The sequence below is a fragment of the Xenia sp. Carnegie-2017 genome, unplaced genomic scaffold (genome assembly GCF_021976095.1).
Source record: "Xenia sp. Carnegie-2017 unplaced genomic scaffold, XeniaSp_v1 HiC_scaffold_14, whole genome shotgun sequence".
Classification (NCBI taxonomy): domain Eukaryota; kingdom Metazoa; phylum Cnidaria; class Anthozoa; order Malacalcyonacea; family Xeniidae; genus Xenia; species Xenia sp. Carnegie-2017.
In genome coordinates this window covers 3,582,238-3,826,983 of record NW_025813447.1, presented here as the reverse complement: position 1 = coordinate 3,826,983, position 244,746 = coordinate 3,582,238, and the positions used below count along the sequence as shown (strand labels likewise).

Here is a 244,746-nt window from a genome sequence, read left to right as displayed (position 1 = left end):
GGTTTGTACAAAAACACCGAGGTCAGAATTTCCTCAGTAAAGACCGAGAAAGCGAGGTTATTAAGAGGTTTATTATATGGCATTATTTGACCTGAAATGAAGCTTGCTTTCTTCTCGTCCTTGCTGTTTTTTTTACCAGTTGGCTTTCACTTTTCTAGTTTTCGTCCACAAAAAATAAATCGTTTCAACTTGTATCAATTGGATAGTTAAACTGTTTTCCAAGCCTTTACCCTGCGACTCACATTCTCAAATGATTTTTTGTTTCCTTTATTTCGCGTTTTGCTGTTTGCTTTACGATGTTTGTTTACACCTGACTGTAAAATTACGCGTTTTTGGACTGTGGTCGATTACGGGAAAATAATTGACCGGCAAAAATGTTTCTGAGCCAATCAAAGCGCGCCATTTTGCCGGAAGTGACGCTTGCCATATAATAATATGATGCTTCTCTGATGATGGCTTTGGAAAAAGTTGAAACACGGTGCCAGCCATCCAGAAAGTGCTACCGTGGCGAGAAAATCTCGTCCATATGCAGTTCAAAAGAGATTTGATCCCTATGGGCTTGGTAGTTGAACAGGTAGAGCGGCGGACTGGTATTCCAAACCTGCGAATTCAAATCTCATCCAAGTCTCATATTTCTCATGTGCGTAGAAAAAATCGTGTCAGGATTCGCATTATTATGATATTTCTCAGTTAGGAGAAGGGAGGGCAAAATAGTTAAAATCAGGAAAAGCATAACACATGTATTTAGCGGCCGATTGCATGGAGCAATTTCAGCCCAGGCCTGTTATATCCTATCAAAATAGCGTACACGATTACATGAGAACTCGGATGAGCTTCGTAAATTTCAGCCCTGTCTAAACACCGGGCTCAAGTTGACCATATAATCACACAAAATTTCAGCCCGGCAAATCGGGCTGAAATTGCTCCATGTAATCGGCCCCTAAAAGAGAAGTGTAACGGTAGAGTGAAAAACATATACAGTTAAGAGAAGGAAATCTTAGAAAATACAGTCATATTCTTCATTTCATTTTTCTGACAGTCAAAACACGACTCGAAAACACGTGATCCAATATCAGGAATTCGGACAAACACATTTTCGACATATTCAACTTATATCGAGTACAGCGGTACATTGCGTATTGAAACTGTATGTCTGAAAATGTGAAGCAAACGGTCGAACACTTTTTATATCGTGAATACCTGATATAAGGATCGCGATTTTTTGACACATGTTTTCACCGCCAGAAAGTTGGATTAAAAATGAGAAAGTTTCGCTGAACTATGTTTCTCTATTGTACTCCATCCCCTGCATGGGATGGACTGGGAGCTACTCTGACTGATAGGCTTCGAAAAGATCAAGACACCACAATAAAAATATGAAAGTTTAACCAAACGATATTTCTTATTTAGCACTCCAGCACAAAATTTACTGAGAGCTTGTCTGACAGGCTCGGAAAGTATTGAATGTTTTATAATGAACCAAATTTCTTTTCAGTATAGTTGTTTAGCATGGGATGAAGTTGATACTGCACTGTCTGCACTGACGTATAGGACACTGGAGGGTTTCCAGAGCTACTTGGCGTGCTTGCAATAAAACGCATTACATCTTTGCATTACATCTCAATCAGCTGTGGTTTTAGCTCTGCCAAGTCAATTGAGAACTAAATAGGCAGGCATTCAAAGTCATTGATTTTAACTGGCTTCCCTTCTTAAGAAATCGAATATTAATCTCTTGTCCGTCAACTGCTAAGCACAGAAAGCTCAATGATGTTAAAGAGACTTAACAAATTATCAAACATCTGAGTAATGCCAGCGATTTTTAATTATGGAAGATTTTAGAATCTTTTTGCATATTACAAAGGCAAGTGCTGATCCCAAAACCTAATAATAAACGTTCTTCTCTTATAATGAAACAACTCTTTTGAAAAACTTGCCAAATTCTCGTAAAGTAACGCCATCCATATTAAAGCAGTCTCGAATCAATATATTCTTGATGAACTAACTCGTGCACACCAACCGAGGAGTACCGTAATACTTGCACATATTTTAACTTATGCTTTTCTCGTTCATAAAGAAATAAATGAATGAGGAAAGAATTTTATGTTTCAAGATGTAAATCGTCCAGGATAATGAAGTCTTCAGAGTCAGAAGAACAGTCGGTGTAAGTGTTGACTCTGATGATGACTGTCGCCCAGGCTTTTCAATCATCGGTCAACCGGAAGTCATTCTGAGTAAACAGTACTGCACTAAACAGGACGATCTACATCTTTAAACATATGACGATACTCCCGATATTTTTTATATCGAATAAATAATTGTCGAGCCCTTTTTCCACCCTGAAGTACTTATTTGAACATGGCAATGTTCGATTAATTCACGTGTTTTCATACATCACCGTAACATCCGAGAACTAAGAGGTGGAAATTAGTGGAGTTGTGGACATGAAAAATTTGATAAAGAAACATTGTAAAAACGTAAAGATCTTTACGTAATAGTACTATGGCTAGGATTCGGTCCTGACTTTGCAATTTGATGAGAATGTGTATAAACTTTGCAAATGATTAAATGCTTTTTAACATTCGCGGGAAAATATGAAATTGACTTTAATTTAAAGCCTTTAAGTAGCAATTAATTTGTTGCCTAGCAACTGCGCGTTCATTCAACATGGCGTTCGAAGGAACAACAGATGAAAGTTGTCGAACATTTTCTAGCCAACGTATTGGAAAAATTTGCGTGTTTACAGCGTGATATTAAATTGCTGTGAGCATTACAGGGATATGCGAGAGCATCTATGCAGAGAAAAGGAGAAAACGCAGTATGTCCAGGGAGATACGGCAATTGTTAGACCATGTAACAAGATTACAAGCTTGTCTTGCGATGTATTGCATGGCGAAAATGACGACGAAACGTGTCACGTGGCCGCAAATGAAGTGGTCAAGAGCAACAGCGAGGAACACAGCACCATTTTGAGGCAACATCGTCGAAAATCCTTGGATTTTGAGCAAGAATTCACGTTTACACCAAAGCTGAATTTAACAAGCGTGCGAATGGCGAAAGGTCGCGCTGGCAAAGCCCATTTGTGCATTGAAAGGCGAACTCGAAACTCTCTGGTTGGTGAGGTTGAAATGAATTTCACGTTTAAACCGAAAGTGAGCAGCAAGAGTGAGAAAATTGCCCAAAGCTTGAAAACATCTTTCTTAGAAAGGCAATTGATTCACGTTGAAAGGCAGAAAAAAATGGTGAGACTCCAAACTGATGATTGCGTTTGTAAAAGTGGCGGATTATTAAATACGGAGCCTGTAAGCTAAGAAAAAGTTGCAAGCCCAAAAGTGTTATCTATTGCTCCGACTAAGTACAGTCTCTTGAAGACGTTTGCGTTTCTCCTGCTCATTTGCTTTTGCCTTTCCCGGCTTCTGTTTGTAACTCATAGTTTAAACAATAAGGAACAAATTTAAAGTTCAAATGGGGTAAACTCAGTACTTTATGAGTTCTGTGCTTTGTGTATTAAAACAGTAGATCTTACAGTTTCCAACAGCATATATGCTCGAACTTTAGAACATTCAGCTCGTCCGGAATGACAAAGAGTAAAAACCATGTCTAAATACAGAGAGCCTCTCGAAAATGCGGGCCTGCAGGCTTCAGCATATTTAGCCAACTGAGAAAACCGCCACTGGTTTGTGTAATGTGAAACAGGATTTCTCTTGAATGAGTACTCTTTCAACCCGTGGAATTTTGTCCATAAATGGTTATGTGCATATTGTTTGGAATTGCACATTTTTGCCATAGTGGCTTTTCTTTTTGAAAATGTGTGCGGTGAATATGTGCAATGAAATGGTGGAACGTAAAAAGCGAAGGATTTCTGTTTGAATTCATTTAAGACTCATTTTCTTGCAATTGATGTTTTCTTACACATTAAAATGTTCCAATTGTTCAAATTTGGCAATTGCAACTGTATGGCACTTAGCAACAGTTCATCTAAATTCATAATTGCAACAGTTTTGCGAATGATGACAATTTTCACTCTCCGATTTCAGTTAGACAGTCAAGATGTATCAAGCGTATATTTTTCGCAAAAAAAGCATAGCAAACTTGTTCCTGTCGTACGAAAACACAAGACGGCAATAACAACGTCGAGTGAAGTAAGTAATTACGAAAAATGTGACACTGTAATGTCTCTTCGGTGCAATTAAAACAGTATTTAAATCTTTTACTTTATGCTGCAACACTAGATACAAAACAATTCCAAAAATACGAGGGACAGAAAGGCCGATGACTATGAAAGTGTCAAAGTGCCTGCCAACTGTTCGACAACGAATGAACGACGTCATGAACACGTGATAGAACCCATTGAGTCGCATGCAAATGCCCAAAAACTCTCAGAAAAGATGCATATCAAGTCACCCTACGCATGCCAGCAGGGAATCACTTTACCTGCGCGAAAACACAACAGATTGAGAACACATCCAGGAGTGAGTAGGGAAAAAGACATTTTGATACTTGAAGACACGCCAAAAACAGTAAAGTTCAAAGAGAAACATCGAAAGGTGGCGACCGTCCCGACAAAATGTTCTCCGATGTTTAGAAAACTAGAAGATATAAAACATACAGCAGATAAAGCCATTAGAGTGAGTATAGATTCCTCATTTATAAAACAAAGCAAGTACTTTATGTAGTATGGTTTATTCTCGACGATAATTCCTCTGGCAATAGCCACTAAAACATGTTAAATATGTCAGGAAGGTGAAGCCAGTTGACTAGGCTAACAAAATGGGCTTCTTTCATTTTTTAAAGGAACACAAGGTGTACGTCTGCCATGGACCTTACCCAGTTGTTCGCGCCTGTCTCCGCCGAAGGGGTTGGGTTGAAAAATATTTTAAAAGTTGTCAGACAGAGGTTACCAATGATAAGAAAAAAACGGCATCCACTGACGAGGAGGAAAATCATATGGAAAATGCCGAGCATGGTGGTTCAGAGGATATTGATGGATATGAAAGTACAGAGGAGAATGTGTGGTGTACTGGAAGCGACGATGCCGATGGTGAATACAGTTTGCTGGTGTGTGATTTTCGCGTTTCATTTCTTTTTTCACAATCTTGTTTTAAAACTCTCTTTTTGGCTGCACATCATAAAATGCACGCGTTGATCATTTAAAAGTACTGCCTTTACTTGTAGCAATGTTTCATTCCATGCCTTTACTTGTAGCAATGTTTCATTCCATCCAAAAACAGATTTTCTAGAACTTGTCGACATGATCAGTGCTAGCCTTAGACCGAAGGTCGAGGATTCGCACCAGCTTGAGAGTTTCACTAACGTCTTCGAGTTTTACATAAACCAGTACAAACAGGAAAAACTCTTTTATTTCTCTTTTATGAAAAAATCATGCAACGCAGATGAATTCAAAACAAATGTTTCGATTTTTCCAAAAACAAGTATTCTTGATTTATCTGCAAATTCTCTTTACTTGATCAAATTGATTGAGCTCCAATGGGTGAGCTCAGATTGGTTTACACAGGCTAATGCAAACTCAGCGATAAACCAATCAGCGCACGCGTTGTTATTTTATAATAAACTGCATTCAATGTTTGTTTCACAAAACCTTTGGTGAACTTTAAGCAACAGCGTGGTTGTAAGTGAAATGTTTTTTACTAGATTTGGTTTGATGAGCTGCGACTCTCTTACCTGCTTGCATTGTAGACTATACATATTTTTATATAATTGCAAAGTTCAGAACAGGGAGGACTGCTTAAGCTCGTCCGACCAAATCTGGTATGACCATTAAAAGAAATTATGCATGTTATGTTCTTACTGTCAAGCAGGCAACGTTTGTGAAAGTACATACTACATATATGACTTCAAAGAAATGTTTAACTTACTTCGGTAAACTCCTGTGCTTCCAAGAATTTCACATTAACTTCTATGACATCATTCTCTGTTACGTAGTCGCGATTGTGCCGTAACGCCACCGCGTCCTTTTTCTGGTCCTGCAAGAGAGATGACATTGACTTCAAATTCCTGAGAAAGGTAATTTACATCTGTGTATAATTATACACTCTTTATACATCATACATAATTATATACATATGTGTATAATTATATATAATAGTTTATATATAAACTTTCTTTACTACCACCATTGATAGTATAATATAATTATTATGTTACATTAGTATATCATAATTATATTATACTATCAATGGTGGTAATATAATTATCATACCACAAATAGTGGCAATATAATTATTATATTAGATTAGTATATACTATAGTAATGTAATAAAATAATTATATTATACTACCAATAGTGGTAGTAAAGAAACATTACGAGAAAACTAGACAAAACTCAAACTTATCATAACAACGGGTTACTTTCACTAAACTGAACAAATAACTATAAGACTAATGCTTTCACACAATGCTCAGCCCCAGTCTTCTTACGCATGAGTGACAGCCATCTAACTGCGAACTCGTTAGACATTTTATATTTTTGAGGTAAATCTCCGGTAAATTACTCCATTCATATTGTACATACACATGTTTATTAGTAATACGGAGTTTATCAGTTTTTAACATTTTCTACGTTTTTACTGTTTCAACGTTCCGTACTGTACCATGTTCAAACGTTTTCATCTGTTCATTTCATTTATAGGACCAAATTGCTAATCATTTTTCGAAGGCATATTCATTTACGACGAAGGTAATCGATGTATATCTTATATATTTTGTGATAAAAATAAAGGAAAGCGCTCGATTAATTTCTTGTTTATGACTGACCACAAACTTGTTTTTAACACAGCTATTTAAAAACAGTTGATTTTCATTTTTCCTTCACCTAATTTGGAGTCTAAAACTAAACGTATAATAGAAATGATAAGGGTGGGTGGATGTGTAGGGGTCTAGCCTTTTCCTTCCCTTCCGCAGTCGCACATTTCGGTCGATAGTAAATAGTTTTCATCGTTCAAAACGCCCGAATCAGATTAAAATTTTACTATGGACTGAATGAAACGCTAATTTCCAAATGCCAAAGTTTTACTTGCGTAAAAGAAACGTGATGACCTTTTTATCATCTCGAAAAAGTCACTGTTCAATGAAGCAAGGTGTCGTTCGCAGTCGTTCAGTATTTCGGGTCTTGTTGTTCATGCGACAGTAAATGTGTGTACTGTTTTGTTAAAAAGCTTTTTCCTCAATTCACTGCTCATTTGAAAAACTTAGCACAAATATATAAAACTGACCGTTCCGTTGCTTTTTCGCTACTTGGCTAAAAAGACTCGCCATTAAGCTAATCAAAAACAAACCGTCGCCATTTTTTTATCCTGAAATACTCGATGCAGATTAAAAACTACAGCGAATTGTTTAAGTTTTGTTTATTACCCTTAAAAGGAAAGCACTGATTGTTTTATGTAGGTAGGTCTGTGCACTCACTTGAGAAATTTATCGTGGTTTGAAGGCGCTTCATCCGACGAGTTCTTTCCACGCTGCCATCGTTTGGGAGCCAGCGACGAAAAGGAAGCGTTTATAGGTAAATATGGCCAGGGAACAGCTCGAAAATGAAACAAAAAGGCACGCTTACAAAATATAAAAAAATAAATATTGTCGCGAAAGCAAAATCTATAATCAGGCTCTCACACCCGCATGACCCAATTCCAAATGCCTGGCTGTAGGTCGAAAAAGGCGGGCTTTTTCTATTACAACATTGGGTTTAGTTTTATCAATTTTATCTTCCACCTTCCTTTATAGATGATTATCGATTAACGTCGGCATGCAACATATTGAAATTGCTAATCAAACGTTCGAGCAATGAAGTGACGACTTGCGAGAAAACCCCGTCTGCCGTCAAATCAAAATCCATGAGATCACTGAGTTCTGGTGTTCATTCTAGAACCCAGGCCAGGCAGGCCTCTCCAACAGGTTCGACACGATCGAGATCCAGTTTGAATTACGGAGAGCGATATTCGAGTAACGGTGTCGTGTCATCGAGTGCCGTCGTACTTGCCTGGCGCGCTTGTCGACAATTTATTATGTGTAGGAATAATGAGGACATCGACAGCAAGTACGAGGTATTTAGAGATATATTATTTACCCTCCCCTATCTTTACTACTTTCTTAAATTGTTATTAGAGTGAGTTCTAGCTTGGTTGAATGTCGTCTTAAGTCATTCCCACACTATCTACGTCATCCACTTTTCATATCACGTGATACTAGTCAGAGAAGCGATGTGATTGTCATAGTGGTAGTAAATCAGGATTAGCCGTTTAAAGTTCTTGAAAAGTCCTTAGATTGAAAATATATTTTAAGAAAATGAAATGTTCTCAAAAGTTCTAACTGTAAGAAAGTGCTTGAAAAGTTCTTGGGAGGCATAACTGAGCAGAACATATGTTTTGAGTTGCTACGTTTGTATAACTATAGCTATAAAACTATATTTAAATTGAAAGCGTAAAAATCCTAATCTTGACTGAAGCAGAAAACGCGACCTATGGACATCTTTGACCGACCAAAGCATAACACATTTAGCGTTGTGAATTGTCCATAATATTTGGATTTTTTCTTTAAAATTTGTTGAAAAAAAGTCAACTTTTTTTACTAAGTACTTCACGTACCCTGGAAATGCAAATAATGATTCAGTGACTCGTTCTTAGTTTACTGACAATTATTGCTCATGGGAAAGGGGAAGAGAAATTAGTTTTAAAAATTTCCACTATTCAGAAATAATGTTAAACTACAAATAAAGTAAGCACTACATTCTCACGCTAGAACTAACAATTCAACATCTAGCATGCCTTCCGTTTGACTTATATTTATTATAAATTGTTATTTAATAGAAGTTGACTATCTAAAATAGACTTTTAACCAACACGATACTAAATTCCACTTTTTACTTTTTGCTTCAGCACGCCATGTTAACAGAAGACGACTGGAACAGCCTGGTTGGCTTTTACAATCAGTTAATTCAGTAAGTCCCGTATAACTTCCGCTGACCAATAGATTTATGGCGAACCACACCTCCGTGAACAGTTAAAAATTTCCTTTTTACATTGTACAGCCCAGACAGCAGGATAGAAGGAGGTGAAGAGTTTCTTGAAAAAAGTAAAAAAGTTCTCGAAGAGGTAGCCATATTACTACATTTTAGTTATTAAAAATCCTCTTTCAAGGAATAAAGTTGTCACTCAAGTTAAAACTTGAAATTCAGATGCGCAAGTTGCTGCCTCAACTGGATTTGGATGGCGTCCGCAACGTGTGGATCGTGAAGCCTGGCGCCAAGTCACGTGGTCGAGGCATTATTTGTATGGACAGACTGGATGAAATTCTCAAACTGGTCAGCAGCACGGTAGCGAAGGAAAACAGATGGATAGTCCAGAAATATATAGGTCAATCTCTTTAAAATTATATTAGCAAAGTCAGGCAACGTATCTTTCAATCTAATCCTTTAATCACCTTTAACCCATCAGCGGAAGAATAATTATTAATCGTAATTACTCGTTCCAGGATAACGTTAATTCGAATAATTAAGGTAATTATTTTTCAGAAAGTCCATTGTTGATATATAACACAAAATTCGACATAAGACAATGGTTCCTAGTGACGGACTGGAATCCTCTCACGCTTTGGTTTTACAAGGTAAAGTTTAGGAAAGCGGCATACTGTTAGGAGATGTACTATATTTAATTTTTTACGGGATGATCTTTTGAGCCTGCAATGTATTTGACAGCGGTAGTGCGTTCATACTATGCGCAATATAGAGTATATCCAGTAAATCGGTGCAAGAACTGAAACACATGATTGCACCTTCGCATTCGTTTGGTTATTGATGAAGAAATATCTCATGAGTAACTGTGCCTACAGTACTAGTAATCTTTCAAGGGTTTGATATTTAACTGAACCTTTGTAGCATTTATATTTTAATTGAAAATTACATGTAGTACTCATGTTTTACCAAGTGACAGCACCGCAAGTTTTAGTCCCCCTTTGTAAATTTCAGACATTTTCATTATTCATTTCTTTCATTGCTACTCTATACTGAGCGTTTGGTGTCAGTAATTGGATTGCGTTACATAAGAGACTATAAACGTCGTCAACTAGCGAAGTATTTACAGTAGTGTAGACAGTCTGGAGGTGTATAGTCTTACAATGGAAATCCAATAATCATTACTTTTGTAAATCTATTGCGAAAATAAGCTTGATCAACCCCGTCCGGTGTGATAAATGTGTCACAATCAGGGAGCTAAATAAAAATAAATTGAGAAAAACTCGGCTTTTAGGAGTTAACATTGAAAACACAGTCAACGTTACTCATTGTTTATATACTTCATCATCAACATTTATACATGCTTTTCTGGGCTTTTTTTTCTTTTTATAGGATTGTTATTTTAGATTCTGTAGTCAAGAATTTACTTTAGAGAACTTTGAACCGTAAGTGTATACAGTAAAACCAATGATTCGAACTTTTTGTGTCCTCCAAACAGTTGTCCGTCAAGTCCTAACTCTTTTGAATTAGTCACAATTCAACGGATGTCTTGTGCCTATTTTCTGTATTGAAGTCTATCTACTTGGATTTGAAGAAACGCAACAATCCAACCGTCTTCATATTATATACGATTCACAATTACTTTACAAGTACTAGCTATAAAAGAATATTCTCACCGACCGCTTATGTTGGTAGAAAAACCCACATAGTGGAAAAAATTATGCGGATTTCATAGACTAGTGAACGCCCGAACCTTACCGTATCCTACCAATATGGCCGCTTTGACGTCATAATCGACCTAATAAAGACCGCAGCAGAGGTCTTTACCTCTCGTACATAGATGTCTGTTGTGGTCAACTTTAAGTAAAATATTTTCCTTTTTTAAATAAACCGTTTTACATTGCACAGCATAGCTGTATTGTGTACATATATAATTCTATATTTGAATGTTGTTCTACATACTTAATCATAAAGTTAATGTACAGCATAGCTGTATTTTGTACATATATAATTCTATATTTGAATGTTGTTCTTCATACTTAATATTACTGTAAATGTACAGCATAGCTGTATAGTGTACATATATAATTCTATATTTGAATGTTGTTCTTCATACTTAATATTACTGCAAATGTACAGCATAGCTGTATAGTGTACATATATAATTCTACATTTGAATGTTCTTCATACTTAATTTTACTGCAGATGTATTCACTTGGCGAACAATTCGATACAGAAGCATTATCAAAACGGAATTCGCGACGAAAGACTACCAGAAAACAATATGTGGAGTAGCGAAGAATTCAAAGACTATTTAAAGTACTATTTTATTTCCTACCTAGTCACAGCTCAAACCTATTATTTCAGATCATCCACAGAGAAAATGTGTCCAAATGCTCGTTCTCTTGTGTTAAAATCTTTTCGGAGTTTTTCCCCTCTTTCTATAAAGACTGTAAATACAAAAAAAAACATAATCACATACAATTGAACACAACTGTAAACCTACTAACTTTAATTTCTTTAAGGGAAAGAAACCAAAGTGCATTGTGGGAAAACTTAATATATCCCGGCATGCGTCAGGCGATTGTCTATGCCCTAGAGTGTTGCCAGTCAACTGTAGAGGCAAGAAAGGTACGTAATACGAAATGCAAACGACAGCAAAATATGCTCCAAGTGACAAACTTCATGTAAAATCTCTTTTTTCGTTTTTAACAGAACTCGTTCGAATTATACGGAGCCGATTTTATGTTGACTGAAGACTATAAACCCTGGCTGGTAATGCCACTCACTTAGGTCACAATCGTAGGATGGGGAAGGGGTGGACATGTAAAGACTCATTTTCCATTCATCATTCATCTTTCCATTTTTCAGATAGAGATAAACTCCAGTCCGGCTATGGGAGCGAGTACTGCAGTGACGAAAAAACTTTGCGCGAACGTCATTGAGGATACCATGAAAGGTAGGAAATCGAACAAGCATTCCTCTATCCTTAGATTTGACTGTCAGAGCATAAAAATGAATTGAATAGAATGAGTGCAGATTTCGGAAGAGTCATCAACCTGATTAAATCATTTCTACATTGAAAACAAAACGGTATTTTGTACATTGACTTGTCAAAAGCTGACCCTAAACCTTATTTACAAAGCATCAAGAGATGAATGCAGGGGTAGAAGATTGCGGAAGACTAATCCGTTATATTAAATCCTCAATAGATCTTAACTAAATCTGTAATCTATACACCGATGAGCTAAAAAAGGAGTATGGCTTAGTACCAACAATTGTATTTTGTAACGTTTTAGTGGTTTTGGACAGAAGAGAAGACAAAAACTGCGACACTGGTCGATTCGAATTGGCTTTCAAACAGGTGAAAGTTTTATATTTTGCACACGCATGTTCGATGATAAAGATGGTAAAACAAAATTCTTTTGAATTTTGAAAAATCTGAAAGTAGCTACATGGCAAATTATCGATAGTTTCAGAATCCTTTTATCAACCAGAAGATTGCGAATCTTTACACATTGATAGAAAATACGAGAGATAGTTCAACGTTCTTGGACTACATTTTGTAGTGTCTGCGGTAAAACCCCACGATATCATCTGGACCATTTTTTTTTCGAACTTCACCAGTTTCACGAGTGACTTGTACATATTTCAAAAAAACCTGGAGTTGCCACTCCCCACCACACCATACTCTTAGCGTGCTTTAAGTTTTCACCTACATAACGTTGAGTCACTTTGAGACTTCATGTTGTACATAACGTTGAGTCACTTTAAGACTTCATGTTGTACATAACGTTGAGTCACTTTAAGACTTCATGTTGTACATAACGCGAGTAAGAATAACGAAGTTTGGGACCAAATGTTGAGTATTGACATCAACATGACACTAAAAGTGAACTGCACAAAAGAAGATTAGTGATTTCACGTTGTGTTATTATTGTTCGTAAACATTTCATTGTATCTTGTATGAGCATGCGCATGCATGATTTTTTGCTTGTTTGACTCCACAGCCGTATGTTGACGCGCCGCCATACATTGGAATAAATCTTGCAGTCAACGGCAAGTCCTTACTCGGGGCAAATTCGCCGTATCGTCGGCAAACGAGTGCAAATCGTTTGGAAAAAATGGCTCGCCTAAAAGGAAAAAATCTCACAACAAACGCAAAACACGGCGATGACAGCTTGACGGTAAACACCGAAGGTTCGACGGTGTCGAACGAAGATAGCCCGAAGGAGGGTGCCACTGAGGGAAAAGAAAACGAAGCGAGGCTTGCCGAGACAACCATGATAAAAACGAAAGAAACCCAATCTAGAGGAAATGACGAACTAAAGTCGGAAATACTCAATGCAAGACAAAATAACGCCAAAGGCAACCCCTCCAATTTGCGTTCCAATCAAATAGAAAAATTTTGGAAAAGCCAACAGAACCTTGACGCGGAGAAAAAAATGAAACTGGAGCTGAAGAAATCAGTGTTAACTTTTACAATGGACAAAGAATTTGACACCAGTGTTTTCAAGAACACGAAAGGAGAGAACGTAGACAGACAGCGCGAAAAAGGTCATAAAGTTAAAAATCACGTGAACAATGTCAAAAACCATGTGGACAATCCTGAAAGTCACGTGAATAACGTTGAAAATCTCACAACACCTAATGATGTCAGCAATAATGGATTTTACTTCCAAATCAATGTCAATCACGCGGGTGAAAACGTCAGCAATTTGAAGCCGTGTGACAGACACGTGGACAAAAACAGGACTCCCAAGAATAAAAACAAAAGCAGCAAAAGTGTGAACCAGACAAAGAACATACGTCATCCTGCTACAACAATTATAACGATGCCGGAGATTGGTAACTCCAAGGCGATTTTACGGTATACAGACAAGCGTTATAGGCAAACTAAAAAAGTTGCCATTGGCACGAGGTCTGAGTTAAAGTTACGCAAAAAATCACCGGATGTGGTGATCAATTAGGATAGTGTAGGATTAAATGGAAAAATATTTGTAATTGTTGTTTATACAGTATAGGAGTAATGAGATCATTTGGCTATATATGGGTTGAATGATTATGGATACTTTAAATTATATTCAAATTTGTGCCATCTATGCCTCCTAAAATGAATTGTTTATCCTTCTTTGTCCCTATGACGTTATACTTGAATTTTACATGACGTAATTATTACATAATTGTATAACTTTCTATGTTAGCATAAGACACCGACTTCAATGAGCTTAGGTAGGAGACCGCTATAGGACACTGGATTGAATAGGGTACCTAGTGCACTGGATAAATTAGGCTAAATGACCTAGTTACCAGTCTACTAGATGTATGACTCCATCGAAATTCTTAACTTATGAGTGAGGCAAGCCGCCATCTTTAAAGGTGGAAAAACTGACAATATTTACGAAAATCTGCTTCTTCTGCATTGATATACATTGTAGAGGTATTTGTCTTTGTTTAGTTCTCAAACATTAGAGCATTCGGTTTTCAAACTTTTTTTAAATTATATTCCTACCACATATGTACTGTAGCTTCTTTCATCCCACCATGTAATTTGATATTATGTAAGTAAATATTATATATTCCTCATTACTTGAAATTTAATAATGTCTGATGATGTCTTCAGAGTCAAGACAAAACGTTACGCTACTCAATAAATATTTCTTTTACATATATATATTCTTGTATTTAATGGCTCTTTTAGAAGCACTCTGCTGCGCTTTAATATTTATTATAAGAATTCGGTTCCTGCCTGGTATATCCCTGGTCATTATTTTTGATCAAGAGTTTTGATTTTTCCAACCTTTGAAGTTGGCGACCATGCCTCACCTTGGCACGTTAGTTACAGATCTAGGGGAATGGGTTCTAAATCATTGACACGGCACACGACATGAAGTTGTACTTGTTGCACATACCTGAGACTATGTTCAAAATTACGGCTGTCGAGGCTGAATTTTGTGTTTTTTCATGTATTCCAAGAATTGTCCCGGGAGCTCCTCGAGTACATCCGACGCCAGTCTTGCACCACTTGTGACGTCACCATAGCGACTGCTGAGATAGTTCCGGAAAGGAACGAACTGATAACAATAGAGAAATTTTAGCCAACATGACATACCGTCTACGACATTGTGAAAAACGGCGTAAAATAAAGTGAATACGCCCATGTATACGCCATTTTACGCCATTTTTACGCCAATTGTACGACGATACATTGTGTTTTCACTAAGTTTCACATATAAAACTTTGATTAGCATAATATGCTAAGAGGACCTAGCTATGCAATAAGTGAACTTGACATCTACGCCTCTACTTAAAAGCTCACTCGCGCTCAAACACACTGAGCAAGGCTTCAAAATCACCTCAAAAATTATTCCAAGACGGTATTTTAACTTCACTGAAAGCTTGATTTGAAATATAGAAAAACCTAGCATGATTTCTCTGTTGCACTTCGCAAGCGAGTGAGTGACCATTTAGAACACCTGTGTTTATAGCCAACTTTTATTTGAAACACTTTTTAAATGAAGCACTCACTTGAACAATGTCGCGTTCCGCTTCGCGACCTCTCGACGACAGACGTACAACATCTCCGTCAAGAACTTCCATTGCTATAAAGAAAACAACGATGAAATTTATCGTGAAAATTTTATGGGATAGTCGCGAAAGAGCCGAAATATCGGACGAGAGAGAGCAGTCAAAAAAATTTTTTCAACCCGAACGGACAAAGGCAGCCGTCGTCTTATGAATCGAGGACAGAAACTAACGCTCGAATGCTACTAGCTTTCACCAAGTCAAATATCCCTAAACTTATGTGTTGAGTAGTAAAACTTGGTTCACGCTACAAGCACAAGGGAAAACAAAAGATTAAACAAAGACAGTCAGCATCGTATCTGAATTAAGCAACGACAAAAAATTAAAAAAAAAACACGAGAAAGACGACCATTAAGAAGTGCAGGAGAAAAAGTTTGTCTCTTTCACAAAAGCAACGACGTTCAGATGACTTCGGGGTTCACTGGATTTACCTTCAAAATCGGCAGGTCCAATTCCAACGATTATGATCGACATGGGAAGGGATGCCGCCTAGAGAATGTACAGTTTATTTTCAGTATCAATCGCTGCTCCTACATCAGGTGGAAAGCACGGGCTCAGTTTGCAAACATTTAATAGCCTTCATAACATGTATTGTTTCCAGTGAGATGCGAGACGGGAAAAGAATTCTAAGTTATCTCAAACTATATAAATAACTAAATATCAGTTTGTATATACTTCCTTGTAACAGAACACCTGTAATTAGTCTGAAGATTTATGAGTGAAGACGAAACGTCACTCGCTACATAAATATTATACAACGAACCAACGGCTTATGGCTTTTTTGGAAATGAGTTGTTGCGCTGTAATCTTTATAAATCGAGAAGCTTTGTAACATTAATACGTACATTGACAATGGCTTCTTTAGTTTGTGCCATATCTGAAATGATTCCGTCGGTCAGAATAAGCAAAACAAAATACCTTCAAAAATGATGAGAGAATTTCTTGTTAGATAAAAATAAAAATCGTTTCGAAATTTCGAATGAACAACATACTCGCTTCCATGATTACGTCGGATGCTATCTCTTGCGATTCTGTACAACAGGTTCATAAAATTATAATGGAAAAACTCAATAAGCTGTCTCAACATAAAATTTGACAAGGAGGGAGGAAACAGGTTGTCTTCCTCCCCATGAAGAGGAAGGCGAGGCAAGAGTAAAGAATTTTGCTCAGGGTACTCAACGGTCTCAACCTAAACGCTGATTTGAGAAGAGACCCGTGATTAAGATAGTCATTGTCAAGCTGTCTTTCAAGATACGTTAACGTTGTTTGTCATTGAGCTTTGCTCATGCAGTGGTAAAAGTTTAAAATCATGACGTTGTAAAATTGAGAGAAAAGCGCCCCAGGGCCACGCAGTGCCTCCCTATGATCCTGCCGACAACAAGCCTTTGTCTGAATTCAAGTCACCTAGTTGACCTAGTCTTTCTAAGTCTTTTGTGAACAAAATCTCTATTCAGCAACCGTGTCTAAACATCAACGTAAGAAACATACCTTGAGCAGCTGTTGATCACTGGAGCAAAATTCGTTGGTCCTATAAAATCAAAAGCCAGTTGAAAAGCATACATTAGAATCATAGGCGCGAGAAGACGGGGGGCTATTAAAAAATGCACGATATGCAGTGATAATTTCCTATGAAATCCATTGTTTTCATTTGAGTATAACTTGCATAAATGAATACGAGACCCCCGCCCAATTATTAATCCTACTACGCCCTTGCATGGATTTACTTGTAATAACACGTGACAGAGATGGATTAACGGTGATTTTTAAAGGGCGTGGGGCCAAGTCAGAATGAGTGTTAAGAGTTAGTACGTCAGCAGGATAATATACATTTACGACGACAAGCCATACTGCATTGTTCTATAACAAGGTACAAAATATTAGTCGTACTCTTTTGATTCAGCAACGACAATAACCACAGTTGCAAACTATTTTCGTATGTATTTCAAAAATTTCAAAACATTTGCCTTGGTATGAATCTTGATCTTGTTGTGAGTAAAGAACACTTACAATAACCCACTATGTCAAGACAAGAAGAGATACACATCCTGATTAAAGTGCCTATGACACTCTCAGGGAAATAATTTGTTTAAATAAAGTGGACGATTTAAAGAACATTTGCAATATATTCTATGAGACGAAAATTTGACCTTCCTCGATTATTTGGACTTCGAAGTTGGCTTTTTTGTGTTTGACAGCGAGGTGCTATTACTGGGACTAGTTCACCGCACGTGACGTACATTGGAGAACACAATGCTTTTCAACGCTATAGTTTATAGTGACATTTATAGCAAAGTTGAAAAATTTACTTTTATGAAGCTTGTGTTGAGTGAATTTTTCATGATTGAGACGGGTGTTCGAACTTGGTGAACCATCACGAAGGGATATCATTACATTGAACTTTGAAGGAATCATTAAAGAAATCCAAATCAAATTGACTATCTAAATCGTCGGAAAATCTGGACGACATCGTGTCAGCGAAAAATGAAATTAAAATTTAATAAAGGATAAAATCGTGCACTTCATTATTAAATTGACAATATATTATTACAGCACTCAAAAGCAGCGTGTTCTCCAATGTACGTCACGTCCGGTTAACTAGACGTCAGTCACAGCACCTCACGGTCAAACACGAAAAAAGCCAACTTTGAGGCCCAAAAGTCAAAGAAGATCAAATTTTCGTGTTATAAAATATATTGCAAATGTTCTTAAAATCATCCACTCTATCCGAGAATGCTCTTAAAATAATCCACTCTATCCGAAAATGCTCTTAAAATAATCCACTCTATCCGAAAATGCTCTTAAAATAATCCACTCTATCCGAAAATGCTCTTAAAATAATCCACTCTATCCGAAAATGCTCTTAAAATAATCCACTCTATCCGAATACATTAATTCTCTGAAAGCGATGTAGGCACTTCAATCCATTCTTGCATGCATAAAAAACCTCGACATACCATACAGTTTAACTTTTTGTATACAATCTCGATAACTGCTGACAACACCGGACACTCCACTACAATAGGGGTTCTCAGGGTTCCAGTTCTAACAAAGAGAAAAACTTAAGAGAGGTTCTAGCAAAGCTGACAGGTTTTTAAACAATAATGAGAATGAAAAACAATTAAAACTCATACCAAAGCAAACTCGTGAGAAACTTGCCAATGTGGAGGGAGTCTGGCACCAAATCCGAAGGCTGGAAAATACTTATCCCTAAAAGTAAAAATCTCAAACATGAAATTCAACCATCTGCATTACTATCCTGAGCTTTTGCAACATCAACTGACGAATCAAAATCATCACATAATTTCAAAACAACTTACGAGTCATAATCTTCGCAAATTCTTCCGACAGCCGAGAGCGCTTTCACGTAAAGATTTGGTTCGTATGGGTTGATATAATGAAGAGAGTTCGGGTTATTTTGCTCGCCTGGATTCAAACAACAAGGCGTGAAAGGTAGGAATGCAAAACAAACAAAACCAAAAAAAAGTTACCGTTGGATGCAGTAAAATCAACAGCAACAACGAAGCTTAATTGCGTCCTAAATAAAAGAATACTTCACTCGTTGTATTGCATAACTGAGAAAACTGCAGTACAAGGAATGAACAGCAGGCCCACTTTGATATTAAACTTGAGTTGGGGCTGTAGATTTGATTACAATACTGGCTGTGGTTAGCCATCTCATTGTTTCTATTGGTCAGAAAATACAATTGACTGACTATCATTACGCTAATCACGTGCGTAATAGATGTAAAATATATGGGTCATACAAAAATTTTGCTTGAGTTAGACCACTGTTTGTTTCCATTTCCTATGCTGTGATCGAGAAGAACTAGTTGACGTATATGTTTCTAGAAAACACTTTAAGAAGGTGGTCAGGGCCAGATTAAACAAAGAGCAAGACGAAGCAGCTGCCCAGGGGCCTTTACAAAAAAGGGCCTCCTGAGGCGGGATCTAGTGTACGTAAAAATAAATTATAGCTCCTCAATTTTAAATTACGTTCAGAAAAACACGATTGGTTTTCAGTTTCAGAATATAATTTTACCAATGGATTGGCGTCTTAGAAATGTAAATATACGCCAAAATAGTAATTTATTTTGGCGTACTCTAAATCCGCACCTGGGCTGGAATCAACCATTATCATTGTACAAAAAATTTCGTCCACTCTTAAGGTCAATTTCATGTCATCGACAACAGACTACGTACAACAATGAATCACGCTAGACTCATCCATCGATTGCTTTGAAGGACATATGACTTAAAATTTTACTACTAAAATTATAGTTTCATTTAACAGAACTTTGAAAATGACAGTGTATTTTCTAAAACAGTTTGTGAATAACTCATTTCATTCTCGAAGTATTGAAGTTTTTGTAATGTCCGATCTATAAAACTTTCTACGTCATTTTGCATAATGCGTCCCTGCAGTGTTTCCAACATCTTTTTTATTGAAGTCAATTTTTGGTTGAAATGATCATGCAATTTTTTATACCATTAACTCTTCACAATTAAGGGAACTCTTCTCGGTTGAGGTAATATATCGGCAAATATACTGCTATTTTAAATTCTCATTAAGGATTTATATTGTTTAGTACTAGAAAATCAATTCTTACATATACGCACATGATAAGTATGTGGCTTAAACTCACACTTTCAGGATATTATAGTCAGTTGTTACATGTTTGTGGATGCAGATCGTCCAGGCTAGTAGAGTCCTGAATAGGACTGTTGCTGTTGATTTTGACTGACGTTTCGATACTCGTTAACGATACTCCAGGGTTCAAGCCACTTACTATTACGATCATTTGGACGACAGAGCGAACAACTCGCTAATGACTACTACCGCTAAGGTTGTCGAAACGTCAGTCAACATCAACAAAAACAGTCCTTCTCAGGACTCTACTAAACTGGACGATCTACATCTACAAACATGTAACGATGCCCGGATTCAAACCATTTACTTTATGGCCAGTTGTTTTACGCCACGTGTTTTTCACGTGCTCATGTCCGTGGCAGAATTGATTTTCTGATTCTTTGACGATATATCATCGAAAGACAAAATTCCCAAGCAGTCAAAGAGATAGACAACGATGCTTCAGACTAAGAAGCGAATATATTATTACTAACCCTCCGCGAATAAAATCCAAAAACGTCGGCTGTTGTTCTACCTTACATTGCAGAAGTGTGACCTAAAAATGTCGATGAAAATTAAAGATAACATATTGTCGAGCAGCGAATAGCATATAACATAAATAGCCTGCCTGCTTTTTATAACATTCAACTGACAGTATGAGAGAAAAGATTTGATCCTCTCTAAAAACCGCAGTGAAACGTCTACTTACAGTCCCGGAATTTCTATACTTTTTTTTCTTCCTCTGTTTCTTAGTATTCACAACCTAAAACAAAAATTTACTTTATCCGTCTTGAAGGACTCGTAAGACTTTACTCATTGCTAGCCAACATTTGAATAGCACAATGCGACAGACCAGAAAAATTAGCATGGATAACGAATAATCAAACTTTACGTCCCACTTATGAATTTAACAAAATGTATTTTCATGCAACATATTTTCGTAAGCCCAAGGCTTTTACTAGCTTAAGCAAACTTGAGAACGGTCAATCTAGAGTGACTACATTTAACTAAAATACATGGAACGCTACCTGAAGTAAATAATTGAAGCCAAATCTTACACCCAGACACGCGTGTGTAGTGTTTCGAGATTCTCTCGCGGAGTGAAAATTGATTGACTGCACATGCGTGTCTTGGTGTTATCTCGCGTGTCTGCGTGTAAAATTTGGCTTCAAAAAAATTATTAGACTTTTCTATTACAGGTAGCATTCCAGATGCATTTTAGTTTAATGAGTGACTATTACTATGAACAAAGTAGTTATCCCCAAACGTTGACCTTTGGGCAAAACTAGAAGGCTGAGTCAATGGAAGGGGGTTGGCTCTTCCGAATGATTTCTTTAGGAAACGATTTTAATTTCACAAGAAATAAGCTGAATCTATGAATATTCACCCCCCCCTAATAAACGTCCTAGTTTCGCCCTGGATGATATTCTTGATAAAGCAGAGTACACAAACGAAATCTGCATAAACAATAAAGTTTCGACATCATACTAAAACAGTCAGCATTCCAGTTTATAACTACAGTTCGCCGCTTTATATGCTGATACCTCCCACGTGATCCCTCGTAGTTGACTATTGTTCATCTCTCGAAGTGTTGTTGAAAAATGACCAATGAAATCATGTCTAAAGAGAACGCAAAGATTTTCAACATTGAGTTGCGCAACGATGCAAAAATGTTGCAAGATGTCGGCATTTTGCATCCTCATAACAAGGAAAAACAAATAAGTGAATGGTTTGAACAAGCGAATGGTTTAAACCTGGAAATATTCTTAAATGTTTGCGGATGTAGATCTTCCAGGTTGGCGGAGAGTTCCGAGAAGAGCTGTTGGTATTGATGTAGACTGACGCTTCGACATGCTTAGCGGTAGTCAACTGAATTGACTTCTAAGATCGTGGAAGCGTCTGCCAACATCGACATTCCATCTCAGGACTCTACTAACCTGGACGATCTAAATCTACAAACAGGTTGAAAAAACCCCGGATCCGACAATACATCAAACGCCAACTAGTTCATAGTGACTAATCACAATACAATAGTATGTTGCAATTTTCCTCAACAACTTTTCTCCACGCAACTGTTAATCAATAAAAATTCAAACTTTTCTTAAAAACAAAAAGAAACAAAACACTTTCATTTATGCATCTAACGGTTTCAAACTCCTTTTGTATTTCGATCAGTAAAGATTTGCTTACCCTCCGTCTCGATCCCAGTCGTAACATTCGACAAGAATTGATCTGAAAAATAATTTGCGCATGAGCGTCACGCACTTACGTAAGTACAAAACAACACATTTAAAAACACACCTTTACTGGCAGAAATTTCGTAAAATGCTCGGAAAATTAATATCTCGTAAACTAAGATATGAGCTTTTACAGAAGCAATGATATACAATTTATAGTGTATATGATATAGTGTGGTGGCGAAGCTGCTATAAGCTCTGGGTGGGCAGAGCCACAGGCACCCAGCAATCAGCTTGCAAAGGGGCGCCCTGAACGGTGTTGTTTGTGAAAATAAAGATAAAAAGTAGGTTTATATTCGTGAATTCGTGTTCCTTGTAGTAAATTGAAAGTTCTTATTGGCATTTTTCTGTATATAAATTAAAAACCTTTTATTGTTGTGTTCTATCAACGATTTTTAAGAAAATGTTTATGTTGTCAGATTTTAGTGTGTGTAGGAGAGGGCAGGCACCCCATAATTGAAGGACCACCGGTAACCTGGTTCACCCGCACCCCATCATTAACGGGCAACGGGTAGCCTGGTTCAAACACATGATGACATGCTAGTTAATTTCTCATTCTGCTTTCACATGCAATGACTTTGGAATAAAGTCAAAATATCACAGTTCAAGTTGCAGTTCATTTTTATGAAAGTTCATAAGTTGAGTTTACAAGATTTAATTTTTTGAAGCATGTTTATTCTTAAACATTTGAAAACAATGGCGATTGACATAGATATGGCTTTATACCTATCGTAATCACCGTTACACAACGCTCGCCCTGGGACGCTAAATGGTTTCCACATTGGATTCAAAGTATTCTTTATAACCTCTGTTCTGTGCACAGCCGTAAAACTATAAGACAGAAAAAGTACAAGTCAGTTTCATGGAAAATGGAAAAACTTTAATGTAAATATGAATGGATATGCTCCAAATTCAAGTAGAAGCAAAGCTATGCTAATAGTATTGAATAATTCCACGAACAATCATATTTTTCTGTTTATGTCTTGACAGACAAGAGGAAAAAACCAAGCTATATAATAATTCCACGAACAATCATGAATCGTAACGTACTTTTCTGTTTACGTCTTGAAGGACAAGAGGAAGACAGAAAATGAAACGCTTAAAACCATCACAAAATGTCCTTGCGTGTTTATGAAAACACAAGCGAAAGGGGCGAAACAAAAACAGATGAAATGACTCGTAATATCTTAGATTTTAACATTACAGTTTGGCACCTTGAATCTTCGTTGCATCGATAAAACACGAGAAAAGGATCGGATTTACCAAGGAAATCTTTTTTATCCAATTTGTTTGCTTTGAAATGTAGCGTTGCAACATCCTAAAGCACAAATATGCAAAATGTTTGTGCGTTAAGAAATTAGGAATCAGTTGCATGATGAACGACATTTGTACAGTGCAGAAAGTCTCTCGACAGAAAGAAATTTTGATGCAATGATGAAATCTCAAGATGAAGCAAAATTGCAGGAAATGAAAGAAAATAAAATTCACACACTGGCTGCTCGTGTTTCTGGACTTACTTCGATACTCTCATGCATCAAACTTGTCTATTGTAACCCTTTTCAGCAGTTTACTTTGTTATTTGCAGTGCTGTAGAAGTTGGGGGGGGGGGAGCCCTCCTTCTACCTTTGAAATAGGTAATTTTAAAAGGACACTATTGACAAAAACATCAAAAGGGCCCTCATCTGATAAATTTAGCTCTACAGCACTGGTTATCTGGTGATATTTTTTACTAATATTAAAAGCCATCATAATATAACCGGAAAATTTAACCCTCCAGCAAATCATTCCTCGTAGTTATTAGTTGCAAATTCTGTTCCCAAGTTGATGCCAGGTCCGTAACATTTAAACATGTAACTGCTCGTGATGTGTTCGTAATGGAGAAATGAAGAAATAGCCTGGGAGTAAATAGTCAGTTCGACAATGCCAACGCTTTGAAACTATACGAACGAAGAACTGCCGTCGAGGTTGTTTTTTGTTACACTTTTACAACTTATGTTTCTTGAAAGTTTTCAATAAATGAAGGCCGTTAAGCAGAGGTACGAGAGGCAAGGTAGAGAGCAAAGAGGGAAGACTGGTAATATTTTGAGCATTATAAATGTTCGTCATTTGTACAATTAAAATATATAAGTAGATTTATTAAGTAAGCGCTATTTTGGGGTCCTCCCTCCTATAAAGAGAATCTTCATAACAACAATGTCATTCGGGGTAAAAAATAAGATAACAGAGCTGCTCACCTTGCATTCGCTAACTTCTTCCACAGTTACTACAATGGACAAACAAAAAATAAATCTTTGAGATAAATTGCTCCCCACGAAACAACAAACTTACAAATGATAGAACCACATTTCGATGTCTCTTTATTTCTAAGAAAATAAATTTTCGTAAAAAATTAAAAAGATTTCCGTGAATATTGACGCAAAGGATTGATATTCACACAAAAAACCATGATAAAATGGCAACGCTGTGAGCGGCATCAACAGAGGAGCATACAATCAATTTTTTTAAAGGGGGATTGGGGCCTGACTTGCAGCGTCTGTAGCTAAATTGGTGACTTTAAAAAAGTGACTACGGACAATCCATAGATATAATAAAACTAGATTGCTGACGAGTGTGACGTAATATAAGACTGATTAAGATGGCAGCGTGACATTCATGATAAATCCAAGATGGCGCGGGAACCGGGCAAAAAACGTGAGGCTACTATTATGTAATTGTTGTTTTTTGCAGTTTACTTCGTTTCAGTGTTTTCAAACTCCTCCAATGAAGTTTTATTGGAAACAAAGCGTTATTAATAATGTTTTGAAGTCACATTGGACAATTATTATTGAAATACGGGCGAAAAATATCTCTTGCGAAGTGTTGCGTAAATTGGTCGTTTGTTTGTCTCGAGGCGTTTGTCCACCAAAATCAACGAAGAAGTAAATTGCGAAAAACATCAATTGCCCTATAGTAACTCTATGTTTTTTGCCCGGTTTCAACGCCATGTTGGATTTATCATGGATGTCACGCAATATGGTGGCTTGTCAGCAATCTAGACCTACTATATCCAATGACTATATCTATGGGACAAACCTACTACGGTTAAAAAAATGCGCGTGGAATGGATCGAGAGACTGAAGCGTTGCGTTTTCACCGTAGCCAACCTCAATATGGCGACTTAAGCGGCGGTTTCTCGTTGGGTTGACTAGGAGTGAAAGAATTTGATATTTTTATCCTGTAAGTAAATATTTTTGTGTTTAGTTTGATGTATTAAGACTTTACGAGTTTTACAGATGTACAACTTACATAAACACACTTATATACAATGATTTTTAGCTGCTTAACTTGAGTTCTCGTACATTTTCTTGAAGTGTAGAATTATAATATGATTGAACTACTAGAAGATACTACTTTGGAAACAATGTCAGTAAACTATTTTGATAGTTTTGTTCACTTAAAAAATATATGTTTACTTAAAACGTATTTACTTAACAAATCATTTGACATAAAATACACTGTATTAGATGTTTACGTTTTTCTAAACATTGTAACATAACCTTGATTTTTGAGTTTCCCACTCGTGACTTGAACTAATTTTGTTTTTTTCTGTAGTGCAAAGAGTCCTTTTAGGAATCTAAACAAGTAGGAGCTACAAGTAAGACTACCGTAGTCTGTGGTCGTGTTTGTTGTGACCGTACTCGGTTCCATTCCTCGCGCATTTTTTTAACGTTAGTAGGTTGTCCGTAGTCATTTTCTTCAAGTCACTATTTTGATAAACAAGCCTACTCTATTGGCGGAACCAAAAACCACGACCAGCCGACAATTTAAAGAAGTATAATATAAAACAAATTCCGAAGAAGCAAGATATCTTGAGATGGCAAAAATATGAATCAAAACAAGACGAGAAGTAAACTGTAAATTTTCGACTTTATTTCAAAGTCATCCTCAGACAGAATGAACCAACTACTTTGTCCAAGTTTGGGCAGGCTACGCCGCTGGACTTACTCCAATTTGGCCTCCAGACGTCCACCATGTTCTCCTATTATTGAGCCCAACGTGATATCGAGTCGACCAATGAAATCCTATGAACATGAATGTTCACCATAAAAGTAATCAATACATGAAAAAGCGTTGCTATGCTACAGTGCGTGACGTAATGCTCTTACGTGATCAGATAGACGTGGCGAATTGGAATCTACGTCGTAACTGCAAATAGAAAATAATTAATTAATAATTTAGAATTAGGGAAGGCGGAGGAGGAAAGGCACAAGCAATTTCATCAGGTAAATTACAGCGTCCACATGTAAACTATTTTCTCGTGCTGTTCTTCCAGTCCCCGTCGCATTAAAGCCTTTGAACTGGTATGTAATTATGAACCAACCACAGGTGATAGGTTTGTAAAAGAGTGAATGATGAACAAGGTATATGGAGATGAATGAAGAAACTGACAGATGGAAAGATGGATTGAAAGAGATAGAGAGGATCAATGGAAAGATAAACGGTGGGTGGCACAAGTAATTTTATTTTAGGTAAACTACAACGTCACATATGTAAACTATTTTCTCGTGTTATTCTGCCACCCCCCAAGATTTGAACACGCTCCGTTGTCTCTGACATTTAATGTTTTGAGCTTGTATGTAATTATAGATGTTAGGTCCAACTACAGGTTTGCATGATGAACAGCTACATGGAGAGATAGACGAATAAAAAATTGACTGACGGCAAGATAGATTGATAGAGATAAGAGTAGACTGAAACAGGGATCAATGGGGAGTTGAAATGATGAACAGAAAAGATGTGGGTTGATATTGAGATCAATAAAAGATGAAATGATAGATGGATAAAGATATGGCGATAGAGATAGAGATCAATGGATAGATAAAATGATGTTTTGACGGAGATATGGATTGATAAAGATAAGGATGAATGGAGAGATAAAATGATGTATTGATGGAGATACGGATTGATAAAGATAAGGATCAATGGAGAGATGAAATGATGGATTAATGGACATATGGATTGATAATGATAGGGATGAATGGAGAGGTAAAATGATGGATAGATAGAGAAAAATAAAGAGATAAATTGATGGATTAGATAGAATTGCCTTTTTAGATACATTCAAACAACGGATAGAAATTTATATCCACTCAAGGTGAGCAATTGCTTCTGTTTCCTAAACTTGCTAAATCAATGGCAAATTGCAAAAAAATTACGGAAGATCACCATCTGTACGTTGGTCTTCTATTGTATGATGATCAAGTGTTGATGAAATCTAAAGTTTCATCTGAATGACACACGTGACTCGACAGAATGACACATGTGATTCGACAAAATGACACATATGACTCTACAGAATGACACATGTGACTCAACAGAATAACACAAGTGACTCAACAGAATAACACATGTAACTCGACAGAATGACACATGTAACTCGACAGTATGACACATGTGGTTCGACAGAATGACACATGTGGTTCGATAGTATGACAAATGTGGTTCGATAGTATGACACATGTGATTCGACAGAATGACACATGTGGTTCGATAGTATGACACATGTGGTTCGATAGTATGATACATGTGGTTCGATAGTATGACACATGTAACTCGACAGTATGACACATGTGGTTCGATAGTATGACAAATGTGGTTCGATAGTATGACACATGTGGTTCGATAGTATGACACATGTAACTCGACAGTATGACACATGTGGTTCGATAGTATGACACATGTGGTTCGATAGTATGACACATGTAATTCGACAGTATGACACATCTGGTTCGATAGTATGACACATGTGGTTCGATAGTATGACACATGTAACTCGACAGTATGACACATGTGGTTCGATAGTATGACACATGGTTCGATAGTATGACACATGTGGTTCGATAGTATGACACATGTGGTTCGATAGTATGACACATGTAACTCGACAGTATGACACATGTGGTTCGATAGTATGACACATGTGGTTCGATAGTATGACACATGTGGTTCGATAGTATGACACATGTGGTTCGATAGTATGACACATGTAGTTCGATAGTATGACACATGTGGTTCGATAGTATGACACATGTGGTTCGATAGTATGACACATGTGGTTCGATAGTATGACACATGTGGTTCGATAGTATGACACATGTAACTCGACAGTATGACACATGTGGTTCGATAGTATGACACATGTAACTCGACAGTATGACACATGTGGTTCGACAGTATGACACATGTGGTTCGATAGTATGACACATGTGGTTCGATAGTATGACACATGTGGTTCGATAGTATGACACACGTGGTTCGATAGTATGACACACGTGGTTTGATAGTATGACACATGTGATTCGACAGTATGACACATGTGATTCGACAGATTTACACATTAAAAGTTTTATTTTCTTACACGTGGAAGCGAAGTTCTTGAATTTCTTCAAAAAAATAATTCATAATAAACTTTTTCACAAACACGGGATTCAAAGTGTTCATGATTACTTCGGTTCGGCCAAACTAAAACAGGAAAAACTTTCATTAGCATGCTAAACCAGCAATCCCATTACAACCCATGCTTCAAACATGTCCCAATCTATGTACCTCTCTCCACTCTCTACCATCAACAGATTTTACAAAAAGCACCACGACTACGAAAAAAAGGACGTATGAAAATTCAATGCCTTTTGTGAATGATGATAACAGACAGTAATAATAAATATAGTACTTCGTAAATTAATTTTAGCCTTGTTTTATTAGAGTTGCCTTAGTACGGAAAGCCTCCTTGGGGAGAGTTCAATAAATATTGTAATATTGTATGATGGTTCATTAGTGTTCAACCCCAGGTTAGAGAAGACGTTTTCGGCTATTTGAAACGTAGCATTGGCATCAATCGTACTTTAATTAAGAGGGGTATTCATGAACTTTGTCATTTCTGGCTAATAATTTGACGAAGGCGATGATGCAGCCTTTAAATATTTGATATAACTAGTATAAACACAATTAAACATAATTGTTGCGTGGGGTCGGTTCAGTCTTGATGAAATATGAACACTTGAAATAGTACCGATACACACAACTACAAATCGCCATCGTAGTTATTTTCCACATCTAAATTATGACAACATATTCGAACAGAAGACGTTGCATTTTGTGTAATTTCAAGAGCAAACTTGATTTGAAAAGGCTTTTCTGATTTAATAACTTAGAGAGGCAATAAATAGATAATTTGGTGGGTTAACAGCACATAAGCATGTTGCCCATTATTGAGAAGCCATTCATTTCTTAAAACAACAAAGACAACAGTACAGAAATGCAACATAAGTAACAAACAACGAACCAACGATGTCCACGTCAAACATGGACAAAAGTGATGAGAGAAGAAGAGGAGAAGAATAGATAAAAGATAAAGAGAAATATGCATAAGATATAAGCAATGGCGGATTATCCAGTCGGCTAAGTAGTCTGAAGCCAACAGGTCCGAGCTTTTGAGAGGCCCGTGGTATAGCTAGATGTAATTAGTTTTTACTTTTTGCCATTCGGGAGTAGATAAATGTTCTTCATTAAGAACATATATGCTGTTAAAAACTGATTGACGTACAGTAAAAAGTGCTCAATACTCAGAACTCATGAAGTATAGTGGGTATTAACAGTTTGAACTTGAAATTCATTCCTTATTGTTTACACTATGAGTTCAAAACACAACCAAGGAAATGCAATGTCAAAGGAGCGTGATGATTCTGAGGAACGCGAACGCCGTCAAGAGACTGAACTTATTGGGGGCAATAGATACCACTTAAAGGTCCACAACTTTATCTTAGCCCGTAGGCCCTGTAATTAGTACTCCGCCGATGGATATATAAGAACAGGAATAGATAAGATATAGGACAAGTTATGCAAAAGCTAATATTCTGATACTTCATTGTAGCGCTAGCGTTAACATTCACGAATTCATGGCCTCGAACTATCACTGTAGCCATATTTTAAAATATTAAAGTTAAAAATTGGAGTTGCGTGTGCTGCACAGTAATAAAAAAACTATGTTATTACCTCATGGAGCACTATGGTAGACCATAACAACAAAAGATAATGAAATCAATCTAATTGTTGATTTCCATTTTGTTATCTAACTTAATTAAATGTATTTAATTTGAACTAAAAATCGCGAACGTAGCCCAATACACACGATAATGGAACTGCATTGATGTATGAATATTACAAAGAAAGTATAAAAAAAATACTTTCATTAGCAATAAAAATAACGAATGGATGTGGAGCGATTAATGCGGCAATGGAATTGCTAATGTATATATATGAATGAAGATAAGCAGACTGAAGTCAATTTAATCTCATTTGCACAAGAAAGTAAGATTGCAAGCAGACAGCAATGTAGCAACGGAACTACACAATGTATATATAAAAGCAATTCTTGTAAACGTAAAAATTCTTTTACTAGAAAAAGTACGATTGCAAGCAGATAGCAATGTAGCAACGGAACTACACAATGATATAAACAAATGCATATGTGTCAGACAGTGGCGTATCTAGCGTTAAGCAAATTAAATTGCGACAGTCCATCGATTGGTAAGATTCGTTAGAAATTCATAACCCCATGCCGCTGTGGTAGAAGTATTTCAAATTTATTAGCGGTTATAATTTTTTTTCGTAGCTAACTATAACGAGAAAAATTCTTATATACGAGAAACATTCTTACCTGGGTCAGATTTGGAAAACAAATCCATGTCAGCTAAATTCCTGAAAAAAGTATGAAAGAACTTACTAAAAACTCCATTGTCATAAAAAATCCCCCTGAAATTAGTTTTCATTGTATACAAACCGCGCGAAAACTTTCGCACGTTAGAAAAAATTCAAGAATTTCAAAAGTAAAGTAAACGGTTTGAGCCCGCGGGACAATCGTTTCATGTTCCTAGATGCTGATCGTCCTGGTAATAGAAGAAGTCATCAAGTTACTAGACTCTGAAGATGACTACCACTAAGGTTGTCGAAACGTTGCAGCATCAGCAAATGTAGTCCTTCTAAGGACTCCACTAACCTGGACGATCTACATCTACAAACATATAATTTCGCACAAGGCTAACTTTTTTGGAAACTTTCTTGAAATTAGTGCTTGTCCTGCCCGATGAAATTTCGCAGTTCAAAAAGAATTACGAAATTCAAAGACCTTCAAAGACTCAAAGAATTACGAAATTCAAAGACCTTCATCGTAAACACTTTCCTGAGGTTTTTGAGAAACAAAACTTGCACAAAGAGTTCCAAGCTAACGTTTTATTTAAAAATTAGCTCTTGCTCACAAAATCATTTGTTCCAACCAATCTGACGGACTAGAAATCTTGGTTTCACAAATTGACAAGCTTTCCGTCTACAGCCTTGTCAAATCAATTCGACAACAGGACAAAATAATCACAACATGCATCCATGCAGCTCATTCTTGGGAAACTTTTACATTTCAAAACAAAATTTTTTAAGCTTTTTGTTTGGCAAGTGTATGAAAATAAATAAGAAAAAATAAGATTTTGTGACGGTTTATTTCATTCAGGTGATCTCATTTTCTTGGAAGATTTCATTTCAAACATTCTATCGTGTGCCTAAAGACCTTTCATACACTTAAAGAAGAGCAAAGTCTTAAACTTAAAGATTTCAAAGAGCTCGACGAACATCAATACGACGCTGTGGTATTTCAATCTTTGACACATTGAAGAGCTTGTCTTTGTTCATTCACAAAGAAAATTCTCCGGAATTGATGGAGACAAACAAATCTTTCACAACCGGTCACCTTTACGTAAATCTTTACCACATTTACGCACAACGGTGGGTTATTCAAGGTGATTTAGACTTCCCTCAGCTTAATTACACTTCTTGGGAAAATGCTTCAGCGTGCGACGTTTGAGTACCTTGAAATTTACATGCCTGAGATGGATCAAAGAAATCACTCAAAACACAAGGAGACAAGCGCGTTGGATTGAGTCTCAGGGTTATGTTTATTGATAAGCGAGCTAAATCAGTGAGACTCATTCTATAACTTTAATCCATGTTCATACATTTCAACTATAAGTTCATGCCAGTGTTCAGTTCCAGTGTGATAAAAACAAAATTCGAGCTGAAGGCGTTCCTTCTGGACTGTAAAATTTTAAAGGTCCGTCAATAACTAAAATAACATACACTAATATTAAAATAATTTTGTTTTGAGAAACATAACATAGCAATGGCCGAATTGAACCAAATCCGTTTTACATAAACTTCAATACTCAAAAGCAATTACACATTTAAACTCGTTGCGTGAGCTTCGTTATTTGTGCTTTCCCCTTGAACTAACATATAAAATGTAAATACTCACTTGCATTTGACACTTATTTCGACTTGTGTGGCTGGAACGGCATTCTGTATATGGATACTAGACGATGGATCTTCGACCACTTCGCTGTAGGTTGGCGGCGCAGTTGGATAATGGACAGCCATTTGTTGTACAGCTTGTAAATTCTTTTAACACCTACTTTCCTTCAAATTCTCGTCTGTCACACAGACTCTCCAAGTGAATTTCCCCGGGTCTTTTGAAAAAACGTCGTTCAATGAAGACAAATCACAAATCCACAGCTTTACCTAATACATTAAGCCGCGGATTTATGTTAACGAATTTTAAATTTTCTGCGGTTTTTACCGCATGGGAAAACGCAAATCCCTCAAATGATTTCAGCAAAATGAAATAACCACAAGATTACCTGTTTGTCACACCAATACCTCCACTTATGTTGAAATAAGTCGAATGTTGAATGTCAGAATCGTATTGATCCTAAGAAGTTATGCAACAATTCCATATTATGCCAACTAATTATTCAAGTTGAACATTATTGGTGAAAGGGAATACCAAGAATACATAAAATTTCTTGCAACTAATCAAAATTTCAAAATACCTCGATGACAATTCAATTGGTTATATTTTAGTCTTTTGATTAATCTTTGTAATTACTACATAGTTAAAGCTAATAAGCTATTTACAATTCAAATTTCTTTCTGTGAACTACATTTGACACAGCATGGGGAAAAACAGCATATCTCATCATGTGATTACAGCCAGTCATTTGTATTTTCTGACCAATGAGAACATTGAGATAGCTAACTGAAACTCCAGTGGCAGAGATGTAATGAAATATTGGGGGGAGGGGGGTCATCTCCGAGATAAGAGATTTCCCAGAACATTCTATCCAGAACAAAAAAGTCAAGAAGGTTTAATGTGCATGCTGAGACATGTTTAGAACAGAAGTCTATCAAACAGTCATTATTTAATGCAACAGTTACATTATAATAAAAATGACATTTGCAATATAATTTGGTGATAGATTTTTAGTCTGTCAAAATTATTGGTGGGGTTGGGGCTTTGACCCCCAATTCTCCCTGATGTTTTCCACTGCAAAATTCAATCATATACAAATCAACTACCAACTAGCACATAATTGTAATTTATCCAACTGTAAACAATACTGATAGTGCATCTTCCATCTACCACAAGTGCTATGCATGGAGTATGGACAAAGTTAGCAAAATCACCACATGAATCGCTGCACATCATCAGAATTTGGCCATTTGAAAGGTTTATTCAAAAACATCCATAATGTAAAATAGTTAATACAGGCATATATCAAAAATTCTCCACCAAGTATCCACAAAGGTGGTGTCCTCACATGCAGTCGGAACATAAGATATGGTATGATAAAATATCTGAACTCCAGCAGTCCTTGTGGAATAAGCACCATGGCAACACACACTGCATACACAATCTTCCAAAGCCTTGATTGATTAATTGCCACAAATATCATGGTTGTCGCAACAATATAAACAGGAATAAGACCAACCTTTGCATCCGGATAGGTCAAATAAATGTTCTTCCAAATGTAGAATGAATAATGGCGGTTATCTGCCAGCAAGTACGGATGAACGTAAGTGAAATTTTTTACCAAGTAATGGACCACACAAACCAAAACAGTAATTGTTGAGTAATAACGCCGTTGGTTCAAACCAATGAAGTAGAGAAACGTATTGTAGATGACAGCAGGCGATGAAAGATGAGGAAATCCAAAAAATGATGCAAAACATGCAAAATAAAATACCTGTGGAAAGTTGAAGCAAACTTTATGATGATTTTTGTCACCGACTGCAATTCCACCATTAACTATGAGAAATGTAATGAAAAACAGCATAACTAAAGCATATGGCCACAGAACATGGACTGTTGCTTTCATATTTACAAAAAGCTGCTTAACAAACTCCAATACAATGTTCAAAGAATCATTAGCCCGAGGGCCAAGTTTTCTCAAAACATAAGGCTCATACATTCGAACAGCAGTCACTCCAGCTGTGAATATAACCCACACAATGTTAGTTTGTCTAAAGAAGAATGCGTACATTCCAATAATGGCTGCCAGAACATGATAGTCTCCAAGACTTAGGTAGTACATGAGCAGGACAAAAAATGTAGAACCATTGTCCGTGTAGTAGAGAAACATAAAGAAAAACAATAGAGGAAACATTCCAAGAGTAATTCCACTTGCCATATGGTAAAACTTTTGCCAACTTTCAGCATCATTTGAGTTAGTGGTAGCCAAGTTTTGAACGTGTTCACTCTGTACCAAAGGTATAAAATATTCACAGTCAGTTATAAAAAAGAAAAACAGTCAAGGATCCTAATTAAGTAGACTCTCAATGACCTTAATTGCTAAGCAGATAATTCTACTCAAGGGATGAAGTAGAAATGCTAAAACTAGTTTCTGCAACATGATGATTAATTGATTCAATAAACATTTCATTGACAAGGGCAAGCTCAGTATACTAAAAATAAACTAACAGGTTGCTTTGTGATGATTGAAACTCCACAGAGAAAGCCACACTCAGAAGCGAAGCAATAAACTTAGAATTTTTCTTCTTAAACCAATCTAGGGATCTACAAGCAAATATAATTTTCTAGTATCCCATACGGATAGTAAGTCTATGATACCAAGTATCCAAAGTTGAAATCTGGTATCATATGGATATATGGATACCATACATTTTTTGAGTCCTATCAGTGCTATTAATTAGTTTGCAAAGGACACTTTCAATGCAAACGACAAATGAGTTGAGTCTGAGCAATCCCCAGTTTGTTTTAGAAATCCATCAATTAGTAGCAACTGCTGCAATAACTATACAAAAACCTTGCTTGTATTACAGTCCACTTTTAGCCAGGATGAAAATTTGGCTGGTAGGCCCGGAATTTAAATTCTGTACTACATTGCATAATATTGATACTGCATTATTAGTGTACAGTTGTAGATGAAATTCATGATGTTGAGGTATCGGGGTAGTGACAACATTGTGAGATTAGACTGTGATGGCAGACTGGAAAGTTTGCACAGCGCACATAATTTCAGGAGCGAAATTTATTGCAAATTGGGTGCCTGAGGCCATGTGAAAATTTCAAATTTTTGTGCACAGCTTACAAAATTTTCTGTCTGCTAGTGATGAAGAAATGAAAGCAACCATTCATCAAACCTATTTTACAACAGAGTAAAAGCATAATCCATCAAACGCAAATCTTTTACATTAGCACTTACAGGAACCCTTCTTTACTAGCACCCATACCCTCAACTACCACAGCAACATCGGACAACACCTACCTGGGAGTGTGTGGGTGTATTTTTCGGATTCATTTCGTCCAATTTTCTAACAATGCGATACATGACCCAAATGTTGCCAAAATTAAAAATAACGTTTACCATCCTCAAGAACAAGGGCATGCACATTATCTTTACATCCTGATGAAAGAACACTGCAAGAATTTCCATGAAAGCCCAGGAACAAAAGTACAAGCCAGGCAGGGTCGTGATCATCGGATCCCATTCGTCAAAACGATGAGCACAGTATTTCTGCACTTGGGGAATGTGGAAAATTTCATCCATGTATGGATCGGGTTGTTTACCAAAAAGGTAGACCACCAAAGCAATTGAAAGGGAAATTAAAGATGTGATACTAGGGCCAAACAAATTCATGTCGAAGAAAGCCATCTTTACGATGTCGCTGATCAACGAGCACGTGGTTGTTTTAATTAAAAACGTGGTGTAAGTAGATGTGTAACATTTATAAACACCATAAATGATCCAATAAACGCCCATCGTATCTGATAGAAAAACCCCACTCCTTTTGAAGCGGAAGTTTGCCTTAGTTTGGTTTTAATTAGCTCACACTTCACACTGAGGTGACAGTGTGTTACCTAACCTTTCCATTCGTTAACAACAGCCAGAAATTTATCATATACGTCATGCATTTATTAGTTCATTTTATGGCCAGTCTGCAAATTAAGTTATACACGTAACGCGACACGCTAACTCATGATACTTATAATTTTAAACGATATTCATTATTTCATGCTTACTGCATTTGCATAAAAAGTTAAATGGTAAAAAGATAACACTAAAAAAACCCAACTAAAGCAAAGTTTGTTACTGGTACTGGTAGTACAATACGTACTTTATTTAAATTACTTTACATCAGTCTTATCAGGATTCTTGGCAATTGTCCATTGCATGCAAATGCAACTCCCTCCAGCCTCCAAGCTGATTTGAAAAAAACTCACGCCATAATAAATATTAAAAATAGGTACGCAGTGCGTACTAGTGGATATATAGATCACAGTATAGAGAACATACGATAGGGGCACTTCATTGAATTTTTTCGTGCCACGCATATCTTATTACGCATGTGATTACCATATTGGCAGCCTGTAAATTGCATTGTGTGACCAATAGGACTGACGATATGGCAAACGGCAGTCAGTAAACTAATTAAATATACAGCAGCCAGTTGCACAGCGAAGTGGCCCTACTGTATGTTTGTATACTGTGGTATAGATTATACTTATTATACTTGTGCGTACTAGTGGATATATAGATTATACGCAGTGCGTACTGGTAAAAATATAGATTGTACTTATACGAATAGTTTTGCCCGACAAAACTACTAACTTTATAGATTATATTTAGTACACTGAGCGACAACTTTATGCATTGCGAAAATAATGGACTATTACGAACGAAAATTGGTGCGGTATAAAAGAAACGTTGACATACAATTTGATACCCTCCACAACCACCCAATCTTCAAGAATGAACCAATAGTAATGAAATTGATGTTATTTTGAGAGTTGAGATACTTAATGAATGTTTCGAATACTTGGTTGTCGTTTCAATGCAGTCCTAACTCAACTCAAACACACTTTATATTACATATGCAAGATTTTATTTTATTTAGAGAAAATTGTTTTGATTACCAAGTGTACGCTGCTTGAAATTCTGTGCAAAACCATCCCAAAATAGGTAGCAGAAGTCTATTTTAGAATGCATCGATTTTTTACAGAACTTCTATCCTAAATTAGAGAGCGAGGACACTCTTTAACTTAGTTAGAATAATGCAAATACTTATTTTATGTGCGTGTTTTTGCGTTGGTGTGTTTAGATGGGATTTTGCTCGAGATATTTGCACTTTTGGCATAATCAAAATCTTGATCAAAATTGATCATCTGCAAACACCGATCAAAGAAAAATCATGTCTTTCTATAAATGTTTTCTTTAAAATATAATGCTTGGTTAAACTTATCGTTCTATTTGATTGTAAGTGCTCGCCGAGGTCGTAAAAGCTCTATCTTCGACGTTTAGCGATCAATGAGAAATATGCTTTAAAACGTACTTTGCTGTTGCCGCATACCACCCAAATCACTCATGTGACTTTTCTGTTAGCTGCAGCACACGGGGCGACTCATTCTTGTGACTTTGACAGAGAAAGTCAAATGATCATTTTCCGGAAAGGTTTTCCTTTTTCGTCGAAAGGTTTTGTATGATGTACTTATACAACTAATTTAAAAACAGTCCATTACCAAAAAGAAAACATGGAATATTGTAAACAAGATGTCCTAAGTTGTCATCAAAGTCAATGACGTAAAACTACATGTAATACAATTTGAAACGTGGTATTGCAATACCAACATGCAAGTATAAAAAGTCCATTTAAGGAAACTCGCCACAGAAATAAGTATTATATTTATTAATGTTTTTATTTTTTTTATGAATTACCTCAAAATTTATATTCAGACTGCATAAAACAATAGTTAACTATTGCCAATTGGCGAGTATTCTCGTCTAACCGGATGCAACAGGACACTACACATTTCCCTTTCTGTCAAAAATCATATATGGTTCATGCGTTGATTCTGCACATTCACGGTTTCTATAAAAACTATTTCAGTGGCCAAAAGCAGAAAATCAGTTTCACGGGTTGCGAATATGTTCACTTCATTGTTAATTCAAAATCCTGTCAACTTCAGATTAATAAATTTTAGAAATTTTGAATTTGTGGATTGTAAAGTTGGAGAGAGAATGAAGATCCTCTCCACATCCCACAAGTTTTTATTCGTAACATTATTTTAGGCCGTTGCATAAAAACGCATCAGGCAAATAAATCACCTTGTTCCATACTAAAAAAGTGTTTCGAAAATAAATCGATTATTCTTGGAATGCAAACTGCGTCATAGCCTCGATGTTGGATGATTTCAACAAAAGATTTACAATGCAAATATTATGCAACATGACGAACATTCCATTGTTCTCTCTCTTCCAGAGGAATGGTTGCATACCACCTATTTAAGCAGATACTGTAGCATTCACATGCATATCGTTTGATATTCATATGATATTTTATCACCCATATCGTTTGATATTCATATGATATCATACAGTGAGCAGATAATTACAAATCACTAGAGAGTTCAAGAAGCCACGAGACTTTGGTAGAAAGAAATTAGTAGAAATACAACAATAGTCAGGTATACTTTGATTTATTACATGTCTAAAGTATGAAAAGAAAAGCGATTTTTAGTTTGCGATCAGAATAATTGAACATTGATGGAGGGTAAATATTCAAAAAATTGAATGTGATGAAAAACATTAAAAATGTTCATGCTTTCCCAAAAGTTTTAAAAGATTTAGACAAAATTGAAAACTTTCGTTACAACATACAAACTGTGCATTTAGGGCTTCAAATGTGTTTTAGGCGGAATTTAACAGTGAATCCTGCTTCTAAGACAAAGAATCACTTTGCTGATTACAGGCAAGCGCATTGCCAACGCAGTATACGTCATATCATAAAATAAATACGTAAAAAAGAATAAAAACATATAAATACAAACACAAGCATAAAAATACATAAAAAAGAAGCTGTTGTCTTCGGACTCAAACTCAACAATTGGCGCCTCAAGTGGTCATACACTTGTGACATATACTGTGCTGTTTACTTTAAAACAGCGGTAGCAGAATTCCTTTATCGGCTTATCTAGCCTTACTTCGTAAACATACAACATCATGTGATTGGCTTGGTTTGAATTTCCAAAATCATTCCGGGGCATTTGGGATCAAGTTGATGGTAATAGTCTGTTATGCAATTGCATACAAACGCATTTCATTATTCTGTTGCAGTCATGAAGATACTCTTTATTTTACTGGTCTTCCTTGAATTAGTGGAAGTAAAATCTTATAAACTGCCAGAGAAAAGATTGAATTTAATGTCAGAAAAAGAGGTAACTCTCCTTATTTTATTCAAAAACCTATAAGGATTCCTACAGTAAAGCTGATAGAAAACAGAGACCTGAGGGTAGTGTTCGATGTTGAGTGAAGCTCGAAATACTGAGCTTATAATAGCTAAAGAATAGTGAGATATTGAAGAATGGTGCGTGATGGTGGGCAAAGTTCAAAGAACAGTATATAAGTCATAAGAATGCAATCAAAGTTTGCCTGTGAAGCCGTAGAGCTTTTTTGTTCATAAATTTTTCAAACTGACCAGTAAGATTATAAATCTTGCTCGGGCATTGTTGTTTTTAATAAGCCTGTGCAAACACAGCAAACGTGTTTTATTCAATGTGTTATTTGAGATACTATATAACTCGTCAATTTTTTCTAGATTGCTAAATGTTTTTGCAATGGTCGGCATACATGCTGTCCTTCTTTGTTTGGTCATAATTACTACTGTTGTATTTTTGAAAATGGAAGATGTTGCGGGGACGGGACATGCTGTCCCTATGATGTTAGATGCGGTGAACCATATCAATGTCTGGGGCCGCATAATATGACCAACAAATAAATTGAAACGATTTGCATGCGCATGTCGAGTGGATTTTTTTACATAAACTCCTGGCCGCGCTGACTTTATTGAAGATTTTTTCGTTTTTCCTTCGGTAAATTTTGTTAAAAGTTCGTGTGGATGTTTTATAATAAGAAAAATTATAACATACGCAAAATAGAAGAAAATCTACCATTAGGTTTATATGTAGCTGAAATTCTTAAATACCTCAAAAAATTATTACATAGAATTGTTTTAATGTTAAACATAATGCTTCTTGAATGAATAAAAATCGTCACGCAAAAAATCAGAAAAACTCACCAAACCGAAAAAAAAATACGAACAATTCATAAAAAACTAGAAGGTGAAAGTGTAAAAGAAAATGAGACCTGGTTGCCATAGCAACGCAAACAGTTATCTTATTTTAGCATCTTCAGTCTTTACTGGCATTCTTCAATATTCCCTCATAGTTCATACTTCCAAAGTTTGAGTGTATTTGATCCAAATGATTTTGTAATTTAAGGCTACCCGAAACACCCGAATCTCGGGTGAACTGTAGGGAGCCTCCTTAAGTATAAAAGCTCATTTTAGATAATATAGCGTGTTAAAGTAGCAAAGTCTTTTCATTTCTTTTTTTAAGAAATTTATCTGATTATAGTACAAACAATATATCAAATATCAAATAATGATTTTCGTAAAGTTATTTTTGACTCCTTGAGGCTGTTTACGTGATTCCGGCTAACCGAGATTCAGTGAGGCATAAAAGATTTTGAGGCATTAAAAAGAGTCAAAACTTCAAGCGAAATGCTAGGCGTAGCTATTTATACAGTCAGAATATTGTGAAAATGCTGAAGAAAATTAATCTGATGATAAGTGTTTTATCTCTTGCATTTGCCAAAATCATTTATCGCTTGGTCGAATCCCGGCTACCCGGGCTCATGTAATCAATCCCTTATAGTGGTTAAACAATCCAAAAAATTTAAAAATAAAAAGCAGGCTTCACCACATTTTCCACATAGGCAAAATAAAAAATGCTTATCGATATGAAACAACTAGATTCTTCATATCTTCACGATGTTGCTTTAATTGTTTATCTTCTGTTATTGTTGGACAAAAAAATGCTTATCTATATGAAAGAACTAGATTCTTCAAATCTTCACGATGCTGCTTTAATTGTTTATCTTCTGTTATTGTTGGACTAAAAAATGCTTATCGATATGAAACAACTAGATTCTTCATATCTTCACGATGCTGCTTTGATTGTTTAACTTCTGTTATTGTTCGACTTATAAACATCAGAATCGTTCTGATCAAGTTTTCATTGTGATCAAGTTTTCCGATACAAAGGAAAAGTGATCTTTTCCCGTTACGACATATTTTCTCAAATATGCGCTTATTAAAAATTTAACCATGAAATCGAGGCTAAGTTTATTTCTCGGTGTTTTTGAGCTGTTACAAACTTAGTTAAAACAAACAGAAGCTGCTAAGTTTTGTGGTACATTGTACGTTGTAAATAAATGAGATAAATATTCCAAATAAAGGTAAGTTTACACACACGCCATATTATCTGATTCTAGGTGTATATGGAAACTTTACTTGTTTAAGAAAAATTGCTGTATCCTTTGTGTTTTCGCGATTTCAAAGCCAAAAAGAAAACAATTATGTGGAAGAAAAACAGCAGAGCAAAATCAAAGCTTGTCATCGTAGCAACAGAGGCAATGTTTATTTTTATTACTGCCTGAAAAAATAAAGAATAAAATAAAATGAACTGTGGCGGAGCAAGCGGTCAGCATGACTAAAAATTTTCACAAAAATAACTTCATTATTACTATTAAATGTAGATATGATCTTCGCACTTTGTTGGACAATTTAAGCAATTATCTCATGAACCTGAAAAATTCAGGTGACTCAACGGGATTCGAACCCATGACCTCTGCGGTGCCGGTGCAGTGCTCTGACCAACTGAGCGATGAAGTCACACAGTGGTGAGCAGGTCAATTTTGTTGGGCTCATGTTTTCTCGTGAGAGGAATGTCATATGAAAGAATTAATTTAATTTCAAACACCGCACTGCATGAAACATTCTTTCAGAGCACTACACCGGCACCGCAGAGATGGTGGGTTCGAATCTCGTTGAGTCACCTGAATTTTTCAGGTTCATGAGACAATTTCTTAAATTGTCCAACAAAGTCTGAAGATCATATCTACATTTAATTTCAAACACCGCACTGCATGAAACATTCTTTCAGTATTATTATTGTCATTGTAGATTCTGATATGTTTCTTTAAGGATTAATCTATTTAGATACTATTGTATTGCGTTTTGCGTCTTATTCTAGTATTCTACTACGTTTTATTTTGCGGTTATGCCTAGTTCTCATTCGCCGCAAAACGTCGGCGATAGAGCTTTTACTACATCGGCGAGCTCTTACGATTAATGAGAACGCTTGAAAATTGTGTTGACGATTTTTTGTGACCGTCGCCGTACATCATATTTGCCATCGCAAGAAATAAAGCTGTTTGTTTTTTGCGATCATCGTCAATCATTGCCGATCATTGCCGAGTGGTACTTGCGAAAGAAATCTTTCAGAACAAGAATCTGTTGAGTTGGGCGACTTCGGCGACAACTTATATCATAAACGATTGAAATTATCAACTTTAGATTAAAAGGAGCCATTTTTTCTTTGGTATGAATATCAAAGCGCGCTGACTAACATCGCTGATTTATGAGAACGTTACGTGCATTGGCCATTACCGAACATCGGCGATAAACGTCGGCGATACTAGCGACGCTTTGGGATGAATGAGAATTAGATATTACGTTTTATCAAACAATTCCCAGACGGAGCAGGCACAATTACGATCCTGCATTTCGTCTTGAAGCTGTGGTCACGGGTTCAAAAAATAGGAATGAAATCAATTGCGAGCGCTACCACTACCATACGGCAGCTTCGGAGCACGCAATTTTACATCGTGATTCGCGCATGCGGAAACCTTAGCGTTGAACAATCGCGTGCAAGTCGTGGAATATACGTTGTACAAGTCCAAACGAAAATTGTAGATTTAGGCAAACGCGGTAAAAATGAGTAAAACAGATCTGTTCCTGACACTGAAACACTAGCTGAGGCAATAGAATGGATATAATTTCAGACAACAACTTACTCCAATGTTCTCCCACTATTGAGCCCAATATAATGTCAAGTCGACAAATGAAATCCTATACGAAGCGTTATAAATAGATCAGAGAGCTTTGCTATGATACAGTATGTTTCAAAATGCTCTCACATGATCAGATGATCTTGGCGAAGAGGAATCTACGACATAACTGAAAATAGAAAATAAATTAATTCATAATTCAAAATAAGGAGCCAGCAAAGGAGGAGAAGGCAAAAGTAATTTTATTGCGTGAATTTCACCGCCCCACATATAAAGTATAATCTCTTACTATTCTTCCTCCCCCCTTACCTCTCCAACAATGAACAGGATCCACTTTCCCTAACATTACTTGTTTTAAAATGGAATTTAATTATAGATGTTAAGTACAACCATAGGTTTGTAAATGCGTGCATGAAGACAAAGATTTATGGACAGATAGATGAGTAAAAAAATTGACTGAGAGAAAGATGGATTAATAGAGATTGGGTTGATAGAATTAGGGATCAATGGAGAAATGACATAATGGAAATAAATAGACATGAATAAAACGATAAATTGGATGATTTGAAAAAAGTGAAACTTTTTCCTTGATGTTTCCTCTTGAAATTTCAACATTGTTTGGGACCATAAAATATTTTCTGCTACTAATGGTCTGATACATTTCCACCCCTGGCAATAGGAGAGAAGTGGAAAATAAGTAACACCCAACAGACAAACGATATCCATGTCAAACAAAGACAAAATTTAAAAGCAGAAGAGAAGAGTGGATAAGAGATAAGGAGAAGAATGAATAACATGTAAGGACAAGAAGGGATAAGAGATAAGGACGAGAATGGATAAAAGATAAGGAATTACGGACAAGTATGAATAACATATAAGGACAAGAAGGGATAAGAGATAAGGATGAGAATGGATAAAAGATTAGGATGAGAATGGATAAAGATAAAGGTCGAATGCGTGGAAGAAGGATAAAGTCAGGACGGAATCGATAAAGTCAGGATAGAATCGATCCGTCGGATAAAGGATAAAGATAAAATTAAGGACAAGATCGTCTTTCTCGGACAAAGAATAAAGTCGGATCAGGCGATCCGTCGTCGGGACAAAGAATCGATCCTCCTCAAGGATCGAAGATCGAGGTCGAATCGATCAAAATCCGTCGGGACTCAGGAAATCGATCTTTCTCGGTAAGAATAAAATCGAGCCGATCGTCCGATCAAGAAAAATCGTCCGTCCGTCCATCGTCCGTCCGGACCGTCGATCTCGTTCCATATCAAAATCAGGAAGTCCGGCAGAATCAAAATCCGAGATCCGGATCCGTCCGGTCGAGATAAAAATCCGGACTCAAAAACTCCGGGATCGCTCAAAATCGAACAAAAGATCAAATCTCACGGTCAGGAATCCGAGAATAAAATCAAACAAAAATCGATCCGTCGACAAAAGATCCGTCCGACTCCGTCGATCAAATCCGGAAATCCGGGGTCAAATCGATCTTCTCGAGATCAGGATAAAGATCGAGATCCGAATCGTCCGTCATCAGGATCAAGTCGTCTTCTCAGGACAAAGGAGAGATCCGTCGAGATCGATCGTCAAAATCCGAAAAATCGATCCAGTCGTCAAAATCGTCAAAATCGAACAAATCGAGACCATCAAAAGATCCGGACCGAGATCACGTCGGATCGTCGTCTCTCTCGGTCACGTAATAAAGATCAAAGATCGGTCAAGAGATCCGTCGAATCCGAATCCGCGTCCGGAATCAAAGATCCGTCGTTCCAGCGTCGAGGATCAAGATCAAAATCCGGATCCGGCGAATCAGGACAAGAATCCGATCGAGATCGAAAATCGATCCGTCCGAAAAATGAATCATCGTCCGTCGATCAAATCCGAACAAAATCGATCTCGTTCCATCCGCGTCCGAACCGAGAATCGATCCGAATCCGAGAATAAAATCCGGTCAAAGAATCCGGGATCCGAGAATCAAAATCCAGCTCAGAATATCCGGGATCATCAGAAAGATCGGTCTAAGAATCCGAAATCCGGGATCAGGAATCAAAATCGATCCGAGACCGATCGAATCCGGAAATCGTCCGTCAGAAAAATCGATCCGTCCGTCGAAAATCGATCCGTCCGGATCCGATAATCACGGATCATAAAATAATAAAGACAAGACAAAGGATCCGAACTCGAGAGATCAAAATCCGAACAAGAATAAATCGAACTCCGAGAATCCGGTCCGAACAAGAGATCCGCGTCGAGATCGAGATCCGGAATCCGAGATCTCGAGATCAAAGATCCGAATCCGAGATCCGGATCCGAGATCCGCGTCCGGTCAAAAACATCGGATCCGGCGTCAAAATCCGATCCGAATCCGAGAATCCGCGAGATCCGAGAATCAAAATCCGGACAAGAATCGATCAGAATCAAAGGAAAAGATCCGGTCAGGATCCGGAATCCGGATCCGAGATCAAAATCGAACAAGGATCCGGTCAAGATCCGGATCCGGAATCCGGCCCTGGCGAATCAAAATCCGGTCAAGAGAATCAAAGATCGTCAAATCCGAACATCCGGGTAAAGATCAGGCAAAATCGTCGAGCATCGTCCGTCGTCCGAAATCATCCGTCAGAATCCAGAGAATCATCGTTGATCTTCTCGGTCAAAAGAATCCGTCCGAGATCCGCATCCGGATTTCCGATCCGAGATCCGGTCGAGTCGGCATCAGAGAGATCAAAATCAGATCCGAGGATAAGAGATAAGGACAAGAAGGGATAAGAGATAAGGACAAGAAGGGATAAGAGATAAGGACAAGAAGGGATAAGAGATAAGGACAAGAAGGGATAAGAGATAAGGACAAGAAGGGATAAGAGATAAGGACAAGAAGGGAAAAGAAATAAGGACAAGAAGGAATAAGAGATAAGGACAAGAGGGGATAAGAGATAGGACAAGAAGGGATAAGAGATAAGGACAAGAAGGGAAAAGAGATAGGACATATTATGCTAGCTCATAACCTAATAATTCAATATAAAGAGTGCTAAAATTTATGATTTTAATTAATTTTCAAACTTAAGTTGAGAATGATGAATAGGAGATGTTATACGTATATTATGAATTAACAAAAAAACTAAATATGTTCTTACCTTATGGAGCAGTATGGAAGACCACAAACGGAAAAGATAAACGAATCAGCCCAAATGTTGATTTCCATTTTGTTATCTAACCTTGACCAAATTGAATTCATTTCATTTTCACTAAAATAATGCATGCAGATTGCAATATAGCAATGATAATTGCAATGTCTCCAAATACATATCCAAAGGCAAAATAAATTACAACAGCCCATTAATTGGTAAGATTTGTGGGAAATTCATAACCAATGCCACTGTTATAAAAGCATTTTGAATTTATTAGCTGCTTAATTTATTTGCGTTTACAAGGATCTGCCACCAATGTGTATTTATGAAAGAAAGTCTTACTTTCTTACTAAAAGAAAGGTCAGACGTAAAGAGCAAATTCATTTCAGCTAAATTCCTGGAAAAAAATCTAAGAACTTTACTAAAAACTGAACTGTCTTCCAAAAATACCCCATAATAATACACAAATTTCACAACTCATGCAAAAAAATTACAGAACTTCACACAATGGTAAGAAAATCCGGGAGTATTGTTAGATGTTTGTACATAGATCATAGATGTAGGTCCTCTTGATTAGCGGAGTCCTGAGGACGGTTGGTGTTGACTGAATTTTCGACAATCTTAGCGATAGTCATCAAGTGACTTGACTTTGTTAACTGTGAAGGTAACTACCGCTAAGGTTGTCAACACATCAGTCAACACATACAACAGTCCTTCACAGGACGATCTGTCATCTACGTCTATGTTTCGGACTCATTTTGTCCAATATTCTAACAATGCGATACATTGAAAGTAACTTTTACCATTCTCAAGAACAAGAGCATTCACATCGTCTTTACTTCACGATGTAAGTACATGGCCAGAATTTCGACGAGCCAAAGTATAAAGAATATAGAGCTTGGTATAGAGTGCTAACATTCATGATTTCAGTACAAGCCAGGCAGGCATGAGGCAATGTCGTAATCATCGTTCATCGGAATTGGATTCCTTCGTCGAAACGATGTACACAGTATTTCAGCACTTGTGGAATGTGGAAAATTTCATCCATGTAAAGATCGGGATGTTTACCTACAATATACACCACCAGAGCAATTGAAAGAGAAATTAAAGATGTGATGCTACAGGGCCGTGAATGCCAAGCAAATTCGTGTTGAGGAAAGCCGTGTTATGACGACATGTCGGCATAACGTTGACTAACGGACACGAGGTGACGGTGGTGTTTTCATCAAAAATTGGTGTCATTCAGTGGGGTAAGGTAAATAGATGTGTAACATTTATATATGCCGTAATGATCCAATAAACGCCCCTATTACATAAACTCCTCATATCTAATAAAGCCCCCTGTCTCAAGTTACTTCTCTTTAAAATGCAATTGCTCAAAAACTAGAAAGAGAGCATGACAAAAGGGGGATGCACCACAAAATAGAAATAGTTTGATAGTTAAATGCCATTGATTCTACTTTTTGTCATGTTTTTCATGATAACTAACAGTTACAAAATTATCCATGGAGAAATATGTACAACATGAACTAGGCCCGGTGGTAGCTATCTCAATAATTGAGGGAGGGCTAATCATATTATGTTCCTTTGAAATAAATTGTTTTATTTGTTTCTTATGATTATAAAATGCATATATATGAATATCAACCTCACCAATTATTGAGCTTCCTTAATCACTCACTAACTAAAATGTTGCCCCATTTAGTATATATAATAAACACACCATGTATGTATTCATTGCCGTATGGTACAGTGGAATATTTAAATGCACATAATTAAATAAAATGTATGTATTTTGCTAATGAAAAAAAGAATTTACGGAGATAATAAGTGCTTTGTAAGTATTTTCCCTCTGTAGGTAATGAATACAACGATACAAATTATTATTTCTAAACTCCTAAGGCTATGTTTCTCCTGGAACCTCTTGACGAGGTAATTCAACAGCTGGTTCCTCGGCTTCATTGGTTGCACCAACTTCTTTGTGCCAAACTGTTTCCTTGAAGACAAACCACGAGTTGAATCCCCACAGAAAACAACTCAAGAAACCAAACAACTGAAAGATAACAAAACCCAGCAATTACAAGTAGCAATGTGTCATATGTAGTTAAGATCACATATTATCAAAAAACTAGTCTTAGATTAATAACTTTTGAAAACAGAATTGGTTTCACTCAAATACAAAATAGTGTTGAAGTTCTGAAACATGTGACAAATGTCGCTTAAACACTGATCTTAGATAGAATGTTGATATCTCTTCTTTTAAAAGAGAATTGGATTTCAAAAGAATTCAGTTGGGTACAACTGAATGTAAATAATCACTCCTCCAATTAATGTTCTACCTATGGCCCTTATTGATGTTCAACAAAAATGTTAGTGTAATCCAGGAAGTAATTTCTGATTTTCGTGTTTGAGAATGATCTGAGTATTTGATAGTTCAGCCCTGAATGACAATATGGTGAAATTATTGCAAGCTGAGAGCAATATCTTGTTGATCTGTTCTAGGATAATCATGGTATAAATTGGGTCTGTTTTGATTGGATGATTTGAATATGTTGTCTGGAGTTTTATTTGTTTTTAACCAAGAATATAAATGCTAATAATCCCTTTAATCAGATTGAAAAAGAATTCAAGGTTGAAAAACTCATGTTAGCCATTCAAAAGAACATAAGATCTAAGTTAAAAAGTTTTGTTTGGAACCTAGGTCATACGTAATATAAATCCTAACACGGTTTTTACATGCACATGAAAAACATGTGACTTGGATGAGATTTGATCTCGCACCTTCAGGATACTAGTCCGCCGCTCTACCTGTTGAGCTACCAAGCCCACAGGGATTGCAGATGAGTCAAATCTCTTAAAACTATCCCTGTGATTTATATTATGTATGATCTCTCTGATGATGGCTTTGGAATAATCTAGGTAACATCAGAATTGTTTGTCATGCAGTAGGTTGAATTACCTATAAGAATTGCCATCAGTATATTTATTGAACTTTGAATTCTTTTTCAATCTGATTAAAAGGATTATTAACATTTATATTCTTGGTTAAAAACAAATAAAAGTTCAGACAACATATTCTAATAATTCAATCAAAACAGACCCAATTTATACCATGATTATGCCATTTACTTTATATATTTCATGAGAGTTCATTTTACATCATTCATTTCACAATACACTGGCATTTACATTTGTACACATAACTCTGTTTTCCACACATAGATATTAATCAAGCATTTAAATGCTGCACCCATAATGTGAGGTAAGTAAAATTTGAGCATAGTTGAACTTACATCATGGTCAATGTATTTCAATGTCTTAATAAATAAAAGATTTAGTTACTCTTACCAATGATATTATGAGTCCTGCATAGTTTGCGTTGTCAAAAACACTACAAGGAGATTTACAAAACTTTTTGGCATCTGTTTTATCTCTAAGTTTGGCTACACCAACTGCCCATGCAATTGAGCCACAGAACCAGAACAATGTCAAAAGTAAAGTTACAGCAAAGTCCTAGAGAGCAACAATTAAAATAATGGTGAGTTTCATTGGCCTTATATACGTATAAAGCAAAAAACCCTTCAAAATTTATATATAAAAACAACAAAACAAAATGAAACCAAGAGATCGGTAAAATCAATGAACAACTAAAGGAAGAAATAGCCTTCATTAGACTCAAAGTTTGCTATTCCAACTCAATCTATAATTCTAAGAATGACTTGAAGTAGCCTAGCAAGCTCGTTTGGTCTTGCCATGTAAATTTTAGAGCATCGTCATTTATTTCTTTAGAAGTCTGTTGTTTTCACAGTGAATAAACATATAAAAATTTGCAAAGGAAGGCCAAATTTGCAGCTGTCTATGCCAGTGACAATTCTCAATAAATACAACAATTAACTAACCACAGAGGCAAATGATTTAATGTCCCGTCCAGTCCCTCCAGGTCCATATTTTACTGGGTCTTCAAAGCAGACATAATAGACCAAGGCAACAATACAGTACAAAAAGCTGATGACTCCAACAAAGACAAAGAATTGCGCAGAACTTTTTATAGTGGATGGTAAAGACCCAAAGTTTGAAAATACAGAACAATTCCCGTTGCCAGATATTTTGCCAAATGCATAACCAAATTTGGCTGTGCATGTAGGTGAGCTTATTTTAAATCCACTATCATAACCAGCTGTTGTTGAAAATGCTAGAATAGCAATCAACTAAAACAAAAAAGTCAATAGGAGAATTTTTTAGCCACATATACATAGTTTAAGGAAAGTTATTTTTTGAGAGAACATGCAATAGCTATGCATTAAAATATGTCATGAAATTTTTCCGCATTGTGCATTGTTCAAAATGCAATGACTTGATCGACGACAATACCATTTAAATTGTGAATTTTTATGAAACAGTGCGATCTTTTAAAATAGGGAACACCCTTATGGTCAATGAACACATAAAATTGAGCTTCAGTTACCTTAATGTTGGTGTTTTTAGTCAAATGCTGTTTGATAACTTTATTTTGGGGGTATCACACCCCACCCTTAGCCTGTATGCATTGCAATGAATCATCATTGGTGAAATACAGCGAAACACAGTAATGATATTGACAGGAGTGGTGAAATTTACAAAATAACACGCATTTACATCTAAAACTGTTTTAAAGACTTAGAAAGATGAAATTTGAATGACTGATGGCTCCTATTGATTCAAGAATTTCTTGCGAAGCTCTTAACAATATTTTGATGTAATTGTTTTGGCCAATGATGAAGAAAAAGGCGATGATAAAAACTAATTATATAGAGGAAGGTCACAACCTAAATAATGACTATAATGTTGGATGTTCAAGTTTTCTTTGTTTTTTGCCTGTCAATATATTTAATGTCCTTTCATCCAAAACATCAGAGTTAAATAATCTGAGCAAATGAAGAAAGTTCCAGAGAAGCTCTGGAATATTTAAGGCTATTTTAAAAAAGCGGGTTACTACATTTAGTAAAGTCGAGATTAAAAAAAGCTTGTTAAATCCTTTTCGTAATACATTGAAAATACCATACAAAGATTAGAATATTATTCAGCAATTATAAATTATTATAAATTCCTTAGGTAGGTATATGCTGGTTTTATTCACAAGCACTAACACGGTATTCGTACCAAAAGGCAAAAAAGCGAAATGTGGGTGTGTGTAGCAATTATCTATCTCTGTTATAATGACAGTGAAACCAAAGAAAATGATACTAAATATGAGCCAATCTCCCTCGTGGTTAGCAAACGTAAAATACTCACAAACTGAATCACTTTTATGAATCCCCGAGGTTCTTTAAAACGACTGAAATTAGTTTTCAACTGCATGATTACACGATCGCCTTCCCCGACTTTAAACGAATGTTAGTTATGCATCCATCTGATTTGCTTTGTATTGTAACACCTATAGCGATATCAACTCATCATATAGACTGATGACGTCATGTATTGAGCTGATGACCTCTGAGTATTCTCCAATAAGGAAATCAACTGAACAAATTCAATAAAATTCAAAAAATATTTCAAGACTGATGTGAGCGTACTGCGCAAACAATATCTCCTTAAATAGTTAAACCACAGAATAAGAATATACAGAAGAGTCACTAGTGTCGGAGCCTTTGATGTATTTGTCCTCGCGCATGTCGTGCCGCGCATGGTGGCCGCCATTATTCCAGCCAGATGATTAGGGTTTTTGACTTTTTCCCAACTTTTAAAATGATTCGAAGTTATTTCTTAAGTCAAAATATACTTGAAATTCATTATTAAGCATTGACGTCATGTAATTTTAATGGTTCGAAACAAGTGAGAAATTCTAATCATCTGGTTGGAATAATGGCCGACATGAAGACGCGTTGTACACCTGAGTGACCCTTCTGTATAATCATTATTCTGTGGTTACACCACTTATTCCTGCAACTATATATATACCACAAGTCAAATAATTGGTCAATGTATTCCATGTTTGTCAGTGGCTTAGATAGATAACAGCTAGTACGAGGGAATTATTAAATTGTGAAATATTTACATAAGACCTTCCAAATCGGGGGGCGTGAATGCCGTTTACAAGATTCTAGATTGCAACCTGTCTAGAGACATGTCAATCCTGGCTACGCTTATGGCTTGACATAGGCTGCTTTCTGTTTACTCAACAAAGAAATATCTGTAAGAATGCTGTAGCTTGATATTGCTTGATTTTATTGTAGGAAGTCAATAAATGAACGCAGAAAGAAGAGTAAAATAGGCCAGTCAGTTTAAAACAAAGATGATATTGAGCATTTTCAATGTATAAGCTAATTTAGCCTCTTGGGAGAATGGATAGTATCATGAGTTAATTAAATTGATATTTTTTACAGCACTTCACAAACAAGAAGATCAGAACAAAACGTATTCGCATAAAAAAAACGAGGAACCAAATAGTTTTTTAATTCCAAAGGAATAGGCGCCGCTCTAATCCATTCCTCAAAAAAATCTTGCCATCTAAGGATGTTAGTGACGGGAATTGTATCATTGACATTTTACGATTTCACTAATTCTCGAGCAGAAAAGAAGGGGAATATTAGAAGGGAAAAGAAGGGGGTTATTGTTATTTTTTATTGGTAAATTTTGTGTTTTCATACTTTTGAATATTTACTACACCATTTACGTTCTACTATTAATAATTGTTTTCATCTTCCAAAACCATCGCAATTTTTGAGGTTGAGGGCGGTTTATAAGTGTTCGTAGGTTATATAGGCGAGGAACTACGGTACTTATAAAAGTATTTTAAAAAATGTGCATATAAACAAGTTCAGTAAACCCTAAGTAAAGCGTAAACATGGACACTATGCTTACACAACTGATTGATTTTTAGCAACAAGTGGTGTCTTACTTTTGTTATGTCGACCACAACCAGTCATCTCTTGCACTCTATTGGTCTTGCTCTCCATAAGCAATGAGTAAAAACAGTTATATTAAAAAGTCGTAGTTAATAATATCTATTTGCTGATTTGGTCAAATCGTGTTTGGCAAATACAGCTTCAAAGACCAATTTTAAAGAAAACTCTGCGTCAGGAACTCGGTCAGAGATACACGGAGTCATAGTGAGCGTCAGGGAAGAAGGAGGGCAAGGGGGATCAATCAATTTCTCAATAATACTTTAAAGACTGTAGTCTTTATATTATAAAATACAAGTACGATTATAATATAAAAGAAATTTTGGGGTTTTTTGATGCCAACCTCCTCAATAAGAAATCCTCAGAGGGGACATTGTTTGGAGTGAGGAGTTTGTACTCTGACTGTCACCTCATATGACGTAGATGTTTAAAGCTTTATTTCTCAAGAACTATTTGACCAAATCAAAACATGTTATAGAACGTATTAGCCGTAATATCTCTACAGAGATTTGTAAACTTTAAGCTCCTGAAGATACTGCTTCTTTGGGAAGCTCCTGACTGGGAGATTCGGTAGCAAGTGGCTCGGCTACAGCGGTCGACCCAATTTCTTTATGCCAGACTGTTTCCTTAAAGACAAACCACGTGTTTGCCCCCCACAGAAAACAGCTCAAGAAACCAAACATCTGTGAAACAGTAAATGAGAATCAGTCATTGTGACCAAAACAAATGTTACAATAATATAGAAATCAGTTTCACAAAAATCAACATTAATGAGCTACAATGGTATAACTAATTTTGAAAGTTTGTTTCATTAAAAAAATGAACAGCAGTTATCGCATTTCATGCTACAATCCGACTTTTTTTCAACCAACTTATGTATGTCGTTGATTTAAAATAGTGGTATTCTTACCAAAGATATTATGAGTCCTGCATAATTTGCTTTGTCGATTACGTTACACGACAACGGCCGACGTTTCCAAGATTCACAGATGTGTTCTACATCAGTTTTATCAGTTAGTTCGACAAAACCAGCTACCCACGCAACTGAGCCACAAAACCAGAACAATGTCAAAAGTAAAGTCGCGGCTAGGTCCTGGGAAACAATTAAGACATTAAAACAACCATTTTGAAAGTCGAGGGAAGTTTTAAGGCAATGAAATTCCTTTATCGTTCTCTTTTATCCTTTATCTTGTATAGATGTGGCTCATCCCAGCAGAGGACTGAGAAGAACTGTCGGTGCTAGTGACTGACTTTGCGACAACCTTTGTGTAAGTCATCTTCAGAGTTAAGTTTAAGTGAAGTGTACACCAGACAAAGCGAAGCTGACGTTTACTGACTATTCCTCACTTGACTCTGAAGATGACTACCGCTCAAGTTGTCAAAACGTCAGTGAACAACTGATCGCCAACACGAACAGTCCTTCTCGTTTATGACTTATGAGGTTATTCTGATTGTATGAGGTACCAAGGTGTTGACAAGGAGGACCAAAAAGCAGTGTCCACTTAGGAATGGTGATCACTTTTGAGAGGTGTTTGTAAGTAAAGGGTCAACTGCGGTTCGATCATTTTTGATTAAAGGCGCTTCTTGTAAGCAGTGGAATTATGCAACCCGTGATCTCTCTTAACGGTAGAAAATTTGTTACTTATGATTGCATGCCTGACTAAATAAACTTGCTTAATTGCACTTTCAAAGTTAAGCAAAGCGTAAACAATAACAGACTGCAAGTTACTTTTGAAGCTGAATTTGTTTATTTGCGCCAGGAACCATTTCTCGACCGCGATAACAATGCTGACATTCACACGCATACGTAACTTTCAAAAAATGCAAGCTTGTGTGGTAACTTAAAGGGAAGGACTTACTCCTAATGACAAGAGCACAATAATATTGTCACTGGTTGCTATGGGTACTGCAAGTGGTTGTTCATTACAGATACTTTGCAACCAGATGCTTTAGGCAGCATGCACATACATTGGTTTTAGTATGTAAATTTTTGATCAAAAGCATAATATATTTCTTTAGAAATATATAAGTTTTACAGCATGTGAAGAAAGAAATGTTTTCATGGCATGATCACACATTGGTTGCAACTCAGGTTTCACTGTGTACACATATGACCACGATTGCATGATTTTCATTGTAAAATACTCAGGTATAAACATGGCCCAAATCAATCTAATATGCTAACAACAATAAACTCACCACAGTAGCATATGATTTAATGTCCCGTCCGGTACCCCCAGGTCCACATTTTTTCGGATCTTCAAGGAAGGTGTAATAGAAAACAGCAACAATACAGTACAAACAGCTGACGACACCAACAAACGTAAAAAAAATTGCAGAGCCTTTTACAACAGAAGGTAAATTGTCATCATGTTTTTCAGGGCATATTGAGTGTGCATTGATTTGATCAAAAGCAAAAGAAAACTTTCCAATAATTGTGCAGTTTTTTATAGTTACTGTGAGTTCACTTTTGTAGCCAGTCGTGGTTGAAAACGCTAGTATGGCAATCACCTGAAAGAAAAAATGAGATCTATCATGGGAAAGTTTTTACTACGTCATATAATTGCACATTTATCACAGAAAGATTGGCAAAAAATGTATGTATGCTGGTTTTTTTGTAAGAACTACTCACTTTAAGGAGTCGTTCCGAATCAACACAGATACCAACACAGATATCAACATAGATACCAACACAGATACCAACAAAGATACCAACACAGATACCAACACAGATATCAACACAGATACCAACACAGATACCAACACAGATACCAACACAGATACCAACACAGATACCAACACAGATATTAACACAGATACCAACACAGATACCAACACAGATACCAACACAGATACCAACACAGATACCAACACAGATATCAACACAGATATAAACAATGGCGTAACTACTATGGGCTCAAGGTGGGTGAGCCCAACAGGCCCCTAGGCTAAGGGGAGTTAGGGAACTCCTGTCAGATTAGAAGAATATCATTATCGAGCAGATTAAAACAAGAAAAAGTTCACATCATGAACTTATGTACAAAAAATTTATATTTGAACTCTAGACAGCAAAATCATACCAAATGTGGCAAATATATGTGGTTATCGAAATGCTGCAGTTGTGCTGCTATGGCATTAGATATCAACACACATATCAGCACAGAAGTTTAGTTTTTTACACAGAAGTAAAAAATATAACTAACTTGTCAAAAAATCTGGCAAAACAAGAAATGGAGTTCACATTCCAATCAGCTGCCCCCACAGTAAAAAAAAACTTTTGCCACCAAACTTTTGCGACATAACTAACAAGACTGTTATTAATAAAGTATTGTAAATAACAAAGACGTCAAAAAATATTTTTAAGCTTGCGTAACAAAGAAAACAAGTGGTTTAGGTAATCATGCACTTAATGAAAACAAAAATAAAACTGCGCATAGAAATCCTATTTAAAATTTAGGACACAAGCGATGCAAGTGAAGAGCACGATTTTGAACCTAGTATCCATTAATTCTAATCATTCGATCTTTTAAATGTACAATACATTATGTTATTTATGTAATACACAATGCAATGAAGTCAAAGGTAAAAATTTCACCATTTCAAAAGTTCACGAATCTTGATTTCATAATGCGTGTTGCAATATCAACGACATTTGTGCCAATAAACACAAGCAAAAATGATACACAAACTCTTCTAATTAACGAACGTAAAATACTCACAAACTGAATCACTTTTATAAATCCCCGAGGTTCTTTAAAAAGACTGAAATTCGCTTTCAACTGCATGATTGGAAAGCGTTGTTGTGCAAACGTTAGATAATTGTGAACACTGATATCAATTAAGGGTTTTGACCTTTGACAGATGATGCGGCTACCCGTACCATGGTGGGGTCTGGGAAGACACCTTAAACTCTTCTAAACATAGTCAATTGCAGGCAGGTTTGTACAACTCAAATAATTTTTTAACGAGTTCACGACTAAACATTCAAGTCTGGCAAAGCAGTTATTTAGAAACATGCTACCCAGTATGCTCACACGAGCTACAGCGTTATTTATGACGTCACTACTACCTACCTTTCATAATGTGAAATGACGTCTTATTTGTGCCCACCAGTCCACCACTGACCTGGTACACTCATTCACTCGACCTATATAACGTTGATCTCCCATTGCGACCAAGAACTGGTAATTTTCATTACCACATGCAGTCTGATGTGATCTAAGGCGTAACTAGAACGTTAATTGAGAGGGGGGTGGGTGGGTGCTTGAAAGTGAATTGAATTTCATAAGAAATCAGTAGGGCACAACTGAATATATGAATATACACCCCTAATCAACGTTCTAGTTACGCCTCTGAAGACACTTCTACCTACTTTAATAATTGAAACATTTGGAACAAACAGCATTTTCATCTGATCAAAGCAAGTTTGATAATAAATTATACATAAATGCTCAAATTTTCTTCAGTGCAAGACTATATCAAAATATGGAAGTACATAGTCCCTTAGTGTAACAAATTTTAACTCGTGCCTCGTGAGTCCTCATTATGCATGGAACACATGTTCAAAGATCTACAAGTCTTCTGCAGAGAACGTCATTAATATAACAGTGCGTAACTACTTGTGAAAATTTTGCAACGCTTACAACAAACTAAAAGCTGGCTAAATTGATTTGGAATGAGTTTCAATTCCTGATCAAAATATCACTCCAGATTTTGATGGAACTTAACTTGATCTATATAGACTGAAAATAATCTGAGACTGAAATCAGAGGTACACATACGAAAGAATCTACTATCATACTATGAAGTCCCAGGTGTAAAACTCATTCCAAAATTCATTTGAAGTTGAAAAAGAAATAGATATCACAACAATATCAAACGTTAATATATACTGCAGCATTTGACAGCGTGACACAAGACATTTAAATCAAGAAACACCATCAAACAATTCATTAAATCTTTCTAGATAAATACGCATGACAATGTTTGTTCGAAAAATCTTTCACAAATTGAAACCAACATCGGAAGTTACTGAACAGGCTCTCCTAAAAACGAAAAGTAAAATTGCAATGGGAAACAAGGTTTTTGTTGTGAATTATTGCATGAGGAGAGATAAGACAATGCCTATCCATCAATTCATCCACAAAAAATAAATGCCAAAACCCATCTGTCCCAGCATTAGCATTATTTAACCCAATGTGTTTTAACATTAACCCAATGTGTTTTCACGTTGCTTTAGGCAAAATAAATTACTCCAACACATCAATTGGTTGATTTTTATTCTTAAGAAATTCATAACCAATGACTTTGCTATAAAGGTATTTGGAATTTGAAATCAACAGTTATAATTTATTTTGCCTAATTCTTGGATCTGCTGCTGTTTTCATAAAACATTAGTGTAAGAAGGTATAGTATTTCAAAGGGGAAATGGTCAATAGAATGTTAAATCAACATAAATACTTCTTACAAATGGGTTGTTATCATTGTGCAAATTATTTGAGAAAAAACGGTGGGCAAGTTTATCAAGAAAAATGTATATCCATAGTTACAATCAAATTAAAATTAGTTTTTAATAGAAGCTAATTAGAGTCAAATTGAAACAAATACTCGATTAAAGCTAAATATGATGCAGCAATTACCAGTAAACTAATATCTTCATTTCACATGTTTATTGGACCATGTAGTGTGCTATGGCTGTAATGTGTCAACTTTCTTTCGTTCTCATGTGATTATTAATTATATAATAAAACATCATTTTGATATCGAATCTGCATATATTTTTGGCTTAATTACCACTATATTTCACCTGCAGTCCAAAACTACAAAACACTTTTTATTCTTATTTCTTACTTTCATTGCCGTCATTACGTGGATTGTGCCAAGGAGTTTCTTTGAACAAGAACCACAGGTTTCCCAGCCACACAAACAGATTGAGAAAGCCAAGGATCTAGCGTTGAATATCACATGATTTAGTTTGAATATGAATTGGTAAATTGGTATAAAATGTCACCTGCAAACTTACTATTGAAACCTTAAGTGTGGCATAGTTGGGTTCTTTGGCAATATCACATTGCACATTTTCATGGCTACAAATGTAAGAGCTCTTCATATATGTAAGAGGGGATGTGTCATCTTTTAGACCAGGTAATCCTGCTGCCAATGCAATTGAGCCAGCAAACCAGAATACAGTTATCAACACACCAACAAGAAAATCCTAGGAAGCAAATCATGAGAAGCAGTTAGTTTTTCCCTTTAAAATTTCATCCAGAAGATACAAGTCTCTTGGAAAGCATTATCATTATAAAATAAACTTTTCACTATTTTTTCCTAATATCCTTTTTCATGTCAGTCACCTTAGAGTTCTTAAACAAACAATATTTTATCAATGCTATTAGCACAGCTTAATAATTTGGGGCAATATTCATATATTCGTGTTTTAAACCATTTGTTGTCTGCAGATTATAACATGCATATATTTATATCACCCCTCATTATCGATGCTGGCTATGCCATTGTATTACCAAGCCCAGTATACATGGGAAAGTTTTATTGTATGGTAAATTAAGGAGACTAGTAGAAATTTAATACAATACAGGACGAAAATCAAAAATACCAGGTAATAGGGGTGCAAGTGGAGCACCATTTTCTCAACGGAATTCGAATAGAAAGAAATCAAGCCAAAGAAATTGTAATGTATGTCTTCTACAAAATATCCATGAACCATTGTCTAAAAATATTAAACAAAAAATGTCTGAAATGGCATGGCAACAAGTACAAAGTAGCCATTGACATCAGAACATCCAAACTATACTAGAGACCAAGATCAACAAATGGTAGAAAAACTTACTATTACAACCCAAGAACACCAACCAAAGTCTGTAGAATACATGTGTTCAGTGGGATTTTCTAGAACTGCATAGTAAATGCAGGCAATCAGACAATATACAAGTGTGGAAGCGCCAGTAAACACAAAGAATTCGGCATTGCTTTTGTGTTTTCCACCAATTTTCAGAGGCTGTATAGATTGTTCCACAATTATGCTACTGTTGATACACTTTGCAATCAACGTTGCATCTGTGAGGTTTGATATGTATATATTGCCATCCTCAAAAGGATACTCAAATTTCCCCAAGATATGATAGAGAGGGTTTTAATAATACATCCTTCTGGAGACACCTGCTTTGTGTTCACTCTATACTCGCTATAAAACCCTCCAGTTGCCGAGAATGCAAAAACTGCAATACCCTAAGAGAGAACATATAAGCTCACAAAAATTAAGTAGTCACATATGACATAAACATTGCAATTAGTATTTTGTTTACTGCATACTAAATAAAAATATATTCCATCAAATGAATATCACACAAAAATCATGCATAAAAGCGAATGAACGCACTGTATATCTTATTCATAGCACGTACGAACCTATTTAATGTTCCGCCTAAGGTTTCCTTTACGTACACAAAGATTATTTGCCAAATAATATTTTGAAAACGAAAGATTTGTCTCATTCTAGTGTACAAATAATGAAAGTACTAAGCATTTGAACTCTCAACCGTGCTAAGTTTACTTACTATCTCCAAAATCTTTATGAAAGCTCTTGGCTCTTTGAAGACCTCAAAATTCACCCTCCTCGCCATTTCTTGAAGGAATTCCTGACGAAAAATTACAAAAGGCGCCTTGTCCTTCACGTAAATAATTCTACACAAAATTCATTCCGGGAAGACCGTTTGAGATTTCTCGATTTCGAAACCGACGTCCAGCCCCTCCTTGAAATGACACGTGACATTAACACATTGACACGTGCTATATTACAAATTTCATGGACTCAATCAGTTCAAACCAGAGAAGTCTGTAAAATTCAGAGTTCACTAGTTCAAAATTTGCAAGTTCTTTGCCAATTCTGAAACACTTTTCAACCTAAAAAATAGACCTAGTATATGAGGTTGGCAACAAAGTTCAGGGAATTAATTTCAAATGATCTGAAATAAACAACTTTCAAAATGCTGATTATTGATACTCAGCTTCCTTAGTATCAAGTATAATCTGTTGCAAGGGAGTTGCCTGAACACTGAAGAACGATATCAATCACAAAGAAGCGTGCTACAACAGCTGTTGAATTTCTGACTTTCTAAGACAGTAACAACCCATATAAAAATCAACATCTACAAATGACAACACAACAGCAAAGCTAAAAACATTTCCTTAGTGTCACCATGCAAAATAAACAAACAATCTTTCTTTGCACATATTTATTCACATCCACTTTAAATTCAATAGAATGTATTTGGTCTCTTGGCAACAAATTTAGACTTAAACTGGGTTTTCATCACGCGGTGAGGCAAAGGAAAGCGGATCTTTGAATTCTGCAAAGTAACAGAAAAAGTGAAGAATTAGAAAGGAGGGAAAAATGCAATAAAACCAATCAGTTTGTCATGTAAAGTCCTTGGTTTGGCCAAAAATGTTTACAACAAATACAAAACTTGGCTTTGACAAATAAAAACCAAGATGCAGACATGTTGCATCTTTACTCTTGCAAGTAAATCAAATTGGTTGATACCATAAAAACTGGGTATGCAACTCTGCCCTATACTTGCATTTCTAAGGAAAACCCATTGTACAAGACGTGACAACATAAGCTAGGATGGGGGGAGGGATGGCTAGGATGGTGTGGGGTGAGTAGGGGATTGATTGATAGGATGGGAAAAGGGGCAGAAGAATATGAATCCACTTTCATTATTAATGTAACTAATTACATCATGCTGTTAAAAATTCGGAAAAATGGATTTCAATAAAATCCTGCTATGAGACTATACAATCATTATTGGAAGTATTTTGCTGTAACTTCAAATCTTACACTGATAATCTTCTAACAGCAGCCAAGAATGCATGCATAGTGTGGTAAATATTAAATTAGGCTTACAAAGAGTTGCTTCATGTGAGGCCTTCGACAATTTGCTGCAGAGATGATTTCCACCTTCAAAATTTGAATGACTGTTGACCTAGCACGATGTCTTGCAGCCATGTCACGATCTAACAAAAGCAAAGAAAAAGACTCAACACATATATTAAAAAACCATTTATAATCATGTTCACTTACAACATGAAGTAATGGCCTCTGTGACAGTCATGGCTCGGTATTCCCGATACATGTTGTGTGACCCACTTCGAGAGTCATATCTCAACCAGACTCCAAAGTTTTTTATCTTCAGTGGCGTTTTGTCAAATTGCTGAATTTTAAAAATAGAAATGATTACAAAATTTATAGTTATATACAATCATTTTGCACTCCTTAGTCCCTAAATTAGATGATAACTACCCCTGTTCTACAATACACAAAATAGATCCCTCATATTTGTACCCTATATCATAGCAATAGCTAAGTACTATAGGATTCAATGTTAGGGTCTGTTTTAGAGATTTATTTCAGGTACATTTTTTTAGAAAATTTAATTACTACCAGCTTTCATTCCTGTTTCACACAATGCTTATATTGACAATAACTATTTTTTATTGACAAATCAAACATTTTTAAAACACAAAGTGAAATATCACCGATTCCACAATTGCATCGAACAGAAACTCATAGCTGTATGCAACAGATTTATGGAGATTGGATACCAACAGATAGTTTCCAAAGAAACCAAAACTGATTTGATTATATAATATTCATTAAAGAAAGCAATTGATGTTTCGTCATAACTCAAAGTGCTCATCTTCAGACTAATCACAGATATTGGTTTCGAGATAAGTGCGGCCACTTAAAGCCCAAGGCAACTCAATTCCTCTCAATCATTTCTTGGGTACCCCAAGTAATACTTCAAACTGCACTTGCAAATCCACAATGTGATACCTCTATATATATACCTAAAAGCAAAAGTTTGTACATAGTTCATAGTAACTAAAATATCTGTAATTAGTCCAAAGATGTCTTTGGTATAGACAAAATGTCACTTGCTTTCTTTACTAAGTGTCACATCATCAAAAACACTTATGGTTTTTTTGAACATTACCTGTTGGTCTCTAATTTCTATATGGAGAATTCAAATACTACCTACACCTCACTGGAAACAGAAAAAATTTATGTATGCTTTCCTTAAACAGTGAACGCACCTCACTTATTGAAATAACCTCGCCATTGCTTTTTTTAACTTTTTTCAGTTGAGCCATAAAATACCAAAAACGTGACTTTGCTGTCACTTCATCAGGTGCAAACACATTCATGCGATACAATGGCGGATTTGGGATTTTTGCCGTCGGTAGGTGGCGTCCGACCACCTTGTACTGTTTTAACTAAAAAGAAGGATTTCACTTGTTGAAAATTTACTTTGAGAAAGGAAATTGCAACCCAGGTATGAGTTCAAGCCGCCCGTTTCAGAGTAGGACATTACATAAATTTCATTATTAGAAAACCAGATTGAGAAAAATGCACTCAATGTTGATGGTTGTTCATGTTGACATCATGGCAGAGTTTGATAGTAGAAAGTTTGATAAATCAACAAAACATTTTGTTTTCGGCTTTCACTAGCGTTGGGATTTAACTTTTTTAAGACTGTTTGTATTCATATAAAATACAGAATTCAAAATGGCGACATGTTTATGACAAACAAAATTTGGTGGATTCTTCAAAGAACATGCTTGATTAAAGACAAATTTTGGTTAATACGGTTGATGAGTTATTTTTCTTTCATTTACATTGAGATGGAAAAGTAACTTTGCCCGAATGCAACCAAAAAATGCGAATTTCTATACCTGACCACTGGCCTTCATTATTATACACGAGGTTTCTGGGGGAGAAAGAGAACGAGTACGCAAAGCATGCTGGGCAAATAGCACTGACAAAATCTTACTGTCCCCTCCCTGCTTAAGATCTTTTGAAAAGATGAGAGAGAAAATTGACGCAACGGCTCGGATATCAAGAAATGTGAGATATCAATAACAAAATTCATCGCAACGTTTTTGCAAATTATCATTTACCCCAATTAAAATTGGTTAAACGCTGCACAGTCACGTAGGCGGGGAACTTTAAAAGGCAGCTGCAATGACTCAGGCTGATTACCATAGTACATTTGATTTTGAGCGATGGAAACGCGGTAATGACAACTCGTTCTACGGCTTCCTATAGTTGGTTCCAGTGGTTCCATTTTGTGGTTGGTTCTGCTCGATTAGGCAAACAAAGAGCATAAGTCGAAAGAAAATTCTCTTCCTCGAAATAAGACATGGTGTGAGTTTTTGAGTTAAATTTGTTTTGACGAGAATGCCAAAGAACTGGTTTCTATTATTGTATGTAGTATTACTGGAATTGCGTTTGAAAAGTGGAGTTTCGGCAAAAAATCTTGTCGTTGCAACGTACAACTTGTGGAATGTTATGTTTCAATGGGACTCGAGGAAATATTACATTGCTGACTTGGTGAGCCAAATATGATGCTTTTTTTGGGGGAAGGGGGACTGCTGAGGATCGAAATTGTGGTCTATTTTTTTCATTAGATGTACACCGTGTATTCATATTTCATAATAAGACTAAAATTTGTTCTGATTATTTTGCAAATGGGATGGATTAATGAATTGATCAATTGGATGAATATGAGTTTATTGATCATTTAAGGAGATCAAATTATTAATTTCATCTGTACATATGGCGTAACTAATCATCACGAATATTTCAGATCCGTGAAGCCAATCCTGACATCATAGGCTTTCAGGAAGTAAGAGCACAAAAGGATGGCAAACAGAATCAACTGAAACAACTTCAAAGTATTTTACCGGAGTATAAATATCGTATTTACCATCCAACAAAAACTGTAGAAAGCTCAAAGTTTGGTAAAAAGGCCATACAAGGCTGGGAAGAAGAAGGAATTGGTATACTTAGCAAACATTCGTTGGTCATGTCACATCATATACCATTATCGAAATCCAGTCAAGCTGATCCCTCTCCACGAGAACTGCTGCAAGTTCAGATAGAGTATGAGGGACATGAAGTATTTTATGTCCTTGTTCATTTTTCTACAGATAAGTCCCTTCAATGCCAAAATGCAATGCGATTAATTAATTTTATCACATCAAATGGTGCAGACAGGACCGTGATTGCTGGTGATTTCAATACATATTCTAACTATGAGTGGCCAATCCAAGCGATTATGAATGGTTTCTTTGAGCCCAATGGTTGTCCACCGCAATCTGGCTTTGAAAAGGTTGGCAGTGAAGAAGGGTATGGATTTGATGATTCGTGGCCATCAACAAGTCTGGATAAAAAAGGTGGAATGACATTCAGCAATATGGTAAGTTGACAAGAGTGGTTATGGGGGAATGGTAAAGTGAGAATGGTAAGTTGAGAAGAATACTAAGTTAGAGAAAATGGCAAGTTGGAGAGAATGGTAAGATGAAAGGGAGTTGAAGAGTTAACGTTATAATTTGAAGAGAATGGTAAGGGAGAATCGTAAGGTTCTCATTAATTGTATCAATTTTTCCACCCTTAAATGATACTCCCATAATAATTACCTGTAACGTAGAACTCAATTCAACCCCCTTTGTTTCCTGCTTTTTAAGTAAGCCAGGATATGAATTAACGGGAAATAAGTCCACGATAAGTTTGTCATTGAAAATTCAAAAAGTTGCAAAGCGTATCTTCAAACTGCAAAGCGGCTCATTGACGTGAAACGAAAAATTCAGCACAGTGGGAAAAGAGGGGGGGGGGGAATAGTTGCCATGAAGAGTTGTTCTCCAATATGGAAACTAGGATATGAATCTTGGAATTTGAGATCTTCTCCTCACGTACTTATATAGCTGTTTCCTGGACTGATCAATCGACCTGATCGGGTTTTACTATCTCGTGTTGGTTTGGATCCAGTGAAAACCACGCTATATGGCCATGGCCTACATAACGGTAGCAGCTATAGCTTTTGGAACTATGTCAGTCGCTTCAATACCATCACTCAAATGTCGAAGAATCGATGGCAAGGGGACAAGGAATTTCAATATACGTGTCATATAGACTGTGGCCCGCATGGTTCATGTCGTTGTGGGGTTTGTGTTGGAGGTGGGGATGCCTTCAACTGTGATCTCGATGAATGTACTGAATGCACATCATTGCATTACCACATCATCGTGATGTTACGATACACCTTCACGAGTTTTCTTGTTGGTGTTGCGTATTTGTCGTTCTGTGTCGTAGCAAAACACAGCAAACTGAAGGCCGTAAGGAGTCTAATTTTCTGCCCAAGATGGTTCGCCTACAGGCATTTAACTTTGTATCTGTCGATTGGATTTGTGCTGTTTTACAGCGTGGTGAAATTTGGCCTGTCTGATATGATTAGATTGGTTTTCAATAGAATTCCAGAGGAGTTGTACGCGTCCGATCATTTGATGGTTGTCAGTGAAATCAAGATATCCTACCATTGATGTGGTGCATATCTCGAGAAGAAATGGATGTTACCACGCGCGCGCGGAATTTTTCATTGTAAGATCAACGATTACGACTTTCTAAAGAGTTCTTTTATAAAACACAAAGCAGTAGACACTCTGTAGAAGGTGAACATTTTTATTACTTTTATTTCTATTTTAGAATAAATAAGGTTTGACTTTTTACGGAGTGCCTATTGCTTTGTGTTTAATTAAAATCCATGCTGTTTGACGCCAGTGACGTAGCAAGAAGGGGGGCATGGCCATATTTTACTGCCCCTCCTTCCCAAAAAATCCTGGGAACGGCACTGTTTGACGCTTTCTCAATATTTTTTCAAATGTGGCTAACATGAATCATGTCTAGAAGTCTATACCATTTGTGCAAGATTTTTGCATATACTCTGGCTTAAAAAGTGCACGCCTTTATATGAAAGTTTGCATTACTGTCTTCATTCTGCTTGCAATTTCGTCATCCTGAATGTTTCTTGCGTTTCATTTCCAAGTACTCGCACTCAAAGGTAGTGGTTAAAACCGTACAGAAAGACCAGCGTATTTATCATTGACCTAGAACCCAATCTTCATTTCCAAGTACTCGCACTCAACGGTAGTGGTTAAAACCGTACAGAAAGACCAGCGTATTTATCAATGATCTAGAACCCAATCCACTAGTTAACTGACTCCGCCGATATTGTATGGCAAAACTGACAATATTTACGACTAATATCTGCTTTTGCTGAGTTGATATAAAGTTGCAAAGCTCATAGTATGGGTTTAAATCTTCAAATGTTTGATAGGAAAGGTTTTTTAAACTTTATTTTACCTCACTTTTCATTTTGAGTTTTACTTTTTTCCCTCTATTCTATGATGGCGTCCTTGCCTCATCTTGACACGGCAGTTAGACATCTAGAAGACTGGGTTCTAAATTATTGGTATTTATCAGTGTATTTATACATAGAACTACGGTTATATCAACAGAACGTTAATGCGCCACATCCTTACACCTATTTTCTATCGTTTGTCTCAGTTTTTAGCCAATTTTGCTAATCTATATAGATAGCAAGTCATCGTTACATCTATTCAAGGAATGTAAGATTTGTAGTAGGTTTGACCTAACAGTTGTATGAAATTTATTTATTCGCTGTAATTTTTTTTTAAAAGGAATACCAGTCTTAAAATTATTTAGCTACCGTGTAACCTTTCATCGAAGTTATATATTTTCAAATAAACACATGCACTTATCAGTTTCTTTTACGTGTAAATCCGTATCCGCACAAGAAACACGCTTGAAATGGCCAACAAGAAAGTTATACTCAAGGATAACACTGCTTGTCCACTGGATGGTGATATTTCAAAGTCTGTAAAGAGGTTGTTATAGTTTCTTTGCAAAATTAAACCTTGCAAAACACAAAGTAACGTCTTCATTAATTGCCCAACATAGTAAACTATCGAAAACATACTACCCATGCACCAGAAAGCGCTTGAGTTTTCGGCTGTTGTATCCTACACGGCGTGATATTCGACGCTTTTTGAAGGATCTGCTTCGAATTTCTTCTGGCAGAAAGTCATCAATCTTTTCAAGGCCTGAATGTAGAAATAAAAAAATCAATAAACATCTACCACATCGTTATTGATAAAAATTGTCACACTTCCAAGTATCAATGCGCTGAGAATTGTTAAAAAGAAACAAATGAGTAAAGTTTTTCCCACGAGAGACAAAGCTCAGAGCTTACTTGGATATACTTTCGTTGCGTTTCGTCGTTAAGCACATCTAATAAAAAGGTTAAGGTAAAAATAGATATTTTAAGAAGTACAATGAGAGACTGCTATCTCTTGTGTAGAGCCTGGACCTCAAATTCCTATCGCGAAGAAATTTTGTTGTAAACCAGCAAACCCCTCTCTTGTCCTTTCCAACCCACCCCTTTTTTTCATTTACAAGTACGTATAGGAGCACGTATATTTCGCCTTGAAAGGGACCTATACGTGTATACTCGCCCTACGGTCTCAGTTTGTACAAAAAAACTTCGGTATGATATTTCTCCGTAAAGACCTCGAGCTCGGTTATTAAGGGCTGAGTATTGTACCATAGGCGGCCAAGAAATCTGTTTAAGTTTTTTTTATTCAGTCGATTTATGTAAATAGCACAGTAAATAGCAAATATATTATTTGACTTATGTGAAGGATACGGGCAACGTGTTGAGCGAAGATTTTCTCTCTCCCTGTTCGGGCGTGAATTCCAACCATGGTGACTCCAATGGGCCAAGGGGCGTTGCCTATGGCCATTTGGAGATAGGAATCGTTTGCCTGGAATTAAAATGTTTTAAAGTTATTCTGCCAAGCGAATGCAACGTAAAACAATTTGAATTTCTTGTAAGAAGCTACGAGGTAAAATCCCTACACTACCTTAACATATTCGCGTTCCAGTAAAGCACCGATGATCTCGATGAGGAAATCTAAAATATCAGACGGTGTTGCCTAGGACAGCAAGATAAACGCTAATTAACTTAAAAAATAGACACTTGACTGATGTTACCATCTGAAAGATGGTTGTCTAGACATTAAAAGGAGAGCGGAGGACAAAGCGCTATGGAAAAAATGTACGCATTGAAGAATGCGTACACCTATTCAAAAACAAAAACCTTTGAGAGGGAGAGATTCGAATGTTTTTTATAGATTGATTTTAACGTAACGCTCGCGTCCCAGATTAAACAATGATTTATAAATGATCTGGTTAATTCATTTAAAATATCACGCAACGTGGAAATTTTTCCACAATAATATGCTGGTCTGATCATAAGCAACATAATGAGCAAAATATCCCATCAAAAACAACATCCAACCGGGGGGTGGTGGAGAATTATTAAGAAACTGCTTCGTCAACTATGAAATCCAGTAGCTTATGACACGAACCAGCATTTCATACAAAATCTAACCTTTGCTTTAAGTTTACGAAGAAGAGGTTTCAGATATCGTTCGGTCTGTCGATGAGTGGCCATTGCCATTTTCCCCTATGGAATTATATCACTTTCAATTATCGAACGATTCCAGAATAGAAATACATAAACACACGACTAAGGTTATCGTGTTGTCCTGTGACCCCGGTATTCAGTTCGTCATTAGCTACGTGAAACTACTGGATTGTTCCGCTTATCTCTCTTATCAAGCCCTTCGAAGTGAACGAACAGCCATCACAGAGATCTGGAATGTTCAAAGATGGTTTTTTGGGGAAACGTTCAGTTCGTCACGTCCCTACTGATGAGCAATAAACTGAACACTCACACTCCCGTAGCGTAAATCAATAATCCCAAACCAACTGAGCTAACCTACTAGTTCAAGTCCTCATTGTTCTCGTACATAGTGTTGTCATAGTAACGATCACGGGTTGACTATGCTTTTCATTCAAAGTTCAATCTTTACTAGATTGCTTAGATACTTTAATGTCATCATGAATATGTAGGTTGCCGGACTTTCACTTCTAAGGAGTGTTTTTACAAGTCAAGGAGTCTAAAGGTGGGGTGGGGTGGGTAGACGCACCTCAATGCTTCTCTTCACTTCCAATGGTCGATCATTTAAATCTGTAGCCCACAGATCCATGAGGAATTTTAAAAACTTGTAGATGACCTCTTGGTCGAAACCTTTGTCGCCTTTGGCAAATTTTGCTGCCATCTCCTGCAAAAAATTCAATGAAATAAGAGCTTTAGTATTAAACCTCTGTGATCATCTTAGATGGCTTGGTCTCGTAAAGAGAAGGAACAACTAATGGTCTTGAGGTACATAGAAGGATGCTGATTTAGAGAAGATAACTAATGGCCTTGAGGTACATAGAAGGATGCTGATTTAGAGAAGATAACTAAAAGTGTACAGGTACATAGAAGGATGCTGATATAGAGAAGATAATAAAAAGCATACAGGTACATAGAAGGATGCTGAGTTAGAGAAGATAACTAAAGCCTACAGGTACATAGAAGGATGCTGATTTAGAGAAGATAACTAAAAGCCTACAGGTACATAGAAGGATGCTGATTTAGAGAAGATAACTAAAAGCCTAAAGGTACATAGAAGGATGTTGATTTAGAAAAGATAACTAAAAGCCTACAGGTACATAGAAGGATGTTGATTTAGAGAAGATAACTAAAAGCCTACAGGTACATAGAAGGATGCTGATTTAGAGAAGACAACTAAAAGCCTAAAGGTACATAGAAGGATGTTGATTTAGAGAAGATAACTAAAAGCCTAAAGGTACATAGAAGGATGCTGATTTAGAAGATAACTAAAAGCCTACAGGTACATAGAAGGATGTTGATTTAGAAGATAACTAAAAGCCTAAAGGTACATAGAAGGATGCTGATTTAGAGAAGATAACTAAAAGCCTAAAGGTACATAGAAGGATGTTGATTTAGAAAAGATAACTAAAAGCCTACAGGTACATAGAAGGATGCTGATTTAGAGAAGATAACTAAAAGCCTAAAGGTACATAGAAGGATGTTGATTTAGAAAAGATAACTAAAAGCCTACAGGTACATAGAAGGATGTTGATTTAGAGAAGATAACTAAAAGCCTACAGGTACATAGAAGGATGCTGATTTAGAGAAGATAACTAAAAGCCTAAAGGTACATAGAAGGATGTTGATTTAGAGAAGATAACTAAAAGCCTAAAGGTACATAGAAGGATGCTGATTTAGAGAAGATAACTAAAAGCCTACAGGTACATAGAAGGATGTTGATTTAGAGAAGATAACTAAAAGCCTAAAGGTACATAGAAGGATGCTGATTTAGAGAAGATAACTAAAAGCCTACAGGTACATAGAAGGATGCTGATTTACAGAAGATAACTAAAAGCCTACAGGTACATAGAAGGATGTTGATTTAGAGAGATAACTAAAAGCCTACAGGTACATAGAAGGATGTTGATTTACAGAAGATAACTAAAAGCCTACAGGTACATAGAAGGATGCTGATTTAGAGAAGATAACTAAAAGCCTACAGGTACATAGAAGGATGTTGATTTAGAGAAGATAACTAAAAGCCTAAAGGTACATAGAAGGATGCTGATTTAGAAAAGATAACTAAAAGCCTACAAGTACATAGAAGGATGCTGATTTAGAGAAGATAACTAAAAGCCTACAGGTACATAGAAGGATGTCGATTTAGAGAAGATAACTAAAAGCCTACAGGTACATAGAAGGATGTTGATTTAGAGAAGATAACTAAAAGCCTAAAGGTACATAGAAGGATGCTGATTTAGAGAAGATAACTAAAAGCCTACAGGTACATAGAAGGATGTTGATTTAGAGAAGATAACTAAAAGCCTAAAGGTACATAGAAGGATGTTGATTTAGAGAAGATAACTAAAAGCCTAAAGGTACATAGAAGGATGCTGATTTAGAGAAGATAAATTAAGAGTGCTAGAGAAATACCAAAGAAGATATAGACGGACACATTGGAAGAGGACATGAATTCAGACAAAAGGATAAATTAAACAGAAATATGTGAGGCGGATGATTTGCTGTGGTAATCCCAAAGAGGAGAAGCCGGAAAAGAAGAAATATTCAAATGGGAGCCTTCAGGAAGATTTCACCATTTATTAATGGCCAATTAGATTTATATAAATGGACAATATGACACCAATGTGAAATAAGAGTTGGCAATCCTTGCATATGTTTCTAACTTTACCTGGATGCTTTCAAAGGTTGTGCCATCATTTTTAACCTTGATGTTGTTCTCTTGTTCCACATCTTCACTGTTAGCACCCTACAAAAGTAATTTAAATCACCACATAGATAGGTACATATACATACTGATACATACGTGTACCTACAGGTAGCTTTCAGTCCCGCACATTCGAATGATCAAATACCTGTTGTTGTTTTAGTATGTCATCGAGATAATCTTGGTCAACCTGCTCCATTGCTTCACGAAAGTCATTTCTCAGACCTTTATTAATGTCTGGAGCCAGCATCTCCAGCAACCTTCAAAGTGAAATTTTAAAATATTTTACATTTAAAACATTGATGCCTGGACTTCATTTTAAAGGAATGTAAATGAATTTACAGATGCGTGTTAGTACAATATCATAGAGTTGTGATTCAAAAAATACCAAGCTAAGTTGAAACTTATTTACTTCAATCTCTTTGCTGTTTCTTGGTCTGATTCACCAAACAATCTGATTGGTTCTCCCCTTTCTCTAAGACGCCGAATAACCTGATGAAGAATAATTTTTTATGTTCAATTTCTCATGATTTTGACCTAATCAAAGACAACCAAAACAACTTGGAATCATCTAAGAAATCATCTACTTTTCTAAAATTTCACTTAATCCTTCCCAAACTAACATACTCACAAAGACTACATACTTTCAGCTCTTCTTCCCAACTCTGGCATTAACATTGACTAAATAGTTCTTTCTGCCATGAAATGCAGCTAGGATTATAAAAAATGCCCATCTTGCAACTTGCCTCATCTTTTGGAAGAAGGTTCAAAGCTGCAGCTTCATCTTCGCTCTTCTTTCTTTTCTTCGCAAAAATGTCAGAGGAATTTCCTTGGTCATCTTTTATACCCTAAACAAGAAAAAAATTTACGAACTTTTCATCGGAAAATCCCATCTTCCATTAAAATATTTACTTTACAACATAACTTGAAAGTAACATGGTGTGCAAGGGAAGACTTTCAGGGGGAGAGCACACTGTCAAAATTAACAAACTGAACAAGGAGGCTGACTGGCTGAGGGACTTAGGAACTATTATTATAATATGTTGTTCACTGGGATATATAAGACTTACATGCTTTCCAAGCTTTGCTAAACGTCTTTCCTGCAGTAAAAAAGCAATAAATGACAATGAAACGACAAATGAATTTTGTTGCTTGTTTACAAGTTTACAACAAGCCATTCGGTATTTTGTGAATTTCAATAACAATTAACCTCTTGTTTCTTATGATATTCCTCTGCTTTCTGCTTTTCCAGGTCACCCCGACGAAAATACTTCTTTTCCTATTCAAGCAAAATACATTCGTCAGATTAAACAAGATCGATTTGGATCCATTTCCAAATCTTGAAACGAGTTTTCATCACGAACCGAAGTGACTTTATTTTGCTTGAGCTGTTTTGCTTTTCTGTCTATTTCGGCTTGAAGGAAGTCCATTTCTTTGGTAAAATGATCAAAATGTCTTCAGGTCAGCATGTGCTGACCACTATGCAGACAAATACATAATACTCAAAGCGATTTGCAACAGAACATTTCAGGTTTATAACAGAAATTGTCAATACATCCGAATACAAAAAGCTTTATTTATAATACTTCCACTTGAAAAAATAGAACGTCCTTAATTTACGACAATTTTCTTTCTCAATGGAAAAATGTGATAATCTTATTAAATGGTGAATGAGGATCGAAAATTACTACTGCTAAAGAGTATTTTAGTAAAACACAAGACAATAGACACTAGATAAACACTAGACAATAGTAAACAATATTTAATCTAAACGTTTCGACATGTGTTACATGTCATCATATCATCAGTAGAAAAATGTTAGCTTTTCAAAAATTACAAATTATAAATAAGAACGTGTTTAAACTTTATTTCACTTCATTTAATTTAAGTCAATCAGTAATCAACGGAAAATTGTTAAACATTGTTAACTCATATGGCGTGCGTACACCATGGTTCAGTAAAAGATTGTTAAGATGAATGTGATAGGCCTCTTCGAATAATAATAAGGAGCAATTGTTGGAAGGATCAACAATTTTACAATTTTGAAAAATTATATCAGCTAAACTAAAAGAATAATTAAGATTTATTAGATTAGCAGGCAAATTTAGTAAGGAACAGATATGTTTAATTTTCTCTCTGATTTGTCCGATTTTGCATAATGATCCTTCTACGAAGTGAAGTTTTTAATTTCAACAGTTGTTTCCCAGTGATTTATAAATTTTACAGTTTTTTTTGAGAAAACGAGAAAGCTTGCGTGTGCAACTTAACAATTCTACGACCTTTACACCTATGAAGGGTAGATGGATCCAAATGACAGGTTGTGTGATGTCTTCACGCTTATGTTTGAGAGGTTTTGTGTAGATATTGATCAATTTGTTCGTAAGCCAACGTGGAAAAGCATTCCATGATGCAAATAATGTTTACTTTATACGGAGCTTCTATTGTCTTGTGCTTTACCAGAATGAGGATTGGATTAGGGATTTTTTATACGCCCAAAACAGAATATTTACAATAAAGACATGTGCTACACTGAGCATGTGCAAAGACTTCAATGATATAAAACGATAGCGACTTGTTCAGTCGAGTATTTTGAGCTGTATGTCTCGTAAGAAAAGATCGATTTCCTCATTTTAGAAATGTTTGGTGATTATCAGCAAAGTTTTGTGGAGTAAATTTTGGTCAAAAATTTTGATAAAATTTGAGTCAGGACAAGCAGTTATCAATGTTTCCATGCTACTTGAAAGTTGAAACTTGAAAACTACATTAAAATTTTGTAATTAAGTTGAGTTTTTGTCTGTATTTGAGGACAGGTTTCACTATTTTTTTGACATAAAACAGGCCAAACGGACGAAAGCCATGCCTGCATCTTATACGTAGAGCGTTTATTCTTTTATCGCTTGTATGTTTGCAACCATCTTGTCAAAGTGCGTTTAATTGAGCTGAATACTGCCGTAGCTTATCTGGAAAAGGAACTTCAGCCAATTAGAACGATTTGGCGAAACCATGCGGCTTAGCACGATTTTTCAATTAGAGATAATGCAAATGTGATAAAGTTCAGCCAGGGGGCGGTGCGCAAAGCCCGGATATCCATTGGATAATCACTTTCCTAAACTTAACGAAAATTCATTATGGTTTATTCTTCAAAAAAAAAAGATTTATAGTCTTTGGGTTTGTGGCAAGAATTTGTTCTGTAGATTCTCCAAGTTCAATCGCAACTTTTTCCTTTTTTAATGGTTTTTTGAAGCAATCAGAAAATCGTTATCCATTTGATAGCGCCGTCTGGACTTCGTGCAAATGGCTCCAAAGGTACTGCTGAAGATAAATGGATACGCCTTGGCATGTCCTTAACAAGAGCCTAAATACAAAAGGAATTTGCCCGCCTCCCCAGTCATTGCTCTAGAAAGCACTTGTGTAAAACTACTTTCGAAAATACATCATCACAAAATAAATACACGTAGTCCGAGGCAGCAAAATAACCTTCTCCTGTGTTCTTCTCCTTTTCTGTTCTTTTCAATTGCATTTACAAAAATATCTAGCCATAGAACGAGGAAGCATACGTTTATGTTTCACAGAAAGGTTTTTAAGGAGATCATCACTCATCGTGGTTTTTACTCTGATGAACTCGATCTCAATTTTTTCTCAATATGCGTCGTCACTTCACAATTCATATCTGTCAACTGTTTTAGGGTTTTGTTTGCTAGATTTCGCAAGTCCATCTGGTATATGAAAAAGATGACTGCTGACGTAGTATAAACAATATAGTCCTCTAGATACTTTTGATGTAAAATGTTACGTTTAAACTTGAAGATAAGCAAACTGCTAAGTGAACTTAGTTTTTTCATTACACTTGAGAAGAAGTGAAAAGAATTGAAAAGGTCATGCCAGTTCATTCTATGTGTTTTAAGGGGCGTATAGCCACCGTGGAGTGTATGGCATCTCCCTTTTCTGTTACAGGTAACATAATGTTGGTCGCCGGAAAACAACTAAGATATTGTTAAATACGTTGAACGTACAGTTAAACTCTCAATAACTTTGAAACGGAACTTTTGAAACAAAAAATTGTCCTCGAGTTGGCGAAGTGTTATAATTATTAACTTACATTTTATCAATTCGAAAACATTAGCAGTGCTCATTTATAAGTGTGAGCTTCAACAAAAGCAATACACAGATAGTTCACTTCAAGTGTGATTATAAATACCACGGAAAGATCAGTACTTAATGTAGCTAATAACGAATTACGCAATGCACATCAATAAAATTAAATGATACAAACTTTGGTGCAAATAGTTTATTATGAACTTTTGAAACTACGTTGAATGCATAAATTATTGATTTCTTGTTGTTTTAATCGAGTTTGCACTTTCGGCTTGCAAAATTTTAAGCCTTCAGGTTTATCTTTTGCGTTTTGAGATTAAGATCCAGTTAACGATATTAAATTTGACTATAAGGGGTGTTTAAATTTGTTCCAGTTACCAGGGAATGGGAGTTAATCAAGTTTCAGTTAACCGGAGTAAATTACAATAAAATCTACTGTCAAATCCGGGGAGATGAGACAACTTGCACTGTTACGTCACTCTAGTAGTCACGAAAATGAAAACATTCCAATATGGCCACCTAGCGAAAGAGAGTTTACTGCTGTTCTTAGTCACGTTTCTCAGTTAAGAAGTACAACTGAAGGCCTGAGTTCTTTTGAGAACTCTTACCCAGGTCTTCAGGAAACTTCTAGCTCAGAAAGTCGTGGCGAATCTACGCTAGATGATTCGATATTCGATATTTAAATCGATTGCCAATTATTGTTCCGAAAGCCACAAAACCTTCTCAAACTAAACCTCGTCAAACTGAAAAAGCAACAATTAGAACGCCTTAACACGGGGAATTCGACTGGATTCTACTTTAAACGAGTTTCATCAAGAGAACGGACCATGCCATTTTGATTTTAACCCTTTCCCTCCCTACTCAAGAAGGTCAAGTTACACCGACGATCTTTACTTCAATTTGACAATTTTCTTGACTTTGGATGATTTGGATGTTATAAGTCCTCAATGCAATCTACATTTCATTCAACCATTACATTATCTCGTTATCTCTCCAAGTCATTTGTCAAGATCAAAGCGCGATAATTGTTGTTTAATTAGCCCGAGTTAATTAACTCTTGTAGCAAGCGATACGTTTTTTTAACGAAGCATGCTGTTTCACTGGGGGGTTTAAAACACAGTTTGTGGAAGAAACGAGATCATTCTGTCTTTTCATTTGGATGATAAAGCTATAAGTCAAAGCTTTTAAACAGAACGTTTGTTTTTGTGGTCACGTTACCAGAAAAGAGACTAATATTTTTGTGAAATTTTGAAGAGCTTCTCAAGAAATGACGCAGTTGTTTTGGAGTCGAGTTGCCTTATATTGCGTCTTTTTCACGATTGCGTGTAATGGCGTTCTCTTGAAGTCAAGGGAGGTATGACAAAACTTTTACTTATATCTGGTCAAAGTTAAAAAGAATTTTTACCACGTGTTAGTATAACACTTTGCTAGGTTCCTTCGAGAAATAGTCAAAACTGATTGCCTTGATTGACAAAGTTACAATGTTTTCATTTCGGGGTTAGGTCACTTAGTGAATACGCACTTTCTTTCGTCTTTTTGAACTATTTCCTCTCTGGCCATTTATATTATATAGCTACGACCAGTTTCAATGAGTATCATTTTGTTAATTGATGCCTTGAATAACGAAAACAAAGACTTCGCACATTCAGTGAGTTAAAAAAGGAAAGCTACGCAAAGAATTTTAAAATGTTTACGCTGAAATATCTGAAAATAGCTATGCACTTCCATTGTTTGTTTTGATACACAGCAGTGAGCTGTTTCATTCACGTGTGACTGCAATAACACGAAGAGCAGTGCACTCTTCTTTACCACACGAAAACAGCATTTGAAGTAATCCGACAGTTATCAAAAATAGTTCTTCAAATCTTTTGTTGTTTATCCAAATATTAATCGCGATTGTAATCATACGATTTTAAAGAGACTTCCTCCCTTAACTAATCTTTAACAATGGACTCGCCTGAATTGTTGAAAATGTAGAGAGTACGTACACTTTAAGTCTTTGACCTACGAAAATCTTCTTTTTAACATTTGCAGTTTGATACTTTCATTCTGTGTGTGAATGATTAATGCATCAAATTTTGACTGGTAGTGCTCTGCAGTGGACAAAAGCTACGCAGTCAAGAGTTTACTTGAAACAGCATTTTCTTTTCTATTCAGTTTTCATACATTATGTGAAACCTGTTTTTAAAATATAATTGCACTTGTTGAGTAATTTCTCTATACTGTTTATGTACAATTTTATTTTATTACTTTGGAAACGTTAACGTTTTTTTGAATGGTGGTCAGGTAGGCATTTTGCAAAGTGAAAGATCATACATATGTCATTGAATTTTCAGCTGAGCAATTAAAGAATCGGCAAAGATCGTTTACGTTTTCGTCAGACTAAAAATATTTTTGTGAAACAATGGCAACATGATCAAGGCAAATACAAATGCACTTTGTCAAACTTGGACGTTGCGCGCCAGTGTTCGTAAAAGAAACTGGCGCTTATCGTTGCGTTCGATTAATTCTCGCACGATTTTGATTGTTGTTGAGATGTGAGCAATGAACGAAGTGAAAAATATCCGGACTTAAATGATGGATGATGGATGAATAACTGATGAATCGATTGAAGATCCCACACCTTTGGCTTTCAGAGCATTATTTTACAGTAAATTTCAATATGTGAAAATCGATAAGGGTAAATTAAAGTCTGTAGAATTGTATTATTTAATTACTAAATGCAGATACATATCAGGTTATTCTCACGTAAGGCCAATTTAACATTATATCATCCATTAAATCATATTGCATATACTTATCAGCATGTCATGCACTTAATTCTTGAAGCTACATCTTTAGCTAAACGACTTGCAGAGGATATTGGATGAAACATATTGAAACTGTAAAAACTAAACTCTTCTAGAAACCAACCTCTCTTCCATCTGATTATATCAACTCAGTTTGATTAAAGAATAAAGAGCGTTATAGATTCGTGTAAAGTCTAAATTCTTTCTTTAATGAGAACTGGCGAAGAGTTGCACAATGCACCTTTTTCGTTAGATAATTACCATGCAGTACGCGCTGTATTAGAATCGTTTAATTATTTAAAAACACTAGCTTGCAGTTGAAGTGTATATCAGGAGACATACATGATGGAAAGGAGTCTTCTTTCATATTTTCTGACGCTACCAGGATATTTTGATTGAATTTTCAAAAGAAGCTCGTAATCTGGACGCATTGGAATATTAATTTGTTGATGTGGAAAGCAACTGCATCACACCTTTTTGTGTTTTGAAAGTCTTTTAAATGTCGAAAGAATCCAAAAACTTGCTATAAAGTGGATCACGTAATCCGAGTTTATTGCAATCGATTATTTACATCACAATTTTAACAATAAACACTTCGCAAAAAATGTTTATGAAGAGAAAAGAAGCTTGCAAATCTGTAAGCTTTAGTTACATTATTGCAACACTGTCAACACGTTGGCTCGTCTGTAGAGATGTCTAGAATTCAATTCAGGCATTGTAATATGTCTAACTGTGCAATTGTATCTAGTGTGAAAGTAGATGAGTGACGTGAACCACATGCCGTCACTATCGCATCTCTTTAACTGATAATTAAATGTCACGTTTTAGAAAATAAATGAGACGAAAATGGACAAAGGATGTCTGGTGAGGGACGGTCGTGATGGTAAGAATGCCACTACAAAATCTGTTAGTTAAAATACCTTAACAACTTAGCCCAAAGTGAAACGAAGTTCTGATTACACAAAAAATAACTCATAGTGGATGATCGTAAAGTAAATTGTCCTTCTTGGTGTCATTTTCGTTTTTATCATATTCCTTGGCGTTGACAGGATGCAATTTTTACCCCTGTATTCTAAAAGCTCACTCGCACTCAAATTCACTATATGAGGGTTCAAACACTAACACCAACTTAAAATGTTCACACTATGACTAACATCACACTAAGACATAGACTATTACTAACACAATCAATGAGACTAACACCAACTTAAAATGTTCACACTATGACTAACATCACACTAAGACATAGACTATTACTAACACAATCAATGAGACTAACACTACTTACATACTAAGACTAACATCACACTAAGACATAGACTATTACTAACACAATCAATGAGACTAACACTACTTCTACGTAACACCATACTAAGACTAACATCACACTAAGACATAGACTATTACTAACACAATCAATGAGACTAACACTACTTACTTCTACGTAACACCATACTAAGACTAACAACACACCAACACGAGACTATTACTAACACAATCGTCGCCAACACTCTCACCAACACTATCGCCAACACTACACTAACATCACATAAACAATACACTAACATTCGCCCTACGACTACTATTATGACTAACACTAAGACAAAGACTAACATACGGACTAAGATTAGACTTTTATCTAACACCACACTAAAACCATCAATAAGTCACACTAAAACTCACACTATCACTAACACCACATTAAGACTAACATCACAATAACACCAATAGGAACGTCCGTATTGTACAAGCTCACTCACTGACACTAACACTCAGAGTGGCTTGAAAATCATCTCATAGCTTAGCATACTTTCAAGACGTTTCTTCCATCCACTGATAACTTGTTTTGAAATATTTGAGCAAAAATCTCCCTATCACTGGAAAAATAAGTTTGCCATTGATAAAAGCGAGAGTTCTTTGTTGCATTCAGTGATTGTGAGTGTTAGTAACTTTTTAGAATACAGACGTGGTCCTGTTGCGTGGATTTCAAAATATTGTAATCACTTATTTCTTTCGAAATCTATTGTTTCAAACAGTTAGGGAGCACAGAAAGATTAGCATAGCTACATATAACCGCGCTTGCTTGACCAGGGCTTATATCTGTTTGCAACTGTCTAGCTGTTGTAAGTCTGCGCGATGATTTTTATCGATGTCAAGCAAATAAATACCACAAAAAAAAATTTGCTTTGCTCCAAGATACACTGTCGTAAATTCTTTAAGAATGAATCCCAGGTTATTAAATTTCGCACTAATTAGATTTATGGTAGCTATGCCATTTGCAATGTGAAAATGAAGTCATCTATCACTGTAAAAAAAATGTATCGTCTCTTGAATTGAAAAATACTCAATTTCAAAATTAGCTATAAAAGTGGCAAGGAAAATGCAAGTGGCTTTTTCAGATTGGCCGAGATTCATCCATTTAGGACTTAAAATATTTTATTAAAAGGGGAACTTTCTTTTTATGTGGGATTTAGATGAGTCGTTATTGGTCAGAAGTTGAACAATTACTCAGGGACGGCGCTAAAACGCTGATTGGAGAAGGGGTGTATATTCATATATTCAGTTGTGGGCAAGTAGTTTCTTTTGAAAGTGATTTGGTTTTCTAAAGAAGTCAGTCGAGTACAACTAAATATATGAATAAGCATCTCCCAATTAGCTTTCTAGCGCTGTCACTGCAACTACTAAATGCTATTGGGATAGGTGGGCTTATATTTAATGGTATTCCAATGCTTTTTACAAAGGTATAGCTATTGGAAAAGATGATTTCCATTTAGGAAGAACAAATTCTGAAGTTCATCACTTTTAAAGATTAAAAAATTGGATTTTTTACTGCAACAATTATCAACCATTATGCGATTAATGATCTAAGGTAGTTTATACATGAATAATTTGAAAATTGTGTACTTTAAGGAGTGCCTGGTCCCCCAGGATTGCCAGGATCCCCAGGAATACCAGGAAGAGACGGTCGTGACTGTATGATGAAATGGTCTCTGAACAAAGTAGGTGTTTAATGATTTCAATCACGATGCATCATCATCATCGATTTTACTATCGATTCTATCCGCCAATATTGTTCATCAGGTATTTGAGATGGAGAAACAGTTACATGAGTTGAGTTCAAAATGTCAGTATGCCGCAAAGGAAGTCGTGGATGTTAAAATGGAACTGGGAACGACTAAAGAACAAGCACGGAAGTTGTTGACGATACTTGCAGAGAAGAAAATAGTAGATATCGGTAAGTAGGGAGAACATGAGCTGTGATTATGCTTGTGTAGTTCAGCTTTTACATCTGACGAATTTTTTCCGACAAATGTTGATCTTGATTGTCAGTTTGTACCAGGAAAATATCTTTGATATATCTCTGTGACACGCAATGGCGAAACTAGAACGCTAATTTTTTGGGGAGGAGAGAATGAATACTCATTAATTAATTCATTCAACTCTTCTAGACAGATTCCTTTTTAAGTATGTTGCTTCAATTTATCATGTTTTCAGCATTTATATTAATAACCAACGTAGATGCAAATCTTACTGATTTCTGTTGTCTTAGCCTGTTTACAAAAAGTTGACATAGATGATCTATGTGCAATTAGCATGCAGGCTCAGAGAAACAGAGTAAGATTCTAACATTTGTACGTAACAACAGCTTAGCAGCCCCCCTCGCAACTGAACTGTGCGCAAACATTAACGATGATCTACCACCCCTGTCCCTTTCTTTGAAAACGTAAAAAAATGGGCGAGCCCATTCTTCAAATGTTTTGTGCTCAGAACAATATGCTTTTAGATGATATCCCGATGCAAAAGGTTTATATGGACGATACCAATCACATACATGACATATACGATCTCGAGAGTACAATTACCACACTGGAGCCTGCAACACCGATACCCACTATTACCACGACAATAAAGCGTACTGAACAGAAAGCCGATTGTAAGAAGCAGTTAATGTTTCACACGCATCATACAGTTGAAACACGAGGAGCAGTCGGCATCGAAGTGTTTCAAATCGAACAACGGACTTTCTTGGCTGTTTCGAACTTTCATGTATCAGAAGATGGTTTCAAGACGAGCTCTTTTATTTATCGCATGAATCCGACGACGTGCCGTTTTGAAATGTATCAACGGCTTCCCACGATCGGTTGCCGATCCATGACGTTTTTCTCTGATGGTAAAGAATCGTATTTAGTCACCGCAAACCATTACGATGGCCGCACGCATGAACTCGACTCTTTCATCTTCAAGTGGAATGGAAGCGAGTTTGTAAACTACACGAGTGTGAAGACGTACGGAGCATCCAAGTCGGCATTCTTCAACATCAATGGTGAAAACTTTTTGGTTTTTGCAAACTATAGGAATAACACAGGTATTTCAACATCTGTTGTATACAAGTGGCTTCGGGGAAAATTGGAAGTGTTTCAAAACTTGGCCACAAAAGGAGCAGTCGATGTGAAGTTTTACCGTAGCAACGATGGCAAGTTGTTTCTGGTCTTCGCCATTCGTAGCTTAAGATTAGATGTGCTATCCGAAGTATATGTGTGGAACGGAAGTCGTTTCATCTTCCTGCAGAACGTGAAGGCATCGGAAGCGCAAGGAGTAGATATGTTTGAGTCTGAGGCAGGATTGTTCCTGGCAGTAGCCAGTTACCGTGTTGCCAACTCTTGGTATTCCAATAGCAACATCTTTCGCTGGAACGGTACCGCTTTTATTTTATTTCAAGAAATCGAAACAAGTGCTGCAATCAAGGTAATGAAATTGTTAATCGATACATTTTTATTGAAGATCGTACATAGTTCAGGAAACAATAATGTTATCATTGCACTTTTTCTAGTAGTGCAGATGACCCCCCCCCCCAACAATTATGATGCTCATCCTAATTTCATGGTGTGATCCCGTAACACAGTATGAGGGAGGGGGGGGGGGAATAGGATCACTTTCCTGTAAAACATGGCGTAGTTCATATATAGTTGATTTATGGATGTGGTTAGCTATCTCAGAGAACCTATTGTTGATGTGCAAGCTACGTCATGGCCGTCATGTTGGATGATTTTAACAAAAGGAATTTCCTTATTTACAATGCAAATGTGATCCAACATGGCGAAAATTACATTGTTCTCTCATTCCCACGGGAATGGTTGCACACCACCTATTGGTAAACAAGAAATTGACATGCTCCATTATGGTAATCATATGTGTAATAAGATATGTTTCACAGAAAAAATATCAACGGATGGATTGCAACCATTCACCAAAAATAAACAGGCAACGAGATATTCGATATGTTTGAATTGTAAATAAGAAAAATCCTTTTCAAATTCGACCAACATGGCGGCTGTGACGTAACATGCAAACGACCAATAGAGTGGCTCTAACGCTCATTTCTTTCGTATAAATAATGGTTGATTTCAAGAGGAACTAAAAAAGTAGAGCATGCATATGTGAATATATGCTTCTGATAATCACAACATCGATCCTGTTACGCTACTTGATCTTCCAATACTGAAAATAGTTGTAATTTATGGTTTAGCTGTTGCATATTTCGTTGAAAGATAACGGATTTTAATTGTTTTCCTTTTCACAACAAAGCTTTGTGTTATAAAATGAACATGAAAACTATGGGAAATTCACGATTCTAGTTTCATTCTCTTTTTTTTAATTCGAAAGGAAGGGATTTGTTTGACGTTCTTCCTTCATTTTCTTCAACTAGATCGGTCATTTCTTTTACAACGATCGTCTTCACCTCATAATTGCAAATTACTATGACGAGACCACAAAATTCGAAACTCATTCGATGGTTTATCGATATGATCCAAAACAGAATCTGTTCACGAAATTTCAAGGCCTTACCACGATTGGTGCTTACGACCTACAGCCGTTCTCTTACGATGGCGATCTCTACCTTGCTGCTGCGTTTCGATTTGATGGCAAGAGCGGTACTCTGAAGAGCAAAATTTACAAAATGTATTACGGTTGTGTCGATAAAGAAAACGTTTTGCCGTGAAATAAAATTGAACGAGTATTTTGAAATGTCTGTTTTTCTTTTCTTCAATTTGATATATATCTTTAGATAGATGAGGAATGCATAATTCTCATATATGTATTGCGTGCTGAAAAACTCCGCTATAAAGAATATGTAGTTTCATGTAAGAGTAATTTTTTATGTAATTATTGAAACATAAAATTTTGTCAATTTCTTTGGAGATATGCCTTTGTATCTTCCTGCTGTTTGTGCAAAAAAAAGGTTTTCGACCTTTTATCACTTTCCCCATGCCGGAGCTGTAAAGTCTTCGAATGATCAAACAGACCTCAAATAATTAGTCTCATAATCACACACTTTGGGGGTTTGCGGTTAGAGTCAGTGTTAGGCCGTTTGGAGAGAAGCTGAAAATGAGTGCTACTGGTCTAAGGAGAAAAGTCAGGCTCAGACTGGCTACTGACTGGATTTTAGAGTCTTTAAAAGGCATTTCTCGCATTTTACATGACGATGTTATTGTACTATGCAGTATAATCATTAAAGAAATTGCATGGTCAAAAACAACTATATTTACACAATACATTTCAAAACAATTTCAGATTTCGGAGACATTGCACACTGATTAAAATACTTTAGAAAGAGAAGTTGTTAATGATAATTATGTTCCTGGAGCATTTGAGTACTGTTTTATACTTTTATTGTTTCAAGTTGGCTACCTTTAATCTTTTTTAAATGTTTTTATCAAACACTTTCTTTAAATTTAGCTATTTGTGGTATTTTATAGATGTGTGCAATAAGGCCCCAACTCGATTTCTCTGGAGTGGCTAATGTGCCATGGCAAATAGGCAATTTAGACCAGTTCGAGTCTCAGTAGAGTACAATAAAGCGTAAATCTTGAAGGAACGACTTTTCAAGCGAATTGTTTTCAAACTCAATTGAGGAAACTTGATGCATATTGACAACACTTCTATGAACGAAAGTTCACGTACATGAATAATTAAATATCTTTGTCGCGGTAATGCTTTGCGCGCTTGTGTTTGCATTTGGTATTGAGCTTCTGTTAGGCCATATCTTGTAGACTTTAGGGATTGTTTTCTGCCGAAAAGCGGACTAATTAAATGTGAAACAACTTCTTTCTTTGACTTAACTCTTGTTGTTTCTTCTTCATTTCTCGGCCTCTAGCGCCGTGGCGTTGAATGACCAGACGATGTAATAGAAGTAGACATATTGTTACAGTAACAACCCAATTTGCTACCATCTTCGGGGGCCCTGAAAAATGAAAATGATTCTAATGGCTGGCGTAAGCGCTCAAAGCATTACAGTGATTCCGAATGATGTCTTGTCCTTGGTGGTTCTAACTCATGGTAAACACGGTCTGGGAGCGGAGGCTTGACACTCGGTATTCCAGACGAGGAAATTAAAGTATTATATTCGTCGTCGTCCATCTCTTCGTAATCGGGATCGTTTGAATCATCATCCTCAGTGACGTCATCGTCCCTTTTCAGGAGGGGATAACTCGATTGGTTTCGCAAAGGAGATTTCACACTTTCGATAATCACGCCATTATTTTTGGACAAGTGGCAGCTGTATCGCGGCTCATATGAAGCAGAAATTGATTCTAAAGGATAGGTAAGGATAATATAAACCTCAACAAATCGATCGATGAGAAAATTGGAAAAATTTAGTGGGAATTTTGCTGGGAGACACATTTTATGACGTACAAATGTACCGACTTCATCTTGAAGGTAAAAAACCTAATAGTTCAATACTAATGAAACCAACTGACCAGAAAAACAATTAAATTCTTTCTGTGATTATGAAATGCCCATATTCAACTTTCAGGCGCATGCATGCAATAAAATCAGCCAGCTCAAGAAATTTTTCCAACTTTTTGTATGCAACTGAAGCATGAAGTTTAGATTTCTGTTTGAAAGGTTCTTAGAGAATTACTGTACATTCAATGAATGGACGGTTAACTTTTAACACTATCAACAAAAATCTTTCCTTGTGCGTAAATTACAAGAGTCATGGCGACAAGTTGATTAATCTGATAACTTCAAGAATTTGATCTTACCCATTGAAGCTGCGTCTTTTAATATGGTTTCAATCACATTCTATGAATGCAAACAGCAAGTTTGTTAGTTAAATTGATCTAAAGTCATTTCTATACTTATCGTCTTTAGAGACGAGAAGAATGCATTCATTTAAGACAATTTTAAGCCACTTTTCTGCGTACTCTGCTCCTACAACCCTTAGGGTATATCCCCTTTTATCACAAACAATTCATACCATATCAGCATTGTCTCTGCTCAGCGAACAATATGGATCATAGCTTTCCCTATTCGTTTTCAAACTCGTGTAATCTTCGTCATCCACCTCAATGACGGTCGTATCTTGAATCAAACCGAATCGAGCTTGTGTCGTCATGTGTACTGAAAAGAGAAAATGAATCTGTTATAGAACAATTGCAATATGTCTGTGTTGGAAAAGAGAGCTCTTTGTTTACACTTTTATTTTGATCGATATCTATAATCATAACTATAATTACAAAGTTTTTTCGCGCTAATTCCTTTAGTTTTATCAGCAAAATTATGAAAAGAATTTAAAGTTAGATAGAAGGACATGCGACATCCATTCCCCGGAGTTTTGCATCTCGAAAGCAACAAAGCCAAAATATATGTCAAAAAGATGAAAATCATGGTCGAGGATGGTCAAACAATCGTCGTAATTCAAATAACATGATATAATTGATGATGCAATGATTGTAGGTGAAAACTACCTATTTCGTGACCAATAACAAGAATGCAACCTGCAAAGATGAATAAACCTAATGTATTGAAAAATCTTACCTTTGGGAGGTGGTTCACTGTTGCCTTGAGACACCTTTGGCTGTGGATGTTTTCTGTGAAGAGCAAATCAAAAATGAATAAAAGGGAACATCTTCAATAGACGCTATCAATGTTAACTGGCGAAGAAAACAGTTAAATTGGCAATGGTTTTGCTGTCAATCTCTAAAACCCTTTCTCTCTCTTCTTGCTTCTTCATCAGTCAGCTATATCTAGTTTTGTCTACTGTATTTTCTTGTCTCAACGCACATAGCATTATGATCTTTTCTAGTGTAACCATGTATCTTCCTCTAAGACTCTTACCTTTTAATCTTGACGTTAATATCATTCTACTGATCCTATGCACATAGCCTAATCATCTAAGTATAGTTTTGGGCCTGGCCTCTTGTGTAAAACATCTAACACATGCTGCACGTCAGATATCCTTGCTTCTGATTATGTCAAAAGGTCTAACCCCTGAAGAGAACCTTAATTACCATCTTCAGACGGCTATGTACTTCCAACTTTGCCATCTGTTCTTTCCTCAATGCTACTGTCTCTAAGCCATACAACATCCGCCTTGTCTCGCAACTATATAGTAGAGCTTGCCCTGAATCCACCTCTCACCTGAAATTTTCCACTCGAAAACTTGCCTACATTTTTGCGTTCAATCATAACAAATCGCGAAATGACTATTTATAAGATTTTGAATTCTCTTTACCTTGTCCTGTGACGAACAAAGCAAACAGCGAAAAGGATGACAACGATAATGACGAGACATACTCCGACGGATACTCCAATGATAATCGACATCGGCACACTAAACGTTTTGCTTTCAATAATATCTTCTCGCTCGACGGGGACTGTTACCTTTGCAGATGTCACCTGCTGAAATGTAAATTTGAAACATTTAAGACCCAAACGGGCTTTACAGATTTAAATGCATGAAGAACAACAGTTTTGAAGAACCGTGCTCAAAAGATAGTCTTACTCAGAATAGTGTAATGAAAATTTCTACCTACCTTAGGTTTTGTTGTAGGTATGACATTAAATTTCAGTGTGGAGATTGTCATTTTGGTGGTAGGAGTTGGAAGTACATCTATAATAATAAAACACATGAACTTATCCTTCAAAAAAGGTATTAGGACAAACTTTTCCTTCATATATTAAAAAGTAATTTACTTTGAAAGGCAAACAGAAAAATTTCACGTGTATAATTAGTTCTGTTTGGATTATTGACTGCAATAAACAAAGCTATTTACATGGATCTGATTTCACTGATGACTCGATCTCCCTGTATTCTGGTATTCTTAGGCAATTAAACTCACCTAAACTTTGATTTCCTTCGCTTTTGAAAACGAAGCATCCAGTCTCTGGATTATCGTTTGCTTTGCTGCACGAAAACATCAGTTTAGCGATCAATCCGAGGTATTTTTTATCAACTTTCTCCCACTGAATAAGAAATCAATGATTTGAAAAGAGGAAATGTGAGGCTTCAATCATGTTTTTCATTAACAAATTACATGCAAAGTTTCTCAAAAATGATCGAACTATTTTCTAGAGCAGAAAAAATAAAAAAATTCACATGAACAGGGTTTTAGATTAAGGAAAGTTTAATTTAGCGATTTAGACCTAAAGATTTATGATGAAAAAAAAACGAGGATTTCAATTTTATGCTCATGCTTCAACAATGAGCCAATGAAACTTCCTTTCTTCACAAGAAAAGATTAGATTGAGATTTAGACTCAGTTTTGAATTTGGATTTAGAATTACATCTCAATCAAACAAAATTCTTAGAGACACAGCAGAAAGCAATGATATCAGTCACATCTTACCTCCAGAACGAGAAAGATTGCATCGTTAGGCATGAGCTGAGCTCTTGCTGTAAAAATATCATTGACATTTGGCCATGTGCGCCAGTCTCCTTCGTTACTGAGGTACGCCGAACTGTTTTTTATGTCACAATTTATCGTGTTTTCATAGTATCCTTGTGCCATTCTACTTAACCCCAAAAATCGAACATATTTTCTCCCTTTTCTCGAGAAATCCAAGATTGGAAGGTTTTGATCCGTGATATACCCTTGACCATGTTGAATTTGCTGGCCCAAAGATTTGCATCCTAAATATGACACAACGGAGATTTGGATAAAGAACTGATCTGTTTTGTGCTGTTGTTGATCGTTTTTATATTTAATCTCACATATACGAACGAAATAACGCTTGGTTATTTAGACACGTACGAAAAACCTTTACAGTTTATGTTATGTGAGCAGCACATATATATGGAGTGAAATGGCACACAGTGGTACATATGTATCCAAAATGATACTAGAACATAGGGCTTGATAAAAGTATTCGTATATAGTCGAATCTTTTCTTGCAGACACCTCTCAGATGAGGATGCCCATCGTCAACAGACATTGCTCTCGGGTCCTTGCTAATATGTTACTAATTTTAACCTCTTATAAACTCGCTTAAACGAAAACCACCCTGTAAGTAAGAATAATGTCCAATTTTTCATTGCTGAGAGTTTGCATCAAGTGAGTCTGAATTAATCTAACATCAACAGAGACCTGGTAACTATGGGAAGGACAATGGGGACACTCTCCCTCTCTTCGTGAATTTTAAAAGTTTTGCGCAAAAAGTGTTCTTGTTTCAAAGAGCATTTGGCACCATATAACTTTTATTTATTTTTTGAAAGACTAAATTGTTTTAAGATAAACTTAAAAGCGACTGATGTAAATAAACTTGCTAGAAAAAAGATCAAAAACCTTATAGCCTCCTCCCCCTACCACTCCTACAAGCCTTGGGAAAGAGCTAAGTCAATCGTCAATCTCACCCAATCAGAACACTTTCATTTGTCACGTGACCAAGTTGCACGTTGTGGAAATGCGAACTATTCGAACTTCTATCCAGAAATGTCAAAGTTATACAGAAAACAAACATTTGTTTTAGTTTTTTCTTTTTAAATTGTTGGAAATAGACTTGTACACCGTCGATGACGATAAAAGAAAGACTGGAGGACGCTTTATTGAAGTAAGCAAAGCAAATAACTAAGTATTTTGCGTCAAATTGATTTTAGACCTCATTTGTTTGAAATGTTCAGAAATTCGTTGCGGACCATGCTTGCAAATTCGCTTTCATGTCAAAATTCATTGTGAATTGAAACACAAATGTATGAATTAGGAGAATGGCACACACTGTTTATCTTGTTTGATGTTTAAAGGATTAAAGTTAGTTTTACGATTAAAAAACGTTTTCAAATATAAAAATGTCCGACATGTTTGTGGAAGTGGCAAGATAGTGTAATTGTGCATTCCACATTTAAATCTAAATATGCCATTTTACATATGGTTTATTTACATATTTATTTACATATGGTTTATGCCTTGTAATTCATGTGCATTTTTATCTCAAAGTCAAATCTCAACATCACAGGCTTTATGATAATTAAGCTCTATTTTGATCATGACACCAAACATATATTTAGTTGTTTTGAGGGAAAGTGTGTGTGAGGGAGGGGGGCAGGGGGTTGGGGGAAAGATTAAAATCTGCTGAAATGTTATATTTGATTGGATTCAATTCCAAACAACCTCTTGCTTTTCAAAAATATGTCCAAGTATCAATGCCCTAACCAGATTGTTCGACTAGTCATTGGGATGCACATTTTGGTAATAGATAACTATGTTTGGTAAGTGCATCCTACTTATATTTATGTGCCGATATATGGGATATGATAATATTTTTAACATTCTCACAATTCAAAACTAGTGACACAACCATATCTCAAACATTATGTAAGTTTATATACTGCTAAGTTCTGCACCATTCTGCTGAACACAATAATTGAGCTGTATGGCTTTATTAATTTTATCCATGACGTCACAGATGATGTCACGATGACGTCATACATGTCAAAGGACGTACCGAAATTTTCATTATATCAGATAAGTTTCTCCATCCTGTTTTGACCTTAAAGATGGGCAAATTAAAGAAAATAGCTTTTTTTTGGACAATTTAATGATTTATTTAACGTATTGCTAGTTTGAATTGTTGCTTTATGTTAATATAGAAATTTAGTTTGATAAACACAACTATGTGTCGTTTTATAAAGTTCTTATTAAATCTACTTTAATATGCTATGGGCTACGCCACGTGCTGTAACGCTAAATAGAGAATGCCATGCATAAAACCACAACAGTTGTATACAATAATCTTTCTTTATGCGTGTACTCCATTTCATGCTTTTTTTTTGCAGCCATTGCTAAAAAGTGATCCATCAACACGTGCGAATTCCGAAATCGTTTAATTTTCAACCCTACTAGTTGCATTATTCTATCTTTCATGTAAAAGATTTTAATATAGATTTAGAATAGCACACGGAACCCCATTGCCCTGGTAGGTCTAGCCTCCTGATGGGACTCGTGTAAACCGCTCCTAATGCACTTTTAATGACCAATATCCCATTATGAAATGAACTTTTAGAAAATTCATCTAAACATGAGTATGAATTCCCTAAACCTTCAGCTAAGCTTTAAAATAATAGTTCCGAATGTTTGCGTCCTAACTTCCGGTCTTGAGTTACACACACGTTTTCCAGGGGCGTGCATTAAGGAGTCGTGCGGGTGTGTACTCTCTCAGCTTTGGTAAAACGTGTTTATAAAAAGTCGGCTCAGAGACTGACTGTGGACATAAAGTCGGTTAAAATTGTGGGCTCTTCTATTAAAAGACGACTCTGCAAAAGTCGGCCATCCCTGAGCGTGGAACATCCGAAAGTATTTTTTAATGTCCTTCCCCCCTGGTGCTGTAAAGTCATGTGACTATGCAATCGTGAGATCATTTGAAAATACTCGATAAATAATAATTCGGAATCATTACAAATGTTTGAGTGAAATTTTGTTCTAAAATTATTTACGCTTTCACGAGAAGTCAGTTTGGTGAAATCGAAATCTACATTATAGTCTGACGGAAACGTCTAGAAATAATATTGTAACAGACGATTCCGGAAAGGCGGCATTTCAACTCAGTGCAATATCTCGTTGTGTATTGCAAATATGAAAGCCGTAACACATCTTCCCAAGAGTGGTATTTTGGTAGAATACTAGTTAGCAAGAAACATCGTACTTTTCGAAGCTTATCATAAAGACAATTTAATTTTTTGCCAGCTTTCTGAACAAATTTAATTGAAAATTAGTCGACTTCCACGAGCATGGCGCCATCATATTTTTTCAAAATTTTTTCACAAGTCATTTAATGAATAGCACCCGAGCAAGACCTTTTAAACTTTCCTTTCATCCATAAATAGACCTGACAGTTTACAAAAATAGCCGTACTTTGTTATGAAAACAACAACGATCACACGCCAAAGAGGAAATTATCCCGTGACCAAGTGTTCTGATTAAGTGGTTTTCCACTTTCAAAAAAGCACGCACGCACACGCACGCACGCACGCAAGCAAGTAACAGCAAGAGCTCTTTGTCATTAATAAGGAAGTTCAATACGAATCAAAAGCATGGTGTCTTAGTGGGGGATTATGTATGGAGGATTATACCTGGGGTTTTGGTTGCGGCGAGTTTTCTTGTGCCTATGATCAAAGTTAAGTGTAAAATGACTGCTCCAAAGATAAGATGAAGGATCATCTTCTTTGAACTTTAATTTTTTATTGTGAAATGGTTCCCGTGATGTTTCTATTGTAGTGTCTCTCCTTTCGTTATCTTTGCAATACTTATACCTCAGTTATTTTCTTTTTTTATAGTTCACATGAAAACACTCTCTCATTATCAATGAACCACAACTAAATTTCCAAAGACATTTTAATTAATCACATTTTCATTTCGCAAAGAACTGTTGATTAATCACATTTTCTGTACCAATTAACTTAACAGGCCATATTTCCAAAGTTTTTATTCGCCATTCTGTCGCATTATTATGATTATTTTGTGTGGTTTACCGCTTCGTGGTTTATATTGAGACGAATCGTTAATCTAACTACATTAGTGGATTACCGGTTATGGACTCATGGGAAACTTCACTAAGTAGGAAAGCACTAGCTGACAGTCAGTCAGCTGCTGACTGTTATACTACCGTAGAATGCGAACATAGGACACTAACCTGTGATATTTCTTACGTTTCTTGAGGATATACATGTTCTAGAATCCATGCGATATGTTTGCCTCTCTTTATTGCACTTGCAAAAGATGCATGGAGGCGACGTAAAACAATGCGCGTTCGCGTTTCGGCAACTGTCCATATTTCTATTGTCAAAGGGATTTGTGAATTTGTCTCCGTCGCTTGATCGCCATACAACCGCGACATTTGCACAATTTGCGCTTTTGGGCGATAACGTGACGAGCGCCAAAGAAATCCACGAGTAGATGACAATAAAATGGGTCATGTCTTTGAAGTTTGCGCTCCACATGTAGAAATGCTTTGATTTGGAAATTTAATATGAATTAAACGCTTATGGCTTTTAAATTAAGTAGATGCTGTAAAGGATTTGGTGACGGTCCGTCGTTAGTATGCTAAGTAAGACGAATGGCTTCAGTTATTTCTTTTTCCGGCGAGTTCGTGCACGTGTTTTGAAAGCGTTCTGATTTGCTAGTAGTTTTTCTTATTTGCCACCGCGAACAGATGCCTTCTTTCTTTTCGATACCTTTTCCTTTTCTTCTGTAAAGATTATTGAAGTGTCAATACGTCGTCCCTCGTTCTGTTTTTCTTTTATTTTTATGCTTTTCTATATTCCTTTCAGCAATATTTGGAGAGACGCTCAGCCATGCGTGCATTAGCGATAATTTCAGGTTACAAAGTTTCGTATGTGCGACTTCCAAGTGCCCGTGATTCAGTTTCTCGGTGTCTTCGATTCTGTTCAAAATTTTAACTCCTACTACGTAAGAGATCTCGTGTTCGTGCTCAGGTATATGTCCTTGTTATCAATATCACGCACACGCGTCTTTGACGTCTTCCTTAATGCGCCTTTATCTATATATTCTCTTTTTCATGTACGCGAAGGTATTAACTGCAGGCAGATCTTGGTTTGCTTGCTGCACCAAAACTTGATGTCAGTTTTCTTTACCGAACATATTTACTTATCGTTAAAGAGTTCTTGATTCTTCTTTGTTTATTGGCCCGTCGGATGGCTTTGTTGATCTAATATACGATTCCGCAACAATTCAACGTCCTAGAGGTGTTTGCGTTGCAAATTTTGATGACGTAATCCTATCATAAATTCAAAATGTTGTGCCAACTTATTTTGTACTTTCATTGACTTTTCCAGTGGCCGCGTCGATATTTATTTCGTTGCGTAGCCTTATTTTAAAGCGCATCGTAATTTGAAATCCAAACTCAACAGGGCGAGGCGAAAGATTATCTTGTTTGAAGGAAATCAATAAATAGCTTCTATCAACACCTCACGTCGTATTAAATGTCGTCTGAGAACACAGAGACGAAGATTATTCATAATGGGGGAATGAATAGCTAACGAGTTGAAGGGTTTTGTTATGATTGGGCAGGTGTCGGCCACACAGATAAAGAACGCGAAATGGGCCACGTATTGAAAGCAAGCTGCATTTGCTAATTTCCCACCTGAAGAAGCTATAACTACAAGAGGTCACTGCATAGAGTGATGTTGACAATCATCAAAACAGGTCAATACGCTTGCGTTGTATTGTGTATCAAAGAGAAATTGTTATTGAAATGAATGGTTTCCTCTCATCTCGTTGCTATAAACGTCTGTCAGCTATATCTGGGAGAAAATTTACTCTGTATTACTCCGTGTAATGGTGCAGAGTGAGAAATTCGTAATTGAGTGAATATTCGTTATTAATTCTATGATCGCAGACGAAGATTTGTAAATTTTTAAAATCAAAATTTTATCTTTTATTACACAACGTATAGCTCTCTCATTAGCATAGATGAGATATGCAGATCGCACTTTGAAATTTTTTCGTTTTTGATTTCTAATTGATCATTGCACATACAAAAGGTGTTTAAAAATCACTTAAAATTTTACATTTAGCATTCAGCGAAAGAATAGCATCGTTACTGTGCTTTATATGTATTATTTATCTTGATATTCATTGTTATTTTTGACGTATATTTATCGATAAAGTGAAAGTCTCAAGACAAATGTCGACATACACAAATTGGCGATACCTTTAAAATGTTTACATTACACATATACAGGTTAAAAAAATGACGATCTTTATTCCCTGCTTCTGTTTCGCACTTTGTAATAATAATATCATCTTCTTCATAAAAAGTAAAACAGCCTATGGAAATATGCGTTATTTTAGCTGATCTTCCAGTATCTTTGAACGAGGAAATATCGTAAAGTTTATAACAAAAAACATAATGAAAGTTTACGTTACATTATGAGTGATGATCACTATTTGTTTGTTTGTTTTATTGGCCACACGTTTCATAAGTAGTATAAGTTGTACAGCTATGTTTAAATTTACACTATACCGAAAGTGACAATATATATCAGTAAATATTTACTTATATCAATTTAGCTACATCCCATGTTTTCATTGTGGCTTCATCAGATCTTATCGTTTTAAATATACATCGCATATCTTTATGATCTATGTACACGTTGCATAATTTTAAATATTTACTCATTAAGATGTGGTGCTCATTTTGTCAATATTGTGCACACTGGTATATTTAATACGTAGGCAGAGATTTTTGAAAATATATGTGCAGAATTGCTGACAGTTTCAAAAGGCAGATTCCCAAGAAAATCTTAGTCATCTTGAAGTTCAAGATTTGACTTTAAACAAGAGACGTAGATATGAGTGTTGATTTTTGACTTTATTTCGAAGTTTTTATTATCAGACACCATGAAACACAACACAAAACGCACAGAATAAAAAACGCATTTACACATAAATATACACATTGGGATATATAGTAATAAATACGTACATTTAAGAATGGGCATAGTATACACAGTTTGTTTTAGAAAGATGAGTACACAAAGTTAGCTACTTAATATGCTAAGATAGTACACACTACTTGCAAAAGGAAGTTAAAATTAAAACTCATGAAGCGTTTTAACGACGGTTTTCAACACTTGCATTGTCTTGAATGTCCATAGATTTATTTTGAATCAACTTTCAACGAGCATTTCTACAAGAATCATGCATAACTTTTTTCCTAGGATGAAAAGATATTCTAGCTATACATTAAAAACTAAAACCAGGGCTACTTTGATTGGAAAGATATGCGACCCGCATTTTTAGGTGAAGAGAATACGTAAACAATTTAAAACCACCGTAAAACAATACATTCCTGGGATGGTGACGAGTTAAGCGCATTTACTAAAGTAATCATTTTATTGCTGTAGCACGCAACAAAAATAAGCTATTGTCTTCACCCATCTTTGTGATTCACGCATCTCGTCTGAAGATAAATACGAATTGATCATCTGCGAAATCTACATTCGTGTGAAAAAACATAAGCAAGAGAACATTGAAATCTTATCTTTGAGTGACGAATATCATTGTGATAATACTGACCTTGACGCCTTTTTTTTAAGGATTGTATTTGTATTGAAGTAGCATTGAGTGGCTTTACCCCTCGGAGATTTAATGATTTTAATGTATTAGATATTGTACCGTGAGGTAATCGTTAAAATCCACGGAGATTTACGACAATAGTTTATTATTGTTTACATTTATACAAAATTTCACCTTGCGACAATAGTTTGACATTTATCCGGAGAAATGCGTTTCGATATGGCCAATCTTTTATTTTGGTGACTTTTCTTGCGTCATGCGTTGCCACGGCACTGAGCCCTTGGCCTAATTACTGGAAGTCTTGGCCTTGGCCTCTAGTTGAAATCACTTTCGCTTTTAAATAAGCACGTAATAGCTTGATATTGACTTTGAAATATTGCTTTTAAGTCTTGTCTCTTGCTATAATGACTGGATATCTTTAGTTTACGAGATGATGTTTTTAGAGTGTGTTTTATAATTTATTTCTTCAAATTATCGGCTGGGAAAGGTGTTTGGTTACGGTGGCAATGCGAGTTTCTAATTGTTAAAAAATTTTTGAATGTGTATAATTACTATTCGTCTGTCGTTAGATGATAAACGAACTTCCTCTTTACCCTTGCCGACAAGCAAATGAACAAATCCACCATTCCTGGGCCGAGTTTTATGATGGGAGTGGGTTTTTAATGTATTTCGTTCGTGGCTAGAGTTACAGCAGGTGACGTCAAGCAAAACTAAAGTGAACGTTACAATCATGAATTTGTCATCTCTCTTTAGAAAACCAAACACAAAATCATATGTTGTGCAGGGTTCCATATGGAGATATATTATTGTGTTGTTTTTAGTTGCAGATAGTTGTAGATCGTCGATCCAGGTTATTGCAATCCTGTGTAGGATTGTTGGTGGTGGTATTGATAAACGTTTTGAATAGACTCTGAAGATAACTACCTCAAAGGTTGTAGAAACGTCAGTTAGCACCAACACCAACTGTCCCCAGAACTGCATTAATCTGGACGATCTACATCTAGAAACATGTAAGTGTACCTATCTGGATCAAATCATTCGCTTTGTTGTTTTAATCGTTATGTGTTCATCACACGAGTTCACCTCGAAAAGTTTTCTTTGTTTGGACATGAAGTTATTGCATCCATAGGCATGAGAATAAAAAGAAATTTTGTATATTTTATAAAAGCTATTGATGTTATTGTACGTTAGAAAATTGTTTTTCAGAGGCCTATTACAGCTCGGAAAGAAACATAGCTTCTGGGCGATACTCCTGTCATGTTTGCGACATTTACACTGTAATTCTTATGTTATTTCTGGCTTCAAGTGTGAACAATAATTCTGACCTTACTAAGTATAGGATATTTATTGCGGCGTTTACGATAAGTTTATCTGAAAACATGATGTTATAGTTGTTAGTTATCGTTCTCAGAAATACTAAGGCAAATGTTGCAAAGTCTCGTGTGTGGCCCATAAAATTGCACGTTTTCTTTGTTCTTTTAACAAGTGCCATCTTTTGTAAACTTTGATAGAGCAAAATAATGAAAAATATAAGAAATACGTACGTGCATCGAATGATTTTACACTGAAAGAGACACTTTGATATATTAACACAGAAATGTTTACACGCAGGCTCTATTTCAGAGAACAGCCTTACTTTACAACGTAAATTTACAGGAAATAGCAATTGCTGATTGGGATTTCTACACTTTAGAGCATGCGCATTCTCCGTCTCACTTGAAATTTGCTCATGCGCAGATGTTTGATCATAAGCAAAAATGGCAGCGTGGTGATAAGCGCGGATTTCTTCTTATAAAGTTTATTTCAGTTTCTACAGGTGTAGTAGAAAGTTTTAGGTTGGCGTTTAAGGGAAGCGGCAAACATCGACTACCGCTTGCCGTTGAGGTTTGCGTTTTGCAATTCGCATTTTCCTAAGATAAATCTCTTGTTTTTTGAAAAGTTTGTCAATGTAAAAGGCATAGTCATGTTGTATACTTACATAAAAATTTAACATTGAGCCATAAACCTCACTTAATTGAGTTAAAAGTACTAAAAATCTTGCCGTAGTTCACCAACCGCAAGAAGGTCCTCTTGCCGTTAAAACGTGAACCGCAAACCGCAACGTAAACCCGCAAAGCAAACTGCAAAGCCATGATCACGTGACTTTTTGCAGTTTGTCGTCAACGCCAAACTAAAACTCTCTATTGTACAAACGTTTACACCAGATGAAGTAGCATATTTTTAGGATTTTAAACCAACAAAGACATGCATATGTTTCTTTGCGTTGGCCGCTGTTCTGTTGCTCTAAGATTATGAGTTACTTTCGAAAAGATTTTCCAATTTTTGAAAATGGAGATTACTTCATGTAATTCACAATATCTAAAACTTGCTCATGCGCAGACATTTGACCCTCCACACATGGCACTATAGCACCGTACTGATGAACACGAGTTTTTTTTTCGAAGTTGATATTTCAGCTTCTAATAATATTTTTAATGAAGTTTTTACATAAGATAAAGTAGCAGATTTTTAAGGATGTCTTTAGAATTATATTACATTTTATATAATAAATATATATTTTAGTAGCTCGCATACAGGAATATGTTCATCAACTCTGTTATCTGATTTCTACTATCTTTTACAATAGACTTTGATTTGATTCATTGCTATGGCGGTCGTTACGTTTGCTCTAGGACATAGTAAACGGGCTCCTCTTTGATTTCTATATAAGAACAAAACACCTGGATTAATCTTATGTCGAATTTCGACTTCCAATGCTCACGGTAGTCACTGCTTTTGACTTTCAATTTGGTTTCTTAGTCATAACTTATTCCTCGATTTCAGTTCCCTTCCTAATGAATGAGCTGACGATCTCATTGTTGTTATACAGATCATTTACTTCAGTGATATAGTTTCTTTTGTAATACCCTCATCAGCTATAAATGTATTGAGTTTCGAAAGTGCATCCTTGCGAGCTGTGCTCTCATGGAGTTTTCTTATGTGGAGTCCTTACATGCATCAGGTTTTTTATATCAGCAATGATCTGTTGTTGAAAGTTAAATCCAAACTTAAGACAGGAATGATATCTTCCTGAAACTGGGGTCCTTATGTATTTCACTAGGCCTTTAGTGTCATTATGAACTTGAGTCACGTGTTTTCAAAACTCTAAAGAAGTGTTGAAACTTAGGAAGTCCTATAAACCCCAGAAAATCTTGTTGCAGCAACGTCGATTCAAATAACAATTCTAGCATACTCATTTCAAAATTTCATGCTCACCCGGAAGGTCTGTTGTCTTCTTACAATTCTAAATCGTGCAGAAAAATATCAAATGAGAAAAAATCAATAGCTTTCATTTCCCTTAAGAATTATACATCATACCTGTGTAGTTGGCCACAGTGTGTCATATGGTGTATCGTCATCATTTTCTTTGACTTCATCAAACTTATTCTGCTGATGTTTATGCTTTTGAGCTGCAATATCTTTGTTGTTGTTTAATATTTTCTGGTTTGATGTCGGTAGCAGGTTATAATTTTTCTCTCCTTTAAATAAAATATAAAACCTTATGGAAACCTCAAGAAAATTTTGTGTAGTTTTATTCAGTTTTACTTTTTACTGCTACATCTTTGAAAATGGAAGCACGATTACCTTGCAATAGAGGACATTTGCCTGTAGTTTCCTGAAAAGTGGTAGATGTTTGTTGTTAGAAACAACCCTATTTACAGTCTCACATCAGTTTTAGTACTTTGAGTCGTTGCTATAATCTAACTTACACTGAAGTATTTTCGGTGGAAGGAACCACCAGTAGAAAACAAAGATTTTGGACAGAGCGTTACAGCCATTTGCAATTGACCGTGCGGCATGCATAAATTAAACTTTTGTTATAGTTTCAAAACTTGACGTTACTAACGGCTAACTTGACGTTACTATACAGCTATCTGATTGTTTCTAAGGCGTAACCCTGAGATAGCATGGGTCAATAACAAAGTGTCGCTCTCCAAGGCTACGACAAAGACACACTGTGTCTAACCAATACCAATTTAAAGTCATATAGCTAACGATTGAGTTTAACGTTTCCAAACGTCTTTCCATACTTGCCAAATTTCAACAAGTCGCAGTTGTTTATTAAATAAAAAACCACCTTCCATAACTTAACGCGTGTACGCCTTAGCAACCATGAGTTAGCCGTTAGTAACGTCAAGTTTTGAAGCTTTAACAAACGTTTAATTTATGCACGCCGTACGGTCAATTGCAAATGGCTGTAAGATAAATCAAAGGCTGGCTACTTAAAATATGTACATACAGTTCGAACATTTGTCTAATTCTAACTTTACTTTTCTTACCTTGTTTTGAAGTCTCTCTGATTTTGGCAGCAACTTCATGTAAGGTGTTTCTTCATTGGGTTCGGACGCTTTCAGGAATGTGTATCCTGACGCATCTGAGGAAATGTTTGTTTGAAGGTCCACTATGCGATACGGAGCACTGTCTTCTTCCGCTATGAAAGAAGAACAAGCTTTTAGACTTAAATAGAACGGAAAACAAGGAACGATAGGATATCAGTGTTATTGCTCGGGGCACGCTTGTTGATGTCACGTGAGAAAATTAAAATGGATACCACCTCATTCTTAGTGCGATAACATATTTACGCTTAAAGAATACTTTTGCCGTTATAAGGCCCAAATCACTAATGAAAAAGACCGACATAAATGCATGCAGCCATCTTTTTATCGAAAAGAAAGAAAGTGTGGCAATAGAAATTGATGACAAAAAGGGACATCTGTGACAAAAAGGGATATCTGTGACAAAAGTGGTGTGTGGGTGACAAAAATGGATATATGTGACAAAAATGGATAAATGTGACAAAAATGGATATATGTGACAAAAATGGATATCGTTATTCTTTAGAGTTTGTTGATGAAGGTAAATGTGTTGATAGTTTATACATGGATAATATATGGATAATATATGGTCTATATGGATAATTGGTATCAATGTGTGCTGAATAACATTGAATATTGGTATTTCGTGGGGTTTACCTTCTTTAATGTACTTACCGTCTATGTAACCGAACTCCTCATCCTGATCATTATTGTTTTTTCTATAAGAAAGAAGAATACATTAGCAAAGCTGCGTTTCTAAGACGAAAAAAAGAAAAGAGGAAAGTCAAATTTTGGCAGATCACAAAAGCATACACAGGTAATATTTTTAAGATGACACGAGTAGCGTTTTTCAGCAGACGTAGAGTTTCGAGGAAGGAGAGAAGAAAAAAAAAACGTTTCTTGATAGATGACCGAGGGAAGACACAAATGAAGAATTTGATAGATGATAGAGAAGACTCCAATGAGTTTTTTCATAGATGAGAGGGAAAATAGAATTGAAAACTCAGTCAGGTGTCAAGGATAATACACGGGTAAAATATTTTTCAGATTACAGAGAGACGATAAGAGGCCGAGTGAAGTATTGTAGTGATTTCTGCGTCATCTCTTGGCTTATTAGCGTCCACGAAATCTTTGAATGTATTTGAATGATCTAATGAAAATGCTGTCAATTTTTATGACCTTTTGATTCTTTTCAATCAAAGATAAGCCTTGAATGCCCGGTTTGATAAATGTGTCGTAATCAAAAAGCCAAAATAAAAGTGAATCGAGAAAAAATTCTCTGGCTGTAGAGAGTTACTACCATGAAACTTAAAAATAATTAATGCTAAAAAAGGCTAATTAATGCTAATAAATAATGCTAAAAATTAATTTATGGTGGAAACCTTCTTTCTTTCCTTCGACATCGAACCCATGTCCAACAGGTGGTGACAGTTGCAACCATCGCACCCAATCCGACACTCAATCCAATCACTAATCTGGATTTAGGGTTGTCGGATTTATTGTCTTGACCCTGCAAAAATACATGGTAGATTGAAGTGAACTAATGAGTTTTCCATTGTGCAGACGATCAAGTTTATAAATAAGAATCAACCAGTTTTGATAGTTGTTTGAGCTGTCAAATGGTTTTGATTGGAAAAAGCATTTGAAGTAATTTAGATATTTAAGTCATAGTAAAACGTTGTTAATAAACACCGAATTGAAAATTGAGATTAGATTGAGATTTGTTAGTTTGGATTAGAAATAGTTTCTGAACTTATCTATCTGATATCAAAACGCTGTCATCAGTAAAGAAGTTGTCGTTGCCCAATTCATACCTTAATTAAGATATATTTCTAACTTAGTTAATGTTTGTTGCCATCTTATATACATTTTCATATCATCGATCAACGTGCTTGGTTATTATTTTTCAAGCTCAACAGGTCTTCATGTGAACTGGGTGACCGCTCCTCACGATTCCTGACTAACTAGTCGAATTTTTCTATCATGCTTGTTAATTGCATTAAAAGACATTATCTTTGAGCACTGGGGCACGATTCTTCATTATTGGTTGAATTGTTGACTTGATTGGGAAAAAACCCGGAAAATCGAAAGCATTTGTTCTTTGTATATTTGACAAAAACTTTTCAGTATTATAGCTCTCACCTTTTTCAGTACTATGTAGCTACGTGCAGGCCTCTACCTTTTTAGTACTGTAGTATTGCAGGTTTTACCTTTTTTAGTACTGTGTAGCTACGTGCAGGCTCTCTACCTTTTTCAGTACTGTGTAGCTACGTGCAGGCTCTCTACCTTTTTTAGTACTCTGTAGCTATGTGCAGGTTTCTCTTTTCAGCACTGTTGTTACGTGCAGGTTCTCTACCTTTTCAGTACTGTAGCTATGCAGGCTCTCTACCTTTTTCAGTACTGTGTAGCTACGTGCAGGTTCTCTATCTTTTTCAGTACAGTGTTGCTACGTGCAGGCTCTCTACCTTTTTCAGTAGCTACTGTAGCTACGTGCAGGTTCTCTATCTTTTTCAGTAGCTACTGTAGCTACCTGCAAAATTAACCTCGTGTTACAAGACATGAATTATGCTAGTCTTAATTGGACATCTGTGGTTGCTCTTGTAAACAAATAAGTCGAACTTTTCTAACACGCAATGTAAATTGCATTTAAAGACATTAACTTTGAGCTTAGCTGGGGCACGATTCTTCATTATTAGTCACAAAAAACCTCGAAAAACCGAAAGCACTTGTTCAACGGATATTTGACAAAAAACGTTTTCATTACTGCAGCTACGTGCAGGTTCTGAACGTAAATGAACTTGTTGTTACAAGACATGAACTGTGCTAGCCTTAATTGGACATCTGTGGTTGCTTTTGTAAACAAATTAGTCGAATTTTTCTATCATGCTTATGAATTACATTTGAAGACTTTGACCTGTAGATTAGCTAGGGCACTTTTCTCCATTATTAGTTGCGAAAAAACCCCGAAAAATCGAAAGTACGTGTTCTTCGTATATTTGACAAAAACTTCTTCAGTATTGTAGCTACGTGCAGGCTATCTATCTTTTTCAGTACTGTAGCTACGTGCAAAATTAACTTGGTGTTACAAAACATGAATTATGCTAGTCTTAATTGGACATCTGCGGTTGCTCATGTAAACAAACTAGTCGAATTTTTCTATCATGCATGTCAATAGCATTTAAAGAAATTAACTTTGAACTTCGCTGAGGCATATTCTACGGATATTTGACAAAAACATTTTCAGTACTTTAGCTACGTGCAGGCTATCTATCTTTTTCAGTACTGTAGCTACGTGCAAAATTAACCTCGTGTTACAAGACATGAATTATGCTAGTCTTAATTGAACATCTGTGGTTGCTCCTGTAAACAAACTAGTCGAATTTTCCTATCATGCATGTCAATAGCATTTAAAGACATAAACTTTAAGCTTAGCTGGGACACGATTCTTCATTATTAGTTGAATTGTTAACTTGATTGCGAAAACCCCCGGAAAACCGAAAGCACTTGTTCTACGGATATGCGACAAAAACGTTTTCAGTACTGTAGCTACGTGCAGGTGTTCTATCTTGAGTATCTCTATCTACAAGCGGTATCAAAGTCTTTACTCCGTATTTTGACGTCATTTATAGAAACTACACAAAGAGTGTAATAAAGTTACGAACAATCTATGCGCGAAAGCATTACTATAATTTTGTTAGATGGTGACAAAAAAAATACATCAGTGATGGCTTATCCCATTGTTATGTGACTTAACACATTGTGAAAATCAGCTTCGTTGAAATGTAGCTAATGTCCCGATTTAACACACTCGCTCTTCGTTTACTTGAACCTTACTTTTTTTGTTCCTTCTGGAGCTGTGGTCGTCGTCAGTTCGGATTCACGTCTTCTGGATATATCTCTTGCTGAAATTTTTAAGAAAGAGATGCGTATAATCTTCTTTAATGTTATATCTTATTTTAATACCGTGTCAGTTTTCATACATGATTAAAGACCGACAACAACGTGGAAAATTGCTAAAATTTGCATTGTTTTGTATTTTATGTCGCTTAAAGGAAGTTGAGTCATTTTGGAATGACGTTTGATTGCGTAGGTAAATTAATTATATGTTAATCATGTACGTCCATCAGCCAGTTATGACGTTTCATACTGTCTAATAACTTATACTCTTTATTGCGCAGATTTCCTTCAAGCAACCGTAAATACTAGCGTAAAATTATTAAAAATACTGATCAGTTGTAGTTCACAGTAGTTGTTCTCGACTCAACTGGATTTTGTTACAGTAGAGCTTGTGCCGTAGATACGCATGAGTTAAGCCAGACAATTATTCGATATTCTTTATTAAAACTTCGAGTGTGAGAAAGCCATCGTATTGCTATATCCACTCCATCTTTGTGTAGATATTAGAGTGGTGAAGCCAGCGCAATCTTTTACTCCTATACAATTGCAAATTTTTCAGCGAATAAACCCAAAAATCTTTGCATTGTCGAAGTAAAAACCGGCTGACTTCGTTACTCTATATTTAAAGGGACTCATGTTATCTTGGTTGTCAAATATAATATATAAATCTGATAGAATGCTACAATGCTAACTTACTGAGCAGGTTACTTTTGATGATTTCGTATATTTCGTCTCCTTTGCAGTGAATATTCAATAGAACGTCTTTGGTGAAAGTGTCACTCCTCCTCAGATCAATGATACACTAAATGAAAGAAGGAGACCACACACGGATTTATAATGTACTCTGAAAGGTAAATGTTACCTAGAGATTCTAACATCCTGATTTGGCACGAGTAGATATGTCTCACGCCGCGTAAGACTCGATTTTGCTGAAATTCATGAACATAAGAAACCGTTACCTTGCCTTACACGACTCCCCGCTCACAGTAATCAACTGAACTCATAAAAACTTAGTGCATGTAGTATAGTGAGAATTTTTCATCGAACTACTGATAAAAAGAAAGTGTATGGAGGCACATTGTTGACGTAATATAAGGGCAGGCACTTGGAAATGAGGAGATCAATCTCAACAAGCTCACTAAAATATGCAACGGAAAACATCGCGAAGTTTCGAAACACGCGACTTCGAAACTTCGAGGAATTTTGATCAGCGCAATACTTAATACAAAAACACAGTTCTTTGAAGACTAAGGCACTTTGGTTGTGGTTAAATGAGCGAGAAAATGTGCAAAGGAGATGTCGAGACGAATGAAGTTGTGTACAAACTAGTCTAACATCTCAATGCAGCATAGTCTCGCAATATTTTGATTTTGTTGTATTATCATGGGGCGCTTTGTGTGGAATCATAATCGCTTTCTGGAAAGTGTCTTGACCTTTGAGCAATCCACCCTTCCTTCATCTATTTTCGCCTATAAGCGAAGTTCTCGGGACAAAGCCATGTACTTCCTTGGCAATTTATAGTCGGATATATTTGGAATTTGAGTGGGCCAATAAATAGCGATAGTTAAATAGGAAATTTCCCAATCGTATAGTTTCTTGGGTTCGGCCGGCATTGTTTATTTGGTCAGACTATGTGAATACAGGCCAGTCTTATTGGCAACGATCGCGTGATTAGAAATTTCATTCGAAATGTTCTATCAACAGCGAACTTTACTCACGCAAGTGAAGCCTTTGAAGACTGCATTTTTCCCCACGATGCTTTGTGAAAAAGTTTTTGTGATAATCTTATTAATCTGAACAATAAACTCTGTATTGTGAAGTTTGATAAGGAAAGTGAAAGTTTTCCCCCACGATGCTTTGTGAAAAACTTTGTGTTATGATTTCATAAAACTGAGCAGTAAATTCCTTATGGTGAAGTTTTAATAAGGAAACTGGTGATCATTACGTACCGTAAAGTTTCCTCTTTGCTTTGCCAAATTAGTCGAATATTTGTTGAAAAGCGCAGAAGTATTTTCTAAATGGCGTAGCTCAAACAAATTTGCTTCGTTGTAAATTATTTTAATTGTACAATTAGGAAAATAACTCTTTTCCGATTCCTCTGTGACTAAGCACGAGCAATTACCTGTTAAAAGATTAAAATGGGAGTTGGATGGCAAAACATTCGGGTGGTAAGGGCACGTGATCATGAAATTAATTATTGTTACGGCGTCGTTTAGTTGATGAAAATCATATTGCAGATGTAGATATACTGAAAGATGAAAAATAATTGTTGATCGAACGTTCGTCGAAATAAATTATAGTTTTAAATTCAGCTATACCTTTATGATAATGCCATTGTTTCTGAAGTTACGTGATTAATTATACATTAGGAAATGATACTCGACTGTGAATTATTATAATCTAATAAACAGTGTAACACTGTCAGCGGAGGGCAATGATCACGTGATTAATATGCGAATGAATCATGTATATGTTAAGACAAGTGGGGTGTGTAGTTTCACTATTTAAAGAACAAGCGTCAAACAAGCAATACACTGAGGGTGTTGTATTTCGCTCACTCATTTCCTGTGATTTTAACATGAAGTAGGTCAGCTAGGAAGCTTAGCTCGGAATTGTGCATTTGGAAAATCATAGTCTTCAAGAGATTTTTGAAGCCATGCTATCCTGTGGCAAGCTTTATTATCCTGGCATCGTGTGATTGGTTCCTGTTTTAAGCATCGTGTTGTCTTTAATCTTCGTAATACATGCACGTATTATAACAAGGCAAATCATTGCCTGCAACGTCGATAATGCTCCTTTAGTTTGTCAAAAAGTGCGCGTGTGAATAAACCACTTTTCTGCTTCTACTTTTTATAATAATCTCAATGTAACAACGCCAACGATGGGCTAAATACTACAGTATAATGTGGCCAAATACCAAAATTTAATTACAAAAATCGACGATTGTGTTATTTCTATTGTATGAAGTCATTCCTCGTGCTCAACCAATCGCTTATAAGATAACTTTTTATGTTTTGTGATTGCAATAGGTATGAAAACGATTGAAAAATTAGTTTCCATTACTTTGATTATGAGAGAACTTGCGTCTTGTTGCAATAAATAATAAATGACAACAATAACCATGATTAAATAATAACTGATGTTCAAAACGTTTTGTGGTGAATTTTATTTTTTAATTATGACTGCATTCTCTTCACACAACCTTAATATTCAAATTTCTATTAAAAGTCTTGCAATTTCTGGAAATACAAACTACAAATATTTATACTTAAGTGGTAACGGTAGCTCAATACCCCAGTCAGGGTTCATACTTGTGAAGTTACAATTGCTAAATACCCATGTTTGAGACCGAGGAGAGTCTTTATATTCTTTTTTTTTTGGGGGGGGGGAAGAACCTGAATTGATCTATAAATTAGTTTCCCCTTTCTTTCTCTCGCAAAACATGTTTGGCATGTTTATAAATTCCGGGATCACGATTTTGGGATACTCAGAAAATAGCCAATAAAGTCCTCATAAAAATGTCAATAAATCTGATGAAATTGGTTTTGGCACATTTTATCTGAATTTCGCAGTTAGCATTTCAAATAGCATTTGTTAACTATTACAACACATTCAAGTAAAATATTTTAGTGAACCTCGTCGTCGTGAAATTTGACCAATGTTTTTTCTTTTGTAAACAACGCTTATAGTTTGAGCCATAGATTAGTTATAGTATTTTCAATTTTACGCTTGCATTTCTTTTCACTGAAGTCATAGTACTAATTTTAACTTGACCATGATTCATATTTCTACGAACAATGAAGCGTTGGGACCGTGTCCGCACAGTTGCGTTCAATCCATCAACATAGTTCGAAGCATAGACAAAACAAATAAGAACACAACGCATCTTACCGTATTGTGTACTTACACTTTTCTATCCATTTCTTAAAATCATCTTTGTGTGTGTCAGCAAATCCAGCGGAGGAAAAGCGAACTTGAAATCCCAACCACAAACATAAACGTACTAAGTTGAATCCGAACAAGTACCTCGAACGCATCATATCTGATATTTGATGAATCTTTATATGTTGTTTTTGTAATACGATATGTATAAGCGTCCGGTTGCCATGAATTAAAAGCCAAGTTAGCGTGCAAAGTAAACAAACAGTGTAAAGGCCAATTTATACTTCTTACGACATGTGTCGCGCGACACTCTGGCTTGTGCAATCTATGGGCACGCGCCATCCGACAATCAAATAAAGCATTTATAGTAAACGCGACAACCGCGCAAAATCTGCATACAAATTCAAAATTATGTTGACATTTACATCAAGTAGTGCATTGGCAGCATTGTTAAAATTCTTTGTGAATCAAATGAATTCATTTCTGCTAAAATGCTAGACAACCACGACACGCTAATGACAATAGCAGGTATAATTTTTCCGCCAGGATTGCCACTCTTCGATCTTAAACGCGTTTTGGCTTTCCTAAATCGGTCCCGTATTTTCTTCCATTTTTGTCTGCAAACAGCATCGTTTGTTTCGAGCTTTTCGCGATTTCCTTCCATGAATTCGTAGTTTTTTGTAGGTCTTTATCATCTCTTCTAGACGAGTCTTATATATATGAGGGTATTTCCTAACTTCTTCCGCTAATCTTTCTTCGCATCCATCCATGATTTAATATTTTTTCATATTTGTGATAAATATATGCTGAGACAAACACAAATGACTAACCACGTGTTATTAGATAGCCAATTATCTTGCGCGACAATTCGACAAAATGTCTGCGACGTTACAACTTTTTGCGAGGTGCACGTGTGCGACAATACGGTGAAATTACGTCAAATGTTACTTCCGTTTTGGTGATATGACGTCATATTCCTCATGCGACATGGCGCGCGACACTTGTCGCACGAAGTATAAATTAGCCTTAACAGTGTAGATGTTTGTCAAAAGTTGTAAATGATGTGTTGCTGCGTACCATTTGCATTCTTCCCTACATTCATAAATTGAATTTTTCGATTTTTATCCAATTGTAGTTCGTTTGTCGGCCAGTTTCTCCATTCTCAGAATTTGGCAATTGTCCGTTGTGTTTAAGGAAATGCTCAATTTATAGCAAAGATGTGAGGGTTTGCATCAATAAGTAATTGCAAGCTCGCGAGAATCATTTACAGCCAGCCGTGGTTATACGTTTCATTTTTATTTAGGTTCTTTTAGGAGTTACATTTTATATGGCTGCCCTACGAGTCACATTTCTAAGGTTTCCTTAGAAATCACATTTCTAATAATTGCTGTTGATTTCTATTGTCACACTTCTAAGTATTCGTTTTTCGCTTGGTGGATTTTTGAGCTTTCACGAAATTTATTGTTTGACCAACGAAGCAAGTCAAATTAAGTGCGTTTTTGACAAGCGTCGTGAAATTGAAAGTCTCTTCACGAGATGCTTTCTATGTAGAGAAATCACTGTTTATAATGGCCACCGACTGTAGATAACCATGAGCAGGTGTTGCTTCATTGTGACGTCATTGTTAGTATTGTTTTGTTTATAAACGTGTGATTAATTGTACATTGATTTACAGACTTATAAACGCAAATTTTCATTTTAGGAGCTTAATTTAGACTAAGAAATTACCGACGTAGTCCTAAATAGTAGTCTTTCACTTTGGGGTAAATGTCAACGATGTAGCAAATTTCTATTCGAGATTTCGATTATTTTTTTCCGTCTTTTACGCGCATTGGCAAAAAAGTTCAAACCACTCAAATATATTCAATTCAAGATTATATTTCTTTTACTATGACAGATCTATTTTCACATGTTTTCACCTTTAAATAACGCCAGTTAGACAATATTGTCCCTTTTCTATGATGAATGTAATCTCTAAACGCAGCGTTCGTTGCGATTCTGAGGATGTAGGCGGATCTGTGATGACCGAGTTCTTCTGTCAGCCAACTTTGTCGTAGCCGTGTTGCAGCCCATGCTTGTTGTAAAAAGCTGTCATGACGTATTTTGATGACGTAGTTGACCCACAGTGGCGAAAGAGTAGACTTTCAATATTTGGTTAATAGAACCGCTGTCAATATGTCTGCTCTTTCTGTTATTATTTGACTATCTCCGATATCAGAAAATTGTTATCCGTTGTCGATCTTATGTCTTTCATTGCCAGTTTTACTATTGCTAGTTTGCCATTCCCTATTTTGCTTTTGTTATTGTTATTATTGTTTTCAAATTTTTTTTTAACGTGTTTTTGATGTATAGTGATGTCTACTCGCCAGTATTAAGCAAATCTTCTCGCAGTGTCCAATTCCACGCATGACAATGTTACTACAGTAAGAGGGAAGAAAAATTTTTGTGTTTGTTTTCAGTTATCTGTGCAAAAAAATTTTGTACATATTTTAAAGTTTGGATTGCTTATGATGAACCGTTTACTGAATCCGTCTGCTAGAAATTACGTTTCTTGATAACCGTGCTTTGTTCACCATAAACATAGAAGGTATTCCTGTACTTTGGTAAGCGTGGTACGTAAAGGAATCCTGTACTTTGTTAAGCATGGTATATACATAAATCTCTGTAATTTGTTAACCATAAACATGCAAGGATCCCTGCACTTGTAGCTACACCCAGGGATCCCTGCACTTGTACTTACATCCAAGGATTCATGCACTTGTAGCTACATCCAGGGATTCCTGCACTTGTAGCTGCATCCAAGGATTCATGAACTTGTAGCTACATCCAAGGATTCATGCACTTGTAGCTACATCCAAGGATTCATGCACTTATAGCTACATCCAGGGATCCCTGCACTTGTAGCTACATCCAAGGATTCATGCGCTTGTAGCTACATCCAGGGATCCCTGCACTTGTAGCTACATCCAAGGATTCATGCACTTGTAGCTACATCCAGGGATCCCTGCACTTGTAACTACATCCAAGGATTCATGCACTTGTAGCTATATCCAAGGATTCATGCACTTATAGCTACATCCAGGGATCCCTGCACTTGTAGCTACATCCAAGGATTCATGCGCTTGTAGCTACATCCAGGGATCCCTGCACTTGTAGCTACATCCAAGGATTCATGCACTTGTAGCTACATCCAGGGATCCCTGCACTTGTAACTACATTCAAGGATTCATGCACTTGTAGCTACATCCAAGGATTCATGCACTTGTAGCTACATCCAAGGATTCATGCACTCGTAGCTACATCCAGGGATCCCTGCACTTGTAGCTACATCCAATGATTCATGCACTTGTAGCTACATCCAATGATTCATGCACTTGTAGCTACATCCAAGGATTCACGCACTTGTAGCTACATCCAGGGATCCCTGCACTTGTAGCTACATCCAAAGATTCATGCACTTGTAGCTACATCCAGGGATCCCTGCACTTGTAGCTACATCCAAGGATTCATGCACTTGTAGCTACATCCAAGGATTCATGCACTTGTAGCTACATCCAAGGATTCATGCGCTTGTAGCTACATCCAGGGATCCCTGCACTTGTAGCTACATCCAAGGATTCATGCGCTTGTAGCTACATCCAGGGATCCCTGCACTTGTAACTACATCCAAGGATTCATGCACTTGTAGCTACATCCAGGGATCCCTGCACTTGTAGCTACATCCAAGGGTTCATGCACTTGTAGCTACATCAAAGGATTCACGCACTTGTATCTACATCCAGGGATCCCTGCACTTGTAACTACATCCAAGGATTCATGCACTTGTAGCTACATCCAGGGATCCCTGCACTTGTAGCTACATCCAAGGGTTCATGCACTTGTAGCTACATCAAAGGATTCATGCACTTGTAGCTACATCCAGGGATCCCTGCACTTGTAGCCACATCCAAGGATTCATGCACTTGTAGCTACATCCAAGGATTTATGCACTTGCAGCTACATCTAGCGATTCCTGCACTTGTAGCTACATCCAGGGATCCCTGCACTTGCAGCTACATCAAAGGATTCATGCACTTGTAGCTACATCCAGGGATCCCTGCACTTGTAGCCACATCCAAGGATTCATGCACTTGTAGCTACATCCAAGGATTTATGCACTTGCAGCTACATCTAGCGATTCCTGCACTTGTAGCTACATCCAGGGATCCCTGCACTTGTAGCTACATCCAAGGATTCATGCACTTGTAGCTACATCCAGGGATCCCTGCGATTGTAGCTACATCCAGGGATTCCTGCACTTGTACCTACATCCAGGGATTCCTGCACTTGTACCTACATCCAGGGATCCCTGTATTTATTTAAGCATGTTAGCTACGTACCGAGGCCGACATCCCTGCTTTTGGTTATACATGGTAGCTAAATTCAGGGACCTTATGCGAGGTTACGCATGGTAAATACAGGGATCCCTGCTCCTTGTCAAGCATGGTCAATAAAGGGATTCATGCACTTTGTTTACCATGAACAACTGAGCATAGAGGTATCCCAATACTTTTTATTAACATACATACATCACATGCATAAAATCACACGTTGCAAGAATTTGTTTTTCAATTGTTCAAAGTGGTGCTCTTATTTCGGCTAACCTTCGTGATAAGCAATACTATAACCAACAGTCTTTCTCAGGACTGTACTAAACTGAATGATCTACATCCACAAAAATATTGCTGCGTTTTTATTTTATTCCAGACAGCGAGTACCGACTCTCATCTAGGCTGATAAAATTTGTCGAAGTAATTTCGACCAGTCACAGGCAATCTGTGCAGTTATGAGCCTGTAAATTAAAAGGTGGACATAATTTTGACACTCTTTCAAAATATAGAGACTTTTTTACAGTTCAGTACTCTGATCATCAAAGGTAGCCAGTTCCGATTCACTTCATATGTCCAATTGCGGAGCACATTACGATACATTGCCAATCATATCCATCTTTTGTTTACACTTGACAAATTTTAAGTTTTACTGTTTTTACTGTCCATTCCAAAAGCATTGGCACGTGGGTGATGCCTCAATAATCATTCTCGTATTTAAATTTATCAATGACAAAAGCTCATCACATTCTCATTTGAGCCATAATGGAAACAGAGAAAAGAAAGTGTGTGAACGTTGAGGATTCTCACTTCTCATTTATTTGGTCGAACAAGTTTTATTGATTTTCGATAGTTTTTACTATAAAGTTGGTATATCAGAATTGGCCTAAGAAGTTGTTGTTTATATAGTGTTGGACCATGCTTAGCTCTCTTTTTTCTTACCCTTTCTGCCAGTAAGTACCAGCTACTTTCTTTCTATTTTGGTATTTCAGCAGTGTGTCATACTTCGTGAGGCCAGGTGCAACATTTTTGTGACCTTGGATATACTTTGGTATAAGTGTCTATTTCAATTATATCTATTTAAATTAAAAAACAAATGACACTTATCTTAAGCTGAAGTATGATGATAATTCTACAAAATTATTTTGGTGCAAAATGGTCTACATAATTGGCATCCTATTAATAGGTCAAACTGTACAGATCGATGTGTTGAACATTAATTTTGTAAAAAGTTATAGTAGCCCTTTGCGTAGTTTTTTGTATTGTCAATGTTGCCATAATTTTTAAGAATAGTGGACAATGCAATATAGACAATATGCCTTTATTATTCTTTCGAGCTCTATCTGTGTTCCAAAGAACGTTGCAATAGAGAATTTTGTAATGAACACCTAGTTTGCATAAATATGGCATAAAGTAATGTTGAGCGGGACTGAGCTGGGCATAATATAGCAATATTGTTACTCTGCACGACAACGAGAAGGGAGGAAGCAAATGAATGCATACCTTACAAATTCTTAAAAAATATGGCAAATGAAGAGTAACAAGAGCGAGAATTAATCTGAATAAATTCGTAACACAGTTAATATGACCGAAGCAAGAGGAAGGCGAGGAAAAAGAATCTGACATAGTTGAAATATCTTTGCTCAACTAAATAAAACGATTACCTTTTGTGAAGCAGGCAATTAATTTGATGCAGCCTTGGAGACCTAGAATGAAGAGAGTGGGAAGCTAAATTAATTTGTGCAACTAACGCAGAAAGAAGCAACTGAATGTACTGGCGAGAGAACCGGCGGGCGAAGATGTATCAGTTGGAAAGTTTTCCTTGATTGACGAGGATGACAAGGGAGCTAAGGGCTCCCTACCATCGTTGGCCTGTACTGAGCAGAAAAATAGCGCAAATTCTGAAGATTCAAATAGGGATTGAATGACCTGCAAAGTGAGCAACAACTTGCAGAAAATCAGCTTAATGGACAAACTGTTGTTATTGTAACAGAAGGCTGACAGAAAGCTGAAAATTAAGCTAGTCAAACTTTATCTTCACAACAAGTTTTGATTATCTAAGCGTAAAGACTTGGAAAACTTTACTGTCATTGTGTAATTGTTAAGAAGGTAGACTCAGGGGCGGATCTAGGGGTAGGCACCATAGGCAAGTGCCTATGGTGAAATTACCAAAATATACTTCGACTTAGATTCGATACGAATTTATCGAATTATGAAACTATGAATAGCACTTTATCGTAGTCAAATCATCTGACTTTTGTTTAGAAATGTTGTGCAATTAAATGACGTAATTTTGATATGAATCGTAGTCCAGATGCGTATGATTATCTATAAAGCTCCGTGTCGTTAGGCAAAGCAGCCATTTTGCCTAAGTCAAGAAGGCGATCTAGCCATTTGATTGGTTGTTAGCAATTTGCCTAAACAAGATGAATTTGCCTAACTTGACATCGTGTATAGGTATTCTGATTGGGCAATTTTTGCAACCGTATGCTTTCATTGGTCAATTTTTTGCCTAACTTGAGCAATTCCAACCAATCATTGCTGTTGATAAGCATAGTTGAGCTAGGCAAATTAGGCAATTGAAAATTAACATACACTCGTATTGTTTCTGAACAGCCTCTGTGCTCAGTTTACGGTTTTGTGATATTTTATAATGTCTTCATTGTGTTGTGGTAATTTATACGAGACTGCTCAGTCTGCGTTGGCCAAAAACGATTTAAAATGCCTTAATGAGCTTTATTCTCGTTTATTGGTCGACGTTCGACCTATGTTTACTAACGAGCAGCTGTTAGATAGAATTTATGACCCCGACCATACTCTGTGTCGAAATTTTGGAGCTGAAATATATGTGCCAAAGCACGCTCATGACGGAAAGACTTGTACTGCAATAAGGTAAATATATTATAATTATATATATCGTATTGTAGTATTTATATATACGTGTAAAATGGTTAAATCTCAATTTCGCTAGGCTATATCTTTGTCTACAGTCAGCAATTCATTCATACAATGCAATCAATCTACCAAACAAAATATTAATTTCTTTTCTTGAATATTTTTTAAGATCTGAAGCTTCTGGCAATTGCCTCTACAGTTCAGCTTCCCTAGTTCTGGTAGGTAACAATGCATTGGTCCCTACTTTGCGAATTTTAACATCGCTTGAGCTATTTATTCATGCTGCTTTTTATGCTCAACACCCATGCTTTTTGTCTGTTATAAGTGAGCACAGTGATTACTTTGCCCAAAGCTTAAACAATCTTTTGCCTTTGTCAGTGTCTAAAGAATGTTTAGACACTGGATATACAACAGATGAACTGGTAAAACAGGAGGCTATTTTAAATTGTAATGACCAGAAATGGTCATCTTTTCTTTGTATTTTGGGCCTATCTTCTGTTTTAGGTAGAAAAATTCATACTTTTTATCCTGATTCTGGTGAAAGTAGATATAAATTGTTATTTAATCGTATTGTTCAGCCCGGTTATTAAGCCAAAGAGGTTTGGATGCTATTAATATTTTGTTTTGTCATGAAGGATCTGTACAACCAGGTGAGACTTTTCAGTCTAATCATTTTGTGCCTCTCATTTTCCATGCCCACAGGTTGAAGCGAAAATTGTCTAATTCCTGTACACAGTCTAATTCTAGCAGCTCAACAACAGAGAAACGAAAATTTGTCAAAATTTTTCCAAATATTGCACCAAAACAGTTGACATTTCAAATTTTTACTTCAACTAATAGGCCTGCTGCCCAACCAACTTTTAAAAGGATGCCCAATGAGAGTTTTTCTTCTGCTGCAGCTCTTGCTCAGACATTAAATAAAGCCAATAGTCTTTTGCTTCACACATCATCCCAGGAACTATTGCCTGGTATTCCAACTTCTGGTGATATGCAACCTGCTGTTTTAACCCATAATTTTGATGTTTCCTTGTAGGGAGAAAGTTAAGGGTATGGATAATTCTGAAATATGTCATTTGATAAAAAATGTATATAAACCAGATAAAAAGTATCATTTTCCTAAATCTAATGGCAGATCATTTAGGCATGATTGGCTAGACCAGCATGAATGGCTTTGCTATTCACCTTCACAAAATGGTGCGTATTGTCTATCGTGTGTGTTGTTTGGCAATAGATTCCCAGGCAAGGCCAGTAAAGTAAAAAAGTTGTTTACTGAACCTCTTCAAGATTGGAAGAATGCTAAATGCTCTTTCACTCAACATGCTGGAAAAAGTAAAGGGAGGGAAGTCGGTTTGCATGCATCCACATCACCAATTTTTGATGCTTTGCGTTCCCAAATATCAGGTACTCTGCAGCCTATCGAGATGATCATGGATGCTGGTATCAAGAAAGAAATAGAACAGAATAGGGAAATACTATCTCCAATTATTGATTCTGTCATTTTTTGTGGACGTCTAGGTTTACCTCTTCGTGGGCATCGTGATGATTCCAAGTATCACCCTACTGTTGGTTGTTATTCATCTGGAGGGGTTGGTAATTTCATTGAAACACTCAATTATGGAGTTAGGAGAGGGGATAAAGTTTTAGAAAATCATTTAAAGAATTGTGGTAAGAATAGAAGTTATATTTCTAAAACAAGTCAAAATAAAATCATTAAATGTTGTGGCCAGGTAATCAGTAATCAGATTATTTCTGATATCAAAAAGTAAGTTTTTTCTGTTATTGCTGATGAAGCATCTGATTCTTCACATAAAGAACAAATGTCTCTTGTTTTGCGCTTTGTTGATACCGATATGAATATCAGGGAAGAATTCATTTCATTTCTTTTTGTAAGTGGGGACTAAGTGGTGCTCAACTTGCCAAGCTACTTTTAGAGGCTCTAAAGGAACTGACTTTATCAATAGATGATTGTAGGGGGCAAGGTTATGATGGGGCTGGTTCAGTTGCTGGTTGCACTAATGGTCTAGCAGCTCAAATTTTAAAGCTTAACCCAAAGGCTCTTTATACACACTGCTATAGTCATAGGTTAAACTTATCCATTTGCGATTCTTTGAGTATACGTGTTGTCAATGATATGTTGAAACATGTTAACAATGCCACTAATTTTATTAAAATTTCCCAAACTCGCAATATTCCCTTTGAAAACATATACGTAATTCAGAAACAAACTCGAAAAGACTAGATTAACAGACGTTTGCAAAACTAGATGGGTAGAACGTATCGAAGGTTTAGATACATTCCAAGAGCTTTTGTACCTGTATACACCACCCTTAACGATATGTCTGAAAATCTAGATGGTGAGTTCAAACCGTCGCTTCAGTCTGATGCCTCATCTTTGTTTCAACTTATTGACAGGTTTGATTTCGTCGTTGCTTTAGTTATCACGAGAAATATTCTTGATTCAACTCTTCCAGTAACACAGTTATTACAGGGTAAGAGTATCGATATAATGGATGGTATTCATTTAATTTCAACTTTGAAAACTGAGGTGGTGAACATGAGGAATTCCTCTGATTTTTATCATGACACCTGGTATGACGAAGCGCTTGAACTGGCAGCAAAAGTTGGCATTGAAGAATGGAAACCAAGAACAGTGCGCAAACAAACGACCAGGGAAAATATTCCCCACACAACCATTTCTGAGTATTATAAACGTGCAATTACTCTTCCTCTACTAGATCATTTGCAATCTTCTTTAGAATCACGATTCGACCTTGAGAGTGTGAATGTCTATAAAGGCCTTAGCATTGTACCGACGAAAATGATGTCCATGACAAGAGATGGGGTGGATTGGAAAGAGCCATTCAAAACTGTGGCTAACTTTTATTATGATGATTTGCCAAATCCTTTGGCCTTAGATGCTGAACTTAGGTTGTGGTACACTTATTGGGAGACCCACTGCGGCCTCCTTCCTGATAACATTGCCCAGACTTTAAAATCTGTTCATTTCGCCGGATTTGAAAACATTAAAATTTTACTACGTATTTTAGGAACGCTCCCATTACCTCTTGTGAATGTGAACGATCTATTTCTTCCCTTAGGACACTTAAAACTATCAGCGAAGTACCATGGTTGGGGAACGCTTAAATGGTTTGGCCTTGATGCAAATTCATCAGGAAATTGTACCAGATATTGGTGAGGTTATTAATACTTTTGCTGTTGGAAATACAAGGCTAAAATTTGCATGAATTTATTCATATCCTAGTTTTTTATTTTGTTGAAATGTCCATATGTTAACCATTTATTGTGCGTTGTACACAATAGTAACGTCAATAGAATTTGCATCAAACTAATAGCTCGCCCGATAAAGGTTTTTCCCTATATACATTCCAATCTTAAAACTGCTGAGTACGTGTATGGTACTCGGCCGTTGTCGACATAAATTTACTTTCACAAAAATTGTTAAGCATAAATAGAATAATTTTTCCTTACACCAAATTTTAGTCTTCACAAAGACTCTTTATACAAAGCTCTATTTTGACTATTACATTACATTCTGCTCATTTGTTGGCAAATGAGAGTGCACATTTTAGGTGGGGGGTAAAGGGTTGGAATTGACTGGGATGGTGTAAGAAACTGAGCAATCTTACATCCATGAAATGTCCCACATAGTCACCCATTTCTAACCAAACTCCTTTTGCTATTTGCTAAAGGTGAAAGGCGAGTTTCTGGCGCCTTCAAAACCAGAGTGCTCATTTTTAGGTGGGGGGTAAAGGGTTGGAATTGACTGGGATGGTGTGAAAAATTGAGCAATATCACATCCATGAAATATCCCATATAGTCACCCATTTCTAACCAAACTCCTTTTCAAAGGTGTGTAGGCGAACTTCTGGCGCCATAACCAGTCTGCTTAATTCGGCTCTCACAGGGCTGTCCATGCCGGATCACGATTTTTTGTTTTGCGTTAAAGTGTTCCTAGGCATGCTGATGAGCCCTGATATGGGGCGAAACAGTCTTGTGTGCATTCAATATTCTGAATAGTGAAAATCAACGACCTTGTGATATGTAAGTATAAATATACAATGTTTTTATGTATTTATACGATTGAGATCTACAAGATTCTGCATAGCTGAATGATTAGACTGTTTGATTTAAACAATTTATCGAAAGCATAAATAGTGTAGTATGTTTTGCAAAGTATGACGTCATAGGTTTAGCACTGAATGACGTCATAATGTTTTGCCTATGGTATCCAAAATCCTAGATCCGCCCCTGGGTAGACTTGTCTCTTAAGCAACAAAAATCGATGGTTTCTTGAGAATGGCTTCGATACAGCAGCCAAACTTACAGTGAAACGATGCCGTGCAACTTGATTGAAATAGCATCGAGAAGTAATTTACGTCCATCGATTTCGTCTGCAGTAAAAATTTCAGGTCATATTATTGGAATGTTCTTTTAAGCGAGATAAGGAAAAGAAGATTTGTGCCTCCATCGATATTTCTGACGTGACCTCGAGACATAATTTTGAGTGAGATTAGGAAAAGAAGATTTGTGCTTCCATCAATATCTGTGACGTGACCTCGAGGCATAATTTTAAGTTAGATTAGGAAAAGAAGATTTGTGCTTCCATCGATATCTGTGACGTGACCTCGAGACATCAAAGCCACCTGATATTGACGAGTTTCTTAGACTTCTCTTTCGTAATACTTTTCTCCGGTTAGCGCACAATATATCATACAAAATCATAGCTTAGATGCACCGAAGAGTTCCCCGGAGCTTCTGAGACAGTTAAGAACATCATCGTGTAATTTGATAATGCTCTCGATTTGAGAGAATGCAAGGCCAAAATCTGCAGCAACAACTTTGAATCTTTTGATCAGCGTTGTAACGACCGTAATAAAACAATTTGCTTTAAAATACTAACACTTCAACTTAAGGTAACTAGTCTTGTTTAGTACTCAACTTGACAAAAGTGAATCATGCTTGTGTGGGAAAATTGTTCAATTGCTCATCTCTAAATGAAGAAAAAGGATTCGCGTATCGGACAAAAATTTTTTGCCATGATTCAACTAGTTAGTATAGTTTTTATTTTATTCCTACAGTGCTACTGTAATTATTTAAGAGACAACAATTTTGTGACAATTTAGAAAAATTCTCTCAGCAACATTATCTTAACTAAAAACTCGACTTGTAAAAAGACAATAGACAGAAAAGCAATATTTTGAGTTCATTACAAGGTCATTAAAATCACTGGGACTAGTTTGTTGTAAAATTGACATTACTTATGATTTATTCTATTTCTGGTGCCTTCTCTTCCATTGACTTGTTTTCTTCTTGAATTGTTGCACCAGGCATTTCATAGTGACTGTTTCTCGACGGTCCATCCTCCAAAACTTCGTATACTGGCCCAGTTTTAGTCGCCGATGCTGCATTAACAACAGTGCCAGGTGTTTCATAAGGTATATTGCTTGAAGAATCATTTGTCAATACTTCATACACTGGCTTAGACTGTGGTTGTTGAGATTCTTCGTGTTCATTGAATGTGATATCTTCAACATTTCTTGGTATTTTGGGGAGATTATTATCTGATGATCTCCATAATTCTTCATACGGTGGAGCACTTGGAGCCTGACTGCTAGTTGATGGACTGTTCTTACTTGCTGGTAAATCATCGCATTTTGCATAGGTGTATTCCAAGTTGGCGTCAAGTCGTTCGTAGGTATGATGTTGTTTGTCGGGTACAGGATTGGAGATGCTTGCACTATCTGGATAGCTGTAGGTGTCAGCGGTCTCTCCTGTTTTACTAAGCGCTGCTTCATTTATTGTGGCGTAACTCCTATCTGGCTCTTCGTAAATCGCTTTGGAAAAATGGAGGACACCCGTATCTACATGTATAGTGAAGAAGAAGTAATTGTACACATGCACGATCACTTTTTCATAATATGGTGATAGTTTCAACTTATACCTGAATTTCTTGGTGTACTTTGGGATCTAGAAGAAGTAAAATTGTGAGTGTTATAAATCATAGTGCAGTTACAAATAACCATCGCGGATTGCTTCTGTATCTAAAGTAAACGTGTTTAATTGGGTGTACTTGTAGTGTCAGCTTCTACAGACATTCATGACATGCATGTATGTGGCATTTACATCAAGTAATGCTTGCAGCTCTGGCTTTGGAGGATTATCGGTTAATTGGAAACACGATTTTTGTTTTGCTTTTTCCAAATTATAATGCGAATTTACGTCGTACATAATTAATATATGCCTGCTTTATATTACATAATACACAGCAAAAGTATGCAGTCTATGGATGCTTTCTAGTTAAGCATTTGATGCTTGTGATGTTTGTGGCATGTTAGTTTTAATTTATACCTCTTCTTTCGCCTTCTATAAACAAAAATGCTTAACACAACGATCGCAACTACTACAAGGACGACTATCCCTGCGACAATGGCTGGCGTATTATCATCTGCTTTCGATTTTTTTTTCACACCTTCGTTGCCTGTTAGTTGTGGAGTGGTAAATTTAAGAGGCATATTTGTTGGAGTAATGGATGAAATGTAAAAAGTGTGCAATGTTGAAAACCGGCTAACTTTTGTCACTGACGCTGGTGAAATTGTGGGACTGGTGCTGGGTGACGGCGCTTCCTGGAATGATAGTAAATAGAGTTTGTAAGTGACTATTCTGCTTTAGACAAAATCTTTAAAAATAAAAGCGATGTTTTTCTCTGCGAATGGTCCTTTGAATGGTGTTTCTGAAATTTGGGAACATTGGTGACGTGTAGTAGCTAGCTATAATGTTGATGATTGTTCATTTTATTTATTTCTTTACGCGTAACATTATTTGTTTGACCGAATGCGCTACTCTAATGGGTTCCTGTTTATCATGTTTTGTTGTTTCGTACAACTTACTTCCGAGTCCAATGGTATTAAAGATTGCAATTTTATAAAAATACAATGATGTTCGATGCTTTTCTTCTCCCGGCATGTGATATTTATTTTCAGCAGTGAACCATTCCATTTTTGTAGAGCATCCATGTCCTTAATCTAAATAACAAATGCATTTTCAGTATTAATTTTTGGGTTGTCTTTTTCCCTTTTTTCGTTGTCTTTCCTGTAGTTTGTTCGACTGTTGGACTCTATTTTTTTTGTACAATGTGGTCTGTATTTGATTATGTCGTTTTGTTTGAGGATTTTACCTTGATTTCTTTGGTAGCCTTGCCGATGCTGTTCAATGTGAAAAGATTTTTTGAGTCTTTGTATGTTTCCTTGCCATCTCTGGTATATTCGAAATTTTCTTCCACTATGCAATTATAATTTTCTTGGTAGATCGGCGCAGAGATATTGAATTTTTCCACATTTCCGTTATTGTTAAAACTCAAATACTTTGCGAAATTGCCATCAGAAAGACGATAGCATCCTGTAGAAGAATGGTAAATTTAGGGTGGTAGACATTACGTTTTTTGAAGTAAGCGTGTAATTTAATTGAGCTAAGACTGCTAAAACTGTTAAAAATTAATGTAAAATTGCTTTAAGTGAAACTGTGATCTATCATTTAGGATTTGGTAACATTTTTCTACATTAGGCTGAATTTTTAACAAGATTCTTTTCCCACCTTTGTGTTCTGTTGATTTCTCGCAAACATCGACCTCTTGATCATTTTTGTGTGCTTTCCAGTACTGTCTGGGTTGTGACGTGGAAATGCCTTGTCTGTTTTCATTTTGTCCTATGTACCATCTTTGCCAAAGAAACTTGCCGTTTTTCCGAAAGAAAATTGAGTATGGCGGGTCGTTTGCGCACCTTAGTTTTTGCCGATTTAAGTTTTTTCTACACTGGCTCATCGTTAATTGTCCACCATCTTTTTTACTTCTTGTAATACAACGAAGTGATTTCACATTCATGAGTTGTTTATTTTTGAGACGTATCCATTTCTCATCCAATGAATTTCCACAAGTCGTAACAATCACAAGTCTTCCAGCTTGTTTCAAACATTCTCTTCACTATTTTCAAGAGTAAATGCCTCGATAATTGACTCTATATATAAAGACAACAACAGGAGGTTTAAGATATCGCCAGTCCATTAAAAGTAACGCGGTTGCATGATCCAGTTTATGTTATTTCGCGTGCGTATTATCTCGTGGACGCTGTATTGGGGAGTAGATAGAAGACAAAACTCGAAAATGTAGGGTTAACTTTATTCGATTGTGAAATAAATAAGGGAAATTTATCAAAATGATTAATGCAAAATTGATTTTTCGCTGTTGAAGGAACAATTCATACATATTACAGAATATGTTGTTGCTTCATGTTCAGATTGGATTCCCGAAAAAACTCAAGTTCTAAAAATAAAAATTAATGAAGCTCATTCTTGGATATATTCTTGTTACCTTGTAAAATAAATGGAAAGCAACGCCATTTGTATGATTCACAAATTCAAAAGCAGTAGCATACTCATGACGATATTTTGTATTTAAAATTGAGCTACTTACTAAACGTATTGATTGAGGAGACAACGGAAAAAAGCACAAGACCATAGAATGCAAATAAGATGAGAATGTACGAACAACAAAGAAAAGTCAAAACAATTACTGGGCCTTTTGACCAAAAGATTAAGCACGATTTTACTGTTTAACTAAATTCTTGTTCAGTTACGTATGAGATCTTAAAATGGAATTTTTTAGTTCTGCCACAGTATAAAAACAAACAGTAGTTCCACTCTATTCTTGGGTTGCAAGCTACGTCAAAGTCGCCATGTTGGATGATTTTAACAAAGGATTTTCTTTCTTTACAATGCAAATTTCATCCAACACGGCGAGCATTTCATTGTTCTCTTACTCCCAGGGGGATCGTTGCAACGCTCCAATTGAATTTTTTTGTGCCACGCATATCTTATTACGCATGTGATTATCATAGTGGCAGCCAGTCGATTGCTTTTTTGACCAATAGATACGCTAAGGTGGCTAGCCACAGCCAGTAATCTAATTAAATATACAGCACCAAGTTTCACAGTGGAGAGAGACTACTGTTTGTTTCTATACTGTGGTTCTGCTGAGGTGGTATGCAGGATTGCTAAATTCAGGCCTAGTTCAAACTTCGAACTTGGCATGAGCCAAACGCATTTAAAACAAAAGATAATGAGGAAGTTACTCTCATTTTCTTTTATCTTTAATGCGGTCGGTTCATGTTAAGTTCGACGTTTGAACTAGGCCTTATTGTTCTGCTCTAGACTTGTAGAACTTTGAGTCAATCATAAATCCTGATCATAAATCCGGTAGAACCGATGGTACAACTGACTCATTTTTATGATGTAATGCACCAATAAAGGATGATCTGCGGCAATCAGTGCGGCTTTAGTTTTTAATATATATTTGTTGGTTGCTTATTGTGACAACTACGACGTTAATATGTTACCTGATTCTAGATTCAATTCCTCGTCTTTAATACAACTTCCTTTGTTATTCTCACCATTGCCATAAATAACGAAAGTGCTCGTTCCCTCTTTACACACACAATGACGACACTTAGTGATGAAATGGCATTCAGCGTTGTACTTCATACAGTCATGACTATGATCTCTTTCAGTTTGTGAACTTGAATAATTCAAGTTGGTAAATATATCTCGTTCATGACGAAATATTCTCAGTTTGTTGCCATTTCCGCTTTTGGAAAAAGATATTGTGAGAGTTAAAACCATCCACGCGCTGTATTTGAAATCCATCTACGCGTTTGTGCCTTCAGTGATTGTTTGTACGTGGAGCTTTGATTTTCGGCGAAAGTTGTTTGGATGGTTCTTCGTTCAATGAGATAAACAGCCTTTTATTCTTAATGTCTTTCACAGGTTTGTCCTATGGTAAAACATTGCGTGCAGTGTGTATTGAAATTTGCATGATTGTTTACGCTATTTGCAATGGTAATAATTTGATTGTTGTAAACGTCTTCTTTTAAAAGTTCTTAAGAATTTATTCTCTATAGGTTAACATGTGTCTGTGTGTTTTTTAAATATTCTTGAAGTAAAGACAACAACACAGAAATGGAAGTCTTCAGCACTGATTTATTTACTTGTAAAAAATGCGTAAGTGATTTTTGAATCCGTTGTTAATGATTTTTTCTCTTTCTTTGTGTAAAATTATATAATGACAAAGTGACAAAGCTTTTAGCTTCAAGCACTGTGGAGGAGTTGATTTCATATGATAAATGGTCGTCTACAGTACTTAAGATTTACTAGTGATCTTGTATTTCTTCAACTGGGGTGATGGATGTATATAGTTGAGAATTCGTCACCATTTTACTATGGTGATAGCCGGAAGGGCGCATTGTAATACACTTTGTATATATATATATATATATATTTACTCAGATTCACAAAAGAAATTTAATCGCAGGATTTGTTGTAAATATACTATCATAAACATGTTACTTCGGTAAGCGTCACGAAGAATTTTACCGAGCTACCTGAATGTTGGAAACGACTTATCATCTCTTTGAGTTTTTCCTGATGATGCCGATCAGTCATGCTAAAATTGCCGATTTTCCCTCCAGATCATTTCATTGTTCACGGGGTTTCATTTATGGCAGTGAAAAATCTTGGCTTGACCTTACAAATCACTTTTTTTGCTAAGAAACATCCCGGAGCCTATATAGCTGAATAAAATACAATAAGAAAGAAAGCCTCTGCAATTGTGTTAAACGTGTTTTGCTCAACTTGAAACTGATTATGAATTTCACCTGAAGTCATAAGTTTACTTGTCTCAATGATACTATGCTTTACTGGTGTTTTTTGTCGAACAACTTTTATTATAGCTATATGGCATTGAAACATTTGCTAATTATACCTCAGTCTCCTAGACATTAAACTCCAATATGCATCAATTAAAGCGTGCCGTTTACTTCCGCGAACATCTTTGTGTGAAAACAATTTTATAATGAATAAATCAACATGGTCAGTATTTTTTTGCCATGACTACAGGTAACAAGCATGTTAACAAGCAGTTGGTACCAAGAACAAAGCTTTTTTAAATATAACTTCGTTTTGCGTCGTTATCGTTTGCGCTGCAAGTTGGGGATATATTTTTACATTGTATTCTAAATGACATTAGTCATTCCTAAATTAGACCAAAAAATAGATTTTCACAAAGTTAGTGATAAAGCTTATCTAATAAGTTAATCAGATCATAAAATTAATAAATGTTTTTGAGATACTCACTTAAAATAGCTATGTTTTGCTTGGCTGAATACGAATAAAAATCAACCAAAGTAACAGTAGAACTTGTATAGACTAGGATAAACGAGACAATAGTACGACGAACCTCGCGTTTACTCCTACCTCACTTGACTCTGAAAGTAACTACTGCTAAGGTTTTCGAAACGTCAGTCGACACCAACACCATTTTTAACCCCAACATTCCTTGTCAGGAGTCCACCAATCTGAACCATCTACATTTACAAACATGTCACGATACTTCTGTGTTTTAAAACTATTCACTTTAAAACATTCAACATATATGTCACATCAGTTTCTTGTTTGTTTATTCAACATGCAGTGGGAGCCCTTGCGAAAACGTCATAGATATATAATCACAGTAAGCGTGTATAATTTTGCATTGTTGTTGTATCAGTGTTACTGTATGTTATTACATTTACTTGGCGTCTACGTAGAGTAACGCTTATTGCTCAGGATTTGGTTATTCGTCAATCGCGAGGATTATCAAGCCTATGTTGCTTGTGGCAAGTGCTTGTTATTTTTACCTCTTCATTCGCCTTCTATGTACGATAAGGCTCCACGCGATGACTACAAGTACTACCACGGTGACTATCCCCGTGATAATGAAAATACTGGTTGGTGTTGGTATCTCTTGTAATGGTAGTACAGTGTACGTACTGGTAAAAATATTCAGCTGTAGCGAAAAACTTCGAAAATGATTATTATGTTTCTTCTAAGGTTACGACTATGCTCTTTTGATACTATCTTTGCTGAGCAATTTTGATACAATCTTTGCTGATGCTGATGTGTTGTGTTAAGTGCGTATTATTCTTTTTTTTATTTTCTAAATCTTACCTCTGTGTCCAATGGTGAAAAAGATTGCAGTTATATAAGAATGTCGTGACGTTCTTTTGTTGTTGTTTTTTTGTTTTTTATGTTTCTCCTACATTTGATAGAAATTTGCAATATCGAACCAATCCATTGTCGCAGATCATCCACATTATAATCCAGACAACAAATTTTGTTCATTTATGATTGCGCTCTAGTATTCTTCAGTTCTAATGTTGGAAGACCCATTTGCGACCTGTACAGCTTGTCTTAGGTGGTCGGTTTTATTGAAAGTTTTTTTGTAGAAACATGTAGAACGTGACGAAATGAACATTGAATTATGTAGTAAACTTTGCTGTGGGTTTTTGTGTGTAGTTAGTTTCCAATCCTGCATTAAAATCTCTTCAGTGCAAAACACAAAAAGCTAACTTCAAACTGGCAAATTATTAGAATTGCTGGAAAGCTTTTTATTCCAAGTCATACAATACATATTATATAAAGTGATTTCCATTGAACAGAGAATCTTGAACTACGAATACACATATAAAACAAACCTAAAATTACTTATGATATATTCTCGTGCATTTAAAAGAATCTCATAGTAAAGTCAAGGGCTGGGAGATAGTGTGTAGGTGGTTATATCTTTTGAAGGACTATTTTGGGTGGATAAGGTTTTTGATTGGCCATTGTAATTGTTAGAGGATTGCTAATGATCCACAGACATCCCTGCATTTTTTGTACTTTACAGGGTTCCCTGTATCTCTGCTCTGTACTTTGTTGACTGTATTCGATTAGCAGCATTACCAAGCAGCAATCTTAATGCTGTTTGGTAATGCTGCTTGAATGAACTACTGAAGTAATCTCAGTGATCGCCAGTGATCTTTGCAGTTACCAATATTCGCTATTTGCATTTTTAACTAAAAACTGAGATCGTTCCATTCATTCGATAATCACAGCCATTGTTATGTACCCATTGTCATTCATGTTGACATGCTCACCAGTGTACGAACAGTATATGCTCATCAGTATTGTTTGTTTTGGTAATTATGGTTTGAGTTCTTTTATAGTTTCTCATCAATGGACATCTTCCTGAACATCGTCTTCATTTGAGATGGATCTGTTCATCACTGAAAATCGCACTATTTCCACTTTTTGTCATATCAACATATTCACCAGTATACGATGTTGCAACTTCCAGTTGCTGGTTGCTATTCATGCTTGCTCCAGCATCATTTGGAATAACGTAATCACTAACACACTCTGGTTGCCCAATTAGCTTTATTTGTTCATTTCCATGAGATAAAGGGACCTCGGAAGTATTGCCTTCGACTTGCATCGATGTTTTTTGCAACTGCTGGTAATAATGACAGTTTGAGTCCCTGCTTTTACGGTTTTTCATCAATTGGGCATATTCCTCTACATCGACTTCAAAAAGTTGGGATGAAACTTCACTGCTGGAATTCACTTTCGTATTCATATAAGTACTGTTAGCCACTGTCTTATGGTCAACGTCATTTGGGATGACATATTCATCAGTATACGATGTTGCATCCAGCAATTCCGGTTTCGTATTGCCAGAAACGCTTGAGTCTCTGCTTTTTTTTGTCAATGAGGCATAGTTGTCTTCATTCGCTTCTTGATTTGTAGAAGGCCTTCGGAGCATTGTTGTTTTTACTTTATGTTTGTCATCAGAATCACCAGCTGGTTGCTCATTAGTACGACACTGTGTGTCGAGGTCAGAAACATCATTGGCATAAATATACGGCTCTTCTAGGCTCAAAGATGTCAACGTCATGAAAACATTGCCTTTCACTTGTGTTGAGTCAGTTTCCACTTCCTGTGCGTTATCCGGTAGGTTTCTACTTTGATGGTGTGTTAATTCTAAAGAGTGAAAAGGAAGAAACGGTTTTCTTACCAGTTACACAACTGTGTTAATATTTTCAGAAAAACCGAATATATTTCATTTGTTGGTGGATGCACTCACCATGAGACCCTTGCACTTCTGTTCTTCTATTGGAGATGCTTCTACAATCTGTATAACTGTAGGTGTCTGCGGCTTCTCCTGCTTGATTACCTGATACTTCATATACCGTTGCGTATATCCTATGTGGCTCTTCGTAAATTGCTTCGGCAAGATTTACGACTTCCAACTCTAATTCTAAGCGAACAAAACAAGTTGGAGTAATCGTATACTTTTATGACAATTTTTTATGTTTCATTATATTTTCAGCTTACCTGGTCTATTTGATCTACTTTGTGATCTAAATGGAATAAAATTATGAGGATTCTTAATATGGTTACAATATTCATGAAGGATGGTTTCTGTATTTAAAGTACACATTTGCAATTAATATTATCGTGGGTCCCGTGTTACTGTATGTTATGACATCTACGTTGCACCTACATGAAGTAATGCTTGCAATTCAGGCTGTGGATTATTATCTGTCAATTACAAATATTAAGCAGGTCAAAATTGAAGCATGCATAGCTTGTTGCATGTTTCTTTCTCGTTTACCTTTTCCTCCGCTTTTTATAAAGGAAAATGCTTAACACAATGATCGCAACTACTACAAGGACGACTATCCCTGCGACTATGGCTGGCGTATTATCATCTGCTTTCGATTTTTTTTTCACACCTTCGTTGCCTGTTAATTGAGGAGTTGTAAATTTACCAGACATATTTGGTGGAGGACTAGATGATTTGTAAATAGTGTCCAACGTTGACGAATGGCTAACTTTTTTCACTGATGCTGGTGAAATTGTGGGACTGGTGCTGGGTGACGGCGTTTCCTGGAATGATAGTAAATAGAGTTTGTAAGTGACTATTCTGCTTTAGACAAAGTCTTTAAAAATAAAAGCGATGTTTTTCTCTGCGAATGGTCCTTTGAATGGTGTTTCTGAAATTTGGGAACATTGGTGACGTGTAGTAGCTAGCTATAATGTTGATGATTGTTCATTTTATTTATTTCTTTACGCGTAACATTATTTGTTTGACCGAATGCGCTACCCTAATGGGTTCCTGTTTATCATGTTTTGTTGTTTCGTACAACTTACTTCCGAGTCCAATGGTATTGTGGGATTGGCGCTTGGCGATGGCGTTTCCTGTAAAGATATTAAATGCGTTTTTCTAAATGACTATTCTGCGTTAGACAAAGTCGCTCAAAATGATAGCGATGTTTCTCTTAAAAGCTGCGAATTCTTGTTTAAATATTGTTTCTGAAATTTATAGAACTTTGGTGACGTGTAGTAGCTATAGTGTTGATAATTGTTCGTTTTATTCCATTCTTTACCGCACAAACCTAATCATTAGAAGTTCAACTACTTATTTCTTTAAAAGTTTTTGCAAATCTTGCGCGCTAATAAATATTGAGCGACGTTTTCTTAACCGTCCAGTTTTTTTGTACCCAATGTACATTGGTAGACTATTCTGCTGCGGTTGTGGACTGTGAAATATCATAATATTTCTCCAAAAGCTACGAGTTAGCTCCTTTGATTAGCTATCTTCAGTGAACTTTCTGGAACTTTAGTGGTTTGTGGTGTTAAGTAACTATTGTTCATTTTATTCTATGCAACATGTGCTAACCAAATGTTTGAGTGCATATCCTGTTTTGCTGTGTCATTGAACTTACCTCCTGCTCTAATGGCAATAATGATTGCAGTTTTATGAGAATGCAGTGACTCTCTTGTGTTTGGCGTTTGCGGTCTCCCATACATTTGATCGTTATTTGCAATAGTGAACCATTCCATCGTCGTAGAGCGTTCATGTCGTTAATCTTAACAAAAAATTTTGTTTTTTAATTGTTGGTTTGTTCTTTCCCTTTTTTCGTACTCTTGTAATCTATTCGATTGTTGGATTACATTTTTTTGAACAAGATTTTTTTGAGCTTTTTTTTCGTAGAATATTTATGAATGTTTCTGTTACTTTTTAAGTCTTGATTTGTTTACGAAATGTTGCTATAGAAGAACAAAGGACTGTCCAGCAGCGGCTGGGTCCATAAAAACTTATTAATTTTGACCTTTTGTAATGTATGATGTCTTTTTGCGTATTATCATGCTGGATAACTTGATCTATTTAACTTGATTGTGTCGTTTTGTATAACGTTTTTACCTTGATTTCTTTGGTAGTCTGGCCAGTGCTGTTCAATGTGAAAAGATTATTTGAACCCTTATATATTTTATTGCTGTCTCTGGTATATTTGAAGTTTTGTTCCACATCGCAATTTTTATTTTCTCTGTTGATAGGTGCAAAAATAAAGAATTTTTCCATACTTGAATTATTGCTAAAATTCAAATATTTCCAGAAATTGCCATCAAAAAGGCGATAACAACCTGGAGAAAATGATAAATTTAGCATGTAACAGGCTCTAATGAAGTAAGCGTGAAATTCGACGTTTGTTATAAAGGGCAAAATGAAGTTGAATTGCGCGAAGTGAAGGACGTCACAAAGACATTATTGTGCAGTTTCTCTGAGGATTTTAGCATTATCATTAAAATTGTATTCTTTTCAAAAATATTTTTTGAAATTGAGCTGAATTTTATACAATATTCTATTCCCACCTTTGTACTCTGTGACTTTACTGCAAACATCAACTTGGTCCCCATTTTGATGCGCTGTCCAGTGCTGACTTGAATTGGACGTGAAAATGCCTCTTTCGTTGTCATCTTGTTCTAGGTACAATTCTTCTCGCTTAAAACTTAATTTAAAATAAAGTATCACGGGGGAATCTGTTTCGTTGTGTCGTGGGTGGGACTCGCACATCAGTTTTTGCCGACCTCTGTCTTTAACACATTGCGTCATTATTACTTGTCTATCTTTCCTGTTACTTCTTGTAATACAACGAAGTGATTTCACATTCATGAGTTGCTTATTGTTGAGAAGTATCCATTTCTTATCCAATGAATTTCCACAAGTCGTAACAATCACACGTCTTCCAGCTTGTTTCAAGCAATCCTCGTCTTCACTATTTTCAAGAGTAAATGCATCGATGTTTGACTCTATATATAAAGACAACAACAGGAGGTTTAAGATATCGCCAGTCGATTAAAAGTAACGCGGTTGCATGATCCAGTTTATGTTATTTCGCGTGCGTATTATCTCGTGGACGCTGTATTGGGGATTAGATATAAGACAAAACTCGAAAATGTAAGGTTAACTACTCAACTTTATTCGATTGTGAAATAAATAAGGGGAAATTTATCAAAATGATTAATGCAAAATTGATTTTTCGCTGCTGAAGAAGCAATTCATACATATTACAGAATATTTCGTTGCTTCATGTTCAGATTGGATTCCCGAAAAAACTCAAGTCCTAAAAATAAAAATTAATGAAGCTCATTCTTAGATATATTCTTGTTACCTTGTAAAATAAATGGAAAGCAACGCCATTTGTATGATTCACAAATTCAAAAGCAGTAGCATTCTATTGACGATATTTTGTATTTAAAATTGAGCTACTTACTAAACTTATTGATTGAGGAGAAACGGAAAAAGCACAAGACCATAGAATGCAAATAAGATGAGAATGTACGAACAACAAAGAAAAGTCAAAACAATTACGGGGCCTTTTGACCAAAAGATTAAGCACGATTTTACTGTTTGACTAAATTCTTGTTCAGTTACGTATGAGATCGTAAAATGGAATTTTTTAGTTCTGCCACAGTATAAAAATAAACTGTAGTTCCACTCTATTCTTGGGTTGCAAGCTACGTCAAAGTCGCCATGTTGGATGATTTTAACAAAGGATTTTCTTTATTTACAATGCAAATTTCATCCAACACGGCGAGCATTTCATTGTTCTCTTACTCCCAGGGGGATCGTTGCAACGCACCAATTGAATTTTTTTGTGCCACGCATATCTTATTACGCATGTGATTATCATAGTGGCAGCCAGTCAATTGCTTTTTTGACCAATAGATACGCTAAGGTGGCTAGCCACAGCCAGTAATCTAATTAAATATACAGCACCAAGTTTCACAGTGGAGAGCGACTACTGTTTGTTTCTATACTGTGGTTCTGCAGAGGTGGTATGCAGGATTGCTAAATTCAGGCCTAGTTCAAACTTCGAACTTGGCATGAGCCAAACGCATTTAAAACAAAAGATAATGAGGAAGTTCTTCTCATTTTCTTTTATCTTTAATGCTTTCGGTTCATGTAAAGTTCGACGTTTGAACTAGGTCTTATTTTCTGCTCTAGACTTGTAGAACTTTGAGTCAATCATAAATCCTGATTATAAATCCGGTAGAACCGATGGTACAACTGACTCATTTTATGATGTAATGCGCCAATAAAGGATGATCTGCGGCAATCAGTGCGGCTTTAGTTTTAATATATATTTGTTGGTTGCTCATTGTGACTACTACGACGTTAATATGTTACCTGATTCTAGATTCAATTCTTCGTCTTTAATACAACTTCCTTTGTTATTCTCACCATTGCCATTAATGACGAAAGTGCTCATTCCTTCTTTACACACACAATGACGACACTTAGTGATGAAATGGCATTCGGCGTTGTACTTCATACAGATGGTATTATAATTCCTATCAGGCTGTGAACTTGAATAATTCAAGTTGGTAAATATATCTCGTTCATGACGAAATATTCTCAGTTTGTTGCCATTTCCGCTTTTGGAAAAAGATATTGTGAGAGTTAAAACCATCCACGCGCTGTATTTGAAATCCATCTACGCGTTTGTGCCTTCAGTGATTGTTTGTACGTGGAGGCTACATAGCTTTGATTTTCGGCGGAAGTTGTTTGGATGGTTCTTCGTTCAATGAGATAAACAGCCTTTTATTCTTAATGTCTTTCACAGGTTTGTCCTATGGTGAAACATTAATACATGCGCAGTACAATACATGCGCAGTACAATACATGCGCAGTACAATACATGCGCAATATGTATTGAAATTTGCATGATTGTTTACGCTATTTGCAATGGTAATCATTTGATTGTTGTAAACGTCTTCTTTTAAAAGTTCTTAAGTATTTATTCTCTATAGGTTAACATGTGTCTGTGTGTTTTTTAAATATTCTTGAAGTAAAGACAACAACACAGAAATGGAAGTCTTTAGTGCTAAGATATGCTCTCATATTCTTTCCGTAATTAATAAATCATTAATTCAAGTGTAAGTAATTAGATGACTAATGTTAAGAGATACTTATAATGTTATCAAGACAATATTTTTTATAGTTTCCTAGTAGTTTTCCGTTGACGTCAATAGACCATATTTGCTAGCCAGGGGCGTAACTAGACTTGAAGTAATGGGGGGTGTGGAGAAAATTTGCCCTGCAAAAGGGCGTTGCCCACAAAAACCCCTTAAATCATTATGGCTAGCAAATTATAATCATTTCTATTATTGCATACGTTGTTTATTAGTAAACATTATCGAAGATTAGGTTTCTAACACATACATTATTACAAAAACTGTTTTTGAAATATAAACCTTAACCGTTTCGGACATAACAGTAAAACAATGTATATTTGTTCTCATATCAAGAGTCTTAAGTGAGAATCATCTCAACGTAGTCTTGAGATGTTGCTTTTTACTTGAATTTTAATCTGAGTTTACGGTTTTTTCTGGCTGCCCAAGATTTTAGTACTACATCCAGATGAATTGTATCTGTTAAATCCTTCTCGCTTAAGAGGACAATGAGTTCTTCCATCCTTTCACCTTTCATTGTTGAGCGCAAATAGTTCTTGACAATTTTCATTTTGCTGAATGATCTTTCAATATCAGCCACACTTACTGGAGCAGTAAACAGAATTTTGTAACATTTATAAACGTTTGGGAAAATTTCTTTATTTTTGAAAGCAGTGTTTCCGGCGTCGTGGACTGTCTTACATTCTTTCTCTGTCTCATTTACAAAGTTAATAAAAATCTCAAGTTCTGCATATAGTGACATAGAATCTACGCTAATTGATGGAGGAAAAAGTTCGGTGACCTTTTCAACTTGTTCAAAATTTGGTTTAGTCAGTCGAGGCTGAAGGATAACAGCTAAGGGTTTATTTTTTGCAAACAACTTTTTATGTTATCTCTATATTCTCTGATGAGGGAATCGAGGACCCCAATCATGCATTTTCGATAGTTAGTTTTTAGTGACATAATTGCCAAAGTCTCAGGGTTGTCATCCAAACGTCTACTTGATCTTTTATTACTCTTTCTAGCAAACTCTTCCTCGGGATTAGAGCCTAGAGTCTTCGCAAACTCAACACTCGCATCTATTTGGTCATTCAATTCCGATTCATTGTGCCTTATTCTTTCCAGTGATCTAACAGTTTCATCAATCAGTTGAAGACCATCAAGGATATTGAGCTCTGGCTTCTGCATCTGTACTGTCAGGATCTTGGTCTTTCTCATGATAAACCTCATAAACATAACTGCAAAAACAAACTCAAATTTGACCATTTTCTTACAGAGCGAGGTTGCTTTGGTTCTGGTTAATGAGTTGTTGTCAATTTTTGCTATTTCCGCTAAGGCATTTCGTATGGCTTCAAAAGATCTCCATACCGCTTCAATTGATTCACTTCTATACACCCATCTCGTCTTTGAGAGATTGCGCAATTTAAGAGCATTTTCAATTTTTTCCATATGTTCTTGCAACATAGAATCTCGTTTACAACTTCTGCTGAAAAAAACATACAGCTCTTCGAGCAAGCTATACATCTCAACAAATGTAGAGGCCTTTGAGCAATGCTCATTGAAAGTGTTTGATCTAAAAACATATAATTGAAAAATTATTCAACGCAGAGACTAGTCTTAAAAATATTTAAAAAGATATAGTTAATGCCTAAGTAATTTATACGGCAATGTTTAATGCTGTGCATTTGACACATACCTATGGCCTTGACATGGGATGTATGGAATGTTGCGTCCAACCATTTCCTGCAAATGTTGTTGAACTCCATTAAAAGTCCCAGACATTGAAGCTGTGTAGTCGTAAGACTGATACACTAACCCATTGTGACAAATAGGTAATCGTGATTTAAGGGAATCAAGAATCTCTTTTGCTTGGCCTTCACCTGTTTTATTCCTTGTTTCTTTCATCTCCAGTATTCTCTCGTTGGGCACGTTGTTTTCGTCAACGTAGCGCACTGCCACTACGAGGCGGACCGCATTTGAAGTGTCAGGAGACGTGTCGGCCATGACTGAGTATATTTCAGATGAAACGATATCTTTTACGATGCGATTCCTTACGTCTTCAGTCAAAAGGCTAATAAACTCATTTTGTGAAATAGGTGATAGGTATTTTACTGAATAAGGTTTCATGTTCTTGTCTGACAGCCATGACTGAAGTCTGGGTTATGCCTGGCAACAAGATTTGATATTTGGATAAAGTTTCCCTCGTGCTTTTCATTATGCCCTCTGAAAGCTAGCTGTTGTCGTGCCAATGTTCTTGCGATGTCTAAAAGGATCTTTATGGCTTCTTGGTTTCGCAAATTGTTTTCTTCCTCTTGTATTCTTACTTCTCTTAACTTCTTTTCCAACATTACATCGACGTTTTTCATATTGCATGCGAAGTGTGCCAAATCACTCAAAGCAATTTTGTGGGATTCGGAAGAGAAATGCTGTTGCATCTTTCCTTTTTTATCTTTACCCACGCTTCTCATCTTATCCCATGATCGAATTATTTCCACGTAGTAATCAATTAGTTGTTTTCAATGGTATGTCAATTTTTCTACTTCCTGAACACTGCCCTGCCACTTGACGGCAATATGCCCTGCAAAAACACTGTTTTCAGCAATTGGGGGGTGTCACACCCCCCTACACCCCCAACAGTTACGCCCCTGGGCAAGATGTCTCTTATTAGAGGCAAAGCTACCCAAATATTTGTGGACCTATGCTGTGATGACTTCAGTCTACATTCGAAACAGGTGTTTCAACTCACGTTTAGGAAAAACACCTTTCGAGGCTTTGGTTGGTAAGAAACCAAACTTAAGCAACATGCATGTATTTGGATCCACTTGTTATGCATATGTACAAAATGCCAAAAAGTTAGGCAATCGCGGTCGAAAAGGAATCTTTGTTGGTTATGACAAAGAAAGTCCGGCATATTTGATTTATTATTCAGAATCAAATAAAGTAGAGAAAGCACGATGTGTCAAATTTCATGATAAATTTCAGGCAGAAGATATAAATGATATCGACGATATGATTTCAGATAGAATACAAAACGCAGATAGCATGAATGAAACAGAAGAAAAGCCAAACAATTTAAAAGAACAAAAGATATTTCAAAACAAACAATCCTGAGTTAAGTAGTGACACACGCACAAGGACAGCATGAACAAGAACAACTAGTTAGATATCCCACACGAGAACGGAGCAAACCAAGTTATTTTGGACAAAACCAAACAAAAGACAGTTTAAGTCTTACAGTAGACTATTGTTATAGGGTTGAGGACATGCCATTAACATACAAACAGGCTGTTGAAGCACATGATGCAGACAAATGGCAAGAGGCCATGAATATTGAAATGAAAGCCCTAGTAGAAAATGATACATATGAGCTTGTACCAAAACCAAACGATAGACAAATAGTGGGGCGAAATGGGTTTACACAATTAAGACAGATGAAAATGAGGCGGAAACGTATAAAGCCAGATTTGTAGCCAAAGGTTATTCTCAAGTGCAGGAAATTGATTATCAAGAAACATTTGCACCCACAGCACGCATGAGTTCAATTCGCACACTACTACAACGCACTGTGAACAAAGACATGATCATTCACCAAATGGACGTCAAAACCGCTTATTTGAACGCACCTATTGATTGTGAAATTTTCATTGATCAACCAGAAGGCTATGAAAAGTTAGGTGAAAATGGTGAAAAATTAGTTTGTAAATTGAAGAAATCACTTTACGGTCTTAAGCAAAGCGGCAGGAATTGGAACAATTTGTTGCATGAATTTTTAGTAAAAGAAAATTTTATTCAATCACTTGCGGATCCATGTTTATATGTTCGTACCATTGATAGTGAAAAATGTGTTATTGTCATAATTTGGGTGGATGACATCATTGTAGCTGCAAGCGACATTCAATCTTTAAACAGTATAAAAGATTCTTTGAGCAATCGATTCAAAATGAAAGATCTAGGCGAATTAAAATGGTTCTTAGGAACAAAATTCGAAAGAAGTGAAAATTGTTATAAGATGAATCAAACACGGTATATTCAGAAAGTTCTTTCAAAATTTAAAATTTCCGATTGCAAACCAAAACCGACACCCTGTGTTTTAGGAATTGAAAAAGTAATGAACGAAGAATCGCCGGTACTATCAAATCCAAAATTGTATAGAGCAATTGTAGGAAGCTTAATATATGTGATGACTGGAACCAGACCAGATTTATGTTATATTGTTACTAAACTATCTCAGAAAATGTCTGAACCCACACAAGCGGATTTATCCATTGCCAAACATGTTTTAAGATATTTAAAAGGGACACAAGAGGTAGGATTAGTCTTTCAAAAATCAGATTCACAACTTAAACTTACAGGTTTCTGTGACTCAGATTAGGGAGCGTCTATAAAAGATAGACGAAGTATTACAGGTTACAATTTTCAGCTTTCACAAAAAGGTCCTCTCATATCATGGAAGAGTCGAAAACAACCAACTGTAGCACTATCAACGTGTGAAGCAGAATATATTGCCCTAGCAAATGCAATTCAAGAAGCGAAGTTTTTAATGCAACTTTGTTTAGATATGAAGGTAAGTATAATGGAATGTAAGTCTTTTCTTTTAATAGATAATCAAGGAGCAATGAATCTAGCTAAAAACCCAGTTCATCATCAAAGATCAAAACATATCGACATTAGATACCACTTTATCAGATCAGAAATTCAACAAGGAAGAGTTAGCTTAAAATATGTACCAAGTGAAGACAACGTAGCAGATATTTTTACAAAACCAACAAGCAAAAACAAATTGGAAAAATTTAGGCAGACAATATTAGGAAACGTACGGTAGAAATTCTAAAGTGCGCATAAGTAAGGCCAAAGGTAAGTATCAGTTTAGGAATGCAAATATTTTATACTCAGAACATAAGAGCAAGTGGGGATGTTAAGATATGCTCTCATATTCTTTCCGTAATTAATAAATCATTAATTCAAGTGTAAGTAATTAGATGACTAATGTTAAGAGATACTTATAATGTTATCAAGACAATATTCTTTATAGTTTCCTCGTAGTTTTCCGTTGACGTCAATAGACCATATTTGCTAGCAGAACCCAAAATAATCTTACGTAAATTTTGTATAAATAGAAGTAGTTAAATCATTGTAAAATAGAAGACGTTGAACATTAAATGTGATCGTATAGTTATCTGTAACATTTGTTGGTGTAAGTCAAATTATACTAAAGAAGGTACATGGCTACATCACAAAACCTAACATTTAGCACTGATTTATTTACCTGTAAAAAATGCGTAAGTGATTTTTGAATCCGTTGTTAATGATTTTTTCTCTTTCTTTGTGTAAAATTATATGACAAAGTGACAAAGCTTTTAGCTTCAAGCACTGTGGAGGAGTTGATTTCATATGATAAATGGTCGTCTACAGTACTTAAGATTTACTAGTGATCTTGTATTTCTTCAACTGGGGTGATGGATGTATATAGTTGAGAATTCGTCACCATTTTAGTATGGTGATAGCCGGAAGAGCGCATTGTAATACACTTTGTATATATATATATATATTTACTCAGATTCACAAAAGAAATTTAATCGCAGGATTTGTTGTAAATATACTATCATAAACATGTTACTTCGGTAAGCGTCACGAAGAATTTTACCGAGCTACCTGAATGTTGGAAACGACTTATCATCTCTTTGAGTTTTCCCTGATGATGCCGATCAGTCATGCTGAAATTGCCGATTTTCCCTCCAGATCATTTCATTGTTCACGGGGTTTCATTTATGGCAGTGAAAATTCTTGGCTTGACCTTACCGATCCCTTTTTTTTGTTAAGAAACAATCCGGAGCCTATATAGCTGAATAAAATACCATAAGAAAGAAAGCCTCTGCAATTGTGTTAAACGTGTTTTGCTCAACTTGAAACTGATTATGAATTTCACCTGAAGTCATAAGTTTACTTGTCTCAATGATACTATGCTTTACTGGTGTTTTTTTTTTGTCGAACAACTTTTATTATAGCTATATGGCATTGAAATATTTTTTAATTATACCTCAGTCTCCTAGACATTTAAACTCCAATATGCATCAATTAAAGCGTGCCGTTTACTTCCGCGAACATCTTTGTGTGAAAACAATTTTATAATGCATAAATCAAGATGGTCAGTATATTTTTGCCATGACTAGAGGTAACAAGCATGTTAACAAGCAGTTGGTACCAAGAACAAAGCTTTTTTAAATATAACTTCGTCTTGCGTCGTTATCGTTTGCGCTGCATTGTCGTAGATCATCCACATTATAATCCAGACAACAAATTTTGTTCATTTATGATTGCGCTCTAGTATTCTTCAGTTCTAATGTTGGAAGACCCATTTGCGACCTGTACAGCTTGTCTTAGGTGGTCCGTTTTATTGAAAGTTTTTTTGTAGAAACATGTAGAACGTGACGAAATGAACATCGAATTATTTAGTAAACTTTGCTGTGGGTTTTTGTGTGTAGTTAGTTTCCAATCCTGCATTAAAATCTCTTCAGTGCAAAACACAAAAAGCTAACTTCAAACTGGAAAATTATTAGAATTGCTGGAAAGCTTTTTATTCCAAGTCATACAATACATATTATATAAAGTGATTTCCATTGAACAGAGAATCTTGAACTACGAATACACATATAAAACAAACCTAAAATTACTTATGATATATTCTCGTGCATTTAAAAGAATCTCATCATAAAGTCAAGGGCTGGGAGATAGTGTGTAGGTGGTTATATCTTTTGAAGGGCTATTTTGGGTGGATAAGGTTTTTGATTGTCCATTGTAATTGTTGGAGGATTACTAATGATCCACAGACATCCCTGCATTTTTTGTACTTTACAGGGCTCCCTGTATCTCTGCTCTGTACTTTGTTGACTGTATTCGATTAGCAGCATTACCAAGCAGCAATCTTAATGCTGTTTGGTAATGCTGCTTGAATGAACTACTGAAGTAATCTCAGTGATCGCCAGTGATCTTTGCAGTTACCAATATTCGCTATTTGCATTTTTAACTAAAAACTAAGATCGTTCCATTCATTCGATAATCACAGCCATTGTTATGTACCCATTGTCATTCATGTCGACATGCTCACCAGTGTACGAACATCAGTATTGTTTGTTTTGGTAATGATGGTTTGAGTTCTTTTATAGTTTCTCATCAATGGACATCTTCCTGAACATCGTCTTCATTTGAGATGGATCTGTTCATCACTGAAATTCGCACTATTTCCACTTTTTGTCATATCAATGTATTTGCTGAAAGCCATTGTTTTTTATTTCACATCATTTGGGACAACATATTCACCAGTATACGATGTTGCAACTTCCAGTTGCTGGTTGCTATTCATGCTTGCCCCAGCATCATTTGGAATAACGTAATCACTAACATACTCTGGTTGCCCAATTACCTTTATTTGCTCATTTCCATGAGATAAAACGACCTCGGAAGTATTGCCTTCGACTTGCATCGATGTTTTTTGCAACTGCTGGTAATAATGACAGTTTGAGTCCATGTTTTTACGATTTTTCATCAATTGGGCATATCCCTCTACATTGACTTCAACAAGTTGGGATGAAACTTCACTGCTGGAATTCGTTTTCGTATTCATATAAGTACTGTTAGCCACTGTCTTATGGTCAACGTCATTTGGGATGACATATTCATCAGCATACGATGTTGCATCCAGCAATTCCGGTTTCGTATTGCCAGAAACGCTTGAGTCTTTGCTTTTTTTTGTCAATGAGGCATCGTTGTCTTCATTCGCTTCTTGATTTGTAGAAGGCCTTCGGAGCTTTGTTGTTTTTACTTTATGTTTGTCATCAGAATCACCAGCTGGTTGCTCATTAGTACGACTCTGTGTGTTGACGTCAGAAACATCATTGGGATAAATATACGGCTCTTCTAGGCTCAAAGATGTCAACGTCATAAAAACATTGCCTTTCACTTGTGTTGTTGAGTCAGTTTCCACTTCCTGTGCGTTATCCGGTAGGTTTCTACTTTGATGGTGTGTTAATTCTAAAGAGGGAAAATGAAGAAACGGTTTTCTTACCAGTTACACAACTGTGTTAATATCTTCAGAAAAACCGAATGTATTTCATTTGTTGGTGGATGCACTCACCATGAGACCCTTGCACTTCTGTTCTTCTATTGGAGATGCTTCTACAATCTGTATAACTGTAGGTGTCTGCGGCTTCTCCTGCTTGTTTACCTGATACTTCATATACCGTTGCGTGTATCCCGTGTGGCTCTTCGTAAATTGCTTCTGCAAGATTTACGACTTCCAACTCTAATTCTAAGCGAACAAAACAAGTTGGAGTAATCGTATACTTTTATGACAATTTTTTATGTTTCATTATATTTTCATCTTACCTGGTCTATTTGATCTACTTTGTGATCTAAATGGAATAAAATTATGAGGATTCTTAATATGGTTACAATATTCATGAAGGATGGTTTCTGTATTTAAAGTACACATTTGCAATTAATATTATCGTGGGTCCGTGTTACTGTATGTTATGACATCTACGTTGCACCTACATGAAGTAATGCTTGCAATTCAGGCTGTGGATTATTATCTGTCAATTACAAATATTAAGCAGGTCAAAATTGAAGCATGCATAGCTTGTTGCATGTTTCTTTCTCTTTACCTTTTCCTCCGCTTTTATAAAGGAAAATGCTTAACACAATGATCGCAACTACTACAAGGACGACTATCCCTGCGACAATGGCTGGCGTATTATCATCTGCTTTCGATTTTTTCACACCTTCGTTGCCTGTTAATTGAGGAGTTGTAAATTTACCAGGCATATTTGGTGGAGGACTAGATGATTTGTAAATAGTGTCCAACGTTGACGAATGGCTGACTTTTGTCACTGAGGTTGGTATTGTGGGATTGGCGCTTGGCGATGGCGTTTCCTGTAAAGATATTAAATACGTTTTTCTAAATGACTATTCTGCGTTAGAGAAAGTCGCTCAAAATGATAGCGGTGTTTCTCTTAAAAGCTGCGAATTCTTGTTTAAATATTGTTTCTGAAATTTATAGAACTTTGGTGACGTGTAGTAGCTATAGTGTTGATAATTGTTCATTTTATTCCATTCTTTACCGCACAAACCTAATATAATGAATAAATAAATAAATGATATTATTTGTGTCAATTTTAACATGAGATGAATCATTAGAAGTTCAATTATTTATTTCTTTAAAAGATTTTTTAAATCTTGCACGCTAATAAATATTGAGCGACGTTTTCCTAACCGTCCAGTTTTTTTGTATCCAATGTACATTGGTAGACTATTCTGCTGCGGTTGTGGACTGTGAAATATCATAATATTTCTCCAAAAGCTACGAGTTAGCTCCTTTGATTAGCTATCTTCAGTGAACTTTCTGGAACTTTAGTGGTTTGTGGTGTTAAGTAACTATTGTTCATTTTATTCTATGCAACATGTGCTAACCAAATGTTTGAGTGCATATCCTGTTTTGCTGTGTCATTGAACTTACCTCCTGCTCTAATGGCAATAATGATTGCAGTTTTATGAGAATGCAGTGACTCTCTTGTGTTTGGCGTTTGCGGTCTCCCATACATTTGATCGTTATTTGCAATAGTGAACCATTCCATCGTCGTAGAGCGTTCATGTCGTTAATCTTAACAAAAAATTTTGTTTTTTAATTGTTGGTTTGTTCTTTCCCTTTTTTCGTACTCTTGTAATCTATTCGATTGTTGGATTACATTTTTTTGAACAAGATTTTTTTGAGCTTTTTTTTCGTAGAATATTTATGAATGTTTCTGTTACTTTTTAAGTCTTGATTTGTTTACGAAATGTTGCTATAGAAGAACAAAGGACTGTCCAGCAGCGGCTGGGTCCATAAAAACTTATTAATTTTGACCTTTTGTAATGTACGATGTCTTTTTACGTATTATCATGCTGGATAACTTGATCTATACACCTTGATTGTGTCGTTTTGTATAACGTTTTTACCTTGATTTCTTTGGTAGTCTGGCCAGTGCTGTTCAATGTGAAAAGATTATTTGAACCCTTATATATTTTATTGCTGTCTCTGGTATATTTGAAGTTTTGTTCCACATCGCAATTTTTATTTTCTCTGTTGATAGGTGCAAAAATAGAGAATTTTTCCATACTTGAATTATTGCTAAAATTCAAATATTTCCAGAAATTGCCATCAGAAAGGCGATAACAACCTGGAGAAAATGATAAATTTAGCATGGAACAGGCTCTAATGAAGTAAGCGTGAAATTCGACGTTTGTTATAAAGGGCAAAATGAAGTTGAATTGCGCGAAGTGAAGGACGTCACAAAGACATTATTGTGCAGTTTCTCTGAGGATTTTAGCATTATCATTAAAATTGTATTCTTTTCAAAATATTTTTGAAATTGAGCTGAATTTTATACAATATTCTATTCCCACCTTTGTACTCTGTGACTTTACTGCAAACATCAACTTGGTCCCCATTTTGATGCGCTGTCCAGTGCTGACTTGAATTGGACGTGAAAATGCCTCTTTCGTTGTCATCTTGTTCTAGGTACAATTCTTCTCGCTTAAAACTTAATTTAAAATAAAGTATCACGGGGGAATCTGTTTCGTTGTGTCGTGGGTGGGACTCGCACATCAGTTTTTGCCGACCTCTGTCTTTAACACATTGCGTCATTATTACTTGTCTATCTTTCCTGTTACTTCTTGTAATACAACGAAGTGATTTCACATTCATGAGTTGCTTATTGTTGAGAAGTATCCATTTCTTATCCAATGAATTTCCACAAGTCGTAACAATCACACGTCTTCCAGCTTGTTTCAAGCATCCTCGTCTTCACTATTTTCAAGAGTAAATGCATCGATGTTTGACTCTATATATAAAGACAACAACAGGAGGTTTAAGATATCGCCAGTCGATTAAAAGTAACGCGGTTGCATGATCCAGTTTATGTTATTTCGCGTGCGTATTATCTCGTGGACGCTGTATTGGGGATTAGATATAAGACAAAACTCGAAAATGTAAGGTTAACTACTCAACTTTATTCGATTGTGAAATAAATAAGGGAAATTTATCAAAATGATTAATGCAAAATTGATTTTTCGCTGCTGAAGAAGCAATTCATACATATTACAGAATATTTCGTTGCTTCATGTTCAGATTGGATTCCCGAAAAAACTCAAGTCCTAAAAATAAAAATTAATGAAGCTCATTCTTAGATATATTCTTGTTACCTTGTAAAATAAATGGAAAGCAACGCCATTTGTATGATTCACAAATTCAAAAGCAGTAGCATTCTATTGACGATATTTTGTATTTAAAATTGAGCTACTTACTAAACTTATTGATTGAGGAGAAACGGAAAAAGCACAAGACCATAGAATGCAAATAAGATGAGAATGTACGAACAACAAAGAAAAGTCAAAACAATTACGGGGCCTTTTGACCAAAAGATTAAGCACGATTTTACTGTTTGACTAAATTCTTGTTCAGTTACGTATGAGATCGTAAAATGGAATTTTTTAGTTCTGCCACAGTATAAAAATAAACTGTAGTTCCACTCTATTCTTGGGTTGCAAGCTACGTCAAAGTCGCCATGTTGGATGATTTTAACAAAGGATTTTCTTTATTTACAATGCAAATTTCATCCAACACGGCGAGCATTTCATTGTTCTCTTACTCCCAGGGGGATCGTTGCAACGCACCAATTGAATTTTTTTGTGCCACGCATATCTTATTACGCATGTGATTATCATAGTGGCAGCCAGTCAATTGCTTTTTTGACCAATAGATACGCTAAGGTGGCTAGCCACAGCCAGTAATCTAATTAAATATACAGCACCAAGTTTCACAGTGGAGAGCGACTACTGTTTGTTTCTATACTGTGGTTCTGCAGAGGTGGTATGCAGGATTGCTAAATTCAGGCCTAGTTCAAACTTCGAACTTGGCATGAGCCAAACGCATTTAAAACAAAAGATAATGAGGAAGTTCTTCTCATTTTCTTTTATCTTTAATGCTTTCGGTTCATGTAAAGTTCGACGTTTGAACTAGGCCTTATTTTTCTGCTCTAGACTTGTAGAACTTTGAGTCAATCATAAATCCTGATTATAAATCCGGTAGAACCGATGGTACAACTGACTCATTTTTATGATGTAATGCGCCAATAAAGGATGATCTGCGGCAATCAGTGCGGCTTTAGTTTTTAATATATATTTGTTGGTTGCTCATTGTGACTACTACGACGTTAATATGTTACCTGATTCTAGATTCAATTCTTCGTCTTTAATACAACTTCCTTTGTTATTCTCACCATTGCCATTAATGACGAAAGTGCTCATTCCTTCTTTACACACACAATGACGACACTTAGTGATGAAATGGCATTCGGCGTTGTACTTCATACAGATGGTATTATAATTCCTATCAGGCTGTGAACTTGAATAATTCAAGTTGGTAAATATATCTCGTTCATGACGAAATATTCTCAGTTTGTTGCCATTTCCGCTTTTGGAAAAAGATATTGTGAGAGTTAAAACCATCCACGCGCTGTATTTGAAATCCATCTACGCGTTTGTGCCTTCAGTGATTGTTTGTACGTGGAGGCTACATAGCTTTGATTTTCGGCGGAAGTTGTTTGGATGGTTCTTCGTTCAATGAGATAAACAGCCTTTTATTCTTAATGTCTTTCACAGGTTTGTCCTATGGTAAAACATTAATACATGCGCAGTACAATACATGCGCAGTACAATACATGCGCAATATGTATTGAAATTTGCATGATTGTTTACGCTATTTGCAATGGGAATCAAAACATGCGCAGTATGTATTGAAATTTGCATGATTGTTTACGCTATTTGCAATGGTAATCATTTGATTGTTGTAAACGTCTTCTTTTAAAAGTTCTTAAGTATTTATTCTCTATAGGTTAACATGTGTCTGTGTGTTTTTTAAATATTCTTGAAGTAAAGACAACAACACAGAAATGGAAGTCTTTAGTGTTAAGATATGCTCTCATATTCTTTCCGTAATTAATAAATCATTAATTCAAGTGTAAGTAATTAGATGACTAATGTTAAGAGATACTTATAATGTTATCAAGACAATATTTTTTATAGTTTCCTAGTAGTTTTCCGTTGACGTCAATAGACCATATTTGCTAGCCAGGGCGTAACTAGACTTGAAGTAATGGGGTGTGGAGAAAATTTGCCCTGCAAAAGGGCGTTGCCCACAAAAACCCCTTAAATCATTATGGCTAGCAAATTATAATCATTTCTATTATTGCATACGTTGTTTATTAGTAAACATTATTGAAGACTAGGTTTCTAACACATACATTATTACAAAACTGTTTTGAAATATAAACCTAAACCGTTTCGGACATAACAGTAAAACAATGTATATTTGTTCTCATATCAAGAGTCTTAGTGAGAATCATCTCAACGTAGTCTTGAGATGTTGCTTTTTACTTGAATTTTAATCTGAGTTTACGGTTTTTTCTGGCTGCCCAAGATTTTAGTACTACATCCAGATGAATTGTATCTGTTAAATCCTTCTCGCTTAAGAGGACAATGAGTTCTTCCATCCTTTCACCTTTCATTGTTGAGCGCAAATAGTTCTTGACAATTTTCATTTTGCTGAATGATCTTTCAATATCAGCCACACTTACTGGAGCAGTAAACAGAATTTTGTAACATTTATAAACGTTTGGGAAAATTTCTTTATTTTTGAAAGCAGTGTTTCCGGCGTCGTGGACTGTCTTACATTCTTTCTCTGTCTCATTTACAAAGTTAATAAAAATCTCAAGTTCTGCATATAGTGACATAGAATCTACGCTAATTGATGGAGGAAAAAGTTCGGTGACCTTTTCAACTTGTTCAAAATTTGGTCTAGTCAGTCGAGGCTGAAGGATAACAGCTAAGGGTTTATTTTTTGCAAACAACTTTTTATGTTATCTCTATATTCTCTGATGAGGGAATCGAGGACCCCAATCATGCATTTTCGATAGTTAGTTTTTAGTGACATAATTGCCAAAGTCTCAGGGTTGTCATCCAAACGTCTACTTGATCTTTTATTACTCTTTCTAGCAAACTCTTCCTCGGGATTAGAGCCTAGAGTCTTTGCAAACTCAACACTCGCATCTATTTGGTCATTCAATTCCGATTCATTGTGCCTTATTCTTTCCAGTGATCTAACAGTTTCATCAATCAGTTGAAGACCATCAAGGATATTGAGCTCTGGCTTCTGCATCTGTACTGTCAGGATCTTGGTCTTTCTCATGATAAACCTCATAAACATAACTGCAAAAACAAACTCAAATTTGACCATTTTCTTACAGAGCGAGGTTGCTTTGGTTCTGGTTAATGAGTTGTTGTCAATTTTTGCTATTTCCGCTAAGGCATTTCGTATGGCTTCAAAAGATCTCCATACCGCTTCAATTGATTCACTTCTATACACCCATCTCGTCTTTGAGAGATTGCGCAACTTAAGAGCATTTTCAATTTTTTCCATATGTTCTTGCAACATAGAATCTCGTTTACAACTTCTGCTGAAAAGAACATACAGCTCTTCGAGCAAGCTATACATCTCAACAAATGTAGAGGCCTTTGAGCAATGCTCATTGAAAGTGTTTGATCTAAAAACATATAATTGAAAAATTATTCAACGCAGAGACTAGTCTTAAAAACATTTAAAAAGATATAGTTAATGCCTAAGTAATTTATACGGCAATGTTTAATGCTGTGAATTTGACACATACCTATGGCCTTGACATGGGATGTATGGAATGTTGCGTCCAACAATTTCCTGCAAATGTTGTTGAACTCCATTAAAAGTCCCAGACATTGAAGCTGTGTAGTCGTAAGACTGATACACTAACCCATTGTGACAAATAGGTAATCGTGATTTAAGGGAATCAAGAATCTCTTTTGCTTGGCCTTCACCTGTTTTATTCCTTGTTTCTTTCATCTCCAGTATTCTCTCGTTGGGCACGTTGTTTTCGTCAACGTAGCGCACTGCCACTACGAGGCGGACCGCATTTGAAGTGTCAGGAGACGTGTCGGCCATGACTGAGTATATTTCAGATGAAACGATATCTTATACGATGCGATTCCTTACATCTTCAGTCAAAAGGCTAATAAACTCATTTTGTGAAATAGGTGATAGGTATTTTACTGAATAAGGTTTCATGCTCTTGTCTGAGAGCCATGACTGAAGTCCAGGGTTATGCCAAGCAACAAGATTTGTTATTTGGATAAAGTTTCCCTCGTGCTTTTCATTATGCCCTCTGAAAGCTAGCTGTTGTCGTGCCAATGTTCTTGCGATGTCTAAAAGGATCTTTATGGCTTCTTGGTTTCGCAAATTGTTTTCTTCCTTTTGTATTCTTACTTCTCTTAACTTCTTTTCCAACATTACATCGACATTTTTCATATTGCATGCAAAGTGTGCCAAATCACTCAGAGCAATTTTGTGGGATTCGGAAGAGAAATGCTGTTGCATCTTTCCTTTTTTATCTTTACCCACGCTTCTCATCTTATCCCATGATCGAATTATTTTCACGTAGTAATCAATTAGTTGTTTTCAATGGTATGTCAATTTTTCTACTTCCTGAACACTGCCCTGCCACTTGACGGCAATATGCCCTGCAAAAACACTGTTTTCAGCAATTGGGGTGTCACACCCCTACACCCCAACAGTTACGCCCTGGGCAAGATGTCTCTTATTAGAGGCAAAGCTACCCAAATATTTGTGGACCTATGCTGTGATGACTTCAGTCTACATTCGAAACAGGTGTTTCAACTCACGTTTAGGAAAAACACCTTTCGAGGCTTTGGTTGGTAAGAAACCAAACTTAAGCAACATGCATGTATTTGGATCCACTTGTTATGCATATGTACAAAATGCCAAAAAGTTAGACAATCGCGGTCGAAAAGGAATCTTTGTTGGTTATGACAAAGAAAGTCCGGCATATTTGATTTATTATTCAGAATCAAATAAAGTAGAGAAAGCACGATGTGTCAAATTTCATGATAAATTTCAGGCAGAAGATATAAATGATATCGACGATATGATTTCAGATAGAATACAAAACGCAGATAGCATGAATGAAACAGAAGAAAAGCCAAACAATTTAAAAGAACAAAAAGATATTTCAAAAACAAACAATCCTGAGTTAAGTAGTGACACACACGCACAAGGACAGCATGAACAAGAACAACTAGTTAGATATCCCACACGAGAACGGAGCAAACCAAGTTATTTTGGACAAAACCAAACAAAAGACAGTTTAAGTCTTACAGTAGACTATTGTTATAGGGTTGAGGACATGCCATTAACATACAAACAGGCTGTTGAAGCACATGATGCAGACAAATGGCAAGAGGCCATGAATATTGAAATGAAAGCCCTAGTAGATATTGATACATATGAGCTTGTACCAAAACCAAACGATAGACAAATAGTGGGGGCGAAATGGGTTTACACAATTAAGACAGATGAAAATGAGGCGGAAACGTATAAAGCCAGATTTGTAGCCAAAGGTTATTCTCAAGTGCAGGAAATTGATTATCAAGAAACATTTGCACCCACAGCACGCATGAGTTCAATTCGCACATTACTACAACGCACTGTAAACAAAGACATGATCATTCACCAAATGGATGTCAAAACCGCTTATTTGAACGCACCTATTGATTGTGAAATTTTCATTGATCAACCAGAAGGCTATGAAAAGTCAGGTGAAAACGGTGAAAAATTAGTTTGTAAATTGAAGAAATCACTTTACGGTCTTAAGCAAAGCGGCAGGAATTGGAACAATTTGTTGCATGAATTTTTAGTAAAAGAAAATTTTATTCAATCACTTGCGGATCCATGTTTATATGTTCGTAGCATTGATAGTGAAAAATGTGTTTTGTCATAATTTGGGTGGATGACATCATTGTAGCTGCAAGCGACATTCATTCTTTAAACAGTATAAAAGATTCTTTGAGCAATCGATTCAAAATGAAAGATCTAGGGGAATTAAAATGGTTCTTAGGAACAAAATTCGAAAGAAGTGAAAATTGTTATAAGATGAATCAAACACGGTATATTCAGAAAGTTCTTTCAAAATTTAAAATTTCCGATTGCAAACCAAAACCGACACCCTGTGTTTTAGGAATTGAAAAAGTAATGAACGAAGAATCACCGGTACTATCAAATCCAAAATTGTATAGAGCAATTGTAGGAAGCTTAATATATGTGATGACTGGAACCAGACCAGATTTATGTTATATTGTTACTAAACTATCTCAGAAAATGTCTGAACCCACACAAGCAGATTTTATCCATTGCCAAACATGTTTTAAGATATTTAAAAGGGACACAAGAGGTAGGATTAGTCTTTCAAAAATCAGATTCACAACTTAAACTTACAGGTTTCTGTGACTCAGATTGGGGAGCGTCTATAAAAGATAGACGAAGTCTTATGTCCACCACCATCTGCAGTTCTTTCTCATATAAGAAATACATCTCACCCTGCCGATTTTAATGATTTCTCAATTCTCTCTTCCTCCTCCGACAAATATGACCTTATGATTCATGAAAGCCTTCTTATATCCAAACTTAAACCCTCTCTTAACACCCAAGGCAACTCAATCCCCCTTTACCTTCTTTAATATACCGCCATTCTCACTTAATTCCGTCATCTAAATTTCCTACTCCTCTCACATGTAATTTAACACCCCAGATAGACGAAGTATTACAGGTTACAATTTTCAGCTTTCACAAAAAGGTCCTCTCATATCATGGAAGAGTCGAAAACAACCAACTGTAGCACTATCAACGTGTGAAGCAGAATATATTGCCCTAGCAAATGCAATTCCAGAAGCGAAGTTTTTAATGCAACTTTGTTTAGATATGAAGGTAAGTATAATGGAAGGTAAGTCTTTTCTTTTAATAGATAATCAAGGAGCAATGAATCTAGCTAAAAACCCAGTTCATCATCAAAGATCAAAACATATCGACATTAGATACCACTTTATCAGATCAGAAATTCAGCAAGGAAGAGTTAGCTTAAAATATGTACCAAGTGAAGACAACGTAGCAGATATTTTTACAAAACCAACAAGCAAAAACAAATTGGAAAAATTTAGGCAGACAATATTAGGAAACGTACGGTAGAAATTCTAAAGTGGGCATAAGTAAGGCCAAAGGTAAGTATCAGTTTAGGAATGCAAATATTTTATACTCAGAACATAAGAGCAAGTGGGGGTGTTAAGATATGCTCTCATATTCTTTCCGTAATTAATAAATCATTAATTCAAGTGTAAGTAATTAGATGACTAATGTTAAGAGATACTTATAATGTTATCAAGACAATATTTTTTATAGTTTCCTAGTAGTTTTCCGTTGACGTCAATAGACCATATTTGCTAGCAGAACCCAAAATAATCTTACGTAAATTTTGTATAAATAGAAGTAGTTAAATCATTGTAAAATAGAAGACGTTGAACATTAAATGTGATCGTATAGTTATCTGTAACATTTGTTGGTGTAAGTCAAATTATACTAAAGAAGGTACATGGCTACATCACAAAACCTAACATTTAGCACTGATTTATTTACCTGTAAAAAATGCGTTAGTGATTTTTGAATCCGTTGTTAATGATTTTTTCTCTTTCTTTGTGTAAAATTTATAATGACAAAGTGACAAAGCTTTTAGCTTTCAAGCACTGTGGAGGCGTTGATTTCATATGATAAATGGTCGTCTACAGTACTTAAAGTGCTACTGAAGTGAAATTTTGGGTATCGATTTTTTTCTATAATCAAATAGTTCTATCTTTCCTGGTCACTTTGGTATAATTTTTATGCATATTGAAGCACGGGATCATCAATAAATTTTTGCTCAAAGTTGGGTTACGCGTGCGAATTTTTACTACTGAAATATTATACGGATGTGACGTAATTAAAAGGACGGAAGTCGAAGTATGAGCATTGATTTACTAGTATTTTGTTAGATTTTTAACACATATACACAATAAAATATGAGTTCTTCAAGCAGTGAAAGCGAACGCAGTTCGGATACTGAAAACTCAGATAAGGCAAATGAAAATTTACTTTCGAATTCCGGCGATGAGGATACAATTGTGGCTAATTCAGTTGTAAATCCTTACGAAAATGAACCTCTTGCGAACGCAGTCGGAGAGAATTTTGTGTCGGTCGAAGAAGACGCAGACGGCTTAGAACCTCGAACATTGGAAGCGAGGTTCGAAGGAACCGTTCAGTTAGATAAGTGGTAAGTTGATAAATGTTATTAGAACTCTAGAAGAAATTAAACCATGAATTAAACATGTTATTTTGTCCTTATGTCGTGGTGCATAAATATGATAACAAACCACTTTTTTATAGGTGTGCATGTAGCTTGTGTCGTACTCAACTGCTGACAGATGCTATTGAATACCGTTGTTGTCAAGAGGTTGGGCCTACTTTACATAAACTGGTATTCGATGGTAGCATTGAAAAAATTAGCTGTGTTACTCTTCACGAGGAGTACACGATTATGACACATGCTACAGTCTTGAAGAATGTTGGCTCACTTCTAAGAGACCAAGATGGAAGGTCATACAAGCGTCGTAGAATACATGAAAATGAGTTAGTACATTTTTGATTTCTAATTTTGTTTTGTAACGAGTGATTAATATCTTGCCATGTATCTCTACTTTTTACCTTTATGTGGTTCATTATTGTGCTGTGATGCTTCACAATTTTGTTGTGTGAAGTCAAAATAAATAATCAAATAGAAATTACTATTTTGAATTTCTCATAGATACTTGAGAGCAGTTGCATACCATTGGGTCATTCGATGGCTATGTGGATGCCTTGGTTGGGAAAATTCTAGACCATTACCTGCATGTATCTACACAGACATCCGAAAACGATTTCCATTACGAAATCCCCTAGGCCAAGAACATGCTGGCTACAAGTCAGCACAGGAAAGAAACTGATAGAAGTAAAAAACATTTTTTGTAGCATAGTATATTATTTTATAACTAACTTTAAAGTTGGCCTGCTAAGAATATTTGTCAAGTAATTCTTGTGGACAATGACTTTTTGGATGTCCTTTCATTGGCTGTCCACAATTTTTGCATAAGCGCGTTTTTTTTGGATCTGAAGGACCTGTTGAAGCAGCTTGTTTTTCTTTGTCTAAACCTTTTGCTTGCAGTACATCTTGCTGTTGATATATAAATAACAATTTAATGTGTTTACTTTTAGAATGCACTGGCCATACCTATTATACATGGTAGCATGAACAACTTACATGTGGGAAACAATGGTGTTGAAGATAGTTGTTTCCTATCCAAATGCCGTTGGATTGCCTCAGTTTTGGAAATTCGATCCAAGAACATTTTGTTTAAGGCTTCTGGGACTTTTTCCTTATACTTCTTAAATATGTTGTCCGTGGATTCCTCACAACTAAGAACCATGACATTTTTGATTTCATTAACATAGTCTGGAAAAATGACAAGTGGTTAGATGTGTAAGTCAAGAGTACCAATGCATACATGCTAAACTTACAATATGATGGTGCTGAAGAAACAGTTCTTACTACTTCATCCCCTGATTTAAATTTTGGGTATGTCACAGAATAATATGGTGTTCCATTTTTGTTTTTGGCTGTCTGTGAAGGTTTTCATTGAAATGAAGTACTGCCAGTACGTGCCTAAACAGAACAAACCATTTACTATGTAATTTTTTTTCTTGACTAGGAACAAGTAAAAAAGCCTTGGCAGATAGAGAGCAGTGATTACAAGTTACCTGCAATATGTACCAAGCCAAGAAAAGTGGGTCATCTTTGGATGCCAACCATTTAATGTTGAATGAAAACCTTCGAATCTAACAAATCTTCCTAACAAATCTTCCTAACAAATCTTCCTAACAAATTGTGTCCATTTACTCAGCCTCTCCTTGTCATTCATGGGGAAACGATGTACTGAGACACCCTCTGTGTGTTGACTGTTTGTACAACTTTTTCCGTTGGGCCAACCAGCAACACAATATTGTCCTCCTCGACGAATTTTGCCTACTCGCCATATTTTAACTTGCGATGTATCGTTACGTTTGACTAACTTAATAAAAAATTATTCTCCTTATATTATGTGCGTTGTCTAATCCGGAAGTTTATAAAAGTAGTATATATTGGATGATTGGAAATAAGCGCGTTACAGTTAGTTTCTGATAACATTGCGTGTGTGTTAAAACCGCAGACTTCGTCAAGGATGCGGCACCCAGTTTATTGAGAAATATAAGTTAATTCAAGAAGTTTATAAAACTCTAATCGATTGTAAATGTTGCTTACCTATGCGTGTTGCTCATTTGTCACTAAATATACGCAATTTTTGCGAAGAGAAGTTATAAAATATGTAAAATTCCAGTTGGAAATATGCTTGTTCGTATATAATTTTTATATACTGAGAGCTTTAAAATTGAACTTCCGTCCTTTAAATGACGTCACGCACTCAAAGTCAAATTCGCATCAAAACAAGCAAATATGCCATGTTTGAACGCAAAGTTCGAAGCGTTCCCATCGACTAAATTCAGTGGGCGATAGCTCAAAATGATCAGTAAAATACAGAGAAAACGTTTGTATCGAAAAACGAAATATGAAAATTTCACTTCAGTAGCACTTTAAGATTTACTAGTGATGTTGTATTTCTTAAACTGGGGTGATGGATGTATATAGTTGAGAATTAAGAGCGCATTGTAATACACTTTGTATATATATATATATTTACTCAGATTCACAAAAGAAATTTAATCGCAGGATTTGTATTAAATATACTATCATAAACATGTTACTTCGGTAAGCGTCACGAAGAATTTTACCGAGCTACCTGAATGTTGGAAACGACTTATCATCTCTTTGAGTTTTCCCTGATGATGCCGATCAGTCATGCTAAAATTGCCGATTTTCCCTCCAGATCATTTCATTGTTCACGGGGTTTCATTTATGGCAGTGAAAAATCTTGGCTTGACCTTACCGATCACTTTTTTTGTTAAGAAACATCCCGGAGCCTATATAGCTGAATAAAATACAATAAGAAAGAAAGCCTCTGCAATTGTGTTGAACGTGTTTTGCTCAACTTGAAACTGATTATGAATTCCATCTGAAGTCATAAGTTTACTTGTCTCAATGATACTATGCTTTACTGTTTTTTTCTGTCGAACAACTTTTATTATAGCTATATGGCATTGAAACATTTGCTAATTATACCTCAGTCTCCTAGACATTAAAACTCCAATATGCATCAATTAAAGCGTGCCGTTTACTTCCGCGAACATCTTTGTGTGAAAACAATTTTATAATGAATAAATCAACATGATCAGTATATTTTTGCCATGACTACAGGTAACAAGCATTGAGTTGGTACCAAGAACAAAGCTTTTTTAAAAATAGCTTAGTCTTGCGTCGTTTTCGTTTGCACTGCAAATTGGGGATATATTTTTACATTGTATTTTAAATGACATTAGTCATTCCTAAATTAGACCAAAAAATAGATTTTCACAAAGTTAGTCATAAAGTTTATCTAATAAGTTAATCAGATCATAAAATTAATAAATGTTTTTGAGATGCTCACTTAAAATAGCTATGTCTCGCTTGGCTGAATACAAATAAAAATCAACCAAAGTAACAGTAGAGCTTGTATAGACTAGGATAAACGAGACAATAGTACGACGTTTGTTCCTACCTCACTTGACCCAGAAAGTAACTACTGCTAAGGTTTTCGAAATGTCAGTCAACACCAACTTTAACCCCAACATTCCTTGTCAGGAGTCCACCAATCTGGACCATCTACATTTACAAACATGTCACGATACTTCTGTGTTTTAAAACTATTCACTTTAAAACATTCAACATATATGTCACATCAGTTTCTTGTTTGTTTATTCAACATGCAGTGGGAGCCCTTGCGAAAACGTCATAGATATATAATCACAGTAAGCGTGTATAATTTTGCATTGTTGTTGTATCAGTGTTACTGTATGTTATTACATTTACATAGCGTCTACGTAGAGTAACGCTTATTGCTCAGGATTTGGTTATTCGTCAATCGCGAGGATTATCAAACCTATGTTGCTTGTGGCAAGTGCTTGTTATTTTTACCTCTTCATTCGCCTTCTATGTACGATAAGGCTCCACGCGATGACTACAAGTACTACCACGGTGACTATCCCGGTGATAATGAAAATACTGGTTGGTGTTGGTATCTCTTGTAATGGTAGTACAGTGTACGTACTGGTAAAAATATTCAGCTGTAGCGAAAAACTTCGAAAATGATTATTATGTTTCTTCTAAGGTTACGACTATGCTTATTTGATACTATCTTTCCTGAGCAATTTTGATACAATCTTTGCTGGTGCTGATGTGTTGTGTTAAGTGCGTTTTATTCTTTTTTTTTATTTTCTAAATCTTACCTATGTGTCCAATGGTGACAAAGATTGCAGTTATATAAGAATGTCGTGACGTTCTTTTGTTGTTGTTTTTTTTGTTTTTTTTTGTTTTTCCTACATTTGATATAAATTTGCAATATCGAACCATTCCATTGTCGTAGATCATCCACGTTATAATCCAGACAAGAAATTTTGTTCATTTATGATTGCGCTCTAGTATTCTTCAGTTCGAATGTTAGAAGACCCATTTGCAACCTGGACAGCTTGTCTTAGGTGGTCCGTTTTATTGAAAGTTTTTTTGTAGAAACATGTAGAACGTGACGAAATGAACATTGAATTATTTAGTAAACTTTGCTGTGGGTTTTTGTGTGTAGTTAGTTTCCAATCCTGCATTAAAATCTCTTCAGTGCAAAATACAAAAAGCTAACTTCAAACTGGAAAATTATTAGAATTGCTGGAAAGCTTTTTATTCCAAGTCATACAATACATATTATAGAAAAAGTGATTTCCATTGAACAGAGAATCTTGAACTACGAATACACATATAAAACAAATCTAAAATTATGATATATTCTCGTGCATTTAAAAGAATCTCATCATAAAGTCAAGGGCTGGGAGATAGTGTGTAGGTGGTTATATCTTTTGAAGGGCTATTTTGGGTGGGTAAGGTTTTTGACTGTCCATTGTAATTGTTAGAGGATTACTAATGATCCACAGACATCCCTGCATTTTTTGTACTTTACAGGGTTCCCTGTATCTCTGCTCTGTACTTTGTTGACTGTATTCGTTTTAGCAGCATTACCAAGCAGCAATCTTAATGCTGTTTGGTAATGCTGCTTGAATGAACTACAGAAGTAATCTCAGTGATCGCCAGTGATCTTTGCAGTTACCAATATTCGCTATTTGCATTTTTAACTAAAACTAAGATCGTTCCATTCATTCGATAATCACAGCCATTGTTATGTACCCATTGTCATTCATGTTGACATGCTCACCAGTGTACGAACAGTATATGCTCATCAGTATTGTTTGTTTTGGTAATGATGGTTTGAGTTCTTTTATAGTTTCTCATCAATGGACATCTTCCTGAACATCGTCTTCATTTGAGATGGATCTGTTCATCACTGAAATTCGCACTATTTCCACTTTTTGTCATATCAATGTATTTGCTGAGAGCCATTGTTTTTTATTTTACATCATTTGGGACAACATATTCACCAGTATACGATGTTGCAACTTCCAGTTGCTGGTTGCTATTCATGCTTGCCCCAGCATCATTTGGAATAACGTAATCACTAACACACTCTGGTTGCCCAATTAGCTTTATTTGCTCATTTCCATGAAATAAAGGGACCTCGGAAGTATTGCCTTCGACTTGCATCGATGTTTTTTGCAACTGCTGGTAATAATGACAGTTTGAGTCCCTGCTTTTACGGTTTTTCATCAATTGGGCATATCCCTCTACATCGACTTCAACAAGTTGGGATGAAACTTCACTGCTGGAATTCGCTTTCGTATTCATATAAGTACTGTTAGCCACTGTCTTATGGTCAACGTCATTTGGGATGGCATATTCATCAGTATACGATGTTGTATCAAGCAATTCCGGTTTCGTATTGCCAGAAACGCTTGAGTCTCTGCTTTTTTTTGTCAATGAGGCATAGTTGTCTTCATTCGCTTCTTGATTTGTAGAAGGCCTTCGGAGCTTTGTTGTTTTTACTTTATGTTTGTCATCAGAATCACCAGCTGGTTGCTCATTAGTACGACTCTGTGTGTTGACGTCAGAAACATCATTGGCATAAATATACGGCTCTTCTAGGCTCAAAGATGTCAACGTCATGAAAACATTGCCTTTCACTTGTGTTGTTGAGTCAGTTTCCACTTCCTGTGCGTTATCCGGTAGGTTTCTACTTTGATGGTGTGTTGATTCTAAAGAGGGAAAATGAAGAAACGGTTTTCTTACCAGTTACACAACTGTGTTAATATCTTCAGAAAAACCGAATGTATTTCATTTGTTGGTGGATGCACTCACCACGAGACCCTTGCACTTCTGTTCTTCTATTGGAGATGCTTCTACAATCTGTATAACTGTAGGTGTCAGCGGCTTCTCCTGTTTGTTTACCTGATACTTCATATACCGTTGCGTATATCCTGTGTGGCTCTTCGTAAATTGCTTCTGCAAGATTTACGACTTCCAACTCTAATTCTAAGCGAACAAGACAAGTTGGAGTAATAGTATACTTTTATGACAATTTTTAATGTTTCATTATGTTTTCATCTTACCTGGTCTATTTGATGTACTTTGTGATCTAAATGGAATAAATTATGAGGATTCTTAATATGGTTACAATATTCATGAAGGATGGTTTCTGTATTTAAAGTACACATTTGCAATTAATATTATCGTGGGTCCGTGTTACTGTATGTTATGACATCTACGTTGCACCTACATGAAGTAATGCTTGCAATTCAAGCTGTGGATTATTATCTGTCAATTACAAATATTAAGCAGGTCAAAATTGAAGCATGCATAGCTTGTTGCATGTTTCTTTTCTCTTTTACCTTTTCCTCCGCTTTTTATAAAGGAAAATGCTTAGCACAATGACTGCAACTACAACCAGGGTGACTATTCCTGTGATAAAGACTGGCGTATTACCATCTGATTTTGATGATGGTATTTCCTGTGAAAAATGCAGGGATGCAGTATAAAAGACTATTCTGCCCTGGGTTGTAAACTCTCAAAATGATATAGTTTTTCTTAAAGCTACGAATGAGCTTCTTTGATTATCGTTACTGAAATGGATGGAAATTTGGTGACGTGTGGTGTGTGGTTGACGTCACCTCAATTAACTTTATTGGTTTACAAAAACAAGTTCTTGCAAGATATATTGTTTGTAGTCTCGCCACCCGAATAGTAGACTGTTCATCCTGTTGTGTTGTGTTGAACTAACCTCTGGTTCCAATGGTAATAAAGATTGTAGTTTTATGAGAAAACAGTGACGTTCTTCTGTGTTTGACCGTCCGCTGCGGCATTTGATTTGTATTTGCAATAATGAACCATTCCATTGTCGTAGAGCATCCATGTTTCTAATCTGAATAACAAATGTTGTTTGTGTATGATTTGACCTTTGTTTTTCTAATGTTGCACTATTTTCAACGGTAGTCATTTTTTCAATGGTAGGAAAGTAGGTTACTCTGTCCTATACAGTTTATCATAAATGGTCGATGTGGTTAAGTTTTGGTTAAGTATTGACCTAGTTTTTTTCCGTAAAAGCATGCAGAAATTTACGAAGCAAACATTTATGGAGTGCCTTGTATATAATATTTTGTTATATGGGAAGGCCACGAAACTTATTATTGTGGAATGAACAATGTTGTTAGCGACTTGTGCTACTATCCAACCCGATTGTATCGTTTTGAATGATGTATTTTACCTCGATTTCTTTGGTAGACTCGCCAGTGCTGGACAATTTAAAAAGATTTTTTGAACCATCTTCGTATGATTCATTGCCATCTTTTGTATACTCGAAATTTTCTTCCACAATGCAATTGTTATTTTCTCTATAGATTGGCGCAGAAACAGAGAATTTTTCCACATTCCAGCTATTGTTGTTAAATTTCAAATATTTCATGAAATTTCCATCAGAAAGGCGATAGCAACCTGTAGTGAATGAGTAAATTAAGCATGACATAGATTGGTGGACTTGTACTTTTAAATGAAGTAAGCGTTGTTTTTGCGTGGATGCTCAGACATTGCAACCTATTACGTAGGACTTTAGCATCTATGGTTAAAATTGCATTCTTCTCGAAAATATTGGCGGAAACTAGACTGCATGAATGTTTTCACAACATTGTATTCTCACCTTTGTATTCTGTTATTTTCTCGCAAACATTGACTTCAGTCTTATTTTGGTGCGTTTTCCAATATTGACCGGTATATGACCGAAAAATTCCTCTTCTGTTCGTAGTTTGTTCTAGGTAGTCAGTGGAAGTTTCAAAAATTGTAAAAAATGTCGTAGTGAAAGTAGCTCCTATATGTGTTTGGTACGTGCACTCCAGTTTTTGCGATCTTAGGACAAAATATAGACATTGACTCATTTCAACTACACCGCTGTATCTAGCTCTTATGCAAAGAAGTGATTTTAGATTCATGAGCTGTTCATTATATGTCTTGAGACGTATCCACTTTTGATCCAATGAATTTCCACATGTCGTACCCCACACAGAATTCCCAACTTGTTTTAAACATTTGTTTGTCACGGTATTTTCTAGAGTAAATTCATCATTGTCTGAGTCTACAAAAAAATATAGCAACAAAAATTAGATTATAGAGACGGCGTTTGAAAGTTGACATTTCATGGTAGACCATATTTTAAAAAATTGTTATTTCATGGGAAAAGACTGGCTCCACTGGTTCGTTTTGAAATTATGACTGTGTTATAAGCCGTTTAGCTATTGGTCATTCATGGATAAATAGCTATACTTAGCATACACACCTTGTACTTCATTTTACTTCCAACCAATAAAAAACCTTTTGAAAAACATTTGAGAAAAACGTCGATTTTTTTGAGCGCAAACATGTTTCGACATTATCAGAATGCCATCTTCAGTGCATAATAGTTTAAGTAATATGATACATTATATAAGAAGCTAACATATGAATAAATTATTCACAATGAATAGGATTATGATTTAGTAAAAAAATATCAAAATATTTCAATAAAAAATATATAAATTTATTTATTGAAAACGTATAACAGAAAGAAATATTATAAAGTAATTAATGTTGTAATGGTGGACATTTAAATCAGGATTAGTTTTATTAATGGGAGAGCTTCCTTGATTTTGAGAGAAAAATTTGATTGGTCTGTGTGGATGATTTCAAAACAGGAAAGCGGAAATTTGTTTTTACATGAAAGAGAGGCATGAAGACGTTTGTAGATGGTGGAGTTTTTGTCTGTGTGAGTGTGTTCCTTTATCCTGGTAGATAATTGGCGAGAGGTTTCACCAATATAGCGGGAATTACACCCCGCACATGAAAATTGATAAATTACCATAGATTTCGAAAGTTCGAGAAGCGGTCTTTATATGAGAATAAAAATTTTATCTTGAAAGGATTAAAAATAACTTTAACCTCAATGTTATTGCAGTAGCGTTTAATGATTTGTGTGAATTTGCGTTGTGTGTGTCTCGAGTAATCACCTATATAAGATAGTTTGAAGTAACGTTTACTATCGGGTTGTTGTTCATAGTTTTTCTCAAATGTTTTTTAAACTTGCTTCTAATTAGAAATTATAAACCGTTTCGTTGCTCATCTAGTTGTTAGATCTTACCTCCTTCTAGATTTAATTCTTCATCCTTGATACAACTTCCTCTGCGATTCTTGTCATTGTTATCAATGATAAAAGTATTCGTTCCATCTTTACATTCACAATAACGACACTTAGTGATGAAATGACATTTAGCGTTGTACTTCATACAGTCATGACTATGATCTCTTTCAGATTGTGAACTTGAATAATCTAAGTTGGTAAATATATCTCGTTCATGACGGTATATTCTCAGTTTGTTGCCATTTGCGCATTTAGAATAACATATCGTGAAAATTAAAACCATCCACACTCTAAATTTAATATCCATTTGTGCTTTCACTGATCGTAACTTTTCTTTTGACAAATTGATGAATGTGGTACGATTCCTCGTTCAATCAGGCAAATAACCGTTTATACTTGTGAAATGTCTGTTTGCTTATTGTATTCCCTCGAAAGTATGTCTCATTACCAACACAACACCATATTAAAAGTATGTCTCATTACCAACACAACACCATATTAAAAGTTTGGCGTTGACACTTGTTGACTGCATGTTAGACTGACCATCAGTCTTTCGTATCGGTTGTTATAAGGCAAAGAGTACAATGTACTTCAAATCTTCCAATCTTCAAGCTTTAAAGGCAAGACTAATGGTATTTAAGCAGTGGTTATATGTTATGAACTTTAGCGAGAATCTGTACGTACTCGTGTAGGCGTGCTAAAAAATATGCATGATCCGCTCACGAACTATAGGACAGAAGAACCTAAATTTAATTATTCATAAAGTCGTGTCTGCTGGCGATTAATTGTTTTCATCTTTTGCAACGCAGCAAATACTTCGTGTGAAATTTACATCAATTGTCCCATCAGCATCACAATGCATGTGATGGCAGTAAAAACAATTATATTACATCAAGTGCCAACGAAAACTGGAAAAAAAAATGCGTGGTTCGTTATCAGAATTAGACATAATGCGGTCAAACGGTCAATGCTTTAATAATTTTTATTAAACGAGCTTTTGGCTGTCTGTGTACAGCCTTCGATGGGTTTTGTGACAGTTTACTGAAACAGTGAATGAAGTTCAAACTAGTTTCAATTGCATAGCATAACAGTAACAATTGTTGTATAATATATATTTTTATAATATATTGGAACGAATATTTTCCCACGTGCATTTATTAACATTAGTTACCGTCTTTCCGGTCATTAGAAATGAAACGTGCTGGGAGAAGCCAAGTAAGGCCTTTTGGAAGATTTTAAAAATTTGTGCGTGCTCCATGCTCATTACGTGGCCCGTTGTTTCAAATTATATTGGAATGAATAATATTGCGGCTTGCGCCTACTTCCGGTCAGTGAAGATAAAACGTGATGGGAATGTAAGTCAAAACTGTGAGTGAATTTTTCATAAACAGTTTGTATTGAATAACGTTTTCAAATGATTGCCAACGGCGAGTTTTTGTACATTTACTACTAGACATTGATAAGTTCAAAAGTTATAGCAGACTGTCTTCACTTAAACACTCGATAACCGACGGAAATGAGTTATTGCGAGGTCAATATCTGTTGCATTGTTGTGGATGTAGTGAGGGTCTGGCATAACATAACGTCTGCAGCCATGTTTGGAAGTGTAGTGTTTTTTGACATCTTAGTTTCTAATTGGTTTCAATTTGAATTGCGTTAATGATTTTGCAAGATCTTCAACTTTGGGTATCAAGAGCTTGTAGTTATTTTTGGATTTGGAGTCGTTTCTTCGAAATTCTAGTGTTGGGTGTTATTCTGATTTTGAATAGTCAGAATATTTTTAACGAAATCAAAATATGTTTTTTAAGTCCCAGTTTATGCTGGTGATTGTCTTTGTAGTAACGGTTTTTTTGTTAATAATGGTATCATTTGTGGTAATTTTATATGTTTAGTGTTGTCAAGGCGTATATCCTGGGTATTATAAAAAAAGGACGAAGACGTATGATTTATTTGAGTGCTTATGACTCATAGTCGTTGAATTAACAGGGGCGGATCTAGGATTTTTCGTACGTTCGTCAAAAAAAACACATATGACGTCACATACGACGTCATATGTGGCGTCAAATATGACGTCATTGAGGACACCAAACATGGTATCATATGCAGGGAATTATAAAATTGTTTTCGTTTATAAAATTGTAATAACTGAGATTAATTCCCATTCATAAGATGATGACAGAGTGTTTTGCCCAATATCAGGGCTTATCAGTTCGTTTTCATCTACTTCAATTTGAGAAACATTTTACAATATCGCCTACAGGCGAAATCCTTTTTGTGAAATTGCACTAAAATGTCAAAGTTTGGTTGGGTTAACTCTTCATAGCACGAGATGTTGGTAAAACATAACATTCATTACAAGTAGTTTACTTTCTCTTTGTTAAAACTGTATTGAACACATGCAGTAGAAGCTGAACACCTACTGCAGCTGAAATAGTTTCTATTAAAATAAGAATCCTAATCTACAAATACACATATAAAACAAACCTAACATTAGTTATGATAATACTTGTCATGCATTTAAAAAGAACTTCCTCAAAAAGTCAAGGACTGGGTTCTAGTGTGTCGGGCTATCTGTTGAAGGACTATTTTTGACTGTCCATTGTATCTTTCGAAAAATTACTATTAATCTACCGGCATCCCTGCATTTTTTGTACCTTTTTTGAGGGTTTCTTGTACCATGTCAAAAGAAACAGAAACAGAAAAAATTCCTCCAACTGCAAGATGAGTTGACTATCTGCTTTTTTACACTTAACGCATCTCACTCTTTACAGTGTTTACTTTCCAATCCAAGGGCATTGACACAAAAGTATTACCATAATTTTATTCACTCAAACATTTGTCCTATTATTTAAGATTATTACTGCAAAACAATTATCTTTTTCTTCGATAGAAGCATGGTACAATTCATGAAACGTAATTGAATGAATTTTTTTATATAATATTGAGCTAGTTAAATAAGAATTTGTGTTTTATGTGGGTGACAACCACACACGTTGGGTGACAAACACAGAATGAATATTGCCTTGTCTAGCCCTTGGCCTCAGTTTTCTTTTAAATTTAATAACGTTTTGTAGCGACACATAAAAATGTTTGTCATTTATAACGAGTTTGTTCATTTCATATCATGAACATGTTTTACGCTCATAGGGTATCGATAGCTGCACTCGTTTCATGTCGTCCTTTATTTAAGATTTTTAGTCATCTCATGTCTTTGGGCCTGTTGTCGACGTTTGTAAAATTTACATTGATTTTGTCTTTGTATTAATGAATTCCTGGTGCGTTTTCTGTCACTGATCTGTTCGCTTCTATAATTGTTGTAGCAGGCATTTCATAGTGATTATTACTTGACGATTCACTCTCCAAAACTTCGTATGCGGTTGCTTCGTTAACAGCGGCACCGTGTGCTTCAGGGATGTCATTTGTGGACGGTGGACTCTCTAAAACTTCGTATTTTGGCGCATTTTTCGTCTGGAGTACTTCATCATAAACTGTGCTTGGCGCTTCATATGAAACATTGCTTGAAGAATCATTTGTCAATACTTCGTATACCGGCCCGGGTTTAGACTCTGGTTGTCGAGGTCCTTCGTGTGCATAGGATGCGAAAGTTTCAGTATTTTTAGTGATTTCGTGCGGATTATTGTCTGATGAGCTCCAAACTTCTTCATATGGTGGAGCACTTGGAGTCATCATATATGGTGACTCACTGTTTTTACTTGCTGATGTACCATCACAATTTGCGTATGTGTTTTCATTGTTAACGGCAAGTTGCTCGTAGGTATGTTGCTGCTCGTCAGGGACTGAATTGGAGATTCCTCCACAATCTGCATAACTGTAAGTGTTAGCAGCTTGTCCTGTTTGATTACGTGATACTTCATTTACCGTTGCGTAGTTTCTATCTGGCTCTTCGTAAATTGCTTTTGAAAAATTGACGACTCCCATCTCTAATTTTAGCGTGCAAAACAAGTTTGAGTCATAATATACTAACATGACAATTTTTTATGTTTCATTATAGTTTCATCTTACCTAATCTGTTTGATGTACTTTGTGCTCTAAAAGAATTAAAATTATGAGGATTTTAAATATGGTGGCAAATGTCTATCACAGATGGCTCTCATATTCAAAGCAATTGTTTGCAATTTTGCATGGTTTTAGGGTCAGTGTTACTTTATGTAATAAGATCTTTATGGCATCTATACATGCTTGCGTTTCTTGTTGCGTGTTTGTTCTTATTTTTACCTTTTCCTCCGCCTTCTATAAAGACAAAAGATTACCACGATGACCGAAATTACCAGTACTACCAGGACAGCTATCCCAGCGATAATAACTGGGGTATAATCATCTGATTTTGATGTTTCTCTAACACCTTTCCTGCCTGTCGCTGTCATTGAAGTTGAGGGACTTATACTTGGTGGTGGTGTTTCCTATAATGGTAGTACAGTATATATGGGTAAAGACTATTCTGCTGTAGATTCTAAACTCTCAAAATGATTTTGTTTTTCTTAAAGTTACGATTTAGGTACTTTGATTATCGTTACTGAAATTTATGGAATTTTGTTGACGTGTGGGGTTAGGTTGACGTTTGTTCATTTAATTTTATTAATATGCAAGAACTAGGTATATTGTTTATAGTTACGCCACCCGAATAGTAGACTGTTCATCCTCTTTTGTTGTGTTGAACTAACCTCTGGCTCCAATGGTAATAAAGATTGTAGTTTTATGAGAAAACAGTGACGTTCTTCTATGTTAAACAATTCGTTGCGGCATTTGATTTGTATTTGCAATAATGAACCATTCCATTGTCGTAGAGCATCCATGTTTCTAATCTAAATAACAAATGTTGTTTGTGTATGATTTGATCTTTGTTTTCCTAATTTTCCACTCTTTTCAACGGTTGTCATCTTTTCAATGGTAGGGTACCCTGTTCTGTACAGTTTATCATAAATAGTCGGTGTGGTTAAGTTTTGGTTAAGTAATGGCCAAGTTTTTTCCGGAAAAGTGTGCAGGAATTTGCGAAACGAGTGCCTTGTTTATAAAATGCTGCTATATGGGAAGATCACAAAACTTATTGATGTGGAATAAACGATGTTTTTTGCGTCTTTGCTACTATATATAACTTGATTGGGTCGTTTCGTATGATGTTTTTACCTCGATTTCTTTGGTAGACTCGCCAGTGCTGGACAATTTAAAAAGATTTTTTGAACCATCTTCGTATGATTCATTGCCATCTTTCGTATACTTGAAAGCTTCTTCCACAATGCAATTGTCATTTTCTCTGTAGATTGGCGCAGAAACAGAGAATTTTTCCACATTCCGGCTATTGTTGTTAAATTTCAAATATTTCATGAAATTCCCATCAGAAAAGCGATAGCAACCTGTAGTAAATGAGTAAATTAAGCATGAAATAGATTGGTGGACTTGTACTTTTAAATGAAGTAAGCGTTGCTTTTGCGTGGATGCTCAGACATTGCAACGTATTGCGTAGGGCTTTAACATCTATGGTTAAAATTGCATTCTTCTCAAAAATATTGGCGGAAACTGGACTGCATGAATGTTTCCACAACATTGTATTCTCACCTTTGTATTCTGTTTTTCTCTCGCAAACATTGACTTCAGTTTTATTTTGGTGTGTTTTCCAATATTGACCGGTATATGACCGAAAGATTCCTCTTCCGTTCGTAGTTTGTTCTAGATAGTCAGCGAAAGTTGCAAAAAATGTCGTAGTGAAAGTAGCTCCTAAATCTGTTTGGTACGTGCACTCCAGTTTTTGCGATCTCAGGTTAAAATATCGACATTGACTCATTTCAACTACACCGCTGTATCTACTTATGCAAAGAAGTGATTTTAGATTCATGAGCTGTTCATTATTTGTCTTGAGACGTATCCACTTTTGATCCAATGAATTTCCACACGTCGTACCCCACACAGAATTCTCAACTTGTTTTAAACATTTGTTTGTCACAGTATTTTCTAGAGTAAATTCATCATTGTCTGAGTCTACAAAAAATATAGCAATATGAACCTGATATATTTTTACCATCAGCTAAACTAATTTATGGTAATAATTGTATCGCGATCTTGATAATGTATTTAGTTATTTTATGCGAGTATAAAATAGAATGGAATGGAAACGAATGGAATGGAACGGAACTGAACGAAAATGAATGGAATAGAAGTGGTTTAAAGTGAAAACATGGGGAATGATTTTTCAATATACCAAACGCCAAAGGCTTATGTTGCATGGCTAATGTTACATATATTTACTCTTAAATTATCCTGAGTAAAAAGTAATGTAGTTATTACAATTTACCCTTATGAAAGTACATAAGTAGTCTTAAAACTATTAAAAATGTCAAATGCATTCGCACATTTTTTAGTAGCTACTGTTCAGGATTGAACTCTTGAAAGCTCGGAACGTCAAAATGAAATTCACATAAGCTCATTCTTGAATATATTTGGATTAAACCCAAAAGCAATAGCATAGTTTTAATGGTCTTCCACCGTTCCAAGTATTGAAATTTCTCCAGTCTGTATAGCGATCAAAAATGAATGGTTTCCACAATAGCAATGAACACTAATTGTTCATTCTTTATAAATGAGTATGAGCTCCGAGCGTTGGTCAATGTACTAGAAAGCTATTACGTTTTTGTGAGTATTTTATTCACTAGCGAAGAAGTTATATTTACACAATTAATGAGTATCTATTTTGTACAATTTATTTATTTTAAAGGCTTTTTTATATGTTAGCTAAACTAGGTACCAGATGCTGAGGCACAGTTATTTTATTATGAGACGGATAATGTACTCGAAATTTAAGTAGTTTTACGTTGTTAACAGGTCAAATTATGCGTTTCAGTAAAACTAGGGTGGGATAATTCCTTTGATGTCAGACATTATTCTGGAGAAAATGTTGTACGACGTTATGTACGTCACTACACCCTATCATATCTAGGTGGAAGCGACCTAAATCCTGTGATGTGATGGTCGACGGTAATCAATGCCGCTTCGATTTCAATGTATATTTGTTGATTGTGGACTTTCATTACAAAACGCTATAAGATCTTACCTGATTCTAGATTTACTTCTTCATCTTTGATACAACTTCCTCTGTTATTCTTGTCATTATTATCCATAATAAAAGTATTCGTTCCCTCTTTACATTCACAAAAGCGACACTTAGTGATGAAATGACATTCAGCGTTGTACTTCATACAGTCATGACTATGATTTCTTTCAGTTTGTGAGCTTGAATAGTATATGTTGGTAAATATATCTCGTTCACGACGAAATATTCTCAGTTCGTTGCCATTTCCGTATTTGGAAAGGCATATAGTAAAAGTTACAACCATCCACACGCTAAATTCAAAATCCATTTGTGCTTTAATCCTCCCCATCTATGGTCGTATTTTCAGGAGACAATCTTTTACTTCGGAAGATGGATGGCGGAGGTTTGGTTCCTCGCTCAATCTGGCAAGTAACTTTATTCTTTGACTCTCTCAACCTACGTGTCCTACATGTAAATAGTCATTATATTGCGTAGAATGTATACATTTACATAATCGTGCACGCTATATGCATTGGCAATTATTTAATTGTTTTTAAATCCTTTGTTATACATGATGTTCTTAACGTTTATCAAAGATTGTTTTTGGAATGTTTGAAGCAACTGTGACATTGCGAAAATGAAAGTCTCCAGTGTCTATAAATTTCTCACTAAACACACTATGGTCTTTCTCTTTCATTATGTAAAACATATTGACACAGATTGAAGCCGTCATTGAGGCGTCAGAGGGATATGTTATAGCCATTCGAGTTACTGCATAAATTGAAACATTTACGAAATCTTCCTCTGTCGCCTAGACATTTACGAAACTTACCTCTGACTGCTAGATTTATAAATCTTTTCTTTCTCTGTCTGGTTGAATATTTACTAGACCTCCGTTATTCTCCTTGATTTTCAAGCATGCGTTTACTTCCCCGAACATATAAAAAACCTTTCTTACGTTTTTTATTGCTTCAGATAACAGGAACAAAGTTCTTAGTTCACTGAAAGTTTAGTTTTCCGGACGAGCGTCATTTTCCATTTTTAAGCTTCAGGTCAGGTACTTGTGTAGATCTTTTATTGTATTCTTTTAGACTTTGGTGAACACTTTGGTGTTTGTTTCTGATTGTGTTTGTGTCAGTCAATCTAAGAAAGTTACAGCCCAATGCACGTGACGAAACCATTTTAGGTCTGTTTCAAATGTTGCATTTTACATGAGCCGAATGCATTTAAAACAAAAGATAATGAGGAATTTTATCTCATTTTCTTTTTTCTTTAATGCATTCGGCGCATTTAAAATGCGACATTTGAAACGGGCCTTAAATTGTTTGACTGTCCTTCCTAACATAATATCAGAGGGATTGTTTATGTTTCTTTATAGTTCATTAAAGCTTTTTTCAATGTTTAGTAAGAGCCGTCGAAGAGTGCGGGTGTGTCAATATAGATTTATTTATCATTTTATTAACAATACCTTTTGTTAAAATGAGACTTTAAAGTAGTTAGCTTAAGTTTATAGAAACTTCATCTCTGTCTTTCATATAGTGGGATGAAATGATCCTTTGTTATCAATTCACATTGACTCCATTCCTATGATATGAAATACTTGAACCAGTGTAAAATGTAATATTAGTAACATCACCGTTACATGTGTACTTCCCTTCTTCAACCCATTAGTCTTGGCCGCGGTGTGACGCATTCAAACCAAACACTTGCCGTTACTGAAAACAGGTTTAATATAATTTCTGAGCTTTCTTCTTGCAGTCAATTACACATAAATTCTTAATCAATCGAGATCTTTTCAATGTACTTCAATATTAAGAAAAGCGTCTTCAATATCGCGAGGTGAAGTGGGTAACCATTTTACCTGGATGTGAGCTTGTCACCAATTTTCTGTGCCTCGCTTCGATAGTTTCACACATCCCTGGATTCATGCTTTACTAAATCCTTTGATATTTTAAGAATTATACAAAAAATTCTTTGAGTAACATATCATCGTGTAAATTCAAGATTTGACATGCTTAAATTCATAGACACAAATTTAAAGTAGCACTCCGTCCTTATTTCAAAATCATCACTACCACTGGTAGGACTATCCCTCCGATAAAGACTGACGTGGTATCTTCGGATTTTGCCGTACCTTTCACACCTTTTCTGGTTAGTGGACTAGTGCTCGTTGATGAATTTTTCTGTAATGGTATAGTATACACTATGTATTGTTATAAAATAAAAACAATAGAACGCGTGCAGTGATTGGTCTAGAGCTGTGTTTGCATTTGCCTGCGTAAAGCACATCTGAGCTCAACCAATCAAATCAATCAAAGCAATTAATCAGTCAAAGAGAATTTGCAAATCGATCATGAATACATTTTAGAGCCTAACCCTCGACCTTCGCTCTCGGCCTTGTACTGATCAGCTCTCGATTTCTCCCAAAGGTCTCCTCGTTTTACATGAGCCCGTGCAAACACAGCAAACATCTTTTATTTCTTAAGCAAAAACCATTTTGCTGTGCTAATAGTCCTTTATAATGATTAGCATTAGCTTATCCTGGACCCACAAATGTTCTCTTTTAAATGTCGTTAAAATTTACGAAATTTGGTGACGTATAGTACAAGAATTGCGTGTTGTCCGTTGTCTTCTTTACTACCTATTGTGATGCAAGATGATTTAGGTTGTGCTACCCATGCTACGTTAAAAAACTTACCTCATGCCCTAATGCCAATAAAGATTGCAGTTTTAGCAGAATACAGTGAGTTTCTTTCATGCTGTACGACTTCCCGCATGTTATATCAATTCTCAATAACATACCATTCCATCGTCGTAGAGCGTCCATGTTTTTGATCTAAATAACAAATGTTGTTATTGAACGGTGTTTTTTATGTTTTGTGACACCAGGTGTCTTTTTCATGTCGTTTTTACCTCGATTTCTTTGGTAATCTTGTCAACATTGTCCATTGTAAAAAGATTTTTTGAATCCTCTTGGTACGTTTCCTTGCCGTCTTTTGTAAACACGAATTTTTTTCCCACTTTACAATTGTCATTTTCGTCGTAGATCGGTGCAGAAATATGAAATTTTTCCACGTTTGCGCTTTGGTTGAATTTCAAAAATTTCACGAAATTGCCATCAGAGAAACGATAGTAGCCTGTCGAAGATGAATGCATTGAGCTTAAAACAATCTGGTGGACATTTAGTTTTTTTGCGAATTAATTAGAATTGCGTGAAGTTAAGGATTTTTAGAAAGGCGTTGCGACCTTTCTCTTATAGGATTTTATAATTTCTAGTTAAAGTTATAGTATTGTCAATAACAATAAGATTGGTGAAATTAAGCGGCGTTTTTCACAAGTCTTGTTCTCTAACCTTTGTAATCTGTTAACTTGCAAACGTTCACTTTACTGTCATTTTGATGTGCTTTCCAAAACTGACCGCGATTGTACCCCGAAACGCCTACTCCAGCCTGATATTCTGCTAGAAACGAAGTAAAAAACGTCCAAAAAATCTTGCTTTCTTGTTTCTTTGGTGGCACGCTAGTTTTTGAAAATCCGATTTTGATTTTTGACATGGTTGCATTGTTACTGGTGCATCTTTTCCTCCCAATGTGATACAACGAAGTGATTTCACATTCATCAGTTGTTTATTGACTGTGTTGACACGTATCCATTTCTGATCCAATGAATCACCACAAGACGTACTATACACGAACACGTCAGATTGTTTCAAACACTTCTTCGTCACCGTATTTTCAAGATTGAATGCATCATCGTCGGAGTCTGTAAAAACGACAACAACAGGAAATTGAGGGATATGTTTGACATCTTTTCCGCCAGTTGATTTTAAAGCTACGTCAAGTTCATGTTATTTAGCGTGCATAGTCGCACGTGGAGAATGTTCCGTGGATAGTTGCCAGTGTAGAGAAAGAAAAACTTTACGATTTAAAGAGAATATTATTTTTATCGTGAAGTCAAGAAAGAGATTTATAAAAACGGTTTATTCACAATGTGATTTTTATTGTTAAGGAAACACTTTTCCCTTTGGGTCAGTTCGGAAAGAATTTTCGAAGTAGCTCTAGACAAAAATTACTGCATCTCATTTTTGGTAGTGTTATCGTCAAAATAATTTGAAAGCAATTCGACTTGTAAGCTTTAATTCTTCGGAAATTTAAAAGCATGCAGTTGAACGGTTTTAATGGTTCTCCTAAATTACCATTGAGATACTATAATTTATTTTTTATTTTACATCGAAACGATCATAAACCTTGTCAATACACAATTTATCTCGCAATTCCCTGGATGTGATACTTTTAAAGATATATTTGTGGTTATTTACTTAATTGTTAGATCTTACCTCCTTCCAGATGCAATTCTTCATCCTTGATGCAACTTCCTCTGCGATTCTTGTCATTGTTATCGATAATAAAAGTATTCGTTCCATCTTTACATTCACAATACCGACACCCAGTAACGTTATAACACTTGGCATTGTACTTCATACAATCATAACTATAATTTCTTTCAGTTTGTGAACTTGAATAATCTAAGTTGGTAAATATATCTCGTTCATGACGGTATATTCTCAGTTTGCTACCATTGGTGCATTTGGAATAACATATGGTGAAAATTAAAAGCATCCTCCACACACTAAATTTAAAATCCATTTGAGTTTTCTGTTTCCAATGGTCCTGTTGTGTTGCGGTTCCTTGTTTAAGTAACCGTTTCTTCTTTGCGTTTTGCAATTTAGGTACGTTGCATGAATTGGCACGAGTCACGCTATTTGCATTAGTAATTATTTGGTTGTTGTAAACATCGTCTCATGTTTGTATATTTGTTAACTTCCTGTGTCTTTGTTCATTCCTGATAAACATGCTGTTCTTTAAATACTAATACAGTGAAATTTTTGCACTCTGTATTAATGGTGTCTTAAAAAGTACATGCTCTTTAAAATCATTTTTATGAAAAAAAGAATTGAAATTGGCATTTCGATCGATTTCGTAGCCATGAAAATGCTGGTTTGTCTGTTAGAAATTACTGCATTAGCTTAGCGAGGCGCGACTTACGTACTACTTACATGACGTCAAATGAGGAAACATGGCAGCCAAATAAGTTCACATACAAGGACAAATTTTGCAATTAACATTTGTTAAGTTCCACCGTGCGTAAAATGAGCTAATAGATATATCAAATTGCTTACAAGCATTTAAATACTTCTTTAAGTCAATAAAAAAATAAAAGCAAATTTCACTTCATTGGAGTACAACCCAGAAATGGCAGTTCTTATTTTTGCGCTTAAGCCAAGTTAGTGATTTTAAACAAATCAATACTCGCACATTTCTAAAACGCATTCGGTTTTATAAAACATTCAAGTAAACAAAAAATCATGCTTATAAACTCGTAGAAATTTATTTCTGACAAGGAGGCCAAATTTCCTAGAAAAAGTGCTCCGTGGGACCAAATTTCCCGGGAAATTTAGGGGAGGAGCAAATTTCCTGTGACAGCCGTTGAAAATGTCTGATTCATTGGGGGTCTTCAATTGTGTCAACAGGAGGGCAAAAGTGGAATTGTCTCAAAGAAAATGCTATTGCATTAATTCGTACAATATGCTCAATTTATAAGTAGAATTACTGTTTGAATGTCGTAGAATGTCGTAGCTTATGTAGGTCGCTTCACTGCGTTAAAAAGGAACTTCGTTAACTTGAAAAGTTATTTCTTGCAATGGTCTCCCAACGTTGGAAATTACTTGTTTTATATTCACAACAAATTCCACAGTATGTTCGTTCTTTGCCATTCTATTGCAAGTGTTGGTAGTGGTGGTCACTACTCCTGCGATTTTTCATCAACGGTTCATATCCGTGGACATTGGATTCAACAAATTGAAATGGGTCTTCATCGTTAGAATTTGCGACCTTTGTAACTGTGTTATTGGTATTGTTTTTGCGAGCAATTCTCGTGTGTTCAATGTCATTTGGGATAGCATATTCGCCAGTATACGAGGTTCTATTTTCTGGTTTTATTTGCTTTTTGCTATAAACGCTTGTCCCTGCATCATTTGGGATAACGTAATCACTGATACACTCCGGTTCAACACTTTGGTTTGGTTGTTCATTGCCATGAGATAAAGAGAGCATGGAATTATTACCATTGATTTGGATTGATTCTTTTTGCAAGCGCTGGTAATAATGACTGTTCGAGTCTCTGCTCGTACGGTTTTTTATTAATGGGGTATAGTTGTCTTTATTTGCTGTTTGATGTGTGGGTGGTCCTGCATCATTTGGGATAACGTAATCACTAATACACTCCGGTTCAACACTTTGGTTTGGTTGTTCATTGCCATGAGATAAAGAGAGCATGGAATTATTACCATTGATTTGGATTGATTCTTTTTGCAAGTGCTGGTAATAATGACTGTTCGAGTCTCTGCTCGTACGGTTTTTCATCAATGGGGTATAGTTGTCTTTATTTGCTGTTTGATGTGTTGGTGGCCTTTCGAATTTTGTTGTTTTCATGTTGTGTTTGTTATTAGAATCACCAGCAGGTTGCTCACACGCACGACTTTGTGTTTTGTTTTCTTCTTCATCATTGGCATACGTATACGTCTCTTCTTCACCCAAGGTCATAAAACATTCCCTTCCACTCCGGTTGGTTCAGTTTCCAGCTCGTTGGTTTGCTAATTCTAGAGTGAAAACAAAGAAACACGTTTGCTGTGGCAAATCATACTATTCTTCTGTGTAGCGATCATCAGAATGACGATTTTTCCATTCGTTTGTGGGATGTCATTTTGATCATTGATCTTTCATTTTCAGTGAATATACTTACCATGGGAGTCAAGCACTTCACGTTCAGTTTTCGAACTGTTAAAAGAATATAAAAGATAAATTTTGTTGACGGAAACATAATAAGTTTTTATCCTATTATATTGTATCAGAAACATTTCAAGAGTCCTAATTTATGTATTTACTGTACTTTTTTACTAAGAAAAACTAATCTTATCGTAATAGTGCATCTCGTAGTACATCTGTAGTATAAATGAATGAATGAGTGAGTGAGTGAGTGAGTGAGTGAGTGAGTGAGTGAGGAGGAGTGAGTGAGTGAGTGAGTGAGTGAGTGAGTGGAGTGAGGAGTGAGTGAGTGAGGAGTGAGTGAGTGAGTGAGTGAGGTGGAGTGAGTGTGGGAGGGAGTGTGTGAGTGAGTGTGTGAGTGGAGGAGTGAGTGAGGGAGTGAATGGAGGAGGAGTGGAAAGGAGGAAAAGAAAAGGAGTGGAGAAGGATTGAATAAATGAATTAATGAGAATGAATAAATGGAATGGAATGAATGGAATGAATTGAACAGAAGATGGTTGGAAACTAGGCATAGGACATCAAGAACTTGTAATATTGCGTAGATTGTAATCACTGATGTCTTTTCTATCGATAAACAATCTAGTAAGTGAATTTGGTCCTGCATTTTTTAATAATTTATACATCAGCTTTGCTTTAGCTTTTTTCCCAAGTATTTCAAGAGGTTCCCACTTCAATTCTTGTAATGCGTTACAATGATCGACATTATTGCCAAGGTTTAGAATAGGTTTTGCAGCTCTATTTTGAAGCTTTTGTAGTCTTTAGGATCGAGATTCACCCAATACACCCTAAACTTCACAGCAATATGTGAAGTAGGGATGCACCAGGGCATTATATATATAGATAAGTTTTTGTCTGTGTATTGCTTTAATTTTCTAAGGGCAGAAATACTGGCTGCTACTTTTTTGCAAATTTTGTCAGTGTTACTCTTCCAAGATATGTGTTGGTCGATTATTAAACCCAAACTTTCGTACTTATAAATTCCAATTTTAACGTAAATGCAAATTGCAATATGTAGTATAGGTTGCAATTTGCAAAAGATTGGTTATTTCAACTAGTTGTTGACTAATGACAAACTATTCAGAAGTCAAGTATGATGTTCAGGTTCTATTGGAAAAACTGGTCATCTTGGATGTCAGTAAACATCTAGAGTTTGCATAATTCATCAGTAATTGATCTCAAAGAAGCCTGAATGCAATTGAACTGACTTTCTCGCTTTGGATTTGCAATGTGCAGTGGCTGCAATATACGTGTGTATCCTTGTATTCAATAACTCGTTTATTTTGCTGTTTATAAAGGTAAAATAATCCTTTGAAAAGTAGAATCATAAGAAGCAGTTTAATACCTTATATGTTTTTGGTACCACACAAAATAGAACAAGACGAACACAAGGACAATGGTTGCGATTGATACAGAAACTGCTATAACAATTGCCTGAGATGAGCCTCCTTCACGTTCTTCGTGGGGTTGAAGTGTGTGGTTGCTACTTGATGTTGGTGATGTGGTCATCTGGACGGGGTCTGTGTCGACGTTGTTGTTCGAGGTTGTTGATGTTGTCTAAGAAATGTTTTTAAGAAATCAATCCCACTACCAAATACATCACGAAGATGGCAAAATATAAAATGACCACACATTAAAGGTAACTTAAAGAGAACCCGGTCAACCACAGTGAAGTTGTGCTCAATAGCTTAGCTAGCCAGCAAGTTATACTCCCGCTATGTAATTTCTATAAAAATGTATTGTGTTTACAGTTGCCGACTGGCTACGAGTTATAACTGAAAAAGGCAAGATGTAAAGGAATATTTCCACTCTATATTATCAAACTAGGTGTTTATTTACAAGCAAGCGTGATCTTATATTGTTTTTAGCTACAAAGGAATAAACGTAAGCATTCGAAAGAAAAAAAGGTTAGAAGGTGCTACTATTTACAATTAGACCAGGGATTAGAAAAAAATATTTTCTTTAGAAGGTGTTACTAATTACAATTACATCAAAGAAATTAGGAAAAAAATACAAGTTCTTTAGAAGCCTTCACAGACCAGAGTTCAGCTGAGGCTTTTTGAAACGTACATAAATCGCCTCAAGGAAAAGCAAAAGATTAGGATTGTTGTAATGAAGACAGTGCAAAGTGCTAGTGTTGTTGAGAATGTGATCATGAGTAGAAAACTGATGTGGTAAATTTAAGTCATTAATTGTGTCATATAAGTTGAAAATAATGTAAATGGTTTGAACCCGGGAGTATCGTTATATCGGGAGAACTTGGTATATTGTTTTTAGTTACGCCACCAGGGCGACTATCCCTGTGCTAAAGTCTGGCCTATTACCATCTGATTTTGATCTTTTTTCACACTTTCCCTGCCTGTTTCTGTCATTGAAATTTGTATAGTAGTCTTCGGGAGTAAAGGACCGGTGTTTGGTGATGGTACTTCCTGTTAAAAATGCAGGAATGCAGAATAAAAGACTATTCTGCTCTGGGTTGTAAACTCTCAAAATGATATTATTTTTCTCAAAGCTACGAATGAGCTTCTTTGATTATCGTTACTGAAATTGATGGAAATTTGGTGACGTGTGGTGTGTGGTTGACGTCACCTCAATTAACTTTATTGGTTTACAATAACAAGCTCTTCCAAGATATATTGTTTGTAGTCTCGCCACCCGAATAGTTGACTATTTATCGTGTTTTGTTATGTTGAACTAACCTCTGGTTCCAATGGTAATAAGGATTGTAGTTTTATGAGAAAACAGTGACGTTCTTCCGTGTTAAACATTTCGTTGCGACATTTGATTTGTATTTGCAATAATGAACCATTCCATTGTCGTAGAGCATCCATGTTTCTAATCTAAATAAAAAATGTGGTTTGTGTATGATTTGACCTTTGTTGTCCTAATTTTCCACTCTTTTCAATGGTATTCATCTTTTTAATGGTAGGATACCCTGTTCTGTAAAGTTTATCATAAATGGTCGGTGTGGTTAAGTTTTGGTTAAGTAATGGCCAATTTTTTCCCGTAAAATTATGCAGAAATTTACGAAACGAACATTTATGTATGTCTTGTTTACAATATGTCGCTATATGGGAAGCCCACAAAACTTATATGGAATGAACGATGTTTTTTGCGTCTTGTGCTACTATATATAACTTGATTGGGTCGTTTCGTATGATGGTTTTACCTCGATTTCTTTCGTAGCCTCGCCAGTGCTGGACAATTTAAAAAGATTTTTTGAACCATCTTCGTATGATTTATTGCCATCTTTCATATACTTGAAATCTTCTTCCACAATGCAATTTTTATTTTGTCTGTAGATTGGCGCAGAAACAGAGAATTTTTCCACATTCCGGCTATTGTTGTTAAATTTCAAATATTTCATGAAATTCCCATCAGAAAGGCGATAGCAACCTGTAGTAAATGAGTAAATTAAGCATGAAACAGGTTGGTGGACTTGTACTTTTAAATGAAGTAATCGTTGTTTTTGCGTGGATGCTCAGACATTGCAACCTATTACGTAGGACTTTAGCATCTATGGTTAAAATTGCTCTCTTCTCAAAAATATTGGCGGAAACTAGACTGCATGAATGTTTCCACAACATTGTATTCTCACCTTTGTATTCTGTTTTTTTCTCGCAAACATTGACTTCGGTCTTATTTTGGTGTGTTTTCCAATATTGACCGGTATATGACCGAAAGATTCTTCTTCCGTTCGTAGTTTGTTCTAGGTAGTCACTGAAATTTGCAATAAATGTCGTAGTGAAAGTAGCTCCTAGATCTGTTTGGTACGTGCACCCCAGTTTTTGCGATCTCATTTCAAAATATCGACATTGACTCATTTCAACTACACTGCCGTATCTACTTATGCAAAGAAGTGATTTTAGATTCATGAGCTGTTCATTATTTGTCTTGAGACGTATCCACTTTTGATCCAATGAATTTCCACACGTCGTACCCCACACAGAATTCCCAACTTGTTTTAAACATTTGTTTGTCACGGTATTTTCTAGAGTAAATTCATCATTGTCTGAGTCTACAAAAAATATAGCAACATGAACATGATATATTTTTACCATCAGCTAAACTAATTTATGGTATAATTGCATCGCGATCTTGATAATGTTTTAGTTATTTATGCGAGTATAAAATAGAATGGAAAGGAATGGAACGGAACGTAACTGGACGAAAATGGATGGAATAGAAGTGGTTTAAAGTGAAAACATGGGGAATAATTTTTCAATTTCCCCAACGCCAAAGGCTCATGTTACATGGCTAATGTTACATTTATTTACTCTTAAATTATCCTGAGTAAAAAGTAATGTAGTTATTACAATTTACCCTTATGAAAGTACATAAGTAGTCTTGAAACTATTAAAAATGTCATATGCTTTCGCACATTTTTAGTAGCTACTGTTCAGGATTGAACTTTTGAAAGCTCGGAACGTCAAAATAAAATTCACATAAGTTCATTCTTGAATATATTTGGATAAAACCTAAAAGCAATAGCATAGTTTTAATGGTCTTCCACCGTTCCAAGTATTGAAATTTCTCCAGTCTGTATAGCAATCAAAAATGAATGGTTTCCACAATAGCAATGAACACTAATTGTTCATTCTTTATAACTGAGTATGAGCTCCGAGCGTTGGTCAATGTACTAGAAGGCTATTACGTTTTTGTGAGTATTTTATTCACTAGTGAAGAAGTTATATTTACACCATTTATGAGTATCTATTTTGTGCAATTTATTTAAAGGCTTTTCTATATGTTAGCTAAACTAGGTACCAGATGCTGAGGTAGAGTTATTTTATTATGAGACGGATAATGTACTCGAAATTTAAGTAGTTTTACGTTGTTAACAGGTCAAGTTATGCGTTTCAGTAGGACTAGGGTGGGCTATTTCCTTTGATGTCAGACATTATTTTGGAGAAAATATTATACGTACGTTATGTACGTCACTACACCCTATCATATCTAGGTGGAAGCGACCTAAATCCTGTGATGTGATGGTAGACGGTAATAATGCTGCTTCGATTTCAATGTATATTTGTTGATTGTGGACTTTCATTACAAAACGCTATAAGATCTTACCTGATTCTAGATTTACTTCTTCATCTTTGATACAACTTCCTCTGTTATTCTTGTCATTATTATCCATAATAAAAGTATTCGTTCCCTCTTTACATTCACAAAAGCGACACTTAGTGATGAAATGACATTCAGCGTTGTACTTCATACAGTCATGACTATGATTTCTTTCAGTTTGTGAACTTGAATAGTATATGTTGGTAAATATATCTCGTTCACGACGAAATATTCTCAGTTCGTTGCCATTTCCGTATTTGGAAAGGCATATCGTAAAAATTACAACCATCCACACGCTAAATTCAAAATTCATTTGTGCTTTAATCCTCCACATCTATGTTCGTATTTTCAGGAGACAATCTTTGACTTCGAAAGATGGATGGCGGAGGTTTGGTTCCTTGCTCAATCTGGCAAGTAACTTTATTCTTTGACTCTCTCAACCTGCGTGTCCCACATGTAAATAGTCATGATATTGCCACGTATGTATCTATTCTGTGATATTGCGTAGAATTTATACATTTTGGGGGTGTTTACGTGAATCCGGAATGAGTTTCGATCCGGAATGAACTCATTCCAAGAAATCCTATTGCATGTTTACATGATTAATGACGAAGCACGCATGTGGCATGGGTATTGTCTTCTGGCAAATTGAAGCTCGTAAGCAAATAAAGAGGCTAAATGGGTTAAAATGAGTGCGAAGAAAAACAACAATTAGTTTCATGTAAACACGGATTGACATCACGTTTCGATCGGGATTGAAAGTCATTCCGGATTCATGTAAACACCCCCTCACATAATCGTGCACGCTATATGCATTGGCAATTATTTTATTGTTGTTAAATCCTTTGTTATACATGATGTTCTTAACGTTTATCAAAGATTGTTTTTGCAATGTTTGAAGCAACTGCGACATTGCGAAAATGAAAGTCTCCGGTGTCTATAAAATTATCACTAAACGCACTATGGTCTTTATCTTTCATTATGTAAAACATATTGACACAGATTTAAGCCGTCATTGAGGGGTCAGAGGGATATGTTATAGCCATTCGAGCTACTGCATAAATTAAAACATTTTCCAAAATCTTCCTCTGTCGCCTAGACATTTACGAAACTTACCTCTGACTGCTAGATTTATGAAACTTTCCTTTCTCAGTCTGGTTGAATATTTACTAAACCTCCGTTATTCTCTTAGAATACTTTTGAGCATCATCAATATCTTTTAGAACATATTACAAGCAAGCTCAATAACAAAGAATAATATACTTCACAATGCGCGTTTGCAGTAACTTTCGTTATAAAAAGACCGCATATTTTGTAAAAGCCAAATGAACATATAATACAATGTGGGCGCTGTGCTGTATACTTTGTGTTATGAAATTTTATACAAGAAACATCTTGTACTTATAGCGATTATTATGTCAAGGCTTTTGCCGCTGACCGGGAAGTTAATAGGCGCATCCCCGATCATCGCCCGGGTTATAGCATTCCCCATGTTCTTAACGTTTATCAAAGATTATTTTTGGAATGTTTGAAGCAACTGCGACATTGCGAAAATGAAAGACTCTGGTGTCTATAAAATTATCACTAAACACACTATGGTCTTTATCTTTCATTATGTAAAACATATTGACACAGATTCAAGCCGTCATTGAGGCGTCAAAGGGATATGTTATAGCCATTCGGGTTACTGCATAAATTGAAACATTTACCAAATCTTCCTCTGTCGCCTAGACATTTACGAAACTTACCTCTGACTGCTAGATTTATGAATCTTTCTTTTCTCTGTCTGGTTGAATATTTACTAAACCTCCGTTATTCTCCTTGATTTTCAAGCATACTAAATGGTTTGGGCTTTTTTTTGAAAATTGTGTTAGCAGAGTGTCCATATCTTTAGAACAGTTTCCTTTGGAAGAGGTCAAAAGTGAACTGAAAAAAATCTTTCGAAAAGCTCTGATAAATTGTATTGGCGTGGGATTGTCAGAATTACCTCATTGCTGGCATATTGTCCCCAAAAAAATTCTCTAGAGCATCTGTGTTTAATCTTCTGGTAAGCAAGAACGCAAAATTATGTGTGGCATGAAGATAGGTCCAGAGACAGATAATGGCCTTTATAGATATAAGCCATCCCTTCAGTGATTTGATTCTGCCTGTGATGTTTTTACCATCTTTTACCACTTTGATTCCCTGGATAAAGGACATTGCTTCTTTGAGAAAAGCAATGTGATTATTGCTGTTGCTTATTGCACTTCTTTGTTCTTTTGCTGAATTCAGTGTGGAACTATTGACGCAAGCGAAAAGCGAATCAAATTTGAAAAGCAACTCGGCTGTACCCAAGGCTGATGGTGGTAGTGCTCCAATTGATGAATATGTGCAAATCGATGCAGCAACGGTGTGGCTGAATATTTGTGCAGCATATTTAACTTGAAAATTAATCTGAAAATTAATGCAGCGACAGCTATGTAACGAAAATAACAATATATATATATTAATAGAAGCAAGAGGAAAATTTTATTTCCTTACAACGGAATCAATACTTTAAATTATCTAAAACATGACAAATATAAGGAACATGTAGATAAGAGCATCTGGAAGTTAGCTACAATCATACAATATAAGAATTTTCCCAACACAATATGGCATTGCCATTAAATACAATTGCACAAGTTTGCAATTTCTCAATGAACATTTATCGAGTGTTCGGGATATGACTAAATTTGTCTGAATTCTAAAGCACCAAATCCAATGCCATACGAAATATCTTTTTTAGTGTAGCCCGTCCGTTGATAAATTTCACATTGTGCCTTCTTGTTTCTGATTTAAAGACGTTCGTTAAGCGCTTCTCCGCTTCCGTTCTTTACAAATAAATACGAGTAACCTTGACCACACGGCCACGGCACAGCATTTCTCATACAGGTCTCGATAGAATTGTACACATTGGTTGTACATGAAAAAGCATAAAAATATGTTGATTGTATGTTCCCATTAAAGCACAGCTTTGATTTGGTCGTCTCAGGATAAATATTTCAACTTTTCAAGTAATAACGCCAAGATTTTTGAGTTGTACATTGCTACCCTTATTTAGTGTAGCAAGTTTATCTTGCTGCCAACATGGCGGAGTAGCGCATGCGCATTAAAATTTAGGACCGCATTTTTCGCTAAGTGGCCCCTTCTGTATGTTATCTATTCTGTGACCTACGTGTCCCACATGCTTATATTGCGTAGAATGTATACATTTACATCATCGTGCACGCTATATGCATTGGCAAGCATTTAATTGTTTTTAAATCCTTTGTTATACATGATGTTCTTAACGTTTATCAAAGATTGTTTTTGCAATGTTTGAAGCAACTGCGACATTGCGAAAATGAAAGTCTCCGGTGTCTATAAAATTATCACTAAACGCACTATGGTCTTTATCTTTCATTATGTAAAACATATTGACACAGATTGAAGCCGTCTTTGAGGCGTCAGAGGGATATTTTATAGCCATTCGAGTTACTGCATAAATTGAAACATTTACCAAATCTTACTCTGTCGCCTAGACATTTAGGGAACTTACCTCTGACTGCTAGATTTATGAAACTTTCTTTTCTCAGTCTGGTTGAATATTTACTAAACCTCTGTTATTCTCCTTGATTTTCAAGCATGCGTTTACTTCCCCGAACATATAAAAAACCATTCTTACGTTTTTTATTGCTTCAGATAACAGGAACAAAGTTCTTAGTTCACTGAAAGTTTAGTTTTCCGGGTGAGCGTTATTTTCCATTTTTGAGCTTCAGGTCAGGTACTTGCGTGGATTTTTTATTGTATTCTTTTAGACTTTGGTGAACACTTTGGTTTTTGTTTCTGATTGTGTTTGAGTCAGTCAATCTAAGAAAGTTACAGCCCAATGCACGTGACGAAACTACCTTAGGTCTGTTTCAAACGTCGCATTTTACATGAGCCGAATGCATTTAAAACAAAAGATAATGAGGAATTTTATCCCATTTTCTTTTTTCTTTAATGCATTCGGCGCATTTAAAATGCGACATTTGAAACGGGCCTTAAATTGTTTGTTTGACCTTTCTAACATAATATCAGAGGGATTGTTTATGTTTCTTTATAGTTCATTAAAGCTTTTTTCAATGTTTAGTAATAGCCGTCGAGGAGTGCGGGTGTGTCAATATAAATTTATTTGTTTTGTTGTTGACTGACGTTTCGACAATCTTAGCGGTAGTCATTTTAAGAGTCAAAAAAAAATAAATTTGTAAACACGGCTCTAGACCAATCACTGCACGCGTTCTATTGTTTTTATTTTATAACAATACATAGTGTATACTTTACCATTACAGGAAACTTTATCAACGAGCACTAGTCCACTAACCAGAAAAGGTGTGAAAGGTACGGCAAAATCCGAAGGTACCACGTCAGTCTTTATCAGAGGGATAGTCCTACCAGTGGTAGTGATGATTTTGAAATAAGGACGGAGTGCTACTTTAAATTTGTGTCTATGAATTTAAGCATGTCAAATCTTGAATTTACACGATGATATGTTACTCAAAGAATTTTTTGTATAATTCTTAAAATATGAAAGGATTTAGTAAAGCATGAATCCAGGGATGTGTGAAACTATCGAAGCGAGGCACAGAAAATTGGTGACAAGCTCACATCCAGGTAAAATGGTTACCCACTTCACCTCGCGATATTGAAGACGCTTTTCTTAATATTGAAGTATATTGAAATGAAATCGATTGATTAAGAATTTATGTATAACTCATTGCAAAAAGAAAGCTCAGAAATTATATTAAACCTGTTTTCAGTAGCGGCAAGTGTTTGGTTTGAATGCATGACAATGTGGCCATGATTAATAGGTTGAAGAAGAGAAGTACACATGTAGCGGTGATGTTACTAATATTACAATTAACACTGGTTCAAGTATTTCATATCATAGGAGTGGAGTCAATGTGAATTGACAACAAAGGTTCATTTCATCTCACTATATGAAAAACAGAGATGAAGTTTCTATAAACTTAAGCTAACTACTATAAAGTCTCATTTTAACAAAAGGTATTGTTATAAAGTAAATGGTTTGAACCCGGGAGTATCGTTATATATTTGTAAATGATGATCGTCCAGGTTAATAAAGTCCTGAGAAGGACTGTTTTTGTTGCTTTTGACTGACGTTTCGACAACCTTAGCGGTAGTCATCTTCAGAGTCAAATGAGGAGTAAACGTCAGGTTAGCCGTATTTGTTATTTGGTTCTTACGTCATTGTATTGTGTGCACAGGAAATGTGTATTGTCATTGTGGATTAGTGTGAAGTGAAAATTTTATTTTTAGTTGTGATGTGTGATTTAGGTGTGACGTTTTTAGTGGTAATGTGTGGGTGTCAATTGTGTATTGTCATTGTGAATTAGTTTGAAGTGTAATGTTTTTAGTTGATCGTTTGTTTGTATTGTGAATAAGTCGTTTGTAAGGTGCCGGTAATTGCTGTGATCTGCTCAGGGGGTTTGATCCAAGTTGGTGTACCAACTTTCTAATGAAAGCCGTTGTCTATAGTCAGTACTGTAAGTGATGCATTTTGCCGAGTCCCAGTCAATGTTGTGCTTTGTGATTCGGTGTTGTAACATTATTTCAACTAGTTGCAATGGCAAACTATTCAGAAGTCAAGTATGATGTACATGTTGTATTGGAAAAACTGGTCATCTTGGATGTCAGCAAACATCTAGAGTTTGCATAATTCATCAATAATTGATCTCAAAGAAGCCTGAAGGCAATTGAACTGACTTTCTCGCTTTGGATTTGCAATGTGTAGTGGCTGCAATATACGCGTGTATCATCGTATTCAATAACGCATTTATTTTGTTGTTTATATAGGGGAATTAATCCTTTGAAAAGTAAAAACATAAGAAGCAGTTTGATACCTTGTATGTTTTCGTTGCCACACATAAAATATCAAGAACAGGATGGGGATAACGGCCAAGATTGGTACAAACACTCATAAAGCAATTGTGTATATTAGTCTTTCTTCCCAATCTTTGTGGGTTTGGAGGGTGTGGTTGTTGCTCGAGGTTGGCGCTGATGTTATGATCCCTTCTTTAAATATACTTGATTTCTTAAACATTGTCATTGGCTTCGTTGTCCCCTTGAGTTGTTCCTAAAGAATCAGCATAATGAAATATTTCCCCTTGTTCAACTCGTGGTATTGAACAGAGTTAGTCATTAAAGAATAAGAGAAAACTAACAGAGATCCATACCCATCCAAGGACAGTACAATTTTTTCTATACATGCTCGCTCCTACTTTAACACGATTTTATTTCACGCAAAGTTGCAACATTCTATTTATTCTATTGAAATTATTTTGATATGTAGCAAGAGCACAGTTTGGCTAAAGCGTAACCAGCTTCTTAAATATTTATAAAAAAAGAATAACTTACTTGTAACTATTTTACTGCCTGTTCATATCGATCATGCCATGACAATTCATAGCTTATTTTATAAACTGAACATCGCAAACAATTTGTGTAAATCGTACTAAAGAAAGATTAGATGAAGTGGCGGATTCAGCATCGCACAGAATATATTGCAACAGCCTGTAGTTTTTGTAAGATTCAACTCGTTACAACCTTGGCATTGTTATTAAGGTATTTTAACTTTGATATTAGCAGCCATAATATATTTTACGTAACTTTGGATCGGCTTGTGACAACATGAGTGACTCACCACTAAAATGTTGAAAACTTTAAGAGCAAACAATGAGATTCACTTTCAAGATTTTCTTTGGTTGTTTCGCTTTCACAGGTAACTACTAGTTTCATCAAATAACTCTGGTACTTTTGTAATGCGCTATTTTGCACCTGGATTATCAAAAATAAAAGAAAAACAAATATTCGTTGAGGTATGCTGCTAATATGTGGCCAGCTATAAGTTATGGTGAGCGAAGTTCTCTTCTGTCCACCCGAATCGGTTCAATCAATGTACAGCCAGTCTCACCTTTAAAATTTTTAAATTTTCACTTGTATTATTTTCAACGTAAATCAATTTATCGTCGTTAGGTGTCGTTAATTTCCTCCATTTTGTTTCATTAAGCTGCTTCGATTCGGACCAATTTACTCGGCATGTGGCGTTTCCTTGAAACAACGGAGCATAGATGCTTGCTCTTGCATTTCATTGGACGACTTTCGCACAAGAGAATACATGAATGTTGAGTTAAAAAAACGGTAGCACCCTATAGAAAAGTATGTTTGACGATTTTCATTAACGTATCTAGCGGTCGATGGTGTTGCACAACCATCCATGAGTGAAATAATGTTAACTTCTTTACACTAATTATTTGCAGCTTTGTAATTTTTTGACAAAGAGTTGGCTTCAAAAACGACCGCCTAATTGTCGATCCAGTGTTTCTATTGAGTTTACAAGCATTCATATAGAATCATAGTCACGTTTATCGTATGCGTTACGTTGTTTATGTTTATTGTACAAACTTTTGCCCATACCTTTGTATTTGATTATTGTCTTCAGGTTATTTTTGTAATGCCAAGTTATAGCTTTATTTTCATCTCCATCTTGAGAATAGATTATCGAATAACGTTTTTGACCACGGGGCTGTTTGTTCATGAACACATTAATTTTTTCGTTGCAATTTCTAGCAAAAACTCTGAGTACGTTCGTTTCGTCTTTGTCTTCGTTTTCCTTCATAACTTCTTGTTCGTCGCCACTATTTTTTTTGCATTGTCCTAAAGTAATTGTTCCATGTTCTTTTTCACAATCAGGAATGAAATGCATGCATTGTAAAGTTTTAACATTCATGAGGGACACAGTTTCTTTAGTTCTATTTAACGATACCCATTGTTGTGACATTGCTGAAGAACATGGTTTCCCTGCTAGTGGCTTGCTTTCTCCTTCAGATTCAACGCACATTTCTTGTTCGTTTTCCCCAACTCGCTTCATGAGTGGGAATCGTTTGTTTCTTAGAGCTGTTCAAAGAAAAACATTGATTGTGTTTAATTATACATAAATTTGTCAATATTTGTTCAAATTGTTAAATGACAATTTCTGTTTCAACTCTAATTTAACGTTCTTATTTAACCTCATTAGTGACTGTGGAGCGGATTTGAAACTGGGGGCTGGGCAAGATAGCACGAAAACATGCTATATAAAAGAGATTAATAGGTCGGACAAATAAAAATTACAGATTACCTTATCAAACAAGGAGCATCAAATGTAATCAACGTCATAGCTAATATTTATATAATTTTAAATCGAGGAAGGAGTAAGTAAGTGCAAAACTTCAAATTTTTCAAGAATATCTGTCATTATCAAAATAAATCAGTCGCATTTTTTGTTCATAGAAAAAAGGAGGCGTGCTACCCGCCAAACAAATAGTTTGTGTCAATTAGAGAACGGCACGAAATACTAATCATATAACTTAACGATGAAAATCTTCAAAAATAAAACGTCGAGGTTTCTTTCTGGGTAAAATTTCATCCGTTGCTTGATATGCTACAATGGGAGTTGATGCCTTGAAGAAGGCGAACTTTCCAGAAATTAAAATAATGTTGTTAATTAATTATCAATTTCAATTACGATTTTCAAAATATTAGGAAGTCATGTGACCAAAATGACGAATGATATTAGTTTCATAATCAAAAGTAGACTGACTTTGGCTTTATTGAACGTACATACACCTATCCTACTTGCATTTGCTATTATTCCACTGCATCATGATTGAACTTAAACTTGAAATGGTTTTTAATGAATAGTTAGTTGTCAAAATTTGTCAAAATCTCATTCATCTGTCCTCAATTTATCATTAAACAAAAGTAGAAATATTGACGTTTTTGTTTACAAATCACTGCATTTAAAACACTTAAACAATTAGCCACGATATTTGCATGTAGATTAAGTTTATTATTTATTACCCTGTTCATCTTATCAGATTCTGGGATTATATCTTCATCTTTGGTACATTTGTAAGTGTTGTCACCGTTAGTTGAAAGAAACGTTCCTCTACCGTGTTCACATTGACATCGAGTGCAATATTTGCTTTCTTCACATTTGGCGCCATATATTTTACATTATCTTTCTGTACAATTGCCCTGTTCTGTACATTTTATATTCTTAAATGTATCCAGTCCACTTCGCTCTATTTTGAATGACATGGCTTCGCTGCCATTGTGACAGCATAGAAGGACGAGGAAGCACGCCGCTAAAATAAGTCGCATTATCATTATCCTTTTAAGCCTTGGTCTTGATTCTTGCCAAATATGCGAATGGACTGGAAAATCGTACTTTCGTATCTGCAATTGTATACTGAAGACTTTTAATCGTCTACAGTTGTAAATTGTTCAGCTTAAAAGGTTTGACTGAAAGCATTAATATTAAGCCTGTTTTCCAATACGTATCATAACGTATTGTAGCAAAACGTAACATGGCGCATGCGTGCTTGTGCCTATTGACTATTAAATTCACGCATGCGCCATGTTACGTTTTGCTACGATACGTTACGATACGTGGCTAGTAGAAAACAGGCTTTATTATAACCATATGTGTAGCAATCTGTGTGCGCGTGGGCGTGGCACGAAGGAAAGGCCTTTCACGAACTGGGGCAAGAGAATCTAAGGCCCCGTTTATACTATACCGGATTGCTATCGTAGCAAGTTGAATATTCTTTATATTAAAAGCAGTGAAATTGTTCAACTTCAGAAACACAATCAAATAGACTAAATCTATCAGCTTAATAAGCTTTACTCTAACAGTTACACCTAAAGCAAATGAAGATGTCATGATCAGCGAATCCGGTATAGTATAAACGCAGCCTAAATTTAATCATTCAAAATGTCTCGTCTCTGGCGATTGATTTGTTTTACCTTTGAAAAGCAGAAATAGTTATTACAATATCCAATAGCTGTCCATCAGCACTGATCAGCACACATTGTATTTCAAAACGGTTGAATGGTGACGACATAAGCAAATATCGCTTTCTTGTGTGTTCCTGTCTCTGAGCCACTGTCAGTGTGTGTACACATATTTTTAATAAAGCCGTCGGTAAACAATACTGTAAACAAGTTTCAATTACATAGCAAAACAATTTTCACTAGTGACTTCAAAACCAGTTTCGTATTTTAATGTTTGGACATACAGACATACATGAAGTATTGGACAACAGGTCAGAAACATAAATGAACATTTTCGTATTTAGTCATACGGACCATTTCCAGGGAATTTTGTGGTTTCGACCGTTGGTATTCCTTGCAAAACCTAGAGAGAAACCTAGGTTATGAATAATTACTTAATATTGTCCACTTCAAGTCTACTTTTGTGTATACCTTTGTGTCTACGTTATTGTTTATCCTTGTGTCTACCTTTTTTCTATCTTAATGTGTCACAGTTGAGAGTAAGTTTATGTCTATCTTTGTGTACTCTTTTTTTCGCCTTTGTGTCTACCTTCAGTTAAGCTTCATACTTTAATAGTAAGTTATAGTATTCCTTGATACATAATTTCTATTTATGTGTAACCTTGGCCATTTTTATGATCTCAGGTATACTTTTCCACATCAACAAAGAATGCCCTTGTCTTTTCTTTATTGCATCTCTATTTCAATTTAACACTTAAACAAGTCCATTACTAAAGTTTAAATTTGATTATATTTCTACTGACTTATTTTTGCATTAAAGAGTTAACATGTCATTATCTCATCGACGGGTTATCCATGTGTTAAATTGTACAGATCGATGTATTGAAGATCATCATTAATGTTATTTTCAAGACTGACCTTACAGCAGTGCCACGCATGTCTCTCTCTGTATTAAATAAAGTTCTAAAAAACTTCCAAAGGTGTTGTAATTGTTTGATTTTAAAATTTTCAATACTATAATAGTCAAATTTTCTTTGTAAAGAAAACTGTCCATGTTTCAATAGTTTTTTCACCAAACGAAGGTGAGTTTTGTATTAAAACTATAATTCAACATAGATATCACAATGCCATAACAAAGGAAAAAGTTTTGTATTGATGCATTGATGTACTAGCAGTATTAGGTATTTTTCCAGCCTCCGAGTGAGGGTTCTATTCATTGCATTATGTTGTATTTGCTCTACATTACATGATAAGCTAGACAATAGTTCGATTAAGTCAAGTAGCTACAGCTTTTTACATCTGTGAGTTAAATTTTAGACAGATGAAGAAATAAAACAAATAAAGAAAAGTTTCACTACGATAGTAGAGTGTTCCGAGCTTTATCATCATCATTGTCTATCGTCGAATAGTATGGTGAAGGATTGGGTTCCTCCAATGTATGGTAGGCAGCCTTTGAAGGACTGTTAAGGGTAGATGAGGTGTCTGACTGTTTAGCTTGACCGTCAGTACTATTTATAGCCATTAGGCTCTTGTTCTTTTGAAGAAAATGGTGCTCCAGGTTTTGTTAAGTTGAGCCGCAGTATTTCATCCGTAGCATAATCATATTTCAATTTTTGTTCTGTTGGAACATCTGGTGTAGGGTTGAGCCGCGGTATTTCATCTGTAGCATAGTCATATTTCAGTTCTCGTATCTTTGAAACATCTGGTGCTTGAGGCATTTCAGTGTTATCAACGCACTCACTTCGGTTCTGGCTTTTTGACTTCAAATTTTCCAATTTAAGATGATCAATGTATTCATATTTTGCTGACGAATCTAAAGAATTTAAATAACAATTAGAAACATCAAAATGCGCTGTTTCAAGACCTCAGGTGCTAGCGTTACATCTTAAAATATCGTAAATATTTTTTAGGATAGCCAAAATAATTTGATAGTTCCGAAAAAAATGTTTCACAACTAAAACACCAACCAAATTGTTTTAAAAACAACTGTTTTAAAAACTAAAAGAAACGATGGATTTCCGCTGACCACTCATCTGGTTTCAACGTTTGATAAATGAGAACATAAAATCATTGGATATTTATAATGGCGAGAAAAAGTGAACTGTTTCAAGCGTCATCTCTCCTCTCATTTAGCCGAAGTTGACACCCCTTAAGAGTAGTCCGCCGTAATGCATCAACTGTTTTTAAAACAGTTCTTCTTTGTAGAACTATATTTCGTTGATGTATTGTAAAACAGTTCTTTTAGAACTCTTTTGGACCATCTTGGGATTTTGACCATCCACCATGGCATTGCTTTTTGAAACAATTTTACACTTGTCACCACGACAAAGTCTTCATTGTACATCTTACAGCATCCAACAATGTCCTTGTCTGAGCTGTTCAACAAAAATGATGTAGATTAATCGGTTCATTTACACTTTATGTTGTTCAATGTTTTCGATGGAATTCAAAATTTGGCCATAACAAGCAATGTATACCCAATTCCAACCTCAGCATACCCAACTATGAATTCCTATAAATACCATGACACAACTCTAAGAAATGTGTACCTAACCATTGTTTCCTTGTTTACAACTTCTAATTACAACGTCCTTATAGAAATTACAACCTCCTATGGAAAAACTCTTGTGAACCCAAGCAAAACCGGTTTACACACGGCGGCTAACCATTCACAACACCCGTACATAAACATAGCTTTTGAAGGAAGAGATTTTTTTTCAGAAGCAAAATGTTAAAGGCAAGAAAAATACCTTGATCGTTCTCGGTGTTTATTCCTGTATCATTGATCACTTGTAATGGATCTACATACTCTGGTTCTGTTTGTGATTGGTACGTTGGGTTAAGGAGATGGCCTAAAATAAAACGTCAAAGGCGAACTTCTTAGTAAGAAAGTTGAAAACGAAGTTTTGCCTTGTCGAACATCCAAAATCTTTAATTTTCTTCAATGCAATTCTATATTTATTGATTGTTTATGACACTACACACAGGACATGCAACCAAAATAACGAACATATATATTTTATGATCATGGCTTGAACGAAAACTTGCAGAAAAATGCGTTTTACCATTAACATTTTCACATTAAACTGTTTTATAAATGTGCCTTTTACCACTTTTCTATGCATACAAAAAAGTAGTTTACCTTCTACTTGAGGCGATTTCTTATTTCTGTAAGAAAAAATGTAACAGTTAGTTTTGACAACACCGTGAGCACAGAGCAAATTTTTTCAAATTTGGGAGAAAAATTTCAGAGAAGCGGTTTGTCATCGTAACCATCGCATGGTATTAGAATCAAACGAAGAGTATATTTTTTTTGTATGTTTTTATGTACGTTAAACATACAGAATTTTATTTGTATACCCATGCCATAATACCCAAATGTACGCAAAGCGTACCTATTTTCACATAATTGAAAGAATGATCCTTGAAGAAGCAAGAGCATAAAATTTATTTTAATATCTTTTATGTTTTCGATACTACCCACATGTACGCACAGCGTACGTATTTTCTCACAATTGAAAGACTGATCCTTGAAGAAGTATGAGCATAAAATTTATTTTAATACCTTTTATGTTTTCGATACCACACAAAATAAATCAAGACGAACATAAGGACAATGGTTGCGATTGATACAGAAACTGCTATAACAATTGCCTGAGATGAGCCTCCTTCACGTTCTTCGTGGGGTTTAAGTGTGTGGTTGCTACTTGATGTTGGTGATGTGGTCATCTGGACGGGTGATGTGGTCATCTGGACGGGTGATGTGGTCATCTGGACGGGTGATGTAGTCATCTGGACGGGTGATGTGGTCATCTGGACGGGTGATGTGGTCATCTGGACGGGGTCTTTGTCGACGTTGTTGTTCGAGGTTGTTGATGTTGTCTAAGAAATGTATTTAAGAAATCAATCCCACTACCAAATACATCACGAAGATGGCAAAATATAAAATGACCACACATTAAAGGTAACTTAAAGAGAACCCGGCCAACCACAGTGAACGTACATAAATCGCCTCAAGGAAAAGCAAAAGATTAGGATTGTTGTAATGAAGACAGTGCAAAGTGCTAGTGTTGTTGAGAATGTGATCATGAGTAGAAAAGTGATGTGGTAAATTTATGTCATTAATTGTGTCATATAAGTTGAAAATAATGTAAATGGTTTGAGCCCGAGAGTATCGTACATGTTTGTGGATGTAGATCGGCCAGATGTGAAGAGTCTTGAGAAAGACTGTTGTTGTTGTTGTTGTTGTTGACGTTTCGAAAATATTAGCGGTAGTCGTCTTTGACTCTGAAAATGACTACCGCTATGGTTGTCGAAATCTCCGTCAACAACAACAACAACAGTCCTTCTCAGGACTCTACAAACCTGGACGATCTACATGACTACATCCACAAACGTGTAAGTTGAAAATGTCGGTTATTGCGCGTCATGGCAGTTTGCAACATGAATAGCGCTTTTGTCGAATTATTGCTTTAAATCTTGTCTCTCGCTATTATAACCTCTGGTTCCAATGGCAATAAAGATTGTAGTTTGATGAGAAAACAGTGACGTTCTTCTGTGTTTAACCCTCCGCGACATTTGATTTGTATTTGTAATAATGAACCATTCCATTGTCGTAGAGCATCCATGTTTCTAATCTAAATAAAAAATGTGGTTTTGTATGATTTGACCTTTGTTTTCCTAATTTTCTACTCTTTTCAATGATATTCATCTTTTTAATGGTAGGATACCCTGTTCTGTACAGTTTATCATAAATGGTCGGTGTGGTTAAGTTTTGGTTAAGTAATGGCCAATTTTTTTTCTGTAAAATTATGCAGAAATTTATGAAACGAACATTTATGTATGTCTTGTTTACAATATGTCGCTATATAGGAAGCCCACAAAACTTATATGGAAGGAACGATGTTTTTTGCGTCTTGTGCTACTATATATAACTTGATTGGGTCGTTTCGTATGATGGTTTTACCTCGATTTCTTTCGTAGCATCGCCAGTGCTGGACAATTTAAAAAGATTTTTTGAACCATCTTCGTATGATTCATTGCCATCTTTCGTATACTCGAAATCTTCTTCCACAATGCAATTTTTATTTTCTCCGTAGATTGGCGCAGAAACAGAGAATTTTTCCACATTCCGGCTATTGTTGTTAAATTTCAAATATTTCATGAAATTCCCATCAGAAAGGCGATAGCAACCTGTAGTGAATGAGTAAATTAAGCATGAAACAGGTTGGTGGACTTGTACTTTTAAATGAAGCAATCGTTGTTTTTGCGTGAATGCTCAGACATTGCAACCTATTACGTACGACTTTAGCATCTATGGTTAAAATTGCATTCTTCTCAAAAATTTTGGCGGAAACTAGACTGCATGAATGTTTCCACAACATTGTATTCTCACCTTTGTATTCTGTTTTTTTCTCGCAAACATTGACTTCAGTCTTATTTTGGTGTGTTTTCCAATATTGACCAGTATTTGACCGAAAAATTCCTGTTCCGTTCGTAGTTTGTTCTAGGTAGTCAGTGATATTTGTAATTAATGCCGTAGTGAAAGTAGCTCCTATATGTGTTTGGTACGTGCACCCCAGTTTTTGCGATCTCAGGTCAAAATATCGACATTGAATCATTTCAACTACAGGGCGATATCTACTTATGCAAAGAAGTGATTTTAGATTCATGAGCTGTTCATTATTTGTCTTGAGACGTATCCACTTTTGATCCAATGAATTTCCACACGTCGTACCCCACACAGAATTCCCAACTTGTTTTAAACATTTGTTTGTCACGGTATTTTTAAGAGTAAATTCATCATTGTCTGAGTCTACAAAAAATATAGCAACATGAACATGATATATTTTTACCATCAGCTAAACTAATTTATGGTATAATTGCATCGCGATCTTGATAATGTTTTAGTTATTTTATGCGAGTATAAAATAGAATGGAAAGGAATGGAACGGAACTGAACGAAAATGAATGGAATAGAAGTGGTTTAAAGTGAAAACACGGGGAATGATTTTTCAATATCCCAAACGCCAAAGGCTCATGGTACATGCTAATGTTACATTTATTTACTCTTAAATTATCCTGAGTAAAAAGTAATGTAGTTATTACAATTTACCCTTATGAAAGTATATAAGTAGTCTTAAAACTATTAAAAATGTCAAATGCATTCGCACATTTTTAGTAGCTAGTGTTCAGGATTGAACTTTTGAAAGCTCGGAACGTCGAAATGAAACTCACATAAGCTCATTCTTAAATACATTTGGATAAAACCCAAAAGCAATAGCATAGTTTTAATGGTCTTCCACCGTTCCAAGTATTGAAATTTCTCCAGTATGTATAGCGATCAAAAATGAATGGTTTCCACAATAGCAATGAACACTAGTTGTTCATTCTTTATAACTGAGTATGAGCTCCGAGCGTTGGTCAATGTACTAGAAGGCTATTACGTTTTTGTGAGTATTTTATTCACTACCGAAGAAGTTATATTTACACCATTTATGAGTATCTATTTTGTACAATTTTTTTAAAGGCTTTTTTATATGTTAGCTAAACTAGGTACTAGATGCTGAGGTACAGTTATTTTATTATGAGACGGATAATGTACTCGAAATTTAAGTAGTTTTACGTTATAAAGTAAATGGTTTGAACCCGGGAGTATCGTTATATGTTTGTAAATGATGATCGTCCAGGTTAATAAAGTCCTGAGAAGGACTGTTTTTGTTGTTGTTGACTGACGTTTCGACAACCTTAGCGGTAGTCATCTTCAGAGTCAAATGAGGAGTAAACGTCAGGTTAGCCGTATTTGTTGTCTGGTTCTTACGTCATTGTATTGTGTGTACAGGAAATGTGCAGGAAATGTGTATTGTCATTGTGGATTAGTGTGAAGTGAAATATTTTATTTTTAGTTGTGATGTGTGATTTAGGTGTGACGTTTTTAGTTGTAGTGTGTGGATGTCAATTGTGTATTGTCATTGTGAATTAGTTTGAAGTGTAATGTTTTTAGTTGATCGTTTGTTTGTATTGTGAATAAGTTGTTTGTAAGGTGCCGGTAATTGCTGTGATCTGTTCAGGGGGGTTTGTTCCAAGTTGGTATACCAACTTTCTAATGTAAGCCGTTGTCTATAGTCAGTACTGTAAGTGATGCATTTTGCCGAGTCCCAGTCAATGTTGTGCTTTGAGATTCGGTGATGTTCGGCAATGTGATTAGTTTTGTCTTGTTTCTTAGTAGCTCGTTTGTGCTTAGTAAGTCTTATGTTTAAGTTCCTGCCAGTTTCCCCGATATAGGAGGCGTGGCAGTCGGAGCAGTTTATTTTGTAAACTGCACCTTGTCGTTCGTTGGGTTGTTCTTTGTTCTTTATGTTCGTTAGTACTTGTCGTAACGTTGTGATTGGTTTATGTGCGACACGTATGTTGTATGGTCGTAAGATATGCGAGATAGTCTCAGACGTACCTTTGATGTAAGGTATCGTTGCTGTTGTCACTGAGGTGTTCGTTTCGTTGGGTTCGTTAGGTTTGTAAGTGTTGCGTTTGATAAAGTCAGAGTTATAGTTGTTTTTGTCAAAAACACGTTTGAGATAGCTGTTTTCGTTGTGTAGAGCGTCCGGTGAATCACATATGATTTGTGCACGTCTTGTTAATGTTCTGATTGTGGTGGCTTTGTGTGATGTAGGGTTGTAAGATGATTGGTCTACGTACCACGACCACCCAGACTATACGGACTACCAAAACTTCACAAACCACAAATACCCATGCGACCAATTGTATCATTCTGTGGTTCGCCTACTTACGAACTTTCAAAGTACTTGACTAACATACTGCAATCACTTACAAACAAATCAAACACAAGCTACAATCCACTGAAACTTTCATTAAAAACTGTGCACTATACAAATACCGGACAACTATATACTAGTGTCTTTTGATGTGAAATCACTGTTCACCAGTATTCCACTTAATCTGGCACTTACTTGTACAAAAACCCTCATTACAAACACCACGGACGTACTGCCATTACCGACAGAAGACATTATGGAGTTACTAGAGCTCTGCCTCACCTCGACTTACTTCCAATACAAAGGAACACACTACAAACAATTACATGGGACAGCAATGGGCTCGCCTGTTTCTGTTGTAGTTGCTGAAATTGTAATGCAATCTATAGAGGAACGGGCACTCATGACTTACAAACATGCACTATCTTTTTGGTTTCGCTACGTAGATGACACAATCACAGCACTACATGCAGACGAGATTGATGACTTCCATACTCACATCAACAAACAGAACAGCCACATACAATTTACCAAAGATGTCGAAGAAAACGGAACTCTTCCTTTTCTCGACTGTTTGGTAAAACATGACAATCAAAAACTAGGAACAACAGTTTATCGCAAGCCAACACATACCGACCGACTACTAGACCAATCATCTTACAACCCTACATCACACAAAGCCACCACAATCAGAACATTAACAAGACGTGCACAAATCATATGTGATTCACCGGACGCTCTACAAAATGAAAACAACTATCTCAAACGTGTTTTTGACAAAAACAACTATAACTCTGACTTTATCAAACGCAACACTTACAAACCCAACGAACCCAACGAAACGAACTCAGTGACAACAGCAACGATACCTTACATCAAAGGTACGTCTGAGACTATCTCGCGTATCTTACGACCATACAACATACGTGTCGCACATAAACCAATCACAAAGTTACGACAAGTACTAACGAACATAAAGGACAAAGAACAACCCAACGAACGACAAGGTGCAGTTTACAAAATAAACTGCTCCGACTGCCACGCCTCCTATATCGGGGAAACTGGCAGGAACTTAAACATAAGACTTACTGAGCACAAACGAGCTACTAAGAAACAAGACAAAACTAATCACATTGCCGAACATCACCGAATCACAAAGCACAACATTGACTGGGACTCGGCAAAATGCATCACTTACAGTACTGACTATAGACAACGGCTTACATTAGAAAGTTGGTATACCAACTTGGAACAAACCCCCCTGAACAGATCACAGCAATTACCGGCACCTTACAAACAACTTATTCACAATACAAACAAACGATCAACTAAAAACATTACACTTCAAACTAATTCACAATGACAATACACAATTGACACCCACACACTACAACTAAAAACGTCACACCTAAATCACACATCACAACTAAAAATAAAATATTTCACTTCACACTAATCCACAATGACAATACACATTTCCTGCACATTTCCTGTACACACAATACAATGACGTAAGAACCAGATAACAAATACGGCTAACCTGACGTTTACTCCTCATTTGACTCTGAAGATGACTACCGCTAAGGTTGTCGAAACGTCAGTCAACAACAACAAAAACAGTCCTTCTCAGGACTTTATTAACCTGGACGATCATCATTTACAAACATATAGTTTTACGTTGTTAACAGGTCAAGTTATGCGTTTCAGTAAAACTAGGGTGGGCTATTTCCTTTGATCTCAGACATTGTTCTGGATAAAATATTGTACGTACGTTATGTACGTCACTACACCCTATCATGTGTAGGTGGAAGCGACCTAAATCCTGTGATGTGATGGTAGACGGTAATCAATGCCGCTTAGATTTCTATGTATATTTGTTGATTGTGGACTTTCATTACAAAACGCTATAAGATCATACCTGATTCTAGATTCACTTCTTCATCTTTGATGCAACTTCCTCTGTTATTCTTGTCATTATTATCCATAATAAAAGTATTCGTTCCCTCTTTACATTCACAAAAGCGACACTTAGTGATTAAATGACATTCAGCGTTGTACTTCATACAGTCATGACTATGATCTCTATCAGTTTGTGAACTTGAATAGTATATGTTGGTAAATATATCTCGTTCACGACGAAATATTCTCAGTTCGTTGCCATTTCCGTATTTGGAAAGGCATATCGTAAAAATTACAACCATCCACACGCTAAATTCAAAATCCATTTGTGCTTTAATCCTCCACATCTATGTTCGTATTTTCAGGAGACAATCTTTGACTTCGAAAGATCGATGGCGGAGGTTTGGTTCCTTGTTCAATCTGGCTAGCAAACTTTATTCTTTGTGTCTCTCTCAACCTACGCACAGAATAGATACATACAGAAGTCCACTCCATTGAGTTCTATAATAACTGGAGGGGAAACGTCAACAAAATTACTATAAATTATCAGCGCGCGGCCGCGTGGTCAAAAACATGGCGGATTTTGGTTGTCAAAGTCAGCGGAAAGACGCGGGCTCATAAAATGAAATTTTTTTCGCCCACCCGGATTTGACAACCACAATTGCGATTATATAAAATTTCAATGCCAAGCACAAAAACTTTTAGAAATTTTATCTTTAAAACATGCTGCAAACTTGTTTGGTATGCGGATGCTGAAGTAATGCCAGAAAAGGAAACATTTCATGACACCGGTAAGCAACGTAAGATTGTTTACTATTTAAAGTGTTCAGTGTTTTGTTTTAAGTCAATACTTGAAGTGTGATGGTATATATTTTGTGAATGTTTTTACTCCTAAGTTATAATTTAAGTTACGTTTATCCATTCTTATTTGTTCTTTACTTAATCGCTTGCTAGACGAGGCAAAGCAACCAGTTCTTATCGAGATATGCATATTGTAAAACTCCTTGTTTCAACTGAGTTGAAATGGAGGATTTTTTCATGATATTTTTCTGAAAATATGAAGCAAATATTAAGGACAGAGCTGTATTGAAATCAAATGCAGTGCGGGATTAATTAATGAACTCTTTGGTACATGTCGTACAATAAAAAATACTTGTATTAAACAGCTAGCCTGGACAATGTGACAGATTATGGACAATCATGATGATGGTGTGTAAAGGTTTGCTTTATGCTAAAAGTTTTATAAATACCATCTGGTGTTTCTGTAAATGAATTGTTTGTTGTACAGTGTAGTAAACAGGTTAGTACATCAAAATCAAGATAAAAACTACTTTGTTCAATAATGTGCTAAATTTTGCTCCTACCTTGAAATATTTGCTCAAGAAAAGCTTATCATGACATGCATGAAACATTAAATATAGTTAGTACTGCATCATCTGACAAAATCCATACGTTTTTCAATTCCAGGTGATTAAAAATTCACATAAGATGCATCTGTTGCAATGAAGTTGAATGTGGAAGAAGCAAAAATTGATGGCAAAGAACTTTTTATGTCTTTTGAAGAATTACGATATCATTTAAAAGAATAAGAGTAGCAATGTAGTAAAAGAAGTGACATCTGTCTTCAACATGAGACTTTTCCAATTATGTATAGTTACTTTGTACAAAATACTATTTTAGATAGACTTGATTTTTAAGTCATTCACTGATATTTTTACCAAAAGACAAAAAGAAAAATTCAAAGGCATAATGTAAAATTCAAAAGTTTGTCAAGTTGTTTGAACCTAGAAAAAATTAGTATAGGTAACTGTAATTTGTAAGGACACAAAAGAAAAGTAGTGCAAGAAGGTTAGCATTTTTGAGAATTAATAAGTTCTTGACATACATTACACAAGGCCATAATATTATAAATGTCTGTACAATAACAATTATACAACATGCTAAATATCTTCACCTACATTATAATTATTTAAACAGGTTTGCTTTCATGCAGCAATAAGAAAAGTGTTATGTCAGAGAAACCAATGCACTTTAATTTAAGAAATAGTATTTTCAATGGGAAATTAATGTAGTTCTGTTCAGTAGTAGATCCATGGTTGTCAATGACAATCCAGTTTCTAATATCTTGGCTCAAAACAGAACCAGCAACATGATTTTCTGAATTTCGTTCTTTTGCTCTCCTAGTTCAAGATATTTTCCTCATAAGTTCTCAGTAGATTTATCAGAATATCATAATACCTTATAAGACACCCAGAATCAATCCTACCGAAAAAACCTCAAAAAAATTACATACCTACTTATAATATATTTCCAGTCGACTTAAGTCGTAGGGGTAAGCTAACTTTTTCTAACTCCTTTTTGGACATTCTAACTAAGATTTACCCATCTATTTAAGAAAGACAGTTGCACCAAGCTGTTAACAAACAGTCAAAAACACAAGTAATGCGCATGGGATTATGCATTAAAGCTTAACGACACATTGACAGTGTAAAGAATGCCGTTTGATATTTAATTCTAACATAGCTAAAGCATTACTTGACAAAATATACGTTATTTTACAGTAGATTTACCTCATTTAAATGTGTGTGTCTATTTCACAAAAATCTGAAGCATTATTTTCAATATTTTATGCTTACGGTATCGTGGTTGTTTTCGCTGGTTGTCATTAATATAAGCAGTAATAGAGATCCGGATTCGGGAGGGAGCGAATGTTAAATATTTTTCTCAAAGTGGAAGTTTTGACAACCAAAATCCGCCATTACCGCCATGTTTTTGACCACGGGGTCCAGGCCCCTTTGCCCCTCCAGGTTTTATAGAGCTCAATGGTCCACTCTCGTCGGAGCCTTTGAAGATTTTGTTGTCAACTTTTAGCCCGCAATCAGGCATCGCCGCCATGTTGGCAGCAAGATAACTCCAGCAAGTTCGTTATAGAAAATATAGTAATGAGAAACAGTTCGGCGCGTCCTCGATAATTATATGGCTATTCCATTTTTGTTTTGTGTATGCCATCACGAGCAATGTCAAAGAAGGTAATTTTGACAACTTAGGTCGAATCGCATCGTTAGAATACACGTTTTAGAGTCAAAATTTTGTTATTGTGGTCTGATGCTTTTGCCAACTTGCCAACATTCAATCATGGTTATGCTTGTATTGCGAGTTACAATGAAAAGGATCATCAACTTTGTCTATGGAATTTTCCTTGTAGTAAGTTTGTAGAATGTTACAAATGCTTGACTTTAATGTACTTTCGCGATCTTTTATTAGAAGAGGAAAACTCGCGATTTGCAAATTTGATGCCGTAATAAATTCGCATTTTTAAAAAAATTTTCACCAAATATTGCAGTGGAAACTGTGAACATGTACGGAATGGCACTGGTATCATGTTAAGACTCTTCAAGATGCTCTTTCCAACATTCAGATTTTTGGTTGTGACTGAGAAGCAATCCACGAAGGTGTCTTCAAGTTGCATAATGTAATTTAAATAGCACGATGAAGGAGCAGTCAACCCACCAAAGTTGAGTTCTTTATATGCCTTGAAATAGCAAAGCAAATTACCATCATTTTTTGTGTTATTTGAAGTTAATACGTTCTTACATTGGAGACAGCTGTGGATTTTGAAAGCTTTGCTTAGCAAATATCCTGAAACATAGGCAGCATTTTTGAGCAATAAATTGTTGCTAATATTTTGTTCTTGGTAGTCATTTTCACCAATCAACAGTGAGTTACTTGGAGCTTTTGCATGGGTAAGTGGCATACTAAATGGTTTGGGCTTTTTTTTTGAAAATTGTGTTAGCGGAGTGTCCATATCTTTAGAACAGTTTCCTTTGGAAGAGGTCAAAAGTGAACTGATAAAAATCTTTCGAAAAGCTCTGATAAATTGTATTGGCATGGGATTGTCAGAATTACCTCATTGCTGGCATATTGTTCCAAAAAAATTCTCTAGAGCATCTGTGATTAATCTTCTGGTAAGCAAGAATGCAAAATTATATGAGGCATGAAGATAGGTCCAGAGACAGATAATGGCCTTTATAGATATAAGCCATCCCTTCAGTGATTTGATTCTGCCTGTGATGTTTTTACCATCTTTTACCACTTTGATTCCCTGGATAAAGGACATTGCTTCTTTGAGAAAAGCAATGTGATTATTGCTGTTGCTTATTGCACTTCTTTGTTCATTTGCTGATTTCAGTGTGGAACTATTGACGCAATCAAAAAGCGAATCAAATTTGAAAAGCAACTCAGCTGTACCCAAGGCTGATGGTGGTAGTGCTCCAATTGATGAATATGTGCAAATCGATGCAGCAACGGTGTGGCTGAATATTTGTGTAGCATATTTAACTTGAAAATTAATCAGAAAATTAATGCAGCGACAGCGATGTAACGAAAATAATATATATATATTAATAGAAGCAAGAGGAAAATTTTATTTCCTTACAACGGAATCAATACTTTAAATTATCTAAAACATGACAAATATAAGGAACATGTAGATAAGAGCATCTGGAAGTTAGCTACAATCATACAATATAAGAATTTTCCCAACACAATATGGCATTGGCATTAAATACAATTGCACAAGTTTGCAATTTCTCAATGAACATTTATCGAGTGTTCGGGATATGACTAAATTTGTCTGAATTCTAAAGCACCAAATCCAATGTCATACGAAATATCTTTTTTAGTGTAGCCCGTCCGTTGATAAATTTCACATTGTTCCTTCTTGTTTCTGATTTAAAGACGTTCGTTAAGCGCTTCTCCGCTTCCGTTCTTTACAAATAAATAAATACGAATAACCTTGACCACACGGCCACGGCACAGCATTTCTCATACAGGTCTCGATAGAATTGTACACATTGGTTGTACATGAAAAAGCATAAAAATATGTTGATTGTATGTTCCCATTAAAGCACAGCTTTGATTTGGTCGTCTCAGGATAAATATTTCAACTTTTCAAGTAATAACGCCAAGATTTTTGAGTTGTACATTGCTACCCTCATTTAGTGTAGCAAGTTTATCTTGCTGCCAGATTCATGTAAACACCCCCTCACATAATCGTGTACGCTATATGCATTGGCAATTATTTTATTGTTGTTAAATCCTTTGTTATACATGATGTTCTTAACGTTTATCAAAGATTGTTTTTGGAATGTTTGAAGCAACTGCGACATTGCGAAAATGAAAGTCTCCGGTGTCTATAAAATTATCACTAAACGCACAATGGTCTTTATCTTTCATTATGTAAAACATATTGACACAGATTCAAGCCGTCATTGAGGCGTCAGAGGGATATTTTATAGCCATTCGAGTTACTGCATAAATTGAAACATTTTCCAAATCTTCCTTTGTCGCCTAGACATTTACGAAACTTACCTTTGACTGCTAGATTTATGAAACTTTCCTTTCTCTGTCTGGTTGAATTTTTACTAAACCTCCGTTATTCTCCTTGATTTTGAAGCATGCGTTTACTTCCCCGAACGTATAAAAAACCTTTCTTACGTTTCTTATTGCTTCAGATAACAGGAACAAAGTTCTTAGTTCACTGAAAGTTTAGTTTTCCGGGCGAGCGTCATTTTCCATTTTTGAGCTTCAGATCAGGTACTTGTGTGGATCTTTTATTGTATTCTTTTAGACTTTGGTGAACACTTTGGTTTTTGTTTCTGATTGTGTTTGAGTCAGTCAATCTAAGAAAGTTACAGCCCAATGCACGTGACGAAACTATTTTAGGTCTGTTTCAAACGTCGCATTTTACATGAGCCGAATGCATTTAAAACAAAAGATAATGAGGAATTTTATCTCATTTTCTTTTTTCTTTAATGCATTCGGCGCATTTAAAATGCGACATTTGAAACGGGCCTTGAATTGTTTGCCTGACCTTTCTAACATAATATCAGAGGGATTGTTTATGTTTCTTTGTAGTTCATTAAAGCTTTTTTCAATATTTAGTAAGAGCTGTCGAGGAGTGTCGGTGTGTCAATATAGATTTATTTATCATTTTATTAACAATACCTTTTGTTAAAATGAGACTTTATAGTAGTTAGCTTAAGTTTATAGAAACTTCATCTCTGTTTTTCATATAGTGAGATGAAATGAGCCTTTGTTATCAATTCACATTGACTCCACTCCTATGATATGAAATACTTGAACCAGTGTAAAATGTAATATTAGTAACATCACCGTTACATGTGTACTTCCCTTCTTCAACCCATTAGTCATGGCCGCGGTGTGACGCATTCAAACCAAACACTTGCCGTTACTGAAAACAGGTTTAATATAATTTCTGAGCTTTCTTCTTGCAATCAATTACACATAAATTCTTAATCAATCGAGATCATTTCAATGTACTTCAATATTAAGAAAAGCGTCTTCAATATCGCGAGGTGAAGTGGGTAACCATTTTACCTGGATGTGAGCTTGTCACCAATTTTCTGTGCCTCGCTTCGAGAGTTTCACACATCCCTGGATTCATGCTTTACTAAATCCTTTGATATTTTAAGAATTATACAGAAAATTCTTTGAGAAACATATCATCGTGTAAATTCAAGATTTGACATGCTTAAATTCATAGACACAAATTTAAAGTAGCAGCCTTATTTCAAAATCATCACTACCACTGGTAGGACTATCCCTCCGATAAAGACTGACGTGGTACCTTCGGATTTTGCCGTACCTTTCACACCTTTTCTGGGTAGTGGACTAGTGCTCGTTGATGAAGTTTCCTGTAATGGTATAGTATACACTATGTATTGTTATAAAATAAAAACTATAGAACGCGTGCAGTGATTGGTCTAGAGCCGTGTTTGCATTTGCCTGCGTAAAGCACATCTGAGCTCAACCAATCAAATCAATCAAAACAACAATCAGTCAAAGAGAATTTGCAAATCTATCATGAATACATTTTAGAGCCTAACCCTCGACCTTCGGTCTCGGCCTTGCAATGATCAGCTCTCGATTTCTCCCATAGGTCTCCCCTCGTTTTACATGAGGCCGTGCACACACAGCAAACATCTTTTATTTCTTAAGCAAAAACCATTTTGCTGTGCTATTAGTCCTTTATAATGATTAGCATTAGCTTATCCTGAACCCATAAATGTTCTCTTCTAAATGTTAAAATTTACGAAATTTGGTGACGTATAGTACAAGAATGACGTGTTGTCCGTTGTCTTCTTTACTATCTATTGTAATGCAAAATGATTTAGGTTGTGCTACCCATGCTACGTCAAAAAACTTACCTCCTGCCCTAATGCCAATAATGTTGGCAGTTTTAGCAGAATACAGTGAGTTTCTTTCATGCTGTACGACTTCCCGCATCTTATATAGATTCTCAATAACATACCATTCCATCGTCGTAGAGCGTCCATGTTTTTGATCTAAATAACAAATGTTGTTATTGAACAATGTTTTGTAAGTCTTGTGACACCAGGTGTCTTTTTCATGTCGTTTTTACCTCGATTTTTTTGGTAATCTTGTCAACACTGTTCATTGTAAAAAGATTTTTTGAATCCTCTTGGTACGTTTCTTTGCCGTCTTTTGTAAACGTGAATTTCTTTTCCACTTTACAATTGTCATTTTCGTCTTAGATCGGTGCAGAAATATGAAATTTTTCCACGTTTGCGCTTTCACGAAATTGCCATCAGAAAAACGATAGCCGCGACTTCTTCGAATACAGTGACTTCTTCGTCACCGTATTTTGATGTGCTTTCCAAAACTGACCGCGATTGTACCCCGAAACACCTACTCCAGCCTGATCTTCTGTTAGAAACGAAGTAAGAAACGTCCAAAAAATTCTTGCTTTCTTGTTAATTTGGTAGCACGCTAGTTTTTGAAAATCCGATTTTGATTTTTGACATGATTGCATTGTTACTGGTGCATCTTTTCCTCCCAATGTGATACAACGAAGTGATTTCACATTCATCAGTTGTTTATTGACTGTGTCAAGACGTATCCATTTCTGATCCAATGAATTGCCACAAGACGTACTATACACAAACACGTCAGATTGTTTCAAACACTTCTTTGTCACCGTATTTTGAAGATTGAATGCATCATCGTCGTAGTCTGTAAAAACGACAACAACAGGAAATTGAGGGATATGTTTGACATATTTTCCGCAAGTTGATTTTAAAGCTACGTCAAGTTCATGTTATTTTCCGTGCATAGTCGCACGTGGACAATGTTCCGTGGATAGTTGCCAGTGTAGAGAAAGAAAAACTTTACGATTTAAAGAGAATATTATTTTAATCGTGAAGTCAAGAAAGAGATTTATAACAACGGTTTATTCACAATGTGATTTTTATTGTTAAGGAAACACTTTTCCCATTGGGTAAGTTCGGAAAGAATTTTTGAAGTATTTCCAGACAAAACTTACTGCATCTCATTTTTGGTAGTGTTATCGTCAAAATAATTTGAAAGCAATTCGATTTGTAAGCTTTAATTCTTCGGAAATTCAAAAGCATGCAGTTGAACGGTTTTAATGGTTCTCCTGATTCACCATTGAGATACTATAATTTATTTTTTATTTTACATCGAAACGATCATAAACCTTGTCAATACACAGTTTCTCTCGCAATTCCCTGGATGTGATACTTTTCAAGGTATATTTGTGGTTGTTTACTTAATTGTTAGATCTCCTTCCAGATGCAATTCTTCATCCTTGATGCAACTTCCTCTGCGATTCTTGTCATTGTTATCGATAATAAAAGTATTCGTTCCATCTTTACATTCACAAAAATGACACCCAGTTATGTTATAACATTTGGCATTGTACTTCATACAATCATGACTATAATTTCTTTCAGTTTGTGCACTTGAATAGTCTAAGTTGGTAAATATATCTCGTTCATGACGGTATATTCTCAGTTTGCTGCCATTGGTGCATTTGAAATAACATATCGTGAAAATTAAAAGCATCCTCCACACACTAAATTTAAAATCCATTTGTGCTTTTCTGTTTCAATGGTCCTGTTGTGGTGCGGTTCCTTGTTTAAACAACCGTTTCTTCTTTGCGTTTTGCAATTTAAATACATTGCATGCATTTGCACGAGTCACGATATTTGCATTATTTGGTTGTTGTAAACATCGTCTCATGTTTGTATATTTGTTAACATCCTGTGTCTTTGTTCATTCCTGATAAACACGCTGTTCTTTAAGTGCTAATACAGTGAAATTTTTACATTCTGTATTAATGGTGTCTTAAAAAGTACATGCTCTTTAAAATCATTTTTATGAAAAAAAGAATTGAAATTGGCATTTTGACCGATTTCGTAGCCATGAAAAGTGCGGGTTTGTCTGTTAGAAATTACTGCATTAGCTTCGCGAGGCGCGACTTCCGTACTACTTACATGACGTCAAATGAGGAAACATGGCAGCCAAATAAGTTCGCATACAAGGGCGAATTTTGCAATTAACAATTGCTAAGTTCCACTCAGCGTAAAATGAGCTGATATATATATCAAATTGCTTGCAAGCATTTAAATACTTCTTTAAGTCAATAAAAAAATAAAAGCAAATTTCACTTCATTGGACTACAACCCAGAAATGGCAGTTCTTATTTTTGCGCTTAAGCAAAGTTAGTGATTTTAAACAAATCAATACTCGCACATTTCTAAAACGCATTCGGCTTTATAAAACATTCAAGCAAACAAAAAATCATGCTTATAAACTCGTAGAAATTTTATTTTTGACAAGGAGGCCAAATTTCCTAGAAAAAGGAAATTTGGCCTCCTTGTCAAAAATAAAATTTCTACGATCGTAGCTTATGTAGGTCGCTTCACTCCGTTAAAACCTCGTTAGCTTGAAAAGTTATTTCTTGCAATGGTCTCCCAACGTTGGAAATTACTTGTTTTATATTCACAACAAATTCCACAGTATGTTCGTTCTTTGCCATTCTATTGCAAGTGTTGGTAGTAGTGGTCACTACTCCTGCGATGTTTCATCAACGATTCATATCCGTAGACATTGGATTCAACAAATTGAAATGGGTCTTCATCGTTAGAATTCGCGACCTTTCTAACTGTGTTATTCGTATTGTTATTGCGAGCAATTGTCGTGTGTTCAATTTCATTTGGGATAGCATATTCACCAGTATACGAGGTTCTATTTTCTGGTTTTGGTTGCTTTTTGATATGAACGCTTGTCCCTGCATCATTTGGGATAACGTAATCACTGATACACTCCGGTTCAACACTTTGGTTTGGTTGTTCATTGCCATGAGATAAAGAGAGCATGGAATTATTACCATTCATTTGGATTGATTCTTTTTGCAAGCGCTGGTAATAATGACTGTTCGTGTCTCTGCTCGTACGCTTTTTTATTAATGGGGTATAGTTGTCTTTATTTGCTGTTTGATGTGTTGGTGGCCCTGCATCATTTGGGATAACGTAATCACTAATACACTCCGGTTCAACACTTTGGTTTGGTTGTTCATTGCCATGAGATAAAGAGAGCATGGAATTATTACCATTGATTTGGATTGATTCTTTTTCCAAGCGCTGGTAATAATGACTGTTCGAGTCTCTGCTCGTACGGTTTTTCATTAATGGGGTATAGTTGTCTTTATTTGCTGTTTGATGTGTGAGTGGCCTTTCGAATATTGTTGTTTTTATGTTGTGTTTGTTATAAGAATCACCAGCTGGTTGCTCATACATACGACTTTGTGTTTTGTTTTCTTCTTCATCATTGACATACGTATACGTCTCTTCTTCACCCTGAGATGTCAAGGTCATAAAAATATTCCCTTCCACTCCGGTTGGTTCAGTTTCCAAGAGATTTCCGGCTCGTTGGTTTGCTAATTCTATAGTGAAAAACAAAGAAACACGTTTGCTGTGGCAAATCATACTATTCTTCTGTGTAGCGATCATCAGAATGACGATTTTTCCATTCGTTTGTGGGATGTCATTTTTGATACATCATTATCTTTCATTTTCAGTGAATATACTTACCATGGGAGTCAAGCACTTCACGTTCAGTTTTCGAACTGTTAAAAGAATATAAAAGATAAATTTTGTTGACGGAAACATAATAAGTTTTTATTCTATTATATTGTATCAGAAACATTTCACGTGTCCTAATTTATGTATTTACTGTACTTTTTTACTAAGAAAAACTAATCTTATCGTAGAAGTGCATCTCGTAGTACATCTGTACGTATGAATGAATGAATGAATGAGTGAGTGAGCGAGCGAGGGAGTGAGTGAGTGAGTGAGTGAGTGAGTGAGTGAGTGAGTGAGTGAGTGAGTGAGTGAGTGAGTGAGTGAGTGAGTGAATGAATGAATGAATGAATGAATGAATGAATGAATGAATGAATGAATAAGTCTTTATTTTGACACGCTGGCCTCGTCAACTAGGGTTGATTTTTACGAGGGGCGTGCTTTTGTTCAAAAGTGATTACAAAATTTACTAAAAAATAAAACAGCTATAGAGGAGAAAAATAAGTTTAAATAATTACAGAGCTTAGTTTATTAATTTAGTTACATGTTAAGCCAAATCATAAAACGCAAGCAGCAATTTTGTTTTGAAAAAGTGACACGCTTTTGCTATTTCTGATTTTTTTTGAAATTGAATTCCAAACAGAAGCCCCTTCATACGCAGAGGTTTTCTTCAAGGAGTTAGTACTAGGCATAGGAACATCAAGAAAACTTGTAATATTGCGTAGATTGTAATCACTGATGTCTTTTCTATAGGTAAACAATCAAGTAGGTGAATTTGGTCCTGCATTTTTTAATAATTTAATCATCAGCTTTGCTTTGGTTTTTTCTCAAGTATTTCAAGAGGTTCCCACTTCAATTCTTGTAATGCGTTACAATGATCGACATTATTGGCCATGTTTAGAATAGGTTTTGCAGCTCTATTTTGAAGCTTTTGTAGTCTTTAGGATTGAGATTCACCCAATACACCTAAAACTTCACAGCAATATGTGAAGTAGGGATGCACCAGGGCATTATAAATAGAGATAAGTGTTTGTCTGTGTATTGCTTTAATTTTATAAGGGCAGAAATACCGGCTGCTACTTTTTTGCAAATTTTGTCAGTGTTACTCTTCCAAGATAAGTGTTGGTCAATTATTAAACCCAAACTTTCGTACTCATAAATTCCAATTTTAACGTAAATGCAAATTGCAATATGTAGTATAGGTTGCAATTTGCAAAAGATTGGTTATTTCAACTAGTTGTTGACTAATGACAAACTATTCAGAAGTCAAGTATGATGTTCAGGTTGTATTGGAAAAACTGGTCATCTTGGATGTCAACAAACATCTAGAGTTTGCATAATTCATCAGTAAGTGATCTCAAAGAAGCCTGAAGACAATTGAACTGACTCTCTCGCTTTGGATTTGCAATGTGCAGTGGCTGCAATATACGTGTGTATCATTGTATTCAATAACTCGTTTATTTTGCTGTTTATAAAGGTAAAATAATCCTTTGAAAAGTAGAATCATAAGAAGCAGTTTAATACCTTATATGTTTTCGATACCACACAAAATAGAACAAGACTAACACAAGGACAATAGTTGCGAGTGATACAGAAACTGCTATAGCAATTGCCTGAGATGAGCCTTCTTCACGTTCTTCGTGGGGTTGAAGTGTGTGGTTGCTACTTGATGTTGGTGATGTGGTCATCGGGACGGGGTCTGTGTTGACGTTGTTGTTCGAGGTTGTTGATGTTGTCTAAGAAATGTTTTTAAGAAATCAATCCCACTACCAAACACATCACGAACCGAAGATGGCAAAATATAAAATGACCATACATTAAAGGTAACTTAAAGAGAACCCGGTCAACCACAGTGAAGTTGTGCTCAATAGCTTAGCTAGCCAGCAAGTTATACTCCCGCTATGTAATTTCTATAGAAATGTATTGTGTTTACAGTTGCCGACTGGCTACGAGTTATAACTGAAAAAGGCAAGATGTAAAGGAATATTTCCACTCTATATTATCAAGCTAGGTGTTTATTTACAAGCAAGCGTGATCTTATATTGTTTTTAGCTACAAAGGAATAAACGTAAGCATTCGAAAGAAGGTTAGAAGGTGTTACTGTTTACAATTGTGTTACTATTCACAATTACATCAAAGAAATTAGGAAAAAAATACAAGTTCTTTAGAAGCCTTCACAGACCAGAGTTCAGCTGAGGCTTTTTAAAACGTACGTAAATCGCCTCAATGAAAAGCAAAAGATTAGGATTGTTGTAATGAAGACAGTGCAAAGTGCTAGTGTTGTTGGGAATGTGATCATGAGTAGAAAAGTGATGTGGTAAATTTATGTCATTAATTGTGTCATATAAGTTGAAAATAATGTAAATGGTTTGAACCCGGGAGTATCGTTATATCGGGAAAACTTGGTATATTGTTTTTAGTTACGCCACCAGGGCGACTATCTCTGTGCTAAAGTCTGGCGTATTACCATCTGATTTTGATCTTTTTTCACACTTTCCCTGCCTGTTTCTGTCATTGAAATTTGTATAGTAGTCTTCGGGAGTAAAGGACTGGTGTTTGGTGATGGTACTTCCTGTTAAAAATGCAGGAATGCAGAATAAAAGACTATTCTGCTCTGGGTTGTAAACTCTCAAAATGATATTGTTTTTCTTAAAGCTACGAATGATCTTCTTTGATTATCGTTACTGAAATTGATGGAAATTTGATGACGTGTGGTGTGTGGTTGACGTCACCTCAATTAACTTTATTGGTTTACAAGAACAAGTTCTTGCAAGATATATTGTTTGTAGTCTCGCCACCCGAATAGTTGACTATTTATCGTGTTTTGTTATGTTGAACTAACCTCTGGTTCCAATGGTAATAAAGATTGTAGTTTTATGAGAAAGCAATGACGTTCTTCTTTGTTAAACCGTCCGCGACATTTGATTTGTATTTGCAATAATGAACCATTCCATTGTCGTAGAGCATCCATGTTTCTAATCTAAATAAAAAATGTGGTTTGTGTATGATTTGACCTTTGTTTTCCTAATTTTCCACTCTTTTCAATGGTATTCATCTTTTTAATTTTTTTCCGTAAAAGTATGCAGAAATTTACGAAACGAACATTTATGTATGTCTTGTTTACAATATGTCGCTATATGGGAAGCCCACAAAACTTATATGGAAGGAACGATGTTTTTTTCGTCTTGTGCTACTATATAACTTGATTGGGTCGTTTCGTATGATGGTTTTACCTCGATTTCTTTCGTAGCCTCGCCAGTGCTGGACAATTTAAAAAGATTTTTTTAACCAGCTTCGTATGATTCATTGCCATCTTTCGTATACTTGAAATTTTCTTCCACAATGCAATCGTTATTTTCTCCGTAGATTGGCGCAGAAACATAGAATTTTTCCACATTCCGGCTATTGTTGTTAAATTTCAAATATTTCATGAAATTCCCATCAGAAAGGCGATAGCAACCTGTAGTGAATGAGTAAATTAAGCATGAAACAGGTTGGTGGACTTGTACTTTTAAATGAAGTAATCGTTGTTTTTGCGTGGATGCTCAGACATTGCAACCTATTACGTAGGACTTTAGTATCTATGGTTAAAATTGCATTCTTCTCAAAAATATTGGCGGAAACTGGACTGCATGAATGTTTTCACAACATTGTATTCTCACCTTTGTATTCTGTATTTTTCTCGCAGACATTGACTTCAGTCTTATTTTGGTGTGTTTTCCAATATTGACCGGTATATGACCGAAAGATCCTCTTCCGTTCGGAGTTTGTTCTAGGTAGTCAGTGAAAGTTGCAATAAATGTCGTAGTGAAAGTAGCTCCTAGATGTGTTTGGTACGTGCACTCCAGTTTTTGCGATCTCAGGTTAATATATCGACATTGACTCATTTCAACTACAACGGTGTATCTACTTATGCAAAGAAGTGATTTTAGATTCATGAGCTGCTCATTATTTGTCTTGAGACGTATCCACTTTTGATCCAAGGAATTTCCACACGTCGTACCCCACACAGAATTTCCAACTTGTTTTAAACATTTGTTTGTCACGGTATTTTCTAGAGTAAATTCATCATTGTCTGAGTCTACAAAAAATATAGCAACATGAACCTGATATATTTTTACCATCAGCTAAACTAATTTATGGTATAATTGCATCGCGATCTTGATAATGTTTTAGTTATTTATGTGAGTATAAAATAGAATGAAAAGGAATGGAACGGAACGGAACTGAACGAAAATGAATGGAATAGAAGTGGTTTAAAGTGAAAACATGTGGAATAATTTTTCAATATCCCAAACGCCAAAGGCTTATGTTACATACTAATGTTACATTTATTTACTCTTAAATTATCCTGAGTAAAAAGTAATGTAGTTATTACAATTTACCCTTATGAAAGTACATAAGTAGTCTTAAAACTATTAAAAATGTCAAATGCATTCGCACAAGATAAAACGCTATAAGATTATACCTGATTCTAGATTCACTTCTTCATCTTTGATGCAACTTCCTCTGTTATTCTTGTCATTATTATTCTTAATAAAAGTATTCGTTCCCTCTTTACATTCACAAAAGCGACACTTAGTGATGAAATGACATTCAGCGTTGTACTTCATACAGTCATGACTATGATTTCTTTCAGTTTGTGAACTTGAATAGTATATGTTGGTAAATATATCTCGTTCACGACGAAATATTCTCAGTTCGTTGCCATTTCCGTATTTGGAAAGGCATATAGTAAAAATTACAACCATCCACACGCTAAATTCAAAATCCATTTGTGCTTTAATCCTCCCCATCTATGGTCGTATTTTCAGGAGACAATCTTTGACTTCGAAAGATGGATGGCGGAGGTTTGGTTCCTTGCTCAATCTGGCAAGTAACTTTATTCTTTGACTCTCTCAACCTGCGTATCCTACATGTAAATAGTCATGATATTGCCACATATGTATCTATTCTGTGATATTGCGTAGAATGTATACATTCACATAATCGTGCACGCTATATGCATTGGCAATTATTTAATTGTTTTTAAATCCTTTGTTATACATGATGTTCTTAACGTTTATCAAAGATTATTTTTGGAATGTTTGAAGCAACTGCGACATTGCGAAAATGAAAGTCTCCGGTGTCTATAAAATTCACACTAAACACACTATGGTCTTTATCTTTCATTATGCAAAACATATTGACACAGATTCAAGCCGTCATTGAGGCGTCAGGGGGAAATGTTATAGCCATTCGAGTTACTGCATAAATTGAAACATTTACCAAATCTTTCTCTGTCGCCTAGATATTTACGAAACTTACCTCTGACTGCTAAACCTCCGTTATTCTCCTTGATTTTGAAGCATGCGTTTACTTCCCCGAACATATAAAAAACCTTTCTTACGTTTTTTATTGCTTCAGATAACAGGAACAAAGTTCTTAGTTCACTGAAAGTTTAGTTTTCCGGGCGAGCGTCATTGTGTTTGTGTCAGTCAATCTAAGAAAGTTACATCCCAATGCACGTGACGAAACCACCTTAGGTCTGTTTCAAACGTAGCATTTTACATGAGCCGAATGCATTTAAAACAAAAGATAATGAGGAATTTTATCTCATTTTCTTTTTTCTTTAATGCATTCGGCTCATTTAAAATGCGACATTTGAAACGGGCCTAAAATTGTTTGACTGACCTTCCTAACATAATATCAGAGGGATTGTTTATGTTTCTTTATAGTTCATTAAAGCTTTTTTCAATGTTTAGTATGAGCCGTCGAGGAGTGCGGGTGTGTCAATATAGATTTATTTATCATTTTATTAACAATACCTTTTGTTAAAATGAGACTTTATTTAGTAGTTAGCTTAAGTTTATAGAAACTTCATCTCTGTTTTTCATATAGTGAGATGAAATGAACCTGAATAACCAATTCACATTGACTCCACTCCTATGATATGATATACCTGAACCAGGGTAAAATGTAATTTTAGTAACATCACCGTTACATGTGTACTTCCCTTCTTCAACCTATTAGTCATGGCCACATTGTCATGCATTCAAACCAAACACTTGCCGTTACTGAAAACAGGTTTAATATAATTTCTGAGCTTTCTTCTTGCAATCAATTACACATAAATTCTTAATCAATCGAGTTCATTTCAATGTACTTCAATATTAAGAAAAGCGTCTTCAATATCGCGAGGTGAAGTGGGTAACCATTTTACCTGGATGTGAGCTTGTCACCAATTTTCTGTGCCTCGCTTCGATAGTTTCACACATCCCTGGATTCATGCTTTACTAAATCCTTTGATATTTTAAGAATCATACAAAAAATTCTTTGAGTAACATATCATCGTGTAAATTCAAGATTTGACAAGCTTAAAATCATAGACAAATTTAAAGTAACACTCCGTCCTTATTTCAAAATCATCACTACGACTGGTAGGACTATCCCTCCAATAAAGACTGACGTGGTACCTTCAGATTTTGCCGTACCTTTCACACCTTTTCTGGATAGTGGACTAGTGCTCGTTGGTGAAGTTTCCTGTAATGGTATAGTATACACTATGTATTGTTATAAAATAAAAACAATAGAACGCGTGCAGTGATTGGTCTAGAGCCGTGTTTGCATTTGCCTGCGTAAAGCACATCTGAGCTCAACCAATCTAATCAATCGAAATAATCAATCAGTCAAAGAGAATTTGCAAATCGATCATGAATACATTTTAGAGCCTAACACTCGATCTTCGGTCTCGGCCTTGCACTGATCAGCTCTCGATTTCTCCCAAAGGTCTCCTCGTTTTACATGAGCCCGTGCAAACACAGCAAACATCTTTTATTTCTTAAGCAAAAACCATTTTGCTGTGCTAATAGTCCTTTATAATGATTAGCATTAGCTTATCCTGGACCCACAAATGTTCTCTTTTAAATGTCGTTAAAATTTACGAAATTTGGTGACGTATAGTACAAGAATTGCGTGTTGTCCGTTGTCTTCTTTACTACCTATTGTGATGCAAAATGATTTAGGTTGTGCTACCCATGCTACGTCAAGAAACTTACCTCATGCCCTAATGCCAATAAAGTTGGCAGTTTTAGGAGAATACAGTGAGTTTCTTTCATGCTGTACGACTTCCCGAATGTTATATCAATTCTCAATAACATACCATTCCATCGTCGTAGAGCGTCCATGTTTTTGATCAAAATAACAAATGTTGTTATTGAACGATGTTTTTTATGTTTTGTGACACCATGTGTCTTTTTCATATCGTTTTTACCTCGATTTCTTTGGTAATTTTGTCAACACTGTTCATTGTAAAAAGATTTTTTGAATCCTCTTGGTACGTTTCCTTGCCGTCTTTTGTAAACGTGAATTTTTTTCCACTTTACAATTGTCATTTTCGTCGTAGATCGGTGCAGAAATATGAAAATTTTCCACGTTTGCGCTTTGGTTGAATTTCAAAAATTTCACGAAATTGCCATCAGAAAAACGATAGCAGCCTGTGGAAGATGAATATATTGACCATAAAACAATCTGGTGGACATGTAGTCTTTTTGCGAAGTAATTAGAATTGCGTGAAGTTAAGGATTCTCAGAAAGGCGTTGCGACCTTTCTCTTATAGAATTTTATAATTTCTATTTAAAGTTATAGTATTGTCAATAACAATAAGATTGGTGAAATTGAGCGGCGTTTTTCACAAGTCTTGTTCTCTAACCTTTGTAATCTGTTAACTTGCAAACGTTCATTTTACTGTCATTTTGATGTGCTTTCCAAAACTGACCGCGATTGTACCCCGAAACGCCCACTCCAGCCTGATCTTCTGCTAGAAACGAAGTAAAAAACGACCAAAAAATTCTTCCTTTCTTGTTTCTTTGGTAGCACGCTAGTTTTTGAAAATCCGATTTTGATTTTTGACATGGTTGCATTGTTACTAGTGCATCTTTTCCTCCCAATGTGATACAACGAAGTGATTTCACATTCATCAGTTGTTTATTGACTCTATCGAGACGTATCCATTTCTGATCGAATGAATCGCCACAAGACGTACTATACACGAACACGTCAGATTGTTTCAAACACTTCTTCGTCACCGTATTTTCAAGATTGAATGCATCATCGTAAGAGTCTGTAAAAACGACAACAACAGGAAATTGAGGGATATGTTTGACATCTTTTCCGCCAGCTGATTTTAAAGCTACGTCAAGTTCATCTTATTTTGCGTGGATAATCGCACGTGGACAATGTTCCGTGGAAAGTTGCCAGTGTAGAGAAAGAAAAACTTTACGATTTAAAGAGAATATTATTTTAATCGTGAAGTCAAGAAAGAGATTTATAACAACGGCTTATTCACAATGTGATTTTTATTGTTAAGGAAACACTTTTCCCATTGGGTCAGTTCGGAAAGAATTTTTGAAGTAGCTCTAGACAAAACTTACTGCATCTCATTTTTGGTAGTGTTATCGTCAAAATAATTTGAAAGCAATTCGATTTGTAAGCTTTAATTCTTCGGAAATTTAAAAGCATGCAGTTGAACGGTTTTAATGGTTCTCCTGATTTACCATTGAGATACTATAATTTATTTTTTATTTTACATCGAAACGATCATAAACCTTGTCAATGCACAATTTCTCTCGCAATTCCCTGGATGTGATACTTTTAAAGGTTTATTTGTGGTTGTTTACTTAATTGTTAGATCTTACCTCCTTCCAGATGCAATTCTTCATCCTTGATGCAACTTCCTCTGCGATTCTTGTCATTGTTATCGATAATAAAAGTATTCGCTCCATCTTTACATTCACAATACCGACACCCAGTTATGTTATAACACTTGTCATTGTACTTCATACAATCATAACTATAATTTCTTTCAGTTTGTGCACTTGAATAATCTAAGTTGGTAAATATATCTCGTTCATGACGGTATATTCTCAGTTTGCTGCCATTGGTGCATTTGGAATAACATATGGTGAAAATTAAAAGCATCCTCCTAACACTAAATTTAAAATCCATTTGAGTTTTCTGTTGCCAATGGTCCTGTTGTGGTACGGTTCCTTGTTTAAACAACCGTTTCTTCTTTGCGTTTTGCAATTTAGATACATTGCATGCATTTGCACGAGTCACGCTATTTGCATTAGTAATTATTTGGTTGTTGTAAACATCGTCTCATGTTTGTATATTTGTTAACTTCGTGTGTCTTTTTTCATTCCTGATAAACATGCTGTTCTTTAATGCTAATACAGTGAAATTTTTGCACTCTGTATTAATGGTGTCTTAAAAAGTGCATGCTCTTTAAAATCATTTTTATGAAAAAAAGAATTGAAATTGGCATTTTGACCGATTTCGTAGCCATGAAAAGTGCGGGTTTGTCTGTTAGAAATTACTGCATTAGCTTAGCGAGGCGCGACTTCCGTACTACTTACATGACGTCAAATGAGGAAACATGGCAGCCAAATAAGTTCACATACAAGGACGAATTTTGCAATTAACATTTGTTAAGTTCCACTCAGCGTAAAATGAGCTGATAGATATATCAAATTGCTTGCAAGCATTTAAATACTTTTTTAAGTCAATAAAAAAATAAAAGCAAATTTCACTTCATTGGAGTACAACCCAGAAATGGCAGTTCTTATTTTTGCGCTTAAGCAAAGTTAGTGATTTTAAACAAATCAATACTCGTACATTTCTAAAACGCATTCGGCTTTATAAAACATTCAAGCAAACAAAAAATCATGCTTATAAACTCGTAGAAATTTTATTTCTGACAAGGAGGCCAAATTTCCTAGAAAAAGTGCTCCGTGGGACCAAATTTCCCGGGAAATTTAGAGGAGGAGCAAATTTCCTGTTACAGCGGTTGAAAATGCCTAATTCATTGGGGGTCTTTAATTGTGTCAACAGGAGGGCAAAAGTGGAATTGTCTCAAAGAAAATGCTATTGCATTAATTCATACAATTTGCTCAATTTATAAGTAGAATTGCTGTTTGAAAATGTCGTAGCTTATGTAGGTCGCTTCACTCCGTTAAAACCACGTTAGCTTGAAAAGTTATTTCTTGCAATGGTCTCCCAACGTTGGAAATTACTTGTTTTATATTCACAACAAATTCCACAGTATGTTCCTTCTTTGCCATTCTATTGCAAGTGTTGGTAGTAGTGGTCACTACTCCTGCGATTTTTCATCAACGGTTCATATCCGTGGACATTGGATTCAACAAATTGAAATGGGTCTTCATCGTTAGAATTCGCGACCTTTCTAACTGTGTTATTCGTATTGTTATTGCGAGCAATTGTCGTGTATTCAATGTCATTTGAGATAGCATATTTGCCAGTATACGAGGTTCTTTTTTCTGGTTTTGGTTGCTTTTTGCTATAAACGCTTGTCCCTGCATCATTTGAGATAACGAAATCACTGATACACTCCGGTTCAACACTTTGGTTTGGTTGTTTATTGCCATGAGATAAAGAGAGCATGGAATTATTACCATTGATTTGGATAGATTCTTTTTGCAAGTGCTGGTAATAATGGCTGTTCGGGTCTCTGCTCGTACGGTTTTTCATCAATGGGGTATAGTTGTCTTTATTTGCTGTTTGATGTGTGAGTGGCCTTTCGAATTTTGTTGTTTTTATGTTGTGTTTGTTATTAGAATCACCAGCTGGTTGCTCACACGCACGACTTTGTGTTTTGTTTTCTTCTTCATAATTGGCATACGTATACGTCTCTTCTTCACCCTGAGTTGTCGAGGTCATAAAAAAATTCCCTTCCACTCCGGTTGGTTCAGTTTCCAAGAGATTTTCGGCTCGTTGGTTTGCTAATTCTAGAGTGAAATACAAAGAAACACTTTTGCTGTCGCAAATCATATTATTCATCTGTGTAGCGATCATCAGAATGACGATTTTTCCATTCGTTTGTGGGATGTCATTTTTGATACATCATTATCTTTCATTTTCAGTGAATATACTTACCATGGGAGTCAAGCACTTCACGTCTAGTTTTCTAAATGTTAAAAAGAGAATATAAAAGATAAATTTTGTTGACGGAAACATAATAAGTTTTTATCCTTTTATATTGTGTCAGAAACATTTCAAAAATCCTAATTTATGTATTTACTGTACTTTTTTACTAAGAAAAACTAATCTTATCGTAATAGTGCATCTCGTAGTACATCTGTAGTATGAATGAATGAATGAGTGAGTGAGTGAGTGAATGAGGAGAGGAGGAGTGAGGAGTGAGTGAGTGAGTGAGGAGGAGGAGTGAGTGAGTGAGTGAGTGAGTGGAGGAGGAGGAGTGAGGAGGAGTGAGTGAGTGAGTGTGAAGTGAGTGAAGTGAGTGAGTGAGGATGAGTGAGTGAGTGAGGAGGAGTGAGTGAGTGAGTGAGTGAGTGGAGGAGTGGATGAGTGAGTGAGTGAGTGAGTGAGTGAGTGAGTGAGTGAGTGAGTGAGTGAGTGAGTGAGTGAGTGAGTGAGTGGAGTGAGTGAGTGAATGAATGAAAATGAATGAATGTGAATGAAAATCTTTAAAAACTGGGTTGATGAGGGTGAAGAAAGAATAATTAAATAAAATATTCAGATAGTTTATAGTTACATGTTAAGCCAAATCATAAAGCGCAAGCAGCAATTTTGTTTTGAAAAAGAGACACGCTTTTGCTATTCCTGATTTCTTTTGGAATTGAATTCCAAACAGAAGCCCCTTCATACGCAGAGCTTTTCTTCAAGGAGTTAGTACTAGGCATAGGAACATCAAGAAAACTTGTAATATTGCGTAGATTGTAATCAGTGATGTCTTTTCTATAGATAAACAATCTAGTAAGTGAATTTGGTCTTGCATTTTTTAATAATTTATACATCAGCTTTGCTTTAGCTTTTTTTCCAAGTATTTCAAGAGGTTCCCACTTCAATTCTTTCAATTCTTGTAATGCGTTACAATGATCGATATTATTGCCCAGGTTTAGAATAGGTTTTGCAGCTCTATTTTGAAGCTTTTGTAGTCTTTAGGATTGAGATTCCCCCAATACACCCCAAACTTCACAGCAGTATGTGAAGTAGGTTGTACCAGGGCATTATAAATAGCGATAAGTGTTTGTTAGTGTATTGCTTTAATTTTCTAAGGGCAAAAATACCGGCTGCTACTTTTTTGCAAATTTTATCAGTGTTACTCTTCCAAGATAAGTGTTGGTCAATTATTAAACCCAAACTTTCGTACTCATAAATCCTATTTATAACGTAATTGCGAATTGCAAAATGTACTATAGGCTGCAATTTGCAAAAGATTGGTTATTTCAACTAGTTGTAACGACAAACTATTCGGAAGTCAAGTATGATGTACATGTTGTATTGGAAAAAGTGGTCATCTTGGATGTCAGCAAACATCTAGAGTTTGCATAATTCATCAGTAAGTGATCTCAAAGAAGCCTGAAGACAATTGAACTGACTTTCTCGCTTTGGATTTGCAATGTGTAGTGGCTGCAATATATTTGTGTATCACTGTATTCAATAACGCATTTATTTTGTTGTTTATATAGGGGAATTAATCCTTTGAAAAGTGGAACCATAGGAAGCAGTTTAATACCTTGTATGTTTTCGATGCCACACATAAAATATCAAGAACAGGATGAGGACAACGGCCAAGATTGATACAAGCACTGACAAAGCAATTGTGTACATAAGTCTTTCTTCCCAGTCTTTGTGGGTTTGGAGGGTGTGGTTGTTGCTCGAGGTTGGCGCTGATGTTATGATCCCTTTATTAAATATACTTGATTTCCTAAACGTTGTCATTGGCTTTGTTGATGCTGTTGATGTTGTCTAAGAAATGTTTTTAAGAAATTAATCCCACTACCAAATACATCACGAAGATGGCAAAATATAAAATGACCACACATTAAAGGTAACTTAAAGAGAACCCGGCTAACCACAGTGAAGTTGTGCTCAATAGCTTAGCCAGCCAGCAAGTTATATTCCCGCTATGTAAGTTCTATAGAAATGTATTGTGTTTACAGTTGCTGACTGGCTATGAGTTATAACTGAAAAAGGCAAGATGTAAAGGAATATTTCCACTCTATATTATCAAGCTAGGTGTTTATTTACAAGCAAGCGTGATCTTATATTGTTTTTAGCTACAAAGGAATAAACGTAAGCATTCGAAAGAAAAAAAAGGTTGGAAGGTGTTACTGTTTACAATTAGACCAGGGATTAGAAAAAAATATTTTCTTTAGAAGGTGTTACTATTCACAATTACATCAAAGAAATTAGGAAAAAAATACAAGTTCTTTAGAAGCCTTCACAGACCAGAACTCAGCTGAGGCTTTTTGAAACGTACATAAATCGCCTCAAGGAAAAGCAAAAGATTAGGACTGTTGTAATGAAGACAGTGCAAAGTGTTAGTGTTGTTGAGAATGTGATCATGAGTAGAAAAGTGATGTGGTAAATTAATGTCATTAATTTTGTCATATAAGTTGAAAATAATGTAAATGATTTGAACCCGGAGTATCGTTACGTGTTTGTGGATGTAGATCGTCCAGATGTGAAGAGTCTTGAGAAAGACTGTTGTTGTTGTTGTTGACGTTTCGAAAATATTAGCGGTAGTCGTCTTTGACTCTGAAGATGACTACCGCTATGGTTGTCGAAATCTCCGTCAACAACAACAACAACAGTCCTTCTCAGGACTCTACTAACCTGGACGATCTACATGACTACATCCACAAACGTGTAAGTTGAAAATGTCGGTTATTGCGCGTTATGGCAGTTTGCAACATGGTCATGAATAGCGCTTTTGTCGAATTATTGCTTTAAATCTTGTCTCTTGCTATTATAACTCTAATCTTGAGTTTACAAGATGATGTGTTTTTAGATTGTGTTTTTAGATTGTGTTTTCTCGTTCATTTTTTCAAATTGTCGGCTGGAATAAGGTTTTACAGAAAAATTTACAAAGCAAATTTGCGGGCTGGCTACGCCAGTGGGTATGCCACAGACACCTACATCATGCATTATCTCTTTACTTCATTTTATCAAAAGTCTTTGCGAAGTCTTTTATCCACAGCAAAATACAGAGGCATGAACTAATTTATAGTTACGCATCAACCAAAAAATTTTTGCATACTATCCATGTTTATAAATTTGACATAATAAAATTATAGATTTGCACACATTGTGTCCTGATGATTATACTAAAGAAAGATTGGATTAATGGTAGACTCACCTCTTTTAGTACTGTTGGAAACTTTAAGAGCAAACAATGAGATTCACTTTCAAGATTTTCTTTGGTTGTTTCGCTTTCACAGGTAACTACTAGTTTCATCAAATAACCCTGGTACTTATTTAATGCGCTATTTTGCACTTGGATTATCAAAAATAAAAGAAAAACAAATATTTGTTGAGGTATGCTGCTAATGTGTGGCCAGCAAATCAAAAATCTTAGCCATCAAAGGATCAAAAGTTATTTGAACAAATATCTTTCCCCTTTTCCAGACTTCCTCTTCCCCCACCCTCTTATTGTGTGATATTGCTCAAAAATTCTTATATTTTCGTCGATAAGTTATGGTTAGCAAAATTCTCTTCTGTCCACCCGAATCGGTTCAATCAATGTACAGCCAGTCTCACCTTTAAAATTTTTAAATTTTCACTTGTATTATTTTCCACGTAAATCAATTTATCGTTGTTGGGTGTCGTTAATTTCCTCCATTTTGTTTCATTAAGCTGCTTCGATTCGGACCAGTTTACTCGGCATGTGGCGTTTCCATGAAACAGCGGAGCATAGAATGCTTGCTCTTGCATGCCATTGGACGACTTTCCCACAAGAGAATACATGAATGTTGAGTTAAAAAAACGGTAGCACCCTATAAAAAAGCAAGTTTGACAATTTTCATTAACGTATCTAGCGGTCGATGGTGTTGTACAACCATCCATGAGTGAAATAATGTTAACTTCTTTACACTAATTATTTGCAGCTTTGTAATTTTTTGACAAAGAATTGGCTTCAAAAACGACCGCCTAATTGTCGATCCCGTGTTTCTATTGAGTTTACAAGCATTCATATAGAATCATAGTCATGTTTATCGTATGCGTTACGTTGTTTATGTTTATTGTACAAACTTTTGCCCGTACCTTTATATTTGATTATTGTCTTAAGGTTATTTTTGTAATGCCAAGTTATAGCTTCATTTTCATCTCCATCTTGAGAATAGATTATCGAATAACGTTTTTGACCACGGGGCTGTTTTTTCATGATCACAATAATTTTTTTGCTGCAATTTCTAGCAAAAACTCTGAGTACGTTCGTTTCGTCTTCGTCTTCGTCTTCGTCTTCGTTTTCGTTCATAACTTCTTGTTCGTAGCCACTATTTTTTTTGCATTGTCCTAAAGTAATTGTTCCATTTTCTTTTTCACAATCAGGAATGAAATGCATGCATTGTAAAGTTTTAACATTCATGAGGGAGACAGTTTCTTCAGTTCTAGGTAATGACACCCAAAATTGTGACGATGCCCAAGAACATGGTTTCCCTGTTAGTGGCTTGCTTTCTCCTTCAGATTCAACGCATATTTCTTGTTTGTTTTCCCCAACTCGCTTCATGAAACAAGAAACTTCAAACTATACTTAATCGACTTCATTAATAGTATTTATAGAATTTCAAGTCTATAGGAAGAAGAAAGGTTACTACTATTTGATGAGAATTATAAAACAAAAATTGTCCGGTTTTTTGTGGGTAAGATTTTACCGCTGCTGATATGCTATGGGAATTGATGCCTTCAAATATACGAACTTCCTAGTGATTGAAATAGTGATGTTAACTAACTATCAATTTCAATTACCAATTTCGAAATATTAGGAAGTCATGTGATCAAAATGGCGAATGAGTTAGTTTATGTAATCAAAAGTATATTGACTTTGGTTTCCTTGAACAAAGATACACCTGTGCTACTTTCATTTTTACATTATTCCACAACATTATGATTGAACGAATAGTTGTCAAAATTTGTCAAAATCCCATATTATCCAATTGTCCCCAATTTACCTTCAAACATATGTTGAAATATGGACATCTTTGTTTATAAATCACTGCATTTAAAACACTTAAACAATTAGCCACCATATTTGCATGTAGATTAAGTTTATTATTTATTACCCTGTTCATCTTACCAGATTCTGGGACTATATCTTCATCTTTGATACAGTTGTAAGTATTGTCACCGTTAGTTGAAAGAAACGTTCCTCTACCATCTTTACATTGACATCGTGTGCAATTTTTACTTTTTACGCAGTTGGCGCCATATATTTCACACTGTCTTTCTGTACAATTGCCCTGTTCTGTACACTCTATATTCCTAAATGTATCCAATTCTCCTCGCTCAATTTTGAATGACATGGCTTCGCTGCCATTGTGACAGCATAAAATGAAGAGGAAGCACGCCGCTAAAATAAGTCGCATTATCATTATCCTTTTAAGCCTTGGTCTTGATTCTTGCCAAATATGCGAATGGACTGGAAAATCGTACTTTCGTATCTGCAATTGTATACTGAAGACTTTTAATCGTCTACAGTTGTAAATTGTTCAGCTTAAAAGGTTTGACTGAAAGCATTAAATACTTAAGCCTGCTTTCCACTAGCCACGTATCGTAACGTATTAGAGCAAAACGTAACATGGCGCATGCGTGCTTGTGCCTATTGACTATTAAATTCATAAGCACGCATGCGCCATGTTACGTTTTGCTACGATACGTTACGATACGTGGCTAGTGGAAAACAGGCTTTATTATAACCATATGTGTAGCAATCTGTAAGTGCTCGCGTGGGTGGGTCACAAAGGAAAGACCTTTTCACGAACTGGGGCAAGAGAATCTAAGGCCCCGTTTACACTATACCCGATTGCTATCGTAGCAAGTTGAATGTTCTTTATATTAAAAAGCAGTGAAATTGTTCAACTTCAAAAACACAATCAAATAGACTAAATCTATCAGCTTGATAAGCTTTTACTCCGAACAGTTACACCTTTAAAGCAAATGAAGATGTCGTGATCAGCGAATCCGGTATAGTATAAACGCAGCCTAAATTTAATCATTCAAAATGTCTCGTCTCTGGCGATTGATTTGTTTTACCTTTTGAAAAGCAGAAATATTTATTACAGAATGGTCACGACATAAGCAAATATCGCTTTCTTATGCAGGTTTCCCTGTCTCTGAGCCACTGTCAGTGTGTGTACGCAATATTTTTAATTAAAGCCGTCGGTAAACAATACCGTAAACAAGTTCCAATTACATAGCAAAAAAATTTTCACTAGTGACTTCAAAAAACCCGAAGTTTCGTATTTTTAATAATGTTTGGACATACATGATGTATTGGACATACATGAAGTATTGGACAACAGGTCAGTGAACATAAATCAATGAACATTTTCGTATTTAATCATACGGACCATTTCCAGGGAATTTTTTGTGGCGATCGACCGTTGGTAGATTGAAAATTTGCAAAACCTAGAGAGCAAACCTAGGTTATGAATAATTACTTAATAATTTTTTGTCCACCTTCAAGTCTACTTTTGTGTATACCTTTGTGTCTACACGTTATTGTTTATCCTTGTGTCCACCTTTTTTTCTATCTTAATGTGCATGTACCATTGAGAGTAACTTTATGTCTATCTTTGTGTACTCTTTTTTGTTCGCCTTTGTGTCTACCTTCAGTTAAGTACTTCAATACTTCAGTAGTAAGTTATAGTATTCCTTGATGCATAATTTCTATTTATGTGTAACCTTGGCCATTTTTGTGACCTCAGGTATACTTTTCCACATCATCAAAGAATGCCCTTGTCTTTTGTTTATTGCATCTCTATTTCAATTTAACACTTAAACAAGTCATTACTAAAGTTTAAATTTGATTATATTTCTACTGACTTATTTTTGTATTAAAGAGTTAATGTGCCCATTATCTCATCGACGGGTTATCCATGTGTTAAATTGTACAGATCGATGTATTGAAGATCATCATTAATGTTATTTCTTTCTCTTAAGACTGACCTTACAGCAGTGTGCTGGTGCATCGTACGTGCACGTTCACTCCTCGGTATTAAAAGTGATAAAGTTCTAAAGAAACTTCCAAAGGTAAGTCGTATTTGATTTTAAAATTTTTCAATACTATAATAGTCAAATTTTCTTCGTAAAAGAAAACTGTCCATGTTTCAATAGTTTTTTTTATCACCAAACGAAGGAAAGAGTTTTGTATTAGAAAAAACTATACTCCAACATATTTGATAGTCGCTTTGTCGCGTTATGACACTGAACTCTTTATTAACAAATAACATTTTCGTGAAATATGGGAAAACGCTTTCTGCGTAAAATCATCTTGGAAAATCAAGATCCGACTTGTGTAAAATCATATAGACAGTAAATTAATCTTCCAACTTTTTAAAAAATCTTTACGACACTTGATTGTAAAGAATCATTTATTTTGAAAGCTTATTTTATTTGAAATTTTGGTTTGGTTGCTCATTGCCATGAAATATAGGAATCATGAAAGTATTACCATGGTCTTGCATCGATTCTTTTTGCAACTGCTGAAAGAATGAATGTTTGACTCTCTGTTTTTGTGGTTTTTCATGAACGGGGTATAGTTTTTTTCATTTACGGATTTTCTAAATATGTTTAAGGATTTTCAAATTTTGTTGTGTTAAAGTTGTGTTTATTATTTGGAGCGCCAGATTCTTGCTCATTAGCTTGACTCTGTATGTTGAAATCATTTTTAACATTAGCATAAATATACGAGCCTTCTTCGTGGCGAGCCTTCTTCGTCAAGATAGATAAATTTTGTTTACCAAATCTGAAGGGTGTTGATCTTGTTTTTTAATTGCCCTAAAAAGCAGACACCCAAATACCTACACATACACACACACAAACAATTATACTTATAATACTTAAGTTAAGACATGAAAGAAAAAGTTGAATAAGTTGTAATAAACATTTTAGTTGAAAGATGACAAAAATTCAGCAGAGAATGAACTTCATGACATGCTGTTTTAGTGCTGGCAGTTCATACTGTTGCTGCCTTAGTGCAAGTTTATTTCCATTTAATCTGTGAGGTCTTCATTGAACATGTTGACAGATTATGTCAACAACTGAGTTGTTATAAGCTAATCGTAACAATGGCTGATTTGTGAAGGCATTGATGCACTAGCAGTATTAGGTATTTTCCCAGCCCCCGAGTGAGGGTTCTATTCATTGCATTATGTTGTATTTGCTCTACATTACATGATAAGCTAGAAAATAGTTCGATTAAGTCAAGTAGCTACAGCTTTTTACATCTGTGAGTTAAATTTTAGACAGATGAAGAAATAAGACAAATAAAGAAAAGTTTGCTCATACGATAGTAGAGTGTTCCGAGCTTTTATCATCATCATTTTCTATCGTCGAATAGTATGGTGAAGGATTGGGTTCCTCCAATGTATGGTAGGCAGGCTCTTTTGAAGGACTGTTAAGGGTAGATGAGGGTGTCTGACTGTTTAGCTTGACCGTCGGAGTACTATTGGCATAGTCATAATTAGGCTCTTGTTCTTTTGAAGAAAATGGTGCTCCAGGTTTTGTTAAGTTGAGCCGCGGTATTTCATCCGTAGCATAATCATATTTCAATTCTTGTTCTGTTGGAACATCTGGTGCTGTAGGTTTTAAGTTGAGCCGCGGTATTTCATCTGTAGCATAGTCATATTTCAGTTCTCGTATCTTTGAAACATCTGGTGCTTGAGGCATTTCAGTGTTATCAACGCACTCGTACTTCGGTTCTGGCTTTTTTGACTTCAAATTTGCCAATTTAAGATGATCAATGTATTCATATTTTGCTGACGAATCTAAAGAATTTAAATAACAATTAGAAACATCAAAGTGCGCTGTTTCAAGACCTCAGGTGCTAGTGTTACATCTTAAAATATCGTAAATATTTTTTAGGATGGCCAAAATAATTTGATAGTTCTGAAAAGAAATGTTTCACAACTAAAACACCAACCAAATTGTTTTAAAACAACTGTTTTAAAACTAAAAGACACGATGGATTTCCGCTGACCACTCATCAGGTTTCAACGTCTGATAAATGAGAACTTAAAATCATTGGATATTTATAATGGCAAGAAAAAGTGAACTGTTTCAAGCGTCATCTCTCATCTCATTTAGCCGAAGTTGACACCCCTTAAGAGTAGTCCGCCGAAATGCATCAACTGTTTTTAAAACAGTTCTTCTTTGTAGAACTATATTTCGTTGATGTATTGTAAAACAGTTCTTTTTAGAACTCTTTTGGACCATCTTGGGATTTTGACCATCCACCATGGCAATTGCTATTTTTGAAACAATTTTTACACTTGTCACCACGACAAAGTCTTCATTGTACTATCTTACAGCATCCAACAATGTTCCTTGTCTGAGCTGTTCAACAAAAAATGATGTAGATTAATCGGTTCATTTACACTTTATGTTGTTCAATGTTTTCGATGGAATTCAAAATTTGGCCATAACAAGCAATGTATACCCAATTCCAACCTCAGCATACCCAACTATGAATTCCTATAAATACCATGACAACTCTATCCCTAGAAATGTGTACCTAACCTTTGTTTCCTTGTTTACAACTTCTAATTACAACGTCCCTATAGAAATTACAACCTCCCTATGGAAAAAACTCTTGTGAACCCAAGCAAAACCGGTTTACACACGGCGCAGCTAACCCATTCACAACACCCGTACATAAACATAGCTTTTGAAGGAAGAGATTTTTTTTCAGAAGCAAAATGATAAAGGCAAGAAAAATACCTTGATCGTTCTCGGTGTTTATTCCTGTATCATTGATCACTTGTAATGGATCTACATACTCTGGTTCTGTTTGTGATTGGTACGTTGGGTTAAGGGGATGGCCTAAAATAAAACGTCAAAGGCGAACTTCTTAGTAAGAAAGTTGAAAACGAAGTTTTACCTTGTCGAACATCCAAAATCTTTAACTTTCTTCAATGCAATTCTATATTTATTGATTGTTTATGACACTACACACAGGACATGCAACCAAAATAACGAACATATATATTTTATGATCATGGCTTGAACGAAAACTTGCAGAAAAATGCGTTTTACCATTAACATTTTACCATTAAACTGTTTTATAAATGTGCCTTTTACCACTTTTCTCTGCATACAAAAAAGTAGTTTACCTTCTTCATGAGACGATTTCTTATTTCTGTAAGAAAAAGTGTAAAGTTAGTTTTGACAACACCGTGAGCACAGAGCAAATTTTTTCAAATTTGGGAGAAAAATTTCAGAGAAACGGTTTGTCAAACTGTATTAGAATCAAACGAATAGTATATTTTTTTGTATGTTTTTATGTACGTTAAACATACAGAATTTTATTTGTATACCCATGCCATAATACCCAAATGTACACACAGCGTACCTATTTTCGCATAATTGAAAGAATGATCCTTGAAGAAGCAAGAGCATAAAATTTATTTTAATATCTTTTATGTTTTCGATACTACTCACATGTACGCACAGCGTACGTAATTTCTCACAATTGAAAGACTGATCCTTGAAGAAGTGTGAGCATAAAATTTATTTTAATACCTTTTATGTTTTCGATACCACACAAAATAAAACAAGACGAACATAAGGACAATGATTGCGATTGATACAGAAACTGCTATAACAATTGCCTGAGATGAGCCTCCTTCACGTTCTTCGTGGGGTTGAAGTGTGTAGTTGCTACTTGATGTTGGTGATGTGGTCATCTGGACGGGGTCTGTGTCGACGTTGTTGTTCGAGGTTGCTGATGTTGTCTAAGAAATGTTTTTAAGAAGTCAATCCCACTACCAAATACATCACGAAGATGGCAAAATATAAAATGACCACACATTAAAGGTAACTTAAAGAGAACCCGGTCAACCACAGTGAAGTTGTGCTCAGTAGCTTAGCCAGCCAGCAAGTTATACTCCCGCTATGTAATTTCTATAGAAATGTATTGTGTTTACAGTTGCTGACTGGCTACGAGTTATAACTGAAAAAGGCAAGGTGTAAAGGAATATTTCCACTCTATATTATCAAGCTAGGTGTTTATTTACAAGCAAGCGTGATCTTATATTGTTTTTAGCTACAAAGGAATAAACGTAAGCATTCGAAGGAAAAAAAGGTTAGAAGGTGTTACTGTTTACAATTAGACCAGGGATTAGAAAAAAATATTTTCTTTAGAAGGCGTTACTATTCACAATTACATCAAAGAAATTAGGAAAAAAATACAAGTTCTTTAGAAGCCTTCACAGACCAGAGTTCAGCTGAGGCTTTTTAAAACGTACATAAATCGCCTCAAGGAAAAGCAAAAGATTAGGATTGTTGTAATGAAGACAGTGCAAAGTGTTAGTGTTGTTGAGAATGTGATCATGAGTAGAAAAGTGATGTGGTAAATTTATGTCATTAATTGTGTCATATAAGTTGAAAATAATGTAAATGGTTTGAACCCGAGAGTATCGTTACGTGTTTGTGGATGTAGATCGTCCAGATGTGAAGAGTCTTGAGAAAGACTGTTGTTTTTGTTGTTGACGTTTCGAAAACATTAGCGGTAGTCGTCTTTGACTCTGAAAATGACTACCGCTATGGTTGTCGAAATCTCCGTCAACAACAACAACAACAGTCCTTCACAGGACTCTACTAACCTGGACGATCTACATGACTACATCCACAAACGTGTAAGTTTAAAATGTCGGTTATTGCGCGTCATGGCAGTTTGCAACATGAATAGCGCTTTTGTCGAATTATTGCTTTAAATCTTGTCTCTTGCTATTATAACTCTAATCTTGAGTTTACAAGATGATGTGTTTTTAGATTGTGTTTTCTCGTTCATTTTTTCAAATTGTCGGCTGGAATAAGGTTTTACAGAAAAATTTACAAAGCAAATTTGCGGGCTGGCTACGCCAGTGGGTATGCCACAGACACCTATATCATGCATTATCTCTTTACTTCATTTTAGCAAAAGTCTTTGCGAAGTCTTTTATCCACAGCAAAATACAGATGCATGAACTAAATTTATAGTTACGCATCAACCAAAAAAGTTTTGCATACCTTCCATGTTTATAAATTTGACATAACAAAATTATGGATTTGCACACATCGTGTCCTGGTGATTATACAAAAAAAAGATTGGATTAATGGTAGACTCACCTCTTTTAGTATTGTTGGAAACTTTAAGAGCAAACAATGAGATTCACTTTCAAGATTTTCTTTGGTTGTTTCGCTTTCACAGGTAACTACTAGTTTCATCAAATAACCCTGGTACTTATTTAATGCGCTCTTTTGCACCTGGATTATCAAAAATAAAAGAAAAACAAATATTCGTTGAGGTATGCTGCTAATGTGTGGCCAGCAAATCAAAAATCTTAGCCATCAAAGGATAAAAAGTTATTTGAACAAATATTCTTCTCCTTTTCCAGACTTCCTCTTCCCCCACCCTCTTATTGTGTGATATTGCTCAAAAGTCCTTATATTTTCGTCTATAAGTTATGGTTAGCAAAATTCTCTTCTGTCCACCCGAATCGGTTCAATCAATGTACAGCCAGTCTCACCTTTAAAATTTTTAAATTTTCACTTAAATTATTTTCCACGTAAATCAATTTATCGTCGTTGGGTGTCGTTAATTTCCTCCATTTTGTTTCATTAAGCTGCTTCGATTCGGACCAGTTTACTCGGCATGTGGCGTTTCCTTGAAACAGCGGAGCATAGAATGCTTGCTCTTGCATGCCATTGGACGACTTTCCCACAAGAGAATACATGAATGTTGAGTTAAAAAAACGGTAGCACCCTATGAAAAGTAAGTTTGACGATTTTCATTAACGTATCTAGCGGTCGATGGTGTTGCACAACCAACCATGCATGAGTGAAATAATGTTAACTTCTTTACACTAATTATTTGCAACTTTGTAATTTTTTGACAAAGAGTTGGCTTCAAAAACGACCGCCTAATTGTCGATCCCGTGTTTCTATTGAGTTTACAAGCATTCATATAGAATCATAGTCTTATTTATCGTATTCATTACGTTGTTTACGTTTACTGTACAAACTTTTGCTCATACCTTTGTATTTGATTATTTTCTTATGGTTATTTTTGTAATGCCAAGTTATAGCTTCATTTGCATTTCCATCTTGAGAATAGATTATCGAATATCGTTTCTGACCACGGGGCTGTTTTTTCATTAACACATTAATTTTTTTGCTGCAATTTCTAGCAAAAACTCTGAGTACGTTCGTTTCGTCTTCGTCTTCGTCTTCGACTTCGTCTTCGTCTTCGTCTTCGTCTTCGTTTTCGTTCATAACTTTTTGTTCGTAGCCACTATTTTTGCTGCATTGACCTAAAGTAACTGTTCTTTGTTCTTTTTCACAATCAGGAATGAAATGCATGCATTGTAAAGTTTTAACATTCATGAGGGAGACAGTTTCTTCAGTTCTACGTAATGACACCCAAAGTTGTGACGATGCCCAAGAACATGGTTTCCCTGTTAGTGGCTTGCTTTCTCCTTCAGATTCAACGCATATTTCTTGTTTGTTTTCCCCAACTCGCTTCATGAGTGGGAATCGTTTGTTTCTTAGAGCTGTTCAAAGAAAAACATTGATTGTGCTTAATTATACATAAATTTGTCAATATTTGTTCAAATTGTTAAATGACATATTATGTTTCAACTCTAATTTAACGTTCTTATTTAACCTCATTAGTGACTGTGGAGCGGATTTGAAACTGGGGGCTGGGGCAAGATAGCACGAAAACATGTTATATAAAAGAGATTAATAGGTCGGACAAATAAAAATTACAGATTACCTTATCAAACAAGGAGCATCAAACGAATGTACTCAATCGCCGTCTTAGCTAATATTTATATAATTTTAAATCGAGGAAGGAGTAAGTAAGGTCAAAACTTTAAATTTTTCAAGAATATTTGTCATTATCAAAATAAATCAGTCTCATTTTTAGTTCATAGAAAAAAGGAGGCGTGCTACCCGCCAAACAAATAGTTTGTGTCAATTAGAGAACGGCATAAAATACGAATCATATAGCTTAACGATGAAAATCTTCAAAAATAAAACGTCGAGGTTTCTTTGTGGGTAAAATTTTATCCGTTGCTTGATATGCTAGAATGGGAATTGATGCCTTGAAGAAGGTGAACTTTTCCGCAATTAAAATATTGTTGTTAATTAATTATCAATTTCAATTACGATTTTCAAAATATTAGGAAGTCATGTGACCAAAATGACGAATGATCTTGGTTTCATAATCAAAAGTAGACTGACTTTGACTTTATTGAACGTACATACACCTATCCTACTTGCATTTGACATTATTCCACTGCATCATGATTGAACTTAAACTTGAAATGATTTTTAATGAATAGTTTTCAAAATTTGTCAAAATCACATTCAATTGTCCTCAATTTATCATTAAACAAAAATTGAAATATTGACGTCTTTGTTTATAAATCACTGTATTTAAAACACTTAAAGGACATTGGCAACGAAAATTTTTTTTTCATACGTTTATCATAGATAGCTATGGAATACTTAATTTCGTGTTTTCGTGTCTCTTTTGAATTTTGCTGTTGAGAAAATTTGACATAAAGTTGGATCCTTATCCGCCATTTTGGAAAAAAAGCCTTATGCTAATTTATGCAGGAATACATTACTGACGTCATTGGCTGGTATCCACTGAATGACACAATATAAAATAATAGCATTATAATAATATATAGCACATTTGCTCACTGGAATTTTAAAACAAAAACAACAGTCGGCGGTTGTTAAGATTAACAAAAGTTGTGTAGTTTATCACGCTTATATACTTTTCCAATATTTAGTCGTTATAAGACGTAGAAACGTTTATTTTAGCAGATCTTACAACTAGGCTTTTGCGACATACCAAGTGTAAGCCCAGACAACAACAAGCGCGTTTGATACACTGCACATTTCGTGCAATAGAAATATTTCATTTTCCCATATTACAAACCTGTGACCAACAAATGAGTTATACGTTTAATTTATTATTTGTATACATAAGAGTCTTTGAAAGATTATGTAGTTTTATATAGGTGATAAGCTCTAAGCCGCTATGTTTTGTTCTTGACTGTAGAGTTTCGTTTATCCGTAATGTTTTACGTGCGTGTTTGCGTGCACAATGTACAAGTACACTTTTCCATTAACTTTATAACTTATGAATGAATACAAGTTTTGGGTGGATCACTCATGCATTTTGCTTTTGCGCAGTTCGTGACAATCCTTTGACAATGATATGGCATCGCAATTGCAGATCATAACAAAGAACATGAAAGAGCGTCTGTCTAAGACTAAATTTACGGTCTTTCGTGATAACATGCGTATTTATGTATAAATGTATAAAGTCCGTCTGTTGACGCGAAGCGTTTTCGTATGCTAGCATAAACACAAGCAGGAAATGGTCTTCGATGTTTCTTCCCCAAAATTTGAAAAATCCACCTAGAACATCTTTGATATGCGACTAATCGATACAGCTTGTGTATTCTCTCTATATCCTCATCAGACAGGGGCCAGTTTTCTTCAAGATGCCGACACAGATGCCGACACATGTCTACCTTTAACACACTTTCTGAGAGCATATTGTCCCTAAATTCTTGGTGTGTTGTCAAGCAATTTATCCTTGAGTTTCTGTTTGGCCTAGCAAAGCCTCATACTCATTGTATTCAAGTGCTTTTTCGTGGCAACAAAAACACTCGATTGATTGCCTTTTTTGACAAAGTACAATGTCCACACTTACACCAACTAAGAGTTTGAAGGCGCCAAGCATTTGCTTTATCAAATTCAGCATGTATTTCATCCTCCGACGAGGACAAGTCGCTCTGCTCACTCTCCTGTTCGGAACCGCTTTCTTCGCTTGTTTCGGCCTTCACTTCAGGTTTATATTGATAGGAAAGAACCTCACCCGGTTGATTTTCGTGTATGTCATCCATTACAGCAAAAAAATCCCGTAAAATACGCTTTAAATGTGTTGTAACGCAGTCAATCACAAAGTATATTGTATTGTTGTTTTGACTGCTCACCAGCCAATGACGTCACTACCGCTCGAGATAATTTTTTCAAAATTTTATCCAAGATGGCGCAATTTATAAAACTTTTGCTGCAAATATCTCAGCAACAAAATATTTTTGAGAAAAAATTTTTCTATTTTAGTTGTTAGACATCACAAAGGTTCAAAAATATGCCATAAAAATTTTCGTTGCCAATGTCCTTTAAATAATTAGCCCCCATATTTGAATGTAGATTAAGTTTATTATTTATTACCCTGTTCATCTTACCAGATTCTGGGATTATATCTTCATCTTTGGTACATTTGTAAGTGTTGTCGCCGTTAGTTGAAAGAAACGTTCCTCTACCATCTTTACATTGACATCGAGTGCAATTTTTACTTTTTACACAGTTGGCGCCATATATTTCACACTGTCTTTCTGTACAATTGCCTTGTTCTGTACATTTTATATTCCTAAATGTATCCAATTCTCCTCGCTCAATTTCGAATGACATGTTTTCGCTGCCATTGTGACAGCAAAGAAGGACGAGGAAGGACGTCGCTAAAATAAGTCGCATTATCATTATCCTTTTAAGCCTTGGTCTTGATTCTTGCCAAATATGCGAATGGACTGGAAAATTGTACTTTCGTATCTTCAATTGTATACTGAAGACTTTTAATCGTCTACAGTTGTAAATTGTTCAGCTTAAAAGGTTTGACTGAAAGCATTAAATACTTAAGCCTGCTTTCCACTAGCCACGTATCGTAACGTATTGTAGCAAAACGTAACATGGCGCATGCGTGCTTGTGCCTATTGACTATTAAATTCATAAGCACGCATGCGCCATATTAGGTTTAGCTACGATATGTTACGATACGTGGCTAGTGGAAAACAGGCTTTATTATAACCATATGTGTAGCAATCTGTTAGTGCTCGCGTGGGCGTGTCACAAAGGAAAGGCCTTTTCACGAACTGGGGCAAGAGAATCTAAGGCCCCGTTTACACTATATCGGATTGCTATCGTAGCAAGTTGAATATTCTTTATATTAAAAAGCAGTGAAATTGTTCAACTTCAGAAACACAATCAAATAGACTAAATCTATTGGCTTAATAAGCTTTTACTCCGAACAGTTACACCTTTAAAGCAAATGAAGATGTCGTGATCAGGGAATCCGGTATAGTATAAACGCAGCCTAAATTTAATCATTCAAAATGTCTCGTCTCTGGCGATTGATTTGTTTTACCTTTTGAAAAGCAGAAATATTTATTACAAATATCCAATAGCTCTCCATCAGCACTGATCAGCACACATTGTATTTCAAAACGGTTGAATGGTGACGACATAAGCAAATATCGCTTTCTTATGTAGGTTTCCCTGTCTCTGAGCCACTGTCAGTGTGTGTACGCAATACTTTTAATATAAAGCCGTCGGTAAACAATACTGTAAACAAGTTTCAATTACATAGCAAAACAATTTTCACTAGTGACTTCGAAAAACCCGAAGTTTCGTAATTTTAATGTTTGGACATACATGATGTATTGGACATACATGAAGTATTGGACAACAGGTCAGTGAACATAAATGAATATTTTCGTATTTAGTCATACGGACCATTTCCAGGGAATTTTTTGTGGTTTCCGACCGTTGGTAGATTCAAAATTTGCAAAACCTAGAGAGCAAACCTAGGTTATGAATAATTACTTAATAATTTTTTTGTCCACCTTCAAGTCTACTTTTGTGTATACCTTTGTGTCTACACTTTATTGTTTATCCTTGTGTCTACCTTTTTTCCTACCTTAATGTGCATGTACCGTTGAGAGTAAGTTTATGTCTATCTTTGTGTACTCTATTTGTTCGACTTTGTGTCTACCTTCAGTTAAGTACTTCAGTACTTTAATAGTAAGTTATAGTATTCCTTGATACATAATTTCTATTTATGTGTAACCTTGGCCATTTTTGTGACCTCAGGTATACTTTTCCACATCATCAAAGAATGCCCTTGTCTTTTCTTTATTGCATCTCTATTCCAATTTAACACTTAAACAAGTCCATTATTAAAGTTTAAATTTGATTATATTTCTACTGACTTATTTTTGTATTAAAGAGTTAACATGTCATTATCTCATCGACGGGTTATCCATGTGTTAAATTGTACAGATCGATGTATTGAAGATCATCATTAATGTTATTTCTTTCTTTTAAGGCTGACCTTATAGCAGTGTGCTGGCGCATCGGACGTGCACGTTCACTCCTCTGTATTAAAAGTGATAAAGTTCTAAAGAAACTTCCAAAGGTAAGTCGTGTTTGATTTTAAAATTTTTCAATACTATAATCGTCAAATTTTCATCGTAATAGAAAACTGTCCATGTTTCAATAGTCTTTTTTTACCACCAAACGAAGGAAAGAGTTGTGTATTAGGAGAAACTATACTCCAACATATTTGATAGTCGCTTTGTCGCGTTATGACACTGAACTCTTTATTAACAAATAACAGTTTCATGAAATATGGGAAAACGCTTTCTGCGTAAAATCATTTTGGAAAATCAAGATCCGACTTGTGTAAAATCATATAGACAGTAAATTTTTTTTCCAACTTTTTTCAAAATCATTACGACACTTGATTGTAAAGAATCACTTATTTTGAAAGCTTATTTTATTTGAAATTTTGGTTTGGTTGCTCATTGCCATGAGATAATGGAATCATAAATGTATTACAATGGTCTTGCATCGATTCTTTTTGCAACTGCTGATAAGAATGAATGTTTGACTCTCTGTTTTTGCGGTTTTTCATGAACGGGGTATAGTTTTTTTCATTTACTTCTAAATATGTTAAAGGATTTTCAAATTTCATTGTGTTAAAGTTGTGTTCATTATTTGGAGCACCAGGTTCTTGCTCATTAGCTTGACTCTGTATGTTGAAATCATTTTTAACATTGGCATAAATATACGAGCCTTCTTCGTGGCGAGCCTTCTTCGTGGCAAGCCTTCTTTGTCAAGATAGATAAATTTTGTTTACCAAATCTAAAGGGTGTTGATCTTATTTTTTAATTGCCCTAAAAAGAAGACAC

At 35.7% G+C, this 244,746-nt stretch overlaps 24 protein-coding genes and 10 long non-coding RNA genes across 59 annotated transcripts in view; 9 read left to right on the top strand and 25 right to left on the bottom strand.

The window, feature by feature from the left end:
- Nucleotides 1-2,120: 2,120 nt before the first annotated feature.
- Nucleotides 2,121-14,631, top strand: LOC124435358 (tubulin glycylase 3B-like). The gene is made up of 19 exons (XM_046985292.1): nt 2,121-3,239; nt 4,035-4,139; nt 4,230-4,625; nt 4,792-5,055; nt 5,941-6,021; nt 6,647-6,694; nt 7,402-7,516; nt 7,735-8,054; nt 8,886-8,947; nt 9,038-9,101; nt 9,185-9,362; nt 9,521-9,612; nt 10,352-10,404; nt 11,165-11,278; nt 11,485-11,590; nt 11,675-11,734; nt 11,831-11,918; nt 12,259-12,323; nt 12,970-14,631. The coding sequence occupies exons 1-19, from the start codon at nt 2,778-2,780 to the stop codon at nt 13,927-13,929; spliced, it is 3,633 nt and encodes a 1,210-aa protein (XP_046841248.1). The 5' UTR covers nt 2,121-2,777; the 3' UTR covers nt 13,930-14,631.
- LOC124435360 (copine-9-like) lies at nt 10,853-33,670 on the bottom strand. 2 transcript variants are annotated; one of them, XM_046985294.1, is made up of 27 exons: nt 33,319-33,665; nt 33,127-33,197; nt 32,745-33,007; nt 31,104-31,144; nt 28,994-29,040; nt 28,806-28,909; nt 26,554-26,593; nt 26,393-26,469; nt 24,737-24,771; nt 24,643-24,671; nt 23,623-23,726; nt 23,135-23,239; nt 22,362-22,403; nt 21,716-21,791; nt 20,881-20,934; nt 20,666-20,727; nt 19,033-19,079; nt 18,862-18,967; nt 18,676-18,751; nt 18,499-18,586; nt 17,033-17,072; nt 16,537-16,575; nt 16,390-16,462; nt 15,976-16,033; nt 15,488-15,561; nt 14,872-15,033; nt 10,853-11,409 (listed from the first exon to the last, which is right to left on the bottom strand). In XM_046985294.1, exons 3-26 carry the CDS (start codon nt 32,864-32,866, stop codon nt 14,890-14,892), a joined length of 1,683 nt encoding a protein of 560 aa, XP_046841250.1. In that variant the 5' UTR covers nt 32,867-33,007; nt 33,127-33,197; nt 33,319-33,665; the 3' UTR covers nt 10,853-11,409; nt 14,872-14,889. The 2 variants fall into 2 exon arrangements, with proteins under 2 accessions (XP_046841250.1, XP_046841251.1); XM_046985295.1 differs by lacking the exon at nt 10,853-11,409 and adding an exon at nt 14,480-14,806 and having other exon boundaries at nt 33,319-33,670.
- LOC124435361 (dol-P-Glc:Glc(2)Man(9)GlcNAc(2)-PP-Dol alpha-1,2-glucosyltransferase-like) lies at nt 33,324-36,521 on the bottom strand. Its single transcript, XM_046985296.1, has 2 exons — nt 36,055-36,521; nt 33,324-35,025 (listed from the first exon to the last, which is right to left on the bottom strand). Exons 1-2 carry the CDS (start codon nt 36,439-36,441, stop codon nt 33,949-33,951), a joined length of 1,464 nt encoding a protein of 487 aa, XP_046841252.1. The 5' UTR covers nt 36,442-36,521; the 3' UTR covers nt 33,324-33,948.
- Nucleotides 36,522-39,169: 2,648 nt separating this feature from the next.
- LOC124434341 lies at nt 39,170-41,229 on the top strand. 2 transcript variants are annotated; one of them, XR_006944745.1, is made up of 3 exons: nt 39,170-39,251; nt 39,901-40,001; nt 40,382-41,229. It is a non-coding gene; the product is annotated as an uncharacterized LOC124434341 (long non-coding RNA). The 2 variants fall into 2 exon arrangements; XR_006944744.1 differs by lacking the exon at nt 39,170-39,251 and having other exon boundaries at nt 39,665-40,001.
- A 2,432-nt stretch (nt 41,230-43,661) lies between these two features.
- LOC124435732 lies at nt 43,662-48,070 on the bottom strand. Its single transcript, XR_006945132.1, has 3 exons — nt 47,624-48,070; nt 46,827-46,937; nt 43,662-43,864 (listed from the first exon to the last, which is right to left on the bottom strand). It is a non-coding gene; the product is annotated as an uncharacterized LOC124435732 (long non-coding RNA).
- A 204-nt stretch (nt 48,071-48,274) lies between these two features.
- Nucleotides 48,275-57,548, bottom strand: LOC124434308. Its single transcript, XM_046984196.1, has 7 exons — nt 57,421-57,548; nt 55,901-56,212; nt 54,612-54,794; nt 54,226-54,384; nt 50,720-51,028; nt 50,169-50,333; nt 48,275-48,873 (listed from the first exon to the last, which is right to left on the bottom strand). Exons 1-7 carry the CDS (start codon nt 57,484-57,486, stop codon nt 48,724-48,726), a joined length of 1,344 nt encoding a protein of 447 aa, XP_046840152.1. The 5' UTR covers nt 57,487-57,548; the 3' UTR covers nt 48,275-48,723.
- A 541-nt stretch (nt 57,549-58,089) lies between these two features.
- Nucleotides 58,090-61,430, bottom strand: LOC124435730 (synaptophysin-like protein 2). The gene is made up of 5 exons (XM_046985705.1): nt 61,276-61,430; nt 60,549-60,946; nt 59,724-59,915; nt 59,552-59,648; nt 58,090-58,746 (listed from the first exon to the last, which is right to left on the bottom strand). Exons 2-5 carry the CDS (start codon nt 60,588-60,590, stop codon nt 58,730-58,732), a joined length of 348 nt encoding a protein of 115 aa, XP_046841661.1. The 5' UTR covers nt 60,591-60,946; nt 61,276-61,430; the 3' UTR covers nt 58,090-58,729.
- Nucleotides 61,431-61,938: 508 nt separating this feature from the next.
- Nucleotides 61,939-64,550, bottom strand: LOC124435729 (60S ribosomal protein L18a-like). Its single transcript, XM_046985704.1, has 5 exons — nt 64,454-64,550; nt 63,815-63,994; nt 62,802-62,931; nt 62,625-62,734; nt 61,939-62,067 (listed from the first exon to the last, which is right to left on the bottom strand). Exons 1-5 carry the CDS (start codon nt 64,469-64,471, stop codon nt 61,975-61,977), a joined length of 531 nt encoding a protein of 176 aa, XP_046841660.1. The 5' UTR covers nt 64,472-64,550; the 3' UTR covers nt 61,939-61,974.
- A 256-nt stretch (nt 64,551-64,806) lies between these two features.
- Nucleotides 64,807-67,285, top strand: LOC124435727. Its single transcript, XM_046985699.1, has 3 exons — nt 64,807-65,111; nt 65,368-65,979; nt 66,485-67,285. Exons 1-3 carry the CDS (start codon nt 64,959-64,961, stop codon nt 67,097-67,099), a joined length of 1,380 nt encoding a protein of 459 aa, XP_046841655.1. The 5' UTR covers nt 64,807-64,958; the 3' UTR covers nt 67,100-67,285.
- A 25-nt stretch (nt 67,286-67,310) lies between these two features.
- On the top strand, nt 67,311-68,343 carry LOC124435731. Its single transcript, XR_006945131.1, has 2 exons — nt 67,311-67,620; nt 67,708-68,343. It is a non-coding gene; the product is annotated as an uncharacterized LOC124435731 (long non-coding RNA).
- On the bottom strand, nt 68,199-74,394 carry LOC124435728 (pre-mRNA-splicing factor 18-like). 3 transcript variants are annotated; one of them, XM_046985701.1, is made up of 14 exons: nt 74,170-74,394; nt 74,016-74,084; nt 73,876-73,905; nt 73,552-73,653; nt 73,218-73,297; nt 72,954-73,065; nt 72,770-72,847; nt 70,631-70,765; nt 70,030-70,104; nt 69,500-69,571; nt 69,283-69,400; nt 68,830-68,867; nt 68,560-68,680; nt 68,199-68,493 (listed from the first exon to the last, which is right to left on the bottom strand). In XM_046985701.1, the coding sequence occupies exons 1-13, from the start codon at nt 74,233-74,235 to the stop codon at nt 68,600-68,602; spliced, it is 1,056 nt and encodes a 351-aa protein (XP_046841657.1). In that variant the 5' UTR covers nt 74,236-74,394; the 3' UTR covers nt 68,199-68,493; nt 68,560-68,599. The 3 variants fall into 3 exon arrangements, with proteins under 3 accessions (XP_046841657.1, XP_046841658.1, XP_046841656.1); XM_046985702.1 differs by having other exon boundaries at nt 68,568-68,680; XM_046985700.1 differs by having other exon boundaries at nt 68,199-68,680.
- Nucleotides 74,395-77,984: 3,590 nt separating this feature from the next.
- On the top strand, nt 77,985-85,889 carry LOC124433760 (thrombospondin-type laminin G domain and EAR repeat-containing protein-like). The gene is made up of 6 exons (XM_046983537.1): nt 77,985-78,254; nt 80,518-80,572; nt 82,600-82,688; nt 82,771-82,924; nt 83,474-84,435; nt 85,397-85,889. Exons 1-6 carry the CDS (start codon nt 78,168-78,170, stop codon nt 85,688-85,690), a joined length of 1,641 nt encoding a protein of 546 aa, XP_046839493.1. The 5' UTR covers nt 77,985-78,167; the 3' UTR covers nt 85,691-85,889.
- Nucleotides 85,890-86,209: 320 nt separating this feature from the next.
- LOC124433761 lies at nt 86,210-95,906 on the bottom strand. 2 transcript variants are annotated; one of them, XM_046983540.1, is made up of 9 exons: nt 94,600-95,906; nt 90,324-90,607; nt 89,817-89,940; nt 89,511-89,587; nt 89,210-89,373; nt 88,513-88,565; nt 87,953-88,095; nt 87,738-87,777; nt 86,210-87,281 (listed from the first exon to the last, which is right to left on the bottom strand). In XM_046983540.1, the coding sequence occupies exons 1-9, from the start codon at nt 94,904-94,906 to the stop codon at nt 86,980-86,982; spliced, it is 1,494 nt and encodes a 497-aa protein (XP_046839496.1). In that variant the 5' UTR covers nt 94,907-95,906; the 3' UTR covers nt 86,210-86,979. The 2 variants fall into 2 exon arrangements, with proteins under 2 accessions (XP_046839496.1, XP_046839495.1); XM_046983539.1 differs by having other exon boundaries at nt 89,210-89,376; nt 94,600-95,905.
- Nucleotides 95,907-97,278: 1,372 nt separating this feature from the next.
- On the bottom strand, nt 97,279-98,329 carry LOC124433762. The gene is made up of 2 exons (XR_006944606.1): nt 98,007-98,329; nt 97,279-97,924 (listed from the first exon to the last, which is right to left on the bottom strand). It is a non-coding gene; the product is annotated as an uncharacterized LOC124433762 (long non-coding RNA).
- Nucleotides 98,330-99,560: 1,231 nt separating this feature from the next.
- LOC124434816 lies at nt 99,561-108,459 on the bottom strand. Its single transcript, XM_046984744.1, has 10 exons — nt 108,208-108,459; nt 106,955-107,060; nt 106,196-106,263; nt 103,744-103,871; nt 103,037-103,080; nt 102,326-102,477; nt 101,631-101,661; nt 101,364-101,524; nt 101,262-101,289; nt 99,561-100,707 (listed from the first exon to the last, which is right to left on the bottom strand). Exons 1-10 carry the CDS (start codon nt 108,442-108,444, stop codon nt 100,664-100,666), a joined length of 999 nt encoding a protein of 332 aa, XP_046840700.1. The 5' UTR covers nt 108,445-108,459; the 3' UTR covers nt 99,561-100,663.
- A 4,014-nt stretch (nt 108,460-112,473) lies between these two features.
- Nucleotides 112,474-115,709, bottom strand: LOC124434829. Its single transcript, XR_006944909.1, has 3 exons — nt 115,450-115,709; nt 114,784-114,971; nt 112,474-112,558 (listed from the first exon to the last, which is right to left on the bottom strand). It is a non-coding gene; the product is annotated as an uncharacterized LOC124434829 (long non-coding RNA).
- Nucleotides 115,710-117,029: 1,320 nt separating this feature from the next.
- Nucleotides 117,030-119,164, top strand: LOC124434821. Of its 2 annotated transcripts, none has more exons than XM_046984749.1 (3): nt 117,030-117,399; nt 117,572-117,620; nt 118,918-119,164. In XM_046984749.1, exons 1-3 carry the CDS (start codon nt 117,161-117,163, stop codon nt 119,044-119,046), a joined length of 417 nt encoding a protein of 138 aa, XP_046840705.1. In that variant the 5' UTR covers nt 117,030-117,160; the 3' UTR covers nt 119,047-119,164. The 2 variants fall into 2 exon arrangements, with proteins under 2 accessions (XP_046840705.1, XP_046840706.1); XM_046984750.1 differs by lacking the exon at nt 118,918-119,164 and adding an exon at nt 118,436-118,864.
- A 3,524-nt stretch (nt 119,165-122,688) lies between these two features.
- LOC124434297 lies at nt 122,689-124,625 on the bottom strand. The gene is made up of 5 exons (XM_046984186.1): nt 124,598-124,625; nt 124,311-124,445; nt 123,772-124,046; nt 123,365-123,390; nt 122,689-123,284 (listed from the first exon to the last, which is right to left on the bottom strand). The coding sequence occupies exons 2-5, from the start codon at nt 124,434-124,436 to the stop codon at nt 122,689-122,691; spliced, it is 1,023 nt and encodes a 340-aa protein (XP_046840142.1). The 5' UTR covers nt 124,437-124,445; nt 124,598-124,625.
- Nucleotides 124,626-124,641: 16 nt separating this feature from the next.
- On the bottom strand, nt 124,642-127,271 carry LOC124434831. Its single transcript, XR_006944911.1, has 3 exons — nt 126,810-127,271; nt 125,014-125,432; nt 124,642-124,818 (listed from the first exon to the last, which is right to left on the bottom strand). It is a non-coding gene; the product is annotated as an uncharacterized LOC124434831 (long non-coding RNA).
- Nucleotides 127,272-129,872: 2,601 nt separating this feature from the next.
- LOC124434807 lies at nt 129,873-204,288 on the bottom strand. Of its 8 annotated transcripts, none has more exons than XM_046984723.1 (12): nt 203,782-204,288; nt 182,786-183,205; nt 182,357-182,583; nt 181,887-182,027; nt 181,512-181,616; nt 169,561-169,745; nt 169,348-169,373; nt 169,242-169,265; nt 162,024-162,167; nt 161,210-161,920; nt 143,895-144,243; nt 129,873-130,970 (listed from the first exon to the last, which is right to left on the bottom strand). In XM_046984723.1, exons 1-12 carry the CDS (start codon nt 204,107-204,109, stop codon nt 130,529-130,531), a joined length of 3,102 nt encoding a protein of 1,033 aa, XP_046840679.1. In that variant the 5' UTR covers nt 204,110-204,288; the 3' UTR covers nt 129,873-130,528. The 8 variants fall into 8 exon arrangements, with proteins under 8 accessions (XP_046840679.1, XP_046840680.1, XP_046840682.1 ...); XM_046984724.1 differs by lacking the exon at nt 203,782-204,288 and adding an exon at nt 184,261-184,739; XM_046984726.1 differs by lacking the exons at nt 181,512-181,616; nt 181,887-182,027; nt 182,357-182,583; nt 182,786-183,205; nt 203,782-204,288 and adding exons at nt 170,007-170,147; nt 170,470-170,696; nt 170,899-171,318; nt 172,388-172,831; nt 173,199-173,214.
- On the bottom strand, nt 133,321-136,239 carry LOC124434815. Its single transcript, XM_046984743.1, has 3 exons — nt 135,803-136,239; nt 133,984-134,421; nt 133,321-133,755 (listed from the first exon to the last, which is right to left on the bottom strand). The coding sequence occupies exons 1-3, from the start codon at nt 136,107-136,109 to the stop codon at nt 133,499-133,501; spliced, it is 1,002 nt and encodes a 333-aa protein (XP_046840699.1). The 5' UTR covers nt 136,110-136,239; the 3' UTR covers nt 133,321-133,498.
- LOC124434814 lies at nt 137,205-139,178 on the bottom strand. 4 transcript variants are annotated; one of them, XM_046984742.1, is made up of 3 exons: nt 138,263-139,178; nt 137,935-138,139; nt 137,205-137,804 (listed from the first exon to the last, which is right to left on the bottom strand). In XM_046984742.1, the coding sequence occupies exons 1-3, from the start codon at nt 138,691-138,693 to the stop codon at nt 137,793-137,795; spliced, it is 648 nt and encodes a 215-aa protein (XP_046840698.1). In that variant the 5' UTR covers nt 138,694-139,178; the 3' UTR covers nt 137,205-137,792. The 4 variants fall into 4 exon arrangements, with proteins under 4 accessions (XP_046840698.1, XP_046840695.1, XP_046840696.1 ...); XM_046984739.1 differs by having other exon boundaries at nt 137,205-138,139; XM_046984740.1 differs by having other exon boundaries at nt 137,205-138,052.
- On the bottom strand, nt 146,343-149,296 carry LOC124434822. 2 transcript variants are annotated; one of them, XR_006944903.1, is made up of 3 exons: nt 148,824-149,296; nt 147,004-147,440; nt 146,343-146,777 (listed from the first exon to the last, which is right to left on the bottom strand). XR_006944903.1 is itself a non-coding variant. In XM_046984751.1 (2 exons), exons 1-2 carry the CDS (start codon nt 149,128-149,130, stop codon nt 147,388-147,390), a joined length of 360 nt encoding a protein of 119 aa, XP_046840707.1. In that variant the 5' UTR covers nt 149,131-149,296; the 3' UTR covers nt 147,260-147,387. The 2 variants fall into 2 exon arrangements, 1 of the variants encoding a protein (XP_046840707.1); XM_046984751.1 differs by lacking the exon at nt 146,343-146,777 and having other exon boundaries at nt 147,260-147,440.
- LOC124434830 lies at nt 151,226-158,829 on the bottom strand. The gene is made up of 3 exons (XR_006944910.1): nt 158,684-158,829; nt 156,107-156,111; nt 151,226-151,237 (listed from the first exon to the last, which is right to left on the bottom strand). It is a non-coding gene; the product is annotated as an uncharacterized LOC124434830 (long non-coding RNA).
- On the top strand, nt 154,963-157,692 carry LOC124434818. Of its 2 annotated transcripts, XM_046984745.1 has the most exons (5): nt 154,963-155,837; nt 155,951-156,193; nt 156,369-156,551; nt 156,815-157,175; nt 157,309-157,692. In XM_046984745.1, exons 1-3 carry the CDS (start codon nt 155,587-155,589, stop codon nt 156,544-156,546), a joined length of 672 nt encoding a protein of 223 aa, XP_046840701.1. In that variant the 5' UTR covers nt 154,963-155,586; the 3' UTR covers nt 156,547-156,551; nt 156,815-157,175; nt 157,309-157,692. The 2 variants fall into 2 exon arrangements, with proteins under 2 accessions (XP_046840701.1, XP_046840702.1); XM_046984746.1 differs by lacking the exon at nt 156,369-156,551 and having other exon boundaries at nt 154,965-155,837.
- LOC124434825 lies at nt 156,566-157,026 on the bottom strand. Its single transcript, XM_046984753.1, has 2 exons — nt 156,861-157,026; nt 156,566-156,781 (listed from the first exon to the last, which is right to left on the bottom strand). Exons 1-2 carry the CDS (start codon nt 157,024-157,026, stop codon nt 156,612-156,614), a joined length of 336 nt encoding a protein of 111 aa, XP_046840709.1. The 3' UTR covers nt 156,566-156,611.
- On the bottom strand, nt 175,361-177,031 carry LOC124434820. Its single transcript, XM_046984748.1, has 2 exons — nt 176,703-177,031; nt 175,361-176,128 (listed from the first exon to the last, which is right to left on the bottom strand). Exons 1-2 carry the CDS (start codon nt 177,010-177,012, stop codon nt 175,827-175,829), a joined length of 612 nt encoding a protein of 203 aa, XP_046840704.1. The 5' UTR covers nt 177,013-177,031; the 3' UTR covers nt 175,361-175,826.
- Nucleotides 191,018-191,354, bottom strand: LOC124434828. The gene is made up of 2 exons (XR_006944908.1): nt 191,228-191,354; nt 191,018-191,091 (listed from the first exon to the last, which is right to left on the bottom strand). It is a non-coding gene; the product is annotated as an uncharacterized LOC124434828 (long non-coding RNA).
- Nucleotides 204,289-206,610: 2,322 nt separating the features above from the next.
- Nucleotides 206,611-208,561, top strand: LOC124434826. 3 transcript variants are annotated; one of them, XR_006944905.1, is made up of 4 exons: nt 206,611-206,966; nt 207,106-207,505; nt 207,576-207,727; nt 207,952-208,561. It is a non-coding gene; the product is annotated as an uncharacterized LOC124434826 (long non-coding RNA). The 3 variants fall into 3 exon arrangements; XR_006944906.1 differs by having other exon boundaries at nt 207,581-208,561; XR_006944904.1 differs by having other exon boundaries at nt 207,576-208,561.
- Nucleotides 208,562-213,563: 5,002 nt separating this feature from the next.
- On the bottom strand, nt 213,564-219,598 carry LOC124434810. Of its 5 annotated transcripts, XM_046984733.1 has the most exons (8): nt 219,156-219,598; nt 218,350-218,768; nt 217,921-218,147; nt 217,530-217,667; nt 216,412-216,423; nt 216,212-216,369; nt 214,700-214,734; nt 213,564-214,551 (listed from the first exon to the last, which is right to left on the bottom strand). In XM_046984733.1, the coding sequence occupies exons 4-8, from the start codon at nt 217,656-217,658 to the stop codon at nt 213,647-213,649; spliced, it is 1,239 nt and encodes a 412-aa protein (XP_046840689.1). In that variant the 5' UTR covers nt 217,659-217,667; nt 217,921-218,147; nt 218,350-218,768; nt 219,156-219,598; the 3' UTR covers nt 213,564-213,646. The 5 variants fall into 5 exon arrangements, 3 of the variants coding, with proteins under 3 accessions (XP_046840689.1, XP_046840688.1, XP_046840690.1); XM_046984732.1 differs by having other exon boundaries at nt 216,212-216,423; XM_046984734.1 differs by lacking the exon at nt 217,530-217,667 and having other exon boundaries at nt 216,212-216,423.
- Nucleotides 219,599-221,971: 2,373 nt separating this feature from the next.
- LOC124434295 lies at nt 221,972-223,507 on the bottom strand. Its single transcript, XM_046984184.1, has 3 exons — nt 223,363-223,507; nt 222,378-222,857; nt 221,972-222,162 (listed from the first exon to the last, which is right to left on the bottom strand). Exons 1-3 carry the CDS (start codon nt 223,505-223,507, stop codon nt 221,972-221,974), a joined length of 816 nt encoding a protein of 271 aa, XP_046840140.1.
- A 629-nt stretch (nt 223,508-224,136) lies between these two features.
- LOC124434819 (probable serine/threonine-protein kinase clkA) lies at nt 224,137-225,648 on the bottom strand. The gene is made up of 2 exons (XM_046984747.1): nt 225,620-225,648; nt 224,137-225,471 (listed from the first exon to the last, which is right to left on the bottom strand). Exon 2 carries the CDS (start codon nt 225,401-225,403, stop codon nt 224,789-224,791), a length of 615 nt encoding a protein of 204 aa, XP_046840703.1. The 5' UTR covers nt 225,404-225,471; nt 225,620-225,648; the 3' UTR covers nt 224,137-224,788.
- A 1,716-nt stretch (nt 225,649-227,364) lies between these two features.
- On the top strand, nt 227,365-229,018 carry LOC124434827. The gene is made up of 2 exons (XR_006944907.1): nt 227,365-227,537; nt 228,787-229,018. It is a non-coding gene; the product is annotated as an uncharacterized LOC124434827 (long non-coding RNA).
- Nucleotides 229,019-233,568: 4,550 nt separating this feature from the next.
- Nucleotides 233,569-244,746, bottom strand: part of LOC124434811 — a 16,115-nt gene continuing 4,937 nt past the window's right edge. For both annotated transcript variants that reach the window (XM_046984735.1, XM_046984736.1), the window contains 2 exons: nt 235,430-235,531; nt 233,569-234,477 (listed from right to left, as the gene is read on the bottom strand). In XM_046984735.1, coding sequence (XP_046840691.1) covers nt 233,993-234,477; nt 235,430-235,531 — 587 coding nt within the window. In that variant the 3' untranslated portion in view covers nt 233,569-233,992. The remainder of the gene's footprint in view (nt 234,478-235,429; nt 235,532-244,746) is intronic.

Excerpts from the sequence above, each read along its gene's own strand:
- LOC124435358 (XM_046985292.1), top strand. The coding sequence starts at position 2,778 with ATGCGAGAGCATCTATGCAGAGAAAAGGAGAAAACGCAGTATGTCCAG. Across the intron at positions 7,517-7,734 it reads CGAAAAGGAAGCGTTTATAG|ATGATTATCGATTAACGTCG; the intron begins GTAAATATGGCC and ends CTTCCTTTATAG. Across the intron at positions 11,919-12,258 it reads CATTGAGGATACCATGAAAG|TGGTTTTGGACAGAAGAGAA; the intron begins GTAGGAAATCGA and ends GTAACGTTTTAG.
- LOC124435360 (XM_046985295.1), bottom strand. The coding sequence starts at position 32,866 with ATGGCTGTCCATTATCCAACTGCGCCGCCAACCTACAGCGAAGTGGTC. Across the intron at positions 24,772-26,392 it reads CGTCTGGAGGCCAAATTGGA|AAATAAAGAGACATCGAAAT; the intron begins GTAAGTCCAGCG and ends TTATTTTCTTAG. Across the intron at positions 15,562-15,975 it reads TGGACCTGCCGATTTTGAAG|CAATGGAAGTTCTTGACGGA; the intron begins GTAAATCCAGTG and ends TTTTCTTTATAG.
- LOC124435361 (XM_046985296.1), bottom strand. The coding sequence starts at position 36,441 with ATGGCTTTCTTCGACATGAATTTGTTTGGCCCTAGTATCACATCTTTA. Across the intron at positions 35,026-36,054 it reads ATACACCCACACACTCCCAG|AGTGAACACGTTCAAAACTT; the intron begins GTAGGTGTTGTC and ends CCTTTGGTACAG.
- LOC124434308 (XM_046984196.1), bottom strand. The coding sequence starts at position 57,486 with ATGCAGTTGAAAGCGAATTTCAGTCTTTTTAAAGAACCTCGGGGATTT. Across the intron at positions 54,795-55,900 it reads TTAAATCATATGCTACTGTG|GACCTAGCCGCGACTTTACT; the intron begins GTGAGTTTATTG and ends ATTGTTTCCCAG. Across the intron at positions 50,334-50,719 it reads TTAAATCATTTGCCTCTGTG|GACTTTGCTGTAACTTTACT; the intron begins GTTAGTTAATTG and ends GTTGCTCTCTAG.
- LOC124435730 (XM_046985705.1), bottom strand. The coding sequence starts at position 60,590 with ATGTATTCTACAGACTTTGGTTGGTGTTCTTGGGTTGTAATA. Across the intron at positions 59,916-60,548 it reads GGTGTTCTTGGGTTGTAATA|GATTTTCTTGTTGGTGTGTT; the intron begins GTAAGTTTTTCT and ends TTTGCTTCCTAG. Across the intron at positions 59,649-59,723 it reads CCACACTTAAGGTTTCAATA|ATCCTTGGCTTTCTCAATCT; the intron begins GTAAGTTTGCAG and ends ATTCAACGCTAG.
- LOC124435729 (XM_046985704.1), bottom strand. Across the intron at positions 62,735-62,801 it reads AGAGGCCATTACTTCATGTT|ATCGTGACATGGCTGCAAGA; the intron begins GTAAGTGAACAT and ends TGCTTTTGTTAG. Across the intron at positions 62,068-62,624 it reads CTCACATGAAGCAACTCTTT|AATTCAAAGATCCGCTTTCC; the intron begins GTAAGCCTAATT and ends GTTACTTTGCAG.
- LOC124435727 (XM_046985699.1), top strand. The coding sequence starts at position 64,959 with ATGCCAAAGAACTGGTTTCTATTATTGTATGTAGTATTACTGGAATTG. Across the intron at positions 65,112-65,367 it reads AATATTACATTGCTGACTTG|ATCCGTGAAGCCAATCCTGA; the intron begins GTGAGCCAAATA and ends CGAATATTTCAG. Across the intron at positions 65,980-66,484 it reads GAATGACATTCAGCAATATG|CTGTTTCCTGGACTGATCAA; the intron begins GTAAGTTGACAA and ends GTACTTATATAG.
- LOC124435728 (XM_046985700.1), bottom strand. The coding sequence starts at position 74,235 with ATGGACTTCCTTCAAGCCGAAATAGACAGAAAAGCAAAACAGCTCAAG. Across the intron at positions 73,298-73,551 it reads ACCTTCTTCCAAAAGATGAG|GTTATTCGGCGTCTTAGAGA; the intron begins GCAAGTTGCAAG and ends ATTCTTCATCAG. Across the intron at positions 73,066-73,217 it reads GAAACAGCAAAGAGATTGAA|GTTGCTGGAGATGCTGGCTC; the intron begins GTAAATAAGTTT and ends TTCACTTTGAAG.
- LOC124433760 (XM_046983537.1), top strand. The coding sequence starts at position 78,168 with ATGACGCAGTTGTTTTGGAGTCGAGTTGCCTTATATTGCGTCTTTTTC. Across the intron at positions 80,573-82,599 it reads GGTGAGGGACGGTCGTGATG|GAGTGCCTGGTCCCCCAGGA; the intron begins GTAAGAATGCCA and ends GTGTACTTTAAG. Across the intron at positions 84,436-85,396 it reads AAACAAGTGCTGCAATCAAG|ATCGGTCATTTCTTTTACAA; the intron begins GTAATGAAATTG and ends TTCTTCAACTAG.
- LOC124433761 (XM_046983539.1), bottom strand. The coding sequence starts at position 94,906 with ATGTGGAGCGCAAACTTCAAAGACATGACCCATTTTATTGTCATCTAC. Across the intron at positions 90,608-94,599 it reads AAACGTAAGAAATATCACAG|GATGCAAATCTTTGGGCCAG; the intron begins GTTAGTGTCCTA and ends TGTCATATTTAG. Across the intron at positions 89,588-89,816 it reads CGAAGGAAATCAAAGTTTAG|ATGTACTTCCAACTCCTACC; the intron begins GTGAGTTTAATT and ends TTATTATTATAG.
- LOC124434816 (XM_046984744.1), bottom strand. The coding sequence starts at position 108,444 with ATGATCACGTGCCCTTACCACCCGAATGTTTTGCCATCCAACTCCCAT. Across the intron at positions 103,872-106,195 it reads CTCCAGAAGGAACAAAAAAA|GGTCAAGACAATAAATCCGA; the intron begins GTAAGGTTCAAG and ends GTATTTTTGCAG. Across the intron at positions 103,081-103,743 it reads TGTCGAAGGAAAGAAAGAAG|AAAAAACAATAATGATCAGG; the intron begins GTTTCCACCATA and ends TCTTTCTTATAG.
- LOC124434821 (XM_046984749.1), top strand. The coding sequence starts at position 117,161 with ATGTCTTCATTGTGTTGTGGTAATTTATACGAGACTGCTCAGTCTGCG. Across the intron at positions 117,400-117,571 it reads AAGACTTGTACTGCAATAAG|ATCTGAAGCTTCTGGCAATT; the intron begins GTAAATATATTA and ends ATATTTTTTAAG. Across the intron at positions 117,621-118,917 it reads GTTCAGCTTCCCTAGTTCTG|GTTTACCTCTTCGTGGGCAT; the intron begins GTAGGTAACAAT and ends GTGGACGTCTAG.
- LOC124434297 (XM_046984186.1), bottom strand. The coding sequence starts at position 124,436 with ATGGATGCTCTACAAAAATGGAATGGTTCACTGCTGAAAATAAATATC. Across the intron at positions 124,047-124,310 it reads TAATACCATTGGACTCGGAA|GAAGCGCCGTCACCCAGCAC; the intron begins GTAAGTTGTACG and ends CTATCATTCCAG. Across the intron at positions 123,391-123,771 it reads TATAGAAGGCGAAAGAAGAG|ATCCCAAAGTACACCAAGAA; the intron begins GTATAAATTAAA and ends TACTTCTTCTAG.
- LOC124434815 (XM_046984743.1), bottom strand. The coding sequence starts at position 136,109 with ATGGATTTCAAATACAGCGCGTGGATGGTTTTAACTCTCACAATATCT. Across the intron at positions 134,422-135,802 it reads AGAATTGAATCTAGAATCAG|AGTCAAACATCGATGCATTT; the intron begins GTAACATATTAA and ends CTTTATATATAG. Across the intron at positions 133,756-133,983 it reads TAAAGTCACAGAGTACAAAG|GTTGTTATCGCCTTTTTGAT; the intron begins GTGGGAATAGAA and ends CATTTTCTCCAG.
- LOC124434814 (XM_046984739.1), bottom strand. The coding sequence starts at position 138,693 with ATGAAACCTTATTCAGTAAAATACCTATCACCTATTTCACAAAATGAG. Across the intron at positions 138,140-138,262 it reads ATCCCATGTCAAGGCCATAG|ATCAAACACTTTCAATGAGC; the intron begins GTATGTGTCAAA and ends ATATGTTTTTAG.
- LOC124434822 (XM_046984751.1), bottom strand. The coding sequence starts at position 149,130 with ATGGATTTCAAATACAGCGCGTGGATGGTTTTAACTCTCACAATATCT. Across the intron at positions 147,441-148,823 it reads AGAATTGAATCTAGAATCAG|AGTCAAACATCGATGCATTT; the intron begins GTAACATATTAA and ends CTTTATATATAG.
- LOC124434818 (XM_046984745.1), top strand. The coding sequence starts at position 155,587 with ATGAGTTCTTCAAGCAGTGAAAGCGAACGCAGTTCGGATACTGAAAAC. Across the intron at positions 155,838-155,950 it reads ACCGTTCAGTTAGATAAGTG|GTGTGCATGTAGCTTGTGTC; the intron begins GTAAGTTGATAA and ends ACTTTTTTATAG. Across the intron at positions 156,194-156,368 it reads CGTAGAATACATGAAAATGA|ATACTTGAGAGCAGTTGCAT; the intron begins GTTAGTACATTT and ends AATTTCTCATAG.
- LOC124434825 (XM_046984753.1), bottom strand. The coding sequence starts at position 157,026 with ATGGTTCTTAGTTGTGAGGAATCCACGGACAACATATTTAAGAAGTAT. Across the intron at positions 156,782-156,860 it reads AACACCATTGTTTCCCACAT|ATCAACAGCAAGATGTACTG; the intron begins GTAAGTTGTTCA and ends TGTTATTTATAT.
- LOC124434820 (XM_046984748.1), bottom strand. The coding sequence starts at position 177,012 with ATGGATTTTAAATTTAGTGTGTGGAGGATGCTTTTAATTTTCACCATA. Across the intron at positions 176,129-176,702 it reads AGAATTGCATCTGGAAGGAG|ACTCCGACGATGATGCATTC; the intron begins GTAAGATCTAAC and ends TCGTTTTTACAG.
- LOC124434807 (XM_046984723.1), bottom strand. The coding sequence starts at position 204,109 with ATGTGGAGGATTAAAGCACAAATGGATTTTGAATTTAGCGTGTGGATG. Across the intron at positions 169,266-169,347 it reads AAGTACATCAAACAGATTAG|AGATGGGAGTCGTCAATTTT; the intron begins GTAAGATGAAAC and ends CGCTAAAATTAG. Across the intron at positions 130,971-143,894 it reads CAGCAACTGGAAGTTGCAAC|ATCGTATACTGATGAATATG; the intron begins ATCGTATACTGG and ends GCTGGATGCAAC.
- LOC124434810 (XM_046984732.1), bottom strand. The coding sequence starts at position 217,658 with ATGGATGCTCTACGACAATGGAATGGTTCATTATTGCAAATACAAATC. Across the intron at positions 214,735-216,211 it reads TGGTATCGAAAACATATAAG|TTCGAAAACTGAACGTGAAG; the intron begins GTATTAAACTGC and ends TTCTTTTAACAG. Across the intron at positions 214,552-214,699 it reads TGAAGTGCTTGACTCCCATG|AATTAGCAAACCAACGAGCC; the intron begins GTAAGTATATTC and ends TTTTCACTATAG.
- LOC124434295 (XM_046984184.1), bottom strand. The coding sequence starts at position 223,507 with ATGAAGTACAATGACAAGTGTTATAACATAACTGGGTGTCGGTATTGT. Across the intron at positions 222,858-223,362 it reads AGAATTGCATCTGGAAGGAG|CTTTAAAATCAGCTGGCGGA; the intron begins GTAAGATCTAAC and ends AACTTGACGTAG. Across the intron at positions 222,163-222,377 it reads CAAGTTAACAGATTACAAAG|GCTGCTATCGTTTTTCTGAT; the intron begins GTTAGAGAACAA and ends CATCTTCCACAG.
- LOC124434819 (XM_046984747.1), bottom strand. The coding sequence starts at position 225,403 with ATGACCTCGACAACTCAGGGTGAAGAAGAGACGTATACGTATGCCAAT.